This window comes from Molothrus aeneus, chromosome 12, assembly GCF_037042795.1.
Source record: "Molothrus aeneus isolate 106 chromosome 12, BPBGC_Maene_1.0, whole genome shotgun sequence".
In the NCBI taxonomy this organism is placed as follows: Eukaryota; Metazoa; Chordata; class Aves; order Passeriformes; family Icteridae; genus Molothrus; species Molothrus aeneus.
Window position 1 is genome coordinate 42,369 of NC_089657.1, and position 243,793 is coordinate 286,161.

At 41.5% G+C, this 243,793-nt stretch overlaps 5 protein-coding genes and 5 long non-coding RNA genes across 19 annotated transcripts; 3 read left to right on the forward strand and 7 right to left on the reverse strand.

The window, feature by feature from the left end:
* Positions 1–34,368: 34,368 nt before the first annotated feature.
* LOC136561877 (uncharacterized) lies at positions 34,369–37,156 on the reverse strand. The gene is made up of 4 exons (XR_010784421.1): positions 37,120–37,156; positions 36,998–37,038; positions 35,409–36,916; positions 34,369–34,800 (listed from the first exon to the last, which is right to left on the reverse strand). It is a non-coding gene; the product is annotated as an uncharacterized lncRNA (long non-coding RNA).
* A 1,379-nt stretch (positions 37,157–38,535) lies between these two features.
* LOC136561510 (uncharacterized) lies at positions 38,536–39,126 on the reverse strand. Its single transcript, XR_010784357.1, has 4 exons — positions 39,087–39,126; positions 38,839–39,006; positions 38,675–38,755; positions 38,536–38,597 (listed from the first exon to the last, which is right to left on the reverse strand). It is a non-coding gene; the product is annotated as an uncharacterized lncRNA (long non-coding RNA).
* A 15,251-nt stretch (positions 39,127–54,377) lies between these two features.
* Positions 54,378–56,421, reverse strand: LOC136561619 (uncharacterized). The gene is made up of 2 exons (XR_010784375.1): positions 55,739–56,421; positions 54,378–55,161 (listed from the first exon to the last, which is right to left on the reverse strand). It is a non-coding gene; the product is annotated as an uncharacterized lncRNA (long non-coding RNA).
* Positions 56,422–58,528: 2,107 nt separating this feature from the next.
* LOC136561841 (uncharacterized) lies at positions 58,529–66,688 on the reverse strand. Of its 2 annotated transcripts, XR_010784419.1 has the most exons (5): positions 66,595–66,688; positions 64,150–64,218; positions 63,451–63,634; positions 60,900–62,215; positions 58,529–59,433 (listed from the first exon to the last, which is right to left on the reverse strand). It is a non-coding gene; the product is annotated as an uncharacterized lncRNA (long non-coding RNA). The 2 variants fall into 2 exon arrangements; XR_010784418.1 differs by lacking the exon at positions 58,529–59,433 and having other exon boundaries at positions 60,708–62,215.
* Positions 66,689–88,656: 21,968 nt separating this feature from the next.
* On the forward strand, positions 88,657–165,258 carry FGD5 (FYVE, RhoGEF and PH domain containing 5). Its single transcript, XM_066558270.1, has 21 exons — positions 88,657–88,788; positions 96,188–99,128; positions 115,929–116,058; positions 119,097–119,155; positions 119,266–119,296; positions 130,436–130,587; positions 132,380–132,536; positions 132,965–133,052; positions 135,654–135,704; positions 137,230–137,288; positions 141,453–141,524; positions 143,029–143,097; positions 148,593–148,676; positions 150,252–150,331; positions 153,808–153,907; positions 155,999–156,136; positions 157,221–157,323; positions 159,916–160,046; positions 161,720–161,848; positions 163,507–163,655; positions 164,388–165,258. The coding sequence occupies exons 1-21, from the start codon at positions 88,776–88,778 to the stop codon at positions 164,422–164,424; spliced, it is 4,773 nt and encodes a 1,590-aa protein (XP_066414367.1). The 5' UTR covers positions 88,657–88,775; the 3' UTR covers positions 164,425–165,258.
* Positions 165,259–170,177: 4,919 nt separating this feature from the next.
* LOC136561884 (uncharacterized) lies at positions 170,178–172,052 on the reverse strand. Its single transcript, XR_010784422.1, has 2 exons — positions 171,911–172,052; positions 170,178–171,718 (listed from the first exon to the last, which is right to left on the reverse strand). It is a non-coding gene; the product is annotated as an uncharacterized lncRNA (long non-coding RNA).
* Positions 170,423–209,077, forward strand: NR2C2 (nuclear receptor subfamily 2 group C member 2). Of its 3 annotated transcripts, XM_066558399.1 has the most exons (15): positions 174,461–174,544; positions 175,804–175,903; positions 182,311–182,421; positions 183,247–183,447; positions 184,652–184,754; positions 185,819–185,998; positions 187,740–187,887; positions 189,528–189,621; positions 190,078–190,211; positions 192,815–192,992; positions 193,264–193,385; positions 193,901–194,040; positions 196,830–196,967; positions 198,473–198,578; positions 200,713–209,077. In XM_066558399.1, exons 3-15 carry the CDS (start codon positions 182,350–182,352, stop codon positions 200,885–200,887), a joined length of 1,791 nt encoding a protein of 596 aa, XP_066414496.1. In that variant the 5' UTR covers positions 174,461–174,544; positions 175,804–175,903; positions 182,311–182,349; the 3' UTR covers positions 200,888–209,077. The 3 variants fall into 3 exon arrangements, with proteins under 3 accessions (XP_066414497.1, XP_066414496.1, XP_066414498.1); XM_066558400.1 differs by lacking the exons at positions 174,461–174,544; positions 175,804–175,903 and adding an exon at positions 170,423–171,372; XM_066558401.1 differs by lacking the exon at positions 198,473–198,578 and having other exon boundaries at positions 200,713–200,810.
* A 524-nt stretch (positions 209,078–209,601) lies between these two features.
* MRPS25 (mitochondrial ribosomal protein S25) lies at positions 209,602–211,731 on the forward strand. The gene is made up of 4 exons (XM_066558418.1): positions 209,602–209,766; positions 209,887–209,993; positions 210,328–210,415; positions 210,640–211,731. The coding sequence occupies exons 1-4, from the start codon at positions 209,633–209,635 to the stop codon at positions 210,824–210,826; spliced, it is 516 nt and encodes a 171-aa protein (XP_066414515.1). The 5' UTR covers positions 209,602–209,632; the 3' UTR covers positions 210,827–211,731.
* Positions 211,706–225,752, reverse strand: RBSN (rabenosyn, RAB effector). The gene is given in 13 exon segments (XM_066558417.1): positions 211,706–215,151; positions 216,039–216,113; positions 216,547–216,649; positions 217,074–217,160; positions 218,838–218,908; positions 219,731–219,972; positions 220,882–221,043; positions 221,138–221,183; positions 221,797–221,897; positions 223,718–223,861; positions 225,087–225,315; positions 225,644–225,715; positions 225,717–225,752. Coding segments are annotated over 13 exon segments (2,454 nt in total). The 3' UTR covers positions 211,706–214,065.
* Positions 225,753–233,031: 7,279 nt separating this feature from the next.
* On the reverse strand, positions 233,032–236,718 carry TRH (thyrotropin releasing hormone). Of its 7 annotated transcripts, none has more exons than XM_066558339.1 (4): positions 236,599–236,718; positions 236,457–236,509; positions 235,381–235,589; positions 233,032–234,517 (listed from the first exon to the last, which is right to left on the reverse strand). In XM_066558339.1, exons 3-4 carry the CDS (start codon positions 235,571–235,573, stop codon positions 233,940–233,942), a joined length of 771 nt encoding a protein of 256 aa, XP_066414436.1. In that variant the 5' UTR covers positions 235,574–235,589; positions 236,457–236,509; positions 236,599–236,718; the 3' UTR covers positions 233,032–233,939. The 7 variants fall into 7 exon arrangements, with proteins under 7 accessions (XP_066414436.1, XP_066414433.1, XP_066414434.1 ...); XM_066558336.1 differs by having other exon boundaries at positions 235,381–235,595; XM_066558337.1 differs by having other exon boundaries at positions 235,381–235,643.
* Between the last annotated feature and the right edge of the window lie 7,075 nt (positions 236,719–243,793).

Here is a 243,793-nt window from a genome sequence, read left to right on the forward strand (position 1 = left end):
ACTCAGGAGCGGCTGAGGGTTCCTGAGGGGCTCGCACAAACCCGCTCGGCCGCTGATTGTGGTGGTGTTTGAGGGTCCTCCAGGACAAGGGAGGAGATGAGAATCTTGACTCCCCCTTTCAGAAGGCTGAAATATTATTTTATGATCTCTATTATATTAAAAGAAAATGAGATATTAGAACTACACTAAAAGAGCAAGGAGACATCAGAAAGCTGGAAAGGAATGAATAATAAAAACCTGGGACTGATCACAGCCCCAACACCGCTGGAGCATGATTGGTCATCAAGTAGAAACAATGCACAGGAGACCAATCCAAGATGCCCCTGTTGCTAAACCATCTCCAGCCCACACTCCACAGCCAGCAGATTGTTATTGGTTCCATTTCTGTTCTGAGGCTTCTCAGGAGAAAAATCCCAGCGAAAGGATTTTCATCAAACACGTCAGTGCCAGGTGATGGCACAGGCAGCATGGGCTGGCCGAGGTCACTGTGTCATCCCTGCCAGCCCAGGTGTCACAGCAAGGAGGAGAGAGTTCACCCTGTGCTCACACTGCAATACAGAGCAATACAACACAACACACACATTAACACAAGATGATAACCTTTTTCTGTTTTCATTACTTGTGGATTTATTGTTACAGGACACCCAAAACAACAAAAGCACACAAAAAACAGCACTCATCTACCATTAACACCCCCTTCAAATGACACACAAACTCACCATCCCTCTCACCACAACTGCTAAATTACACCCCAGCAATCATTGCTCCTTGGGAACGTGGTTCCCAGGAGCCTCCAAAAATTCCTCCTGCCTGAAGAAATACCCGGTCCCTGGAGGGTCTGTGCCCAAACTTTGGCGATGAACGTCGCCTCGCTGACCAACCGGGACCGGGGAAAAAAAACTCAGCTGGGGGGAAAAAATAAAAAGAAAAAAAAAACAGCCGGGGGGGGTGGGGGGGGTAAACCCGGCTGGGGATTTTTTACTCTAAATTTACAAATGAGTTGAAAAACCTGAAAAGCAAAAGTCACACACACAAGGTTAAATCCAGTCAGCATGCGCTCACGCACGCAGAGACGAGCAGACGCAGACAGACACAGGCACGTGCTCTCACACACGCTCACGCAGTCCTCCCATTTAAACGTTCCCTGCGGCTCTTCCTCGAGACGCTGAAGAACGCGCTTCCACGCTTCTTCTGGCTGCCGCTCCTCGCCGTCAAATGGTAGATTCTGGGGAAATCGGCAGCCTCGGGGACCTGTGAGACGACAGGAAGCGGTCGATGAGTGGCTGACAGCTAGGACTTGTCCCCGCTCTGGACTAATAAATTTTCTACCCAAAACCCCATTAAAGACAGATGAACAGTAAAGTTTTTATAACTGTTCTACCTAACTGTGACTATGTGCCAGGGCAGGGCAGCTCTGAGCGTAAGTGGTACAACATGAGTACACACAATAAAAGCAGACGCATACAGTGCAAGTGTACATGGAGTGTAAGTCCATACAATATAAGCCAGCATAGGTACACACAATGTAAGTACATACAGTGTAAGCCAACATAGGTAAACGCAATGTAAGTACATACAGTATAAGTACATACAGTATAAGCCAGCATAGGCGCAAACAATGTAAGTACATACAGTATAAGCCAGGACTTGAGATAGCTCTCTGGAAGATTAATTCTTGAGCCCTATACCCCTCGGGAGGATGGAACCTATCGAACTCCTGCGGTCACGTGAGGAGGGTGTAAGACGCTCCCTCGGGAAGTCCAAGAGAATGGCGTGGAAAAAAAGGCACTACCAAAGCCGGTAGTGGGAAGGAAGACGGATGAGAACATCTTGTTCCTTTGAGACATTCCTGTCTCAAAGAGTAAAAATGTAAAGATGCCGGAATAAGGGATATCCGGAAAGGAACGTGAGTAGAATATGGCCTACGTGGCACGGAATAGTGCCGATAAAGCATCGAGACATAACAAAGGCCTGTGACACGTAAGACAATGGACACAGACTACATAACACAGACATGGACAACATAACATAGACACAGATGACATAACACAGAGACGAGTGACAACTGCCTGGCACTGTCCCCTTAGGGACCCGAGATGGGTAGCCCAAGATGAGCCAGAGGCTGATGCTGCCAAAGGAAAGGAAGCCCTATGACGATGGCAAGTGATGATGAAATGTAACTCGTCAAAAGAAGTTAGTGCCAAAGTACTTAAGAGGATGCTCGAGAGGCTCGGCGAGCCTAGAGAAGGAAGCCGACTGCGGGGTGACCGTGGCCGTAGCTCCGGACGTGAAGGCAAGCTCCTCGGGGGAAAGATCCGTGACGACGTCGGGCCGAGGGAGGCGGACGACGCAAAGTACGCGAAAATGTGCAGATGGGTAGGAACTGCCCTGCCCGGCAAAGGCTCTGGCGAGGCTGAGGGGAAACCCTCTCCCTTTGCTTCCAGAGAGCCCGCCCCGCTACAGACCTCTCCGCTAAGCTGACATCTGATTGCCTCCTGTGAGAGTAAAGGCTTTTCCCCTTCTCCCAACCGCTGTCCCCGACACTTAGCTTTTGGAAGAGGAGCGGACAAAATCCATCCTCGGTCGCACATGGACGTGGAGATGCTCTGCGTGTGTGCTTCGGTGCTGCCATTTCCAAGCTTTGGCTACGAGCCTCCTCAGGGTACCTAAGACAAAACAGAAAACCTGACTATTGCCCTCAACAACAGTAATCCCCGGGACTCCTCCGCACCGCTGCCCCGGCTCACCTCAAATCTTGATTTGACTCCAGAGGGTGCCCGGAAGATACCTGCAAAGAGAAAAGGGACACGCTTAGCATGCTGCTCTGTAACGCTCACCTAGGAGTCAGCCTGCCTAAACTCCGACTCACCTGCCCTCCTCCGTTCCTTGGCGTGCCTAGGGCAGCGACAGCACCTGCAATGAAACAAATTGGAAAAGCATGCTGAGATACTGTGAAAACACAACTGCCCAAATCTGACAAGGATGCCACACTGATACCTTAAGCTCTCACCCACCTGGCATAGGCGTGCTCGGCCAGGAGAGATGGCAAGTGGACCACCTAAAATAAAAAAAAAGGAGGAGATGCTTAGAGCTGCACCAAAACTGAGACCTCAGCAATAACTGCTTCTGTATGCTATTCAATGCTCACCTCGCCCACTCGGCCTTGACTGCTGCTCTTGGCCTTGACATCCTAAAAAAAGAGACAAAGAACAATGCTGTAACGGCCACCATTTATGCTTCCTCTGCAGAGACAAACAGTGACTGACCTGCTCAGGGCAATCCCCGAACCTGGGATGGGGGGCTCTGCCCTGGATTTTATCCTTCTGCATCTGAAAGAAAGTTAGGACAAGAGTCAAACACCTGCAGGATAACTTAAGAGCTCCAGATATCCTGTGTCCATCTACAAATCCCACCTACAGTCCAACTACACCCCACATTACAAACTCCAAGTCCCCAGGACTTTTCCTATTGCACCAGGCTATGCGGCAGGGAAGAGCAGCCCCAGCACAAATGTGTGCAGACACCCGTGACACAGGACAGGACGTGACAGCCAACAGGGACACAACACGGACAGAAATCTCCTGGCAAGGAAAAGGGCTGCGAGGACTGAGAGAACGCAAAAGGAGATGACCGAGGTGAGACTGAGGGTGAGCTGATGAGGCTCAGAGAAACCTGGAGGAAGAAGATGCTAACTGAATGATTTATTCCAAGAACTGCAAAGATGGATGCCTGAGAATCCTATGGCCAGAAGCCTCTACCTGCCCTCACGTTCTTTCAAGTCCTCGTCCGCCATAATGGATCCTGGCGGGGCAGAGCTGTCCACACAGCTCAGAACAAGACCTGAAAAGACATCTGACCAGATGCTTCTAAAGAGACAAGAGAGTCTGATGCCTGTCTGAGCTCCTGAGTCCAAAGTTCTATGGCATTGGTGCCATTCTCTAGGAATGCAGAGATCACAGATGCTAACAACGATGCCAGGGTTTCTGACAGCCCCCTCCAAGGCCTAAGGTAAAAGACATGACATATCCAAACAACACATAACACAAAAAAGACAAGTGACACGATACACACGGGGACTGCTCTGCCCTGCGCACCTCAGCACTGTGACCAAAAGTCAGGCTTGGCTTTTATGGGGACTAAGGGGTCGCCCCATGGACACCCCCCCACCTCCAAAGGAGACTCAAGAACCCCTCCCAGTAATTCCCAAACCAGCACCCTGCTTTCATCCCCTCTGTGGGTCGTGGCCCTCTACTTATCTCTCGCACAGCTGGGGATGCCGGTCTCAGGGGCCAAGAAAGGCCACCTCGTCAGCCGGGAAGGTCCTGCTGGCACCGGGCTGGTGTCTCTTAGACAGCTGTATTAAAGAAAACCAAACATCAGTGCCCGATCTTGGCAGCCCATCAGCCAAAACCCAACAAGTCTGCTACTCACCGTACTCCTAAGAACGCTCAGCTGCTCGGGCCGCACGCTTCGGGCACGCTCGGAGACCGAGGCCGTCGTCACAGGGGGTGCCTGGGTTAAGAGGAGATGAGGTGATTTGGCATGGCTGAAACCTGAGGGGACCCTCGCTCCTCCTCCCTACTTCCCCGACTCACCACAACTCCTTGGCAGGTGCCCAAGGTCACCTGGATGGCACCTTTAAATGGAAGAGTTCAGGGTTTCATCACCAGATCTTGTAACGCATCCACAGGGCTCACACGTGCAGGGAACCCGGTGCATCGGCCGGCTGGTGACAGGGGCTTGGCAGGCTCCGAGTGGATTGCCTAAACCACACAAAAGAGAATGGAGACTTAGACTTGCCCCAGGAATTGAGACCTCAGCAACAAGAAATGCTGCTTGCTCTCCCGAACTTGACTGCTGAGATCCAGCTTTACTTCCTAAAAATAAAGAAAAAGAACAGAGCTGTAACAGGGTCACCCTCGACACTTCCCCTGCAGAGACAAACGGTGACTGACCTGCTTGTGGGAACCCACTCACCCAGGATGGGCGCTCTGCCATGGGTGCAATGCATCTGCACCTGAAAGAAAGTCAGAACATATGTCAAACACCTGCAGGATAACTCAAAAGCTGCAAACCCCTTAGGTCAATCTAGGAATAGCATCTAGATTCCAAGTACACCCCACATTACAAATTTCAACTCCCCGGGACTTCTCCTACTACACCAGCCTATGCGGCAGGGCAGAGCAGCTCCGGCACAGATGTGTGCAGACACCCGTGACACGGGACAGAGAAGACATGACAGACAACGGGGACACGACACGGACAGAAATCTCCTGGCAAGGAAAATGGCTGCGAGGACTGACAGAACGCAAAAGGAGATGACCAAGGTGAGACCGAGGGTGAGCTGATGAGGCTCAGAGAAACCTGGAGGAAGAAGATGCTAACCGAATGATTTATTCCAAGAACTGCAAAGATGGATGCCCGAGAATCCTACAGCCAGAAGCCTCTACCTGCCCTCACGTTCTTTCGAGTCCTAGTCCGCCATAATAGATCCTGGCGGGGCAGAGCTGTCCACACAGCTCAGAACAAGACCCGAAAAGGCATCTGACCGGATGCTTCTAAAGAGACAAGAGAGTCTGATGCCTGTCTGAGCTCCTGAGGCAAAAGTTCTATGGCATTGGTGCCAGGCCGAGGAATGCAGAGAGCACAGATACTAACAATGATGCCAGGGCTCCTGACAGGCCGCTCCAAGGCCTAAGATAAACGACATGACATATCCAAACACACATAATACACAAAAGACAAGTGACACGATACACACCGGGACTGCTCTGCCCTGCGCACCTCAGCACTGTGATCCAAAGTCAGGCTTTCCTTTTATGGGGCCTAAGGGTGTCCGCTTCATGGACACCCCCATCTCCAAAGGAGACTCAAAAACCCCTCCCGGTGGGTCCCTACCCTGCACCCCACTTTCATCCCCTCTGTGGGTTGTAGCCCTCTACTTATCTCTCAGACATCTGGGGATTCAGGTCCGTGTCAGCTGCAAAAGAAGGCAGCCTCAACATCTGGGAAGTTCCTGCTGGCACTGTTGTTCAACAACTCCCTGTTGTTTCTTAGTCAGCTACATGAAAGAAATCCAAATATCAATGCATGATCTCTGCAGCACCCTGGCCAAAACCCAACAATTCTGCCACTCACCGTTCTCCTAAGAATGCCCGGCTCCTGGGGCCGCACCCTTCGGCCGCGCTCCGAGGCTGATGCCATGGTCACGGGGTAAGCCTGGGGTAAGAGGAGATGAGGTCATGTGGCATGGCTGAAACCTGACGGGACCCTCGCTCCTCCTTCCTGCTTCCCCTACTCACCGCAACTCCTTGGCAGCTGCCCAAGACCACCTGGATGGCACCTTTAAATAGAAAAGATCAGGGCTTCCTCACCAGATCCTGTAACGCATCCACAGGGCTTACACGTGCAGGGAACCCGGTGCATCGGCCGGCTGGTGACGGGGGCTCGGCAGGCTCCGAGTGGATGGCCTAAAAGACACAAACAAGAATGGAAGCTTAGAGCAGCACCAGAAATTGAGACCGGAGCAATAACAGCTACTTCTCTCCACTGCTCACCTTGACTGCTGGTATCCAGATTTACTTCCTAAAAAGAAAGACAAAGAACAGAGCTGTAACAGAGTCACCACATACACTTCTGCTGCAGAGATAAACGGTGCCTCACCTGCTCGGGGGAAACCTCTCACCCGGGATGGGGCCCTCTGGCACACATTTAATCCATCTGAACCTGAAAAAAAAGTCAGGACAAGAGTCAAACTGTTGCAGGATAACTTAAGAGCTCCAGATATCCTGTGTCCATCTACAAATCCCACCTACAGTCCAACTACACCCCACATTACAAACTTCAAGTCCCCGGGACTTCTCCTATTGCACCAGGCTACGTGGCAGGGCAGAGCAGCTCCGGCACAAATGTGTGCAGACACCCGTGACACCGCACAGACAAGACGTGACAGACAGCAGGGACACGACACGGACAGAAATCGCCTGCCAAGGAAAATGGCTGCAAGGACTGAGAGAATGCAAAAGGGGATGACCGAGGTGAGACCGATGGTGAGCTGATGAGGCTCAGAGAAACCTGGAGGAAGAAGATGCTAACTGAACGATTTATTCCAAGAACTGCAAAGATGGATGCCCGAGAATCCTATGGCCAGAAGCCTCTACCTGCCCTCACGTTCTTTCAAGTCCTAGTCCGCCATAATGGATCCTGGCGGGGCAGAGCTGTCCAGACAGCTCAGAACAAGACCTGAAAAGACATCTGACCGGATGCTTCTAAAGAGACAAGAGAGTCTGATGCCTGTCTGAGATCCCGAGTGGAAAGTTCTATGGCCTGGGTGCCAGGCCGAGGAATGCAGAGAGCACAGGTGCTAACAATGATGCCAGGGTTTCTGACAGGCCCCACAAAGGGCTAAGATAAAAGACATGACATATCCAAACAACACATAATACACAAAAGACAAGTGACACGATACACACCGGGACTGCTCTGCCCTGCGCACCTCAGCACTGTGATCAAAAGTGAGACGTTGCTTTTATGGGGCCTAAGGGGCCGCTTCATGGACACCCCCCACCTCCAAAGGGGACTCAAGAACCCCTCCAAGTAATTCCCAAACCAGCACCCTGCTTTCATCCCCTCTGTGGGTCGTGGCCCTCTACTTATCTCTCACACAGCTGGGGATGCCGGTCTCGGGTGTGAAGAAAGGCCACCTCGTCAGCTGGGAAGCTCCTGTTGGCACCAGGCTGATGTCTCTCAGACAGCTATATTAACGAGAACCAAACATCAGTGCCGGATCTTGGCAGCCCATCGGCCAAAACCCCACAAGTCTGCTACTCACCGTACTCCTAAGAACGCTCAGCTGCTCGGGCCGCACGCTTCGGGCACGCTCGGAGACCGAGGCCGTCGTCACAGGGGGTGCCTGGGTTAAGAGGAGATGAGGTGATTTGGCATGGCTGAAACCTGAGGGGACCCTCGCTCCTCCTCCCTACTTCCCCGACTCACCGCAACGCCTGGGCAGCTGCCCAAGGCCACCTGGATGGCACCTTTAAATGGAAAAGTTCAGGGCTTCCTCACCAGGTCCTGTAACGCATCCACATGGCTCACACGTGCAGGGAACCCAGTGCATCCGCTGGCTGGTGACGGGTCTCGGCGTACCCTGAGTGGATTGCCTAAAGCACACAAATGGGAATGGAAGCTTAGAGAGCACCAGAAATTGAGACCGGAACAATAACAACTACTTCTCTCCACTGCTCACCTTGACTGCTGGTATCCAGATTTACTTCCTAAAAAGAAAGATAAAGAACAGAGCTGTAATAGAGTCACCACATACACTTCTGCTGCAGAGACAAATGGTGCCTCACCTGCTCGGGGGAAACCACTCACCCGGGATGGGGCCCTCTGGCACACATTTAATCCATCTGAATCTGAAAAAAAGTTAGGACAAGAGTCAAACTGTTGCAGGATAACTTAAGAGCTCCAGATATCCTGTGTCCATCTACAAATCCCACCTACAGTCCAACTACACCCCACATTACAAACTTCAACTCCCCGGGACTTCTCCTACTACACCAGCCTATGTGGCAGGGCAGAGCAGCTCCGGCACAAATGTGTGCAGACACCCGTGACACAGGACAGGACGTGACAGACAACGGGGACACAATACGGACAGAAATCTCCTGGCAAGGAAAATGGCTGCGAGGACTGAAAGAATGCAAAAGGGGATGACCGAGGTGAGACCGATGGTGAGCTGATGAGGTCAGAGAAACCTGGAGGAAGAAGATGCTAACCAAATGATTTATTCCAAGAACTGCAAAGATGGATGCCTGAGAATCCGACAGCCAGAAGCCTCTACCTGTCCTCACATTCTAACAAGTCCTAGTCCGCCATAATGGACCCTGGCGGGGCAGAGCTGCCCATACAGCTCAGAACAAGACCCGAAAAGACATCTGACCGGATGCTTCTAAAGAGACAAGAGAGTCTGATGCCTGTCTGAGATCCCAAGTGGAAAGTTCTATGGCCTGAGTGCCAGGCCGAGGAATGCAGAGAGCACAGGTGCTAACAATGATGCCAGGGTTTCTGACAGGCCCCACAAAGGGCTAAGATAAAAGACATGACATATCCAAACACACATAATACACAAAAGACAAGTGACACAATACACACCGGGACTGCTCTGCCCTGCGCACCTCAGCACTGTGATCCAAAGTGAGACGTTGCTTTTATGGGGCCTAAGGGGCCGCTTCATGGACACCCCCCACCTCCAAAGGGGACTGAAAAACCCCTCCCAGTAATTCCCAAACCGGCCCCCTGCTTTCATCCCCTCTGTGGGTCGTGGCCGTCTACTTATCTCTCGCACAGCTGGGGATGCCGGTCTCGGGTGCGAAGAAAGGCCGCCTCGTCAGCCAGGAAGGTCCTGCTGGCACCAGGCTGATGTCTCTCAGACAGCTATATTAACGAGAACCAAACATCAGTGCCGGATCTTGGCAGCCCATCGGCCAAAACCCCACAAGTCTGCTACTCACCGTACTCCTAAGAACGCTCAGCTGCTCGGGCCGCACGCTTTGGGCACGCTCGGAGACCGAGGCCGTCGTCACAGGGGGTGCCTGGGTTAAGAGGAGATGAGGTGATTTGGCATGGCTGAAACCTGAGGGGACCCTCGCTCCTCCTCCCTACTTCCCTGACTCACCACAACTCCTGGGCAGCTGCCCACGGCCACCTGGATGGCACCTTAAAATGGAAAAGTTCAGGGCTTCCTCACCAGGTCCTGTAACGCATCCACAGGGCTCACACGTGCAGGGAACCCGGTGCATCGGCCGGCTGGTGACGGGGGCGCGGCGTACCCTGAGTGGATGGCCTAAAGCACACAAAGGAGAATGGAAGCTTAGAGCAGCACCAGAAATTGAGACCGGAGCAATAACAACTACTTCTCTCCACTGCTCACCTTGACTGCTGGTATCCAGATTTACTTCCTAAAAAGAAAGACAAAGAACAGAGCTGTAACAGAGTCACCACATACACTTCTGCTGCAGAGACAAATAGTGCCTCACCTGCTCGGGGGAAACCTCTCACCCGGGATGGGGCCCTCTGGCACACATTTAATCCATCTGAATCTGAAAAAAAAGTTAGGACAAGAGTCAAACTGTTGCAGGATAACTTAAGAGCTCCAGATATCTTGTGTCCATCTACAAATCCCACCTACAGTCCAACTACACCACACATTACAAACTTCAAGTCCCCGGGACTTCTCCTATTCCACCGGGCTATGCGGCAGGGCAGAGCAGCTCCGGCACAAATGTGTGCAGACACCCGTGACACAGGACAGGACGTGACAGACAATGGGGACACAACACGGACAGAAAGCTCCTGGCAAGGAAAATGGCTGCGAGGACTGAGAGAATGCAAAAGGGGATGACCGAGGTGACACTGATGGTGAGCTGATGAGGCTCAGAGAAACCTGGAGGAAGAAGATGCTAACTGAACGATTTATTCCAAGAACTGCAAAGATGGATGCCTGAGAATCCTACAGTCAGAAGCCTCTACCTGCCCTCACGTTCTTTCGAGTCCTAGTCCGCCATAATGGATCCTGGCAGGGCAGAGCTGTCCATACAGCTCAGAACAAGACCTGAAAAGACATCTGACTGGATGCTTCTAAAGAGACAAGAGAGTCTGATGCCTGTCTGAGCTCCTGAGGCAAAAGTTCTATGGCCTGGGTGCCAGGCCGAGGAATGCAGAGAGCACAGGTGCTAACAATGATGCCCGGGTTTCTGACAGGCCCCTCCAAGGCCTAAGGTAAAGGACATGACATATCCAAACAACACATAATACACAAAAGACAAGTGACACGATACACACCGGGACTGCTCTGCCCTGCGCACCTCAGCACTGTGATCAAAAGTCAGGCTTTCCTTTTATGGAGCCTAAGGGGCCGCTTCATGAACGCCCCCATCTCCAAAGGAGACTCAAGAACCCCTCCCGGTGGGCCCCTACCCTGCGCCCCGCTTTCATCCCCTCTGTGGGTTGTACGCCTCTACTTATCTCTTGGACATCTGGGGATGCCTATCTGTCTCAGGTGCAAAAGAAGGCAGCCGCGACATCTGGGAAGTTCCTGCTGGCACTGCTGTTCAACAGCTACCTGTTGTTTCTTAGTCAGCTACATGAAAGAAATCCAAATATCAATGCATGATCACTGCAGCACACTGGCCAAAACCCAACAATTCTGCCACTCACCCTTCTCCTAAGAATGCCCGGCTCCTGGGGCCGCACCCTTCGGCCACGCTCCGAGGTTGATGCCATTGTTACGGGGTAAGCCAGGGGTAAGAGGAGACAAGGTGATGTGGCGCTGCTGAAACCTGAGCGGACCCTCACTCTTCCTCCCTACTTCCCCGACTCACCGTGACTCCTCGGCCCATGCCCAAGGCTACCCTGGTGACACTTTTAAACAGAAAAGGCAGAGGCTTCATCGACGAGTCCCGTGATTCTTCTGCAGAGCTCCGGAGAGCGGCACACCCGGTGCGTCGGCCGGCGGGTGACGGGGGCTCGGCGTACTCCGAGTGCATTGCCTAAAGCACAGAAACAGGAACAGATGATTAGAGTTGCACCGGGAAGTGAGACTTGGGCAATAACAACTGCTTCTGGACGCTACTCAATGCTCACCTTGCCCACCTCACCTTGACTGCTGATATCCAGCTTTACCGCCTAAAAAGAAAAAGAGCAGTGCTGTAACAGAGTCACACTTTACACTCCCCCTGCAGAGACAAACGGTGACTGACCTGCTCGGGGGAACCTCCTCACCCGGGATGGGTGGATGGATTTTGCCCTGGATTTTATCCTTCTGCGTCTGAAAGAAAGCGAGGACAAAAGTCAAAGGGCTGCAGGATAACTTCACAGCTCCAAACATCTTCTGTCTATCTAGGAATATCATCTATTGTCTGGCAACACCCCACAAACTGCAAGTCGCTGGGACTTGTCCTGTTGCAGCAGGCTATGCGGCAGGGCAGGGCAGAGCAGCTCCGGCACAAATATGTGCGGACACCCGTGACACAGAACGTGACAAACAGGGGGACAACAAACACAACACAGCATGCTTGTGGTGAGGGTCTCGAGGGGAAAAGGCAAAAGGGACCCCAAAGACACACTAGGTAACACGGTACACCGGACAACACGACGTGGACCGGAACTGTTCTGTGCTGCCCGCCTGAAAGCTGCCATCAAAAGTAGAACCTCTCCCTTTAGCTGTCCTAAGAGGCCCCTTGGAGGAGATTGCTTTTCCCTCTGCTAATTTTTAAATCTGCCCCAGGAACTCCCAACCCGCTACTCTCCCATTGTCCCAACTGCAGGCCGTGGCCCTGACTTATCTTTTGGATGATCGGTGATGAGGATCCACGTTGCACCTGAAATGAGTCTGCCTCGGAGGGCCCCGTGATTGCCTGTTAGCCTCTCAGTCAGCTACAATAAAGAAAAACAAAACCAAAGTATGAGTTGAGAGGTATGTGGGCCAAATCCCAGCGAGTCAGCTACTTGCCCTCTCCTGAGTGTGCCTGGCTCCTTCAGGCTCCAGCTTCATCCTGATTCCAAGGCTGCGGCCATTATCATGAGTGGCACCTGGGTTAGAGAAAAGCAAAGTTAAATGGCATTCCTGTGAGTGCAGTGGATGACCTTGTGTGCTGTAAGATGTGTGAATGCCTCTGCTCGGCTTCTAAAAGGCCTGGGGTGGGGGGCTCAAATAAACACCCTTTCTCACCCTGCTGCCTTCAAAACCACCCCCCCAACAATAACACCTAACTGGATACCTGCTCACCCTCCCTCTCCTAGTCACAATCCTCAACTCACCTGAAGCCTCAATCTCAAACATCATCTTGGACACTGGGCAGATCCCTCTTGTGACATGATGAATCTGCTGAAAAAAGTGTTGTAGTTGACACAACCTGGAGCCTCTGGAAGCTGCACTCCTCCTAAAAAAAATACAAAGCAAAATAAGAACAAAACCAGAAATTACAAATGCACTTTACCACCCCTAAACACAAAACCCAGAATCACGTGCTTAAATACTCCCTGTATTCTATGCTGTTTTCTTCCCAGTATCTTCAAAGCCTCTGTTGCTTTAGATGCCCAGAAACACCTGCTGAAAACAAGCTGAGACAAGCTGAAAAAGCTTCTTCACTCAAATGAGAGGAGAGCTCTTATCCCAGCACATCCCAGAGAGGGAATGAAGGCCCTGAGCAAAGGCTGGGGTTAATATACCCCTGATGGTGCCCGCCTCTCGTTCCCATGGCACCCGGGAAAAGGGAGGGGGCGAATCCCACCGGGTATAAAAGCTTTCAGAACAGCTGAGGCTGTTTGGCTCCTCTGTCTCAAATTCAAGGGGAGCAAAGGGCTTGTTATAGAGGAAAATTCTTCAGAAAAATAACAGCCCTTTCTTTTTTGCAGCAACTACTTGGAGTAAGCGAGCAGAAAACTGGTAAGAAATAAAATTTTCTGTTTAGGCAGTATAACTAGATAAACTGGCTAATTTGCTGTTAACTTACTTAATTATTCCTTAGTGGCTACTAAGTAGTACTTCACGTGTGACTAAGTCCAGTGGTGAAGAATGCTTATGATGTGTATAGTCTAAGTCTCATTGGGACCTCTAATTAGGCCTATCTACATTATAAGTAAAAATAAGAAAAATAAAAGCTTCCCAGGCAGTGTAAGGGTTAAGTGTGTGCCTGGCTTACCCTGCTCTGAGATACTTGGTCCTATGGCACAGAAAGAAGGGCCTTGAAATGTATTTTTAAACTCTTAAAATGCTGAAAAAAGCAGAGCTTCCTTCTAGTGCACCCCTTAAACAGAGGCAATGGGGCAGTTACCTCTACTGAAATGAATACACTAGCAAATAAATAGCTTCTTCCCTTTAATTTATTCTCCTTAAGTACTGGGAAAAGAGCGGTTTTCCTCACTTTAAATCTCTCTGGTGATGGAAAAAGAGGGATTCAAACTCTTAAGATGGAGGGTACAGCTGGGCTTCTCCCTCAATTTAGGCCTCAGGACAACAAAAAAGGGGTGGCTGCCCTTAATTCAAACGCATAAGAAACATTGTCAAGATTTTCCCCTTCTACTTAAACTGGAAAATAATTGAAAATGAGGACTCCCTGTCAATTAACACCCCTAACAGCATAGAAAAGGCAGGGATTCTTTCAACTGAGACCATTAAAATTGCAGGGGTAGCAGAGTCCCTCCCAGTTTGAACACAAAAAATAAAGGAAAAGGAAGCTTTTTCCCTTTTTTCTAAACCCTTTTTCTCCTAATAACCCCTCTCCTTTCTGGGAGTGCTGTGGAGGGTCTGGGGGCTCTGGGGAGGGACTGGCACAGTAAAAGGGGAAAGTTGAAAGCCCTCTGCTGGAACCCCACACGCTGCCTGGCCTGCTCAGATGCTGCCCCTTGGCAAAAGGGCTCTTCCCTTGGCATTTTCTCAAAGTGTTGCTCCGTGCCCGGGTGGGTCCGGCTGCTCCCTAGTCCGTGCTGGATGCTCCGACCGTAGTTCCTGGAGGGACCCTTGGGATGCCCCTGTTAGCCCCTTTGGACTAGCAGCTCCCTGTGCAGGTGTGCCCGGGTAACCCTCTGAAAGCAGCTGGGCACACGGGGGGCTGCTAGACCTTGGAGTGGGGTTTGAGATGAAGAAAGGTCCTGTGAGGAGTTCCTTCCCCTGCACAGCCCTTCGTCTGCCCCTTAAACCATGGGCTGCCAGACTTTCCTTTCTAAGGAAATTAACCTTTCCTCTCTGTGTGCCCGTGGCCGAAACCTCCTCCAAAACCCCAGAGAACGATTTCTCACGGACCACGGCTGCCAACGCCGAGAACTCTTGCTGCCCTTGGAGTGCCGCGTGCCTCCTGCGAACGGACGTCGACGCGCAGCAGGGGTGAGTTTGGCTTTACGGGGAAGAGGGCCAGTGCAGGATTTCTCCGGGAGCAAAGCTGCCCCCGCCGAGAACTCGGGCTGCCCTGGCACTGCCGAGCGCCTCCTGCAAACTGGTGTCGGGAAACGCGGGGGGTGAGTTTTTCTGTGCAGAAGTTCTCCCAGACCACAGCTGAGAGCATCTAACCCTAACCACAACAGCTTAGCTGGGTCTAAAACTTACAACCTTTGGACTGGCAGCGTGGGACCCAACCCGCTGTGCCACCGCTGGCCCCTTGCTCAAGCATTCCACTGCAGTCCTAAAACTCTGCCTTTTCTGAGGGTGTTTCCTCTGACCCTGACCGTAATCTTCCAAATATGCTAAAGACTCATAAAATGGCTTTGAAAAAGCCCCAACAATACCCTAAGAAGTCCCAGAAAAGTCCCTTCCAAAATCCCCTAAATACCTGTAAAAGTCCTGGAAAGAAACCTCACAAAGACATGCTCAGTCTCCGAACTCTACCTCTTGCTGTCTAGCCCACAGATGTCATCCCTACCTTACTGCAGTGGGTCCGTTGTCCTCTGAGGGTTCTGTCATTGTGCTGCTGTGTGAGGGTTGCTGTCTGGTCTCGCCGTTAGGGTTGCTGTGTTGTGCTGCTGTTGGGGGAAAAGGCTGTTTTTAGGGGGGCTGCTTAGGCTGAGGTTAGGGCTGGGGTGAGGGGTGGTACAGCTGTACCCTGTACCCCTGATCTCCACTGGACTGTCCAGCCCTCAAGCCCTCTCCCTTTACCCCTCAACCGGTCCCTCTGCCCCCCAGCCCTCAGCTCCTGTGCGTCACCCTTGACCCCTCTCCTTTGCCCCTCAGCCCCCAGCTTCTCTGTGTCACCCTACAGCTGCCCCTGCCACCCTCAGCATCTCTGTGTGTCACCCGCTGTCCCCTCTCCCTCTTCCTCTCTCAGCTCCCAGCCTCTGTCACCCTCAAGCCCCCACAGTGCCCCTCAAGCTGCCCCTCAGCCTCCATGTGTTGTGCCATGAAAAGACCCTAAAAAAACATAAAAATTCCCTGAAAACCCCCTAATCTTCAAAATGTCCTATAAACCCCATGAAAACCTAAAAATAGCCTCAGAATGCTGTTAGAATACACTGGAAATACAATACTTTTAAAAAACCCCTAAAAAATCCCCAAAGAACCTTTAGAAATGCCTAAATATACCCTAAATAGTCCAAAAAGAGCTCTAAAAATACCCCAAAAATCCTTAAAATGCCCTGATAAGACCCTAAAAAAGCCTAAAAATTCCCTCAAAAACCCTAAAAATACCCTAGCCCTAAAAAGTCCTCCACATACACTCAATAGTCCTAAAAAAGCCCCAAGAACACACAAATCCCCCCCCCCCCCAAACAATTCTTAAAAGTACTAAGAAAGCCCTTAAAATACCCTAACAAAATCTTTTAAAAGCCCTAAAAGTATCCTAAATGTTCCCAGAAATTTCCTGGAAAACTCCTCCAAAAAAGCCCTAAAATATCCTTTTAAAGCCGTGAGAAAAACCCTAAAAATCCCCTAAAAAACTGCTCAGCCCCCAACTCCTACCTGTCACTCTCTAGACCACAAACATCATTGCTACCTTTTTATTAGGGTTGCTGCCTGCAGCTGCTGGGAGACTTCTGGGGCTGTCCCAGCATTGGGGTTATTGCCTTGTGCTGCTGTTGGAGAAAACTGGGGTCCTAGGGGTGCTCTTTAGGGTTACCTTGAGGTTGGGTTGAGGGCTGCTGCACCTGTACCCTAACCCTACCTGGTACCCTGTGTCCTTTGTACCCCTAACCCTCGGTGTGAGCACTTTATCTGTCAAGCCTCCCGCTCCTTGCCCCTCAGCCCGCAATGTCTGTGTGCCACCCCGAGACCTCTGACATTGTCCCTTGGCCCCCTGGCCTCCACCGTGCACTCTCCACCTGGTTAGGGGTGGTTTTTAGGGTAAGGTTAGGGGTGGTGTGAGCGCTGGTTCACCTGTCACCCTCAAGCAGCCCCCACTTTGCCCCTCAAGGCATCTGCTCCCCCTCACCCTTTTCTTGTCACCCTCAAGCTCCCCGCTCTCAGCCTCTCAGCATCTCTGTGCCACCCTGGAGCCCCCCAGTTGCTCCTAAAGCCCCCTTCTGCCTCTCAGCTCCCCCCATCCTCTGTGTCACCCTCCAGCCCCCTCCCCTCAGCCCGCAGCCCCTTGTGACACCCTGCAGCCCACAGACGTTGTCCTTGCCTGTCTCGCTTGGGTGTTGTCCTGCTGCGAGAGCTGCGCCGTCCTCCGAGGGTTCGGGCTCCTGCGTGCTGCTGGAGGGGACTCACGGGTGGGCGGTGGGTGAAGTAACGGATGGAGCGGGAAGTGTGCTGGGACAGGTTAAGGGCGGGCTGGAAAATAGAGTAGGGTTAGGGGTGGAGAAGGGGACGCAGCAGCAGGGGGCTGAGGTGAGGAGGTGAGTGTTAGGAGGAAGCGTAACTCCGTAACTCCAAGACCGAGTCTGCAGCAACGAGAACTCTGAGTGACCTGGGAGTGCCGAACATCTTCGGCAAACTGATGTAAGGAAACTGGGGTGATGAGTTTTGTTTCCCTTGGAAAAGGGATGGCATCTGTGTCTGTGGGCCTGCACCCTGCCCAGGACCTTTGATCTCGAGTGGGCTGCCACCTCCTAAAATTCTAAACATCGCAGGTGAGACAGGGGGTTGGAAATTTTACTTGGGGTAGAAACCAATTTTGGATTTAGCTGAAGTCTGCTGGTGAAACTTGTGTAGTCTGTTAATCGGTGTGCTTACAAAAAGGCCTGCAGAGAGAACAAAAGGAAGTTTGAGGATTCTGTGGGAAAAAGAGAATCTGGGTTACAACCGAGTGCACGGCCTCGTCCCTGTGTGAGTAAAAGTTTGAGGTTTTGCCGGCAGCATCGCCGAGTGCTGAGGGGTCCCCTGGTCGATAGGGCAACTTGGGAGGGTTTGCTTCAGGCTTTGCTTGTGAAAGGTGTGAGAAAAGCAAGCAGCTCTGAAGCAGATGAGCCCCCTCTTGCCTGTTGAAGTGTTGCATAAATCAAAGATAAACCTTCAAGATCCCTTCCCACCCAAACCATTCCGTGATTCTTTGCCCTGGAGGCAAGGGTGCACCTGTCACCGCATTTCTCTTCACAGAGAAAAGCAAGGCACAATTCTCCCCAAGAATATTTCTGGGATTCACATTCTCTGAACCTCAGAGGAAGTAAAATCAATTCTTATCTCATTTGCTGTGCCTGTGTTTGTGCTGAAGTAGAATGCAGCGTGGAGATTGTTCACCCAAAGTGATGGTGTTTTGTTTCCTTGGCCTGTCAGGGCCAAGTGTGTGTGCGTGTCGGGACTGTTGGGTGACAGTCATGAGTTGGGTGCGGGGTTGAGTACTTGGCAGATTGGGTTTAGATGTAATGTAATATAGTATAATAAAGCAATTAATTAGCCTTCTGATAAGGCAGAATGCAGATGGGAAATATTTGCACATATGATATTAAAGGACACATGAACCACCTTTCTGTGAGACAAAGACACAAGACTCGGCCCATCCTTAACTTAGGACACAGCTAAAAAATAATAGATAAAATAATTTTTAACCTATTTTTGAAGAACTCTCTAAAACTAATGGCAGATGATATAGCTATTTTATCTGGTAAGCTTCTGTGCAAAGTTTCCTGCTGATGCTGGCTCAGACGGATGGAGATTTGGGAGGAGGGGGAAGAACAAAGTGCCACGGGGCTTTATTGGATGAGCCTTGAAAGGTTTCTGCAAGCTTCTATTGCAAGGCTGATGAACCTTGTGTTTGTTAACTTCAGTTTTGCTCAGTGTTTTAACCCTGCTTTATCTCCTGTGGTCCAGATGACACATTCACACATCTTTAGAAAATTCAGTGGGATGCTCTTCAAACAACATGTGACTTTGCACCAGTGAGGGCAGAAACTTGATGGTTTTACCTCAATCTATAGTTTTTCAATATTGCTATAGAAAGTGCTTTTCTGTGAAATGTCTACTTTGGTTAGATCATGCAAATTTAGTGCTGGCTGGTACTTCCATAAGATGAAGAGTAAGAATAACTCAGGAATGTTTCATCATTTGTCTCTGCACTGGTCAGAAATGGTAATTTGAGCTCAAATATGTAGAAATTTAGCAAAAGAAGTTGGACACTCAGAGGATAAAAATAGAAAAAATGCATTGGAAGGATTTTTCCTGCTAGTGAGTGAGTTTCTACCTGTAGGGGCATCGGGGGGTAGCACGGTCGGGACGGACGGAGATGAGAAGTCATATTGCTATAAGCTGGGTGATATGGGGTAACCTTTAAATGAGGGCCATCTTCTCCTAAGAAATGAAAGAAGTAACAGGTATCCATAGTTAATGAGCCTAGGATTTCTAGCTCTTGAAGGTCAGATTTATCAGCTTTAGAATTATCAATATAAGTTTGGTGTTTCTGGCTGGGAGTTGGAGATCCGTGATGATCATCATATGGCCAATATTTATCAGGAGTAACATTATCAAAACCCTTTGGGAAAGGTACTCCAACTAGACAGGTTGAAAAAGGTTTGTCAGGGCTTGTGTCAGATAGACGGATGGTATCGGAGCCTGCAGACCTGGCTAAAGCAACCCAGACATTCGTCTTTGGTTGATTTACAGGTAAAGCTTCTGTTTGTGCTGCCTGTGCGACTGCTTGCGCTGCTTGAGCTGTAAGAGCCCTTTCAATTTTTTCTCCTAGAGTTTTTCCAAGTTCATTTGCCTGGATAATTGCCACTTGCTGTGGACTCCCAATTTTGTTACAGGCATCTATCATTTCAGGCACTGTGGGTTTTTCTTTTCCTAGGGCTTTGATAACTCTTTTACATTCTGCATTGGCATTATTTTCAATAATGTCGCGTATCATTATTGGGCAAGCTATATCATCGCCGCATTGTCTTTCTGCTCTTTGCGTTACCCGGCCCACAAATGTGGTAAATGGTTCAGACGAGTCTTGCCTAATCAGATTATAGGCTTTTTCAAAACTTCTTGCAGGCTGAATTTGCAAAAAGGCTCTGCGAACCATCTTTTTAATGTCATCTAATGCTGTTTTGGGTAAATTCTCTCGATTATCATTCTGATCATCAGGAGGGTCACCAGTCAGCTTAGACATGACAAGGGTACGAAGGTCTGCATCGGTACTTTGTCTATAAGTGGCTTGTACCCCTGTGAGCAGTCTTTTCCATTTGAGTTCCCATAGCGTATATTGTGAGTCTGTGAGAATTATACTAGCAAGATTTTTACAGTCATTTGGTGTGAGTGTATGTCCTTCCAGGACTATCCTTTTCAGCAGTTGCTTAAAATATGGGGAGCAGATACCACGGTCCCTTATTGCTTTTCGCAATTCTTTTATCTCATGAGGTGGGATACACACCCGTGTTCTAGGACCAGCAGCTTGTTGGCTGAATGGCACAGGCATAGCTAGAGGATTTAGACTTTCTTCTTTGCAAATCTGGCCTCAGACTTCATCCTAGTCTGTTAGTTGAAAATTATCAAAAGATTTTTGTGAGTTTTCTAATTTGGGATTAATGCTGATGAATTTTCAGCGTTTAGTGTCTCTTTTTGGGTCAGAAATCTGTTCCAAACACTGGGGGGACTCTGGAGCTGTTTGGGAACAGTTCTTTTTCGAAATTCTTTTGTGTTGGATCAAAGGGTTGGCATTTGCAGGGTAAAGACCCTGGAAATAATTTGGCAGATCAGGAAGCTAAGGATGCAGCAGAAAATGGAGCTGAAAGAGTTAATATTAAGTCCAAATGAGGAAAAATTGGAAATTCCAAAGTTTAGGGAAGCAAAAAAAAAAAGGCGAATTAAAACAAGATAGGTGGCGAAAAAGATAAATGGGGGAAATAGAAACATCTTGATGGAAGACAGATAATAAATGCTTACTAGGGAATAGCAGAGGACATGTATCAAAACGCCCAGTGGGATACTCAGGCTTTGTGCGATCATTTTTTTAAGGAACTATGGATGCATTGCGATTTTTGGAGTAGAAAAACAAGTAACTGAAAGATGTATAATTTGCCAAAGGATAAATAAAAGGGTGGTGCGAAAAACAACATGAGAAGGTCGTGGGTTAACTCGTCGACCATTTCAAAGTATCCAAGCAGAAGTTTGCTTTGGTAAGCTCTGGATTTATTTGTAAATACCGTTTAATCCAGGAAAAAAAGATATACCACATGCTGGGCAGGAGGGAGATTGTAAGAAAATAACATTTTTAAAGGCAATAAAAGAAAAACGGTGAAAGTATAAGGCTGGGAACGAAATATTACCTCATCCATTCCCGTTTGTTCCCCCACTCGTTCGCGGCTGCCCCAGCCCCTGTGCCTGCTCCGGCACAGTCCGTCTGTCCCGGTCCGTCTGTCCCGGTCCGTCTGTCCCGGTCCGTCTGTCCCGGTCCGTCTGTCCCGGTCCGTCTGTCCCGGTCCGTCTGTCCCGGTCCCGGCCGCCTGGCCCGCGGCCGCTCCGCTGGCCGTGCCGGCGGAAGGGGCGGGGGGTCCGTCCTGCCGTGTGCACCGTGGGTACCGCGCTGACCGCACCGAGGGGGGGTCCCGTCTGTCCCATCCCCGGCTGCCCTGACTCTGCTCGGCTCCCGCCGCTGCAGCCGGGGTCAGTCCCGGCTTGGTCTCTGCCGGATCAGCCGCCGTGAGCCACGTGGGGCCGATCCACGCTGCAGCTCGGTCTGCACCGGAACAGCCCCTGGGACGCTCCCGGCTGCAGACCCCGCCTTTGGAGCACCCAGACTCTGAGCTGTGCCGAGCCCCTCGGGCGATCCCGGCTGCAGACCCCGCCTTTGGAGCACCCAGACCCTGAGCTGTGCCGAGTTTCCCCGTCCTGCCCTGAGCTCCGTTCCCTTGGTAACCACAGCTCCGGCTGCTCAGCGGAACTCTCTAAAGGAATCAAATTATCAAAACACTAAAAGTTCAGGTAAAAGAAAACCCTCTCCTGATTCATCCTAAAAATACGGGAGAAAAGCTATAGAGGATAAAAATCCAAAAGGAATGGGATAAAGGGATTGGTCTATTTCCATTAAAAGAGGCTCCCATAGGAGGGGGCAGACCAGGGTTTGTAAATGCTCCTTTGACTTCGTCTGAGGTCTGAAATTTTAAGAAATAAATAAAAGGGATACTTGGAGGATCCCATAGGCATAGCTGAAGAATTAGACCAATTTTTAGGTCCAAACATTTATACTTCAGAAGAGATGTGGTCTGTAATGAAAATAATATTTTTCTCAGGAAGAAAGGCAATTAATCACAGCAGCTGAAATAAAAGCTTAGGAAAAAGGATAATCTACGGGGACCCCCAGAGAAGACAAAATGCCAACTGTACCTCCTGAGTGGGGTAAAAATAACGAGGAGGGGAGTAAACACATGAATAATTATCGTAATTACGTAATCAAAGGAATAAATGCAACAGCATATCAAAGGCGAAATGCAGGGAAAAAAAGGTTTTTAAGGGACAGCTTTTCGAGGGGAAAGAAGAAACTGCAACTAAATAGATAAACAAACTTAAGAGAAATAGGAAAATGGTCCTAAGTAAGCAGAAGATCTGAAAATCTTTAAAGAGATGGGCACAGAGGAGGAATAGGGAGGTCATAAGCTCTAATTTTCTGGGGGGGACAAATACCATCTGGAGCCTGTGATAACTTTAAAAGTGGGTCCCCAAGAAGAAGAATTGGAATTTGTAATAGACACAGGGGCAGAGAGAACCTGCCTGTTAAATATTCCAAAAAGTTATAGTGTGAGCAAACATATAGTGAAAGTAACAGGGGCAAAGAGGGAAAGTTTTACATTTCTGCTCATTAAAGATGTAGTAATTGAGGGAAGAAACTAAAGTTTGGATGGGAGATGTCTTATTGGTCCCAGGGGCAGGTAGCAATTTATTGGGAAGAGTCTTACAAGTGCAATTAAGAATAGGAGTTATATCAGAAAATGGGAAAATGACAGCTAGAGTTTTAAAATTATTTAAGAGAGGATGAAGAAAAAAAAAAAACAACAAAAAAGTTTGAAGTGGGGAAGGAAATAGGGGAAGATTAAATATCGACCCCATAAGGGTTACAACTGAGAGAGAAGATTGTCCCGTACGTGTACGTCAGTATCCTGGATCTTTAGAAGGACGGGAAGGTTTGAAGCCAGTAATAGAAGGACTAATAAAGAATGGGGCATAAGAACCTTGTATGTCTCCTCATAATATCCCTATTCGCCCAGTAAAGTCTGATGGGAGTTATAGACTAGTACAAGATTTAAGGGAGGTTAATAAAAGAACTCAGACTCACTACCCAGTGGTAAAATATCTTAGACACTTAATAAATAAAAGTAGCTAGAAAACCAACCATGAGAAAATTGCAAGAATTTTATTCATTCTCCCTCCCTCTTCAAAGAGAGAGATCAGAAAATTACCTAGATTATTGAAATATTATAGATTATAGATTGAGGGGTACGCACAAGTAGCAAAATTTGTGTATGAAAAAACTGACAGAAGGAGATGATATAAAACAGACCAAAGAAGATATTGTTAAATTAAAAGAGTTAAGTTAAAACTAGCCTAAGTACCAGCTTTAAGCTTACCTTTGTTCGAAAAGTCATTTATCATTTATACATAAATACAGAAAATGGAGTAGCTCATAAAATTTTAATTCAAGAGTAAGGAAGAGTAAAAAACTATCTAGTAGCTTATATATCAAAGATGTTAGACTCAGTAAGCCACAGCTAGCCAGTAGGTATTTAACAGCTACTGCAATCCTAGTAAAAGAAAGTTGTAAGCCTACTTTTGGAAGTAATTTAGTTAGGTTCACCTCGTACCATCTGAGGTGTGTTGAATTAAAAAAAAAAAAAAAAAAAAAAAACAGGTAAGAAGAGAAGAAAGAGAGAAGTTGAAGTAGGGAGGTGGTTAGCAAACTCTGAGATGTTAGAATGTGAAGTGATGACATCTTGGTGCTAGAAGAGAGCAGAAGTGTGAATGCGGGGTTTTTGCATGAAAGGCAGGGAAGTGTCTTAACACACGCTTGTTAGGAGGTTATTCAATGCCGAACTGAGCTCCAGAAAGGGTTTAGCAGAACGGGCCCTCCTTGAAGGGAAAAGAGGAGAAGTTGACTTGAGAAAGGAAAAGAATGTCAGGAGCACCTGGGGACGCCAGGTTTGGGGTTGTCAAGGCTGGGAGGTGTCTGACCGCTCCCTACGAGCGGCGGGGTCTCGGGGGCTGCGGCAGGCACCGATCCATGGAGGTGACCCGGCAGCGGTGCTGGCAGCAGGGGACACGGGTTTGCCGGGCAGGAGCGGGCTGGCTCCGTGGCGGAACTGCCGGGGGGGCTCCCAGGCTGCCGGGGTCCCGAGTCGAGGATGGCAGTGTCAGCCCCGGTAAGTAGGCCGAGAGAGAGAAGGAAAGAGAAAGAGAGAGAAGAAGAGAGAGAGAGGGCAAAAGGGACCCAAGGCTGCCCCCAGGGTCCCCATGCCCCTGGCTGCTCTCCCCTGCTCCGGCCCTGCAGCGAAGTGGCAGCACGGCATTGACAGCAAGGCCGTGAAAAGAGCGGGAGGGGGCTAGCACTAAAAGATAAAATCAAAGCAGAGATTGCTGACTCTCCAAACCTCACAAAGTGGTTTGTTTTTCTTAAGTAAGAAGGTTTTTGGTTTTTTCTTTTGTGTGTTTTGTTTGCTGTTAAAAAGAAGTTTTTTGGTTTTTGTTTTTTTTTTCCTGAAGAATGGGTTTGTAAGGCTAAAACAATTAAATGCTGCCCAAAAAGTAAAAAGCAATAGATGTGATACATCTCATGTTAAAATTGGTCTAGCTTTTCTTATTTAACTAACTGTAACTCACAGAAAGAAGAATTTGCGTCTGCAGCTATTAGCACAGCTGAATAGAAGAAGAAGAGGCTGCTGTGGAAAAAGCTTTTAGCTAAACCCAGAAAGTTTGGAAGAAAAGTGAATGGTAAAAGTTAATGCAGTATTATCTTTCTTTTATTACTATGCTATTAAGAAGTCCTATCCAGGTACTACTGAAGCAACAATCAGAATCACAGAAAGAGGGTGAATTCATGCCAGCAGAATCAAAGGACTTGTGAAGGAACCTGAGGAATGGACTGTTGCATTTAAACCGGGTGATACCGAACTGACTTTCCAATGGGGACTGAGTGGTAATAGTTTGGCAAAAGCCAAATGATCCAAAAAATGTACAAAGAACAACACTGAATTAAGAGTTAAGATGACGCTTATACCACTGGTTTCAAGCCCTGCCTGGTTTTATTCTGGTCATGCCTGAATAGAACATCTCCTTAGGGGAGGAATACTCCAGATAGAAGGATCAAGACTGTTTTTGTGTTCTGACCTTAGCCTGAGAATTGTACAGGGGAGAAGGGGAATTACCATTTCCATCAGTAAACTTTATTTGATTCATTCCAATACTGGACATGCTAGCTGGGTTATAAGTAAATGCTTGAATTGTGAGAATAATTAGTATTGAAGTGCACAACATTTATGCTCTTATTGCAAAAAGTGTTAAAGTAATAACTTAGCTTTGTGGATGGGAATTATTACTGCCTGGTGAATGAGAGATACCTGAAGAACCGTAAGAGACCACAGTTAAAGGGTGTTCAAACCAATTTGCCTGGAAATTATTTAAGAGAAAGTGAGAAGGAAATAGAGGGCAAGACCAGATTGGCCTCTGTATTTTGCCACCGAGAAGATCAAATACACCTGCTGTGGGTTGCAACCTCACAGGCCTGGGAGGTGGGAGTATAAGGCATACTGGACCTCTGTTATTCCTGTTTCTGGCACTCATTTGTTCTCTTTTCCCTTTCAGGATACCAGCAAGATCGTGTCACAAATGCTGCAGAAAGCATCACGTGGAAAGAAACCAAAGTTCCTCTTTTATTACACATACCTATGTCAACAGCCACTGTTATAACCCATCCAAATTAAGAACCTGTAGGCAAAACGGAATAAATTATTGGATTACAAGAAACTTAGGAAAATGTGGTAATAGATTTGGAATTGAATGTTTAAAAGGAGAGAGATGGATTTGTTTTAAATTTAATCTTGAAGATATGGTTCAAGAAGATTTGGTAAAAAAAACAAATAATAAACGAAAAGGTAAAACCAGCACAGCAATTGAATCTGTATTGACCCCAAATAATCTATTGAGTCGTATTACAAGACTCCAAGCAGTTATAGAAATGATAGCAAATGGAGCTGCCCAGGCATTGGAGTTAATATCAAGTCAGCTAAGCCAAACAAAAACTGTAGGGTATCAGAATAGGTTGGCTTTACACTATTTATTGGCCAAAGAAGGGGGTGTTTGTGGAAAGTTTAATATATCAAATTGTTGAAAATTGATGACCACAGAAAAGTGATTCTAGAAAAAGCAAAAGAAATCAAAGAAGAAAAAAATATATATGCATATAATAACCCAGGTACCAGTCCAAAAATTAGAAAACAATGTTAAAACCTAGCTGGTAGGGTAATGTATTAGAAGAAATTAAGATCTTTCATTTTATGTGTTGCAACTATTTTTATATTTCTTCCTTGTGTAATCCCCTGTTTTATTTTGCCCACATAGTCCAGAAGATGCAAGTAGATAAGAAATATTGCTCAAGCCAAATGATTTACAAAGAATAAGAGTGGGGATTGTGAAAAATGCAGGTATTTTATGATTGGCTTTTTTGAAATATTAAAATGAATATTATATGTGTTGTGTTAGAAAGTAATGCTGTATTAATTCTCTTAAGTAGTGTGTTAAATATAGTTATAGGTTACAAAAACTGTTAAAATAGAAACGATGCTATGTAAGATACTTTTTTTAAAGAAAGGACTTGCAGTGAGATAGCGGCCACAGGGCACCTGGATCTTTCAGAGAAAAAGAATTTATTGCCCTCTTATCAGAAGAAACATACTTCTTCCTGCCTCCAAAGCGCTGTTAGGATTAGAAGGAAGAAGTGGATGATGAGCAGACAGAATCCTGTGTTTGAATGGAATTTATGCACCATGTACGAAGTGTATGACTATGCAACAGGCTATTGCTTTTAAGGGTTAATCCTTTGTTAACAGGGGTCCTTTTTCAGGCTCGTGCTGCCCAGAAAAAGGTACCCGGACGTCCGTAACTCTTTGTTTTTGTTGTCTCATATTGTCCTAATTCAAATTGTCCAAATTATTATTACTCTAATTGTATTACTATTTTTATAACCATTTTATTACTATTAAACTTTCAAAAATTTTAAAAGCAAGTGATTGGCATTTTTCACACCAGTCTGTTAGGTGAAAATTATCAAAAGATTTTTGTGAGTTTTCTAATTTTGGCATTAATGCTGGCGAATTTTCAGGGTTCACTGTCTAATTTTGGGTCGAGAAATCTGTCCCAAACACTGAGGGGACTCTGGAGCTATTTGGGAAGAGTTCTTTTTTGAAATTCTTTTGTGTTGGGATCAAAGGGCTGGCATTTGCAGGGGCAAAATAATTCTCTGTCTGTCCTGTATTTATTAAAGCAGCTGTCATATTCCAACCTCCTCCTCCTCCTCCTTGTTGCACGGTTTGTGTGCATGGATGTGGCTGTGCAGACGAATCGTGACACAAAGTAGTCCCACTGGGTGCTAGGAGTGTGGAAGGCGAAAACGCAGAGGCACACCAGGTATCAGTTGCTCAGGGTTACGCGCTGCAGAGGGATCTCTCGGTGCCGGCAGAAGGAGAGACGCGGAAGGATACATGCAAGGCGCTGCAGTTTTCGCCTGCTGTGGTGCTGTGTACAGATGCAGTGGCGGCAGAAGTGGCGTGACAGGGCACATGGATGCCGGCTGTGGCCGGACAGCGGCACGCAGCGACTCGGAACCGGGACCGGGCTGTACCAAAGCTGCGGCAAACGCAGCGGGGGGTGGCGGCGGGGCCGTGGAGATAGAACTGCGCATGCGTGCGGCTGATCCCGGAAGCAGCGCTGTGGTTTGATGAGTCGGCGTGGAGTGATATCGCTGGTGCTGGGGTTGTAGCAACTGCGCATGCGTGGGTTCCGTCACTACCGCAGTGCGGGCAGTCATCATGGCAGCGGGCGGGCCGGGGCGTGCGGGAGGCAGTGGAGCTGCGGGAACAGGAACGGGGCTGCGGCTGCGGCCGTGGAAGGGAACGCCGGGACACCTGTGGTTGCAGGAGGCGGCGGAGCCGCGCCATCCAGCAGCTCTGAAGCGGGAGGGTGCGGTGGGGAAGGCACGGCTCGGCCCGCCATGCAGCGGCGACGGCAGGAGAGGGGAAGCGACCACGGGCGGCGCTGACGGGAGCCTGGGCTGGAGCGCCGCGGCGCCGGCACGGGGTGCCTTGGGCGGCTGGGGCGCCCCGGTAAGACAGTCATTAAAACACCCTAAAAATTATTGAAAAAGCCCTAAAGGTATCCTAAACATTTCCAGAGAATTCCTAAAAAACTCCTGCAAAAAAAAACCCTGAAATATCCCTAAAAATCCCTGAAAAATCACCTGAAAGACCCTAAAAAACTGTTTAACCCCTACCTGTAACACTGTGGCCTCCAAACATCATCTCTACCTATTAATCGGGGTAACTGCAAGACCCTCAAACACCACCACAATCACCAGCTTGAGTTGGTCTGGACAGCACCAAATAAAATAAAATTAAAAGCTTTAAAAATAGAAAAATTAAAAATAAAAATTAAATAAAAAATAAAATAAAATAAAAAAAATAAATGCTTTAAAAATGGGAAAATAAAAAAAAGAAAATTAAAAAAATAAAAAGCTTTAAAAACAGAAAAATTAAAACTAAAAATTAAAAAAAAATTAAAAAAATAAAAGAAATGCTTTAAAAATACAAAAATTAAAACTAAAAATGAAATAAAAATGAAATTAAAAAAATAAAAGAAATGCTTTAAAAATAAAAAAATCAAAACTAAAAAATTAAATAAAAAATAAAATTAAAAAAATAAAAGAAATGCTTTAAAAATAAATCAAAACTAAAAATAAATAAAAAATAAAATTAAAAAATAAAATTAAATAAAATAAATGTTTAAAAATAAAAAAATTAAAACTGAAAATTAAATAAAAAATAAAAAATGAAAAAATGTTTTAAAAATAAAAAAATCAAAACTAAAAATTAAATAAAAAGGAAAATTAAAAAAATAAAATAAATGCTTTAAAAACAGAAAAAGCAAAAAATGAAAATGAAATAAAAAATAAAATTAAAAAATAAAAAAAAGCTTTAAAAATAGAAAAATTTTAAAAAATTAAATAAAAAATAAAAAAAGCTTTAAAAATAGAAAGATCAAAAATAAAAATTAAATAAAAGTAATAAAAAAAGTTTTAAAAATAAAAAAATCAAAACTAAAAATTAAATAAAAAAGAAAATTAAAAAAATAAAAGAAATGCTTTAAAAATAGAAAAAGCAAAAAATAAAAATGAAATAAAAAAAATAAAATAAATAGTTCAAAAATATAAATTAAAACTAAAAAAGAAATAAAAAATAAAATTAAAAAATAAAATAAATGTTTAAAAATAAAAAAAATTAAAACTGAAAATTAAAAAAAATTTTAAAAGCTTTAAAAATAGAAAGATCAAAAATAAAAATTAAATTAAAAAAACATTAAAAAATGCTTTAAAAATAAAAAAATCAAAACTAAAAATTAAATAAAAATTAAAAGTAAAAAAATAAAATAAATGCTTTAAAAATAGAAAAAGCAAAAAAAAAGAAATAAAATATAATATTTGAAAAATAAAATAAATAGTTAAAAAATAAAAAATTAAAACTAAAAATGAAATAAAAAATTAAATAAAAAAATTTTAAAAAGCTTTAAAAATAGAAAGATTAAAAATAAAAATTAAATAAAAAATTTAAAAATGCTTTAAAAATAAAAAAAAACCCTAAAATTTAAATAAATAATAATTTTTTTTTAAAAGCATTAAAAATAGAAAAAGAAAAAATAAAAATGAAATAAAAAATAAAATTAAAAAAATAAAATAAATGATTTAAAAATAAAAAAATTAAAACAAAAAATTAAATAAAAATAAAATTTAAAAAAAAAGCTTTAAAAATAGAAAAAGCAAAAAATAAAATGAAATAAAAATAAAATTTAAAAAATAAAACAAATGCTTTAAAAATAAAAAAATTAAAACAAAAAATGAAATAAAAAATAAAATTAAAAAATAAAATAAAAAGCTTTAAAAATAGAAATATCAAAAATAAAAATTAAATAAAAAGTAAAAAATAAAATAAATGCTTTAAAAATAAAAAAATCAAAACTAAATATTAAATAAAAACTAAAAAAATAAAATAAATGCTTTAAAAATAGATAAAGCAAAAATAAATATGAAATAAAAAATGGAATTTAAAATATAAAATAAATAGTTTATAAATAAAAAATGAAAACTAAAAAATAAAAAATAAATTTAAAAGAATAAATGCTTTAAAAAAAATAAAACAAAAAAATTAAATTAAAAAAAATTTAAAATAAAATAAAAAGCTTTAAAAATAGATAAATCAAAAATAAAATTAAATAAAAAATAATAAAAAAAAGCTTTAAAAATCAAAAAATCAAAAGTAAAAATTAAGAAAAAAATAAAAATAAAAAAATTTAAAATATGCTTTAGAAATATAAAAATTAAAACTAAAAATTAAATAAAAAGGAAAATTTAAAAATAAAATAAATGCTTTAAAATAGATAAATTAAAACTAAAAAAAATATTTAAAAAAGCTTTAAAAATCGGAAAATTAAAAATATATTAAATAAAAATTAAAAAAATATAAAATAAAAATTAAATTTAAAAAATAGAATTAATTAAAAAAATTAAAAAACAAAATAAAATCCGTAAAGTGCTGTAAAGTACTGTAAAAGTTCCATAAAAGGTAGTGTCGTAAAGCGCGACTGTCGGAAAAAACGCACCTTTTACGACAGTCGCGCTTTACGGCACCTTTTACGACAGTCGCGCTTTACTGCACCTTTTACGACAGTAGCGCTTTACGGCACCTTTTACGACAGTCGCGCTTTACGACACCTTTTACGACAGTCGCGCTTTACGGCACCTTTTACGACAGTTTTACGACAGTCGCGCGTTACAGCACCTTTTACGACAGTAGCGCTTTACGGCACCTTTTACGACAGTCGTGCTTTACGACACCTTTTACGACAGTCGCGCTTTACGGCACCTTTTACGACAGTTTTACGACAGTCGCGCTTTACTGCACCTTTTACGACAGTCGCGCTTTCCGGCACCTTTTACGACAGTTTTACGACAGTCGCGCTTTACGGCGCCTTTTACGACAGTCGCGCTTTACGACGCCTTTTACGACACTTTTGCGACAGTCGCGCTTTACGACGCCTTTTACGACAGTCGCGCTTTACGGCACCTTTTACGACAGTCGCGCTTTACGGCACCTTTTACGACAGTTTTACGACGGTCGCGCTTTACGGCGCCTTTTACGACAGTCGCGCTTTACGACACCTTTTACGACAGTTTTACGACAGTCGCGCTTTACGGCACCTTTTACGGCAGTCACTCTTTACGGCAGTTTTACGACGTTTTATGGAAATTTTACGGCACTTTACAGCACTTTAGAGTTTTTATTTTGTTTTTCATGTATTTTTAATTAATTTAATTTTATTAATTTTGGGTTTTTTTAAATTTTTCTATTTTTAAAGCTTTTTATTTTATTTTTTTAATGTTTTTATTTGTTTTTATTTTTAATTTTCCTGTTTTTAAAGCTTTTTATTTTATTTTTAAATTCTTTTTAAATTTAATTTTTAAATTCAATTTTTCTTTTTTTAAAGCATTTATTTTTTTAATTTTATTTTTTTTAATTTTTATTTTTCTATTTTTAAGGCTTTGTATTTTTTTAATTTTATTTTTTATTTATTTTTATTTTTAAACCTTTTTATTTTTTAAATTTTTTTTTATTAATTTTTTATTTTTAAAGCATTTATTTTATTTTTTAAATATTTATATTTATTTTTAATTTTTCTATTATTAAAGGTTTTTATTTTTTAAATTTTATTTTTAATTTTTTAAATTTTTCTCTTTTTAAACTATTTTTTAAATTTTTTTATTTTTATTTTTAATTTTTCTATTTCTAAAGCTTTTTATTTTTTTAATTTTTATTTAATTTTTATATTTCATTTTTTTATTTTTAAAGTATTTATTATATTTTTTAATTTTGTTTTTTATTGATTGTTTATTTTTCTATTTTAAAAGCATTTTTTTGATTTGTAAATTTTTTAAATTTAATTTTTAATTTTTCTATTTTTAAAATATTTTTTAAATTTTTTAAATTCGTTTTTATTTTTAATTTTTCTATTTTAAAAGCTTTTTATTTTATTAATTTTTTATTTAATTTTTATATTTAATTTTATTATTTTTAAAGCATTTATTATATTTTTTAATTTTGTTTTTTATTGAATGTTTATTTTTTATTTTTCTATTTTTAAAGCTTTTTATTTTTTTAAATTTATTTTAAATTTTTTTATTTTTAAGTTTTCTATTTTTAAAGCATTTATTTTTTTAATTTTTTTTTATTTTTCTATTTTTAATTTTTGTATTATTAAAGCATTTATTTTTTAATTTTGGTTTTTTTCTAATTTTTATATTTATTTTTTCTATTTTTAAAGCAATTTTTTTTTTGTTTTTTAATTAATTTTTATTTTTTAAATTTTCTATTTTCAAAGTTTTTGAATTTTTAAATTTTATTTTTTATTTATTTTTATTCTTAATTTTTTTTATTTTTCAGTTTTCTATTTTTAAAGCATTTATTTTTTTAATTTTGTTTTTTATTTATTTTTCTATTTTTAATTTTTGTATTATTAAAGCATTTATTTTTTAATTTTGTTTTTTTTCTAATTTTTATATTTATTTTTTCTATTTTTAAAGCATTTATTTTTTAATTTTGTTTTTTATTTAATTATTTTTTAAATTTTTTATGTTCAAAGTTTTTGAATTTTTAAATTTTATTTTTTATTTATTTTTATTCTTAATTTTTTAATTTTTAAAGCATTTATTTTTTAATTTTATTTTTTATTTAATTTTTATTTTTAATTTTATATTTTGAAACTTTTTTTTATGTTTTAATTTAATTTTTTATTTCTATTTTTATTTATTCTATTTTTAAACCTTTTAATTTTATTAATTTTTAATTTAGTTTTTATATTTAATTTTTCTATTTTGGAAGCATTTATTATATTTTTTTAATTTTGTTTTGTATTAAATTTTTATTTTTAATTTTTCTATTTTTAAAGCATTAATTTAATTTTTTAATTTTATTTTTATTTAATTGTTATTTTTAATTTTTCTATTTTTAAAGCATTTTTTAAATTTTATTTTTATTTCATTTTTATTTTTAATTTTTCTCTTTTTAAAGCATTTTATTTTTTTAATTTTCTTTTTATTTTTTAGTTCTAATTTTTCTATTTTTAAAGCATCTATTTTTTTATTTTTGTTTTTTATTTGATTTTTTTTAAATTTTTCTATTTTTAAAGCTTTTTATTTTATTTTATTTGGTGCTGCCCAGACCAATTTAAGCTGGTGATTGTGGTGGTGTTTGAGGGTCTTGCATTACAGCACTACATTTTATGGAACTTGTACAGCACTTTACAGCACTTTACAGTTTGGGGTTTTTTTTATTATTTATTTTTAATTAATTTTGGTTTTTTATTTATTTTTATTTTTAATTTTTCTATTTTTAAAGCATTTTATTACATTTTATTTGGTGCTGCCCAAACCTGCTGTAGTGCATTTTTATACTTTGTAATACTTTGAAGTAATTTTTCCCAAATGGTTTATCCCAAATTTTACCCCCCTCCCTTTACCTGTGTTATCCCTCTCCCGGGATGAGATCATCCCCAAACCCCCACCCTGGCTTTCTGTCAATCACTCAGCCTCCCATTCCCTCCATCCAGAAGTTTCAGTCCAAGTCGTCCAGTGATCAGCCAGAGGCTGGGAGTCAGCCCCCCAAGCCTTGCCCCATACGCTGTCCTATATGTCTATCCCCCAGTACCCATCCCTTAGGGTCACTTAATGGTTGGTAGGATGTTATCTACTGTCGGTTTCCACCTCCCTTAAAATGTAACCTTGGCACATCTCCCGGGGCTCTCGGCAGGAGCCCCCTGAGGTGCAGGAGCTCCTATGGGACTCCCAATAAAACCTTGCATTAACCCCTGCTAAGAGTCGGCCCTTTATCTTCTACCGCTGTCTCTGGTGTCTCTTGTGCTGCAAAGACGACCAGCCCAGGTGCCCTCAGCACCCTCGGGGCACAGAGAGTGTCTCCCCCCAGCCCAGGTGCCCTCAGCACCCTCGGGGCACAGAGAGTGTCTGCCCCCAGCCCAGGTGCCCTCAGCACCCTCGGGGCACACACAGAGAGTGTCTCCCCGCTCTTGGCCGTGCCGGGGCTGCCGACTCAGGACTGGCCGAGGGTTACTGAGAGGCTGGCACAAACCTGCTCGGCCGCTGATTGTGGTGGTGTTTGAGGGTCCTCCAGGACAAGGGAGTAGATGAGAACCTTGACTCCCCCTTTCAGAAGGCTGAAATATTATTTTATGATCTCTATTATATTAAAAGAAAATGAGATATTAGAACTACACTAAAAGAGCAAGGAGACATCAGAAAGCTGGAAAGGAATGAATAATAAAAACCTGGGACTGATCACAGCCCCGACACTGCTGGACCATGATTGGTCATCAAGTAGAAACAATGCACAGGAGACCAATCCAAGATGCCCCTGTTGCTAAACCATCTCCAGCCCACACTCCACAGCCAGCAGATTGTTACTGGTTCCATTTCTGTTCTGAGGCTTCTCAGGAGAAAAAACCCAGCAAAAGGATTTTCATCAAACACGTCAGTGCCAGGTGATGGCATAAGCAGCATGGGCTGGCCGAGGTCACTGTGTCATCCCTGCCAGCCCAGGTGTCACAGCAAGGAGGAGAGAGTTCACCCTGTGCTCACACTGCAATACAGAGCAATACAACACAACACACACATTAACACAAGATGATAACCTTTTTCTATTTTCATTACTTGTGGATTTATTGTTACAGGACACCCAAAACAACAAAAGCACAGAAAAACAGCACTCATCTACCATTAACACCCCCTTCAAATGACACACAAACTCACCATCCCTCTGATCACAACTGCTAAATTACACCCCAGCAATCATTGCTCCTCGGGAACGTGGTTCCCAGGAGCCTCCAAAAATTCCTCCTGCCTGAAGAAATACCCGGTCCCTGGAGGGTCTGTGCCCAAACTTTGGCGATGAACGTCGCCTCGCTGACCAACCGGGACCGGGGAAAAAAACCCAGCCGGGGGAAAAAAAAAAGAAAAAAAAAAAACAGCCGGGGGGGGGGTTGGGGGGGGTTACCCGGCTGGGGATTTTTTACTCTAAATTTACAAATGAGTTGAAAAACCTGAAAAGCAAGTCACACACACAACGTTAAATCCAGTCACAGCATGCGCTCACACACGCAGAGACGAGCAGACGCAGACAGACACAGGTACGTGCTCTCACACACGCTCACGCACTCCTCCCATTTAAACGTTCCCTGTGGCTCTTACTCGAGACGCTGAAGAACGTGCTGCCACGCTTCTTCTGGCTGCCGCTCCTCAACGTCAAATGGTAGATTCTGAGGAAATCAGCAGCCTCGGGGACCTGTGAGACAACAGGAAGCGGTCAACAAGTGGCTGACAGCTAGGACTTGTCCCCGCTCTGACCGATAAATTTTCTACCCAAAACCCCACTAAAGACAGATGAACAGTAAAGTTTTTATAACTCTGCTACCTAACTGTGACTATGTGCCAGGGCAGGGCAGCTCTGAGCGTAAGTGGTACAACATGAGTACACACAATAAAAGCAGACGCATACAGTGCAAGTGTACATGGAGTGTAAGTCCATACAATATAAGCCAGCATAGGTACACACAATGTAAGTACATACAGTGTAAGCCAACATAGGTAAACGCAATGTAAGTACATACAGTATAAGTACATACAGTATAAGCCAGCATAGGCGCAAACAATGTAAGTACATACAGTATAAGCCAGGACTTGAGATAGCTCTCTGGAAGATTAATTCTTGAGCCCTATACCCCTCGGGAGGATGGAACCTATCGAACTCCTGCGGTCACGTGAGGAGGGTGTAAGACGCTCCCTCGGGAAGTCCAAGAGAATGGCATGGAAAAAAAGGCACTACCAAAGCCGGTAGTGGGAAGGAAGACGGATGAGAACATCTTGTCCCTTTGAGACATTCCTGTCTCAAAGAGTAAAAATGTAAAGATGCCGGAATAAGGGATATCCAGAAAGGAACGTGAGTAGAATATGGCCTACATGGCACGGAATAGTGCCGATAAAGCATCGAGACATAACAAAGGCCTGTGACGCGTAAGACAATGGACACAGACTACATAACACAGACATGGACAACATAACATAGACACAGATGACATAACACAGAGACGAGTGACAACTGCCTGGCACTGTCCCCGTAGGGACCTGAGATTCCTAGTGCAAGATGAGCCAGAGGCGGATGATGCCAAAGGAAAGGAAGCCCTATGACGAGAGCACGTGATGATGAAACGGAACTCGTTAAAACAAGTTAGTGCCAAAGCAGTTAAGAGGATGCTCGAGAGGCTCGGCGAGCCTAGAGAAAGAAGCCGACTGCCGGGTGACCATGGCCGTAGCTCCGGACGTGAAGGCGAGCTCCTCGGGGGAAAGATCCGTGACGACGTCGGGCCGAGGGAGGCGGACGACGCAAAGTACGCGAAGATGTGCAGATGGGTCGGAACTGCCCTGCCCGGCAAAGGCTCTGGCGAGGCTGAGGGGAAACCCTCTCCCTTTACTTCCAGAGAGCCCACCCCGCTACAGACCTGTCCCCTAAGCTGACATCAAATTACCTCCTCTGAGAGTAAAGGCTATTCCCCTTCTCCCAACCGCTGGCCCCGACACTTAGCTTTTGGAAGATGAGAGGACAAAATCCATCCTCGGTCGCACATGGACGTGGAGATGCTCTGCGTGTGTGCTTCGGTGCTGCCATTTCCAAGCTTTGGCTACGAGCCTCCTCAGGGTACCTAAGACAAAACAGAAAACCTGACTATTGCCCTCAACAACAGTAATCCCCGGGACTCCTCCGCACCACTGCCCCGGCTCACCTCAAATCTTGATTTGACTCCAGAGGGTGCCCGGAAGAGACCTGCAAAGAGAAAAGGGACACGCTTAGCATGCTGCTGTGTAACGCTCACCTATGGGTCAGCCTGCCTAAACTCCGACTCACCTGCCCTCCTCTGTTCCTTGGCGTGCCTAGGGCAGCGACAGCACCTGCAAAGAAACAAATTGGAAAAGCATGCTGAGATACTGTGAAAACACAACCTCCCTAATCTGACAAGGATGCCACACTGATACCTTAAGCTCTCACCCACCTGGCATAGGCGTGCTCGGCCAGGAGAGATGGCAAGTGGACCACCTAAAATAAAAACAAGACGAGATGCTTAGAGCTGAACCAAAACTGAGACATCAGCAATAACAACTGCTTCTGTACGCTATTCAATGCTCACCTCGCCCACTCGGCCTTGACTGCTGCTCTCGGCCTTGACCTCCTAAAAAGAGAGACAACAAACAATGCTGTAACGGCCACCATTTATGCTTCCTCTGCAGAGAAAAACAGTGACTGACCTGCACGAGGCAATCCCCTCACCTGGGATGGGGGGCTCTGCCCTGGATTTTATCCTTCTGCATCTGAAAGAAAGTCAGGACAAAAGTCAAAATGTTGCAGGGTAACTTAATAGCTCCAGATATCTTGTGTCCAACTACACCCCACATTACAAACTTCAAGTCCCCGGGACTTCTCCTATTGCACCAGGCTATGCGGCAGGGCAGAGCAGCCCCAGCACAAATGTGTGCTGACACCCGTGACACAGGACAGACAGGACGTGACAGACAATGAGGACACAACACAGACAGAAATCTCCTGGCAAGGAAAATTGCTGCGAGGACTGAGAGAATGCAAAAGGAGATGACCGAGGGGAGACCAATGGTGAGCTGATGAGGCTTAGAGAAACCTAGAGGAAGATGATGCTAACTGAATGATTTATTCCAAGAACTGCAAAGATGGATGCCCGAGAATCCTACGGCCAGAAGCCTCTACCTGCCCTCACCTTCTCACAAGTCCTAGTCCGCCATAATGGATCCTGGCGGGGCAGAGCTGTCCACACAGCTCAGAACAAGACCTGAAAAGACATCTGACCGGATGCTTCTAAAGAGACAAGAGAGTCTGATGCCTGTCTGAGCTCCTGAGGCAAAAGTTCTATGGCCTGGGTGCCAGGCCAAGGAATGCAGAGATCACAGATGCTAACAATGATGCCAGGGTTTCTGACAGGCCCCTCCAAGGCCTAAGGTAAAAGACATGACATATCCAAACACACATAATACACAAAAGACAAGTGACACGATACACACCGGGACTGCTCTGCCCTGCGCACCTCAGCACTGTGATCAAAAGCCAGGCTTTGCTTTTATGGGGCCTAAGGGGCCACTTCATGGACACCCCCATGTCCAAAGGAGACTCAAAATCCCTCCCAGTGGTCCCCTACCCTGCGCCCCGCTTTCATCCCCTCTGTGGATTGTACGCCTCTACTTATCTCTCAGACATCTGGGGATGCAGGTCCGTGTCAGGTGCAACAGAAGGCGGCCTCGACATCTGGGAAGTTCCTGCTGGTGCTGTTGTTCAACAACTCCCTGTTGTTTCTTAGTCAGCTACGTGAAAGAAATCCAAATATCAGTGCATGATCTCTGCAGCACACTGGCCAAAACCCAACAATTCTGCCACTCACCATTCTCCTAAGAATGCCCGGCTCCTGGGGCCACACCCTTCGGCCATGCTCCGAGGCTGATGCCATGGTCACGGGGTAAGCCTGGGGTAAGAGGAGACGAGGTCATGTGGCGCTGCTGAAACCTGAGCGGACCCTCGCTCCTCCTCCCTACTTCCCCGACTCACCGCGACTCCTTGGCAGCTGCCCAAGGCCACCTGGATGGCACCTTTAAATAGAAGAGTTCTGGGTTTCATCACCAGGTCCTGTAACGCATCCACAGGGCTCACACGTGCAGGGAACCCGGTGCATTGGCCGGTTGGTGACAGGGGCTTCGCAGGCTCCGAGTGGATTGCCTAAACCACAAAAAAGAGAATGGAGACTTAGACTTGCCCCAGGAATTGAGACCTCAGCAAAAAGAAATGCTACTGATCACCTTGCTCTCCTGAACTTGATTTCTGGGATCCAGCTATACTTCCTAAAAATAAAGACAGAAAAAAAAAAGCTGTAACAGGGTCACCCTTGACACTCCCCCTGCAGAAACAAATGGTGACTGACCTGCTTGTGGGAACCCCCTCACCCAGGATGGGGGGCTCTGCCATGGGTGCAATGCATCTGCACCTGAAAGAAAGTCAGAACATATGTCAAACACCTGCAGGATAACTCAAAAGCTGCAAACACCTTAGGTCAATCTAGGAATGGCATCTAGATTCCAAGTACACCCCACATTACAAATTTCAACTTCCCGGGACTTCTCCTATTGCACCAGGCTATGCGGCAGGGCAGAGCAGCTCCGGCACAAATGTGTGTGCACACACCCGTGACACAGGACAGGACGTGACAGACAACGGGGACACAACACGGACAGAAATCTCCTGGCAAGGAAAATGGCTGCGAGGACTGAGAGAAGGCAAAAGGAGATGACTGAGGTGAGACCGATGGTGAGCTGATGAGGCTCAGAGAAACCTGGAGGAAGAAGATGCTAACCGAATGATTTATTCCAAGAACTGCAAAGATGGATGCCCGAGAATCCTACGGCCAGAAGCCTCTACCTGCCCTCACGTTCTTTCAAGTCCTTGTCCGCCATAATGGATCCTGGCGGGGCAGAGCTGCCCGTACAGCTCAGAACAAGACCTGAAAAAACAGCTGACCGGATGCTTCTAAAGAGACAAGAGAGTCTGATGCCTGTCTGAGCTCCTGAGGCGAACATTCTATGGCCTGGGTGCCAGGCCGAGGAATGCAGAGATCGCAGATGCTAACAATGATGCCAGGGTTTCTGACAGGCCCCTCCAAGGCCTAAGGTAAAAGACATGACATAGACAAACACACATAATACACAAAAGACAAGTGACATGATACACACCGGGACTGCTCTGCCCTGCGCACCTCAGCACTGTGATCCAAAGTGAGACGTTGCTTTTATGGGGCCTAAGGGGCCGCTTCATGGACACCCCCGCACCTCCAAAGGGGACTCAAAAACCCCTCCCAGTAATTCCCAAACCAGCACCCTGCTTTCATCCCCTCTGTGGGTCGTGGCCCTCTACTTATCTCTCGCACAGCTGGGGATGCCGGTCTCGGGTGCGAAGAAAGGCCACCTCGTCAGCTGGGAAGCTCCTGTTGGCACCAGGCTGGTGTCTCTTAGACAGCTGTATTAAAGAAAACCAAACATCAGTGCCCGATCTTGGCAGCCCCTCGGCCAAAACCCCACAAGTCTGCTACTCACCGTGCTCCTAAGAACGCTCAGCTGCTCGGGCCGCACGCTTCGGGCACGCTCGGAGACCGAGGCCGTCGGCACAGGGGATGCCTGGGCTAAGAGGAGATGAGGTGATTTGGCATGGCTGAAACCTGAGAGGACCCTCGCTCCTCCTCCCTACTTCCCCGACTCACCCCAACTCCTGGGCAGCTGCCCAAGGCCACCTGGATGGCACCTTTAAATGGAAAAGTTCAGGGCTTCCTCACCAGGTCCTGTAACGCATCCACAGGGCTCACACGTGCAGGGAACCCGGTGCATCCGCCGGCTGGTGACGGGGGCTCGGCATACCCTGAGTGGATGGCCTAAAGCGCACAAACGAGAATGGAAGCTTAGAGCAGCACCAGAAATTGAGACCGGAGCAATAACAGCTACTTCTCTCCACTGCTCACCTTGACTGCTGGTACCCAGATTTACTTCCTAAAAAGAAAGACAAAGAACAGAGCTGTAACAGAGTCACCACATACACTTCTGCTGCAGAGACAAACGGTGCCTCACCTGCTCGGGGGAAACCACTCACCCGGGATGGGGCCCTCTGGCACACATTTAATCCATCTGAACCTGAAAAAAAAGTCAGGACAAGAGTCAAACTGTTGCAGGATAACTTAAGAGCTCCAGATATCTTGTGTCCATCTACAAATCCCATCTACAGTCCAACTACACCCCACATTACAAACTTCAAGTCCCCGGGACTTCTCCTACTACACCAGCCTATGCGGCAGGGCAGAGCAGCCCCAGCACAAATGTGTGCAGACACCCGTGACACAGGACAGGACGTGACAGACAACGGGGACACAACACGGACAGAAATCGCCTGGCAAGGAAAATGGCTGCAAGGACTGAGAGAATGCAAAAGGGGATGACCGAGGAGAGACCGATGGTGAGCTGATGAGGCTCAGAGAAACCTGGAGGAAGGAGATGCTAACCGAATGATTTATTCCAAGAACTGCAAAGATGGATGCCTGAGAATCCCACGGCCAGAAGCCTCTACCTGCCCTCACATTCTTTCAAGTCCTAGTCCGCCATAATGGATCCTGGCGGGGCAGAGCTGCCCATACAGCTCAGAACAAGACCCAAAATACATCTGACCAGATGCTTCTAAAGAGACAAGAGAGTCTGATGCCTGTCTGAGCTCCTGAGTCCAAAGTTCTATGGCATTGGTGCCAGGCCAAGGAATGCAGAGATCACAGATGCTAACAACGATGCCAGGGTTTCTGACAGCCCCCTCCAAGGCCTAAGGTAAAGGACATGACATATCCAAACAACACATAATACACAAAAGACAAGTGACACGATACACACCGGGACTGCTCTGCCCTGCGCACCTCAGCACTGTGATCCAAAGCCAGGCTTTGCTTTTATGGGGCCTAAGGGGCTGCTTCATGGACGCCCCATCTCCAAAGGAGACTCAAAAACCCCTCCCAGTAATTCCCAAACCAGCACCCTGCTTTCATCCCCTCTCTGGGTCGTGGCCCTCTACTTATCTCTCGCACAGCTGGGGATGCCGGTCTCAGGGGCGAAGAACGGCCGCCTCGTCAGCCGGGAAGGTCCTGCAGGCACCGGGCTGGTGTCTTAGACAGCTGTATTAAAGAAAACCAAACATCACTGCCGGATCTTGGCAGCCCCTCGGCCAAAACCCCACAAGTCTGCTACTCACCGTGCTCCTAAGAATGCTCAGCTGCTCGGGCCGCACGCTTTGGGCACGCTCAGAGACCGAGGCCGTCGTCACAGGGGGTGCCTGGGTTAAGAGGAGATGAGGTGATTTGGCATGGCTGAAACCTGAGGGGACCCTCGCTCCTCCTCCCTACTTCCCCGACTCACCACAACTCCTTGGCAGCTGCTGAAGGCCACCCAGATGGCACCTTCAAATAGAAGAGTTCAGGGCTTCATCACCAGGTCCTGTAACGCATCCACAGGGCTCACACGTGCAGGGAACCCGGTGCGTCGGCCGGCTGGTGACGGGGGCTTGGCAGGCTCCGAGTGGATTGCCTAAACCACAAAAAAGAGAATGGAGACTTAGACTTGCCCCAGGAATTGAGACCTTAGCAACAAGGCTACTGATCACCTTGCTCTCCTGAACTTGACTGCTGAGATCCAGCTTTACTTCCTAAAAAGAAAGACAAAAAACAGCGCTGTAACAGGGTCACCCTTGACACTCCCCCTGCAGAGACCAATGGTGACTGACCTGCTTGTGGGAACCCACTCACCCAGGATGGGGGCTCTGCCATGGATGCAATGCATCTGCACCTGAAAGAAAGTCAGAACATATGTCAAACACCTGCAGGATAACTCAAAACCTGCAAACACCTTAGGTCAATCTAGGAATGGCATCTAGATTCCAAGTACACCCCACATTACAAATTTCAACTCCCCAGGGCTTGTCCTATTACACCAGGCTATGCGGCAGGGCAGAGAAGCTCCGGCACAAATGTGTGTGCCGACACCCGTGACACAGGACAGACAGGACGTGACAGACAACGGGGACACAACACGGACAGAAATCTCCTGGCAAGGAAAATGGCTGCGAGGACTGAGAGAATGCAAAAGGAGAAGACCGAGGAGAGACCGATGGTGAGCTGATGAGGCTCAGAGAAACCTGGAGGAAGAAGATGCTAACCGAATGATTTATTCCAAGAACTGCAAAGATGGATGCCCGAGAATCCTACGGCCAGAAGCCTCTACCGGCCCTCACCTTCTCACAAGTCCTAGTCCGCCATAATGGATCCTGGCGGGGCAGAGCTGTCCATACAGCTCAGAACACGACCCAAAATACATCTGACCAGATGCTTCTAAAGAGACAAGAGAGTCTGATGCCTGTCTGAGCTCCTGAGGCAAAAGTTCCATGGCCTGGGTGCCAGGCCAAGGAATGCAGAGATCGCAGATGCTAACAACGATGCCAGGGTTTCTGACAGGCCCCTCCAAGGCCTAAGGTAAAGGACATGACATATCCAAACAACACATAACACACAAAAGACAAGTGACACGATACACACCGGGACTGCTCTGCCCTGCGCACCTCAGCACTGTGATCCAAAGTCAGGCTTTGCTTTTATGGGGCCTAAGGGGCTGCTTCATGGACGCCCCATCTCCAAAGGAGACTCAAAAACCCCTCCCAGTAATTCCCAAACCAGCACCCTGCTTTCATCCCCTCTCTGGGTCGTGGCCCTCTACTTATCTCTCGCACAGCTGGGGATGCCGGTCTCAGGTGCGAAGAAAGGCCGCCTCGTCAGCCGGGAAGGTCCTGCTGGCACCGGGCTGGTGTCTCTTAGACAGCTGTATTAAAGAAAACCAAACATCACTGCCGGATCTTGGCAGCCCCTCGGCCAAAACCCCACAAGTCTGCTACTCACCGTGCTCCTAAGAACGCTCAGCTCCTCAGGCCGCACGCTTCGGGCACGCTCGGAGACCGAGGCCGTCGTCACAGGGGGTGCCTGGGTTAAGAGGAGATGAGGTGATTTGGCATGGCTGAAACCTGAGGGGACCCTCGCTCCTCCTCCCTACTTCCCCGACTTACCGCAGCTCCTCGGCGGTTCCTGACCCGGAACTCAGTGCTCGTGAGAGCAGCAAACCCGGTCCATCGGCCGGCTGGTGACGGGGGCTCGGCAGGCTCCGAGTGGATTGCCTAAACCACAAAAAAGAGAATGGAGACTTAGACTTGCCCCAGGAATTGAGACCTTAGCAACAAGAAAGGCTACTGATCACCTTGCTCTCCTGAACTTGACTGCTAGGATCCAGATTTACTTCCTAAAAAGAAAGACAAAAAACAGCGCTGTAACAGGGTCACCCTTGACACTCCCCCTGCAGAGACCAATGGTGACTGACCTGCTTGTGGGAACCCACTCACCCAGGTGGGGGCTCTGCCATGGGTGCAATGCATCTGCAACTGAGAGTTAGAACATAAGTCAAACACCTGCAGAAAATCTCAAAAGCTGCAAACACCTCAGGTCAATATAGGAATAGCATCTGGAGTCCAAGTACAGCCCACATTACAAATTTAAACCCCCCAGGGCTTGTCCTATTGCACCAGGCTATGCAGCAGGGCAGAGCAGCTCCGGCACAAATGTGTGCACACCCGTGACGCAGGACAGACAGGACATGACAGACAACAAGCACACAACACAGACAGAAATCTCCTGGCAAGGAAAAGGGCTGCGAGGACTGAGAGAATGCAAAAGGAGATGACCGAGGGGAGACCGATGGTGAGCTGATGAGGCTCAGAGAAACCTGGAGGAAGAAGATGCTAACCGAATGATTTATTCCAAGAACTGCAAAGATGGATGCCCGAGAATCCTACGGCCAGAAGCCTCTACCGGCCCTCACCTTCTCACAAGTCCTAGTCCGCCATAATGGATCCTGGCGGGGCATAGCTTTCCACACAGCTCAGAACAAGACCTGAAAAGACATCTGACCGGATGCTTCTAAGGAGACAAGAGAGTCTGATGCCTGTCTGAGCTCCTGAGGCGAAAGTTCTATGGCATTGGTGCCATTCTCGAGGAATGCAGAGATCACAGATGCTAACAATGATGCCAGGGCTCCTGACAGGCCCCTCCAAGGCCTAAGGTAAAGGACATGACATATCCAAACAACACATAATACACAAGAGACAAGTGACACGATACACACCGGGACTGCTCTGCCCTGCGCACCTCAGCACTGTGATCCAAAGTCAGGCTTTGCTTTTATGGGGCCTAAGGGGCCGCTTCATGGACACCCTCCTCTCCAAAGGAGACTCAAAAACCCCTCCCGGTGGGTCCCTACCCTGCACCCCACTTTCATCCCCTCTGTGGGTTGTAGCCCTCTACTTATCTCTCAGACATCTGGGGATGCAGGTCCGTGTCAGGTGCAAAAGAAGGCAGCCTCAACATCTGGGAAGTTCCTGCTGGCACTGTTGTTCAACAACTCCCTGTTGTTTCTTAGTCAGCTACATGAAAGAAATGCAAATATCAGTGCATCATCTCTGCAGCACACTGGCCAAAACCCAACAATTCTGCCACTCACCATTCTCCTAAGAATGCCCGGCTCCTGGGGCCGCACCCTTCGGCCGCGCTCCAAGGCTGATGAAAACACAGGAACGGATGCTTAGAGTTGCACTGGAAAGTGAGACTGGAGCAATAACAACTGCTTCTGGACACTACTCAATGCTCACCTTGCCCACCTCATCTTGACTGCTGATATCCAGCTTTACCTCCTAAAAAGAAAAAGAACAGAGCTGTAACAGAGTCACACTTTACACTCTCCCTGCAGAGACAAACGGTGACTGACCTGCTCAGGGGAACCTCCTCACCCGGGATGGGTGGATGGATTTTGCCCTGGATTTTATCCTTCTGCGTCTGAAAGAAAGCGAGGACAAAAGTCAAAGGCCTGCGGGATGACTTCACAGCTCCAAACATCTTCTGTCTATTTAGGAATATCATCTAGAGTCTGGCAACACCCCACAAACTGCAAGTCCCTGGGACTTGTCCTGTTGCAGCAGGCTATGCGGCAGGGCAGGGCAGAGCAGATCCGGCACAAATATGTGCGGACACCCGTGACACAGAACGTGACAAACAGGGGGACGATAAACACAACACATTATGCTTGTGGTGAGGGTCTTGAGGGGAAAAGGCAAAAGGGACCCCAAAGACACACTAGGTAACACAGTACGCCGGACAACACGACGGGGACCGGAACTGTTCTGCGCTGCCCGCCTGAAAGCTGCCGTCACAAGTAGAGCCTCTCCCTTTAGCTGTCCTAAGAGCCCCCTTGGAGGAGATTGCTTTTCCCTCTGCTAATCTTTAAATCTGCCCCAGGAACTCCCAACCCGCTGCTCTCCCATTGTCCCATCTACAGGCCGTGGCCCTGACTTATCTTTTGGATGATCGGTGATGTGGATCCACATGGCACCTGAAATGAGCCTGCCTCAGAGGGCCCCGTGATCGCCTGTTAGCCTCTCGGTCAGCTACAATAAAGGAAAACAAAACCAAAGTATGAGTACAGAGTTACGTGGGCCAAATCCCAGCGAGTCAGCTACTTGCCCTCTCCTGAGTGTGCCTGGCTCCTTCAGGCTCCAGCTTCATCCTGATTCCAAGGCTGTGGCCGTTATTATGAGTGGCACCTGGGTTAGAGAAAAGCAAAGTTAAATGGCATTCCTGTGAGTGCAGTGGATGACCTTGTGTGCTGCAAGACGTGTGAATGCCTCTGCCATGCTTCTGAAAAGCCTTGGGGTGGGGCCTCAAATAAACACCCTTTCTCACCCTGCTGCCTTCAAAACCACCCCCCCAACAATAACTCCTAACCGGATACCTGCTCAGCCTCCCTCTCCTAGTCACAATCCTCAACTCACCTGAAGCCTCAATCTCAAACATCATCTGGGACACTGGGCAGATGCCTCTTGGGACACGATGAACCTGCTGAAAAAAGTGTCGTAGCTGACACAACCTGGACTCTCTGGAAGCTGCACTCCTCCTAAAAAAAAAAAAAAAAAAAAAAAACAGAACAAAACCAGAAATTACAAATGCACTTTACCACCCCTAAACACAAAACCCAAAATTGTGAACTTAAATATGCCCTGTATTCCAGGCTGTTTTCTTCACAGTATCTTCAAAGCCTCTGTTGCTTTAGATGCCCAGAAACACCTGCTGAAAACAAGCTGAGGTAAACTGAAAGAGCCTCTTACCTGAAATGAGAGGAGAGCTCTGATCCCAGCACATCCCAAAGGGGGAATGAAGGCCCTGAGCAAAGGCTGGGGTTAATATACCCCTGATGGTGCCCGCCTCTCGTTCCCATGGCACCCAGGAAAAGGGAGGGGGCAAATCCCACCGGGTATAAAAACCCTCAGAGCGACTGCAGGTGTTTGGCGTTTCTAATTTGATTTCAAGGGGAGTAGAGGGCTTGTTATAGAAGAAAACTCTCCAGAAAAATATCAGTGATTTTTTTTTTGCAACATCTATTTGGAGCAAAAGGGTACAAAACTGGTAAGAAATAAAAGTTTCTGTTTAGACAGCATAACTAGATAAATTGGGTAATTTGCTGTTAACTTTCCTAATCATTCCTTAGTGGCTACTAAATAGTATTTCACATGTGACTAAGCTGGGTGGAGAAAATTGTCTAAGTCTCCTTGGGACCTCTAATTAGGCCTAACTACTTTATAAGTAAAAATAAGAAAAATAAAAGCTTCCCAGGCAGTGTAAGGGTTAAGTGCGTACCCGGCTTACCCTGCTCTGAGATACTTGGTCCTATGGCACAGAAAGAAGGGCCCTGAAATGTAGTTTTAAACCCTTAAAATGCTGAAAAAAGCAGAGCTTCCTTCCAGTGAACCCCTTAAACAGAGGAAATGGGGCAGCTACCTCTACTGAAACTAATACAATGGCAAATAAATTGCTTCTGCCCTTTAATTTATTCTCCTTAAGTACTGGGAAAAGAGGGGTTTTCCTCTCCAGTGGAATCCAGAGGTTTTCCTCTCTCTTTAAATCTCTCCAGTGATGAAAAAAGAGGGATTTTTCCCTCAGTTCAAACTCTTAAGATGGAGGGTATAGCTGGGCTTCTCCCTCAATTTAGGCCTCAGGACAACAAAAAGGGGCTGGCTACCCTTAATTCAAACCCATAAGAAACATTGTCAAGGTTTTCCCCTTCTACTTAAACTGGAAAATAATCAAAAATGAGGACTCCCTGTCAATTAACACCCCGAACAGCACAGAAAAGGCAGGGATTCTTTCAACTGAGACCACTAAAATTGCAGGGGAAGCAGAGTCCCTCCCAGTTGGAACACAAAAAATAAAGGAAAAGGATGCTTTTTCCCTTTTTTCTAAACCCTTTTTCTCCTAATAACCCCTCTCCTTTCTGGGAGTGCTGTGGAGGGTCTGGGGGCCCTGGGGAGGGACTGACACAGTAAAAGGGGAAAGTTGAAAGCCCTCTCCTGGAACCCCACGTGCTGCCTGGCCTGCTCAGATGCTGCCCCTTGGCAAAAGGGCTCTTCCCTTGGCGTTTTCTCAAAGTGTTGCTCCGTGCCCGGGTGGCTCCGGCTGCTCCCTAGTCCGTGCTGGATGCTCCGACCGTAGTTCCTGGAGGGACCCTTGGGATGCCCCTGTTAGCCCCTCTGGACTAGCGGCTCCCTGTGCGGGTGTGCCTGGGTAACCCTCTGAAAGCAGCTGGGCACACGGGGGGCTGCTAGACCTTGGAGTGGGCTTGAGGTGAAGAAAGGTCCTGTGAGGAGTTCCTTCCCCTGCACAGCCCTTCGTCTGCCCCTTAAACCATGGGCTGCCAGACTTTCCTTTCTAAGGAAATTAACCGTCTTTCCTCTCTGTGTGCCCGTGGCCGAAACTGCGATTCGGCCTCCAAAACCCCAGAGAACGATTTCTCACGGACCGCGGCTGCCAATGCCGAGAACTCTTGCCGCCCTTGGAGTGCCGCGTGCCTCCTGCGAACGGACGTCGACGTGCAGCGGGGGTGAGTTTGGCTTTACGGGGAAGAGGGCCGGCGCAGGATTTCTCCGGGAGCAAAGCTGCGCCCGCCGAGAACTCGGGCTGCCCTGGCAGTGCCGAGCACCTCCTGCAAACTGGCGTCGGGAGACGCGGGGGGTGAGTTTTTCTGTGCGGAAGTTCTCCCAGACCAAAGCTGAGAGCATCTAACCCTAACCGCAACAACTTAGCTGGGTCTAAAGCTTACAACCTTCGGACTGGCAGCGTGGGACCCGACCCGCTGTGCCACCACTGGCCCCTTGCTCAAGCATTCCGCTGCGGTCCTAAAACTCTGCCTTTTTGGAGGGTGTTTTCTCTGACCCTGACCGTAATCTTCCAAATATGCTAAAGACTCATAAAATGGCTTTGAAAAAGCCCCAACAATACCCTAAGAAGTCCCAGAAAAGTCCCTTCCAAAATCCCCTAAATAAGTTTAAAAGTCCTGGAAAGAAACCTCACAAAGACATGCTCAGTCTCCGAACTCTACCTCTTGCTGTCTAGCCCACAGATGTCGTCCCTACCTTACTGCAGTGGCTCTGTTGTCCTCTGAGGGTTCTGTCATTGTGCTGCTGTGTGAGGGTTGCTGTCTGGTCTCGCCGTTAGGGTTGCTGTGTTGTGCTGCTGTTGGGGGAAAAGGCTGTTTTTAGGGGGGCTGCTTAGGCTGAGGTTAGGGCTGGGGTGAGGGGTGGTACAGCTGTACCGTGCACCCCTGATCTCCACTGGACTGTCCAGCCCTCAAGCCCTCTCCCTTTACCCCTCAACCGGTCCCTCTGCCCCCCAGCCCTCAGCTCCTGTGTGTCACCCTTGACCCCTCTCCTTTGCCCCTCAGCCCCCAGCTTCTCTGTGTCACCCTACAGCTGCCCCTGCCACCCTCAGCATCTCTGTGTGTCACCTGCTGTCCCCTCTCCCTCTTCCTCCCTCAGCTCCCAGCCTCTGTCACCCTCAAGCCCCCACAGTGCCCCTCAAGCTGGCCCTCAGCCTCCATGTGTTGTGCCATGAAAAGACCCTAAAAAAACCTAAAAATTCCCTGAAAAACCCTAAGAATACCCTAGCCCTAAAAAGTCCTTCTCATACCCTCAATAGTCCTAAAAAACCCCCAAAAACACCCAACGCCCCCCCCCCAAAACAATTCTTCAAAGTACAACCGAGTGCACGGCCTCGTCCCTGTGCGAGTAAAAGTTTGAGGTTTTGCCGGCAGCGTCACCGAGTGCTGAGGGGTCCCCTGGTCGATAGGGCAACTTGGGAGGGTTTGCTTCAGGCTTTGCTTGTGAAAGGTGTGAGAAAAGCAAGCAGCTCTGAAGCAGATGAGCCCCCTCTTGCCTGTTGAAGTGTTGGATAAATCAAAGATAAACCTCAAGGTCCCTTCCCACCCAAGCCATTCCGTGATTCTTTGCCCTGGAGGCAAGGGTGCACCTGGCACCGCATTTCTCTTCACAGAGAAAAGCAAGGCACAAGTCTTCCCAAGAATATTTCTGGGATTCACATTCTCTGAACCTCAGAGGAGGTAAAAACAATTCTTATCTCATTTGCTGTGCCTGTGTTTGTGCCGAAGTAGAATGCAGCGTGGAGATTGTTTACCCAAAGTGATGGTGTTTTGTTTCCTTCGCCTGTCAGGGCCAAGTGTGTGTGCGTGTCGGGACTGTTGGGTGACAGTCATGAGTTGTGTGCGGGGTTGAGTACTTGGCAGATTGGGTTTAGATGTAATGTAATATAGTATAATAAAGCAATTAATTAGCCTTCTGATAAGGCAGAATGCAGACTGGAAATATTTGCACATATGATATTAAAGGACATGTGAACCACCTTTCTGTGAGGCGCGGAGGGATACATGCAAGGCGCTGCAGTTTTTGCCTGCTGTGGTGCCGTGTATAAACACAGTGGTGGCAGAAGTGGCGTGACAGGGCACAGGGATGCCGGCTGTGGCCGGACAGCGGCACGCAGCGGCTCGGAACCGGGACCGGGCTGTACCAAAGCTGTGGTGAACGCAGTGGGGGGTGGCGGCGGGGCCGTGGAGATAGAACTGCGCATGCGTGCGGCTGATCCCGGAAGCAGCGCTGTGGTTCCATGAGTCGGCGCGGAGTGATATCGCTGGTGCTGGGGTTGTAGCAACTGCACATGCGTGGGTTCTGTCACTACCGCAGTGCGGGCAGTCATCATGGCGGCGGGCAGGCCGGGGCGTGCGGGAGGCGGCGGAGCTGCGGGAACGGGGCTGCGGCTGCGGCCGTGGAAGGGAACGCCGGGACGTCCGTGGTTGCAGGAGGCGGCGGAGCCGTGCCATCCAGCAGCTCTGAAGCGGGAGGGTGCGGTGGGGAAGGCGCGGCTCGGCCCGCCATGCAGCAGCGGCGGCAGGAGAGGGGAAGCGACCACGGGCGGCGCTGACGGGAGCCTGGGCTGGAGCGCCGCGGCGCCGGCACGGGGTGCCTTGGGTGGCTGGGGCGCCCCGTAAGACAGTCATTAAAACACCCTAAAAATTATTGAAAAAGCCCTAAAGGTATCCTAAACATTTCCAGAGAATTCCTAAAAAACTCCTGCAAAAAAAACCCTGAAATATCCCTAAAAATCCCTGAAAAATCACCTGAAAGACCCTAAAAAACTGTTTAACCCCTACCTGTAACACTGTGGCCTCCAAACATCATCTCTACCTATTAATTGGGGTAACTGCAAGACCCTCAAACACCACCACAATCACCAGCTTGAGTTGGTCTGGGCAGCACCAAATAAAATAAAATAAAAAGCTTTAAAAATAGAAAAAATAAAAATAAAAATTAAATAAAAAATAAAATAAAAAAATAAAATAAATGCTTTAAAAATGGGAAAATAAAAAAAAATAGAAAATTAAAAAAATAAAAAGCTTTAAAAACAGAAAAATTAAAACTAAAAATGAAATAAAAATGAAATTAAAAAAATAAAAGAAATGCTTTAAAAATAAATCAAAACTAAAAAATTAAATAAAAAATAAAATTAAAAAAATAAATGCTTTAAAAATAGAAAAATCAAAACTAAAAATAAATAAAAAATAAAATTAAAAAATAAAATAAATATTTAAAAATAAAAAAATCAAAACAAAAAATTAAATAAAAAATAAAATTAAAAATAAAAAAAGCTTTAAAAATAGAAAAAGCAAAAAATAAAAATGAAATAAAAAATAAAATTAAAAAAATAAAATAAATGCTTTAAAAATAAAAAAATTAAAACAGAAAATTAAATAAAAAATAAAATTAAAAGATAAAATAAAAAGCTTTAAAAATAGAAAAATCAAAAATAAAAATTAAATAAAAAATAAAAAATAAAATAAATGCTTTAAAAATAAAAAAATCATCTAAAAATAAATAAAAACTAAAAAAATTAAAAAATGCTTTAAAAATTGATAAAGCAAAAATAAATACGAAATAAAAAATAAAATTAAAAAAATAAAATAAATAGTTTATAAATAAAAAATGAAAACTAAAAACTAAAAAATAAAATTAAAAAAAATGCTTTAAAAAAAAAACAAAAATTAAATAAAAAAAATTTAAAAATAAAATAAAAAGCTTTAAAAATTAAAAACTCAAAACTAAAAATTAAGTAAAAAATAAAAATAAAAAAATTTTTAAATGCTTTAAAAATATAAAATTTTAAACTAAAAATTTATGGAACTTCTACGGTTTTTATTTTGTTTTTCATTTATTTTTAATTAATTTTAATTTTTTAATTTTATTTTTTATTTAATCTTTATTTTTAATTTTGCTATTTTTAAAACTTTTTATTTTATTTTTTAATCAAATTTTATTTTTTATTTTTCTATTTTTAAAGCTTTTTATTTTATTTTTCTAATTTTATTTATTTAATTTTTATTTTTAATTTTTCTACTTTTAAAGCTTTTTATTTTATTTTTTTATTTTTTTATATTCATTTTTAATTTTTCTATTTTTAAAGCTTTTAATTTTTTTTAATTTTATTTTTTACTTAATTTTTGTTTTCAATTGTTTTATTTTTACAGCTTTTTTTCTATTTTTATTTTTTAATTTTTATTTTTAATTTTTCTATTTTTAAAGCATTTTATTTTATTTTTCTAATTTGATTTTTTATTTAATTTTTATTTTTAATTTTTCTATTTTTAAAGCATTTTTTTATTTTTCTAATTTTATTTTCTATTTTTTATTTTTCTATTTTTAAAGCTTTTTATTTTTTTAATTTTATTTTTTTTATTTTAAATTTTTAATTGGTTTATTTTTACAGCTTTTTATTTTTCTAATTTGATTTTTTATTTAATTTTTATTTTTAATTTTTCTATTTTTAAAGCTTTATATTTTATTTTTCAATTTTATTTTTTATTTAATTTTTGTTTTTAATTTTTCTCTTTTTAAAGCTTTTTATTTTTTTAATTTTTATTTAGTTTTTATTTATTATTTTTCTATTTTTAAAGCATTTATTTTATTTTTTAAATTTAATTATTTTTTTAGTTTTTATTTTTAATTTTTCTATTTTTAAAGCTTTTTATTTTTTAAATTTTATTTCTTATTTTATTTTTATTTTTTCTGTTTTTAAAGCTCATTTTTTTATTTATTTTTAATTTTTCCATTTTTAAAGCTTTTTATTTTTTTTTTAAATTTTATTTCTTATTTAATTTTTAATTTTTCTATTTTTAAAGCTTTTATTTTTTATTTTGGTTTAGTTTTGATTTTTCTATTTTTAAAGCTATTTTATTTTTTTAATTTAATTTTTTTAAAATTATTTTTAAAGCTTTTCATTTTATTTTTTTAAATTTTTTATTTAATTTTTATTTTTAATTTTTCTATTTTTAAAGCTTTTAATTTTTTAAATTTTATTTCTTATTTTTTAATTTTTCTATTTTTAAAGCTTTTATTTTTTTTTTAATGTTTTATTTTTAATTTTTCTATTTTTAAAGCTTTTATTTTTTTTTAATTTTATTTTTTAAAATTTTATTATTTTTAAAGCTTTTTATTTTATTTGGTGTTGCCCAGACCAACGCAAGCTGGTGATTGTGGTGATGTTTGAGGGTCTTGCATTACAGCAGTACCTTTTATGGAACTTTTACGGCACTTTACAGTTTTTATTTTGTTTTTCATTTATTTTAAATTAATTTTGTTATTTTAATTTTATTTATTTTTTTTTTAATTTTTCTATTTTTACAGCATTTTATTACATTTTATTTGGTGCTGCCCAAACCTGCAGTAGTGCATTTTTATACTTTGTAATACTTTGAAGTAATTTTGTTTTGTATCCTCATATTTTTCCCAAATGGTTTATCCCAAACTGTACCCCCCTCCCTTTACCTGTGTTATCCCTCTCCCAGGATGAGATCATCCCCAAACCCCCACCCTGGCACAAGGTCTCAGCTTTTCTGGGGCACTGATAGCTGGGCAGCTTGTTTTTCCTGGAATTTCTTGAGCAGTGAAAGTGCTCCATAAGTGCTCCTCAAGTAATATCCTCCTGTGAAGGACAGCAAGGAAAGAACTTCTCACAATGGTCCCAGTCACAAGTACAGGCAGTTTTCTTTGAGATACCTAAATATGCACAGAGAAGCACCAAGCCACACACATAGATATGAGAGTCCCTGTATTCTATTGCCAAAATATTTACACACAAAAGTAAAACAGCTCACTGGCTTGCAAAACACTGGAAGGTATGTTCTCAGCTGCTCAGAGAGATGCAGTGGTTGCATGTGCTCCATATTACACAGTGGTGCCCATGGCTGGTTCCTCTCATGCTGAGGAAAGCTGATTCCTCAAATGACTCCTGAGTGCTTACTCCTCCACTCTTGGAACACCAGCTTTATTCTAAACAATTTCCAAACACTGTTTTGGTTTCTTCCCAAGCTTTGGAGGTGGATGAAATAAACATGGCTGTTGAAACAAAGACAGTCTACCAGTATTCATCAACTTGAAAGCAACCACCCTCAATGGCAATAAAGCAACAACCGAGTGTGAGATTTGTACTCTGGAAACATCCCAAAGAATTGCCTTTGGTTTTAAAACAACAACTGGCCTGTCACCTTCTTAGCATTCCCCATAACATCCAACTAGTTCAGGAGATGGTGTGTACAGTCGTGCATAGTCCACCTTTATTACAGGAGTAGAGAACAAATTAAAGCCACAACAGTACAAAAGAAGCTGCAGGGTCTCAAGAGTCTCAACAGGAGGTAACAGTCCTCAGCAACCAGGAGAAACAAAAGACACGCTGTCTGCTTTTCTTTTTAAAGTCAACTGTTTGGGTGGGAGTGTCCAGGTAAGAGGTAGCACAGTCTCTTCAGAGGTATTCAGATGCATTCTATGTCCACAGTAGTATTTTCTGTATTACTGACAGCATCCTCTCTCAGCCTTTAGCTTTGCAATGACATTAACACATAAAATTCATGCAAGACCCATTAGACAAACTTGACAATACATTACAGTTGAAATGCACAACACCAAAGCACTGAAATTTTTTTTTCTGCACATTAGAGCTGAGCTAGTGCAAATGACAGGCCCAGCCAATAGACGGCCTTCCTTTGCTGCATTCAAAACAACATGACAATAGTGCAGTAAACCTTTCTGCTTTTCAAACACGTGCATGATCTCCAGCTTCACATCTCAAGTATCTTCCATGCCAAGATTCCTAACAATGCACTCAAGGATGTTCTGTACCCCAAGCAAGGTACAGACTAGTGCCAAATTGGAGGAATCATGGCATGAATTCTCTCAGGCATACGGCATGCAAGAGGATATAGCAATTCCAGAAAGCCAAGATATAGCAGGAACAGGAGACCTCCCTTTTGATTGCTCACTACAGGGGTTTCTGGTATAGAAACCACTGACCTGGACTTCACTGAGCTGCAACACAAAGCTGCTCACAGCAGGCAAAGGCAAGAGGTGCACACAGCAGCAAGAAGCAGCACCTGAACTTCGCTGAACACAACCTTACCGAGCTCCAGAGGGGATGACGTTTGGGAACAATCCTTGCTGACTGGAAGCAATTCAGGCCACAGAAGCAACAGGAGACTACGAATGCCTGGCGGCAGCACCGCCACAGCTGTGCGATTTGCACTCTGGGCACTGTGGCCCCACAAGGGCAGGACAAGCACGAGGCGGAGGCGCCCAGGGAAGGCGTGAGGTCCCGGCTGCGGTACGGCACGTTTGTTACAGCACGAGGCGGCGGCACCCAGGGAAGGCGCGAGGTCCCGGCTGCGGTACGGCACGTTTGTTACAGCATGAGGCGGCGGCACCCAGGGAAGGCGTGAGGTCCCGGCTGCGGTACGGCACGTTTGTTACAGCATGAGGCGGCGGCACCCAGGGAAGGCGTGAGGTCCCGGCTGCGGTACGGCACGTTTGTTACAGCATGAGGCGGCGGCACCCAGGGAAGGCGCGAGGTCCCGGCTGCGGTACGGCACGTTTGTTACAGCATGAGGCGGCGGCACCCAGGGAAGGCGTGAGGTCCCGGCTGCGGTACGGCACGTTTGTTACAGCATGAGGCGGCGGCACCCAGGGAAGGCGTGAGGTCCCGGCTGCGGTACGGCACGTTTGTTACAGCATGAGGCGGCGGCACCGAGCGTAAGAAGCCGCGCCGTGTGGGCGGCGGTCCCGGGGCACTGCGCGTGCGTGCGCAGCTGCGGCCGCTCCCTGCACACCGCGGCTCTCCCGAGTCAGCATCACCTCCTGTCAGCCAGCAGGTGGAGACAGCGAGCTGTCCCAGACGCAGCTTCCCTCCCCCCCCCTCCCCGGGCCCGCAGCTGCGCATGCGCAGTAACTCACTGTGCTGCGCATGCGCCGCTCTCCGAGTCTTCCCTCGTCCCTTTGCTTTTTTGAGTCCTGCCGCTATGTGCCCGCATTTTTGCTGGGTGTTTTTATCTTTGAGGAGTTTTATTACTCCTTTTTAATTGCGCATGCACGGTGCTGCAGAGTTCGTGTCCACGGGTGGGATCCTCTGTGCTGCACACGTACAGCCTTCTTTATTTGCAGCGTTAACGAGCAGAAGAGCCCAGCCCGTGCTTAGATTTGGGAGGAGCGCAGCAATGCGCAAGATGGATGTTTCAAACAAGGCAGGTGATTGCAGTGCAAACAACCTGGCAGGTGAGGGTGGCACAGAACAAAAGACTACTGCACACACAGTAGCCAAAGTCAAAATTCCAGTAACGTGGAAAAGTATACTCCTTTCTCACCCCCAACTCAGGAGGCCAGGATAGACACTTGGAGCACAATCAGCATAACACCAAGGAGCTCTGCAGGAGCCAAAGCCCTAAATACTCACGGTGGCACTGAACATCTTTGCCTCCTGTCAACCTCACAGCTCTTAACTGGCCCCAGGATGGGATGAGGCACTCAATTCTGCAGCTTGTTCCCATTCACACATGGAACTGTCATCACTGGCCTCATCAGGGAGATTTGGGCCCACCACTGACAATCAGGTATGCCTATGAATTGCTGGAATCAGCAACAAGCCACAGTTATTCCTTATGTCTTAAAACCCTGGGAACTAGCAGGGCGCGTGCATGTGCGGACAAGACAAAATGCATGTTTGCACAGACACCTGCATGGACACTCGTGCGGTGTGCTAACAAAAATCCGCTTGCATGGACCCGCAAGAGCTTGCACAGATAGGTGCGCTCATGGACAGAGATCTCACAGCACAGGTACCTAGATGACAACTAACCTGGCTGCTGCCAGGCTCCACCCATCTGCAAGGCAGCCCTCCTCGGAGAAGGCAGCTGGGTCTGGTGGCACCACTCTTCCCAGCTGATGCATTCAGACCCTCTACTCTTCAGCAACTCCACTGGGCATTCACCCACGTCACTCTTTCATTTGCAATGAAGCTCGACAAGGCTGTAGAACATCGAACACACGTATCACTTCAACTGCATTTGTGCGTGGAGCTCCTTACATTGCTCACCTTCGTGCAATGGTGTTTTGTTACAAAGACTGAGGAAATTTTTTTTTAAATATCCTTCAAGTCACATATTTACTAGGGTATCAGAACACATGCTTGTAACCCTAAATGTATTGAGTGCATATAAAATACTGACTGCTTCACTGTATGACATTTTATTAAGTGGTACCATCTACCTCAGCAAGGATTGAACATTTATTATAAACTTCAATTCACCTTCTTCAGAAATGAGTTAGAAACATCTTCACATATGCCTGGACCTTCACTTTTCAGATTAATGTCCTGGAGCTGTATTTCAACGATTACTGAATAATACTTGTAAGTGTTGGCACTGAATGCCTAAAGTTACCAGAATGGGCATAGAACTATGCCATTTCCTTAGCATTCCATTTTCTTTCAAGTCTTACAGATGACAGGCCAACTCGTGTAATGCTAGCAAAGTTAGGTCTGCAAATCACGAGTTCATTTCAACTGGTAAGGCACATCCTTTCCTCTGCACAAGTTAATTTTACGTACTGCAACAATAAACTAAACTGATGGCATTTCAACATACTGCACTCTTTGCCAACACATTGTTTACTGAGGTAATTACAAAACTAACACATATCTGTAGGACATACAATTCCAATACACGTATAAGAATTCATTGTACCACCATTTATAGAAAGCATTTCTATAATAATCCAAAATGGTCAGAAACAATCTAAAATATCTGGGTAAGAATTTAGAAACATTAGTGAAGATATACCACAGACTCCAGCTTTCTATGTTTTCAAGTGTAAGTTCTGGTAGATATCCACACTTAAATGAAATCGACAATATCAGCAGAGATGCATACCTCTTTCATCTTTATTTATAAAGAAGGACAACACTAGAAAACACATTGATAACCAGTGCTTTGAACAGTGAAGGTGGGATCTAAAAAAAGTCTGATTAAACTGAACAACCTTAGGTCTTTTTCAAGGTGCATATCTGCCAGGAATGCTGAAATGCAAGAGTTTACATCTGCAATATTCCATAATGGAACAGCCACATGATATCAAATATAATCTCAGATTTCCAAAGTGGTACATAAAAAAGCCATCACCAAGTATTAAAAGACCACTGCAAGTTCTTATTGCTTTTTGAGTTAAATAATAGTCTTCAACTAAGCCTAAATCCAAACAATCTCTACGGTATCTTGCTTATCCTCCTGTTCATTCATTAACAATGGAAGCAATCAGTTATATGATGCAGCAAAAGAGGCATTTAAGAACACCTTAACAAAACCTATTTAAGTACATGGGCATCCCCACCCTCCCCCTGAAACCCCCTATAACCACTTAGTGCCAGTACAGGAGCAAAACCCGGTAAGACAAAGCCAGAAGTCTGACTACAGTAAGAAGAAAACACAAAGGGAGATAGAGCTTCCTTAAATATTCAGAATCTGATGTCTTCCAAAACAAAGCACAACATCTTCATAATTTAAAAAGGGAAGTTGCTTTCTATGTATCTAATCCACACACATGCTGAGTAGTTCTCAAGTCTACTGAGCTCCACTGTGCAGCGGTTGATTTTGAATTCAACAATGCTTCAAAAACTACAATAATATTCAATGCGCATTTTACTAAGGAGAGGTATAAAACAAATGCATGTTGATGTTGTTCTTGCCAGTTCAGCATTTCTGCAGTAATTCTGTTTGTTTCTTGCAATATGAAAGTTCTACCAACATTGGTCTTCAGAGTCATCTTCACAAGCTGTTGGAACAACACAGTGTAATCAGAAGCCTTGACAAAAACGTGTGAAAATTAAAGCACTTTAGGATGAGTAAATAAAGGTGATTTTATAATATTAAATAGCAGACTGCAATACCCACCCAAACCTTGAGTAATCACATAACTTAATTCTTAAATGCATCTCATGTCCTAAAAATGCAGCATTTTCAAATAAAAACTCAGCAGAACATACAATATGCTGTGTCCTCCTACTCTACTTCCTCAAAATAAGAGGGAGAAAACTTAATTAAACCAGAAATTCAACTTTTATGTAGTGCTTTGCGTGGCTAATTCCAGCAGTAGTCAGGGGAGGATATACTCAATCCATGACAGCAGCATCCAACATAAGTTAACATTAAGTAAACAATTTGGATACTAAAATACCTAGAATGATCCAGCAGTCTAAACAGACTTACATTATATATATATATCTATATATATGTTGCTTAATGCAACCTGGGCCTACTTGGAAGAAGTTCCTCTCTCCACTCCTGTCCTTTCAGCATATGCAAGATGAACACAACAGCAACATATGCACAGGATTTTGTCATTGCAAGGTGAGTCAAAAGTCAAATGCACACTTGGTCAACTATGGTAGAAAAGTCCGTACACACATCTACATTAGGTTTGTAAAATGTTAGCCTCCCATCACCTACAAATTTTCCTCTGGAAACATTACTACCTTGGCTTTTTGTGGAAATGTTTCAAACATCTATTGAGGATTCAGGGGCTTGGTTGGGTTGTTTATGGCTCATCCTGACAGGCCCAGGCCAACTCTAGCCACCCTCATCACTGCCGCACCCCCAATTTCAGGGATATATAGATACAGTTTATAAATACACACCTTCCCTACAACTCAGTCCTTCACTGCACGTCCCAGGAGTGGGTTTACTCCATCTTTTGTTCCCAACAGTACCTCTTCTGCACAAATCCCACTTCTCACAGACACAAACCAGAAATCTAGTACAGCTATTGGCTCTGAAAGTAATATTCTTAGTACATCTGGCTACATGATTAAAACAGATGCCTGCATTGTTGGTCACAGAGGGAAAGCTTTTCAGAGGAGAAAATAGCCATTTTGGTAGCACACTTTCATATACCTTCAGAAAAAGGAAAATTAGCACCCCTGCTGAAGAATCCAGCCTTCCTTGGGACACTCAATGCAGCAGACATTGAAAAAAGAGGGGAAAAGCCAAGCTTGGAGTACAAAAAGAGAACATAAATTCATCAGCCTTTAAAAAACCTTCACACAGCAATAGTCAGAAACAGTGACATTTATTGTTTCCTTGCTTTTTGTGATGACATAAATATGAAGTAGAATCACATTATACACAAGGCAGAGCTAGGATTTTACAGGTCTTCATTTTGGCAGTCTGGATGACAAATATCTCTTCCTGCACTAACACCCAGCCCAGTTTAAATCCATCCTTAGCTCAACCCTTCCTCACCTCCCATTTCCCACTGCTCCGCTCAGGGCTTTGCACCTCACGCTCTCCTCCCGGAGCGGCATGGCACTGGAACACAGAGAGGTTTTGGCTGGCACTCACGCTCCCACCAAGATGATCTTATTACCAGGAACTCTTCAGCTTTTCACTGCACCAGCCATGACAACATTTGCTCACAAAAAAAATCTTTTCTGCAATGAACCGGAGGTGCAAGGGAACAAGTCCTGCACAACAATATTTTTCAGCCTAAGGACAAATAAATACTTTCTAAGGTTTGGATTCTGTTTCAGTCCACCAAAACCAAATGAATCTGCTCTGGCTCTGAAAACATCAGCAACACCAAACACAGCTGCCAGCATGAAGCACCTCGCTGTTCCTACCTGCCCTGTGCGTCACACCCTGCTTTTTCATGTCCTGCGCTACTAAGCTACAGACTGCTGGGAGCAAGATTCATCCCCAAGAACCATCACACCGATACCCTTGAACATTTCAACTTCAATGTGAATATTGTAGGAACCTCCTGAATGCCATTCCCTAGTACAGCAACAAGACAAAGTCCTCACCGACCCCATGCCTTCATAAAATAGAGTACAAGGTTTAAACAAGCCTCATGGTTTGGGGGCATTATCTGCTCAAAAAGCCCAACTCTGCATCCAGATGAAATGAACATCAGAAACAGATCAATGAACAAAAGATGCAGAGGACACTGTCAGCTTGGACCTGTATTAATTCAGCAATGGAAAAATGTGGGCCTGAAGGTCTCATGAGAGAGTGCAAAATAATTGAACACTGTTTCTAGAAGGCACCCACATCATTACTTTAAGGTGTAGCTCAAATAAGGAACAATACCAGTAAAGCCCACAGAAAAAAAGCTGGCTTTTTTCTTCTTTAATAAAACCTCAACTATCTAAATTATGGTTCAGTAACTTGGGTGAGCTCAGCCTGCCACTTTCTGTTGAAAAAGAATCAACTAAGTCTACACTCTAAGATATAAACAGCAGTTAAATATATTAAAGACGTGGGACACACAGTATCATTATTCCACTGAATATCGACCACAGGAGAAGCTTCTCTCTGCCCCAGGAGCTGCAAGGAATTTGGGTGAATGACATCATAAAATCGCTGTAAAATTCAAAGGCAGAAAGAGAAGATCTACCATTAAAAGGCAGAAAAATGGGAAAGATTTCAGAAAACATCTCTGTGGCCCAAACAATCATTATTTCCAATTCCCCAGTGAGAACAGGAACCTGAAGCAATTAGGGCCACACAGTCCACAGCAGCAAGAACTCAGCACACATCCAGAGAGGCATTTCCAGCATCTAAAATAAAAAAAGGAGAAAGAGTTATTTATTTTGTTTTAAAGTTACTTTAAGTTCTTAAAACCAAACCAACCTTTGATTTTGGCTCTTGATTTTGGCTCACTGACACACACACAGTAAGCCAATGGTCACACAGGCCCTGCTTACAGAATTCCTGATCCTCGCCTTTCCTGGACAGCGCTGAGGGAAATCTGACAGAGGAATAACAAAGAGCCTTTGCCGAGAGCAGTCATCACCCCTGTTCCCTGCCCCCCAGCCGCGAGGGGCAGGGCGCTGGCTCGGGGGGCTGCAGTAGCGCTCTCTGTCCACAAGGCGGCAGCCCTGCTGCCGAGCTCAGCCCGGGGCTGCGGCGCGCTTTAGGGACAGGCAGAGAATGGACGCAAAAGTTGCCGGAGAGCCCTACTCTCTTCAGCGCCAGCAGCTTTTCTTATGGTTTCAGGCACTTGATTGTTTCATTCCTATATAAAAACATTATGGCATTATTTTCAAAAACTACACGTCCTATCCAAGTTTCTTATATTCCTGTACATAATGTAGTAAATAGAGAGGGTTTATTTTAAAATGAGTTTATAAAAAAAATTGTCAATATATGTAAAAAACTTGACAGGTTTTGGTATTCTACACCCACCCCTCCCTGTGAATCTTCTGGCAGCTTTGGGTGCTTCTGGGGGAGGGCACCCAGCATGACCCCTCCCTTAATTCCCCACTCACCTGCTCCTCCACCCAGAGATGTTGGGGTGCCCCAAATGAGATCTGAGCCCCTGAGCCTCCACCCCATCCCCCAGCCTTTTTTCCTCACCCCGAAGAAGGCACAAAACAAGTCCCTGGACAGCAGCATGTTGCTTCATTAAAGCATTTCCACTTGTACACGCCCCCAAAAAGGGGCTCTGCTGCAACAAGAAAGGGCGGCAGCCCCCCGAAAGCCTGAAGCTCCTCCTCAGCTTTGCTGTCATGGGCTGACGGCCACCCCACGGCACGGAGGCAGTGTGGCCAGGGATGCTGCTGCGGCTCGTGCTCGTGCTCCGCTCTGTTCCTGCACTAGGGCCGGCGGCAGCAGTTGGCTCATCCCTTCCCTACGACACTGCTGCTGCTGCCTCCCGGGACGCTGTATGTTCAGGTTCCTGCATGGTCCCAGATTTGATCTTCATTTTCAATGGCTATTACCATTCCTCCAGTATTCCCCCAGTCCCTGTCTTGAGGGGCAGGGACTTGAGAGAAGTAGGAAGAGAGATTACCATGGAAAACTGAGATGAAAAAATTGCAGAGTATCTCAGCCTTCTCCATGACAGTTGCCTCTAGTTTTCTTGTCTTCCTTATCAGGAGAGCATGGGGAGTGTGATGTGTGCATTTTCTTTCCTTTTCTGTTCAACATACTTTGTCTTGGCTTTCCTGACCTCATCTCTGCTCCAGACAGCATCCCTACAATGAAAGAAAAGCATACACTGAACACAAATGTGAGGTTACAAGTAATTTAGAATTCAGCCATCCACGGGTTCTAGATTTACTGCCTATTTAAGTGCACATATTCCAGAATTTTGCATATTTCACATTCACAGAGGCATGTTGCAAGAATAGCATGCATATTCAAGAAAGGTCCAATACAGCTGCTCTGACCTGTAAAAACTGGCATTCAGCAACTGCACAGTCATAGTGCTAACATTCATAGTAAGAAGTAATGCCAAAGCCAGATGACAATGTAGGACATAAATCTGAAATTCTATATTAAAGAGACATCTTCTACTTGTTAACTGTAGTATTCTTGCTAATAAGGGATTAGACAGACCTGCAGCTGCACAGGGTCTTCTACAGTACAGAAAGAAATTAGGTAAGTAGAAAGTACCAGATTTGGAATGTAGAAGTAGAGATTTGCATTTAAAACTTCAAAAACTCCAAACAAATACCCACGATGTACCAGGCATCTAATGTATTCTTACCTTTACTGGCTAATAAGTCTTTTGTGTGGACAGGCTTCTTTACCTTCTTTACTTGGCAGCTGACAGACGCTGTATGAGGAAGCAAAGAAAGCAAGAAGATCAAAATTAAATTAACAAGACCCGTCTTATGGCTTTTGAAATGTGCATTTCCAAATACATGTAGTTCCGTCATCAGTTGTATTCTGGAGAGGCTAATAACAATTGCCACGTATTAAGCAGTCACAAAATTGTAAACCTAAGCCTTGTAACCATATAAAGCCAACATGAAATTAGAAGCCCTGTGTTACAGGTTTCCCACGCTCTTCATTTTGTTCGAAAGCTGGAAGCTTTTGTAATGCCACTTATAACATGAGACGTATCAGTTGACTTTCTGGTATTACCTCCCAAGCACTGCATCAACTTAAGAGGTATGAATGAATGAGCCATGTATGAAGGATTACCCGTATAATGCATCTCAGTCATACACATGCAGATAGACCGCTGAAAGGTTAAAAAGGATGGTGTTCTGAAACTCTCGGGCTCCCGGATCCTCTTTTCTTAACCCCTTCCTCAGAGTCTGGATTAGATCAAGCAGTTGTGTGGTTGTGTTGATCATGATCATTCATCCTCCAGAGGCACATGCTGGGGTGCAGGGACCAAGGCAGTAACCACAGTCTCCTACTGAACCGCATTCAGCCTTTCAGCACTTAAGACACTACAAATTCACTTTTGCCAGCTCAGGACTTGAGTCAGGGGAAGGCACGTAACAATCAGTGTCATTCAAAGGCGTAGTTCTTCAATTTATACTCATTATTAATTCAGCTGCTACTATTAATACTATAGAGGTCTGTAATTTTACAACAGAACAATTACAATCTGCCACAGCTGCTAAAAACATTAATATGTGGCACAGAATATAAGTGAAACAAAATTCCAGCAATGAATGCACAGCTCTGCTCTAACACCTGGTATCAGGGCCAAAGTAATTGACCAGGTCAAACTACAGCTTCCTCCTTTGATTTTTAGAGAGGGAATTTTTGGGGGGCTTGCTGTGAGCTGGAGGGAAAGTCAGCCTATATATCCACCTTCTCAAACTGATTGTGCAGTGATTGTCCTTCTCAGCCAATCCACAACTAAATCCACAAGTTTTCATCCCTGGAAGTGGGAAACTGAAAAATGTGGAGCTGTCATTCACATGTTCCACTGCCCTCATCCCACTCGCATGATATTGAACTCATACCTTCCATTTCTAGGATATGTTCTAACACATGTTTCTTTTTCCCTGGCTTCAAACCTGTCACTTGGCCTCAGTGTCACCATATATATATTTAGTCTCATTTACCCAATTTTTGTTTCTTGCTTCTTTTACTGCTCCTTCCACTAGAGGCTACTTTTTTCTTATCTTATAATGTCTTTCCCATTGCCACCGATTCAGGATCCTTAGGGTCTCACGTCCATGTGGGGCATGGGCAGTCCAAACAAAACACGCCACAGATGTAAACTGGTGCATGAGTTATTGCTACTATTCATATTACTTTTAATGGCAAAGGAGGTTGTAGTTATTGTTACATAATATTACTATTCATAAAGCTGCTAACATCAGTGGTTATTTTTCAGACCATTACTCAGGATACTGCCCTATAATTTTCTTTAACTTAATTTTAATAGTCTGCTTCATTCCTTTTTTTACTTCTCCTGAGTGCTGTGGGGGGCAAAATAGAAGCAGCTCTTGAAGGCTTGAATTACTCCACTTATGAAATCTCCTGCTTTTCAATCTCTTGGTCTATCATTATGCTAGCCAGTGATCCATACCCACAGTGAATTTCCTTTGATAGATTTTTTTTACACTTACAGCTGCTTAATTTCTTTCAGTGGGGAGTATTAACCCTATTCCAAAACTATGCACTCGATGATAAGCAGAGACTTTTTTTTTTTTAATTTAGAGCAGTTTATATCATCTATTTGAACTCTTTACTAAGGTCCCCAGGCTCTCTCATGCGAGAGATGGAAGCTTGGTTGCATTAGTTTGCTGAGAGAATTTAAGGGGGGGGGAATGAGGTGGCAGAAAGCATCTCGTGGCAGCAGAGCCCTGAACCCCGCTCAGACACCGTTCAGTAAACACAGCCCGCGGCACCGCGCGCGTCACCCGCGGCCAAGGCCGGCCCCTCGCTCGGGAGGAGCCGCCGCCGGGGTGGCAGCGGGCGAGCAGCCCCGGCAGCGCCGGCCGGACCACGCGCCCGCGGCCGCGACCCTGCTCCAGCCCCACGGCTCGCCAGCGAGCGCAGGCACGGCCACGAGGCGGGCGAGCGGCCGGGGCAGAGCCTGGCGGGGGACGGGGCGCCGAGCAGCCCTCGCCCGGCGCAGTGCCAGGGCCCTCCTCGCCCCCTCCTCTGCTCCAGGGGGGACGCGGGCACGGCGGCCAGGAAACATCCAGAGGCCCGTGGCCGTCCGCGGGGATGCGCTTACTTGCTCGGGGCCCAAGCGAGCTGTCCGCAGCTCAGAGAAGAAAGGGAGCGCGGGGCGGAAGCGGATACGGCTCGGACGGAAGTACCGCGGCACACGGGAGGGCTCCGCCGCCCGCCCCACGCCCGCCCCGTGCTCACGGCTGAGCCGCGCCCGTGTCCTATCGGCCCTGGCCGCGCTCGGCGTCGGGTGGGTGCTGCCCGGCCCGGAGGAAGGCGCCGCCGCTTTGCTCTCCCGAGAGTCAGCAGCGTGCGCCCGCCGGTTGGAAGAGCGCAGGTTTGGGGTGGCCATAAAGGGTTACCGCTGGACACGGGCGCACAAAAGAGTGCTCGGTTCTCTGTTCCCGGCCTTCCTCGCTGCTGCTCCCGATCTCCAGCTAGGAAGAATGTGTAGCACTGAGAGCGCCAGATACTGAGAAAATATAGATTTGGGAGCCCTGGACAAAACAGGAAAAGGAAGACGTTTAATCCAAGCCAAGATTCCAGCTGTAAAAAATACATCGCTTTTCCGCTTTCAGTTTTGATGGGTTACCTATGTTTGTCTGTGAGTCAAAAAAACCCAAAGAACAAAAAACCACAACCAAAACCCTCCCCTACACCCAAACACGTTTTAAAATGCCAACTAATCGCTGCAAGTGTTGCAGCAGCAGAGGAAAAAGGAAAATAAGCAGCCTGTAATTTTTATAGGCTCCTTTGTCACATATGTGCTTAAAATAAATCACCCAAATAATGGTTTTGATTCCACATTAATGCATACAGCAGTTTACTGATTTTTATGGCTGATGGTTAGGCTTTCTGAACACAGTATTTCAGTGCTACAAGGAAGGAAGAGCTGAGCACAGATGTTTGCAAACAGCGATAATAGGATAATAAGTTACTGCAAAGTAAAGACAAGCTCTTGACGTCACAGACCTACTCTTATTTATGCAGAAAAAATATCTTAATGCATTCAGTAAAAAGTTATCAGGAATTCCTGGCCCTGGCTGGTGCTGCAGTGGGCAGAGATACGATGGGCTATGCCTGAACATTTAAAGATTGTTCTGTCATTGTTTGAGCCAGCCTGGTGGAGGTATTTCTCATATCTAATGCTTTTAATTTTCTTTAGTTGACAGCTGTAGCTGAAGTCCAATGATGAAAAAGTACGTTTTGGAGATGGCAGAGGCTAGAGGGTGCTGAAGTAGTTCTATTCTTTCTTGCAGGGCAAAGCAAAGCCATTCTCCTCATCACCACAACTCACAGGAACTGAAGGCTGGGGAATAAGAAGAGGGTTTTAAAGAAGTGGATGGCTCCAGTAGGAGCACAGGAACTGAGAGCCCCTTAAGATTAGACCACAAAAATAAAATTGCTGTAGGTCTGTGCCTAATTCCTGTTTCTCTCTTTTTACTACCTGTTCCCAGTGTATGCTTGGTCTGGAGTATCAAAACTAGACAATCTGTTTCTGAGACAGATCTGAATTTCAGAGCATATACTCTTCCTAACTAGCATCATGCTGCCTGCAGCCTTTCCACATTCTCCTTGCCAGGAAAATACCACACGTACTTTTAAGACATCAGTACAAGTCAAGAGCACTTGTTGATCCTCTGCTCATCCAGGCATAATTTTGGAGATTCAGTATGGACTTGTTGGGACAAGCAGGGGCTCCAAGCAGCCTCTCTGATATGAAGCATGTCACTTCTCGCAGTCACCCTCCTGCACATTAGCTATTTCCTACCAGGTGAGAGGAGGTGTGCAAATTCTTCTGGCATCAAAAATTTTATGACACATGCCACCTGGGCACATTCCTCAGTAAGCCTCTAGCAGCTGACAGTTCTCAACACTGCTTAAATAGTTCTCTGCCCCAAAAGAATTTACTGATTTTCTTGATTCTTCCCAGAAGATTGTAAGTGAACCTGACGGAGCAGAAAGTGAAGAGAACATATTTTCGTGGGCACTGGTTCGGAGCACAAAATTTAACTTCGGCTCAGAATCAGATCTTTTACAAAAGATCTTAGAATACTGCCAAACTACAACAGAGACTGGCTGCAAGTGAGTGAAAAAGCATACCAAACCTCCTTTGCCATTTAAAAGAGAGAAACTCCCTAGAAGACAATTATATGTAGCAGTTATGAGAAAAAATACTTTAGGAGCAATCAACACAGAAAAGGTCCTCTTCTTTTTATGCTGGGTTGTCTACTTTCCTGTTCCTTCTTTAAAATTGTTTCTCTACATCTGAGAAAAAATACAAAAATTAAAGCAATTTTCCTGTGTCACTCATAGACAGGAAATGGTGATGTGTTTAAACACTGATCTAGTGTACAGAAACCCTCACATAGCCACAGGGACATTATATATATCTCACCTTCCTAGCGTAAGTGACTTTGAAGCCCCTCTGGGTAGAAACACAAAGACAAATGCAATCCCGTGCATTGTGCTGCTCAGACCCTCTCTCCTCACAGAGACTTTCCCCCCACCCAAGAGCAAAAAGATACAAGGGGCCACTATAAGGTCACATGAACCAGAACACAATGAAGGAGGGTGAGGATCTCTAGGCAATATACTCCCAGTATTGTCTGCTCCTTCAATAGCTCTTAAATGCAAGAAAATTAGCTGTGACTCTTTTGACATGAAGCGACCACCAATGCTACTGAGGTGTTGCTGGATTGGAGTTCCAGAACTCACAATATTTCTGTGAAGGAGTAGGAATGTTAGGTGTTTGCTCCTGAAAGTTTCTTTCTCTCCAAACAGGGACTATCCCTTTGAGAGTAACAGGCATCTCACATGGCTGTTTTTATTTAGTGCCTTCCTGGTTTTGGCAGAGGTTTTCCTTCTTTGACTGACCTACTTGTATCAAGGCTCCTACATGTGAAGGGTCCTTTCTTTGATCTTTCTAAAACAGGTGGCAAGGCAGTAGTAGTGAGTGAAATATCTGCTATGGCTTTGGAAAGGCTTTTGTTGCAGTTTTATGATGTAGCTTCTATGGCAATGGAGAGGCTGAAAGTGCTATTTCCAAGTGAAAATATGTCAGTTTCTCATGTCTGCTATGTCACCTCATTTTACCACATTAAATGGTTGAACCCACATTTTATTTCAAGCTTATTGATAATGCTGGTAGAGAAGGAGAACACAAGCTGAAAATAACATTGTGCATAATTTTTGTCACATGCACATGCTGTGCTGAACCTGGAGGCATTGATTGAGCAGAAACTTGTTTATCCAAAACAGGCATAGTTCATTGCATAGTTTATCCATATGATCGCTCTGTGGTCACTAACCTTGGTTTCAGAATTTAGTCAGCACATTAGGCAACCAGTTATTGGAGACATAATTGTCAGTTATTCTGAGAATCTTTGACTGAACTGGCAGAGTTAGATGAGGATCCATCTAACTCTGGGACTGGGAAAAACCTAAGCAAAGCAAAGGGGAATTTTCTAGCTCTACTATCAGCTCCATGCCAAGTAGACAGCAGGAAATAATGAATAGTCACTGTTGCTTGTTTAAACTGATGTGATATTTCTCATGCTCAGGAGAGAGACTGATAGCAGGCATTGCAAAGCCACTCTTGTCACATCTTTCATTTTAAAAGAGATTTGTTTTGTGGAAAAGGCGCAAATTAATAATTTCTGTCATTTGGCCCTCTCCCTCCTCAAAGTATTTCAGGCAAACTGGCCTTTTCCAACAGAAATTCCTTTAACCGAAGTGTCCTAAGTAGCTGTTCTTGTAAATAGAGAACTGAGATATTAGGCCATAGTAACAATAAAGTCTCATCCCAGTCTATTAAAATCTTGAATGGAGATTGATATCTATCTCAGGCAGCAATATGCAGGGGCTGGAACTGTAGTATTTTTCCCCATTTTAAATTATTAAGCTCTAGAATGGAGAGGGTTTTTTTTCAGAATTTCTTATCAGCATCTTGCCTACATGAGCAACTCAGTAAGCATCTTACCACACCTTTTCCAGGGATAAGATAATTCATATATAGGTAACTATTTTCTGTGCATCTTGTAAATACATTGGGAGGAGCCTAAATTTTCTCTTTAGTTGATACCACTATTAAAGAGAATTGGTCCAGAAAGAAAGGTTTGGAAATGTCTCAATTTCTACAATTTAATTTATTTTTCCTCCTTTTACCTGAGAAGTTTTTTAAGCCAAATGCCTTATTATAGTTTTCCAATTGGGAATGTAACGCCACATTGGTGGATTCACTGCCAGTCACAGCTATCAACACAGCTTGAATGTATCATACTGGATGCTCAGAGATAAGTCCTAAGATAAGTCATAGAGTTATTTGGTTTAATATTTTTTTTAAAATGATTGGGCAATTTGCCATCTGCCTAAAGCACTGCTCCAAATTTATCTGTTATTTCTTTTTTAATTGGTATATAATACTCTAAGGCAGATGGCATATTCGTGTAAAGCAGAATGTAACAAAGGAAGAAATCAAATGCAGTCCTCTTGGCACTTTGTTTTCCTACTAAACCCTTATGACAGTTCTCCTTCTGACACGTTACTCATTATTTAGCTTACAAATTCATTATTTCCACTGTAAACTTGCTGGCTTTTGGCACAGGTGCAGAAAAGCCAAGCAGTAAATAACTGAACTAGGAATCTTGGGAACTGATGTCAATAATTCCATGGCCATTTCAAAGTTCTTTGTGTTGAACCTAAATGTGAGATCTCCATTCTTTTGTTAGCTCTCCCGAGAGAGATAGAATTGTTAATATTCATCTTCCTCTGATACGATTTGGTTTCAGAGGCTCCTTGGGAACCAGCCAGATTGAAATAATATAATCATAGTAAATTGCTTGTGGCAAAAATTGTATATAAGGCCGCTCTAATACATACATTCAGTCTCTGGACAGCAACAAAAACATCATAACTGAATTAGACTTCTAACAAGATTTTGACAATTGATGAAGCAAATGCAACCTTTAAAACCAAAAGTTCCCTCCCCCTCTCCTTATCATGTCTGAGCTGTCAAGAGAGAAATCTGGTGCACCTCCTTCATGAATTAGTCTCTATTTATGTATTGCCTTCCTCAGTGTTCCCATTCGCTACAAAGCTAGCCAACCCAGCTAATTTTGTTCCAGCATTATTAAAATTACTATTACCATTGCAAATGTTTCCAAGGGAGATAATATTAATAACAGTCTCTCTCATCAGATCCTGTCAGCTCCTGGAGTGATTAATATTCCTGTCTGCAAGAAGCATCATGTCATTTAGAGAGGGCATATTGCTTGACTCATAGGCTATTATTCTTCATGGTCTGTGATGAGTGCATTGTGATGTGTTATTATTGCTTTACTGTTTACACATCTTGAGATACTTTATGAAGCAGTTAGGAATAAGATGAAATTCAGATAGATTCAGCTCTATCTCACACTCTGCAGTAGTGTATCACTTGTCATGCCAAAGGTATGACAGATATATAAAATGCATCTCTCTGAAGACCACCACAAGCAAAACATGCTTGTTCATGTGGCGGGAACAAGTCCAGTGTGCTATTAAGGTGACTTTTAAGTTTCCATTCAGATTTAAAACCCACTAGTTGTCACCTTGAAGCACTATCACCTCCAGACTGTGCAGAAAGGTGTTCCCTTTCATCCTTGAAGAAAAAGCAATGGCAAAATTGTCCGCTTTACAGTGGAGGCACGTGTCTTTTCTGAGGCAAAGAACATGGTTTCATTACTGTGGTAGCAAACCTTGCAAGACTACGCAGCACTTGCTACAGACAGAACAGTTCTGTCTCTGTCCCTGGCTTATCCTGCAAGGGACAACTTTAGTAGCTAGGCTGTTAAAAGAAAAAGCTGCATAATTCTTTCGAGGAAGTGTCTTTTTGTCATTCTGCCTTCTGGGCACAGAGTCCACTCTAGGATCTACTACACTGTGTCATTTTACAGTTGTTCTGCTCAGAGGGTGCTTAAAACTGAGCCAGTGGCAACAGAAGTAAAACAAACAAACAAAAAACAGAGAACAAACTAGCAGGGTGGGGAGGAGGATGAGGGGAAGCGAGGGGCAGTCACGAAGTGAGACGGGATGCCCAACAGTATTTATCTGCTTTTGCAGTCTGTTTTGCTTTTGTTTAAGATGTCTGCTCTTTGGGCAGGAAAAAAATATATTTTTCCTTGGCATGCATAACAAATAATAACAGCAAATTTCCAAGAAGGTTGTCAGGACACACTGCATCTTTATATTTGTTCATACTTTGTTCTCCCAGAGATCCTAGTTGTGGGTTTAAAAGTGACAGAAGTAAATTATTGTCTTGCTAATTAAATCCACATAGGGACCTGTGCTATACAGATTACATTTTAATTGATTATTTTATCATTTTTTGCACTATATCTGAAAAGCGGGTTTCATGCTGGATTAGTACAGATTGAGCAGATTAGTGTCTATGTATGTGTGGGCAGTGTATGTGATAAAAGGATGTGGATGGAAAAAATTGCACATATTTTTCCCTAGAATTGGATTTTTTGCAGTTCACTTTCCTAAATTCTCCTTGCTGTCCATCAAAGAAAATTATTGATTTATTAATCTATATCTGGCCTACAAGGAAACTAGAGTTTGCTGAAAACAATTTGGGAGTTACCCCTGCTATAAATAAAAGATGGAATATGCAAATTGTCAGGGAAGTCAGCTGAGCGAGGGAGTTTTATAGGTAGATCATGTAAATCAGGTGACTTGCAAGTAGGAGAAAACCATGCACTGAAAAATCATTCCGAGAACAGAGACAGAAAAAGGAGTGTTGAATCAATGATGTGAAGCAGAAGATAATGAATGAATTTGAAGAAAATAGGAGATAAGCAAGATTACCAGCTTGACCATAATGGGAAAACATGACTATTACTAAATCTGAAAATGAAGAGGGTACAGTAACCAACAGAAAAGGTAGTAGGGTCTGGGTAACTTCTCTGTCTGAAAAAAAAGAAAAAAAGGGACAGTTAAATAAAAATTCTAGACATGAAAATTGTTCTGCAAAACCAAGTCAAAATTCCCTTGTAGCATTCAGAAATAGTCTAAATTTTGTTTTAAGTTATAGTTTATATTTGATGAAGTTATTGCCAAAGAGATTAGCAAATCCTTTCAGTTCAGAGACATTTAAATTTAGCAGCAGGAAAAAGAAGTTTGTTGAGTGTGGAATCCACCCCTGCTGCTCCAAAACAATCAGAAACAGGAAAAAGTAATCAAAAGGGAGTTTTAATGAGTTATAGAGCTATTGTTTACTGGGGAGGGCTGAAAGCCTGAAGCCCAAGCCTGGAGGACCTCTGTGACCCTGCACTGCCTCTCGGTGGCAAAATATTTGCTTGAAATTACGTCAAAACAACACAATGTGTGTGTCTGAAGGCCAAGGGGGTGGGGGGAGCACTGAGAAAAATAGTGGAAATTCCCTGAGTCTCTGAATGTACTGAAGGCTTTCCCTGAAAAACAAGGCAATAAACAGCAGCTGTATTCGTACATTCAAGCAATGTACCACAGGCAGTGTCTCTTTTGGCTGTACCAAACCGAAGGCTTGCCCTGTCAGACTGCCTCAGAAACAGCTGCGCCCCTCTTTGCTCCACAGCTGCTGAGCAGGTGTGGGCGGTGGGGCTGATGGTCCCAGGCACAATCCTGAAGGGCCAGGTGCCCACAGGGCGTCAACTGCCAGGGTGTGTGCGAGGCCCAGGACCCTCTGTAGCCAGGGTAAAGCAATACTGCCGCGCTCTCCTGAGCCTGCCAAAGTCAAAGTCAAAGCTCCACAGGGGAATCTGGAAGCTCTTCTGGAGAGGGGCTGAAAATGGGAAGCTAATTTTTCCAAGGAAATAATTATATAGAAGTGCTGGAGTTTTGAGGGAGGAGACTTCTTTCCCAGAACCCTCCCCCAGGTAAAAAAGCACGAAATTAGGTAAGTGTGCAAAGGCAACTGTAGTGCTTGCCAGCAGTTCTTATTCGGTAGCATGTGTCTGAGAGTAGCACCTACCCGGTCGGGGAAAGACGGTGTGCCTCTCTGCCTGTCCCTATTGACTTCTTGGATGGAAAAATCTCTGCCAAAATGTTTGTGTCTTGCATTTAATGCAAGTCGTGCACCACAGAATTGGTGTAGACCCCTCCAGCTCTCCCAAAAGCATCCAAGTAAGAGGAAGACAACCAGAGTGAAAATAAGCAAAAAGATGCAATGTTTCCCATGGAAAATGGACGTATTAAAATGAACAGCAGACCTTCACCTCAAGAAATAGCAATGAGGTCTGTGAGCTCCGCTCAGACAGCCGTCAGTGATAGCAGAGAGTCTTGAGTTAGGTAAAATAACAGATGACCTGTTCAGCCACATACTGCATAATCCAAAGACTTTGTTTACCCGTCCATCACAGTACTACTCCCAACAGAACAAACTTTCAGCCAGATCCTTGGCAAAAGTACAATATGTGTGATGGTCACGAGCTAGCTGTCCCATCTAGGCATTCCTCTCCTGTGTCTTACAAACTGCCTAATTCCATTCAATGGCACCATGCACAGTTATGTAGCACCCCAAGAGATTCCCCTGGCAGCTGGAAGAAACACATTTTGCAATGTGGAGCTAGACAGGAAGCAACTTACAGCAGCTTCCAGGTTAACAGTCCCCATGAAAATTTTGATTCTTCCAACACCCTATTAAAAGAAGGCTTTCCCTCTGTATAGCACACACTGGCCAGCATGATGTCACCAACAACACTTAAATTTTGTCATTTTTGGCACAAGCAATCACCTGAAGAAGACAGATGACAGTTACGTCCCCTACAGGGAACAATATTTAAGACAGTACTCAATGTTTAATACAGATTGAAAGTGCTGTTGACGAACTGTCAAGCCAGACCAAATATTTTTATTTCACGAACACCTACTACACTATCAACAGGTTTGTTAAGCCCCCAGATTTTATTTCACTTTCACCTTTGTTCAAATGCAAAATAGCCATATTTTATCTGCACAAGATCCCATGTGGTCATATGGCTTTCCAGGGAAATGTAAAACAATAGCTTTGTCTAGAGTTATGTCATTTTCTTTTCACTCATATCACTCCACCAAGAAGATGAAGTATTTTAATTAGATATAATGTGTAACTTCAAGTAAGAATTTAAAAGCAGAAAAAACCCATAAAGAGACTTTTTAAGTGGCCTCTAAAATGCAGATTCTTAATTTTTTGCAAGGCAAATTAAAGATTTTTAGTCCTTTAACATCCACAGCACCTACAGCTGCCACTACAGCTGTAAGACAGCATTTCTGCCGCTCAGAATGGAACAAAATTGAAGCATTCAGGCTCACTAACTGCATCTGAAAATTTCATACACACTCAGTAAGATATGCTTGTACATTGACATACTGGTTTTCTAGAATGTGTGGTCATAAGCAGTACTTAAGACCCAATAAGGTCTTACACTGATAGAATCAGCATGTCTAATTATAGTTGCATTTGGTATATCTATGTCATATATATAGTCATATATATTAATAAAAAGCTCACCTTGATGTTGTACATGTATTTAATAAGAACCATGGTGTTTGTTATAAGACATTCTGTTACAATTGTAATCTACAATAACTGCAATGTAAGTGAGCCAATACTACACAGCTTTTCAGCTTTTACCATGCTGAAAACTTCAGGTCAAAATTTTGAATTCAGAATCAGATTGTGGATTTGCACAGACCTACCAGTACGTGTAAGAACATTGTGTTTTCACACATACAAAAGACACCTAGCTACAATCATTCTGGATATTTTTTGTCACTTATTCTTCAAACTCACAAGCTCTCACAAGCACTTGTTCCACTGTCAATCTGAAAAGTGCCAGCAGGTCTCAAAATGTTACTTACAATTTAAATGCAAGAAATCAGTTTGACTTTTGGAGCAGGCAGGGAGGGCAAGAATATATATATATATTCATATATATTCATATATATATTCATATATATATAAATTTTTTTTAAGTCAGCAGCAAAATAAAATTTACTTTCTTGATGAAGAAAAAGATGTTTTGCCATGTCGTATATCTGTTAACAAAACTGGTTGTGGGAAAAAAAGACTTAGAGTAATAGCCACAACTACCCCCACCTTCCTCACTGCTCACTCTCTCTCCTGCAATTGTGTAAAGCAAGGAAGTAAAAAGCTGGTAGAGACAGAAAAACATGTTTTTCTTTGAAAGTCCATCTGCAGAAATATTCATCAGCTGTTGGCAAAATGCATACAAAATAATATTCTCTTTTTAAAAGCCAGGAGCAAATAGGTGCTTTTTTCACTGAAAAAATGGAGGACATTTGAAGTCCCTGTTGTTGGAAAATGAAAAACATGTTTTTCATTTGCTGATTTTGTGGAGATTTTTACTGCTCTCTAAAAGTTGATTAGGTCTTGGGCCACTTAGATGTGCAGTATTATCCAGTGTATTTTTGCCCCTTGGTCAGTCAAAATCTTCCCTTTTCATGAATCAATATCACCAAAGCTAACCATTGAGAAGATAATTTAAAAACCCACTTATTTATCCAGGTGCTGTAAATAAAGGCTAGATAATCAGGCAAGGGTGGGGACATAGGAAGAGACATGCTGTGTGCACAGCATTCACAGTAACTGCAGCAATAGGAGCCCTGGCAGACTGCCCCCAGAAAGGTCCTGGTTTTGGAGGGCAAAGGAACCACAGTGCGGGAGGTCTCTGTAGAATACACCAGATACACAGTTCAATCAAAGCAAACCTTTCCCTCGTTTAATGTAAGAAGTCTGGCAAGTCTCAGGGTCCAGGATGGTCTTGTGAATTAGGAGCAAAACCCTTTCACAGTTCACATTGACCTCTAGAAACAGACCTCTTTCTTCCCAGCCTCTCTGGCTCCCTTCTCTTCTCAGCTTACAGAAGAGAAAGTTCCTCTCAAAGGAAACACACTTGTTTTAAGAGTCCTTCCATACCAGTGCTCAAGAGGACCTGCAAAAATGGGTTTAAACTCTTCTCCCACTACAGGTGCCCAAGGAAGGGAAAAAATGCTAGAACAAATTCTTTTTCCTAATTTCCCCACATCATTTTCTCAGTTCCCACTATGTTGAAACCACAGAACTTCACAAGACTTTGGAGAACCCTTCATTATGACAGGAAGGACACTTAGCAAATATGTAGAACTGCAAAAAAAAGTCCCAGAACTAGCATGACTTGAATTCTAATTTAGTGAAAAGGTATGCAGAGCAAAACAAGAAATTGTTTTTAAACAATTAAAACTCTGTATCTCTGTTTTAAGGATAGGAAATAATCAGCTATAATTACCCCTGTACAAAATGGTTTTATCACTATCGTCTTGACTAAGGAATACAAAAATCATGGAAAGTGTATGCTACCGACACAGCTAAGCAAAAATAGAGATGTCCTGGAGTGATGGAAACTCTGGTAAAATATTTTCTAGCTTCCTGGAAAAAAAAAATCCAATATCCTGATTTTAGGAAAGCAATATACTTTTATCTACATTGGGAGTATATAAACGAATGCCTCTGTAACTTTGAGCGAACAGTCTGAAAAATGGTGTAGGCTAAGAAACTGTGGAAGACTCCTGGTTACAGGAGAAAGGATAGAGACAGTGATGAAAGAGGACAGTGATTCTGTCCTCATGAATCAAAACACTTAAGAAAATTAAATAGCTTTAAATATTGTCACCTGATTAAATTTTTTCCCTTTTTCTCTGCTTGGATCAGAAGTGGACTCTAGGAGCTCCGACCCAGCTTTAAAGGTTCATAAATGCTACCACCCAGCATATACACTTGTTGTGTGTCATGTCACTTCAGTCCTCCACATTAAAATTCCTTCCGCTGAACTTTGTTACTCTCCTTTTGATGCTCATCACTGAAGATCAAAGTCTGGGATTGGCATGTAGACCAGAGAGGAGGAATCAGTACAGGAGAAACTGCAGTATGAGTCCACTCTTTATCAGACACTAGGGAATTCAGAAAGTTTTTTGTTTACAGCCCAGCTACAGGCAAGATCTTAAAATCAGACTTCACACTGTGTTCCACTTGAAAGGCAACCAGGAATGACACAAATTTATAAGAAGGCAAGTTTCATTCGTTCCAGGGCTCAATGCTTTTGAAAGAAAGTACTGCCACAAAATGGGCAGAAGATACTCTTGCTCTGCTTTGACAGAATGGTTGTACAAACACTCTCTTGTGGCTGTGTACACATTCTTCTCCTGGTGATGTCTAAAAATGTTCCAAATATATAAATGGGGACTGATTCATTCAGGAACAATGTTTATTTGGCAGTTCTGCCTAGAGGACATCAAAGAAGTACTCCAAAGTAGGCTGCTCAGATACCTTCCACAGAGTAATTTCAGTGAAATGAAACCTAATGTCAAAATTAGGAATGAAAGGGATCTTTACACCCTTAAATAGCTGTAATTACTTAGAAATGCTTGCTAGAGGCAAAGCCATGCCAGACAGAAAAGAGAGATTTCAGTTTTGATGCTCCACATGAGGAGCATTTCTGAGTGCATTGGTTCCACAAGGCTTTCATGCATCCTGTGTTGCTTATTCACCAAATTACAATCAGTATTAGTGGAGCTTCTCACTATCCATACCAGTACCTGAGAGCATGCTCAAAAAGTTAATTGCCTGGCTCAGTGAGAAGTTAGTCAGAACTGCAGGAGTGCCTCATGTCTTTCCTCATGTGCACTTCCACTTGAAGCACATTGACTTGCACTGCAGCCAGGACATGGAATAACACCCTGGAACCACTTGGCCTACTCTAGAGACAGTAGAATTGAAAAAATGGTCTTGGTTACCTATGAGAGAGACTGAGGAAACAAGGAGGGAGGTGCTCAAAATAGGAAATGTTGGGCATTTCACTTTTTCATCTCAAATAAGGATCCCAGCATAAATGGCCCCAAAGGATAGATAGACAAGCAGTTTATCCCACAGTCCAGGCCACTGTGAAAAATGTTTCCATAGTCTGATCACACCACTTTTGTATTACCTCTCCTCATGCAGTATAACATCACCTTTTAAGAGCTAGGTTTAAGTTTTTTCCTCCAAAGAACAAAGAAACACCCATGAACTGGGAAGACCATAGCAGCAAGCTTGTGTCTCACTACATTCTTGCATTTATGACTAGGCTAAAGCAAGAAAAGTTACATACAGCTTGTAGTTAGCTTAAAACATACTGGTTTCTCCCCTAGTTTGGTGACAGAGCTGAAGGAGAGCTTGTCTGCCTTATGACCCAGATCAGTCAGCTTATCAAGATAAATTGCTTCTCTTGGCAAACTGCTTCTCCCTTTAAAATTCACTTGCGGTGAAAGGACAGGCTTCTGTGTGTATGAAAATCACTAGAAACAATGAGAAACCCTTCTGTAAGGCATCTCTATTCACTACTGGCAATTCAGGTGGCTTGGATTACAGCAGGCATGAGCCACTATTACATAACAGCTTCCCCTGTTAGCTGCTGATTACCAGGGGTAGAGTCATAGGCAAAATAATTAGTCTAGATTTTGAAGGCAGCCACTCTAGGATTAACAGCATAGCTTGCTGGCAGGAAATCAGATAGTTTGAGGGGAATCCTCCATTGTAGCACTCTACTGTCAGGAAGTAGTTGGTGAGAAAGTAGCTGAATGCAAAGAAAAGGGTGACTTCTGAATGTTGCTATATCCTACTGCTCTACTTCCTTAAGCCTAACACCAGGAAAATTACTCAGACATCCAAATTGCTCAGCTTTATGGGTGGAGCTGACAGGGGCTTTGCATTTGCTGTGAGAAGATGATCATGTAGGTAGAATTTATGTCCAAACCCAATAATAAGAACAAAGATTTCTCACTGTTTATGATTTTCATCTACTGCGTTTGTTTTTATGCTCTGAAGTGCACTTTAACCACCTATCAGATACAGCTGACCAGCAGGCTCTTTTAAAAGTATCCACCAAATCAGAGCTTTAGGGTAAAATTTTTGACACTCTCTATGAATGCAGAATTACAGAAGTTTGTACTAATTTCAGCTATGCTTCACTGGCTCTGCTAGCAACAAGCCTTCAGTGATGCAAACTGCAAACTATAAGCATGCACATAGTTTTCTCCAGGACTACAATAGGCTGCATTCAAGCTGCAGTGATTTGCTGAAAGCTCCACTTCCGACTACTAAAGGAGGCTTGATCATAAGTGGGAAACTACTCAAAGAGCAAAGCATGAGATATCAATACTTTTTGTACTACTTGTACTGTCATTAAAAAATTGAAAAAAGAGAGTGGCAATGTTGCCATGTTCAGTAACCTCTCCAATGCAAAGTCAGAGGGGCAATATTACAAATTTATATTCCAGAGATTGGTGGCACAAGATCAATATTTAATCATGAAGATGAAAAGTGTTTACAAAAGCTTCCAGTGGATAGGATTATCATCTGCTACTTAACATCCAGACTGTTTAAAGAGGCAGCAACGTAGGCACAGAGAGGTGGGAGCAGTGGTGCATAGAGAGGCACTTTCCAAGCTTTCAGTGTAGGTTATGGCTTGAATTATGAACTCCCACTATATCTGTTATGGCACCCCAATAGTTAATATGAGTCTTTGTCTACGGGTTGCTTCGGAGACGGTTCCTGTATCTCAGGAAGCAGGGAGAAGAGAAGTTTCCTGTTTTGAAGAAGGTTTAAGAACTACTTTCCTCCAATCAGGCAGCAGATGCCTGGGCAGGAAATGGAGAATGCAGCTGCCAACCCCACTCTGGGTCAGTGGTTGTACTAATCAATGCAGCCAAGGTCTACCACAGCCAAAAAAGGCCCTGGTGATAAGTAGGTTGCACAGTAAAAGTGAGGATTTGTGGTGGAAGGTGCCTGGACTGAGACTTTCACTGGCAAGAGACCAAAACAAATCCAAATACTGAGAGGAAATGGGCGTTTGTCTTCCTCCCTATATGTAGCTCTCGTACAACAGATTGCACCGAGTACATTGCCATGATAAAATGAGGTGTGTAATTATTGTTGTGGTTCAAAACAATGCTCAGAGTAACCATCATTGCTGTAACTTTTTCTCTCATTGATGACCCACTGCTGTTGCATTTATCGGGGGGTATCAAATGCATGGTCCCTTCACACACCAGGAAACCAGTCAAAATTTCTCCAGCTGGGTGAGGTTTTTTTTCTCCCTTTTTGAAATGAAATTTAGCAAGAGTATTTACTGACTTCAAGAACTGAAATTCAGCTCTTGAAGGTCCCCAGTGCTGATGAGTTTCTTTAAGCCAAGTCTCAGCCTTTTTGACTTGGTGACCAATTTTTATTTCACTGACATCAAAGTTACACCTGGGTAACATTTGACCCTCAATGGTATTGCTCCTCACTTACGCTTGGTTATTTTGAGTGATGTCTGAAGCACCTGTCTGGCATCCTTCAGCTCACAGGTCACCATTTGATTCTTTTGATGCTATTTCCTCTCGTGCTTTGTATAACGGACAGCATCTGCAAGGATGTGAAAGTCTGGAGAAAGACAAGTAACTGCAGTAGGCCAGTCCATCAAAATGTACTTTCAGCTACTCCTCTGTTTGTTGCCAGTAGAGCTGTACTGACATTTTCCAAATACAGGCACCAAGTGCTTTGGAGTACAGAACTGTCACATGCCATTGAGTAAAGATAGACTTGTTTCTGGACACATCCTTGCCCAAGCTAAATTACATTAAATGAAGTCATAGCTGGGTAAGACATTGGCAATAACTAATTCAGGACATGAGAATCAGGTATCTGGGCAGTTGAGAGGCAAAGAAAATTTCCATGGCAGTGAGCAATCAGTAGACCCAAATGTGGGGCTTCTCAGATTTTGCACAATAGGCTACAAATCTTCTTTTCTTACAATTATACTAAGAAGTAAAAAGCTCATAAACTTGATGCATCAGAGGAACATCAATGGCACTGTGAGACTGAATGGGAACACGTAAATCTCCATCCTGAGAGGACTGGTGCTCTTACTAGGGGCCCTGTACTGAAAATGATGAGTGAAGCAATCAGATCTTCATTTGATCAAGTGAGAGTCAAAGATATATTTGGAGTATTTCAGAATTGTATTCCTTTGTAAGGAATAAAAACACACTAGTTTTCCAGGAACTGATGCCACTATCCTTGTAGCCTCCCTCTTCTACGGCATGCTGGGGTCTGTACACATCAACCATCTTTCAAAATCTAGTATCCCCTGTAGTCTGAAATGAGCTCTCTTAACTATGTAATGGACAGCACATTTGCAGTGTTAGTCATTAATAACTGGTAGCTGTGATTCCTTCTCTCTTATTGCAAAATAGTGCTGTGAAAAAATGTATGCTGTGAAGTAACAAACTGCTTGTATGGGACAGAATACTCATCATGTAGCTATAACTTTCCCATACTTCTTTTCCTCTGCACTTCCTTTGTGTTTGTCTTCATTCAGCTTCTCTTGCCTTTAATGAGGATGTAAAATCAGGGGCCAAAGCTATTGTGGTTACGGACAGTCTAGTCAGAGGGAGAGAGTCAGATAAACTTTCACAGGCATTGCCCTGGGAAGTTTTGAGAAAATTCAGAGAAAGAATTAAAGTAATCCCTTATCTTTGCAGCTGGTGTTTTGAACATGTTAATTACTTGTTAGATGTTTACAAGAAAAATGTTGTTCCTAATTAACCAATGACGTGAGGGGTGTTGATTGGGATTGGTCCAGCTTTATCAGAAGAGTCTATAAAAAGAAATTGATGTCTAATAAACTCAGCATTTTACCTTCTGAGACCTTAGAGTCTACATGTCACTTTATTCACCCATCTCAATACAACAGCGACAGGCTATGACATATACAACGCATTCTTTGCAATCAGTTTTGATGTAAAGAAGAGCACAAATGTAGAGTGAAGGCAGCAAGCAAACTGTTTGTCATAAAAGGTATATTGGTGCTAAAAAATAGGAAAAATTACCATTATATGCCAGGAAGTATTGTGCTGAATTGTGCTGAGATGAGCAGCTAATGCTGTAAAATTTTGATATGAGCAAGCTTTGCTTTCAGACACTTATGTTTTAGCCAGGCAATATGGGCTCCTGCAGGGTGAAGGATTTCATCTCAGTCTCCAATGGACATGACAACATTTGTTTTCATTTCTGTCTTTCAAAGAAATTTTCACCAATAATCTTTGAGATCTCATCTGAGCGACGGTCCTTCAACTTCCTTCTCTATCAAGAACTCTCAAGAGAATATTAACTTCTCACTGAAGAAACTTGGAGTACTACAGAACTACAAATTTAAGACACATCCTGCCAATGCAACTCCAATTCTAATACAGCATATCTCTTGTGGATCGCCAGGCCACTGAGGAATACTGACTGGTCAGGACTCTCACTACAGCACTCCCTACTGTTCTGTCTCTGAGCCTGACTTGGTGTCAGTCAGCCTTTTGAGCAGAGAGGAAAAAGAAACCAAGAAAGTCTGAGAGATGACATGCCAAGTCACTGAAAGATATAAAGTTCCACAGACACAGGTAGCAATGACATCTGGCTCTAGTGCCACATCACAGAAAAGATAAATAACTGAAAAGTGTTTACCTACCAGTATTTACTGTATTTACCTATTACTATGCTCAGTTCATCACAGCTGCCCATATTTTACATTTGAATTTATCTGACATACCAAGGAATGCTTGTAGTTATTAAAAGAGCTACACTTTTTTTCATCCTGCTTTAGTAAATTATTTCACTTTTTGTAACATGCAGCACCACTTTACTGCAATAATTGAAATGCTTTTGTAGAATAACGTTAAAGTAGGCCTGATCGGCATGAATCCCTGCCAATATAACAATTTTTCCCAACACATTCAGCCTTTCAGATGTCCCAGGCATACTTACAAAGAGAAACACAAGGGATTAGCTACCCTATGTACCCTGTGCTATAGATCTACACTCTTGGGCTTCCCAGGTCACCAAAAGAGATGTGTTGTTGAACCACTTCTCTCTGTCTTGTGGTTTCTTGGGTGGCATACTACCAGCTAGAATGTACCAGGTAATATCAAAATAATGTGAAAATAGGTGATTTTTAAGGCAACTAAGAACAGATGCATATAAAGATTTATAAAGCCATGTTGGTTTCTGAAATTCTGCCTACTAGGAACTAAGTTTAACCCAATGTCATTTTGAGGTGAAATGCACCCTCTTCCCTCACCCCCAGTATTTTTAGTTTAATGCCAGAAAATTTCTTTTAGTAAGGCCACTGACACAGAAATAGTGATAAAGTAACTCCAAACCCCAAAAATCCAAACCTATAAACCATAAAGAAAAAGAGACAGAAGGGTGAAAGGTCATGAAAAATGCCCTGAAACACTACTTATAAAGAAGCAGACGTCATCTTGGCAAACACCTCTGTGGAATAACATAAAGAGGCCTAAAAATAACAATTAGGATGCTTAGCTAGTATGTGTGATAGACAGACTCTATAGATCTCCATTAAAATGGCAAAAAGAGTGCTAGCTTATGTTACAATGATAAAAAAATAAGACTCCAGCATGCTAGATAGCTTTGATCTAACAGGGCACTTAAGCATACAGAGTAACCCTACTTAAAACAGATTATATGCACTTGATTAAATTTAAACATTTACTTAAAACAGCTGCTGGATGGGGACCTATAAACCTAGAACATTCATCTGAGTTTTAAATTCATAAAATTTGTCAAATGGGTAGTTGGGTTATGTTAATCCCTATTATATTATGTAATCCTTTGTTAAAAGACATCTCAGTATTAAAAGTTAGTCAAAATTATTTTTAAAAGATATGCTTCATTTATTGCTATAGATGACTTAAGAAATCAGATGTGTCAATTTCACCTCTCATCAATTAAGTCATGGGTTCTCCCTGGGGAAAATGATTTTTCTGTTCTGAGCTCTGCTTACTTCAAGGAATGTGTTATGTGGTGTGGACTCCACCCTTTAAAACCTTAATTGCAGGATATGCTTGCAAAAGCAGAGATTCGTCTTCTGGCTGCTAAAACTTGATTTGACCCTTAAGCATCTCCTGAACATGTTCACATGCATTCACCTTCCTATTCTTCCATTTGTAATACAGATCATTCCCCATTATTTTTCAAGAGGATTACAGAGTAAACAGACAAATTTCAAGCAGTTATTTTATGGTTCTTACTTGCCTTTAACTACAAAATTCTCACAACATTTCATCATTTCAGTACAGGAAATTGCACCCTGGATTGTCTTTTAGGCTAATAATAAAAAGAATATAAGGCTTTTGCTTACTAGGTATACTTTAGTTGCACAGATTTTTGGGGGTTTTCCCTGTTGAATCCAAATTGTAGTCTAATTGCCCTGCAGCAGTTCTCGGAGCCCAAAATTTGTCTGAACTGCTCAAAAACACATTCCTTGGTGAGGAGTACAATATCTTGTAGCAGTACATTGGTTACATTTTTAACCACCACAAATCAGTTCAAAGTTGAAACCAATCAGATCAGATTACAAAAGAAAGGAGTCAATAACTCTTAGAGGTACCCTGGCACCATGCTCTTTACATTAGGAAGCAGATTTGAGCACAGGCAGTCAGAAACTTGTGAGAAGCACTCAGCCTGTACAGAGCTAGGTCCCAAAATTAACCTCAGGCAATGTCTGCCCCTTAGCCAGGCTTTGAGCTAATGGCATGATGTTAGGAACAGGAGTTCCTAACTCCCGACAAGTTCTTGTTGTCGTTAAGTATAGGGGTCCGCTGGAGTGTTCAGCTACCTCCGCAGAAAAATGAAATTTTTCACAAATCAATTTGTTTGGCTCAAAACCTATGAAGTATTATGGTTCTTTGTCCTATAGCAGACCAAAAAAGATTTTGTGTGAAGGGCACTATATTAATTACAACACCATCTAGTCTAATTGCAACATCTCTTTTACAATGGCTTTGTTTACATGGTAACATATTTAACCATTCTTCCACCATGTATTTAGGTATGAGGAAACTTTGTAGTCTAGACTATGTTTTTTAGTTTATTTGGAAATTCCCCCAAATTCTGCAGCCAACATTCTCAATTCTTCTGTGAAAACTTGTTTCTTGCCTCCCTGCTGCCCCTTTCCCTACTGTTTGTTTTTTTTGCAGCTGTTTAACCAAAAAGTTATTCTCCTGGAAAACATATTCAAGGAATTTTTCCCAAATCACTCTTACTTGCTTGATTTTTCAAAATTGTGCATTCTTTTTCCATTGTGTCCCATAAACTTTTCCCCAGCATTTGCAAGATCTTAAATCTGTATTCTTGAAGCTATTTCACATGGTCCTTTGTATTGACATCTTATTTATTTTGCTTGACACAGACATCAAGGCTGCAGGTGGCAAGAATAAAATCAGGGACCAATACATGAAGATGGGAGAAGCTTGCATGACAGCTGGTCATAGGTGGACCAGGGAAACCCATTTTGTTCCCTGCACCAGGGCACAGACCAGACACATTATGATGTGAGGGACTATATAGGCCTTTATATCAGTCAGAGTAGTAAGAAAAGAGCTGCTACTGTGAGCTTATCCATCTCCAAAACCATACAGCATTGCAAATGCATACTTAGAGTCATAGTGAGACAACCAGGGTCCCCTAGAGAATCAAAACTCAGCATTCCTGGATACCAGCCTCAGTGGGAGACACTCAAGCCCATGCAAAGAATTCCCATTTCTGCTTCCCACTCCCATTTCCCCTTTCTGCTTGCTTTCTCTCTTGAGAGGTCTGTGCGCTACAGTGCAAGGCACCCTGCATCCCATCAGTCACAATGAGATAAAGGTCAAAAAAAAGAAAGGTCAAGAAAAGAACTTTGCCTGTACTATAGAGCACCTGCCAGCAGGATGATCTTAGTTATTAGGCCCTTTGCAAAAACACAACAGCATTTAAAATTAGGTTTCTCTGGATGGTGTTAGCAATTGTCATGGTTCCTGGGGGATTCAAAATGTCAAAGTAAGAACTGACAGCTTCATATCCCTACTTGGACACTGGGCAAGTACAACGTGGTACTTCTCCCCACTTCTCTCTCTGCTGGCTTGCAGAACTCCAGGTTTGCTGCAAACAACCGTCCTGCTCAGGGAAGGAAGGATCCGTCCCAGTCTAGGGAAGCGAATCTCGAGATCAGCTTCAGCCCTCCTGAGATTTCTTACCCGGGGAGGGTGGAATCTGCCAAGTTCTGCTTACTTGCGTGAGCAATACCAGCCCCACTGGGAAACGTAGCAAGGCGATATAATGCCTCCGTTGAGAGGAAGAGGGCGATCCAATTTTGTTTGGGTGTTAGTGCTGCTACCAGCCCGAAAACTAGGTGCCTGCGTTAACTTCGTTGAGCCAGTTGCTGACTTATGGGAGAGGGCTGCAGACAGCATCCTGCAGCTGCCTGAAACTGCTCTGAGCAAGTGTGGTTTGTATGCGAGGGACCGTGCCTGGCTCCTCTGCACTCAGATCCCGCTTCCAGCAGCAGGTGCTGTCGGCCCTGCAGGGATGCTCCCGGTTAGGGAAAAACGCCTGGGGCGGGGCGGGGGCCTCCCCGAACCTCGTTCTCTGGAGGGTCCTAGGCTGGGGCGGTCGTGTTCCTCAGGGGAATGGAGTGGGTGGGTGGGTGTGAATGAATAGATTGAGGGGGATGGATGGAAGGGGGGAAATTATGGAGAGAAAGGACGACTGGGCAGGAAGAAAAGGATGGAGAGGGAAAAAGATGTAAGGAGAGGGGGGGAGAGGCAGGCGATACGGAGGGAGTAGAGAAAGCGGGAGAGGGGATGGAGAAGGGGCTGAAAGGGACCATGTAGAGCGCAAAGGGGGACCAAGGGCGGTGGAAGAGGAGTGGGGACACGAAGCGGGGGGGGGGGGGGGGGGGGGGGGGCACGCGAAAAGGAGGCCGAAGGACCCCGCCGCGCCTTTACATATTCGCGCGCTTGGGCATCCGTGCCGCATCCATGTCCTCCACTCCCCACGGGGACCCCCGGACTCGCCCCGCGGCGGACGCTGCCTGCACGCAGTCGGTCCTGCCCCGCCCGGTCCGGCCCCGCGCGCCGCCGGCCGTGCGGGGCCCCGGCGCCGCCACCGCCCCCCGACGGGCCGCGCGCGGGGCAGGGCGGAGGCGCGCGGCGCTGACCGCCCCCGGCCGGCACCGCCGCCCGCCCAGCCCGCCGTCCGCGTCCGGCCGTCCCGCTGCGCTCCCGTGCCCCCGCAGGGGCTGTAGGGCCGGGCGCGGCCTCGAGGGGCGAGGGCGGCGGGGCCCCCGGAGCCATGCGCTGAGCGCCCGGAGCAGCCGGCGAGCGAAGTTGGGGTGGAAGATGAACAACGCCGGTAAGTGCGCGGGCCCGCCGGCAAGGGTCTCTGCTTCTGGACATCTTTTCCCCGGGGCTGGCAAACGCCGGGCGGGCTTCCTTCCTTCGTCTCCCTCCTTCCCTCGGGCCGGCACATCCTATCACCAGGACAGACCCCCTGCCCCGGCACAGCTCCTCCGGCGCTCGCGTCCCCCTTCGTCCCGGCATCCCTCCTTCGGGGCCGGCAGGTTCTGGCCCGTGCCGCTGGGGCTGGCACCTCTCCCCTGGGCACCCTCCGTCCAGGGCCAGCCCTCCTTTTCCCCGCAATCCAGCAGGTGCTCAGTGGCTCCCCGAGGCTGTGAGTGCCCCGTTGCTTGCCCAGCCATTGAAGGATCAAGGGCGGGCGAGGTTAGGTGCTCCGGGGACAACCAGGCTGGCAGACCGGCGAGGCTAAGGGACACGGCTGTGCGCCCACTACTCCCTCGGATACACTCAACCGTTCACGAAGTTCCTAGAAAATCTGCTGTGAGTTTCTTTTCAAGAGTATATTTTTGGGGGAAGGTAATGTTTTTTGCAGAATTTGCTCTCTAAGGGAAACCCAAACCCTTCCTCCTCCTCTCTGTTAACTTTTCAGATTTTTCCTTGATGGAAACTGGGAAGGTGAAAGAGACAGAATAAGGGAACAGGCATTCAACAGTTAAAACAGAAAAAAGAAGCCACTGGAAAATTGGGGCAAACTTTAAACTGTTCACCAAGACTCCAATTTTCAGGGATGAGGCATGTGTGTGAAAAGCATAACAATATAGGAAACAATTATTGCTAACTGGAATTATTTAGAAAAATTTAAAGCTCTTTCTAGAATTAAAGATGATGAGCAACAGATCTTCTTTGTTAGCCCTAAAAATTTCCGTTGTGTTTGCTTGCTCCAGGTAAATATTGCTGGGCACCTCACTTGCAATGTATGGGTACATCCTGAAGCCCAGAGATTTTACCGCTAGATACCTTGCCCTACAACTGTTCTGTGCTGGGAAACTATGATTCATTGTTTGCCAAAGCATAGTAACATAGGATTGGAAAAGTTATTTTCTGTCAAATCCAGCACTCCACTGTTGTATCAATGTGTTATACCACTCCTCCGAATTTAAAGCAAAAAGGTTCTTCTTCCTCTAGTAGTCCTAAAATCTGGTGATAGTTCCATTCTGTTTTCTGATCCTGGTCTGGATTCTGTCCCTCCCAGGAGACAAACTCATTTGAAAATGAAGCCACCCAAAAATAACTTCGGCAATGATGCTCCTACCTGTCTTTCTTCATCTCTCCATTATTTAAAACAGACCAGCTCTAATCTACTCTTGTTGTCAGTGGAAGTGCAGGGTAAGGAATATTAGATTAATCCACTAAACTTTATTAGTTTTGAGGAATGTAGGACCGAATGGGACTGCCTTCATTATCAAAAGCGACACCCGTTGTTATTGCTGCTTTTAATAATTCCTCCAATTATATCCTAAACAAAAACTTTTCAGGTAGCTCTCCTGCTACTCCTGGTTTCCAGACCAGATTCAACACCATTTATTCTTGTGATTACATTGTCCTTTTGCTTAAAAATAGTTCTTTTCCTCTTCTGGTGTTTACCTCCAGGTTGTATTTATAGAGTGCTCATATCCCTTCTCAGCCTTTGTTTTGTATGTTTGCACAATGCAAGGAATGTCTCCCCCATCAGTGCAAAGCAGAACTTCCTACTGAATCTGAAGGAGAGGGATATTTATTAACTGGTACGACTTGGGCACCAGCGTTAGGCTATCATTGTATTATAGTAAGTAATGCATAGCACCAGTAAGTAGAGTCATATGTGCAGGCATATATGGCAGCCTTGATCCCACAGAACTTAAAATAATGACAGACTGAGAACAGGAAGGGAGATATGGATTATCCTCAGAGATGCAAAACTGATATGAAAAGATGAAGCAATCCACCCAAGGCCACAGGAAATCTGTGGTAAGAGACAAGAGACCACACCAGCTTCATATATAGGACCTTCTAGCCTCTAGTAATTTTTTTGCCAGGTGGTGAAATGATGTAAAATGAAAAGTGTACAGACATTAGACTCCAGATTGTTCAGAGATATAAGCAGACTATATATTCTTTCAGCTGCTACTGAAAGTGATATAGGAAAAAATGCTGTATGGACCTGTCAGAGAATTTTAACCATCTTCTTTGGCTCCCAGGAAGCAATATATTAAACAACCGGTTGTCTGCCTCAGTGTTAAGTTACTGTTGTGAAAACAGAGCCAAACTGGTAACATCGCAAATGCTTGCAATTACATTTTTAAAAAATGTATGGTAGTAGTTTAAAACCAAGATTATTTGTCATGTACATGTGGTTTTTCGTTGCTAAGCCCACCAGGAAGACTAATATGTACAGTCTGCTAGAGACAGTGAAAACATGGGAGAATTTTTAGGATCAAGATGATTTTGGTGTAGAAACATACCCTTTCCTGATTTTATTGCCTTTTGATTTTTTCCCCTTCTCCAACACTGTTTCATTGTGGAATATTGTGCTGTTGTATTATATTTATAGATGACTGCAGTAAAGTTGTATAGTAGCAGAAATTTGTAAGGTATTGATCGGATATCCCAGCATCAGAATGCACTGATCTGATCATAGAAGATGTGTTCCTGTAACTGTACATAGCAGCAGAGTGGGGTGGGCTTTGACAGCCCAGCTGTTAATATTGCAGCTATGACTTTTAAGATGATAAAATTCCTATGGGAATTGTTGGGACAGTTACTAGTGACTATAGGTCTATCTTCACACTATGGAGCCCTCTTGCTATTTGCAGAGTACCTTTGATCACAAGAACACGTACTGATAGGATAGATACTTCTCAAAAGTATCAGGCTTACAAAGAACATGAAATACCATTTTCATAAATATCGGAGGCATTTAGGGGCCTGCTGATTTTGACCTCGTATTTCAAGTTCCTGAAGTCCAAATTCGCAAAAGCCATGTAAATATCTAATACCTGTTCAAGTCAAACTAGTGCCTGAATCTGGACTGGAACCCCACTTAATAGCAAGACTTGCAGTCCTATATCATTTGAAAATCCTAGTCTGAATACATTTTCCATTTCAAGTGACTCCCATGCAATTGTTTCCACTTCTTATGTAATTTTTGTAATCTCAGACTTTTCTCCAGTAGTGTGAAATAAATGATGCACCTATATGCTGTAAAACAAAGAGAACTATTTCTGCGTCAAATATTGCACAATTGATAATGTGGAAGAAACAATAATAAATGGAATGTTTCAATGGAAGAAGCAATATTAAGTGCTGGAAATAGAAGCAAGGCAGCGCTAAATGGAAATAAGGGCTTCATTTTTTAAATCAACAATTAATTACAGGATTAAAATATGGTGATACTAAGATGTGTAGTCTGCCTTTTGCTGACTTTAGACCAAAATCTTCTAGAAAATCAGTTTTAACTTCATTCTGATATAGCTATGTGAAATTATAAAGCTCCTGATCAGAGCTGAACAGGACTTTCTTGTGTCCTTGTCTGGATAGTCTCCCTCTACCTCCTATTTCTCAGATAGAAAGTATCTGTGGATTTCAATCCCTTCTTCCTGGGCAGAAGCAGTGGCAGACAAGACTTGGTTTCTACCAGGATTCCCAGTTTGGCGCAGTCCCATCCCACTGTTGCAATATTGTCCCTTCACCTGCCCTGTCACTTCTACCCAAAAGCTCTGCAAATCACTGAACAATGCATTTCTGCCCTCTGTCCTCAGTGCCTTTGCCATTTTAACAAATGTCTGAGTTGAATTAGTGCCAAAGGCATGGAGGAAGCACAGGTCCACAAAAGTTCGTTGGTCAGAAAAAGCTACTTTCAGCATCTTAAAAGAAGCCTGAACCGGATTGCAGCACCAGTCAAGGCTGGAACCAGTATACGCACTCTAGAGCTATGTACTTTCTTGAGCCACTAGCAGAGACCATGGCCCTGGGACACATCTACAGTATATCCAGGCAAATGTTAAACGTCAGTGTTTAGTTAGTTCTCAGTGGTGGTGTTTTGTATGTATGGTGCCTTATAAACCCTAATTAAATTCTAGGCTAAATTTGAAATCCTAAATTAGAAATTATTTGAAAGTGGGTAGTTGCGGTATTTCTGGTAATACCATACTACAAAATATATATTGTTTCAAAGAAACACTTGAACAGTGAAGGCTGCGTGGGTTGCTTGCTATTCCAGGAGAGCTATATCAGGTGACCTGCTAGACTACTGTTGACTGCGTAGAAACTTGGACAGGAGGAGACTAATGTAATTTAATTTCATATGGATCATGGCAGGAATTGAATTATGCAGGGTTGCCTCAAGGAAGGTGGGCAAGGAGAGGAAGCGGTCCTTGTCAGTACAAGGAAGCACTGAACAATAAGGGGAGGAGCAGGCTAAAGGAATTTGTATTCCCCAAGAGTTTCCTTTTAAGCACAAGGTGGGTGTGTCTCCCTCCAACATAAAATACATCCTAAAATAAACATGCACAATTATTTGGGAGCATACACATTACTTATGGTGCAATGTTGCATTTAGAAGTTACAGCCAGAACCTTTCAAGTGGCTCAGACAGCAAAGGAAGCAGAAATTGAAGCAGAATGAAATTGTGATAAAAGGCAAGAAGCTGTGGTTTCTTTTGTTTGGGTTATTTTTTAAACAAACGCTTGCATTCCTCCTGTTACCTCTTCCTCACACTGCCACCAAAGAAAAAGGAAAATTGTTTAAGGGGTCTCATGAAAGGCAAGATCAATGGACAAAGCAGTTAGGGAAAAAAAACTATGTAAGGGAACAGTAGTGACCAGTAGCTGGCACAAGTGGGTAGGAGAAGGACGTGACAATGCCTATTATCATACTATGAACAGGCTCCATTACCATAAGTTCTCTTCCAACAGCAGTGTTACTGAAGGTACCAGAAGGAAAAACCCAAGATTATTTGATCCTTTTGCTGTAGAAAATTATCACTGGAGGGAAAGTGGGTAATTGTTTAAGTTGCATTTCTTTTAAGTGGATGTCTCCATGGTTATTTTACTTAAAGGAAATGAGTTCCTGTCATTATTTTATTTCAAATTTGTTTATACGACAAAGCTTGGAAGGTCCCAGCACTCTCTAAAGTCCAGTCTTTTCCTCATTATTCACTGTTTTGGTACAGACACTCTCTGAAAAGAACAAGGATGAGAATGGAGAAACTTCAAGTTTTGTCACATTCCAGGAACAGACTATTATTTGTATCCTACTCTTGGATATGCGTTCCTAGGAAAGGCTAGGCACTGCAGAAAGTGGTGTAGTACCTCCAAAATGATGGGATTTTTCTTGGAGTTAGTCCTGAAAATGTTTTATTATGGTGGTAAAGGTGTAAAGACTCAGTTTTAGCTAATAACAAATTCATTCATTTTACTACCAGAAAGTTAGTTTAGGATGTTCCATGATGTCAGTAACTAATTTAAAAATGTAAAAGGTAGCTCTCGCTGCGACACCAGGCTTACAAGATACTAAACCCACTTCTGTTGCCTCCCTGCTTTTAACTGGCAAGAGTCTCCAGTACTCTACAGCCTTCAACTGCTGCCTGCAAAAGAAGCAATGTAACTTCAGCAAAGGTGGAGTATTCAGCATGTAAAGCTTCTGATTTAATGGGCGGGGAAAAACGAGTTACCCATTTTGTGATTAGACAGACACCCAGCAGCCTAAACCAGCAGTGGATACTGTGAAACACCACAGGAACTGCAGACTGGTGAATACACAGTTCTCTCTCCCTCCTTTTTCATGAGTTAAGTCTCCCACATGCAGCTGGATAGGATAAAACTCCATATACAGAATAATCCTTAAGCGGTATATGCAATAAGGCACCTGCTTATAACAGATTTTTCATTCCTTCTGGGCTGAGATCACTGATTCAGTTTTTAAACTTAGAGAAAATCTCTCTGGTGTCTCATAACTCTAGAAAGACTGCTTTCTGATTACATCAGAATGCCAAATTGTCAGCTTCTTTCTGTGTATCAGAAATTTCAGGAAGGTTAAGAAGATCAGAAGAAACAGCCTTTTATATCTCCCAGAGTACAACCAAACAAATGGGCCAGTATTATTTCAGTACAAATTACTCCAATTATACTAGGATAACGATAAGAAAAGTACTATGCCACCAAATATTGGGACAATCAGAGAATCTTTTTCAAGCAGTTTGCATTCAATATTCTTTTATTCTCAGTACAGTGCACAGCTCAGTTCTAACTGTCTGCACTTCTACGTATCTAAAGTCTGCATTTCAAAATGCTCTAAATACAACAGTACAGTAGCTACACTTTCTGAAGCTCATACCATGATTTTGGATAAGATTTCACATAGGAACAGAGTCCCAGTTTTTGTCTTTTGAGATGCTGTTCTGTTATTTCTTGTGTGTTGTGCATGAAGATTATCCATGAAGAAGTGTTTCTATCTTTGTAATGATGAAATAGTTTGTCCTATGCTTTTCTTTACAATGGAGAGCTCTCCTTTTTCCACCAGAATGTGTAAATTAAAATTATAATTAGAGATTTCTGATTGCTTAACTATGTAATTATCTATTGATGGCTAGGAAACAGCAATAGGAGGAAACCACTTCTCCCTACTTCTTACCATCTGGAACCATTTGTTATGCTGGCTTCTTCACACTACATATTTTATCTCATAAAAAATTGCACCAGGGAGGATCCCTATTGCTGCCTACTTATGCAGTCTTTCAGCATTTCATTTAGTTTTTGAAGAATAATAATTTCAGGATCAAGACAGCTGGAAATGACTGTGGCAGGCAAGCTACTGAGTAAAATGGTGATATAGATACAATTTAATTCACATAGCTTCAATCTAGTTTCTTGCCATTCTGCTTGATTTCCCCTACATATGTGTCAGCACTACCAGTAGAAGTACGAGGCTGGCCTTATGTGAAATACATAACAATAAATGTATTTACATAAATACATTTAAAGTACATTTTGATGTTTAGAGAAGTTTGTACCTGCAAGGGATCCTGGCATTTACAGGAGGAATGGAGGATCTTCTGACTAAAGGGCTGAAGAAGCTGTACACTGAAAACATAACTTGAGTTAAACCAGTAACTCTCTTCGTGTTTTGGGTTGAAGTGTAATACATCCTTGGCTCTGCAGCTGTACATCTTTCCCCAAGTGTTAGGGCTGCATCTAGTTCAGTTCAGATGTGACCTTAAACTATGCTCACTGGACTAGCTACAGTGTCGCATGGAGGGACAATCCATATGCTTTGCTCCTTCAGTTCGCTTTTCAGCTTTTTGTTGGCTGGACTGCTTCGGCATTACAAGTCACCGATAAAGTGTATTGCAGGATATATTCTGCTGACTTTAATAAGAAACCAAGATGACTGACATGACTTTTGTCTCTTTTCTCCAGAAATCTCAAAACCACCATTAGCACCAAAACCAAAGATTATTGGTCATCTTTCTCCAGCACCTGTCTCCAAATTTTCTCCTTCACTGCCAAGAGCTGATATTCTTCATCACCCGAACTCTCTGTCTAGGGGTCCCAAACCACCTATTGCTCCCAAGCCAAAATTCTCAGCTGACACTGAGGGCAAATCCAGTGTTTCTAACAACAATAATTTAAATAAATGTGCAAATGGGAAACTGCTGTGTCTTGGTGGAGAACTGTGTGAAGGAAACCAATGCAATGCTGATTGCCTAGGATCTGAGGCAGATAATGAATACATTGTATTTCCTGAAGCTCAGCTGCCCAGCAAAGACTCTAATGATTTGGAGCATGAGCATGATCAAAACTTAGATTCCTCTGTGGAAAATGAAGTCTCAGAAACTCCAGAAAAGGTAGAGAAGGAAGAGGATAACATTGCTAGTGATGTGAATACCAGTAATCAAGAAGTCTTCGGAGATGAGCTCTGTAACTCTTCAGATACTGCTGAACCAAGGGAACCAGACTCTGAGGAGTCATCCAGAGACTGTGACCAGTCCAAAGCACTTTGTGAGGAGCCATTAGATGCCCCAGACAGGGATAACAATGCTACCAGGAATGTAGATGAAGTTGAGGATTTTGTAGGTGATTGTACTGAAACCAAAAACAGGCAAGAAACTTCTTACAACCTGGAACTGGTCAAGAACAGTAGTGATTGTGAGACTGACAGTGATAACATTTTGAATACAGATGAGAAAGTAATGGATGATACTTGTAGAGATACCATTGCAATGCCACTGCCTGCAGATGAATCAATCCCAGCTTGTGAGAATGTAGGGCAAGAGGAGGAACTGCCTGAGATTTTAGAAATGGCAGATGGGTGTCTAGCACAAAATGATGACTGCAGTGTGCATGCAGAGCTTGATTTGAACATGGAATGGGACTTAGAAAATGATGACTGTGCAAACCCTGACATGCTGCCTGAGGATGCCAGTGAAGAAACAGGTCCTGACTTAGAACTGTGTGGAGATGAACGTGGTGCCAAAAACAGTTTAGCAGAGTTCACCCATCAAGCAGCAGCTGAAGAGGAGGAAGTAGACCCAAATGAGCACAATAATACAAACACAGGAAATGCCAGTGATGGCTGCCAGATCGCTGAGAGGAAAAGTGAGAAGACATCAGAGGTAGCCTGTGAAGCAAGCAAAGTCTCTGGGAAAGAGGAAGAAGAAACTGTGAATGCAGAGAATATGGATGACGGGTGTCAGATTGCACCTTGTGAGAATGAATGTCACGAGGAAATACCTGTGGAACATTCAATTGAGAATCTTCAAACAGAAGAAGCCTCTCTGCATGAAGATGGCATGATTTCTGATAGTCTACCTTGTAGGCCAGGGATGGAGCCAGAGGTAGAAGCTGTAACTGTTGAAGAGGATAATGAAAATACTGTGGAAGCCTCTAAGTCAGAGGAGTTGCAACTCAAAGACAATGAGGTGGAAGCAAACAGCCTCAGCAAAAGTGTCCCAAGTTCGCCTGAAGAGGTCCCACTTGAGGACAACTTAGAAATCTGTAAGCATGGCAAAATTAATGTAGAATGTGGGACCAAACGTGTTTTGCATGAAAATCTAGCAGTCCCTGAAGTGGTCATTGTGACTGATGAATTGGAGGAAAGAGAAACTAGCAGTGATTCCCTAGATGATCCTTATGTGCTTCCTGAAGAAAATGAAATTGTCCATGATGTGCAGACTGATTTAGGAGCTGATCACAGTAAAAAGGGTGAATTAGGCATGGATGGTGAAAACAACTTGCTGCCCATTGATTGTAAAAGTATTGTCACTAGAACACGATCTCTCTCTGGGAGAATGCCAGGCTATGTCCCAGAAACTGTTCCAGAAGAAACTGGACCTGAAACTGATTTGCCCTCTTCCCGAAATGGCTGTGGGACAGAAGACTTGAGCAATAATTCCGTTTCATTGGAAGGAAAACCAGTGGAAGCCAACAGGGCTTTACCAACCAAGTCAAGACGCTTTCTTTTATATCCTCGATCTTATTCTGTTGAAGGGAGAGAGATACCTATCTCTGTTTACAGAGAAAGTGATGTCTGTGTACTGGATGGTGTTAGAATAAAAAGGACAGAAGATAACTTGTCCTTGCCTTGTGTCAATGGTTCCTCAGGTAGTTTTTCCCAGCAAAATCATCTCTCATCATGTGGCATATCTACTCCATCCTCAGTTGTTGATATACCACCTCCGTTTGAACTTGCCTACATCACCAAAAAGCCAATCACTAAAAGTTCACCTTCCCTTTTGATAGAGAATGACTCACCTACTAAGTATTCCAAGAAAAAGAAGTCTTCTTTTAAGAGGTTTCTTACTCTAAAGTTCAAGAAGAAAAGTGAGAATAAAGTTCACGTAGATGTTAATGTTTCTTCTTCAAGGTCCTCATCAGAGTCCAGCTATCATGGGCCTCCTAGGCTGATGGAGCTGGAAGGAAGGAGCCTAAGTAGCTCACCTCAACTAAAATCGCATGTGGGTAAGCTCCGTGCATCTGAGTCTCCCTCAGCTGTTCTTTTCTATAAGGATGGTAAAAGAAAAGGAACGCTCAAGTCCTTCAGCAGGAGTGTGTCAAGGGTGGAGTCCTTTGAGGACCGGTCCAGACCTCCTTTCATGCCACTGCCATTAACGAAACCTAGGTCTATTTCTTTTCCCAATGCTGACACATCTGACTATGAGAACATTCCTGCTATGAGTTCTGACTATGAAAACATACAAATTCCTCCTCGGAGATCCACCAGAACAGGAACCTTTACCGAGTTTTTTGAAGATCCCAGCAGGGCATTATCTGCTGCTAATGAGAATGATGGCTATGTGGATATGAGCAGCTTCACTGGCTTTGAAAACAAGCAGCAAACCACAGACCAGGAAACAGAAAGGTACTGTAATAAATTATTATGTAAGACCTGCTAGCCTTGGCCAAACAAGCAAGGCCTTCCCTCCTAGGTATTCTAGGCAGATTGTCCATGTTGGCTGACTTACACCCCTCTCGGGAAATGCTTACAAGAAAGATTGGAAGAATACAAGATAAGCCTTTATCAGTGAAAAAAATAAAAGACATCAAATTAATTCCTTACTTTGTAAATGAATAGTGGGTCTGGATCCTATGATTTGCAGGTAGAAACCAAAGAATATTCAAAAATATTTGGTTTATCCAGTGGATCTAATTTTTGTGGCTGGCAGGGGAAATGGGGAGAGTTTGCTTTGTTCTTCAGTAAGAAAGGTTTCTCACTTCTTGACTGAATGAAAAGAGAGCCTATATGCTGGAAGGGGCCCTGCTTCTTTTTTTAATTCCTGTAAATTTCTCAAAACAATAATATATACAGAATTTATGTTTCAAAGTCCATCAGTTAAATATAGACCAGAAAATCCCAAATCATGAACTAATCAGACTGGACATTGAATTTTAGAAGTTGCTTTAAGGACTGTCATGGCCCTTGGACAGAGCTGCTAAATTATAAATGAATTAAATACTTCTGAAATCATATGCACTGCTAACATTAATAACAACCTTTCACCCCATTCCATCAGGTTATTTGCAAACATGAAAATGTCTTTTTCAAAGGAATGTAGGAGCAATGCATTCAACACCTTTGAATTTGAACTTGCTGTCAAATTATAGCACACAATCAGTGGAATGCAGAGATGTAAATAAGAAGAGTGTTTTCTATTAAGTTTGTGTTTAACAGGTAATGAGATAACAAGGTGCAAAGCAAATGAACGAAAAGGAATCTCTTTAATGCAGTTGCATTTTGTTAGAGCTGCATGAAAAAGATAAAAATCTTAGAAATAAGGTTTTCATGCCCATTTGCATCCATCATTCTCTCAAAGATTTAATATTCGTGTTTCTTTGCAACATTTATTTTTTCTGCTCGTCTCTCTTGTCATTGTGGATAGAACAAACCATGGGCATTTCACAAACCCCTCTTAGGGTACTTTGGATTTAGGGAGTAAAATAACTTTTCTGTAACACCTCTGAATGAGTCTTGCAAACCATTTCTAAGACACAAATGATGTGGGGTAGTGAGTGAGACATGGGAAAAGAGATTGCATTAAGGCTTAAGCAGTGGATCCAAATGCACCTGAAGCTGAGGGGTGTGGAACACAGGTCTGTGGTTTAGCTCTTTGGAGACAGTGGCTGCCAGCAGTATTGGGAGCTCCCGTGATGCTGACACAGGGACATGGTGGAGTGCAATGCAGCTTCACAGCACACACCACCACATCTGCAGAACAGCAAAAGCTACATTACTCACTTGCTTTCAGTGGTTTGCATTTTGCCCAGCACACTGACACTCGCTTTTGAAAAAGCCGGACAGCTCTTTGGATCCATGAAACAGCACTCGTTGTAGGTAGCTCTTGAAGAACCAAGTTAAAAATATTAGGACTACGTCAATTGCTGTGACTTGGGCCCATTTATGAACTTCCTGTGAAAGCCTTTAGTTTCAAAGGGAGAGCCAATCCAAACTGGTTCAGGAAGTCTCGAGGTCAAGGCATGAACATAATCTTCAGCCTGCTGCTTGTTGTGCATGTAGTTTTTGCCACTGGGGGTGAAATGAAGGCTAGGCTCCTGTACAGCTTCTTTATCAAGATAACCAGGGTGGAGGGGAAGAGCACCAGGCATACATAATTACTGCTGAGATAGCTATTATTTGCTATATTTTGTCAGCATGTTTTGGACAAAGACATGCCTGAAAAGCTTTGATGAAATGTAAATACACATCCCATGTACATACACATGCAGTGGCATAACAGACTTGAAGAAACAGTGTATGGCCTAATTGTAAAGCAAAGCAAATTGTACAAGCAGGGGCACCTATTTATACATGCATACATGATGTATGGACATGGATGTTTTATTTGCTGCTAAAGTAGTTTGGCCTAAAATGCCTTGCCATGGATTTAAGATTTCTAGTAAGAATATCTATCAAACATACCTCTACCAAAATGGCATAAAAAATTTCTTTGAACTGCAGCTTGCTCATATCCAGAGGCTTATTTCAACTGTTTGAGAGTACAAGTGTGTTGGATTAAACCCTTGCAATACATGTTTTTTGAGACAATGAACTTCTTTTTTGTGCATTCACCTGTAGAGCACTTGTGTTAAACATCTGGTTTAACATCTGGTTTACCTTATGGAATTGCTACATTTTTGATGAATAACAAAGTTCAATTCTTCTATCACACTTCAGAGAACAGAACATGAGTGTTATAAAAAATTATTAGAAGCCAGGAACCTTCCCTACTGTGTATGACTGGGGAACAGCAGGCCAAGAGGGGACTTCACAGAAACTCTCTGATGAGAAGATTCACTGTTTAAGTTTCTTGCTTAAAAGGACAGACATTTGAAGTGTGCTGCTATGCAGTCATCAGGAGAATCCTAACAGCAATACCAAGATTTTAATCAGCTCTGAGAAACACAGTTGTAGTATTACAGAATCACAGAATCACTGGGTTGGAAGAGACCTTCATGATCATTGAGTCCAACCCATTCCCTGACACCTCAGCTAAACCATGGCACCCAGTGCCACATGCAGTCTTTTTTTAAACACATCCAGGGATGGTGACTTCACAACCTCCCCGGGCAGACCATTCCAGTACTTTATCACCCTTTCTGTAAAAACCTTTTCCTAATATCCAGCCTAAATTTCCCTTGATGCAGCTTGAGACTGTCACCTCTCGTTCTGTCAGTTGCTGCCTGGAGAAAGACTCTGACCCCCACCTGACTACAACTACCCTTCAGGAAGTTGTAGAGAGTGATAAGGTCGCCTCTGAGTCTCCTTTTCTCCAGGCTAAACAACCCCAGCTCCCTCAGCCATTCCTCACAGTGTTTGTGTTCCAAGCCCCTCACCAGCCTTGTTGCCCTCCTCTGGATGCACTCAAGCATCTCAACATCCTTCCTAAACTGAGGGGCCAGAACTGGGCACAGCACTCAAGGTTTGGCCTCACCAGTGCTGAGTACAGGGGAAGGATGACATCCCTGCTCCTGCTGGCCACACTATTCCTGATACAAGCCAGGAGCCGTTGGCCTTCTTCACCACCAGGGCACACTGCTGGCTCGTGTTCTGTTGGCTGTCGACCAGTACCCCCAGCTCCCTTTCTGCCTGAGCACTGTCCAGCCACACCGTCCCCAGCCTATAACGCTGCAGGGGGTTATTGTGGCCAAAATGCAGGACTTGGCACATGGACTTACTAAACTTCATGTTGTTAGTCTCTGCCCATCTATCCAACCGTCCAGGTCTCTCTGCAGAGCCATCCTATCTTCCAACAGATCGACACATGCTCCCAGTTTTGTGTCATCTGCAAATTTACTAAAGAAAGACTCAATCCCCTCATCCATGTCATCAATAAAAATATTGAACAGAACTGGCCCCAGCACAGACCTCTGAAGGACACCGCTGGTGCCTGGCTGCCAGCTGGATGCAGCACCACTCACCACCACTCTCTGGCCTGGCCATCCAGCCAGTTCTGAAGCCAGCACAGAGTGCTCCCATCCCAGCTGTGGGCTGCAGCTTTTCCAGGAGTGTGCTGTGGGAGACAGTGCCAAAGGCCTTGCTGGAGTCCAAATAGACAACATCCACAGCCTTTCCCTCATCCACCAGGGCGGTCACCTGGTCATAAAAGGAGACCAGGTTGGTCAAACACGACCTAGCCCTCCTAAACCCCTCCTGGCTGGGTCTGATACCCTGGCCATCCTGTAGATGCTGCATGATGATAGTCAGTATAAATTGCTCCATTATTTTGCCAGATACTGAAGTCAGGCTGACCAGTCTATAATTACTAGGATCCTCCTTCCCACCCTTGTTGTAAATGGGCGTCACATTGGGCAGCTTCCAGTCATCTGGAACCTTGCCAGTGAGCCAATACTGTTGGTAAATGATGGAGAGTGGCTTTGCAAGCTCACCTGCCAGCTCTCTCATCACCCTGGGATGAATCCCATCTGGTCCCATAGATTTATGAACATCCAAGTGGCTCAGCAGTTCTCTGACTGCATCCTCTTGGATAATGGGGGGACCGTTCTGTTCCCTGGCACCCTGAACCAACCCAAGAGGACAGTTGTTCTGGGGACAAGCCATCTTCCCACTAAAGAATGAGACAAAGAAGGCGAAAAGTACTTCTGCCTTCTCCTCATCTGCAGTTACTAAGTTCCCTCCCTCATCCAGTAAAGAACAAAGGTTGGTCTTACCCTTCCTTTTACCATTAATATATTTGTAGAAACATTTTTTATTATCCTTTATAGAAGTCGCCATTTTAAATTCAAACCAAGCTTTGGCCTCCCTAATTTTTTTCCTACATGCTCCAGCAGCCCCCTTATATACTTCCTGAGAGACCTGACCCTCCTTCCAAAGATGATACATCCTCCTTTTATTCTTAAGTTCCTTCAAAACCTCCTTGCTCATCCAAGCTGGGCATTTAACTCATTGAATCATCTTTCAGCACAGAGGGACAGTCTGTTCCTGTGCCCTCAAGATCTCTGTTTTGAAACTCACCCACCTTTCCTGAACTCCTGTTGCATCAGATGGGCACGGAGGATGGCCACTAGAAACTCCTGGAGCCTTTCACTCCTTGGATAAAAGGTGCAACTGAAGCAATAGGTACAGCTAAAGCACCTGATTGTTTTTTATACAGATGCAACCTACCCTTTTCCTATGACAGTTAATTCAGGTGAACTCTGGCCCAAAGAAAACCGTTAGGCTACACTTGTTTCTGTCCCAACAAAGAGCAAATGAGTGGGAAGCATTCTAGTTGCTTCTAGATAATCAAAATAACCTCATATACAAGGAATAGCTGTGAAAGGAGAAGCAACACCAAATTTCCAGATGTTTCTGACATTTTATAGAAAACATGGGCAGAAAAAAGACACACAGTTTGTTAGCTGGTTTTGACCTGTACAACATCTGCCCATATGCCAACCATATCAAGACTTCTCATCCCAATGAGCAGTTCAGTTACCATACTTTCCTGTTTATGGTAAAACTCAAGGAGAATTTTGTCAAGAAGATAAAATCAACTCATGCTTTGTTTTTTCTGCTTGTCCTAGCTAGAGCTGCTCAGTACAGAGGATATCCAAACAAGATAACACATGTTCAACGCAGTTCAAGCTGTCTATTGGCTCACTGCTATGTATGATAATAACAATGTTGCTGACATTACCCTGCATTTGTAATAGAAGCAAGCTATATCTATACTGGAGGCAAATCTCCACAAAGCAGGCTTTGAGCTACAGAATCAGCGTAGATTTTGGATAGTTGATTTGGGAAAGATTTTCTCATCCTTTCTTTTTCTTGCTTGCACAAGAAAACAAATTCTAGCTGCTGATTCCACTCAGTTCCTAGTTCTCTACTTCTTAAACCCCTGCTCTGTGACTACACTAAGCTAATATGCAAGCATAGCATTGATGAGAAGTTTTACAAGAGACAGAATTTTGGTTTTGTAGGTCTAGCATTTCTCAGGGCTGGTGATATATTAATGTTTATTAAGGCGGTAGAGGTCTACTAATGGGGCTTAGCTCCTTTAAAGACCTGTACAGGTCAATTGTAAGGAATTTTGCTGACAATCATTTAGCTGAAGAGAACCAAAGTGATCATGAGCATTGTGAGAGGTTTTTAAAAGAAACATAATTTTTTAAAAAATTGCTCATAAAAATCTCTACATAGTTTTTTGGTTTGTTTTTTTTAAATGTCAGTATGAAATATGCTGCGCTCTAGATCTTGTAGATGGGGAAAGTCCCATAAAAATGCTGTCACAGAGGGAAGAAGGATCAGGGTCTGAGCCTAGAGACAAGGAAAAGAGACATTGCCACTTGTCATCTGGTGAATGGGATAAAAAATAAAATCTCATGAGCTTTCACCACTTCTTGAATTTTGCAGCATAAACCTGAAAGAGAGCTTTGTACGTTCATTGCAGAATAAGGGATCCCAGTACTATACTTGACTTCAGGCCATGCACAACCTATTGAAAATCTTGACAACAGCCGCAGCCAGCTCTGACATGAGTCACGTTTTTATTTCTGTTTACCTGAGCATTGTCTGAATTGCAGCAGGGAATTTGAAAGTGACAGTGGTTAATGCAGAACTTCAAGCTGCTCATAGACAGGGAACAGTCTGCTGGAGATAACCCATTGCTGCTGGGCAATGGGGCATGCTTCACCTTGCGCTGTCAGGCATTAGAGACAGAAAATATTAAGTGCTCTTGGATGGCAGAGTTTTTCTAAGAAGCACCTCTGAGAAGTGTCTCTAGACAGTATCAGTAATGTCATATTAATACCAAAGAATGAAAGATTTTAATACATTGCCTACAAGCAGGTATCAATTTTCCAGCAATTCCATGATTGCTCTCCTGTTTCCTCATATCTGTGGAGCTGTTTGTCTTGGTTCATGTTGGGGATGCAGATGTGTAGGGACAGCATAGGTCATGAGAAAGCCAGTGTGCTCCCCAGCACAGCTTCGCATTGCATATCACCATCCTGCATACATAGCACAGCCTCGGAGAACTGCCACTACTCAGACACGATGCGCTAGATCTCACCCTGGCTTTGTTGATGAGAAATCACAGTCTCATATACCTCCCAGGAAATAGTCCAAAAACCTCAGCAGATGTTGGCTTTATTAGTAGATGGACTCCATTGTGATGGCTATTTTAATTATCAAATCACAGTGCAGAAAAGAAGGAATGTGTACACATCGCCCTCTTCATGTCCTGAGGGCTTTTATGCCTGGGTTGACTTCTCTGTCTTCACTGTTTTCATTAAATGAACCAGAAATACATTTCAGTGGGATTAGACAAGAGGAGAGAGTCTGCTGTGCAGAATTGTCCTGGATGATGATTATGGAGCCAGAAGTGATATTGGTGTGATTTAAGCAATGCTAGCACCATGCAGAAAGAAAGCATGTGCTGCAGACAGGGTGATGAAATGTTTGTAATGGTCAGACCTTTTACTGTCAATAACATGGCATGTTATTGCATGCCTTGTTCTGTGCCTAGCTTTCTCCTCTCCCACCCCTACTAGGAGCCTCACTGAGAAGACTGATTGAAGGAGAGATTGCACATTAGAATGCTGTAGCCTTTCCAGAATCCACTGCTCCATGACATGGGGTATATCTCTAGATTAGATTTGCAGCAAAAGCAACAGAATGCTATTGCATTTTAAATGCAAATCCAGTCTAGTATTTTATGTTTTGTTTTGCCACCCAGCAAAGTTATTTATAGTGCACAACACGTTTCTAATTATTCTTCAAGAATTCTTCTTTTACAGGACCCAAAGAGGGGTTAATTTTAAAACTCCCTCTAAAAATTTGGTGTTCCGTGGCACACAACAATTAATTTTATTTTAATCGACCAATTAGAGTTAATGGATGGAAGAACATGTTTAAGAGATGCTGTTTGTTTTGCCAAGAACCCTCTTAAAGAGCTTATAAAAGGATCCTTTCACTTGAGTAATTGGCTGGATTAATTACATGCTATCCATTAAAAGCCTAGAGCAAACAGATTTAGACCTATTGTTAGTGAGCACCTTTTGGTGCTCTGACTCATGCTGCCCCAGCTTTATCAGTATCACAGGGATACTCAAACTTCTTTTTCTCAAAAGAAATACAGCTAGGTGCTGATGAACTGAGACAAGAGATAGTTGCATATGTCTGCTGCACAGTCTCCATCCAGCTATTCTCAGCTGTCCCAAATTAAGTACCTCTTCAGTCTCTTGGTAGTTTGTCCTTATGCCTTGAATATGTTCACTAAACTTGGATATTAACCCACTGCATCCCCCTGATAGGCCCTCAGGGCAGGTGGACCTCATCAAGGATAGCTAGTTTGGTGTTTCTGATGAGAATTTCTTATCCTCTTACATTTCAGGTCTCAGTCTGCATTCTTAGTTCTGAGAGTTGGCTAGAAGAACTCAGAAAAGATTCTTCCTTAACACACATGTCTACAGAAGTAATGGACTGCATACAGTACAACACAACTTTGAAGTCAAATCTTCTGGTCCTTAAGTAGAAAAGGGCAGTATATGTGAGGTAAAACTGGGCACCTCAAAATCTTTCCTTCACTCTTTCTACTTTCACATTGCTAGCCATAAAAAATCCAGACACTGGCAGTGAGATAAAACTACATCACAGTGAATACATCCAGGGCAAAGGGACTCAGTGAGAGTGACATATATTAAGTTGTCTGGACAAGTAATTTGTCTTGCCATTTGATTGCAGTTTTAAGAAAAAACATTGCTTCAGTGGCTAACAGAGAGATAAAATATGCATGCCTAATTGAAAAGTCTGAGAAAAAAGCCCAACAAAATAAAGGAATTCTGTAGTTCATGACATTTTTCTGATTGCTTCATTTGCAAGTAAAAAACAAATAGATACTGAAGTAAATTCTGAACTAAGCCATATTTTTGAATTGCAGAATTAAGATGGTTTCAATTTTCCATAATTATTTGGGAGAGGGGCCAGAAGTATTTAATGGATTCATCTCAGCCAAATATTACAAATCTATGTCATTTTTAATCATTCCAAAGCTGATTTTCCAATTTAAAAAAAACCTCAGCCAAAAAGTACAGCAAACTCTAATTTTAATCTGGGAAATGAACCCAACCTCTTAGAAGACAGAGGAGAGCACTTTGCTTCAGCCCTACAGATTAGCAGTTAAGCTCTGTTTCTCTCCTTCTGGAAGTACTGTTTTAACAACTGGCTGAATCTCTGAAATGCAAGAAAACTGAGTTCACTTGATCCTAGCTTCACTGCATTTTTCCCTGGTTTGTCCCCAGGCTGCATGGTGTTGATAAAGCAATTGATCCTGGTAGTACAGGGAAATAACAACTCGCCTTCCATCTTAAGAGTCCTGCAGGGCAGAATGGTGTTCATTATGTTGAACTTACTGTGAATATTTTCCATGGAAAGTATGGAATAATGAACTGGCAACAAAATGAAAAGAGAACATAAAGACTCTGGTATCAAGTTTTAGTGTCTAAATTACACTGCCAAAAAATAAACAAAGTAATAATAATCAGGAACATATTCCTAATCACCAATCTATGATATGTGCCATGTTAACAGTTTCATTTTGTGAAATGTATCATCTTTTTCCAAGAGGATCCAGGACTCATAGTCAGAAGGACATTAGTAAATGTGTCATAGTTGGAAAAGTGAAATGGAATCTGGATGATAAATGACACTATGCCAGATACTCATGTGGGGTACATTTGTACATCTGAGGATGTGAACAGCAATTTGTGATTTGACTGCCTTGATGATTTGTGCTAGAAGCTGAAATTAGAATGAGCTGAAACATTTTCCAAAAGGGAAACATTCACAAAAGAATTGTATGTGAAGCATACATCTGTTTTGACAGAATTTAAAGGAACTCCTATATGCTGTAGCCTAAGATATAGAAAACCTAGTCTCTGCTTCTCACAGGTCTGCTTTTCCAGATCACTTTGAGTGATGACTTTGAATCAGCCAGCAGTGGTAATTAGATTATGAGTTTCTCACAACCCAATGCCTAAAATGCCAGCCACAGGGAGAAGGGAATACCTACAGGTTTTGGTCACAAGACCCAAAAATGGACACAGTCCTGTTTCATTTCTAGAACATCTGAAATAATGTACCTTTTCAGGTACAGAAAGGTACCTGATGTACCCAATGTACCTTTTCAGGTACAGAAATAAATTCCTACACCTCAGATGTTGCAGCAAAGAAAGACAGTGGTCTCCTGGTCAAGTTCTGTATGAACTGAGCTAACACTTCAGACTTTGCAGTAATCAGAGTTTTGCATTCTACATTCTGCCCTCTTGGGCACTCTTCTACTGCTGGATCTGAGAGGCAGATGTTGTTACTGCATTGAAAGGGATCTCTTAAAGCCATACATTACAAGTGTCATTTCCATTTTGGAAATGGCAATTACAAACCAAGGGTGTCCTCCCATTCCTAATACCAGTTTTGAAATTCTGTGTTCTGCCCTTATTCTGCTATGTGTGTAACCAACTGTTATTCTACTTATGCATGAATGAAATTTAATTCAGCAATACTATAACAACGCTTAGAGATAATTCTTGTATTAGGACTCATTATTGTACAAGGTGTTCATAACTTCACTTCTAAACAAGGTACTATTTGTAAGAAATTAGTATTTTGTCTGTCATAGCAGATTGAGACTTTGTAAAGTACTGGTGCTATGTTACTTCTACTTTTCCTAAATTTAGAAAAAAATATGCTTTTTTGAAAAGAAAGAAAAAACCCTGAAAACTGTCATTACCGGCATTGGTAGTATCATTTTCTCTGTAGTCTAAATGGCTCTAGGAATACTAATCTTAAGTCTTTTCCCAATACAACTCTAAAAAAGGTTTTTAAAAAGGCAGCGTTCTCTACCACAAAAACTAACGCCTCTGTTGTCCGCCAGTTCTTATGTCTTTTGGAATCAGATGCTAAGAATTCAAATTTCTTTTAATAAACAGGTCACTAAAAAGTCTGTCGGCAGCAAATGATGATTGATTCAAGTTGAATTTTGTGTTTGTGTCTCACTGACACAATTCCCAAGCTGGCATCCTCCTTTGAGTTTTCACAACTATTATCACTTACAATTGTGTTAAACTGGATATTCTGAAAGGATTATAATGAGTTGCATCCATTTGCTGCTATGATGATCACATTTGCCTAACTGACACCTAATCACATCTCATCCAGACTAGATTCCAGAAGCAACAATGTAATCCTGGTTGTACTCTTGAGTTTCAGGACTATTTGTGCAAAAGTACAGAGCAACTGCTGTAGTGTACGGACCTAGATTCACTAAGGAAGAGGACTTGTAAAGATATTCTAGTTCTGTGTGGTTCACTATAGTCAATAAGCTCCTTGTGCAGGTATGAAACATATCTGGATCAGATTCTTACCTATAAAATTTTAAACCTGTTTATTATGCTTGTTAGATAGCAGAACTGTCCACCAACACAGAACATCTCCAGGGCCAGGTTTGTGTGTGCCTTGGTTCTGCTTGGCTCCATTTGCGAAACTCCCACACGATGATTGATGCAGATCTTTTTCTGAATTGTCCATCTGCAATGTTTTTATGAATTCTAATTCTTTGGGAAAGTAGTACTGCTTAAATCTTTCATTATTGCCGTTCTTCTCCAGTGTGTGCCTTTGTGCAGAAATCATCAACTTGGCTGCCTGAAAGCCACTGACAGTCTACAACTCAAGAGCCCTCACCACCAGCAGAAAGCAGCAATACTAGCAAGCATGACTGTTAAATAGTTCCAGATAGATTTCTGCATCTCAGTTTGGCCATAAGAATGAAAACACTACTCTGTGCCTTAAGCATGGGCATCATCCTGGGGTACCCGTCCCTCTCTCTTAAGGACAAAGTGAAATCCCTTTTAGTTTGCAGTAAACAGAAAGAAGAGAAGTAAAACTGTGCCTCAAGGGAGATGGACAAAGTAGCTCTGGTTTAGACCCTGACAGGGATCCACAGTGTCCAAAGCCTTTGGTCTAACCTGTGCTCTAAACGTGACATTGCTTTGGGATTACCCACTTTACACAACCGATTGCCAAAGCACAAAGATGAGAAACACGCCAAAAGCAGTGGTTTCAGCTTTGCTTCCCAGACAGTGGTCTCCCCAGAGAGGTGTACTTCTCATATTCTGAGATGACTATCAGGTGGCCAGCTGAAAGTCACTTCTAACTTATATTTTTTCCTTCCCTTTATTAATGAAGTTCTAGGTGGTTGGCTTATTCTGTCACTGATTTATAGAGAGGAATAAATCTTACAGAGGGTTGTGTGAAATCACAAGGTCTTATGCTGCTCAAAGATCACAAATACAAAGTGGGTCCACTGAAGTCAGGATGAACCCTCCCCAGTTTTACATCATTGTATCCAAAGTCAGACTGTCACTGAGAGAAGTCATTTTATAGAGGAGAATACGGCAAAAGCGTTGGGTGGTTTCACAGTCAGAGGCCATTTGTACTGTGACTAGGGATTACTCAGCAAATCATTTGAAACCTATCCTGATAATTGGTGGATGTGTTCCTTGTTAGCTTCTGTCCCTTGACAGAAATGCAGAATGGAATTTCAACATAACGCAGATATATGGTGTGCATGGTCTGGGAAGGAAGAAGTTTCACTGCACAATACTTCTGTCACTGTCAAGCACTCAGGTCTTCATTATGCTCACCTCCTTTGCATTGCAAGGATCCAACATAGCAAAAGGTTACCTCAGATGGGAATGGTAGGGTGATGGAGATCAACAGGGCTATGATTTAGCAAGGGAAAGAAGGAAAATAGAAGCATAAAAAGAATCTTAAGAGAAACCTCTGCTGGGGCTGTTGGATATAAAAGCTCTGGGGTGCCTGTGAAGCTAATGATTAATTGAAAGTAAAAGCCTGTGATGGCTGACATGTGATGTGATTAATATGTTGAAAGGAGTCCCTAAAGGGTAGAGCTGCCTTTAATAATATATTAGGTATTATTGGCTGCCCCATTGTACCTTCTGGCACGGTGGGACGCTGGGTGTGGTGCAGCTGAGCGTCAGCCCTTGCTAGTTCATTGCCAGGTCATCTCTGGGGAGGAACTGTTCCCTGTTTACAGGAAATGCAGGACAAGGGCCGAAGGGCTGGGCTGAGCACAAGCTGAGGCCACCACAGCTCACTGCCTCTCCCTCATGGCTGGGAGAGCAGGAAGGGGGTATGCCACTTGTCTGAGGCCCAAGGACACTGTTTTGTTTCCAGGCATGTCCAGCTTTTACTGCTGCTTTGTTTTACCTAGTGTTTTAAAACCACAGGACTGGGGGGAGTAATGGTGCTCACAGACAGCGATGCACCCCAGGGTACGTCACTGAGCCTGAAGTGTGGATTGGCTACACAGGTGCCTCAAAGCAAAAGCCTCAAATCTATCCATCCTGGCACATCTGGGACATGGCTAGTGAAACCTCACTCTCAGGCTTTCTCTTATCCCTTCTCTACTGATAGCGCCCCAGGCTGGGCCAGAGGACATTCCTTAAGATGAAGCCCAAACACCTTTGTGCTTCCTGCATTCCCTTCCAAAACTAGAGCTGCACCAGCACTGTTGTTCTGTGACCATCTCCAGGAGCAGTGGTTGAAGCTGGGAGAGTTTTGTCCCTAAAGTTGTCTCGAAAACAGCAAAAGCCTTATGCACCTGATCAAAAATCCTCTTTCCCTCGCCTGTATTCTGTAACACAACAATGTAAGAAAGAGCACTATTCAAATTGAAATGCTTGTGGAATTAGAAAGAGCACCTTTCTGGCCTTGCCAGACAAACAGCTTATGCCTCAAAGTGTGAAATGTGATTATCCCTGTGTTACCTTGCCTTGACAGGCTGTGTATGTTATTAGCAGGCATCATGTCTTTCTTGACCTTTTCAGACTTCAGGTACAACGTTTGCCTGATGATCTGCCATAGGGAACTGACTAGCTAAACATGTGCTGCACTAATAGGCATTTCCTTTTATTGTCTTTAAATGCATTTGGACTTCATTTTCCTTTATTAATGAGCCTTCATTTTGCAGAATGAATTAAAACAATCATTTACAAATTGATACAGGGAAATAAATAATCAGTTTTAATAAAACAGGGTACTTCAGCACCCCATTGCATCTCCCAAATTACTCAATCACTGCATTAAGTTCATACTATTTTAATTTTTTGCAATAAGAATGTCACTGTCTGAGAGTTTGAACTGGTAACTACTGGGCTTGGGACTTGAGATAGGGACAGGGATATTGCATGCAGAAAAAAGCGGCATTCAATCCTCTTGGCCAAACAATGGAGGGCTGAGGTCTTTGCAGGTGTTGATCATTTTTCCTTCTGACTGGATGGCATAAATTTTACATATGTGGGTTTTGCATAACCCAGCTGTGTCCAGGTGAGATTCTGGTCTTGCATGCAATACATTATAATTAGTTATGAGCTAAGATTCCTGTGACAGAGGAGTTTAAATGGGCACAGGGATGGAAATGTTATGGCAGCAATTTAGTAGTCATTTGTAAATTTAGCATGTGTTATCTGAATTGATATGTCAAGCTCATCGCCACTCAGCTGGCTTCAGGGAAGATATACTTGTAGAGGATGTACTCTACAGAGAAAGAATAACTGTACCTTTCAAAGTAGTTCATATAAGATTGCTTTGGTGACTCAGGTCAAATAATTGCCAATGCAAACACCAATACACACAGAAAGACATTTAGGGTCACAACTGTCGTTCATTTCAGAGCTTTGGTGGATCTAGGTCTAAATGAACTCAACACTGCAGCCATTCTCTCTTACGCAAATATTTGAAAGGATTGTCTTTTAGCAGTCCAGAAACATGGCTTCGCTAATGAATGGATGAAACATCCTAGACAAAAAGACATTCTGTTACCCCGCAACAGGCAGAGCAGAAGCTGGTGCTTACCTCAGAAACCCAGAGAGTTCACTCTCTTCCTATCGCCACTATGTGTAAACATTGAATATGGTGAGTCCTGTGTTGATAGTTACTGACAAAAGCACCTTTAATATACTGGTAGGAATGGAACCAGGGACGTGATTTCTAGCCTCTTCTACTGCTTCCTTCGTCTTGTGGTGAAATTTTTGGCCAAATACTTGAAACCATAAGAAACTTTCAGAAAATATATTGGGGGCTCTTTGGCCTTCATGTATATTGCTGGTAATTAATTTGCATCATCAAATTTGCAGTTTGCAACAGATGCAAAGAAAATAACTCTTCTCTCTTTCTCTGTCCTGACACTGACTGGGAAGATAGAGTGAAAGACCACAGGGAGGCAGCAAGGAGGTAATCCAGGTAGTCTGGGTGTCTGAATGCTGAACAGATACCTGTTAGCCAAATGATGTCACAATGGTTGAAACATCAGCACACCCTAGACACTGTTTTTGGGACACATTAAGCAAGATATCCTTTGCTGACCGCTTGAGTTTTATTAGCTGGGATCATCCTTTAGGCAGTATGTACCTTATGGAGACAAATTATTAGTTCATTTCAAATACGAACACAGCAGAGGTTCCTTAAGTGCTGCACTTGTTCATACCCTTCTTTAGACTGAAATATGAGCTCCTGGACTCTGCGCATGAGGGAAAATCTGGAGGCAGAACAGAAAAGCTGACAACCACACTTGCATGGGAGACACATAACCCTGTTTGCAGCTTAGAGATAAATGCAGATATCTAGGGAGTTTCCTTTCTGAAAGGAAATAAGAATCTGGTCAGTGACCTTGGGAGTCTCATCATTGTCCTCTCACTTAAATTAGCTCATCTTTGCCCAGCCTTCTGTTACTCTAGTATTGGCTTTGATGCTGTGTTCACATCTGGGATCTCCAAGCAGATTAAAGAAGATTAAAGGGATGAAGCAGAGATGTGAAAGGAAGTTAGTGTTTCAGAGGAAATGAGAAGTATAGAAATAATATAAACTGAGTCATCCAGGCCCACGTTACAAACTGACCCGCCTGGCCAACATGTCTACTAGAAAACATGGCGATGTCAGATTTTGTTTCTCAAGACAAAAGACTCACCCTCTTGGTTGAACACAGGAACCTTGCCCTAGAAATGTAAAAAGCTCGGGGCCACTGTGGTGTATAAGCTGTATATAAACTCCTAGAGTGACACTGTGGTCAAAAAACCAAATCTGATCCTTGAATGTGAAAACTCAGTAAAGTCAGGTAGGAATAGATGGGTGTTACAGCTTATATACACAGCTTGGTACTCATTTTTTGCCAGTGCTGGAATAATGAGTTACGTCTTGCAGTACCAAGAGCAGTATCAAAACTGGATGGCAGCAAAAGTTGATGTTAAAATGATTGGTAAATTGAATAATGCTAATAATAATTGGATGAAGTTCAGAGATTTTAGAATTATTAAATCATAAGTGGCATGACATAGTAAGACATCAAAATCTTCACCTATTTCAAAAGTCAAAATTAAGGGACAACTTGAATACAGCTTGTGAGTACACAGTAACAAAATCTGAAAGACTGGCCACCAGTTCAGCAAAGGTTTAACAAGATCCAGCAACTGGAATTTGGAGCTAGGCATATACAGATCACCTTTAGTCATGCTTTGTGGAGGTTTTGAGATCACTGGCAATTTTAATTGAAAAAAGAATTTTTTTTTTAATAAAATGCTGTGAAGCCACAGGCCTGTATTGCACTGGCCTGTGTTTCACACCAGGTCCAGTACTCTTAACTGCACAGCTTTTTCTGGGTTTATGGAGCTGAATTCATGTTCCCTTGAAACAGTCCAAGGATTCTGGAACCTGAGTATCTTGTAGTTTAAATGATGACATTGGTATTACCATTATACTTTTCTTGTCCTTTTGATGTTTTCCCAGAAAACCCATTGCCCCAGTATCTAACTTCCATTTAAAAGTGTTAGTGTGATTTTACTGAATCTATTTTGAGGGGTTGACTATGGAGGAACAAAGCAGTTCTGCTTCCAACTAAGTATGAAGTTTTTACTCCAAACTGGGCCAGAACAATCATCTCTTGGGGAAGCTTGAACAAGTTCATTTAACTTCCCATTGCTCCTTTCAGAGTCTTGCCTAAAATGGTTGCCTTTGAACATAGCAGCCAAAAAAACCCCCTGCTTGATAAATCCTGCTTTCCAAGCCCTGCAGTTCTGCAGGGATTCTATATGTCTGAGCAACAGTGAGTCTGGAAATAACACCATTGAGCTAGTCTGTTCTGTTTTTCTGCAGTGCCTACACTGAGCCCTACAAGGTGTGCCCAGTCTCTGTGACACCAATGGAAGTAGTCACATCAGATGAGGAACAGAAGAGTTCAGAAGATGATGAAAGTAGCCTTGGTGATCCCAGTCTCACCAACAAGGTAAAAAAACTCTAAAAGTGGTTAATGCATGAAATCTGGAGAGGGAAAAGCAATTTGCAGAAGATCCTGGATTCTTAGCTGTCTGTTTTTTGTCTGACATTCATTTAGAAATAGCAGAGCCATCAGTCCTTTGCTTCCCCACTGCACTAGGAATAATTTACCTCTACAGCACATGGCAAAGGCAAAGAATGTAGTCTGAAGATGGACAGTGGAGACAACATAAACAGCAAGAAAGGCCTGACTTGAATGTCAGGAAAAAAGTCTCACTCCAAGCATTTAGTTTCCATCTTGAGAATTTAAAATTACATTGAATTAAAAAAGACTTATGGAGAAGACCTGCACTGTGCACAAACAGGGACCAGTAAGCAGAGTCTCAAAGGTCTCAAAACAAGCAAGGCAGCTACTGACTCAAAAGCAGCAGTACATAAGAATGTCTTTGCTGCTCCTTACACAGTTCCACTGGTTTCCAGACTCCAGGAATCATTCTGTTTTGCAAACCTTTAACATATTAAAATATGCACTCCTGTGCACATACATAAAACTGAAACGTGCTGGAGTTGGGAACTACAGACTTGTGTGCCTTGAGGAAGCACCTACTTCAGATGCCTTTCAAGGGACAGCTCTTGATTTATATAATTATGCAGATCCTCCAGGACAGCTGCAATCTAGCTCTTCAAGGATGGATCTGGAAGACAGATATGGACTACTTTTCCTTCACTCTCACTGATAAGAGCTAACCTGAAAAAGCAAATTGTTCTTGTAATGCCTCAGTTTACTTACCATTAGCACTACTGTAAACTGCTACATAGTGCATAACAATTACAAATGGGGCATTATGAAGTCACTCAGATAGCGAAGCTTATAAAACTGCTATGAGCCTCTGACTGTGGCAGTAGCACTCTTGTCTGAGTACAATCAAGCTACAATACACCAGAATACAATCAAGCTGCAATACACTCTGAAGTACAACACACACATAGTAAAATACATGAGGAGATGAAATTTATCCATGTTAGCATGGCAAGTTAGTGGCACACACAGCAATGGAGCTTCTGCTTCCATGTTTTCATGAGTTGCCCTGCTTTGAAATGCAGTACAAAAGAGTACTCCAGAGAAGTGACTTGCACAGTGCTTCTGATTTAGAAAATTGTTCTATGATCTACTTGTGCAGCTCTTACGCCAAACAACTCCATCCTAGCCCTATGGAGGCAGTTTTGCCTCCAGCCCCACAATTTTTTTAAGCTGGATCTGTTTAGCTCCATTTTTTAAGGAGACCAGTCTGGTTCTGATCGAGGTTGTGCAAACAGCTGGGTCAGCACAACTGAGAACTGGCACTATGTTTAGAGGGGAGTGACTGGCACTGTCACCAAAGTGCCATCAATCTTTATGATTAATATGTCATAGGCAAAATTCAGGGACTTCAGGGTCACGTGGTCTGTCCAGAACAAGTCTGAGAGTGTCTCTATGCATTGTCTGTCTTGGGTTATTTAATTGCTGTTTGCTTAACCAGGAAATTAACTCTGAGATACACAACAGTGTTTGTAGACAGATTTCTACAAACAGGGGATAGAGTGGGTGCAGGTCCCTCAACTATTCACGCTCTGAAACAAAGTCCAAGTGATTATTATAAGACTGCAAAGCTACCAGCATTTTAGAAATCTTTACTCCCTGCAGCCAGTCATGTGCCTAGTCCTGTGGTATAGCTCTCTCCCAGCTCCCTCTTCAGTAGCTGCCCTCTGGGCCTTGCTCCAAGCCTTTGCTTAGCAGATGGAGGCCATGGCAGCCACGTAGGGACCCTTGACTTCCTGCTTCGCTGAGTCTTCTTACCAGCAGACTTGGTCTGGCAAGCAATGTCACTAAGACTCGATACTGCATTCATTTCCTGAGTCCACTTTAAGTCACTGAGGGCTACATTTCTTTGCAACTACTAGACCACTGTTTTAGCTCCTTACTTCATCACAGCTGAAAAAGTCAAACTTCGTCCAGTACATTCCTTTCAGTACATATTTCTATGCTTTAGCCATCTCTTACCATAAGGATGAATCATGAATTAGTGGTGTTGTTCTATTTCTAGAGCCCCATACTGTTATCAGATTTCAAAAGTCCATACCTCCTTGGTGTGTTCTCATAGCTGCAGATCGTCACAGCACAGACTCCTTCTTCTGCATGTTGTTCTCTCTCAGTTCAGGGCTCCTTCAAGGCGCTCCCTGACTAGCTGAGCCGCCCCCTTTTTATCCCAGTTACCTTCATTGGCCACAGCTGCAGCCCACTTAAGGACATCACAGCTGCAGCCCATCAAGGACAACTGGGACCTCCCGGGGCAAAGCCTCTATACGCAGATATTCAAGTACAGATATTCAAGTACAATACATTTCCTCTACTATAAATTAGGAGCAAAATACTATTAGCCACTTGCACCTCAGAGCCATACAGTTTGCTTCTTTCACAGTTATCTGTTTCTTCCAAGATGCCAACCAGTTAAATAGATGCCTCTGAGATTTCAAACAATGTTGTCTGGTGAAGTACTGAACTAATTCTGGAGATATTTATTGCCATTTAGTTTAGACACTTTTTTTTAGTATGCAATAAAGCCCTTTATCCCGTTTGCTTCCATAGGTCTCACTGACAGCAGTCAGAACAGTTTGGAATATGACCATTTTGATAAAGAACTCCCCTTTCCAGGTGGTATATCCTCAACAGCTGTGAAGCTAGCTTGTTCAAAGTTAAGCACTTTCTGCTTCTTTGACAAATTTTGGACCTGTAAAAATCCACAGAAAATTTCCTCCTTCAATAATGAGACATTTTTCAAACTTGCCATCTGTATTAGCAGCTATTACTTTGTACTGTATTACTAGTATTTGAATTAAGGAAAATGGCCTGTCTTCGAAAGTCCAGGATACCAGACACTGAACAACAAAGAATAAAGTCTGCTCACTATTTTTACTATAGAAATATGTCAGTTTAAAGTGCTCTCTAACACTGCTTTACTTTGTAGAATGAGAAATCTCTTAATTGCTTCTGACTTCTTCTGTTGACAGAAAGAAGGCCAGTCCAGAGCTTACCTCATTGCCCAGGAACTAATGTCTTCAGAAAAAGTGTGAGTTTGTTTTTATAATCTACCTGTTGTGCTTCTAAAATTAAAGCTATGTAGTCCATCCTTCCATATTCATTTGATGGCAGTTAATAAAAGTTTGTCTCTCTCCCCAGATATGTGGAAATGCTCCAGTTGTTACGTATGGTAAGTAAATAATTTTCATCACTGAAACCTAGATACCCTTTTATTTAGCTGCAATTTAAAAGACATAAAAGCACTGAAGGGGTTTAAGTGAATTTGAGGAGGAATGGCTTACTGTGAACCATTCTAATCTATTATTTGTCATCTAGAGGGAAAAGCATTGGCCAACAGTTGGGGCTTCTTGAGGCTGAGACTGGTGTAAGGTGCATAACAAGCCTAGTGCAGAGAAGGAGATAACATGGGATATCACATCACAGAGATGGTGATAAACAGGGGTGGACACTCTCCCTTCACGGTGAGACAGATGGGATTAGAGCTATGAAGCATGGGGATTTGGTTTCAGTGGACTCACTCTGCTTGCATTTAAGCTTCTCGTTTTCTAATAATGCAGTATTGGTAATAGCCAGTGCGCTCTGGGTATCCACACTGTGTCACAGTGTTTTGGTTTAAGACAATTTAAGAGGCAGATACTCTAAAATTAGTTACCTCCCCATTGATTTAACAAATCCCTTTCCACCAATAAGGAGAAAGGAACAGGAGTAGATATAAGTGAAAAAATAGCATTCTATAAAAAAGAAACAGCAACAGGCAAAAAATAACAGTAATCCTCACTAGTTACAAAGTTGTTGAGCTCTCACGGATTACCGGAAACAAACATAAACTCCAAAAGGGCAGAGTAACCCCTCTCCCCAGACGACGCCCTCTGCAGCCCAGAGCGTGTCGGAGACAAAGGGAAAATGTCAGACAAACCCCTAAGACGGCGCCCTCCGCAGACAACTGCATGTGGGAAGACAAAGGACAGAGGTGGCAGCAGCCCTCCCCCCCTCATCTCTCCAGCAGCAACAGCTCCACTGACAAAGGTGGCCGGCACCCTCGGGCATCTGGAGTTTGGGAGCTGAAGAACTCGGTGAATCTGCAGTGCCAGCCTCTCTGCCTGTCCCTAGGCTGGCGGCAGCCAACCAGCATCAGCACTGCGTCCTCCAAGCCGCTGGTGCTGGTGCTGTGCTGCTCTCTCGGGTCCCTGTTCTGATGGGGCCTAGGGAGAAAACGGACTCTCAAGCACAGAAAGAGCAGTGGCTCAACCCCAACCAGTGCCAGCCTTGCGCTGCAGGCAGATGTTGCAAAATTCATTCTGAAAGCTTTTCATTTTGAAATGCAGCCTCTCAGGTTGCTACCCAGTAGCAACTCTCTTCTAAGGCTAGAGGGAAACAAAAACAAGCCAAAGCCTCTACCTGCACTGCCTCAGCTATCTTGCCCTGCAAGAGCAAAAGGGAAAAGAGCAGAGCCAAGAGGCAAAAGAGCTCTGCTTGGGCAATGTGAACATGAAAAAGACAGGCACCTTCTGGTTCTGCTTCTGGCTGTGCCATGGGGTCTTAACGAGACAGTAACAACTTTGGTCTCAGGTATAGAATACCAAAACATTTTGGGTTAGCCAAGACACACAGCTAATTACCATGGCGAAAATACAGATTCTGGTGTCAGAAACATGTGAGAGAACACCAAGAAATAATCACTTTTAGTCCCTGATAGAGAATTCTTGCATGGCATAAACTGACTGGTAACTTAGTCCTGGAATACTCTGTGTCCCTTTAACAGATCTTCCTCTGCTTCCCTAAAGACTGGTACACAGCTTAGATGGCCTTGCTGTCAGTATCTTTCTTGGCTGTTAGTTGAAAGGTAATAAGGAATAATAGTCACTACACAAAGCATACTGCTGCTATTTCCACTGCTGCTTGGAAAGAAATTTCCTGAGAAGGGAAAAAGTAACCCCAGGTTGTCCTTAGAGGACATCTCAAGCACTAGCAGTGGAACAGGAACTCTGATGGAGACAAAAGTAATGAGGTTGGAACTCAAAGGATACTAAGTGTGACAATGTCACTGAATTGGGAGGAGCTGTCGATTCCCTCAAGGGCAGAAAGGCCTTGCAGACAGGCCTTGACAAGTTAGATAGGTGGGTCATCATCAACCACATGAAGTTTGACAAGGACCAGTGCCTGGGATTCTGTGCCTGGGACAGGGCAACCCTGGCTGTATATATAGACTAGGGAACAAGAGGCTGGAGAGCAGCACTGTGGAAAGCACATAGACAGTGGAGTGAGAGTATTTAGTGGAGGTGTCTAGGAGAGGCCTCTCATTTGCATTACATCCTGGCATTTTCCATACACCTCTAGGAGATAAAAGTGACTTACTAATGCCAGAAAACTTTTCAATAAATATATCCGAACTTGAAATGCCTTTCAGTGCCTTTACCCTCAGTATAAATGGTGCACACCCTCATGGCTGCTATAGCACCATGTTACTGTCAGGCTGCCTTGCCTACGCTCTTAGGCAGGAAAAAAATACTTCAGGACTTTTCCCCATCCCTTCCCTTTTCTGCTTCCTCTGGTAAATTCCTGTGTAGTGACATTTGTTTCCCTGCCTGCCCAGTCCACTGGATTAAAGGGATCTTATGAATATTTAGCATGTTCTCATTATTTCCCTACTTGTGAAAGAAATTAAGGAAAAGAGAAAGAGAAAAAAAAAGAGAAGTTAATATGTCAAATGAAAGTAAGAAATGGACCAAAGTAAACCCTCGAATGAATGCACTGGTGGGCAAAGTTAAGCCACTTATTGGTTGTGAAATCTCAGAATAACTATAACCATGCACTGTGACATTCCCTGTCCCAATTCCCTGAGTTAGAAAGTTTAATAAAATCTCATCAATTTGAGAACTTGCAGAACGCATCAGACAGATGAGCAGTCACCAACCGTATGAAGTTTAAGAAGGGCAAAATCACAATTTTGATTAATTATTTCCTTATATAGTGGAAAAGTTCATATATGTCTTGACCTATACACTCCTTTCAGGGTTACAGGAGGCATTTTTTCAGCAGAGCCAACAAGCAAGTTTCTCAGATAAGATTTAATTGTTTTTATGAGTTGGCTTTCTAACTAGTGAGGATGTATGAATGGGAAATCTTTATGGGAAAAGGCTCAGAGGGTATGTTTCTGAGTTTCACTGATTGTCTGTCACCCTGGCGTACCCCGTCTCTACTGGTATAAGCTGACATCTCTATGATACCTACCTACTGCAGTGGCATTCAGAAATAATCTGCAGGTTTCTCCAGACGTTTGCAAACATGTTCAATCTAGAAAACGCTGTCACTTTTTCTGTCTCAACTAGTGTTGAATCTTTGTATTCACCTGCTGCCCAGTGTATTGTTCAGAATATTTAGAGAAACTATTACCAATATTACTATTACAACATGCAAATCCCTTAGAATGTAGGGGTAATATTGGTTATTACCTAACCAAAGCAATATTTTCAATACTGCTGTGACACTAAAAGTTACAATAATTCTAATTGTTCCTTTTTCCGTATTTGAATAGTTTTAAGAATAATCACATCAGTAAAAAATCATGCTTTCCTGTGCACTTGCTATTGACACAAGTTCCACTGGCAGATTTCAGAAGCAACCAAGAGTGCCCACAGTCACCAAATTGATCTCAAGGTACAACACAACATTCATGGCCAGTTAGGACCTTCCTTGACAACATTCCTCAACCCAGGCATGCATTTCTGTTTCCCATCACCAACTTTCTGCAGAAAACAGTTTCTATACACTTAGCATCAAGTCTCAAGTTTCATCTTCTCATGTAAATCCACATATTGGTAAGAAAGGCAAAGAACTAAACCACACCCTAGCTGCTTTCAGAAAGGAAAAAATGGCTTTTCTTAAGCCTGCAGCAAGACCGATTTCCCATCTCATTTCCAGGCTTGGCTAGTGCTTCTGTTCATTCAGCATAACAGATTCTGTTTGGCCTTTCAGTGGAGACTTTAATAAACTGATTGATTGCCAAAATGATGACATTTCCATACACCCACTCTGCTATTGAACTGAAAGACTGGAAACATTGTGTTAGCTCACAAACTTGGTATCCGTTGGTGTGGAAGTAGTGATAATAATCTAAAAGGTTAGCTGTTACTTGCCCTACTCAAAGGTAATACAGTTCTCTGGTGCAATGAGTTCAGGACCCATTCTGGTCTGAGCAGGTGGAACTGTCAGGGCCTTCTAGTCCAAGTTGATGACCTCTTGGTACTCACAGTTTTTCCACAGTTGATTAGTCTTTGAATCTCCTTCAGGATCATTTAATCTTCAAGCTTTATCATTCTGTCTCCTATTATGCTTCCCCAGCAGTGCAGGCTGCACTTGACATCTTTTTTTTTAGTACTTGCTCCTGAACAAAATGCTGCAGGTGGCTTTCTCAGTCTAAAATTTCACACATCACCAAGATGGTTTATTTGCTTCCCCTCAGCTGGTCTGTTTCAAATGGCTTTACAAGATGTACACAAATGAAACCTAGTGTGACTTTGATTGCTTCAGGATCCCAGTCTGTATGGGACCAAGCATTTCCTTGATAGTGTATCATGGTCGCATTTGTTTTGCCTTTCGTTTTTAATACTGTACCATGTTCATGTTTATTTTGCCTTTGGCTTTTGCACATAAAATCTCTGTGTGTGCATAAACCCCTTTGAAGTTATTACTTCCCTCCGAGATATTTACTGAATTAAGGACAGCTCTGCACTGAAAAGACATCAGCCCCAACATCTCCTTTGAAAAAGAAAACTGACCCTGTTTCCTGGTTTGCATTTTCCTCAAACAATTGACCACAATTGTTAGAAACAAAGAGAGCCAGATTTATGCTTCCTAAGCATTTGGAGATATAGCTACGAATATGATAAAGATTGATATGTGCTGGTTCTCCAGCCTTCAGAGCAGTTTGGAATTCAACCCTGCACTGGACATCCCAGTGTTCATGACTGCAAAATAAATCTTAGGACGGAAAAAAGAACAAAATAATCGTAGTGCTCGAGCCTCTAACTTAAGAGTTAAACCTCATTGATTAAACTCTATTTTCAGAATTCTTGTATGTGGCACATTCTCAAAACCAAAAATTAACTGCCAATTTAGGAACCACTGCTACATGTCAGACAAAACAAAATTCCATCTATCTAATTATCCCGTTCCATCTTTCTAATTATTTACATTTCCAGTGAATGATTTGCCGAGCCTTTTTTACGACTGTGAATTTCTTGGATGATGTTCAAACTTCTGCTGAACCAATCAAGTCATTACTTTCCTAATAAAATGTTTTAGTGAATGCAACGCGCTGGCTAAGCAAAGAGCTAGCTTGCTGTTAGGCCCTCTGAAGCTCTTGTAATAGCCTAAGGACACACTGTTACAAAAGAATAGCCTGCCCTCACTTACACTAGGCTGACTTTTTTTCTCATATATTTATTCATTGTTGTGTTCATCAGCAGTGGGAAAATAACTATGTATTAGCCGGGGAGCTTCCACAGTGGGAATGCCGAGCTAAAATAGCTTTCAGATAACCTGTATATCTTTTAAAAGGAGAAGGAAGCCACACCAGCACATCTGGATCAGGACAATTCCCTGGTAAAAAGCTGCACTGATACAGTATTCTCAGTGCATACTGTACAGTCGGCTGGTTCTGAAATTCATTTGCAGTGTTTTGGATGAATGTGTCTATTTGGCTGCATGTGAGTGTGTGCTGAGGTCAGGGTTCCTGACCTAGATTGTACCCTGTATGGCAGGATAAGGGACTAATTGTGGTTGCTGAGATAGCATTTTCTGCTGTTCATCTGGCATTGTTTCTGCTGAGTCCAGTAGTGAGAAATGTGAGATCACTGCTCCATACAGATCAGAGGTCATTCAGTCTGCTATAGATGATGTGCCACTCTTTAATTCAGGAGTGCCACTTTCATCATTCGGAGAGGAGCTGCTGACTGTGATGCAGATACCTCCAAGAATCTCCATCGGTTCATAGGGTACTGTACAGCACCTCATGTCTGCACTTGGCTTTAATATGGAGGCTGTCTTTTCCCCCTTTGAACTCTTCACCCTCCCCTCAGGTATAATGCCTAGATGTCCAAAGGAGCTTTGGATTCTGCAATATGCAGAATCTATTAAATCCACCTTCATTCTAGAAGTGAGAGTGATTGTAAAATCCTGCCCCATTTTATGCAATTAGTGTAGACTTTATTTACATAATTTGGGCTGCAACAAGATTTCCTGTTGCCCTCCCTAGCTGCCTTACAAAGTGTCAAATATGATGACTTTCCATTAGTATCGGTCCTCTAAAACACCAGCTTGACTAGGGAAGCAATTGCAATTCTAGATATACATGTAAAATTACTTTGTATGCATGTATGTTGATGTATGTGTGTATTTTGCTGAAAAGCATAAAAGTCTGGATGCCAGGTGGGTGTTGCGGTGTGAAGAAGGTAAAAACACACTGTGCGTAGACATGATTTCTGTAGCTGAAGTGCTGGTATCCCCATATGAAGACAAAGGCAGAAAAATAGCGGCAGTTTTCCACTAATGCATCTGCTCTGTACACTTGCTCCTTTTTTTTTTTTTTTTCAGTGTTATTCCCTAATGGAAACTCACACATCTATTTTAAAAATTGTAGAAATATCCCAGGGGAATTTATCACCCATCAGACCATTCCCTTTTCTTTAATGCAGACTAGAGATATATGCAGAAAAGCTGATTCAGCCATGACAGCAGTAGAGGTCAGACCTCTGCTTCGTGTAAATTTACATACTTTTTTCTCTGGCAAGGACAGCAGATGATTAACGTCTTCAAAGCATTGCATTGCATCCTTTTGAATTAGGATTTCTTTACCTTGTTAACAACAATGTGTAGCTAATTCAAAATTCGGGAAGCAGTTCAGCTCTATTCTGCTTTGTACGATCTTTGTTCCTCCCAATGAGACTATGTAATAAAGAGCAAATCGACACTGTTTTCAAGACCTGGAATCAAGGTCACCCATAATCCTTAGACTGCAGGCATTCAGAGTTTTTCTAATTCAACCACAGTCTAGCAATCTGTTCCTTCTAGTACAATGTGCACTTTTTGTTCACAGAAATGCTATTTGTTTCAGATCTTTCTCTTGGCCTATTAAAGAGTGGCTTTGCTCTATAGTCATCATTTTCTACTAGAACGTCACAGTTTCTAGCTCAAATGCAGGCCTGATGCTAGAAACACAATGCTGTGAGCCAGTGACAAGGAACCTCAATCCCCACCTGCAGAGGAACTGCTGGTCAAACCATAGGACTAAAAATTACTATTGGCAAAGACAATATTAATGGTTGTGTACTCCCTTCTCCATTCTGTTCTGCTGCCATTGTGGTCAATATGCAAGGACTAGGATTTTCATTATGACTAGATTAGAATTGTCTATGCTAGTGCTTTAGAAGATGAAAAATAAGAAACCCAAGTAAATCTAGCAACTGATCAGCATTTCTTGGACAATTCTAAAAGGTCTTCTTTCAAATAGGACTGTCTGTTTAGCTACACCTGTAAGTCAAAATCCCAACTTTCCCTTCTTTAGTGTACTCAGCTTTCTAATATTCATATTGCTTTCAACCCACTGCAGATGGCAGAACCATTAGCTTTTTACAGTAAAGGTAGAAAATAACTTCAGTCCTATCATTTTCTGACTGCCTCTACTAGACTGGTTGTAGTAGTCCCCAGTTCCCAGGGATTCATTCATCTCTATTGGATGAACTGATCTAATTTGGCCTGTTCTGTTATATACAGAAAAAAAGAAACAGACATTCTGAATCCAGAATGAATTACTGCACTCCCAAGTTTTTTTTGAAGTAGAAGTTGAAGAAAAGGAGTCACCCAGCATAGCATATACTTACATGTATGTATGTATATATGTACAGAGAGGCAATTTTTTTCTCCAGGGTAACCTACCTGCCTGAAAAGTCCTAAGTCTGACAAGAGGTTTTCCTTCCTTTCACCAGGGTCCTGCAAGGTTAAATGTTCTCATTTCACTCATTTAGCTAATAAAGGCTAACATGTATACAGGATTGCTACAGTTGAAATTTGCAGGTGGACTCACACATTCACCCCTATTGTTGGAGAGAAATGATACATAAACTCACTGTTTCTGCATCTGTTCACAGAATCCTGGAAGCTAAACCCAGGATTAACTCTTGTCCAATTAACTACACCTCTTGCCCTTTTATTAGAATATCACATTTCATATAGATGATGAACCTGTACAGAACTTTCTTGATAAGTGCTCTACCAAAAACCTCTGGTTGCTGGCATTGCTGACTTCTTTGAAAGAGTATCTAGAAATAACTACCTGCTACAAAAGTATCAAGGTTGCTGATCCTAGGTAAATTGGGCTACTTTTCTGTAGCCTAGAGCCACTTTTTTTTTTTTTTTTTTTTCCCAAAACTTCACACCCTAACTGTTTCCTGTTAGTGTCAGCCAGCACTCCCAGCATCAGTAAAGCATCTCATATCCCAGCATCCTGTGGGGAGGCTCATCACCTCAAAGAGGGCTTCAGATTCTCTTCCAAGAGCCAATCTTGTGTCAGTTAGGCAGAGCTCCACATAAACTATAAGATATTGTTGAAACCCTGCATTCCTCCTGGTCTCATACTCTCATAACAAACTCCAGACAACAGTCCCCATTTACAGCAGAGAACAGAATTCTTCAGAGGCATTTCTGGAGGGAAAAGACATAACTTGTGTGTATTAGTGATGTTCACAAACAAAAGGAAAAAAACCCAAGCCAACAACCTTTGTGGCTATGGGGTTTGATCCTCTTTGTTTCACTTCATTATTTGTAGGGTTTATATCAGGAATGTTAAGGATATGGCCATTTGATGGCTATAAAGGGCTTACTTATGGATCCCCAAAATGTAATAAAAAGGTTTATGTTTCAGAAATGTATTTTTCATAGCTGGGTTGCTAACCTTCTGTGTCACCTAGGCAGCTTGGGTTATGCTTTCCATGCACATGCAAGTACAGGCATAAGACTGTGTGAGATCTGTAGGCTCATCCAACCCTGGATGAGATTGAGCTTTGTCGCTATCACACCAGAGCCCTGAACCAAACAACTTCTGTTCATGAAGCTGTTTTAAGAAAGTTTTATCCATCAGGGAATTATATAGACTCAGTGTTTAGTACCTCCTGTACTTAGACATTGGGCTTTTGTGAGAGACTTGGAGACCTTCAGGTGCCATGACTGATTACAGTTAGTGAGATTGGAAAAGCACTTTGCATTTGAATAATGGCCTCACAGACACTCAGGATTTTCAACAGTGACATAATTATTTTTAATGGATGTTTATAGTGATTACTGTTATGCTGCAGGGTTTTTGTTAATCACTAGAAGGCTGGCTATCCAGGCAACTGGAATTTAATTATTTGTCTGAGAATTCATTATAATCAAGGGGACAGACAATTAATAACTAATTAAATCTAGTGAGATGCTGTGGGAAAGGAGTGTTAATCCTGTTGCTTGTTGTGGTGGAAAGTGGACAGATACAGAGCTGTTTGATGTTAATTTGGAAAAGATGACATCTTTGTAATGTAATAGATTACTTAAGCACATCACTAGTGAACTGCAAGCTATTCACTTGTCTAGGCACAATAAGCTGAGAGAACCCTTTAGATTCTTTCCCTTTCCCTGATCTGGATTAATTATGATGACTGAGGACTTTGAAAGGCTGCAGATTCCTTTGAGTTAGTAAAAGCATCCAGAAGAGAGATTGATTGGTTTAGTTGCTTGAAAAACTTCTGAATTGTACACTGGCTGAAACGTGAACTTAGATAGGATAACTCACGTCAAAAAAATTGGAAATTTAATAGCACAACATTGGGATTATTTATGGTACGGGGGCAGGACATGTTGCAGAAATTAGACCCAGATAATTAGGAAACATAGTAATACTTTTCCCGAAATCTTTATGATATTTTTTCATCCAGGATATAGTTAATAAAAAAGAAAACTGTCATCATGATCTTTTTTTTTACCCAGTTCTAGTGGCTTTTCAGAAAACAAATGTTGTAGCTGTTACCGTTGCTAAAAAACCCCAACATTGTCCATGTGTGACTCTTGGCTATCATCAATTAGATAATCCAGTCATCCCAGTTCACAGAGAGCCAGTGTGGACATTGCAGTTGACAGTAACAACAGAAAAACCAGGAATTAATCCAAGGAAAATAAACCTGATCTTGCCTGGAGTCAGTTCCTATCCATGAGAGAGGAACTTTGAAGCTCTTTGACCAGACTCTTTCCTATTGTGTAAGAGCAGAACCTTTCAGCAGGATCACAGTCATACCAACCACATCTCACCATGCCGAAATCAGTACAGCAACCTTGATTTAATCAGTCCAAAGTGGACAATTCAACATAAAATATAGATTCACAGTGAAGCATACTCTGATGTGTTGCTCATACTTGGACATTCACAAGTTTTATGGAAGTCTGTTCTTTTTAGACTCCTCCTTAATAACTCTATCTACTTAAAAAAAAATTAACTAGACAGAAGCCAGTGTCATGAGAAATGCCATGATAAATCCCGGTATGGCCAAGGGAAGTTCATAAGATTCTCCCTAAAAGTCCAGGGAATAAAATTTCATTTCTTGGCAACTCAAACCTGGGAAAGTATTTTGCTATGTGCTCTGAAATAGGTGCCCTGTTATGTACTAGAGTGGGCCATATTTTAATATAGAGGAAATTGCCCCTCTGCCTACATAATTTATAAACCACTTCATGATGAAAACCATTTCTTAGATGAGGAAGAAAGGACTCAGGTTTCATAGGGAAAATTATTTGTTCCATAATTTAAAATTTAAGTTCAGAAGTATAGCTAGTGCAAATTCTAGCACAAGGCATGGAGTTGTTAATGTTTTTCATGTCAAGATGTTGGATCCAATGAGGTGAGAATCTCACCCTTCATTTTTAAAAATTATGTTTTGGGTTAAGAAACACTGTAAAAATGAGACAAACCAGACCCAGGAAAGCAGAGGGGAAAGGAAATAAAAAGATACCAAAGCATTGTATACATAAGCGTCTTATGGCTTGATCTGGTGAAACATTCCATTTTAGTTTGATAGCATTGTGGAATTCAGCTGAAACACTGTATGAACAAATGGATGAAAGAAAACATATTCTATGATCTCCTTGTCATAATGAACACTATTGCTGTTGATAGCATAGCTTTTAATTCTTAGAAAGCATAGTTTAGGAGTCAGGAAATTGTAATAATAATTTCAGAAAAGATATTTTAAGTCTGTTTGCCTCATTTCAATGCTGTTGTTCACAGGATTTCTATGAAGGTATCTTGAAAGTGCTCGGAGATGATGATGAAAATGAACAAGAGGAAGTTAAACTCAAGCAAGGTTTAAGTGAACTCCCTGAAATTTATGAATTACACCAAGACATCCTGGAAGAACTGGAAGAGAGAGTCCTTAAATGGCAAGTACAGAATGGCATAGTTTGTTGGCCTTAACATACCCTCCCCGTAGCAGGTGGGTGAACTCATTGGTGTTGCCTTGACCATCCCAGCAGAAATGAAAATAATAGAATCTGAACCACTTTGGCAGATTTTGCATACAGACAGGAAGGAAGTAAATGTAGAAGCCGTCAGGCTAAGAAATCAAATACTGAAATATGTGTGTAGTGAACAGCCAATGACTTTGAAATGGCCCTGTCAGTCAGTGTGAGAACAGCCAGCTTCATATGCATTATCCCCTGCCACTTCTCAGTCATCACCAAGTGGCTTCACACCTATGGCCTGAAGGTCACAGGCTCATGCTGTGGAAAGCAGGAAAAACTTACATCAGAACTGATCCTAAAGATCATCTGCTTACAGAAATCTACATAGCAGTTGTGTAGGTCTCAGTTAGGGACATCCCCTTGCTCCCGGCACCAAGGCAGGGATCTGCTACCCTAGGCTTCCAAGCCAAATGGACTCTGGCAGCCTGTTAATGGGACTACATCAAACATCCTTACAGGGGAAAGTCTTTCCATGAGAGAATAAGACCACAAATAGAACAGACAATGCTGCAAAATTCATTCAGCTGAGGAGGCCCCTGATTTAAGCCAGGCTGCCAGGCTCTATTGAATGATGGACCATGAAACCGCACACCTCCAACTTGCCAAACTCCAGGAGGCATTGGTCACTGAGAATGGATGATCCTATTTCTGTACAGCCACTGAGCAATTAAGGAAGTCAGTTAAACTACTAGAATTTTTCAGTAACAATCCTAAATGTAGGGCGCAGGTCTCCTTTCAGCCCTGCTCTTCCCAATCAAAGCATACAACAAGGAAAGGAGAGGCTAAAGGGAACTGTGTTTTGGTTTGTGCCCACCAAGGGACTGTTGAGAGAAAGACTTAAAAAGTGTCACCGATGATTTATGATTTATACACTTAGAACACAAACAGACACAGTGTTTCTGGGATCTAAAATGTCTTGGGTACTAAAGAAACCACAACCCTACTCTAACAGCATGCTGCCAGTTCCCTAAGACAAAAATAACGCAACCACTTAAATACTCGAAGTGTTCTGTCCAGAACTACTCTGTGGCACTGGGGATAAAAGAGGACTGTATTGCAAATGTTGCCAGCACAACAGATATATATATGTTATACGCCTGCACTCAATAGGTTTCCAGGTGATTACCACACCTGAAGCTTCCAGTAAGCCCTTCCCTGTGCCTGCACTGCTCAAGACACTCTGTTGCTCTGGAACTCAGGTTCCTCTTTTAAGTATGATTCCTTCCTCTTTTGTGAACTCAGATTTTGTTCTGCTCTCTCCTTATACATGCTTTATAAATATTTCAACACTGTGCACCTGAATACTGAGACAGATGACAGTGAGGCAGTGCTGAGAAACAGTGAAGGAGAGCTGAAGATCTAATATTACAACAAATGCTATATTCTCCCCCACAAATAGTGCTCCCACAAAGCACTTCAGCAATTGGAAGGTCTATTTACAGGAGCAGGAGCCATGTCCCGAAATGAGCCTCACAGTGATGCTATGGCAGAGGCACAGCCAAAGGACCAGCCCCCGTGGTGCCCATGCTACAGCAGCCTGTGGTGTTGTCAATCTGTCCTGAAGCACTCCTCCTTTCCTGCTGTTCAGCCTAGGCTTTAAGTGCACAGTGTATAGAGCCACTGTGGGTCTAATGCAATAAGCAAGAAGTATGGCTCTACTTCTTTACTTTTATTTATTTATTTGCTGCTTCTTTTCTTTCTGTGGACTTAGGGATGAGCACCAGAAAGTTGCTGATGTTTTTCTCTCCAGAAAATCAAGGCTGCATCACCACTCAGCATTCATTATGCAGTTTGACAGAAATTTGGCTTTGCTAGATGAAATGTGCCTTAAATATTCCCAACTGGCTACCATGATTCAGGAGTTTGAGGTGAGGCTCATGTGTTTTTTTACATGCACTAATGCATGGCTTTGCCATGGGGATTACTTTTGCCAAGGAATTATTTTTTTCTGTAACTCCACCAGTGTTCACACATAGGGTAGAATGGAAAAATAGTCTTTTTTCGCAGACCTGGTGCTAAAACTGGAATGAGAAGTTCACTTGTGCATGATGTGTTTGTTTCTGTCTCTGTTGCCCACACACTCCTGTGTGTGCATACAGAATTTGTGTTGGTGAATCTACAGATCCATGAGTACATATTTTGCTGAAACATATTGGAGTGGTTTCTCAGTCACTTATTAATTTATCAAGCTCTTTGAGGATGTGTTAGAGTTAATAACTAGGATTAAAACTAAGATGACAATGTGCTGCTGAGCTCGCATTCCCCCTGATGTCTGTGTTTCTTCCACTGAGGACAGCAAAGCTCCAGTGACAGCCCTTACAGTGTGAAACACCAGCTTCTGAAAGTGGTTCACCGTGTCTTCCAGTATCGTGTGATGCTCACAGGTCAGTAAAATCACTCTGAAAAGAACCCGATAGAAACACTGCCCTGACATTCTGTGCCTCCACTGTGCTACATATTGATGCCCTAACAGGTAAAATAGGGCTAAAGCAGTATGGGATTTCCTGGGAACTTCAATATGCTTAGTTAAGGATTCAGGAAGTGTCAGGCAGCCTGGGGAGATGCAGGCACTTCTACAGGACAGCCATATTGAAAGGTCACAAAAAAAGCATAGTCAGATGCTTTTAGCCATTACTTCTTGGCTTTTTCCTTCTGTGAATCAGGAGAGGCAGAGTTCAGCCTCACTACCAACAAACAGGTTTAATTTCTTATTATGTCGAGGGTAGTTATCAGAGACACTAGAAGACAGGTGACTTTGGCAAGGATACTCTGCACTTAATCCTCTATGACAGTGGCAAGCACCATCTTCTTATCAACAAAGTGGTTGTACCCAGTACTACATCATAAGTCCTGTGCACAGTATACCGAAAGCTAGTGATTAGTCAAAAAAACAGTCCAATTTTGCTGCATTATAGGAGGAAGAGATACAAATTTACATTAACAGTACAGATTTAACTTACAGATTTTACATTTACAGTTACACCTTCCCTTTACATTCAGAACCATATGTATAATGACTACCTGAGTCTCTCCAAGGGGGGTTATGTTCCTTCTCTGCAAGCCACCCCAAATCTAGCAAGTCTGAGCCTGTGAGAAGAGTAGGCTTTCTGAAGCAGAATGTGGCCCCTAGAAAGAATTGCGAAGTTTAGAACTGGCTAGGGAAGGAAATGGTGAAATGTAACAATGAAACTCAGTGTTGTCACGTAATTTAGTCAGAACACGAAAGAACAAGGTTCCATAGACATAAGGATAGAAAAATATTTTGGAAGTATGCATATGTGTGGGTGGACAAGGATGCAAGATTAGTTTTAGTTATGCATGAGACAGTAAAAAGGAAGCCATAAACCCTGTCCATACAGCCAATGAAGGGCACAGTGTACTAGAAGGGGCTTCTATAAAAGCAGCAGAACAAAGTGACCATGTGAAAACTTTAAAATAGCCCTTCTATTCTCTGTTTTCCCATTTCTGTGGTCCACAAGATAAATTGCAAACATGCAGCATGATATTTTGTGAGAAAGCTGAAGGGCTTCAGTGAAACTCCAGTGACTGGATTCTATTTATGCTTCAAACAACTTGAGTTCCTCCTTGTCCCATGTACTGACACTAACTGGGAAAATGAAAGCTTTTGTGTGTACTGAGATGAAGTCTACTGGATTAAGATACTACAGAAAATAGGTTTACTGCTTTAGTTCTTCACCTCAAGAAACCAAGCCCCTCTTTGACTGCTAGGACAGAATGAGTCTGGAGCAGTGCAGTCCTTCAGATTCTCAGGTGCACTTGTGTGATAACTGGCTGATTCTACCAGATAAGGAGTGGTATTTATGAGGGTATTGGTTACCACTTATGGCACCACAACCAAAAGGATTTGTCCACTCAGTCCACAGCTGAGGACAGAGCTTGCAGTGGTGAAAAGGAACACTAAATATTGCCTGATGACATCACACAACCCCTTCTGCCTGCCTGAGTACAGGCAGATGCTTTCCAGAATGCAGGTAAAAGCCAGGTGAAGTTCAAGATGCCAGGGAAGACACAGCACTAGAAAGGGAAATGTGTAGGGATAAGACATTCAAGGGAACAGACATCCGTGCCCAGCACCATTCTCAGCACAGAAGTCTAGTTCTTCAGTGCAGAATTTAGGAATCTGGACTAATCAGCAAGATAAGAATGAAGTATTTCCAGGCTAGAGTCTTTAAACTGTAGCACTTACATACTACAGTCTTTAAAAGCATAAAGACCCAGACACAGAATAAGCAGGTGGTCCAAGAAAAGTAGTCCAAAATAACACTGGTTAAAGGTTTGTATATAATGGAAATATAATTGCTGTCACACTAAGCACTATCGTATCTATCTTACAGAACCTATGTTCAGATTGTGATTGAGTTTGGTAGTAATTATTTAAACCCTGCTTGTACAGAACTAGTGTCTCCTTCCTGTGCCCATAAAAAGCATATGATTCATTTAGTCTAACTGCAGGTATAGCCAACAGCATTCATTCAGATGGGAAATCAGAATTACTTAGAAAAAGAGTTATTTGTAAAGTGGTGCTACTCAGCAATTCTCTTGAGAAACATTTTTGACAGTTTATTTGTACCTGCCAAGTTATGTGAGCCCAAATCTGTATCAATGCTCTTTGTATTGATTCTCTAAGTAAAATGCCATCAAAGATGAATTTTGCTTTAGACAGAGGCTATATATACACTTAATGATTTGGGAATAAAGTGCTGTGGGACATTACTGTGGATGCCCGATTCCTGGAAGCATTCAAAGTCCGGGTTGGATGGGGCTTGGGGTAACCTGGTCTGCTGGAAGGTGTTCCTGCCCATGGCAGAGGGATTAGAACAAGATGATACTTAATGTCCCTTCCAACCCCAACCAGTATCTGATTTTGTGATTAGGATTTACTGTTTTAGCTAACACCACTACAAATTATGTTGATCTGAATTCTGATTGTTGTATGTCTGTGTTTATTTGATCATTTACTACAGATTACTTGAATAATCTTTGTCCTGATTCTACAGAGTATGAAGCCACACAAGGTAAAATGAAATTCGTAGAAGAAAACTTCTGCTTTGCTAACATTGCCTCTAAAGGGGTGCAATATTTCTATACTGGTAGTATATATAAGAGGATTCTTTTCAAGATTTTGCATTAATAGGTTAGATGTAAAATCTGTAAGAACGGATTACTAATTTAGACAAATTATTTAGGACAAGAATGGTGTCTTTTTAATTTTAATTGAAACATATGGGCTTCCTATAGTTTTGGCATGATGGAATTTATGGAAGAAGAAAACATCTATACAGGCATAGTGCAGACACTGTAGTTTTGCCCGGGTCACTGAGGAAATCTTAGTCCTCTTTGACGTTGTAAATATTTGGCCTGGTCATTGTAAAATCAATTTGGATGGTTCTCCCTGCCTGATTGTGTACCATTAGCTATGGTATGCCTGCTGTACTCTGTGAACTTGGGAGAAACCAAGGAGATTTGAATTGCATATCTGTATTCTGGATTTCTTAATGTTACATAAAGTTGAAAGACATTGCATAAAAAGCAGTTCTGCAAAATCAGGAACAAATCCACTGCTAACACCATCCTTTTCAACACATGAGATAGATAAAGCAGAAGTCTCTTACTCCCACTGAAATCATAGCAAGGTTTAGTTGTGATGTCTGTAGGAGTATTTTCCAGGCTGGAGTAAGCAGCAGTAACATTGTATTAATGAAATCAATTCAGCTCTCCTACACTGATTATAAATTCAAACCAACTCATAGCAATAAAGTCAGTGGTTGACTGAAAGTCAGTTTATTCTGCCCAAGAGCAGAGACTCATGCAAGATTTAGGACCCTAGTCACTGACGGTAGAACAACAGCTATACCAGTAATTTAAACAGTAGCAGGGCAGATGTTCAAGCCATCTGACCACAATTACCTGCCTCATTTTGGTTAGGAGATGCTTGTGCCATTCTAGCCAGCATGCTCCCAAGTTATGACCAGAAATTTATAGAAAGCCCTGTGCCACAGGGGAAGGGATGTGAAATAGGGACCTGAGCCATGTTATGCCACTGCTTTCAGTGCCAGCAAACATGTCCTAGCCCAGGTTATTTGCCAGTGGAAAATCCAGGAATTAATTTGTGTCACCACTTCACACACATTTCTATCAGAAAGGCATGACATGTCCTCTCTCTCAGCAGTAAGAGGTACAGTTTAGACTGCCATGCTATTTGGTGGCTAAAGTTGGTTTACATTCATCTCTCTATATAACAAGACATTGACAAGAATCTGCAACTAGAAAACATTACAAAAAAAGACTTTGTGTCATCCTTGATGCTTAAAAGGGACCTCATAAGCTCTCTGGATCAGCACAAGCATGATGCTGTCTCACACAAGAAAATGATGAAGGGAGGAAGGGGAGACAGCACCCTGTGCCATGTCAGAGTTGCTAGGCTGTTGCATTGTGAAAATGACAGAGAAGCCAAAGGATGCCCCTGCAATCAGGAGGGATTTGAGTTATTTTTCTACTCTTTTGTGTGATGCATGGTGTTTGTTTTCCTTCATCCCTCAGCTGCCTTATTCATTGTTTCTGAAATCATGGACCAAGCCAATGACAGCATGCTCCAAGCGGTGAGTTCTACTATGACACATGCTCCCCTGATCAATAGTAAGGTTTTTACACATCTATTCAAGTGAATACATATGTCTGCTAGATTCTGAAGCCTCCTCCAAGGTTAGACTCAAGGGCTTATACAGATCTGGTTTACAGTACTGCAGATGTGGAGTTGGTCTGTGCCCTTTAATGCAGCTGTGCAAGATGTAAGACACTATAGCAAATAGCCCAGATGAGGTTTTTTTCCCTCTTGGGTTTCACCTCACTTCTTTATTATTTCATTTTCTGAGCAATGAAAGGGTTGTTAATAATCATTCAGGCAGCAGAACATGAAATTCAAAATACAAAGTGAAAAGTCATCACATTAAGATGATGTAGATGAAAGAAAGGAGTGAAATATCAATCTTCTTAGTAAGAGCTTGTTTTCAGGTAGGTTTTTAAGGCTGAAAAAATGAATGCACTCAAATTGTTAGGGAAGAGCACACTAATTGGTTATGAAGATGAAAGAACTAATGTCTGTTGTGGAAGAAAGATGTAGGTTGCAGGGAGGATGTCTAACAAGCCTAGAGTTTTATCATAATAAGGAATGTAATCTGACCCCTCTGTAAACTAGACTCTGAAACTACAGACTTCTAAGCAAAGTGGTTTGATTCAACTGGTTTGATTCTGATTTTCCTTCTCCTCAGGCAAAGAATTTATAATCATATTTTCCCATTATTAAAGCAGTCTTTGTACCAAAATAAATATTTCATCCAAAACCTGAGATCTCATGCAAACCTTCCAGAAAAATCTCAGAGCTTTAGGGATATCTATATTAGAGGTTCAGAACTCTAAGAGCTCAGTTCAAACAGATCAAGGTCACACATTCCTGGCACCTCTGCTTCCTTAGATTTCACTCAGGTATATCGGATTTTTATAGAAATACTTTTCTGAAGTCAGAAGTACATGTAAGTGGCCAAAATCCAATTTGTGTTGCATTGCCATGAAATCATTTTGTCTCTACTAAGCCATGCTTCAATTTGAAGAACGTCATTGTATCATCTGAGTCGTACACATGTCACAGATTGTATAGTAATTGCTATAAATAATGTCTGTTGTGGAATAATTCCATCAAAAATTCCAGATATATATTTACACTTATTTTTTATTGTATCATCAGAGCACATCTACTATTTTTCAAAACTTTGGTATGGAAGAGATGAAACAAAACTTTCTTCTTTCCCTTTTGTGTGAATGTGGAGGGTTTTGTGAAAGTGCAGGTTCATGAGAAAAAAAGTTCAATTTTCTGCTAAATCAGAGGTTGTCCTCCTGAATTAACATCCCAGACACAAAAGCCACAACCAGCACTTATTTTCTTTCTCTCAGTTTAAAAAAAAGAAAACATAAAAGCAAGTAATTACTCTAATTACAGAAGAAACTGAACAATGCCACTTGTTTTAGAGCATTAATGAATTGTCATGTACCTGGCTGAATTTCTAAGAAATAATTTAGACTTGGCGTATACCTGGAAGGAAGATGATTTCTGTTCCCGTGTACCAGCTCATCAAACAACACTTCTAAAATCATAGGAACACTGAATTAGGATCTACATTTTCTATAGAATATCAGTGACCCATTATTAGCTTTTTTTTGTTGTTTTATGATAATAAGACTCTAGCAGTTTTTCCTGGGAACTATTAACGCAAGATTTTCAAGCAAATTATGACCATAACCTTTTTCACCATATACGAAAATATTACTTTCAAGTTACAGATGTACAAAAAGAAGTACAAGGCACACAACTAGAAGTACAAGGCACAATACAACATCACCACAGAGTCTATGTCTATCTGTAATTCCAGGAGATGAACTAAGCAGGGTTTGTACTGCTTTCTGAATGTCTATAATCCGTTAGAGGCCCTGAGATGCTAAGAGTTATAAATCACTGTTGCTATTAACAGCTGGTGAATTCCTTGGGGAGGTGTTCCTGCTGCATAGACATCATGATAAAATTATGGAAGCTGCAGTTCACTGCTAAAATGGCCACAGCAGTATTTCTGACACCCACTTTTGCTGTACTGTCTGGGTAGAGCTTTGCTTTTATTCCTTAATTGTAGGATTGTGAAGGATCTTAGAAAGAAGAATAGTGATAGTTTTAAGACCAATGAAGAAAGCTATATAAACTCAGAATTTTGGGGAACTGACAGGAAACTATGCCCCCCCTCAGCTGTCCACATTCCCAGATAAACCACTATCCTTCACATGTGATGCGTGTTTGACTTCCTTCAGGAAATGAGTTCAATACTTCTCTGTCCGTTTCCTGGTGAACATGTGTCCATATTGCAAACATCAGCATTTCAAGAGGCTCCTCTGCCAGCAGTCCTGAGAAAAGCTGGGCTGCTGCTACTTCTCTGGTAGAAACCCAGATGAGTAGAACTAGCACTGGCACGAGTGTGCTCACAGGAGAACACTGCTTTTTCTGCAGATGAAAAACAGGTTTTCATTGTGGAAGCTGTCAATTGGACAGGTATTGCCAGGCTAAAATACCCTTCAGTGACAGGAAAGTCCTTTGCAAATACCTTTTGCAAAAGTTAGCAGTCCCCATGATCCCTGATATTTCTTGTGCTATTGCTTTATATGTTGATTCTATTTTATTTGCCTATAGTATTTTAGAAGTGACCTGAAAAAATCCATTTGTTACTTCCTGCATTGCAAAAGAGATACCTGACATCTCAAATTCTTGAAAATGTGTCAACTGTCAATTATGTTGCATGGGCACAGTGAGGCCCTGTGCTGGTCAGGCCTTGTAGGCTTGTAGGTATTTCCATGTATTTGACATCCAGTTACTGATTAAGAACTAAGTATCGTGCTAAACAAGTGCAATATTTCGCTAGGGCAGTAAGATAGGGAGATTTCAGGCTTATTCAAAAAGCAAGCCTAGATAGGTATGTTAATTGTGTTAGCTGAAATCCAGGGTAAATTAGCCTTGACATATCATCATGTTAACTTGGATATGCTCCTTCTGGTAGCTGTGATAACTTTCTCAGTTAGCTGATCCTGTAGACATGACTGATTTGTATCAGGCAGATACAGTGTATGATCTAATCAAGTCTCACTAATCCCAGGGGTATATTAATGCCAGTCAATGGAGCAAAGGAAAACATTGCCTGTTGAAGCACAAAACTGTTCTAAAAGGCTGTCAGGTCACAAATCCTTATCAAGTATGGTCCTTAGTCTGTAGTTTATCTGGGTGTATAACTGAAGATAGAGGATACAATGGCTGTAGAGTCTAGGAGACAGATAGGAGACTCCTAATTTTTAGGCATATTCCAGTGAGGACTCACTTCTCCTGGTTAGCTTATTCTACTGTTCTGATCAGGTAAAAGCTACAGCTGAATCCTATGCACAAGCCTCTATTTTAACAGCCTCATCTGCTAAATGGAAGGAGATTTGAAAAGACTAGCAATATTGCAAAGGTACAGACATCCCTTCTTCCTTCTTACATTCATCTGATTTTCTTTATGGGAGCACAGACTTATCTAGGTTAATCTTATTTACCATCTTCATAGATAAGTTCATGCCTGGTGCCAGTGCCCACTGACTGACTGTGCCTTAAGGCTAGGTAAATAGTTAATAGTATCAGAGTTGAATCATAAACTTCCTGGTTTTTGCAGAGCATCCAAACAGAAATGCAGCTTCATTGCCTGCTTACTAGTGTACCCTCTACATCCCCTATTGCAAAGGCATTAATCTGTTATCATAGAATGTAAGTCTTCAGATAAACCTAGCAACAGTGTGAAAGTATCAAAGCATGCTTTGGATTATTGGTGTCATGGCTCTTATGCACAGGCCTTTGGAGCGGATACTGTACTTTGTCCCTATTTTATTAGTTCACAGAGCCAGAAAGTCAGCAAAGAAGCCAATGTATAAATACCATATGAAGTTAGCAGTTCCTCTGGAAGGTACACTGGGGAATCACAGGTAACAGCAGATGTGAATGCAGGTGATGAGATTCTGTAAAATCCATAAGGCAGGAAGAAGACTTTCTGGGTGTAAATCTTTGGTCTCAGCTCTCTCTGAAATCTAATTCTGTAATACCAGTTCTAAAGAAATAAAATGGTGAGGAGGGGTGAGGGGAAATTTGCCTGCTTGTATAAAAACAGTCTCCATGCAGCCTTCTAAATGCTGTTTTTCTCTCCCAGGAAAACTTGCAGAAGCTAGTACACATTGAGCACAGTGTGAGAGGGCAGAGCGGCCTCCTCCAGCCAGGAAGGGTGAGTGCTGCTGGCAAACCTATGCTGGTAAGGGTATTCTTTCTGGCCAGCAATATCTCTGTGTGGATGGCCATGTTTGAGATGCCTACAGATGTTGTTTACTGAGCTATTGTGATACAAGTTGGAGCACTGGTTTGTGTAAAAAACATCACTCTGGCAGCACACAAAAAGAGGGTCATGCTGTGAAAGATATGTATTGTCTCTACTTTTACACAGAGCAGCCTTTTGGCTTTTCACTTCAGCAGTCCTCAGACATCCTCAGACACAAGTGTAGTGTATTTTGATGGAGCTACTGCTTTCCTCCTTATATACTCCTGTCAAAAGGCTGCAGCTCTAGCAGGAATTGCTTTCAGCCTGAAAAGCTTCTTTATATAGCTGGCTAAGAACCTTAAATTAGGGCAATTAATTTGTTTTCAATTTTATATTTTCACCATTCCCCCATGGTGCTTTTAATATAAGATGCTGTTTTTAAGCAACACATCAACAGAAACATGAGAGACTGTACAGCTGTCTTGCTATCCACATCAAATGCAAATTTCTTCTGACTTTCAAACCTGTCCAGTTCCCTCAGCTCCAACCTGCTTCTATGCTTCAAAAGATTTCTTTCCTGAGTTCTGCAACTCTGAATTTCCCTTCAGTCCACCAATATCTTTAAAAAAATTCATGAAGCAATTTTCAAAGCATGCATACTCATAGCACAAGAATACTCTTCAGCCAAATTTTGCAAATATTTTTCTCTCTAACATCCGTATTCTCATTTACCCTTACCAGGTAATGCTTTAACAAATTCTGCAAAGCCCAGCATGCAGATTTTTCAGGATTTGTCTCTTTGATTATAAACTATTCTAGAGTGGAGAAGTACGCTATATTCTGTTCTCCATCTGAAAAGGGCAGATGACTGTTAATCCACTGATGTAGTTCAGTTAGTTATGGCAGACTTTTTCAAACATTGCTGCAATGAAGTTCTAGTGTGCTGGTTTAGCTGCTTTTACATACACAGTCCTACCTACATACTAAGTAATGAGATGGACTGAAAAAGTATTGTGCTTGCAAATTTATACGAATTATATATGGAGGTATAGTTAAGATGGTGTAGCATACTAAAACCTAAGGTTTCAGGTTTTCTAATTGGTCTGCCTATTTCAGAGGACTTTTAAAGACAAGAATTCGTTTCTAAAGCTCATTACATGTTAATTTTCAACCTGTGACAATCACCTCTGAGCACAGTCCACAGTGCAGAAAGAGTGGGCTGAGGACAAGTGGGATTCCAACCCATTTTGTACTGACACAAATGCAAGCCATGAAGGGTAGCAGAGCTAACCCAGGCAAAGACTAAGCCAGATCATAGAGAGTAAGGCTAGAAACAAGGGTTGAGGCTCTCTATCTCTTCTTGTGCTGATGAATGGCATTGGAGTAGCTCCTTCCCAAGGATAAATACTCTTTTTTTTTCTCAGAAAGATTCAGAATGAAATCTCAGGATTACAATCTGCTGTTTTCTCTTCAGATCTTTGTTAAAGAGGGAACGCTGATGAAAGTCTCTGGCAAAAACAGGCATCCTCGACATTTGTTCTTGGTAAGATTTTTTAAAATTTTTACTGTTTCTCTCATATCTTTCAACGCATTTATGCAACCCTGAAGCCTGGGAGATTTTAGGCTGCAAGTCATTTAACTATCAACAGTGATGTAGTGAGTTAGTTCCTGTTGCTAACAGGGCTGTAGTCCTTTCACACGTCCCATTGGCCCCACATACAGAAATACGTGCTGTGCAACCCTCCGGTTGTGCAACAGTTACATACAGCCTTCACCAGGATGTAATTCTACAAAGAAGTGCGAATTTTCAAGGGGATGAGGAAGATGAGAACTCCTGAAAACCTTCAGGAATTAAGCTGCACACTTGAAAGTCCTAAGACCTTTGAAGACTTTATCAGGAGCAAGAGAGAATACCCTACTGCTGAAGTAGCTGAAAATTTCCTTTGGTCACACTTGGGAGGGATCTTTGAAACTGAAGAACTTGCTTTTAGCTCCTGCTGTCCTGATAATTGTGTGCATTGCCTCAGTGTAGTTCCTCTAAACACACACCTCCAATTTAGTGTGAATTGGAACAACAGTTTTCAGCGACACTTTGCAACATTCTTCTAGGATAATTAGGAAAAATGAACCTTTCATCACTTGGCTGGAATACTCTTTACAAGGATCCACAACCCTCCTGCAAGTACTTGTAACTCCTATTTGTGCATGAGTGTATGCACAAGCTTCTTTCCCTCCTCAATCACATATTGCCATCATAATCAAATCAAATTAAAAACAGATGAAATCCCACTGTTTTGGAGATATGCTATGATCACTTATGCTTTCTATTTTGCATCACACACTCCATTGAGCAGTTAGAGAATATCTGAGACTCCAGGCTCCTGAGCTCTACTTTTCAGGTAGCATATTTTGTAACCACACATATTTCTATGCACTTTTCAATATTAAGGGGATTATGATACTTGCCTGTGTCTTAGGACTTTGTTAGCTGCTTACCTGTTAATGTTTGAAAAATTCTTCAGAGCTCCCTCCCAGAAAAAAGCCACAAAGAAGTGAGAGTTACTGCTGCTATTAACATTACAATATTGCTTGCAGAATTGATTTTAAAATAAATTAATTATTTGCCTGGCATACGTATTTGCTGTCGCCTTTAAATGCTGACAGCTTTTCACCATGGGATCACTGTAAGGCAGAGAGATGGCTTATTACAGAAGCCATATATTTTGCATTAATCCTTTATATTTCTCCTTCTTACTTGTAACTCCTATTTGTGCATGAGTGTATGCACAGGCTTCTTTCCCACCTCAATCACATATTGCCATCATAATCAAAGATCAGATGGGATGGGATGAAGTGCCGGTGCTACGCTTTTTTGATAGTTTCAGTGGTTTCTGTGAAAATTCAGACTTTCATTTACTGAAAATGATGGATTTCACGCAAATCTTCAAATGTGAGATAGCTGCAGTTCTGTTTTACAGAGTCAGCATCAATGGACTGTAACAAGTGCAATAAATATCAAATATATACTTCCCAATACTCAAACTTTCACACCCTATACTAAACTCTTTGCGATCAGGCCTAGCCACAAACCTGGCCCTCCTCCTAGCCTTCATAGTCAAAGCCCAGCCTACACCTATGGTTACCTAAAGCCCACGTAGAATCATGACTTCGTTGCAGTCACAGGAAAAAGGCTATGCTAGAAACTCCAGGAGCTGGCGTTAAGAAACAATGTTCTCAGCAGCAGTAACTCTGAAGTCTACTGATAACCACTTAATAACAGATGATAATTACATTCTTACTGATCTCTCTTATGAAGCACTTGCCTTTGCTAGTCTTCAAAATTACTTTGGAATTGTGGCTAAAGCTGGGACAAAATTCCAAGACGTCACTACCCTTTAGTCTTCCAATGTGTTTGTTGCTGTCATCATAACCCATTACTATAGCAAAAACGGAAGTGCTACAAACTTAGCTGTTGTAACCGTTACAGAGAATTTTAAAGGAAGATCAAAAATCAAGTTGATAATAAGCACTAAGAGGAAAGTAATTTAAACATGGGATAAACTTATAAAAATTTCAAGTTATCCAAAATGGTTGTATCAGCTTGAAGGTCATAAGAGGCCAAAATTACTGGAACAGAACAAGCACAGAAATTACTTTCTGGCACTCTCTAGTTTAGGAACTATTTCCTGGGGAAAGTTCAGATGTTAACTGCAGAGAGAGAAGTGTCTCTTGACATCTGGAGACATTACAGTAGCCAATGTCTTGTTAATAGATGCTCTCACTGTCCAGAAAACAGTGGGTTTTTTTCTTCCTTTCAGTCAGCAAGGCAAATTGTGACCAAATGTGCTGTCATGCAAAGAATGGGGTGGAGCTAGTCATAATGGTCACTTTCAAGAACCAAGAGACATAAACCTGGCTTATTTCCTGATCTAACACACTGAAGTTGCAATTACTTCAGGCTTCCTGTGTTGTATCTCCAGTAGGGGCAGGGAGAGGGTGACTGGATCATTGAAACTACTTGAAACTTATTGGCAAATATCTACCTTCAGGTTCAGTGATTTCTGTGGAAGAAAAACCCATGACAAAACCCCAAGATTAGAATCATTTCCTAAACATTTTCTCCTAAAACTGACATTTATTTAAGGCCTTTATCTTCTAAGGACTATATTGTAATCCTTTGAAGCCACTTGCAAAACTCAGGTTTGTCTGTTAACAAAAATACCTTTCAGAACTTCTTTTTAATGCTTCACATGTCAGCAGTGACTCAAAAAGATCACCAGAAGATAACATGTAATAGATGTAGCTTGGCTTTGATGGAATAAGTGTATTTACCTTCACTATCCCAAGGAGATTGTTACATGAATAGCATATCTGAAGTTCTTAGTAGCGAAGTTGCTCTGACTAAAGCTAAATCAAGACCAGGAACTGGAGAGAATTTCAGAGCAAGAGTACACACCGAAGGATAACCCTGAGAACTTAATCCCTACACATCCCAGGAGATGAGCCCATCAAACTGAAGTTGTAGCTAGAATAGGCTGTAAAACTTGGGTGTGTGCTAGGATTCTACTTGGCCTGTGCTTCAAAGTGTGCTTTAGTGGTGTGCTCTGAATATTTACCTACCCCTGAGGAGCACTGTATGTCTCTGCACAGCACATATATGCATGACAGTGTAAAGACAAATTTCAAATGTTTCTGCAGGTGTATGTTGTGTGTATCAAAATGTTACTTGAGCTGGCTGTTTTGTGCAGGCTGATGGTATTGTTGAATCTGGTGTTTCCTGGCAGGATGTTTTGTGAGTTTTGCTGTGTGTCTGTTTCCTGAGTCCAGTCTCTGTTTACAAGGATGTTGTGGCCTCTGTGCAGCACAGTATGGGCTGCTGAAACTGGCAGGTCCCCTAACTGCCCCTCACCACAAGACTTTGCAACTCAGAGCCTGTCTCTTATCTCACCCTTCTAAGAATTTCTCTACAAAGACCACTTGTTTTGAAAATGGATTGCAGGAAGCTGCTATCAAATGGGAGACTGTTTGATGCTGTATCTGGCAGGGTTGAAGTATAGGAGATTTTTGGAGTCACAGCTTGAAAAGCACAGCTCCAGCACACATTCAGACTGCTCCACTGACACTCAGGGCATGTTTAACTCAGACTTGAATAGAAGAAGGCAGGGTTCATAATTAGCTAGCCTTTAAAACATTCAGAAAAACCAAACACACAGTAGAAGATTTTAGAAAGAGAGTATATTACATATGGATGCCAGCAGTTTAGCAGGGCTTAAATTTGTTTGGATCAATCAACTTGAACACTGTAGGTTAGAAAACTTGCATTGACTCTCATGTTACTAGGTACTGTCACAACAGAGAGAATTATAAAAAGAAGGTGGGGGGAAAGGAAAGCAGCGACTGGAAAAAAGGGAACAAAGGATGAGACATATCCTTCTTTCTCTGTGCAGAAAAAGGGTATGTGGTCCAATATCGAACTCCAAGCAGTCTGGGAATCCCAATTATTAAAAGTATTCTGGCAAACAAGAATTGTGTCTGAAGCCCAAGGACTTGTGGAAACTTCCCACAGGGTTCTAGCAGTCCATCTCCTCTAGCACAGATTTCGGAGAGGCTGCAAGATCAACTTTTATCATCAGCTAGTCCTCACTGCTTGAGGGAACAGTGAACAGTTGAAGCAGGAAGATGCATGAAACCACTGGTATTAATACTAATTCTGTCCATACCATTCAAATGGCCATCACTAAGGTCTTTGCAAAGGAAACAGCAGTGAGTGCAAACCCTTTCTTTCTTCATGAATATGTGTGCCTTTGCTTCACAAGCTTTGAAATATTTGTCATGATTTCACTGTGTCAAATTGTAGCTAGTGAGACCTCCAAATCACAGCTTACTGCTAAATAGGGAAGAAAAAAAGGAGGGGGAAAATGGGCAATTAAAAGCAAAGTAACGTTTAGTAAAATCTTGGGATATTAATCAAGGTAGTCATGCTAATGATGTGCACCATAGTGTCATCCTTTATCAAGAGTAATAAAAAAATAAGCAGGTTTTTAAAGAGATATATAACTTTTTAAATCCATTTAAAAAATTGAGTTTGCTATTTAAGAAGCCTCATAGCAGACTATGTCAGGATCCTGAAAATCTCTCTCAGGAGTTCACTTCCTTGGGTTTAGTGCCCAGGTACTGCAGGGCCCATTTTAGAGCCAGCGCTCTTTAATATCTTCATGAACAACAGGGATGCAGGACTCTAAGGGATAAGAAGTAAGTTTGCCGATCATGCTAAACTGGGAGGAGCTGTCAACTTCCTCGGGGGCAGAGAGGCCTTGCAGAGAAACCTCGACGAATTAGGAAGATGAGCAATCACCAATCATATGAAGTTTAAAAAGGATTAGTGTTGGGGAGGGGAAAACCTTTAGTGTAGACTAGTCAATGAGGTGCTGGAGAGCAGCACTGGGAAGAGGGACCTGTGGGTCCGGGTCAGCAAAAACTGGATATGAGTCAGCAGTGCCCTGGCAGCCAAGAGGGCCAGCCATGTCCAGGGGCGCATCAGGGTAAGCATCGCCAGCTGGGCAAGGGAGGGGATTGTCCTGCTCTGCTCTGCACTGGGGCAGCCTCACCTGGAGCACTGTGAGCAGTTTTGGGCACCACAGCATAAGGAGCTAAAACTGTTAGAGAGCATCCAAAGGAGAAACACAGAGATGGGTAAGGATCTGAAGGAGAAGCCATACAAGGAGTGGCTGAGGCCACTTGAATTGTTCAGCTCGGAGGAGACTGAGGTCAGACATGATCGTGGTCTGCAGCTCCCTCAGGAGGGGCAGTAGAGGAGCAGCACCAGTCTCTGCTCTCTGTGACAGGGTCCAAGGCAACAGCACGAAGCTGTCAGGAGAGGGCTAGGCTGGATATTAGGAAAGGCTTAGGGTCAGGTAACAGTTCCAGCAGTTCATCAAGTTACAGCTTGTTCCAGGTATACCCCCCAGGAGAATGGGCAAGCAGGCAAGCCTGCAAGCCATATTGCAAATTATTGATTTTGTCTTTCTTTTCATATAGATGAATGATGTTCTGCTGTACACATATCCCCAGAAGGATGGCAAATACCGACTGAAAAACACTTGGGCTGTGTCAGGCATGAAGGTAATGCTTCATCTCTATTAAAAGCTTGAATTAAAGTTTTATAGGGAACTGCTGGTGCTTTGCTGGTTTATGTTTCATATTGAGCAAGGGGAAAGAGGGGACAGACCTGTTATCAGGGCATTCCCTTGTCTCTTACAGGAGACAGAAGGAAAAACAGTAGAAAACAAAAATAAAAATATTATCTCTAAGTCTGTGACTTAATATGACAGCCTTATTCAGACTGCATAAATAATACAAGCCAAAATCAGTTACCCTCCAAACATGAAGCAGGAAACAGAAAAGACTTATTATCTCATTTTGTCTGCAGCCAATGCATTTTTGTTCTTTTCAATATATTCACTAGAGCTTAGTCTGCCTGGTTTTAAACTCTTGCTACTCAAAATTGACACATGGCTGGTTTTCATGTGCCTTTTAACTGTTTTCATCAAAAGCATTAATGGTTCAAAAAGCAATTAGCCAATTTTATGGGGAAAAGGTGTATTTGGAACAATTTCATGTAGTGATACGAAACCAGCTTTTTCTTCAATAAATTTATAAATTGCAAACACAATTAAGCTGTCCTCACACTCTTTTCCTAAGTATTCATTGGCACCAGAATTTATGCAACAGGAAATATCGGGCCAAAGAGGTCTATTGGACCTTCATAACTGTTCTATAACTAATATTCCAAGTTGTATTTATGTGAAAGAGGATTTGAAGTGACAAGTCAAAAGTCTGATGATCTAGAAAACACACAAGATGAGAATCACTAATCATTAATTTCAGTGGAATGACATAGGAAGTTTAAGGTGTTGTGAAAACGTGGCAGGGGTTGATCACCCCAGGGACCTGAGAGTTTAAAACTAACTTAAGGATCCCAGAAATTCCTAGGAATTGCCAAAATATTCTACTGTTTAGTGAAAAGGAGTTGTGGAGCAAGTTCTTACTGAGGTACATTTGAAATACTGAGTGACTAGCATAATGGTGCTTGTTAATAAAAATGTATGAAACTATGAACCTATGTTTCTCCTCACTGGCTGTTGCTATTAGCAGGCCACTAATATACTCCATGGTAGGGAAAAAATTTTAGCTGAGCTGTAGCTTTTAAGTTGGTTTTTTTTTTTTGGTTGGGTTGGTTTTTTTTGTGTGGTTTTTTTTTGGTTTTTTTTTTGCTGTTACAGAGCCTTGCTGCAGGCAGGCATTCGCTGAAGTGCTTCACTGTATAATTATATAATGCCCACACATCAGAAAAAAAGTGATTTCTATTCATTAAAGCATAGACCAAAATGCTCTGACACTTGGCAGACTAAAAATTTCCTATGTTTGTCATATTAAAACTGAGCCCTCATAGATACTTCATCCTTATAGGCTGGAATATGTTTTTTTTTTTTTCCTTCAGCACACCATCATGTTGAAATAGAGATCATACCTCATTACAACAGCAATACAAAAAACCCTAATGCCCATCTTTTTGCATTGAAATATGAAACAGATGGTAGGGATATAAGAGGTCATATGCATTGAGACTTGTGTGGTGTATGGATTATAGACAGTTTAACTCATGTCCACATTCACGTTCATGGCGTTTGCTTCTAGGTCAGTCGCCCAGTGATAGAGAAAGCCCAAAACATCCTGAAGATTGAATATGATGAGCATTGCCTGACCCTGTCAGCAAGGTACTGTTCCCAAATGTCCATGGCAGAGGGTATTAAAATTAATTCTTCCAAATAACAAGGCCTTCAGTGCTTTTAAGTACTGACTTTCCCACCATCAGTCTGCAACTACAGCGTGCAACAGAATGCCTAGAAACACAGCCAACTTCCTAATTTACACAGTGCCAGAAAAAGACAGGGATGACACTTTCTTACTCAGAATCAGCATTTGGAGCTCTGATCCTTCCCAGAGCACTTACCATCTGTGGGGAGTGCTCAGCTACCAGTTAAAGCCTTTTGGTCCATTTCCTTTTATAACCATATCTGAGATTTCCATAGACCTCCACACTCTTCACAGTCCTCAGAATATACTAATGAATTACCTGCCAATTATAAAAGCAAGATGTGTACAGTCCTTCTGTATTGTAGAGGGGAAATTCTGTTGCATGTCCCCTTTCCCCAGACCAACTGAAGTTGTCATCCCTAGTGAGCAGCTTGGGATACACCGCTTGCATTATTAGGATGCTTCTTTGCCTTTTGTACTCATATCAAGTCCATGCTTAATTAGGATAAATAAAGTATGTGAGGCAACTGTGAGCTGTGTTTGTTTGTAGATAGAACCAGCACCTGAGACTAAGGTTATCCTTCTGATAACAGACAGATAGAGGCTGGGATAGAGCCCCTTCTGTCTCCTTGTGCTGCTCATTCTGTGACCAGTCTGCCATAAGTCACCCCAGAACAGTTATTCCTCCTCCTTTTGTACTGGCTGGCAGAGCTAATGAGATACCAGTGAGCCAGTAGCCAGCACGCTCTCCTAACTCCATTGCACAACATCCTTGGCCTGTTACACTAACCAAAAGAAGCACCAAAGACGTGAAGAAAAGTACAGAAGGCTTGAGTATCTCTATATTTTACTGCTCACACTGAGGGGCTACAAGCTGCACTATAGGCCAGTGGTTAACAACCAAAGTGAAAACCTCAGAGCCTTTATATTTGTATGAGACAAAGTGAGTGAACTGAGTAAATACAACATGAATCCCAAGGACTAAAGGCTGTAGACCAAGGATGACCAAAACTCAGAAGTCAGCGTGGCTGTATGAGCAGATAGTACTGTAAAGTCTTAGCATTTCCTGCTGAAAATGGCTCATTCACCTGAAGAGCCATGTTATTGGTTTAGCAGGGAGCTACTAACAGATTTGAGCACAACATATTTATGGAGAAGGCTCATATGCTCTTATATCTTTATTTACATTTCAAAAATATTAATCTTGGACACAGGTATAATTCTGTGGGGCTTATATAAAATACCAGAGAAAATATTAGGATAACACAGTCAATATTACCTCCTGCAAGGCTAATTTAAAGTGATAGTGGTAGCGCTTTGACAAAATCCCATCCTGGTCCAATTTCTTTGTTCTGTGGATGTCCCCTGCTGTCTAGTGAAATGCAGTGGCAACTTGACCCCCTCTTTCTGTTTGTTTAATGATGAATATATGAGCTGACATGGATAACTCATAGCTCAGCACAGAAGATGCATCCCAAAAATCCTACAAGGACCAAATATGGCAATGGTGGATTAAGGGCTGAGCTTCTGAGTGTCAGAGGTTCAGCAAAAACTCTGCTGAGCATTCATGCAACCAGTCAAATATCTAATTAAGAACAAGCCTATGCAAATTTACTTATCAGCATATGGGTGTTATTCCCACATTTAGTCACTAAAAACCTGTAATTACTTCCTAGATATTTTTAATTGAGTGGAAAAGAGGCTTAAGGGGCCAATTAGATATCAGACTTTTGCTAGTATGTTGTCCTTCTTACCTGTCTTTCCTAAAGTGGCTTTAATTTCCAACACTATATGGGCCATGATTTCCTTTGTGTTTCTTTTGGGTTTTTTAATCATATCTTAATTCTCAAGTGAAGAGAATTTCCATTAAAGAATTAGCAAGACAAATGTTTAAATCAGGAAAATCAGGACTTCTTTTAGTGTTTTCTAGGCAGTGAACATGATTTGTCTGGAAGATACAGACATCTTCAGATTTCTTAGAAAGTGTAATTTGACAGGTGGTAACTTTGGTAGTAATAAGGAGTGACTAGGCTAAATAGAGCTCTGAGCAACCTGGTCTAGGGAAAGGTGTCCCTGCCCATGGCATGAGATGATCTTTAAGGTCTCTTCCAACCCAAACCATTCTGGAATTCTATGATTAGTAGTGTGACTCTTGACAGAGGTGATCTCCTGTAACTTAGCTCCTTGGCTTCCAGAGGAAGCTACCCCATTTGTAGTACACACACTAGCTCAGAGTTTCTGCTCCAGGCTTGTTGAATTTTGCACAGGCTGATGTTCGTCAGACAAGGGCTTATGCTTATAGTGCAGAGGGATGCCAAATCAAAGATCGTCAAGAAAATCTGGCATTTCCTCTCTTTTTGTGCTCCTTTTTTTTTTTTTTTAAGACCACAAAACACAAATTGTTCTCAGATGTCTTGTTTGGTGGTCTTCATGAGGACAGTGTGAGGAAATCACAGCTGAACAGCAGCTGGCAATGATGCCACTGCTAGTTTTTACAACAAAGTCTAGTGGGTAGCTTTAATGTGAGTGGCTGGTATGATCTGGAAAGGGGAGACCACACTGAGTTGCATTCTCTCCAGTGACAGGCTAGAAACCGCTAGAGCTTCAGAGTTTCAGATGAACAGGAAGTGCACAGTTTGAAATCACAGCAGAAAAAACCAGCTGAAACAGGCAGGATGCCTCACAGCTGTAACACAGCAAATGCATCTGTGAAATAACAGGAACTCACCCTGCTGGTTTTTGGGGATAGCTGGACTAGCAGGCAAATGCGAAGTGCTCGCTGGTTTGCCTTGTCCACAGGGGGCATCTAGGGGCCAGTCTGGAGAATTACTGGCCTCCACGGGTAACTGCAACCCCAGGGAACACCCAGGTTCCTTCAATAATTGCTATCCTGGCTTCTTCTGTTCCAGGAGACTGGAGGCTGTCTGTGAAGAAGCTAAAGGAAAATGAATCATTCACACCTCTACCGTGGGCAGTACACTTCTGCATTTCCCAATATGCAATTCACCTAAGCAGCCCACTGTAGAGATGAGCATAAACACGCTTGTTTTGAGCAACCCCTATATGCCAACACTCTATGCACTAGAGTGCCTAAAAGATAGGGCAGACAAGGACAAAAAGACAGGACAAAAAGAGCCCCTTCATATTGTCCTGTGTGATCCAGGATTGAGCAGCTTATAGCAAAGCCAGAGACTACTTTGAAAAAATTTCTGGGTATTTGGTTCCTTCTCAGTCACAGTCCTAAGCATGGAGCTACACTAATCATCACTCTGAATATGTCCAACAGTCAATTTTGTTCCTGGTCAGAAAATTACAAGTTCGGTGCAGTAGTGGGGAAAAGCAAACATTCATGAAGTGAAACTTTTCTCCTCTGATCAGTTTGTTTCAGTCCCTGCTGTACATGGCATTGACTGCTCTGCTGTATTTCATTCCCCAGCTCTTGCTCAGAAAGGGATGACTGGTACAGCTGCATCACCAAACACATCCCAGATGACTGCAAAGCTCACAAGACTTCGACTTTCCACAGTAGCGTGGAGGTAAAAGGAGGCCAAATCTTTCAATGCTTGAAAAGGGAAGGGAGAGAAAGACAGAGACACGAAAGGAGGAGGGTTGTGCAATATGGAGTTCCTAGTAGCCATACATTCTATTTTCATTTAAATAAGCATTCCGAGCTTGAACAGTGAAACTCATCACAGCTCATGGACCACCTCTGAAATATTAATCACACTCCATACTCTGTGGCCTTTGCTTAATTCTTCTGGAGGAAGATTGTTTTGTCCTAAACAACAAACAAGTAGTTATTTTGGATTTATTAAAAATAGCTACAAACTTCATAGATTAAAAAAAAACAAAACCATTAATTACACTAATATCATATACACAATAAAGTCACTATCAGTGCAAACCCCACCAGCAATATTGAAATTATACCAGTGCAATTATGCATATTATCTCATTATTTTCAGTTATTCTACTCCCAGTTAAGGAGGCAAAACCTGCATCTGATAAAAATTTAAAAAGCTATTTTAGATTACATAGAGCCCCATAAATACAAAAGAGTGCTGGTGAGGCCACATCTGGAGTGCTGTGTCCAATGCTGGGCTCCTCAGTATGACACATGGAAACCTTGGGAAGAGTCAAGAAAGGGCAGCAAAGCTGATAAGGGACTGGAGACCTCAGATAGGAGAAAAGGCTGAGAAAGCTGGGACTGTTCAGCCACGAGAAGAGAAGGCTCAGGGATCATCTACTGTATGAATACCTGGAGGGCACAAAGAATAAGAAACTGGGTTCTTCTCAGTGGTGTCCAGTGACAGGACTAGAGGCAGTGGCCACAAACTGAAACACAGGAAACTTCTTCAAACAGCAGCAAACACTTTTTCACCCTCAGGGTGACTGAGCATTGGCACCCAGGGTTGCCTGAGGAGGTTGTGGAGTCTCCATCCTTGGAGATGTTCAGGAGACACCCATACACAGTTCTTGCCAACTGCCACTATGTGGCTTTGCCTGAGCAGAGTGGTTGAACCAAGTGACCTTCAGAGTTCCTTTCCAAATTCAACCATTCTGTAAATTAATTTTTAAGACCTCAGTAAGTAAAAAATTAATTCAAAAACAAATCGGATTTTTTTTTTCTGGCCTGTATTTGAATCTACTTTCAAATATTTAACAGAAAAAACATTTGAAATTAGTCAGTTTAATCTAAACCAAATCCTTTTTCAACAAATGAAACAATAATTTGTTTTGCATCTCTGCCTCTGGTATAAGCTTGAATGTGTGCATGGAGAAACTTGGAGGAATTTGATTTGGAGGAATTTGATTTGTCTGTGTTTAGATCCTGTGTGTTGGCAGAAGTCTAATTTCCATATCGGAAACAATCCTTCAAAAGCACAGAATTTGTCCTACATGTGCCAAATGCTGAGCAGTTGTGAAATCACAATGGGGCACTCATAATACTTTGGTGCTGAACCTGAAGTAGCACACCTTGTTATCTTGCCTTCAGTTCCACACTGATCGTGGCTCCCTGGGCTTGGAGCAAAGGCACCTGAACATCACTGCCATGTGATGAATTTCAAGAACTAGGAACAGCAAATACATTTTCTAAAACTGCTTACACATATTGAGATCAACCAGAAAGCATGGATCAGATTTGGAGTGGGGTAAATTCATCTTTGGGTCTACTGTTTTCTTTATCCTCCCTTCCCTTATCACACAGCTGTCCCAAGGTGTAATGACAAAGAGCTCAGGGGCTTTTTCGATTTAAGGTTGTAGAGCTTTTTTTGGATATCATTTCAAAAGCTGCTAACAAAAAGATGCTTTTAAGTCGTGTTCCTACCTGCAATTTTCATATGCAATTAGTCAGATAATTTTCTGATGTGGAAGAGTGTCAGGGCCTGACCAAAAATAGATTTATGTGGATTTTTACTTTTTGTGACTCTGGCTTTAACAGCAGTGTGTGCTAATCTTTCAATGCTGAAGCAGCTGTATGTCACTTATAGAAGTGCATTAAGAATGAGAAAATTTGGGGATCTTAGTAGATGAAGGTAGACTGAGAGAATTGTATGTAATGCAACAGGGCTAAGCGGACTTAGGAAGTGTGGATGCTTCTTCATTTATTCTTCTTTGATTTTAAGCTAAGGGAAAGGCTTGGAATACCCTTGGGTGAGAGGCCTCCTACACTGGTGCCCGTGTCCCATGTCATGATGTGCATGAACTGTGGCTGTGACTTTACCCTCACTTTGAGGCGACATCATTGCCATGCCTGCGGGAAGGTAAGAGCTGGGCGAGCTTCTCAAAGGGGTTTTATTCACACCTCTAGGACACTGGCGGCTGCTGCTTTAATCTGAATATTTGTAGCAACATCAAGATGACAATTCGACTTCTAACAGAATCAGTGAGCGCTTTGCTAAATTAGCTAGTTAGGTTTCTACTGTTACTAGAAGGAATAACAGTAACTTTTCCTTGAGGTCAAATTACCTCCTAAAGGCTAGTTGTTAAAGACTGACAGGATAAGTGTTGTTGAGTGCAGCCCTTTTATCTAACACACAGCTAGCTCTAGAGACAGTGAAGAAATAGACTAAAAATACAGGCTCTGTTCTGGACCAGAGCAGTAGCACAGCTACTCCATGTCCTGTCCCTAATAACAGCTGGCAAAATGATCTTCCAAGGAAAGTGAAGAAACTCAGCAGCAGAGCATGGTTTGATCAGTGACTAAAGGGAATGTTTCCTCTGTGCTCCAAAGAGCTGTTGCCTTTTGCCCTAAAGCTCAGGGGACCTATAAGCTTTCCTGGTTTGATCCCTTGACCTCTGACTAAAGAGATTTGCCTGTATACATAAAACTGCAGTCCTGTTTTAAACCACTGCTGTCTTTTAACCTGATTTTAAAATTTATTCTAATAAAACCAACAGCAATTTTTGATAGGATAAAAAAGCGTTTAACTTAATCTTTTTTCCTAATTCCACTGAGAAAATCAATCTGTACATACACAGGGTTTGGAGGAACAGACAAACTTGTTTAAGAAAACAATGTTAGTTACAAAGCTACGAAAACAGAAGTCATATTAAAGTGGTCTTTCTGTGATTCAGTGGTGGGAAGGGGTAAATTCCTGGAGAGAAGGACACAGCAATGGTGTGCAACCAAATACACTGACCAATTCTGCTTGGCTTACAGCAGTGTAAAGCTACAGCAATCACATTTCAATCAGCAGGCGTTTCCTGACTGCCACAGATTCAGGAGAGAGTCATGTCTGGTCCACTATCCAACTTCCTCTCGCAGCCAGCTCAGGGGATTTGTTTTCTATGTGCATATCTATAAACTTATATTGTATTTATGTGCCTCTCCTCTTGCTGAAACAGATTGTATGTCGAAATTGTTCAAGAAACAAGTACCCTATGAAGTACCTCAAAGATCAAGCAGCAAAAGTCTGTGATAGCTGCTATGTGGAACTTAAGAAAAGAGGTAAGATTCCTTCCTTCTTACAAAACTGACAAATCTATTTCCTGCTTGTATAATGGGGATGATTTAGGACTTGCCTTCTATATTGTGTTTTGTTAAATAGTACTCCTCATTTCAAGTTTGAGGCATGTGTACTGAGGTTCTGGGAGACCAGGCTCTATAGCAGCTAAAACTGCTTAGTGAGCCATAAAATCAAGTTTAGCAAACTGTTTTTTCAGACTGGAACAGAGGAAACTTAGGTTAGCTCTACAGAAGAAATTCTTGCTCAGAGGGTGATGAGGCACTGGCACAGGTTTTCTGGAGAAGCTGCAGCTGTCCTGTCCCTTGGAAGTGTTCCAGGCCTGGTTGACCGACCTTGGAGCCACCTGGTCTAGTGAAAGGCATCCCTGTGCATGGCAGGGGATGGAACAAGATGAAGTTTAAGGTCTCTTCCAACTCAAAACATTCCGGGGTTCTATGATTATAAGCCAGTTCTCTGAGACCTCCCCTAGCCTTTGGATAAACCAGAATAATGATAAAAACAATGTCCTACGAGGAGCAGCTGAGGACTGAGTTTGCCTCCTTTGAAGATAAGGAGTCTGGAAGGTGCTCTCGGAAGCTTCCTGAGGAGGAGACAGGAAACAGTGGTGCTGATCTCTTCTCCCTCTGCTCCAGTGACAAGACACAGGAGAAAGGTTCAGCACTTCAGCAGGGAAGGCTGTGACTTGATATGAGGAAACCTTTAGTTTACCAGAGGGTGGCCAAACATTGGAACAGGCTTTCTAGAGAGGTGGTCTATACCCCCTGCCTGTCAGTGTTTAAGAGACATTTAAACAATGCCCTTAATAACATGTTCTAATGTTTGGGCAACCCTTAATTGGTCAAGCAATTGGACTAGATTGTTGTAATTGATGTAATTATAGGTGATAACTATTCCCTGTCATTTCTAATTAATTATCCACTAAAATAAAACATGTCTTTGTGGTCCTTCACTGTCCTCATCCATGTTGTTGCTTTTACAAAAAGAAATACTAAGGCTAAGTGCAGAGTTACTAAGAGCTGCTCTACAAGGCAAGTTTATCTAGTTACAGATGAAAGTGTGAATTCAAAGCACAAGAGCTACTGCCTATCTAGAACTTTGTATTATTATCCTACTATATAAGTCTCTTCTGACTTAAGTACACATCCAAATAAAAGACAAAAGGGGGAGAGGGGTTACAGATATATGAACAGAGAGTGAACAGGAAATAATTTTCTTGCACAACTACTCATGTAGACAGTCTCTAAAAGTAAGCTTACTACATTGCCAGGAAAAAAAGGCATGGACAGATGAAGCTTCGTTTTTCCCTTCTGATTAAAGAAATTCATGCTAGCCAAGAAAACATATAAACAGATGCTGTCACAACAGCCAAAAAAAGCATCCCCAAGCCAATGTGTATCTGTCCGGTTGGCTGTCTGTCTCTGCCCAGACACGCATAGGATGGTTCTGGGGCAGCCCGCGTTTCAAAGGACGAGTCTGGACTCTTCAGTTTTTCGGTCTTCAGATTGTTTATTATTTCTTATCTACAGAATTTTCTTTCTGCCCAGCAGAGGTCTGACCTGCAAGGCAGCCAAGGGCACTCTGACCATCCACGGGGTGGTCGTGTCTTTTTATACTAAAAACTACGTATATCATATTTACCTTTATTTCCCAATACCTTTCACCCATATTAGCAAGTACAACTTCACCATGAACCAATCCCCAAGTGCCAACATTACCACAGAAAATGGATGACAAGAAGAAGAAAGAAGGACAAGACACGCCCTGATCCCTCCATCTTGTCTCCATAACCCCCCTGTACCAAACGCCTAAAATCTATATTTCACCCTGTAAATACATCATTCCTGCACCATTCACTCCCAAGTGACTCTCATGTCCTCAAACAGGTGGCACATCCCTAGAGGGATCGAAGTCAAGCCACCAGATGCTCCTGGCAACATTCCAGGATTTCTGAGCCCCCCCAAGGGTTCTCTCGGTAACTCTGGACATCTGGAGTGATGTGCTGAGTTCCCACATGTGTCCAGAAACAGTAACTCTGATTTGTGCTAAACTAATGCTATGCTTTACTAAGAGCATTCAAATAATGTGTTGCCAGAAGTGAAATCATGAAGATATGAACTCGGACACATGGGCCTAATGGAAATTTTCAGATACAGAATAACTGTCTCCTATGTACAATTCAAAGAGAATGAATGGTTCATACAGAAAGAATGTTGCATTAGTGAATCTATCCTGGAAAGGTGTTACACAACATAAAGGAGAAAGATGTCAAAACCATTTGCTTAATGCTTATTTTAAACAAGAAGAAAACAAGCTGTGTTTTGAGCTTTGTCAGCTTTCTTGCAGGCCTTTTCAAGAAACTTTAGGTTAGTACCATTAACTGAGGGTGCCATGGAACCCACTCATCAGACTTAAAAAGGTGATTTGAAAGAAAGGCTAAAATAAAAACTGTGTATAAAGGATGCATTGCATGTTCCGTAGTTATTTATATTAGTGTAACATGTCTCTACCCTAGCCTGATATATACCAACTTATCCATTTCCCCCTTCCCTTTCTGAATTTTCTTAATCTTGCAGAGCGGCCACTAAGTGTGAGCTTCCCTCCAGCTTCATCTAGGTGTTCAAGCAGTGCTTTCTCCTCTGTTTTCCACAATATTCATTATTCATCTTTTAAGAAACAGAAGAAAATCCCTTCAGCTCTCATGGAGGTAGGAACCAAGCTGCCTGAGAAAGGCAAGGAACTATAGAAAACTGTGTGCTCATATTTCAGGAGCTGTTTTTGAATTATACTGTGTGCAGTGGGCTCAGCACATGCCTTGGTTTACTTTCATCATGCAATTTCTTTTGTTTTGCTTTTCACAGTAGTGTTCACAAAAATACTCTTAGCTCTGGAGATACCACAGAAGTGTCTTGAGCCCACTGAGAGAGTGGGAGAGTATGGTACTTTAATTTGTTCATCAGCCTATGAAGTCTTGAAAATACTAAAATGCTTTCAAGGTACTAGACAGAACAAGAGGGGAGATCAACAGAGCACGATATACTGTTCATCAGTTACCTTTCTTAAGAAGGCCCTTACTTCTGAAATCTTACTTTGATTTCAAGAGCAATAAAATAACACTTACTTAGGAAATAGGCTTAGTGAATAGTCCTTGGCAGTCAATTCAAGAGCATACATGTTTCACCAGGCACTTCCCCTCCAGCTCAAACAAAACTATTTCAAATCAAATGGGTAAAATCTTGACTTCACCAATGTAAACAAAATTCCCACCAATTTCAATGGGGACATGATTTCCCCAATTGTGTTAGTATTCTTTCCAGGAACAAGGTGCCAATCATGTTGATGATTGATTCTAGGTAGCTAAACTGCCGACTGAACTTGAGTACAGTAAGGTACTCCCATTTCTGCAGGCATTTATCATTGTATTAAAGAGACTAGGGTGCAAACATTTTGCTGAACTCATTGTGCAGTCGAGACACTGGAATTTCTTGAGGTTTGTTCATGAAACTGTGCCAAAGATACAAGCATGTAATACAAACACACAAATTGAATACTAAAAGAAGTAGCTGGCAGAATGTCAACCCCATGAGGAAAAAAGCATCACCTTTCTATCCACAGGGAAGCAGCACATCTTTATTAACATGGACTATCTCACAATAGCATTACTCCATGTCCTGGAACATTTCTATTCTGCTGCAAAACACTGCTATTTTAATTCTCAGTCATCTCTTGTATCAGTGTTACAAAAGCTGCTTTTGAATCTATGCCCTTTGTTTCCAAATCCAATATTACTATAGTTTACTGCTGTAACTAATGATGTACACTGCATTCTATGTGTGCATGTGTATAGTTCCATGTACTCAAAACCTGGATTTTTAAGAACATTAAGCCCTTAGACCTCAAAATATTTCTATAAGAGGAGCAAGTCTTCTCAGAAATATTATTTCAAAAATGAAACCAAGTCATTACCAAAGTGATTAACATAAATTAATATAAAAACATAGCAAGGCCCTATATATACCTACGTCTTAAAAGTGTTCAGCTACAAGACTCTAATTCACTTCTGGAAGCATGTACTTTTAAAATATGAAAAGCACCCAAAAACCACCACATGTGGGAAAAGGGACAAGTTTGGCTTTTCAGAAAACAACTGTAATCTTACTGACCTCAATAATAACTGCATATTTTCCATTAGAGTAACTGAGAATTAAGTTTACCTATAAATATTGAACAGTTAAAAAGAACCATAATAGCATGCTTATATTTTTTTCTGTATCAATACTTTTAAGGTTTCCTTAGTGGTTTGTGTGATGCAAACATGCATAATCAAGAGGGGAAAAAACTTTACTGTTACTAATCCTGATTTCTCCTACCGTGCTCCAGGTGGCAGCCTCAGGAGAGGGAGCTACCATCAGTGGTTACCTCAGCAGATGTAAGGGAGGCAAAAGACACTGGAAGAAACGCTGGTTTGTTATCAAAGGCAAAGTCCTCTACACCTACCTAGCAAATGAGGTACTGTGCAATCTGTCTTGAAATAGTTTTCTATCTGAGACTCCTTCTTTGCTTCCTACAGGCAGGAGACCAGTAAATGGGAAAGGTATAAATGGTAGTTCTTCCACCTACCTGCTTCTGAGACCTTGTCCTAACAGACTGACTTGGCCACAGTCCTAGCTGGACCTGTCACATGCTGCCCTTCATTATTTGATTTCTTATTATTCATACTATTATAAATTGTCAACCACTGGGAACCTTAACAAACATATTTACACCTAAAGACCTAAAGACTTCAAGATCCTTCGGTGTTCTCTGGTGCATTTAGTAACTGTCACATATTTTTGTAGAGGGAGAGTACTATGATCCATTTTGGTTGGGGAGGAGGATCTTGTAGTTTGGTGAATATAAATAAGACATGCTTGTCCAACTAGCACCAACAGAGAAAGACAGGAGGCAGAAGTGAGAACAATGCCTTCCTGTGTTGGCCTGCAAGCTCTTCCTTACAGTCAAGGAGGCTGGGTATCAGCTAGATCATTTTTATGTATTTTATCCCTTTTCTTATTATATAATAGCTGTAATACAGATGAACTTGAAGTGTGATATAAAGTTTGGTTATAATTGATAGATTTCATGAGCAAAACCATAAAAATTCATTTTGCTCAAATAAAGGATATAGAATGCAAAAACCTGTCAAAGCAATGCTTGGTACTTTAAGCCTTTAGAATACTTTGCAAACATCAGATATTTAAACTTGAATCACCATCACCCCTGTGCTGCTTACATGAAGCGATGTTATCCCCTTTAAGCAGATGAGGAGATTGAGTCACAAAAGGATTCATGGCCAAAGCCAGCAGTTCAGACCGTTAGCATCAAATTCTGTATCCAACACAATTGCCTTATCTCTTTTAACCTTAAAAGTGATTATTTCTCATTCAGCAATAGGAAAAAAGCAATAATGGGTTACTTTACATTCCTAGGCTGCAATTTACCTTCTAAAAGCAGAGGCAAAGGCAACATACACATATAATCTACCTAAATGTAGTGACCAAAAACTATAGCTATCAGTAACAGCTTAACTGCAATTTCATGAAGGCTTATGGTTTTCTTTGACTCGTACAAAGCTGTGTCTGCCAAGCAAAATTCACGGGAGTAAATTAATGATTAATTTCATTACTAACTAGGAAATTTCCAAGCAGCCTTTTGGAAAGCATGTGTGCAGCTTGAGAAAGAGCAGATTTCTAAAAAAGTCACTCATGCTGTGAAAAGAAATGACAAGGTACCAAAAGAACCACTACTTGCAGCCAGCAAATAAAAACAATTGAAAGAAACATAACTGGAAGTGAGTCTCAGGCTTTCAGAACTGCTGCTGTACTCTCAGTAATCTCAAGTTTGCCTCCTGGACCATAATGTCAAAGGCAGCCACTAAAGGAATGGCTAATTTGACCTTCATGGCCATGTGGATGATCATGAAGAAGTGGACTTTGAGAGCTGGTGTTCAAGACTCAGAGTAGATAAAACATGTGCAGTACACAGGCACTGCTCCTGTTTGGGTTAAAAGCCATGTGTCCAGCAGAACATCCACACTACTGCTTTTGCAGAACTGTCACAGAGGGGTTGTATCATTTGCTTTTCAGAAAGAGCCCTCAAACTGTTACAATTCGCTTCTTCACTTTCAGGACAAAGTTGCTACAGAAAGTTTGCCTTTGTTGGGTTTCACCATTGCCCCAGAAAAGGAGGAAGGAAGCATGGATACAGTTTTTCATCTCTACCACAAGCAGACCCTCTTTTACAGCTTCCGAGCAGAGGATAACAATTCAGCACATAGGTATGGGGATAGACTTCCACATTAGCCAGTGAGCTTATGTGGGGATTTTTCCCTCCTTCACTTCAGAACGCCTTTGTAACAGATGAAACAAACAGCTTTCAGAATTTTGATTAAGCCAGATTGCATGTGACTGGCCTGACTGACATTAAAAACCTACCTAGTGCTTTTCAGTTCCTTCAGGAAGGAGAATTTGCTCCCTTTTGTAGGTAAAGATGAGACTGAGCCTCAAGAGTCATAGATAGATGTCTGTCAAAAGTGATTACTGTAGAAAAACTTCCAATTTATATGTTAAATTTACCCATTTCTTAGTTTTCTCATCCACAAATAATTGTTTGGATTTCCCACTCTAATGTTACTGCTTTCACATAATAAGATAGTCACAAGGTTTGTAATAAAAACTCAGCACCCCAAGACACACAGAAAAAGAAATTAGTATTTATAGGGGGTTTTGTTGCTTTAAATCATACTTTGCCAGATTCATCTTTTCTATTCTAAGACAGCACTGACTTTGAGATTTTACAATAAATGACTGGTCAAGATTGTACTAGAAAGCAAGTGTCCCAGTTCTCAGCTCCCCACTTTAATCACAGAACTATTGTTCCTCATTAGAGCTGGAATGGAAAATACAGTCTTCTTCAATGCTTTATGTTCTTAAAGTACTTATTTTTCTTAAAATGCAAAAAAAAAAAAAAAAAAATTGTATGTACCATTTTTCTTTCCTCTACTTTTTAGGTGGATTGAAGCCATGGAAGAAGCATCCATATTATAGCAGCTTTCACTCAATGAACTTGGAATAAATCCTCAGATTTCTATACATTTCCAGCAACACTCTTCTGACTTACAAAACTGAACAGTGTATTTCAGGCCCACTGGCCCCACACACTGGATCTGAACTGTTTCCAGCTTGCTCTTTTTCTTCCTTCTTCTTACATACACATTGTTGCAAATGAAAATACCAAGATAAGAGATTATTTATGGTGATCTTTATGTCTGTGCAAGTTCAGCCTGTACTATAAGCTTCTCTTCTGATCCCACAGTAAACTAAGTTTAACATCAAGACCTGGAAATACTGACTACAGTAAGTAACAGACTCAGTTTTACTTATTCCAGAGCACTATTGTATCTCATTGGGTTGGTTTTGATGTCTACTGTGACATGAGAAACAATGCAGTAAACAACAAATGATCATTTAAAGCACTTTATCATTTTTTATTGAACTACAGCCTAATTTTCTTCATGTTTCTAAGGAGTTCTGTGACCTGACTTATTAGTTGTCCATTAACAGGCATCAGCATGAAATTATGCCCTGCATATGCTAAATTGCTTCCACAGAAAATGAGGGAAAAACACAATTTACCTGGTCTACCAACACTTCACTGACTATGATCCAACGTAGTTACTTATTATCAATTTATAATTTTACACAAATCACCATAGAATTTATGTTAAAGGTTTAGTTTCATATCACTGCAGTACTTTGAAATGCACTCCAGTAACTCTACAGAGCCAGATGCTGAATTATATCTCTCTAAATACTTCAGACTCAAACCCAAAGGTTATTTTTAATTTATTATTAAACTACAGACAGTTTTTATTTAACACATCTACCTAGTAGTGTTAAGATTTTTATCATCTATTTGAATACTGTATCTTTATTTTCAAAATTCCTGTTTCTGCTGTTCTTGTTATGAAAAATGTCATCAAAAGTTGATCCACATAACCAGCACAGCATTTGAAATATGCTGGGTGGACTGAAATGCACTTGTCTGAACCTGCTCTGCTGGAGTAATTTGGAACTGCTGTGGCCACACCTGTCCTATGTCAGACTGCTGTGGTGTTTTACACCAGCTGAGGATATAGATCTCTGGAGTTTGGGGGTAGGGTTTTTGGTTTGGTTTGGGTTCGGTTTTTTTGTTGTGTGGGATTTTTTTTGTTGTTGTTTTGGTTTGGTGTGGTTTTGGGGTTTTTTTGTTTGTTTTTTTTTTCTGGTCTTTTTTTTTGTTTGTTTTGTTGTTTTGGTTATTGTTGTTGCGGTGGGGTTTTTTATGTTTTGGGTGGGAGTTTTTATAAAGAAGATTGAGAAGTGATGTTCTAATCATTGCAATACAGTGATTTTGTCCTCAGTCATAATATTTAACTGAGGAACAGAATGACATCTATGATTAAAATATATCTTTATATAAAAATAACATGCTCAAGAATTTACTTACATTAAATTATATTGGTGGGAATTTTTATTGCTTTTATTTTTCCCGTTCTTCAAGGAACTTAATGAAGATCTGAATTTTTGACCCTAACAATTTTTTTAGAATTTTCCATATTTTTAAAGGTCTATAATATATATCCAAATGGTAAAGTAGATCAGTTTATCACCAGGATAAACAAGCTTAAAGAAACAAATGCACATCTACCACTAAATAAAAAGCTCATTTTGGGTTTTTTTAATACATCTGACTTTGACCATTCCATTAAGAATATATTGTCATGTGCAAACAGAAACCAAGAATGAGAAAAATAAAACTTTTGTATTCTTTAATTAATGGATGGACAGCTAGGTTAACTTTGTTTCATGTAGAGCTATGGCCTTGCTACCAATACACTGTAAATGTTTATCCCCCCTTGAAAACGTTTTGCACCGACACGAAAAATAAGACAACATTGAATACAGAGCAAGATCTCTAACCATGGTCTGAAACAAAACAAAACTCACTACAGAATGACAATATTCTGAAGATTTAGGTGCTGACATGTAGTGACTGTTGTATGAAGCTTTCAGTTAGAAGCAGGAAATGAACATGAAAATATTTTGTTGTAAAAAATAAGATACAGTGCTATTAAACATTGGTTTAAGTAATGTAGAGAAATAAAGGAGCAAAACATAACTGCAGTTCTACGGGCCCTTCCTTTACACCATTATTACCTTCTTTAATTCCAGCTTTGCAGTTTCAGTTACTGTTAACAGACACTTGCCTATTAAACAGTTCTCTGACAAATTAGAAAAAGCATCAAATCTGAAGAAGGTACTGGAGGCCTTCTGGTAGAAACAGGATTTAGACCTAATTGGTATGATGACATGTTTCAATCACACTGATTTACCTTCTGTAAAGCCCACCTACTTTACTTCATTCTTGACTTCAGTCACAGATACAAATGGTCTCAATGCAGCATAAAGAGGAAAAAAAAGAAAACGTCCTCACAATTTCAGTCCTACTGTTAACTGAATTTGAGCAAAGCTAATAGGCACCAGAGACAGAAATTTTAATTTCAGAGTTACCCAGTAATCACCTTTTAGAAAATGCTAACATATTAAAATAGGGGTGTATACTCAGTTTACTACCTGACATTTACTTACATAGCTTTTTCTTACTAATTTAATGCTAATATTACTCCTTCAAAACAAAATTTTGTTCTGTGTCTTCAGAAACACGATAAAAAATTTAGTACTAAGTCACAATATATGAGCTGCTCAGCCAACACCTGGGATCAAGCTTCTCCCATTTCTTGTTTCAGAATTCTTCTGTTTATTAATTGATTTATTAAAAAACATTAAGGTTATTAGTTAATATCTGCAAATAATATTTAGACCTATTTTATGGTATATGCCTAGTTAAAAATCTTAAATCTTAAAAGTTATTAATTTTTTTTTCAAATCAAAGTACAAGTCATTTGGAGATGGAGAATACCAACATGGCAAGAGGCTATACCACTTACACAAGCACTGCTGGTCAAGACCTTGGACTGCTACCCTTCCTGAGCTGGTTCTCTGCTGCTTTTACCACACAGCTGCGGATACCAAACAGGCTTTCCTATTTGCGTGCTGCTTTGATACAAAAGCAGTAAAAACTATGTTGGCTGTAGCAACATTAAGTGAATATAACTGTTTGGGAAGGTGAAAGAAGGAGACAATATTCAGTGAGGGGAAAAAGTATTCCTTTAAATATTAAGGGAAAAAACACTAGTCTAACTCCACAAGTAACTTAGGAACATAACATACAAGCTTCCGTGTATTAAAAGCAGTGTGATTCTTCAGCCTGGTAACACTGTGACACCACTTTTCATCAAATTTTGACAAGAAAGTTTCTAGACTCCAGGCAATTGTGGTATGAGGTCAAAGGTAAAACTTGATGATCATGGAGGTCTTCCCCAGCCTTAATGATTTTATGTAGTGATATTTTTCTGCAATCAACAAAACCTACAGCAGACAGCAAACTCACTTTTACTCAGAGACAAACATGGAGAAATGAGGGCAAACCTCCCACTTGGTGGAGGTCACCAGCTTCCTTCTACACTGCCCAGCAACGCACAAACCCAAATGAAAGGCATGAGGACTCACACTTTAAAAATCATCTGCTAACACTTAAAAGAGAGATTGAAATTGAATGTGTATTAACAAGACCAAACAGTTCTGTTAAAACTTTGTCAGTCACTTGTAATTGATTGATTGTAATTGTTGATTTCTCCTATACTAAGTATTGGTTCTACTCTGACAATTTACCTTGAAAGTTCCCAGAAAATTTTAAGCAACTGAAATGAGAACTTAATAAAAACCCCAAACAACCGAGCTCTACAGTACCGTCTATCCCAAACATTCAAACCACATGAATAACCTCAAACCCTATTTATATTTTATACTACATGGCACACACGGAGTTTTAATCCCTCTCAGTCCATTATGTACTTCTACTGCCACCACCATGGCCAGAGAGAGAGCTTTGGCCTCTTGCAGCCCACATGTTCACTGTAGAGGTCCTCTCCTTCCACACCTAGAGCCTCTTTCCCTCCCTGCAAGTATGCACATCTTACCTCTGTTCTGTAGGGAATTTAGTCTGTTCTCCTGGGCAGGAAATAATTTCCACAGGGTCTTTTCCCTTCTCTTTTTGCATGGCAGCTTTGTAGCTGCCTCATTTTTTCTTCTGAGGCAACTATCCTGTTTAATGGGAGGAGCTAAAACGTCCTTGTTATCAGCAAGTGCATTTGAAACTGGCCACCACTAAAATCCTGTTATCGGCAGGTGCGTTTGAAACTGAACACCACTACAATCCTTTCTCAGCTAAGGCTGGGAGCAGTTCACTCTTTCCGGGCGGGAACTGCGGCCTGAGGAGAGGCCTCCTCGGGCCAGCCCGTGCTCCGCCAGGAAGGCAGCCCTGAGGAGGGCAGCCCGTTGTCCCGTCAGGGGGGCGGCCCTGAGGAGGGCAGCCCGTTGTCCCGTCAGGGGGGCGGCCCTGAGGAGGGCAGCCCGTTGTCCCGTCAGGGGGGCGGCCCTGAGGAGGGCAGCCCGTTGTCCCGTCAAGGGGAGCGGCCCTGAGGAGGGCAGCCCGTTGTCCCGTCAAGGGGGGCGGCCCTGAGGAGGGCAGCCCGTTGTCCCGTCAGGGGGGCAGCCCGTTGTCCCGTCAGGGGAGCGGCCCTGAGGAGGGCAGCCCGTTGTCCCGTCAGGGGGGCGGCCCTCGGTGCAGCTCTCGCTCGCGGCAGGACCTGCGGGATGAGGACAGGAGCCCTCCGTGAGGAGCAGAAGGGCAAGCAGGAGCTGATGTGTGCCGGCTGGAATCGCCCATACCCTGAGGGCTGGATGGGAGAGGGAGTGAAACTACACTTGGCAGAAAGCGGTGGCTAGAGAAGGTGGTATGTTAATTTTTGGCTTTCTCACCATCCACATCCATTTTAACTGGTAGTTAGATACATTTCCCCCAAGTCTGCTTTGCCCACGACAGTAATTGTTAAGTGATCACTGTCTTTATTTTGACCTATGAGCTTTTTCATGTCATTTTCTCCCCATCCTGCTATAGAAAAGGAGGGGAAAGTGAGTGACTGGGTTATCGTGTGGCTGCAATCCACAGTCAGCTCACCACTGTGTGGTAGATAAATATAATTATTTTCTTTGCTGCCAGTCTAGTTATTAACCTTGACTTGTAGAGTAATCTCAGTGTTCTTTGATGTTTTTTACCTCTGGGATCTTCTATTAATTTCTGTCCAATCATAGCTAAGGCCAAAAAGCAGTTTTTACTGACACTCCTTTATATATCTGTGTATATAAATTTAGCAAATTTCAGCATTATCTAATACAATCTTGCTTATTAAATAAGTTCAGGGCATACACTGTAGTTCTACACTTCGTTGAAATTGTTGCAAAAACCACAGTGAAATTTGTCACAATGTTAATGCAGCTTTCCTCAACCTTAGCATGCGTGGTGGAGCTGTACAGCAAGTATGATTGCTCTCCACCAGAGCTCAGAGTAAAACTGCTGCAAAGTTTTCTCCAGGTTGCAGAAACAAGGAAGATGGAGGAGACAAATCCTCCTGCCTTCTAAACCTTTCCTCAGCTTGCCCATCAGGAAACACATAGGGGGGAAAGCAGCCATTCATATTTGGCTTTAGCATTTTCCATTTTTCCTTTCATTTGGTCACACTTTGATATACATTTTATGAAGTTAAAAGAAATATCTGCTTCTAAATGTATGCATGTCCATATTTTGAGAATTTGAAATTTCTTCATGTATTTAACATTACAGCAGTAAACACCCAAGACATTTTTGAAAAGTTTTCCTTTATTTGTGTATTGCAAATATATCTGCACATCACATGCTTTACTAATTCCTGGTCTGTGAAAGTAAGGCTGTAACTTGTAGGTCTAGTACATTAATCATACCCTTACCCCAAGGAGTCAGTTCTAAGAAAAAACTACAACCTTCCAAAGAAAAATTAAAAAAAAACCAAGACAGCATACATACTGAATAGTTAACAGCACCTCTTGTTTCTGTGATTGTTGCATTTAACTGCTATCTCTTCCATATATTTTCTTTCAGGTGTTATCTTATTCATCTAACTGCTCCTTAAATTAGCTTCTGTAAAAATTATTAGAGTCAAAGGAAACCTACTAGAAGCATTAAGAACATTTTGATACGAGTAGGTTAAGGATAGCTAGTTATGACAGGGAGTGAACATCTGATAGCCTGTAAGAAGACAAGCATTGAAAGGTGGTAAACTCTTAAACCACCTCAGCTACACCCAAACTTGTTTCATGCCTATTTGTGTGTTTGAAGGCACAACATACCTCACTTACAGCCAACTTTGCCATAAGAGCCCTAATCAATGACATTGACTTTACAAAATTAAATAAAAACAGTCTGGCGGCGGCGTTTGTGAGAGCTTGCTCAATTGTGAGCCCACCTTTGACTGCATCCTCAGCGAGAACCAAGATACACCTGGAACATCAATTCCATCAGCGCACTGGACAGCCACCGCCAGCCCGCGACCTCGGGCTTCCGGCTCCTGAGAAGCCTCCCGAGCGAAAGGGACAAAGGCGGTGAACGTACCTTCCCCTCGCTGCCCCGGAGGCCAGGCTCCCAGCGGCACTTCCGCGGCCCGGCCGGAGCAGTGCAGGGCTCGGCAGGCTCGGGAGGCCCAGGTAGCCCGATAGCCCCTCCCCGCCGCCGGCCCCGCCCCGCGGGGGATGGAGGGGCCGCGGCCGGGCTGGCGCTGGAAGAGGAAGCGGGGACGCGCTACCGGGCGGCGGCGGTGGGGTCACGAACTCTGACCTGTCACAGGGCACGGCACACACAACAAAACACGCCCGACCCCAACACAGTCCCGGCCCCCTCCCCTCCGCGGGCCCCACAGCCCCTTGCAGCCCCCGCGGGGGGAGGGAGGGCCGCTGCTGGGCACCGGCCTGCCCGGGCGCGGTCGGGTCACCGCCACTGCACCTTTGGCGCCCATTCCTGAGGTAAAAAAAATATTTTTTAAAATTGAAGCGGCCTGCTGGGTTTGTCTCGTGGGGGCCAGGACGAGGGAGGGGGCGCGGGGAGGCGGCAGAGGGCCCTACTCTGGACACCCCCGCGAGGGGAGGGGTGGGGTGACGGTGGGTTTAGGGGAGGGGGATTGCACGGCTCCGGTATTTGTCTGGTAAGCGAGCACCGGCCGTGGTCTGGCCTGGTCTACAGCTCCTGGAGAGAGAGGAAACGACCATTGTGGCGTGCTGGGTCGATCGGCGGGGCAGTCCCGTGCCGGAGCCGCTGGTTGCAGCGTGGGCCGGCTGAGGTCGGAGCTGGTACGATCGCGGTGAGCAAAGTCTGCTGTCCAAGGGGTGTAGGGCGATGGTCGCGGCGATGACGAGCGCGGGACACACAGAGAGACAGAAGATGGAGTCTGAGCGGGCGGAGGCGGCGGCTTGAACCCGACCCTTTTACCTTTGCCACCGGGAGGGCGGAGGGGAGGGGGCGGCGGGTACTTTGCATACGGGGCTGAAACCGCCGCCATCTTACCGGCCGCTTCCTCACTGCCATGCCTGGGCCTCCTCTAGGCGGACACAAGGCTATACCGGAGGGGAGGGGAAGGGGCCTAATGGCGGCGGCAGCAGCCCCGCCTGGGCTCTGGCGGGTGGCCAGCGCCGCCATCTTGTGCTCAGTGAATCCCCGGGGGGCTTTCCCTCTGCTCGAGGGGCGTTACCGCCACTATTACAAGCGGGTGGCTCGGCCAATGGGTGATCTGCGGGGGGAGTGCTGCGCCTGTCGTGAGGTCATTGGTCGGGCCTGGGGGCGGGCCGGGGGCGTGTCTCGGCGGCGCGCGGCGGGGAGCTGCCGAAGGCCCTTCAGCAGCGGACGGGGCGCGGCGCAGCCAATGGGCGCGGGCGGCGCGCGCGGCGTAGCCAATGGGGACGCGGCAGTCCCGGCGCGCTGCCGGCGCCGCTCGCGGTGTTCCGCTCGGTCGGCGGTGTCCGGGTGTGGGCCGGGTCCTGCCGCCGGGACAATGGACCGGAGACTGCCGGCAGGGCCGGGCTCGCTCCCCGCCGATGGCAGCCGAGTCGAGCTCACAGCTTAAAGAACCTCGTTTCATTAAGGCAAAGGAACAAATTTCAATAAGTTTGAATTCGGACTTTTGCCATGTTTTGTCAGTAGGGCCATACCCTTAGAACCTCTCAAGTGGAATTTATGACTTGCTTCTGAGGTTTCACTGCAGCTTAGGGAAAGATTACTGATTCTACACTGTGTTTTGGACAGCGTATACTGAGCTGGCTGCCACCCTGTTATGCTGAAAATAATTTCCTGGTGCTCCAGGTGCCTCTTCCTAGTTTTTAAATTTCACCTCTTGTGTTGATTTGGGAGGTTTTGTTGTGGTTGCCTAACAAACTGTTGCTCGGGGCATTTGCTAGGAAGCTGATTTTGCCTTTTTGCCTTCTGGGGGTTGACACCATTAAGAAGCTTGGTGTGGCTGTGAATGGTCTCTGTGCTTCAGCTGGATTTGATCAGATAGCCTCAGCTTAAGGTTCTTTTGTGAAGGTCGAAAGTACAAAAAGCCTAGGTGATAGCACCAACAACATCAAATCTGTCAGACTCATTCTATTGCAAACACTTGTGTTTTGTGGCTCGGAAAGCTACTATTATGAACAAAGTATCTCTATCTGAAGGGCTTCTGTCATAATAAAGTGCTGAGAAAATAGCATATTATAAGCATATGATTATGCTTCTCGCTAAACATAAAAAAAATAAGAGGAAACACTGAATAGGAACCATTGAACAACTGAGGAAACCATCCATAAGCTGAGTTTGGTGGAAATGGTTCATAGTCTTAATCAAGTCAATACTTCAATAAAATAATGACAAGCTGTAGGAGAACCTAGCATAAATACAATTTCCATGGGGATGTCTGAAGTTTGATTATCCATTGTTACAAATAATCTATACTTGACATATACAAAATTACTTTCACATTTGTCACAATATAAGTGACTCAATTTAATGAATTTTGACACATTTAACAATGTTAGCTTTGTAGAAGTTACATTTGAATGGGTGCTGGAGACATGCATGCGTTTTTCTGCTCCCCGTGTTGCTATTGTGTGCTGTATTTTTAAATTTTGTATTAAATTACTGCTTTGCAATTTTAAGCACAGGTTTCCAATGAAACATCAAACAAGCCAGCATTCAGAAATGCCTTTTTATTACCGACGCCTGAATCAGAATCTGAAGTCAAGCCCTATAATTAGCAAGTCACAATTAAAAACTGAATGCATTAATTGGAAATCTTAATTAAATTTACCTTGAAAGAAATACATCCATAATAATGATAATTAAAAATATATTGCAAGTGTTTTTTTTATTGTTTCTTTGTCTTTTATTGTTTCTTTGTATTTTTTTCTAAACCCTAAAGTTGAAGGTGGAGTTACTTGGAATAGGATGAAATGATTCTGCAGTATTTTGTTCTCATTGTGAAAATAGTATCACATTATAATAAAGAAATAGCCTAAATAATGGAAGATACATTTTAGATGAAACTGTTTATTTCCCTTATTGTGTAAGATTACTCTTAAGAATATGGATGAACGTGGTGGTTTGATGGAAGGACTCAGTTAAATGCCAAGCAGCATTCTGAGCTTGCTGCTCCCTGGTTCAGCATGTGGGGTAGAAGCAGTTTACCGGCAAGGTTTCTCCTGCCTGAGCTGAGGAAAGTGCCTTTGAGATCTATGAATTCTGCAAGCTGCATTAGAACTTGACTTTGAAATTAGTCCTTTCTCATTTACGAAATTAACATCTCTTCTCTACAGCTTAAATAAGGGACTGGAAAGAGTACATTAGAGGCTTAATAAAGTAAAAGAATAACTGTACCTCAGCAGTTAGAACAGTATGCATGTCCCATATATGTTTATGTGTGCGTATGTATGTGCGCACACACACGTCAATGGCACCTTCTCTTATTTGCCAGATATTTCAAGCAGAGTTGTAAATTTTCAAAAAGTCATAGCAGAGCTTTCTTTAATACTAAGAAAAAAGCCAAAATTTGTGCCTGATGGAAGTTGCTGGCATCTTTCCAAACAGGTTCTCTAATGGTCTTGTTTCACCATGGCAACCAATATGGAGGTGCTGGCTCAGCAGGTAGTGGAGACTCAGCAGGTGGCTGAGGTGAGTGACAGATGATATCACAACAGTTGGTATATGAGATTTTGAACTTAAAAACTTATTAGGGAGTCCCTGCTGTTTACAATTAATATAAACAGAACAGAAGATCTTTAAAGAAAAGTGCTGCTTTACACTTGGGGGCAAGCATGAAAACAGTCCAACTGGAACATGTTTTGTTCACCCTACTTTGTTCTGGTGGCCCCCATATTAAGAGTGTAAGCAGAAACATCAACATGAGCTATAGAGAAACTTGGCTGTATTATGAATTATTTAAAAAATTAATACAACAAAATTTATTGTCATTTGATCATTAGATTGACCTTTTGGAACATGGAAAGCTTCTGCACCTAATTGGAATTGTAATTTAGATCCACCACAGTGTTTGAAGTTACCTGTTTTACTTATGCGCCATTCTGAATTTACAGCAAAGGGGTTAACTTAAATCAGTTTTTATATTTTGTGCCCACACTTTAAAGAAAAAAAGCACAAAACCTACTTAAAGTGATATTAAGTGATTAAGTGATGTCTAGATGCATATTCACTGAAGCTTGGATGCTCAACAGCTAAAAAGTTTAAATCAGCTCATAAACACAAACTGGAAGTGTTCATGGCCATAGAAAATAATTTATCTCCCTCACTATGCAAACTTCAGTCAAAAAATAAGCAAAATCTTTTGTCTGTTTAAAATTATTTGGTTTAGTATCCTTGAACTTTACTGTGATTTTTCGTAGTTACGTAATTAAGGGATTTAATAAATAATAAAGGGCAAAAGGGCTGAGAGACATCTGTAGATAAGGCCACTTTTCAGATATTAGTGTGGAGTTTTCTTTCACCTATTGAGCTAAGATTACACATGTATATTAAAAATACTTTTAGTTCAAGAAGTCCTATAAAAGAAGAAAATATAAGTTTAATTCTGGTTTTAGAAGTTGATTTGAGATTCCATACTTAGAAGTACATTTTTAAAAAAGAAATTTCATTCTTTTTAACTAAATGCCCTAGTGAGTGTCCTGAAATTAACATCTTGGAATAGTTTCAAAAAACTTCCTAAGTTTCACAGTGAAAACCAACAAGAGATTTTTCACTCTAGTTTTCTGTACCAGGTATGAATTTGACATGCTGCATTTTTTTAAAAACACTTCCAAATATACTTGGAAAGAGAAACCTGTAGTGGAAAACTTTATACTATATTGGTAGAGGTTGGGTGCTGTTCTAACATCTAAAGCACATAAAATATGTGACATCTGTAATTCCTCGTGCAGGAAATGCACCGTGGTAACATAGTGTGATGGTTGTATCTTGCCACTGGAGAGATCGCTCCATCTCAAGAGTGTATGAAGCTCTGTGATTTCTTCCTGGCCGGTGGGTAAATAGAGGGCTCCATCTCTTTATAGTATTTAGCTGCTGCTTAAATGATATGCCTGTCCACTGCGTAACACCATGAAAACTTTGTTCACGGAAAACCAGTTGTAAGCAGCATTATCTCATTAGGAATTCATTAATACTATGACCATGTTAATATTGAATATTTTCTTTATGAATGGCTGGCTGCCTGCTATTTGTCTTCTGTCAGTTTTTAATACAGGTAAATACATAACTAGTTTTCTTTAAATATGCTAAAATTCTCTATTTGTACTCACCATATCTTAGAGAAAATGTAGAATCAAACTTGGCACTGGCTTTAAAAAATTAGAGACTTTCGGAATATGATATTTTTTATAAATGAAAATTAAATGGAAGAAGAGGGTCATTGACGATGCACTGAATTTTAGGTTATGAACTATGAGAGACAAGTTGCAACTGGAATAACCTAATGCAAATATTAATAGCTTTACCTATATCACCATCACTTTTTCAACATAACTGCCACATATGTAGTGGCGTGGGTTTATTGAGAGCTGTGATGCCAGGCACCAAACCAGGCTGTCATGCAAGTAGGCTACATTGTTTCTCTTTCTTGAGCAATAGTTCATCAGTTTTTTCATAAAATGGAATGTTTCATAGAAGTTGCTGAGTGTGCTCCAGTGTTGCATGTATTTTTGTACTTATTCTATTTTTAGGACTTTTAAAAATTGTTCTTGTAATGGTTTCAAATCATTTCACTGCTTTTGCTTCCTTGTGCTTTATACAGTGTCGCTTGTTTATTTTTTTTTTCAATTGTGCATTTCTGAACAGATTGGATGAGAGTTCCATATTTAGTGTTTGAAGTTGCCATTACTTGCAGTTCATGAAACTGAAGAACAGAGAGCAGCTAGGGGATTCGGAGGGAATTTCAGCAGTTTCTCCTCATCCTGAGGAACTTTTGAAAAGCAGGAAGAATACTTAAGCCTTAATGCAAAAATAAGTAATGCTGCTTTTCTGAAGTAGTTATTTAGTACTGTCACTGTACAATATGCAGTCCCAGCACCAACTTAGATCTGACTTGAATACTGTTTAAGAAAAATGTGTTTGTTTTTAAAGTGGAGGTGCATTCCCTGTGTCGTACCTATGATTTTAATGCAAAATTTTAAAAAATTTTAAACAGAACTGTTGTGGGCGGGGTGTGGAGGAGGAAGGGGAGGGAATGTGTGGTGGTGGAAATAAAGGCTATTTCATTTTTCCAACAGCAGCTCTGGTGTAACCAGGAATAATTTTTAGTAGTTGCTATAACTGTCCTTGGCCAGCTCTCTGGCAGCCACAAACTATTCCTGGTGCATCCTTTTTCTGGTCAGAGGCTTCAGGGAAAGAGTTACATGAGGTTACTGTTGAGCCTTGTGCTTCCCGGATCTTGTTCATGACAGTTACATTGCTGGAGAATTTTCAGTTGCTTTCAGTTCCCTCAGTGTCCTGAAAGGAAACTATCAAAGTCTGAAGCCTTTTGGAAAGCATGTTTTCCCATGAAGCTCAAAAAAGAACTGGATATCTTTGTCACATAAAATATTTTCTTGACCCTCTTCAGATATCTCTGACATGTTACATCATAAGAAGTAGCTCTGCAGTTCAGATTTTCGTCCAGATGAAGATATGCTGGAAAAGGAGAGTGGAAACACTGTTGTTCTGATGGAACAAGTTTTTACTTTGTTTTAAGAATTAAGGAAGTGCGACATAAGAACCTTTATATTTAATATTTTATTGCTGTCATTGGCCACTCGCTCATTTCTGATGATTTTTCAAAGTGGAGGTTTGATGCAAAGTCTTCTTAAACAATTTTTGGTTCGAATACAGCTTTTCTCAAGTTTCAATACAGCTTTTCTCAAGTTCCTGTTAACGGTACCATGAGCCTGAGAGGTATTCGCAGAAAGTGCAAATGGGAATATGGAGATTGTCTCTGGTTTAGGCAGCTGGGCAGCATTTGAACTGGAGACTCTTGCCAGCTGTGGCATAGCTGCTGGTGCAATAGAAGTGTGGGGTGTTCCATAAGAGCTGCTCTGAGATTTTCTTTAGCATGCAGATGTGCCAATTGCAGTATCTTCCAGGATTGTTGCCTTTTTATGTGCTATACAAGGTCTTGCACTGGCATCCTATTCGGGCAGTTAAACTAGAGTGCTAGTGGTGAATTTGACTTTTATCTGCCATCCTACAAAGGGCCACTTGGGAGTGGTCAGGAGAGCTAATTCCAAGGAGAATAATTGAAATGTTTTTTAGATGTAAAACATCTGTCAAAGAAATGTGTTTGGATATACATTTTTGGTAAAAGCCTATTATCAATTTAATAGCTAAAGCTACTCATTAGGAAAAATATCTATGGAAAAAGAAGTCTTTCTGATTTGATTTGAGCTGCAGGTGTAAAATTTGGTACCATATTTTTCATTGAAATTCTTCAGTTGTTTTATGGGTGCAGTTAAAAATATTTGGTCTGTGATTGCTAAATTATGCTTTAATTAATATAGGAAAGAGAATAGAAATTATTGAGCCTGAAATTGGTTTACACATAATGTATTCAAGCAATTCAATTACTTTGGCCTTTACTGGAGTGCATGTAGAAAATGTTTTTCTGCTTGAGTTAGAAAAGATTAGAGGCTTTAAAAATTTCTCTCTATGTGGCCTATTCCTTCAATTTATTTCTCAAATGCTGCTTTTATAATCAGTGTGGGAGGGGGAAATAAGCTACAGAAAGTACTGAAAATTTGGTTAGTCAGGACAAATATTTAATATATATGTACATATGCTCATACAAACACACATAGATGCATATGTACATGATGGGCAAATCAGTCAATTACTGTATAAACATGACTATATGCCTATGAAGAAACCTTAGTTATTTCTAATGACATAAAATAATGAAATGCTTGGAGAAACTTAACTTCAAACTACTGATTTTATATATACATATATATATTTTATATATATACACCCATCTACTGGAAGTTTAATATGATTTCAACTAAAATTTAGAAACTGAAAAAAGTAGAAAAAATAAGGTAAATATACAATTATATATATTTGTTTAAAAAGAGAAAAATTATTAATAATTTAAACAGAAGAAACCAAATTTGATTTTGCCAGCCTTTGAAATGCACCTAATTGCCAAATACTTGTTTTTAGTTTAATGATGAAAAAGGTAGATGCATATGTGTTTAAGTGTGTCTTTGTATTTCTTGAGTTTTGTGCAGATTTTCTGTGTCACTTAAGGCAAATCGTTATTAATTTCTATAAACTTCAGCATATGAAATTATTGCTAATGGTACTTACTGGTTTGAGAGCACAAGCAATCATATTCTAGATATAAATAATATACACTAGATCACAGTTAGTTGACCTAAAGTTTATGGTGTACCCCTGCTGTAAATACACTCCTCTAGGTAATTATGTATGGATACTATTTTTAGAGAGATGTACAATAGATGATTGTGTTTTCTGTCAAGTAAAGTGCTTAATTTCAATAGTGAGCATATTTCTATGCTATGGAATCCTTGAAATTAGAAGAAAATACTAATGCTACTTAGACAACTAAATTATTCATTTGCTGCAGAAACTTTTCTAGTGGAAGTCCACTGGATTTTGTTGTTTATTGTTGTTAATAAGTTTATTGTTGTAAAACCTGTCAAGTACATGGTCACTTTCTCAAAACTTCATGTACCATAACTTTAACAAATTTAACTTTTGAAAATCTTAAAAATATTTTTTGTTTTCATCCTTTTGTCAGCTTTCACTGCAGTCTCATAAAAATGTTTTGTTGTGGAATTAATTTTTAGAGCTAAAGATGGTCTACAGGAAATCTGATGGATTTTCCTTTCAATTTTGCTAATTTTAAGTTATTTTTCCAAGTGAGATCACATGGCGCTCACAAGACCTGGGGATCAGGCCCAGCTAGCGTGGGTTTAGGAAAGGCAGGTCCTGCCTGACCCAGCTGATCTCATTTTATGATGAGGTGACCCACCTTGTGGATGAAGTGAAGGGTGTGATTGTGCCTACCTGTACTTCAGCAAAGCCTTTGATACTGTCTCCCAACACTGTCCAAGGGAGGCTGCAGCCCAGGACTTAGGTGCATCTTTGTGGGGTTAAGAGCTGGCTGGGTGACTGGGGCCAGAGAGTGGTGGGGAGTGGTGCCACATCCATCCTTCAGTCACTAGTGGGGTTCCTTAGGGCTGTTTTGAACCCAGTTCTCTTTAATATTTTTATGGATGACCTGGATGAGGGGATTGAGGCCAAGGCCAACAATGTGAGGTTCAACAAGGCCATGGGTCCTGCTGTTGGGTCACCACAACCCCACGCAGCACTCCGGGCTTTGGGCAGGGTGGCTGGAAAGCCACTCAACAGGAAAGTGCCTGCAGATGCTGGTTGACAGTGGCTGAATGTGAGCTGGGTGTGCCCAGGTCACACAAGAAGACCAATGGCATCCTGCCTTGGATCAAGAGCAGCATGGCCTGCAGGACCAGGGTAGTGGCTGTTGCTCAGTACTGGCCACTGGTGATGCCACATCTCAAATCCTGGGGCCAGTTCTGGGCCCTGCCATGCAAGAAAGACATTGAGGGGCTGAAGCGTGTCCAGAAAAGAGCAAAGGAGCTGAAAAAGAATCTGGAGAATCAGTCATTGAGGGTGGCTGAGGTAGCTGGGTTTGTTAGGCCTGGAGAAAAGAAGGCTCAGGGGGGACCTTTTCAATCTCAACAACTCCCTGACAGGAGGCTGGAGTCAGGTGGGGGACAAAAAGAAATGGCTTCAAGTTGTGCCACATGGGGTTCAGGTTAAACATACTTTGCAAACCCAGAAAACAAGTGGCTGTTCAATTCCAAAATGTTTAAAGAATTTCCATGCAGGTACCTTATGTCTGTCTTGTCTGTCTTTCTCCTTGAACAATACAGAAGAATAGACAATTCTTTTTTTCTAGGTTGCCTGCAGTACATTGTGGTGTAAGGTCTGAAGTTGCATCAATGAAAGGCTAAGGATTCTACAGCTGAACAACTGTAAAACAGTTTTAAAAGACCTTCTTGCTCTAATTTAGATCTTTTAAAGGGCACATAGCTTTGTTAATAATTTGGCATGGAAGACAAGATCATCAATTAAATGTGTCCTCTAAGAGTCTGGATTTTTGGGAGTCTTTTTTCTCACCTAGGTATCTTGTTTTCTGCAGCTGAAAACTTTCGATCATCCAATAGTTAGAAGACACCTCTTATTTCTACATCTCTCCTGTCTGTTTTCCTCATTTAGTGTGCAATTTTTGTGACCTGTATTAAAGATAACTGGAGATTGTATGTTTATTTTAGATTACACTTTTATAGTATGTGGAACTACTTATGGTACAGGCAACGGGGGAGTAAATGGTATGATTTCATTATGTCTTGTGTATTTTAATACCTCTGCTTCCCCAAAGAGACTGTAGTTCATGTTCCTTGCTATCCAAACTATTTTTTCTTTATGTCATAAATTAACTTTTCTGTATATTAAACAAAGATTTTTCAAAGCAAGCTAAAATTGAAACTGTCCTGTTGTCCAGCTGTAAAAATTTTGATATAATTCCAAGATTGTTTAGAAGAGGATTTGGTAAAAACAACTTGTGACCATCCCAGTTTTGGACGTGTTGCTGCAGATACCAGGTTGATAGAATGGTTTGGGTTGGATGAGACACCTTCCACTCTCCCAGAGTTCTCTAAGCCCTGTCCAGTCCAGCCTTGGACATTTCCAGGGATCCAGGGGCAGCCACAGCTTCTCTGGGCACCCTGGTACCAGGGCCTCACCACCCTCTCAGGAAAGAAATTCTTCCCAATATCCAATCTAAATGTTATCATCCATGTTTAATTCAACATTTAGCATTTTTGTTCTGAAAATGGCTTTGCAAGGGATGTTTTTTGTGCTAAGTATTCAGAACTAAATTTGCATTATAGTTTGGTACTCTAGAAAGGTAAGGAATAGGACAAAAAACAATAGTATTCAGAAGCAGTGTGAAAGTTAATCTCTGTCATTCAAAAATACTTTGAAATTATTAGAAGGGGAACTACTTAACATTTTACTTACAGAAGAAAAAAATGAGACAAGTGTATAATTGAAAGTTAAAAAAAGTATTTCTGCATTTCAGTAAGCTAAAGAATCATACAGTACTTACCTAGGGATTCATTTGAGCAGCGTGGTGGTGGTAGTGGTGGTTTGGTTTTGTCAGGTTCACTCCATTTCCAGAAGAAAAATATTCTGATAATTCATTGAAAGCCAATCCAAGTTGGTTAAATGACTGTAACCTTTCCAGTAAATTTAGATTCTAAACTATAGGGCTATCTGATCTTTAACAAATATAGGTATTTTAAAAAGTGTTCAATACCTTAACACTGAATTAAAATTCTGTATGTTATTTACAGGTGCCAACTGTTCAGACTTCGCTATCTGAATCTCCAGTGATGACCAGCCCTTCCCAGCGTATCCAGATAATTTCCACAGACTCCTCTGTAGCTTCACCACAACGCATTCAGGTAAAAATCCAAGAATTAACCAACTATCATATATTTTCTTTTTTTCTTCTCCTCCTACTTAGCTTTATACAAAAGCATGCTAAAGACTGTGGAATACTTCCTTTAAGTCTTGTGAGATTAGGTAATTTTTAGTCAAAATTAAAATTCTTTTTCCCTCAGTATTGGTGCTGACTAGATGGCTGTATATGTTAGCCAGTGAGGAGTATTAACACAGGTTAAACCTTGCCTGCACAGCAAATCTCCTGAGCCCTGGCCACACCAAAGGGTGAGATATTGTCAACAGGTATCTGAGATTGTCTCCAAGTGGATTCCTCTTCCACTCATTCAGGAGCCAGTAGCAGATTAATCTATTTCGTGTAAAGTTGGCCTTTGGGAATGCTGCACAGTGGAACTTTGTTACTGGTAGGTAATAAAAAGATGTCATTCATGTATCAGAATGTATTCAATGGCAAATTACATAGGACTTACTCAGTTTTAATGAAATTCTAGTGCATATTTATATGATTACTCTACCAGGCAAAATAGATATCATGCTACCAGACAAGTGTATCAGAAATAGAAACCTTCCATCATAAGAGAATCTTGAAAATTGGCATGTGAAACAATAAGGCTGCCTGAGTCCATCTTTTGGTGATAACTTTAGGGAGTAACATCTTGTGTAAAATATATTGGTAAATGTTAACTGGGAACATCTCCCTAGTGATATTTATAAAGAAAACTTTGAGAGAGCTTCTTTATAATTTTCCACTGATATAATTCTGAGATGGAATGAAAGGTTTTAAAACAAAATTTACTGTGGTCACTAATTTCTTCAATGTTTTACAGATTGTGACAGATCAGCAAACAGGTCAGAAAATTCAAATAGTGACAGCAGTGGATTCAGCTGTGTCTCCAAAGCAACAGTTCATTTTAGCTAGTCCAGATGGAACTGGTACAGGAAAGGTGATCTTGGCAGCACCTGAGACATCTAATGCCAAGCAGCTTATCTTTACCACCACAGACAACATCGTGCCAGGCAGAATTCAGGTAAATACAGTAATTTAGATAAACCATGGAATATTTTTTTTGGGGGGGTGGGGGTTTTGTTGTTCTTTTGTTTGTTTGTTTTGTTTCTAAATGAAATCTAAATTGCTTTAAGACCAATTGCAGTAGTTTTCTCATGACATGGATCAGACATACTAATTTTAGGCTTCATTGTTCAATCACAAATCCTTCAGTCTTCACCTACCTCATGTATTCCATTGCACTTATCATCCCTTGTCATGTGTTCTCATTCAGCTTCCAAAGACATAAGGGAATCCTTAAGATAGTGCTTGTGAGAAGTGCCAGGATTTCTTAGTCTAAGATTCACTGATATACAGAGCTACGACTCACCTGAGCAAATTTACATGAGTTCATACTTTACATTCAGGATCAAGACATTGCAATAAAGCTCATGTTTTTTGTGGGTCTTGAGCATAATCTACATGAACAGAAGCTTTGGAAAGACAATGATGTAACAATAATCTATCTCACATGAAATGTCAGATTTCTTCCTAGCAGTCTTAAAAAAAAGAATAAAACAAATGAAAAAGTGCCTGGTCTCTCTTGTTACTGTTACAATAGAGAATATTTTACAGGAAGAAGAGTAACTTTTACATAAATATTTTTTAAATGTTATTTCAAGTCTTCTAAAATTCATTTTCCATGCTAAATAGGATATCTGACATTACAGAGGGGTTGGGTTTTTAATTTTTTCTTGGTTAAATGGGATGTTCAGAACAGAAGTTTTGGAATCCTAGGCCTTTGGAAGCTAAACTGTTTCTATTATAGATCTGAGCTCCAGGCTATCCTCTCTGAACCAGACATCCCTAACAGCTAGAGAAGAGATAGATGGGAACAGCATCTGAAAGCCAACTGTCTTTGGCTAAAGTATAGCAGCCACTTGAGAGTATTTGCAACAAGAGAAAAACACTGCTGATTGCACAAGTGAAGAAACATTTGTAATAAACAAAGCTAGCAGTTTTATTTGTAATTTGCTTTGATATGACTGTTTCAAAAGTCTCTCTATTGTCAGTAAGAACTCTCATTAAATTGCATTTCATACTACTTAATTTCATTCCAAATGCCATACTTATTCATAAATTTAGTCCTCTCTTCTTAGCTGATACACCGATCTTGTTCTATAGGCAAGACTCCTTACCTTTATATCTGGCTAATTGCATGTTTTTGTTCTGGAATTTTGCTTTAGATAGTGACAGACTCTGCTTCAGTGGAACGTCTGCTAGGAAAAACTGATGTTCAGCGGCCCCAGGTAGTAGAATATTGTGTAGTCTGTGGTGATAAAGCATCAGGTAAGGAAGCCTACAAAGTGATATTGAAGAAACTTTCTTGAAAGGATGACTGGGATGAAGAGATGATTTTCATGTGCTTTAACTGATTTTAGTTACGCTCATGGCAAAAGTAACTGAGTTTTTAAATGGAAAAATATACTCTGTATCTATACACAAAAAATAGCTAAACTCTGCCTGGAAGAGTATTAGGTTTTCTCCTTGAACTGAAGCATATAAATGCTTAAAGATAAATTGGCTTAAAGATAAAGTAATGATTAAATTGCTCCTGGTAATTGAAAAAGACTGCTTAAAGCATGGTTCCCCACAGTGATGTGCTACCATAAAATAAACATGTCACCTAAAAATGTGTAACTGCTCCAAGAAAATGCTTCTTAGTGCTCTCTAACAAACTTAACATTTCCTGGTAGATTTTTTGCTTCTACTATCACAAAACAAGGCAAGCAGAGATTATGTGAAACCTCGGTGCTCCAGATCCATGCAGTAACAAGGAAACTTAAGATAAAATTTTTTTATTAGTCAAGGGGGTGTTCTGTGCTTTCATCCTAGAGAGAAGACACCCTTCTGTCTCTTTCTCTCACTTTCTTTTCCTTCTTTAAGTGTTTATGAAATTAAAACAATACCAGAATTAATATGGACAGAAAATTTAAATTAAGATTGCATTTTAAATTTTGGTGTAAAATTACTTGTTTTCTGAAATTACTTGAGCTCTTAGCTGATATAGTCTCTAAATGTATCCTATAGTCTGTAACAGCAGATAGAATTGTATCTGTACTTAGACAGAGTGGGAGCTCTGTCATCAGCCTTCATCACCTTCATCAGCCACACATTCAGAAATAGCCTGAGCCTTCCTCTCTTCTCTCCACTCTCTCACCAAAACCCCTGACATTAGGTAAACCAGAAATATCTTGTGAGACTGTAGTCATGCCTTCATGGTCCAAAATGCTGGCACAAATCCAAAACAAATTTAAAGGGTGACTTACAGTGTTTTACTTGGTTAAAATTAATATTTCTATCCTAAAATATAAGTAATTTTCAACTGATATATATATATATATGTTTCCTAGGTCGTCACTATGGTGCTGTCAGTTGTGAGGGATGCAAAGGTTTCTTTAAAAGGAGTGTGAGGAAGAATTTGACCTACAGTTGTCGTAGCAACCAGGACTGTATCATCAATAAACACCATCGGAATCGATGCCAGTTTTGTAGGCTTAAGAAATGTCTAGAGATGGGCATGAAAATGGAATGTGAGTGTTAAGTACTCAATGTGATATTGTGCCTACCAAGTAACAATTATGTGGACTGCCATTTGTTAGTGTGTTCTCTCTGTTTTGGTATATGTTGCTGGAAGGAAACAGAGCTGCTTTGGCAGCATCTAGTGCACCTTTCTTTCATCACCATTGGATGTCTGAGGTGCAGTAGTGGTTTGTTCTGAACCACGTCTCCAAGTACCGTTGTCTTTGAGGAGCCCAGTTACAGCCTCACTTACAATGCGTGGGCCAAACACAGTGTATGTTTATAATAGAAAATATTTTGACATGGATTGACATGAATCTTTGTCTAATATTCTGTTTTGAGAATCTGCTTTCCTTCCAGTTTTTGTGGCTTTTTCAGCCAGTGATAGAAAACAGTCTTTTTCCCCCTCTTTTTAAATTTTTATGTCAATTTTATAATTTGTGAGCAGTGTTTTATGAGGCATTGTACAAACTGTCATATATTTTAAAATATGCTTTCATGTTTGTATGTAGTATTTCATACATTTCCAGTGCTAGCAGCCAAACACTTTGTTTCAATATATTTTTATTTTCAGTTTATATCAACTGTTCTTCAATTTAGCACTACGTGAAACAATTACAAGGTTGTTTTGTGATCTGATCTAAGCAGGGTTAGTTCCAGCCACTGAGTTCAAGGGAGGCAGAACTTTAAGCTGTAAATAGGAACATAATTGTATTTGCACTCTGAGACTCCAGACCTGTTGTGATGATTCTGCTGCTTTATGCACAATGTGCTGAATGTAAGATGAGATGTTTGTACAAGAAAAACTGCTGCAGTTCCAGATAGTAAACCTTTCTTATTCCAATATGATTAGGGCATATGTTTATTGACTTCACTGGCTTTGAGTCAGGCCTCTGATTAATTTATATGTATTCACCAAGCCAGTAAATTTGATATGCCAACTTGGAAGCCCCTACATTTTGCTAATAGTAACAGCAATAGTAAAAATAAAACCAAGAACTAAGTAACTCTTGCTGGTTGTGAGGATAACTTTCTGTAATATGTTTAATAATAATATTTTAATATTATAAAGATGAACTTTTCACTTTCTTTAAAAGTTACAAAGTAATTGCTTCTTGCTTTTCTTTTTCATTTAAAAATTTCCTACACTTGTTCGGCACTTCAGTGACTGAACTCAGTTTGTTTTAATTCTCAAGTATAAATGTAGATCATGAAAGGGTTAGTTTTGGAACACTCTTCCCTAACTGGGAGGTATTAATGGCTGTAAGTGAAGTGTATGTCATGCAGAAAGTATCCTCTCAAGGAATTTACCTGCATCTCTCAGGTAACTTGCCTCTCTTGACTTTTTCAGGGTTCCTTCTGGGTTTGCATTGTTTTGTGTCATCCAGAATAGAAATCTGCCTAACATTTAGATATAGCTTGTGCCTGTAAAAAAAAATACAAATTGAAAACACAATCTGTAGAATCTTCCATCTTATCAAATGCCAAAAAAAAGAGCAATATTTTATTCCAGATCAGCAGCACTTGAAGCAAAAGATTAATCTGTGACTTTCTTAGTTAAAAGTATATGTAAAAATACACATACTCACAGATATAGTAAAATTGGAGCCTGCATTTCTTCCCTCTTGGTATTAAATTTCCAGTTTTTAACTGAGCTGGTACACTATCATAACTGCAGGAATTTTACTTACTTTTTGTATTTTTCGTTTGAAATATTTCCTTTCAAATCTGTATGTTTCTGTCTTTATGTAGCGGTTCAAAGTGAAAGAAAGCCTTTTGATGTGCAACGTGAAAAACCAACCAACTGTGCAGCTTCTACTGAAAAAATCTATATAAGAAAAGATCTTCGAAGCCCGCTAATAGCAACTCCAACATTTGTGGCAGATAAAGATGGGACACGGTGAGTACCTCAGTTCCATGTATCTTCTTTCACGTCATTTGTGCATATTACTTTTGCAGTCACACTATATTCTTTCTCCCCTCTGCTCTCAGAGGGAACAGAAAGGAACTTTAATGCACACATCATCTGTTTCCATTACCAAGGCCAATGTAGTTTCTGCTTCTCATGGAAGTTTTTATGTCTGCATCCAGGTATGTGGTTTTCAGTTCAGAGCTGGCTCTTGTCCAGCCAGGTCAGAGCAATGCAGAGCAACTGAATGATATTCAAGCAGAAAGCACGTAGGCTAATGCTGTGATACATTTGAGTTAGCACTTCTCTGAAATCAGATCTGCAATGGCAGACTCAGGCTTCGTTCTCCTAAAGGCACTAGCTAGGGAGACGCAGTGACTGCTGGTTGGCATCCCAAGAGACTGCTTTCAACAACAGCAAAACAGCAGCTTCCTTTTACTCTATGGAAGATACTCCAAAGTGGTTCCTGTGCCTTGCTGCTGCAGCAGTTCCTGCACTCTCAGGTGTCTCCTTAGGCAATGGGTGTGAAAATGCACATCATTACAAACAAAGGCAAGATTTCTTTTTTTTCTCTGAATAGAATAAAAAAAAGTCTAGGTTAAATATGACTTTTTTAAAACCGTAGTTTATGAATGGTTGAGAACTACGTAAAAAATTGAGTATTTTTATTCAGTTTTCATGGGGGAAGAAGTGTGTGTGTTTGAGACACTGCAGTTAGGAAGTTTGGGCTGCAGGTTTCTCGGAGAATTGTTTTTCAGTGTTCTTGTTTGAAAGAAGTACTCACAGAGACATTTGCTTCTTAAAAATTTCCTTGAGCTACAGATCCCTTACAGACCTATAAACACTACTATAGTCATTAAGAAGCACTCTGTTATTTATGTAGGATTTAGATTTGCATAATGCATGAGAATTTGCTGCCTGTGCTTGTTCACAATGATAGCTGTTAGTGCAGGACCCCTTGTACTGTAATGTCCTGCAGCCTTGCACCTGTGTTGTGTGCATTGGTATCGTGTTATAGACACTTGGAGCATCACATAAGTAGCAAGTAAACTTCTTGCTGACTGCAAAGACTTTCCACTGTCTCCCTAAATTAGGTACAGGAGAGGGGAAGGATATTTGGTCAAAAAGCACCAGAAGTAAAGGCAGCAGAGATTTTATGCAGGCTTTGATTATGTGACTGTTTCTGACTATATTTTGGAATGTAAAAAACATTTTTATGACTTATATTTAATGCTGGCCAGTGTCTTGCTTGGAATACAGAGTTATGCCTTCCTCCTAAGTCTAATATAAAACTAAAGCTACTAGGTGACTTCTGAGAGCATGAGATGACAACAGCTTTCCTTAAAGCAGACCAAACCAGAACAAAAAGCAAATGAGAAGATATGCATTTAGGAAGTTGTTGTTGTTGTTTTTGCACTGGAAATTATAAGATTTTTCAGTCTTTCTGTCTTTCAAGCTACTTTTTGGGAACTGTTTCAGAAAGACTTAAGTCCTGTTAAATAAACTGTAAGCTTCACTAAATTGTTTATTTAAAAACTGGCTATTCCTTTTATGCTCTCATAAGTTGTTACACATTCTTCTGATTAATGGAAAATACTATTGATCATCAGATGCCTTACGCTTTTGAACAGGTCAGCCGGTCTTCTTGATCCAGGAATGCTCGTGAATATTCAGCAGCCTTTGATCAGGGATGATGGTACAGTCCTCCTAGCTGCTGATTCCAAGGTATTACTGTCTCACTTCAGTTCTGAGATATCTATTAATTTGTTCAGATAGATAAATTACTTTATCTATAAATTGCTACTTTATTCAGATAGATAAATTACTTTATCTATTAGTCTCAAATAGTTGTTGCTCTAGAGAAGCTTGTGATAAATGTGAAGAGCTGTATGAATGGATATAATAAATTGATCAATAGGATTGTGGTTTCTTTTGGCAAGCATATTTCTGCAAAAGGTCAGCTACAGGTAGTTCTCAATATGATGTCTCATCTGTGACTAGGATTGATAATTAGAATAGGATTTAAAGATAATTGAGAACGAACCATTGTTCTTCCTGGCATTCAGGAAGAAGGAGAAGGTGCATAGGGGAAAAGGAACAAAAAGATTGAAAATGAGGGGGAAATTATACATGATATATTAACTATAATTTTGATTTACTAATACAGTGTTTCCTTTTTAGGCTGAAACAAGCCAGGGCGCCTTAGGAACACTAGCAAATGTTGTAACATCTCTTGCTAATCTCAGTGAGTCACTAAATAATGGAGATACTTCTGAAGTTCAACAAGAAGAGCAATCTGCAAGTGAGATTACACGGTATGCCTTTATATTTACATTTTATTTAGTAATTTGTGTTCTATGTGGTGTATCCTTGCACTCATTCGTTAAAGGAATTTGCCATTGTTGCATCAGTTGTCCCTACTTTGAAACAAAATACAGGTCTTTAAAATCAGTTTTGGCTCTTGCCCTCTTGTGAAGAACTGTGTCCTGTGTTGCAAGTGTAGTGTTCTAAAGCTCGACCAGATTTGGTTCTCAGAAAAATTAACAATGACTAGGTTGTGACCTTGAAAGACTCTGAGAATAGCAACATTTCGGTGCCATTTTATTTCACAGATATATTTTATGTAAGCTTCTCCTGTGCAATGCTTGTGCCCTAAGCCCTGCTCTTTAAGAGTCTGTATTACAGCAGATTTATTTTTGAGATTGTGCTGCCATAAAATCTCCCAGTAATGTAGATTTAGAAAGAGTTTGAAGTCTTTCTTTTCTTAATAAAAAATATACAAAAAAGGAGCATGGAATATTATAATTTCCAGCACAGCTTGGGATTTGCAAGGCTGGGATTTTTTTTGTTGGATGTTTTTGGTTGTGTTTTTTGTGTGGGGAAGCAGATTGGTTTAATTTAGTAGTATACGACAAAATAAGTATTAATAAGACAAAATACTTGGACTCAAAACTGTCCACTGTTTCTCAAAAAGAAGATTTTTAGGAGGAGCTTAACTGTCATGGTTCAAGAATGGTATTCTCCAATTTAATGTTCACACTTAAACTGTGCTCCTACTTGCTCCCCCTCCGTCTCCAGTCAGAGGCACAAAAGGCAGAGATCACAGGTTGAAATAGGAACAATTTACTGGAAACAGCAATGAGACTAGCAAACAAACAGTAACAGCAAAATGAAACAGTAATAGCCACAACATTAATAACAAAAGATATAAGAAAAATTATTTACACAGAAAAGCCCCCGAGAGTAAACAAAGACTAGACCAGTCTGCCCACTGCACTGACTGGAAAACACCTCTCTGGGGAGAGAGAGAGAAAGCGCGAGAGCGAAAGGACATTAATTAATGTCCATCTGGGCTGACTGGGTTGAAAGGAAGTATAATGGATAGTTGCACACATGAGAAAAACAAGATACTCTATCCAGAGAAGGAAAATGCTCCTTTATTTCTATTAATTAAGGCTGCTAAGTCTTTCATTTGAACTCTTCAAGTGAAGTGAATTAATATTTTAAAATACTTGACACTGCAATATCAGCTTATGTCAACCTCTTACTCCTTCTTTAAAGCAGAAAAAAAAATTATTGCAATACCTCTCCCAAAAAAACATCTTGACAAAAAATGGCAAAGAAGCACAATACCATAATAATGTCCACTGGTATGAAATTGGAACACAAAATTCTTCTTTACATTTAAGCTCTGTTAATCCAAAGAGAATTTACAGTGATCTGTTTGGGTAATGATCAAGCAACAGCTTGAGTATAAAGAAGACCGGGGGCCAGTCTCTCTTGTGTTACTGTCATAAGGCTTTTAAGGCTCTACGTGTACTGGGAGATCAGGAGTGCCTGCCTATATTTCATCTTAAGGGAAAGGAAATTCAGGCACATTGTCTAGAAGAAAACCACACTGTTCTCCACTGTTCCAAAAGCCGGAGATCAAGGATGGGGACAAGGAGAGGGACTTTGCTCTTCAGAATGCAACTGGTCTGTAATCCTCACCGAATCTGTGAGAAGGGGGAATAGTGAATGCTAAGTACAAGAGCACTGTTGAGATTTATGCTCAGCAGACAACTAAGCCTCACACAGCTGCTCCCTCAATCCAGTGGGACTGGTGATAGAAGCAGAAGGGCAAAAGTGAGAAAACTTGTGGGTTGAGATAAAAACAGTTTAATAGGTGAAGCAAAATCCACACACACAAGCCAAGTAAAGAAATTCATTCACTGTCTCCATGGGCAGTCAGGTGTTCAGCCACCTCCAGGACAGCAGGGCTCCAGCACGTGTAACAGTGACTTCCAAAGACAAATACTACCACTTCAAAAATCCCCCCACTTCCTCTTTCTCCTCCCTTCTTTATATAAGTGTGACATCACAAAGTATGGAATAATCCTTGTATCAGTTGGGGTCAGCTGTCCTGGATGTGTCACATCCAAACTTCTTATGCACACCCAGCTTCCTCACTGAAGGAAGGACAAGAAGCAGAAAAGGCTTTTACACGTGCAAGCACTGCTATGCATAGCAAAAACATCTCTGTATTATCAACATTGTTTTCAATACAAATCCAAAATATAGCCCCATACTAGCTACAGTGAAGAAAATTAACTCTATCCCAGCCACAACCAGCACAGCACAAGGCCACCTCACTAGTACAAAACTAGGATCAAACTATCAGAGCAGGATTTACAGAATGAAATCCTTCCCTTATAGGGGAGATCTTTTACCAGCAGTATGTGGGCACATCTGTTTGTTTTATTAATGCCCAAAGAGTACAGAGGGACCAAATTGTAATGAAACGTCTGACCTTGTGTCATCCTAAAGAGTTCTTGTGTATGTTGCCTCTAAGTGGAAATATTTTATAGCATTTAATTTCAGCACTGTGACATTTTTAAGATCTAAGGAAGCACTCTTTCATTGTTTACTTATATTTTAGAGCATTTGATACTTTGGCTAAAGCACTTAATACCACAGATGGTACAACAGCTCATAACTTGGCAGATGGGATGGATCCTACAGGAGGAGGGAATATTCATGTAATCAGTAGAGATCAGTCAACACCAATTATTGAAGTGGAAGGACCCCTACTTACAGATACACATGTCACATTTAAGGTAGGTGCTTCTTTAAATGTCTTACTAAACAAACTAATGCTTAAGATGTATGAGCTCCTACGTAATTTCTTGTCTTATATTCCCAATTTGCATTCCTTGCCAGCAGTAATGAGTTATCTAGTACAATTTTCCTTTGACAACTTCTTGTCACACTGTTGATTGTGATGGACTATGAGAGTACTTTGAATGTTTTTGCTGGTTATTTCACTGATGATAAAAACTAGTTTATGTCTGAACTATATGTGTTGTACTGTACTTTTATTTTTTGCAGCTGACAATGCCCAGTCCGATGCCAGAGTACCTTAACGTACACTACATCTGTGAGTCAGCATCACGACTCCTTTTCCTCTCTATGCACTGGGCTAGGTCCATACCTGCATTTCAAGCTCTTGGGTAAATGGACATACTCCGTTTGAATGGTTTGCTTTTGAATGAATTTAAGCACTCATCTGAATGCTTCCAGATATTTTGAACATTTTAGTTACACTATTTTTTTAATTTTTAATTAATATTTTAAAATGTGTGAAGACTATGCAATATTTCCTGTTTTGAAGAATAAAATAGAAGATGGCAGAAGGGAGGGTAACTACAATATCTGATGTTACTGTGGTTACATAAAGTAAAGCCCAATCAAAAGCAAGCATTAATTTGTAGAAATTAAATGCTTTCTCTTGATACCTTACTAAAGAATTGATGAGCACCATTTCACAGATAACCCAAAATGGTTTCCCATAGTCTATAATTTCTTTTTGCTTCTTGAAATACTTGTAATATGCTAATATATGCCTGTTACCAAAGTTTTGCAATAGATTAATCCTGATTATGAATTGTTATCCATAACATAATTATACATAGGGCAACACCAAGCTGATATGCAAACTACCTAGTGTTGTTTGCTTTCCTTCTAGGCAGGACTGTAATACGAGCCTTGTGCGGGCCTGCTGGAATGAACTGTTTACCTTAGGGCTGGCACAGTGTGCGCAGGTGATGAGTCTGTCCACCATCCTGGGGGCGATTGTCAACCACCTCCAGAACAGCATACAAGAAGGTATGTTACCAGCGCTGCTAACAGTACAGGGATGTTGGGATAACTTTGTTCACAAGGTGTTTCCCCATCAGTGCCTAAATTGTTCACCAGGAACCACAAGGTGAAGCTTTCTCTTGCAAAATTATCTTTCCCCTGGTGATTTACAATTTTGTTGCACTGTCCTCACAGAGATATCTGTGGGATAGAAGTGTCCATAGAGGCAAGGCGGCCTGACTGATATTACAGAGAAAGTACATCTCAAAATACTCCTTGGATGTGCTCAGAGGGTTTTCTTCCCATCCAGATGTATGTTTTTTCCTCTTAGAATAATGATATCCTCTTCCAAACCACACCAGACTTTTTCCTTCAGGAACTTTCCTTCTCCTCTTTATGGTGTAAAAACACAGTGTTTGCCAATTATCACAACAAGCATATTATTGCATGTATAATGGTTTTGGATACTACTGTAATGCAATAATGATTAATGTATTTTGAAGTGCCCTTGAAGCATTAAGCAACCTCATTTCTTGACATTCTTAACAAGATGTATGTAATTTTATTTTTTAATTCAACTTTGGTCTGTTGATAATGATGATTATATCTTGAATGGAAGAAAATCTGTTATGTTTGCTTTTTTTTCATTCTTTAAAGACACTTCCAATCAAAGGATTCATTAGCATGAAAATAATATTCACTTTTAAAAGGAGGAAGAAAACAATGCTAGCAGTTTTAAACTCCGCAAAGACAGCATAATACATGAGAACTACTTCAAATTTACATGTCTGTTAAAAGCAGTTATAGAATACTATTTGGTACCACTTAAAAATACTTTTTTATAGTGTCATTATTTTGCACACAGAAAAAATTAGAAAATAGTTTTTTACTGAGGAGAGTAAAACAGATGTATTTTTCCAGACTGAAGGATATTAAATATTTTTCCAGCTATCTTCTTTGTATATTTTATAGTTCTACAACCAAGCTTTAATCTACTTTATTACCTTCATCATGATAAAGTAAATTAGACTGAAATTTGATTCTTTATTGGATAGTATGCTTTAATTGCTTTCATAATGAATAGAGAGTTATTTCTTGGTTTGGTTTTGGGGGTTTTTTTGTTGGTTGTTTTTGGTTTGTTTTCTCATTAAAGAGAGCCTGGACAGTCCCAAAATACAACAGAGTGCTGCTCCTTTCCTGGAGTTCAAAAGATCAGTAGGGAAACCTGCATATTGGATGTTCTGTGCAAAGTCAGGCTTTCTATCTGTTTCACAATACACAGAGCTGCCTAGGTCACCTTTGTTCCAAGCAGGGGAGAGGAGGAGGCGGCAGGGCTGTTACGGCTGGTTCCAGTTCTGTTCTTATGCATCAATGTTTTAAAAAAATATTTTTTTTCTAGAACCTGTACTCACATTCATACTGCGTTAGCTGAGACCAGCCAATAAAAGAGGATCATTAGTGTTATTTATCTATTCTGCAAAGTTATAATGTTACATTGTGTATTATACCGTCAAAATTCAAAACAAAGTAAAGAAATTTCAGAACTTTATTTATTAGTGATGAAGCTACTTAGAAACTCTGGAATTCTAGTTTGCTTTTCCTGAGTTTTTCTGGGCCATATTTTCCCACTTAGACATAATGTAATGTTTTTATTCCTGTATTATCTTCATCTTAAGTAACTAAAAATTTGTATCACAATTAATGATTTAAGAAATGTAGATTATGCTTTCATTCTTATTTCAAGACTGTGCAAAACATGGTTCTTCCATTCATTTAATCTTCTTATTGCAGTTTCAGAAAATACATCAAATCATAATAAGCTATGTCAAAGATTCTGTTTAAGCCACATGGAGTCTAAGCAATCCTATGCACTATTAGCTGTATAGAGAAAAATAAAATATTCAAATTAAAATTATATGAAATACTAGCATTGGAGATTATGACTAGAATAAAATTCTTCTAATGTGTTTTCCAAGGAAGGGTTTTTATCCCTTGTAAACGGACTTCTGAAGTTTGATAATAGTAATTATGTATTTAAAAAAATGTATTAATGTATTCTCTAATGTTTTTGTTCCTTGACTAGTTTTAGATATGCAGTTCAATATAAGGATTTCTATTTACCAAAATAGAAATCTCTCCCTGCCTAGGTTAGCAGCTAATACCACTCACTCGTAACAGATCTATAAATAAAATACATCTTTTAAATTGAAATTTTAAGATAGATTATGAACCCAATGTAAGGAATGTGATCTTTCAAATGATGGAAGAATCTGTGTATGTGTATTTCAGTGAATTTACCCTATCAGATGGGAAAAAGACTATTTACCATAGCTAATGAAAAGTTCATTCCTAAAAGTAGCACTATCATTACTGTTCTTGCATTCACTTTTGGAAAGGCTAATTCAATCATGTTTGAATTTAAAATTAGGCTGGCACGTTAGTATTTGCTTTGTGCTTCTGTTCATTCCCAGAATCACTCCAGCCATTTGTAGAATAAGGCAGCATCATTTCAGAATCTCTGCTCAGAACAATACATCACTGGAAAAAGTTTGGTGTGGCAGATGATACTATCCTGGCGACAGGATAACATTCTGTTGCTAGAATGTTCTTAACATTGTTTGCTAGCTCCGGCTCTGTCTCAGACTTTATAAATTCACTTTGCTTTCCTAACAATTCAGGCCGTCCTTACCAAGTTAAGTGGTTCTAAGACAGCAAAAGACTTGCAAATATCATTGACTTGGTTTATAAAACTTTATTTGTTAATATATTAGAAATGCTTGAGCTCAGATGAAATAGTAAGCAATATCTTTTTGTAGATAAACTTTCTGGCGACAGAATAAAGCAAGTCATGGAACACATCTGGAAACTTCAGGAGTTCTGTAACAGCATGGCCAAGCTTGATATTGATGGATATGAATATGCATACCTTAAAGCTATAGTCCTTTTTAGCCCTGGTAAGGAATTTAGTAATCATATCTTTCTAAATAATAAGTCTTAATATGTAAATTCTTTAGCATTTTTTAAATGAGACTAATGTCTTGAGATGAGACTCATCTGTTAAGTTGCAGATAAAATTATTGTTTCATAATGATTATCATAATATGTGTCTTAAAATAACTTCAGAGCAACATATCCATGTTATTTACATTCAAATCTATCAGGTGTTTCCTGTATATCCATCCTAGAAGATTAGATTCTCAAGTTACCTTCAGCTGAGAATCTATGAGTAGTAAATTATCTGGAATGTGTGCTAGCAATATTAGTGAGGTAAATGGTGAGGGGGATTAGAAGAAATGCATTTTCCAAGTGACAAAAAGAAATTTGCTTCAATTTCAGTATTTTTAATATACTTATAAGAGGAATAGCTGAAATATGAGCAGAAATACCTATTGTATATGAAATTTCCACAAAATCTCAAAAACTGAATGGAAGTAGGCTGTCTTCCATTTGTTACTAAAAAATGACAGCAGATAGCTAAAGCAGTTTCTGAAATATGGAAATTTACTCAAAGAAGACACTTGAGATTTTCTGGAATGATAAAGAAACTGGAAGCGGCAGTCTCTTCAGCAAAGATGGAAATGTTTCAAGGACACACAAAGGTTAATCTAAAACTGCTGACAGGCTGAGTAAAAGGGAAGGTTTTGCTCAGAAATGCATATTATTTACTTTAATTCAAAGGTATTTACCACTTTGTATTTAATAGAATACAAAGTAAAAGGATATATTGCTATTGTTGTGTTTGCTTGGGGTTTTTTTTTGCATTGATAACTATTTTTCTCTTTGTAATAAAACTTAATTAGAAGATACTGGTGTCCTGAAATGTTCTTTTGAATTTTTGGGCGAGATTGTCCCATTAGAGTTAGGTTTGTTAGGGGTTTTGAGTTGGAAAAGCAAGAAACTATCCAAACTCAAGGTAGCTCTTTCCTATTTCAAGGGACAAGCAGTTTGGACACATGAGTGAAGGTATTTCGGCATATTAAGAGAGGTGATATTTTGGGGGTTTGCTTTTTTTTTGCTCTGAGAACATGGCTGTCGGAGGAGCTGAGCTGAGCCAGCTGGAATTAAAACATGAGACAGACTTGAGGAGATTAAGACATTGATCTAGCAAGAAAACAACCCTAGATACCGCTTAGCCAGCCTAGTTAGAACAAAGCACAGGCAGCCATGTTTACATTTAATCAGGCGAAGCTAGAAAGAAATTCTGTGTCATTGCCTGCTCCACAGACACAGGCTTCATCTTTGTCCACTTTCTTCCGGATACACACAGCTCTAGAGAGAAGAGCGAACAAGCTAATTCTGAAGCCAGGAAGAAAATGTTTACCTCTATACAGCTAGCATGTTAAACATCACAATTCTAGAGAAATATTTCATTGAAATTAAATGTGAGAGTCTTATAAGTACATTTATTTCACAATGTATAGGGAAACAATCGACATACAGAAATGTTTTGTTTCTTTAGATCACCCTGGTCTGACCAGTTCAACCCAAATAGAAAAATTCCAGGAGAAGGCACAGATGGAATTGCAGGACTATGTACAAAAAACCTATCCAGAAGATACTTATAGGTATTTATTTCTAAAGTACCCAAAGTAATGTTGTGGGCTGTAGCTAACAGAAGTACAAAATAATGTCATTGATGGTTTTGACATCTGGTCACAAAAATCTGGGGTTTGGGTTTTTTTCTGACTGTTGCTGAGAAAGAACTAAAACCCAATTCATAAAAGCAGGTTTGTTTAAAGATATGTAGAAACAAGAATAGCTGTCTAGCTTCCTCCATGTAAATTAAATTTATTAGTACTTTCTTGGTTTTTGAGGGGTTTGAGACTGTCATAGTTGTGTTTAGAAAAGTAAACAGACTTATTTTTTTAGAAGTTTGGGGGATAGCTGCTTCAACTGACTAATTCACACTGCTTCTTTTTTCAAGTAATTATTTTAAAGTCTCTTTGACAACTAAAAGGTGATTATCATCCTTGAAATGTTTTTTAAGTTGCATATGCAGGAAAATGTTAAAACTGTCAGTTATAGCCCTTGGAAAAACGATGATACATATAACAAGGAACAATAACCATTTCTCAAACTTCTGTTTATAAGAAATTCCCATATCCTAGTTATTTTCTCCTCTGGGTTTGGTGTTGGTTTTTTTTTTTTTAATTTCCAAGGACTTCTCTGAAATTATTTAGCTTGCTTTTTTTCACTTTTCAACTCTTCTGTTTGTTATGTGCTAGAAACAATTACTGTATTTTCTAACAATCTCCATCAAAATTCAAAATTCATCAACACAATAACTCTCTGCATTTTCAGGGAAGTTCTCACCTCTGTCTGTAAGATATACTAGAACATGTTCTTTTTTACGGTGAAAGGCATCCTCATGTAAAGAAGAAATCCCATACACTTAAGCACTGTCTGAGGGTGGAGTAACTAAAAAGAAGAAAAAAACCTGTCTGAAAAAGAGAGCTTCTCCCATCTCTGTTTTCTGCACTGATCTTGCAGAATTAACACTGTGGTGCAATGAAAATAGGATTCTCTGCCTCAGAAATATCCTCAAATCCCACATTCTTCCATGTACAATTGAGGCCTTCTGGTTTGATTAGTGAGAGCTGAATATCTACCATAAAACTAAATATAAAATTTGTTCCATATACTTAGTTCTCATAATAGTGTCTCAGGGAAGAAAATCAGAGTTGCATTCCCCAAGCAGTGTCTTTTATTTTAAGTAATAGTGTCTCTCTCTCCATGCTCCCCTATAGACACGTTTAGAGAACAAATCTGTTCATTTCTGAGCAACTGAGTGCTCGTAGAAATTAAGATCGGGGACAAGTGTTACAATTTTCATAAAAACAACAGCTTAGTTTAATCTTTTTGCCCTAAAGTTTACAAGATATGGTATATTAGCAGGATGGACCTTAGATATTTTCTCCATAAATACTCAAGCATTTTCCAGAGCACCTGTGGTCAGTGCTGCCTGAGGTTTACTATTACGTGGTTCTGGTTCAGAAAATTTATTTGGTTTAGCATTTGTGATGCACATCTGCCATATGAATGGCAGCAAAATGCTTTCATCACTGTCCTAAATTTCATATTAATGGAAAGTCTAGCATTTCAATACAGTCACTTCATTGTATTGGATATCTGTTAACATCTTGGTAAATAAAACACCAGGGCACTTTGGGAATATTTATGCTTAACAGTACATTCCCCCAAATTCCTTCTCTCATTAGAAGCTGATTCTCTTTTTTCTGTTTATATACATCCAGCCCCCTTCCTGCTATCTCATTTGGCATGAGGTTGCTAGGCAACCGAGGACTATGCTGTTTATGGCTGAAATTTTAATTAAGCATTGTGCTCTTCAAATGGTGCAAATGTTCACACTAATCAACATGAATATTATTAGTCTCAGCATTGTTTGTCCAGAGCTGGGCATTTCAAAAGCAGGCCAAGAAACTTGTGTGTTTGTACGCACATGTTCTATCTGCAAGGGCATTACCACGTCCCTTTCATTGGAGAACCACAAAGCGACGTAGCTTTCATTTTGCTTGCAGGATAGAACAGCAACCTGTGGTGTAGCCAAGTTAGCTTTAATTGCCTCTTTACACCTATTCATGAATTCTGGGAATAATAAAGGCAGATCCAGCTCTTTAGCCATAGAGTATCTTAAACTGGTCTTACATGTATTTATAATCCACTAAACTTCTTTTTCAGGCTAGCCCGGATCCTAGTTCGCCTGCCAGCACTTAGGCTGATGAGCTCTAGCATCACTGAGGAACTGTTTTTCACAGGTCTCATTGGAAATGTTCCCATTGACAGCATAATCCCCTACATTCTCAAAATGGAAACAGCAGAATATAATGGTCAAATAACTGGCACGTCTGCATAGAAGGAACAACGTAATTTGAGGGATTGAAGTAATTTTCACAAAACCCGTATAATTATGAAGTTAAAAGAGTCGTGTTTCGGTATGTGCAGATAATACCAATTTGTTATTAGTTTCCTGACAGATTTCTCCTTGTCTTTTTTTGATGTTGACAAAATTTAAAGCAGCTATTAAAAGACCTATTATAGGACCTTTCCTGCCACAAGGAATATTTTGGATGCCTTTCATTTAAAAGGCCATAGATTACTGAACATACTTTTCACATGCTTTGTATTTAGAAACTATCAGTGGTTAAAAAGAGTTTTATAATATCAGAGTAGTAATAAAATTACTTTAAAAGTAAAAAGAACAGTATGTATATATTTAAAAATATCCTTGGAATGAATGTCTAGCAAATGCCAGGGTATATACTAGCACTTTGTAATCACTTCTTGTCAGAGCAACAGCATCATCAACATCCTGTTTATGAGTATGGAAAATTGTTTTCATTTTTCAAAAATGAAAAAAATGCCTATGTCCTTAGTCAAAATGCTAGCGATTTTTGTAAAAATGTAGAATGCTAAAGGAGACAATCATTTAATCTACAAAAAGTCACTTGCTGTTATATTATGCATGAAATATTAATGTGGATTCTTAAATCAGATATCCACATTATAGAAAACTTTATCTGTTAAATTAGTGCAGTTGTCATACACGGTACAGTGCAGTCATAGTGACTATTATGTGCTACAGGAATTCCCCACACTAAAGAAAAAAAGTGTTTGTCACAATAATGATTAAATATGCAGGTTCCTAAAGTGTTTATTCAGACAAACACAGTCATGACAAACATTATTCTAAGAAGCAGCCTTTTGACTTAGGGGAAAATCAGTCATTAACTGGAAGAGCAGTAAATTTCAACTAGAGCTGTGTGATGCTCTGAGTATGCTCTTTGTCTGCTGCCAATTTACTCCTCCTCTCTGTACTTTGAACACCCTCATAGTGTAGCCACAGGGTGCAATTTAAGACCTGAAATGTATAGAACCTCTGGCTGTCAGCAAGAGTTTCTTACAAACCTCTCTCACTTTATTTCTCCTTCCCTCCCTCATGAAGCACTCCCGATTTTGCAGTGTTCTCAACTTTCCTGTCACTCACTTTGAAACCAAAATATAGTTAGGATTTACTTTCACTCATGTACAATTGCAGTTGATGACTGATGCACCATGGAGCTATAAAATGAACTACCTTTTAATTGTCTCGAGGGATGAGCCATCAACATGTCTGCTAGTAGTACTGGCCATTAGCTACTAGCATAGGTTTCATTTTAGTATAATTTACTATTGTGGCTGTTCAGTGTTTTAAAATCAAAGATTTTTTTAAAGTCATAGCAATTAATACCTTCATCTGATTCTGGCACATTAGATGCATTCATTATTTTAATTATTTGTGTGTTAGAGGCATTCTTACTTTAGTAGGTTTATGTGACAAAACTTATCTAATGGTAAGTCCAGCACTTTGGTTTTTCTTCTGTTATTGATATTTATTTAGAAACATCAACTAGGCTGGAGTTTGTGACTTTTCAGAGTCTGAATTGTAGCCAAAAGACCTTAAGCAGCTTTAGATGAGGCTTCTAAAGTAACAAAAAGAACTTGTATACTTCATGTTTGTTAGGAGGCTGATATTTGTAGCACTTACTGTGACACAAAAGACTATTTAATTTTCGCTTCTGGATGCATTAGTCTTCTATAGTTACTATTTTTAGCACATTCAGAATCTTCTTTTCTCAGAAGGGTATTACAGAGTTCCAGTATCCATGCAGAGATTTGTAATACAGCACTTGTATCTGTCTCAACTTTTGCTATAGCAAATGAAATCGTCATATTGTTCATTGATGGAAAGCCTGCTCTCTACACGTAAAGTCAGCTGGACTTCAGCTTTTAGCACCAACCATTTGACTGTAGTGTGACTGCTGAGGGACTGTGTCAGAACTTCTGCTGCACAGTCCTTATGTTAAGGTTATAGAACTTAAAAGTGATTCATCAGAAACAGTAGCTACCTTGGAAGAAGTAGTGGCTGCTTTTGTTAAAATTTAAAATTTTACTGGATTATGTCATTGTTCTACAAGAAGAATGAATTGAAATATTTTGATTTTTTTTTAATTGCCAAAAGGATTACAGAACTTAATTTCCTTTCAGAATTTGAAAAAAATTATTTAAGCAGATAAGAAAGCATTTTAATGGTAAATTAAATAGTCCTTAACACAAAAACTAGCCATTGGAATATTTGGTTTTAAATCTCAATACACACCAGCTAGCTTTTTCTTGACAAACATCATTTCAACGTCCAATTTTTCAAGTAAAAATGCCCCATTTTCTGTGCAAAAATTTGTTTGTAATTTTTATTACTTGTGATAATAACAATTCAGAAAAGAAAGGCATTTTAGTTTTTTGGGAACAAAGTGATCACACGAAATAAAATGTAAAATGTGTGCCTTGCATTACATATGTAAATTGAAACAATGAATATCATGCAATTCTGTTTACAAATAAACTACAGTCCCCACAAATGCAAGGACACATAATTATATCCTTGCTCAAACCCTGCTAGTTACTTACTCTGCAAATAGTTATTCAATAGCTTATTAGGGATAAAATCTTAGTTTTTGTAAACTAAGTAATAACCATGCAATCCATAGCTGTGCATGCATTTAATAGATTAAATGAAGCAGTTCCATCCTTAAGATTTGGATATTACCACCTAAAAGCTACAAAGTCCCTCTCTGTGCAGCATCATTAGCGTGATTTGCTGGCTTGCCGAGGTCAGAACCAAGCTACTTAGTTCTGATGCCATTAACAAAAAGTGCTCTTTCTAACTGTGCACTATTTTGATTCCAAGACTAACATTTTGGATTGTAGAAATTTGAACTTATGTGCGTGCCTGGGCTGTTTCCTACCCAGGAAAAGGACTTTGTGCTTCCCCTCTTTGAACTTCACATGGTTCCCCTTGGCCCATTTCTCCCCAAAACAATCCATCTCAGTGGCAGTAGGATCCTGTGATGCGCACAGTGCAGCTGCACAATCAAGCAAGCCTTGCACGGTCTCTGCAGAAAATAATATTGCAACACTGACACAGTTCTTGGAATTTCTGAGGTTTGTTCCATCCCTCCTGCAGTGACTGGAAGATGGTAACAGGCTAATCTTAGTAGCTTTACTATTAAAATAGTTTTGGTTATTTTTCTCCTTGGAAAGTGCAAACTTTTCCCTATGAATATGGGACAGGAGAGTTTTTTAATATTGTAACAACTATTGAAGAACTATTTCTTGAGTATTGAATATAGAAATAGCTTGTTTTCATAAAGGTGAAATTTAAATGCCAAACCTGTTTTCACAAGAACTTGGAGTCAAACTACCACAGTCACAAAGTGATTCTAGGAAAAGTTCATCTCACTGAAGCTCTACTTAGTGCCAAAATTTATTCTCTTCAGAAGTTTTGAGGTTCTATTTCTGCTGCTCTTCAAATGAAAATATTTGAACTTGGCAGAAATACAGTAATAAATTATCTGATTAGATTTATCTGAACCTGAGCAAATGTATATACTAGTCATAATTCAGTCAGACAAATGTTCGAATTCTGTGCTGAGACTGGGGCATGATAATGAGGCACTGTTGGGAATGATAATGAGGCAGTAATGCCCACTGTGCTTCATTCGTTTTTCAACTCTTTTGCAAAGGAACTGGATTGCAGTCTTGTAGATAAAAAGCATTTGGGACTAGCTTTGTCATAATGATTTTAATTACATTTTTGACAAATGTAGGAAGGTATACTCTTTTCTTACTTTTATTTACTTACATCGGACTGTAGAGTCAGAACTAATACCATGTGCAAAAGTAATCTTTCTCAGCCTATTTACATGGCTTATAAATTGTCTGCAATGCTTTTGGTGTCTGTGGAGTTACTCTGGCATGAAACTGGTAGAGGAGAAAAAAGTTATCTCCAAGGAGAGATCCTTCTAAGAAGTCATGCAAGGCTTTCTTTTTTCTTAAAATGTTAGATCATTAAGAAGGCTTAGTTTTCAGAGCACACTGCGGCAAGGAACTATTGTTGCTCTCCACTGATTAGTTGGCGTCATTTGCCAAGTCTGCTTTCACCGCCTTCTGAAGCCCGTGGCCCCCAGACAGCCATGATGCCTCTGGTGAGGAGCTCTGGTGCCGCTGTGTGCAGAATCCAGCACTCTGCATCACCCTTACCGTTCCCTTGGGCAAGGGGCAAATTCTGAGCCTGCCATAGAGAAACCAAGTCAGGGCTGAAGCTCCCAGGTGAAATCAGTTTCGTGACTCTTGTTTCTCCTTTGGCAGAGACTGTAAAACACTTGTGTGGTTTTTTTATTGTTCTGTACAGTACACAGAACTCACAAAGTCCTGAATGACTTCCTTCAGGATACTGCAGGTGTCAATAAGTTTTACTGCCCATTAAAGTTCAGACAGTAGTTAGGATTCTTTCTTGATTACCTGCTGTTTAATTAGTAAAAGACAATAAAAAAAAATAGCACCAAATAGCATGACTAGCAAAGTGTTTCAGGAATACAGTTTAACCAGGAAGACAGCACTGGAAATGAATGGGCTGAGGGTACTTACTGCCCAAGCGTTGACAAAGCAGCTTCCTGCGCTAACAGCACCAGTCAGGGCCCTGTTTGAATCAGGAGAAGTGAGCAGTAAAACTGGCAGGTCAGGCAGACACACAGGGGTACCAGCGCACATCTACTAGGTGATACCATCTTGGAAAGACCAAAAATGTTGATTTTTCCATTTGAGATCCCTCTCTTCCTCCCCTGTTACTCTTAATAGTGCAAAACCAGGTGTTTTTTTCACCTACTCTTGTCCATAAGAAGAAAAGCATAAATGCCAGAAAACACAGGCAGATGCCCACCTGTTCCCAGGGTTTGCCACACTGGCTATACAGCAGAGCTTTTGCAGTAGATGGCTTTGGTGATAAGCATGGGCCAGCTGACAACAGCACACAGCAGTGTGCAGTCCTAACAATTCCCAACATCCAGGAGGGATCAGCGAAAGGAGGGCATGGTCACCCTAGAGAGGAAAGCGAGGAGCAGAGGAAGGACAAATTGCCAGCTTCTACTGGATCTTAAATGACAGGAAATTAGTGCAGAAACAGCTTTATATGAAAAATTACCAAGAGGGGATGGCAAAGGAGGGCAAATGAAAGCATTTACTTTTTGTACCTTTTAATTCTAAAGTTGTTGAGTCATTTTAACAGTAAATACTCCTGAATTAAGTTCAGGCTTATTGTTTGATGTCATTAGCCTGTCTTGTTAGATAATGCTACAACCCTACTTCAGCTGCAATCAGTGTTATCAACATATGGGAAATTATTTGTGAAAAAAAAAATTACAACATTATTTATACTGGGGTTACAAGTTAAAGTAAAATTCTTTGTAAAGTTTAGATGCTCTAAGTTTAAGCATCTGAAGTTTAGATGTTTTTTATTGTGAAGTCATGCTAAGTTCATCACAGGTAGTACTGTTGTAATGTTCCATTAATGCCAACAATCTGTTCAGTCCTCTGAGTTAAATGAATGCTTTGAAAATAGCTTATTATTGTTAAATTCCTGCCTTTCTTTTTAAGGGGTTTGATAGAGTTGTACATGTCTCTTTTGTGCCTCCCACCATTGTGCATTTCTGCATGTTCAGTTCTAGAACTCACTCGAGCAGATGATGCATATGTAAATAGCTGTATGTATGTATGTGTGTATGAATGTATATGTTTATACCTCTCTGTCTAAATATATTCTGTACAGTGTATAGGAAATGTGTAGTGTATGTATATATGTACAGATAGGGAGCCATTATTCATCTATTATGTGCTAAAATTTTTTATTCATTTGCTAATCCAGAGCTTCCTAATTTGGTGAATCCTCATAAATTTCAGAGCTTTGCACCTTTTTTCTAAACCAGTCTGAATTCACTATTTGCTGTTCAGAACTGACAAATATATTCCATTATTTTTCTGGCTTTTACATTATTCTCTTTACCTTTTCTCATTTGACCTATAGAGGTCTGCAAGTCAATAGTTAATTGAGCATATAATGCCTTTTTAAAATAATGAATAAATAACTATAGTCATAGAAAATGCTTCCCTGCTCATTATATACTCATTCTCTTCCAGCCCTCCTGAGATACTTTTGTAAAGTTGTATTTTTTGTGAAGCTTGGTAAGAGACTGATTTTTTGGTTTTAAGTCTTCATCTGTGGCTAACTGAAAGTAAACCAAGTTGCCATTTATCACTGAACTGCAGCACACAGAACAGGAGGTAATGGATGCTGTTTAAGAAACCAATAGTCATATTGTCATAGTGATCTCATGAAGCAAGCTGTGAGATGATAGAGACTGTGTGCTCTGGTCGGTGAAAAAGCAGCTCTGGTACAATGGTAATTAAATAGTAGGGACATTGCAGGTAATTTATTTCTTAGCAAGCATCAAGACATCTTCAGGATTTCCACAATGTATTTCAATTGTATATTCACTTTCCAAAGTTTTTATTTCTATTTTCCAGCCTAAACTGAACACAGCTAGTTTCTTAATTTAGTTGTCAGACTATGTCCCTTTCCACATTCTGTCCTCTCCTGGGTCTGCAATCTGTGCAGCTCCTGCACTGCCTGTGACAGACCCACTCCCTGTGGGACCTGGACACACAGCTGGGAAATGAGATGTGAAGTAAGACAATTTCTTATTCATAATGAGGACTCAAACATTTACGTTATCAAAGCTTGTTCTTCTTCTCTTTTGATGAAGCTAAAAAGGAAGCCTTCCATAAAGTAAATCTGTTAACTGTGGGTTTTTTAAAAAAAGCATTTCACAGACCATGCAGGACAGTAGTTCAGCAAGTCTTGTTTCTGTTATTAAAAAGGTGAAATAGAATTTTATGGGCATTTATTTCCATCTTTTGTGCTCACTGTGGCAAAGACTTGTGTATGTTTAATCCAATAATAAGACACTAATCAAAATAACATGAACTTTGTGCATGATTAAAGTAAACCACAAGTCTGAGGAAATTTTGGAAAGTTTGCTTTGGAAAATGCTGAGAATGTTCTATTTCTTGGTGTATTGGTTAGTGAGCATTTGTAAGCTTTTATTTCAAATATAGGAATAAACCTGTAGCATTTCAAAACATTATTTCTACAATTTTCAGCAGGAAAAATATGTAAATTAATGTCAGGAATTTCTGTGACAGATGTACCTTCCTTGGTGTCTGGACAATTGGTGGTGTTTGAATGCTTGCTTTTCTCTTTAAAGGTGAATAGAAACCTGAAAGTCTGTTAAAGTCACTGTACTGCAGGAACAGTTTTAAATAGGAAGCCAATTGGGGCATTAATGCAAGATTGAATCTGTTTAAAAACTCAACTGTCAATTCAGGAAAAAAAAAGAAAAGTCAAAGTTCAGTGAAACCAAATGTGTTATATCCACATTTGAATTGTGTGTATTCTGAAGAACAAAATGTGCTTAAATTTAATGGCAATAAAGGCTCTGCAATAATACAACACAGGTCCATTTTACGGTATTTTCATGATTGTGGGTTAAAGCAGGACTGAATAAATTTAAAATAAAAAAGCACAGTCTTTGAGAAGAAAACATATTACTTACAGACTGTATATGTTAAATTTTCCATATATGGAATCAAGATCAAATGTTCAAGTATTTTTAATAATTAATCCGTACTCTGAAATACACTGGAAGCCAGTGTTCATAGTTTCCTAACTGAAAACTGCACAGTTGTATCTGTATTGGCATACTAGGGAGTGCTGAGCTCCTAAAAAACAGCAAATTTTTATAGAAGGAAGCATTTACTTTCAGTTCCTTGGGATTTTTTCTGGAAGTCTGTATTCCTTATAATTTAGAAAACGATTGTTTATTTTAAAACTGCAAAAGTTTTTAATTTCTTACAGCTTCTTTTGTGAAATCAGTATTATTGTGTGTGATAGCATTTAAAAATAATAGCATGGGGTTTTTTTAAACTAAATTTTATATCCAAGCAATGTCTTCAGTCACAAAGAGGAATTTGCATTGTTGTGTTTGTATATAGAGTATTGCAGTGCATGATTTAGCTTATGCATTTTATTAAATGCTGTTGTGATATTATATTGTTGCGGTTAATACTAGTAGCTAAATGAGGTCTCTACCATTAAAGTGAATTACAAATATAACTGCATTCTTGAGTTTTATTTTGAAGTTGATTTAAGTTTCTCTTGAACAGGAGCAGTCTAAGCCAAATACATAATTTACTATCTTTTAGGGAGAAACAGCAATTTGCCTTCACCACAGTGATTATCTTAGGAGAGATTTAACAGGGTCTGGTATAGAAAAGAAATCCCATTAACTTACTGACTCCAAGGAACTTCTCTAGGAGGAGAGAGGGCTTTTCCTACGGTTTTAATTCATCGTGAACAGAAAAGCTTTGCGTAGCCCCGCCGCTGTCGCTGCGGTGCGCGGAACCCGGCGCGCCCCTCACGGCCCGCGCGCCCCTCACGGCCCGCGCGCCCCTCACGGCCCGCGCGCCCCTCACGGCCCGCGCGCCCCTCACGGCCCGCGCGCCCCTCACGGCCCGCGCGCCCCTCACGGCCCGCGCGCCCCTCACGGCCCGCGCGCCCCTCACGGCCCAGGCCCCGCGCGCGCCCTGCCAGGGACGGGATAGGCGGGGCGGCGGAGCCTCCGCCAGGGGGCGCTCGGGAGCGCCGCCTCCCCTTCCGGCCGCCGCCGCGATGCCGATGAAGGGCCGTTTCCCGGTGCGCCGGACGCTGCAGTACCTCAGCCAGGGCGACGTCGTGTTCAAGAGCTCGGTGAAGGTGATGACCGTGAACTACAACACGGCTGGAGAACTGAGCGAAGGCGCGAGGTGAGTGCGGGGCGCGGCGGGAGCGCGGGCTGCCCCTGCAAAGACACCAGGGCTTGCACGGGCCGCGCCCTCCACAGCGACAAGAGGCCAGCCGTTGTGTGCTTTTCTCTTTCCTTCCAGAAAGTTCGTGTTTTTCAACATCCCCCAGATCCAGTACAAGAACCCCTGGGTGCAGATCATGCTGTTCAGGAACATGACTCCCTCGCCCTTTCTCCGGTTCTACCTGGGTAGGTGGCGCCAGCCGCGGGGACCGCAGGAGCCGCAGAGTAGTGGCTGGGTGGCGGCGGCAGCGTGGTGACCGCCGCGCCTGTGCCCTGCTCGCTCGGCCCTGCCTCGGCTGCTGCGGGGAAAGAAGCTGCTTGAGCAGGAAAGAGCTTGAGCTGTTAGCAGCTCCCCATGACTCACCCTCATGGAGATTTTGCTTTTCCGCTTAAAATATTACATTACACATTAACCAGGAGGGAAGTAGATCCTTCATTCCTGTGCGTGTAAAGCCTCTCTAAATGGCATGCAGGAGGAACTGGTATCATTCGATACACTATTATGAATTTTTCTTGACAGACAGTGGAGAACAAGTTTTGGTAGACGTGGAAGATAAAACCAACAAAGAGATAACAGAGCACATTAAAAAAATCCTGGGGAAAAGCAAGTAAGTAGCACGCAGTAAGCTAATACATCATCTAGCTACATATTACAAACTTTTGTGGAATACAGAAGGAAACGCTACTTTTCCTGGATAAAACTGACACGAGCAAGGTAAAGTCCACAAGGTAGGATCTGTAACTCCATCTTTCTAATAACCTGGGTCCAGGGAAGGGAGAGGAAATATTGCAAGTCAGATTTCTGATAGTAACAAACAGATCTCTTTTCTAGAGAAATGCTTGAAAAAGAAGAAAGAGAAAGGAAAAAACTATCACATCCAGCAACCTTCGGGCCCAAGAAGTATCATCTGCGAGAATGCATGTGTGAGATTGAAGGCCAAGTTCCCTGTCCTGCTTTTGTCCCATTGCCCAAAGAGATGAGGGGAAAATACAAAGCTGCCATGAAAAATGAGGCATGAGCCTGACATTTCAAGATCTCAAGTCATGGAGCTATTTTGCCTCAGGACTGGACAATGAGGGTGCTTCAGTGAGAGACAAGAGGCAGCAGTTCCTGGGAACAGGAACAAGCAAGTTCATTCAATACAGAGAACTCTGCCTCATAAGCCTTCTTACAACTACAACTAGAATTATTAAGTGAAAAATAAATAAAAGTTAAAACTGGCACAAAAAAAAAAAAGCTGTGGTTCTATGAAGTACTGCAGGTCACCACTGGAAAACAAAATTAATATAGTCTTATTTCTTATTCATGCCTGCAGGTAGTCAATTATGGCATGGCAAAACTAAGATCATGTTTTCTTTGGGATAGAGTAGCTAGACTAAAAAGTTAAATCTTAAAAGTAGCACAGAATTCCATAATTTATAGAAAGTGGTGCAAAAGCCCATATTGTACCAACTAAAGACAGGCAAATGATAATATAACTCCAGTCTCAATTGAATTTTCCTAATTTATGTAGTTATGAATCAGAAACAGTTCAGAGTCTCATTTCCAGGAAGATACAACTTTTGTAGTTGATACTGCAGCTCTGAGAAGCACTGATCAAATCGGGAATATCAGCAGGAAAGGAGAATGGGAAACTTGGTGTATAAAAGGCAAGTTTTACAATTACCAAAAAAACCTTTTCTGAATCGTTACAGTTTCTGCCTCTCCAAACAATTACACCATCCCTGTAATATGTATAAACATGATAGATTGTACTCTACTGTACAGACCTTTGCGTCAGGCTTATATGTACAAGTCACTGTAGAACTGTATTGCAGCATTTCTGAATTCACAGTTGAATACAAAATTTCACACTGTTGCAAGCATCCTGTACAAACTGTCAAGGACAAACACAACACAAAATAAACATGTTGTTTTATTTCATCTCTTTTTACAAAGTTTTCATATGGAGTAGTGCATGCAGTTGTAACAGAAGTCGATGGTAATTGGTTATTGAGCTTTATGCTTAAGACATCTTCATTCCCTTGTGCCTTGCAAGCCTCACAGCAGTCCCTATACCAGCAAAGGTCTTCACATTAGAGACGATTTTCTTCCTAGGTGTGTAGTCTATCACAGTTAACACTGACAAAGATCATGAGGTATCCTAGTCTATTACCTGCTTGTAAAAATAATGTATTACATATACAATAAGAATACTTCAGTTATTAGTGTATTAGCCAGAAAATATAAACAAGGCAGGCTAGCTGCAACCAGGATAAAACCACTTTTTAATGAGAAAGCTGAAGCCACTGATTTTTCATGTTGATACCTAAAAAAGCATTAGGTTATAGTGCAGGATGCAATCCTTCTGACTAGCAACCAAGTCTGTCCTAAATAAGTGCCTTATACTAGCTCTTAGATACTTCCAGGGATTCTGTTTAGCTATCAACAATTTTTGCTGCCTTCAGGAATCTGGTGCTAAGCACCTATCTTCTGTCAAGACCTTTAAGAATCCTGTGTTGTTCTACTTGGTGCAAAATAAAACTTGGGGACTAAATCAGCTCTAAGAAAACATCAGTATAAGAACTTCATGGTCTTAAGCCAACCTCTGCTACACACCTTTCAAACCCAGAATTAGGCTACACCAGACAGACCATCAGGTATCCTTGACTGGCTGGTCTGAGTTACTTTAACCCCTTGCTAGTTGTATTAAGTGAGGATATAGGCGGTTTGGTCTTTTTAAACAACAGTTCCACAAGTCCCTACCTCCACTTACTCACAGCTAGGAACCAGAGGTCCTGCTCTTTAAGTAACAGTTATAAAATCTTAAGCAGTGTTGGGGTTACAGCTATGCCAGGATCAGAGACATAATTAAAAGATATGTCCCATTCCACAGAACTTCACGCTTCTGAGTAAGCCCACTATTGTTAGTGCTATACAGTGTGATCTGCCTGATTTTCCTCTATTTCAATTCTAAATAAACCCTTTAAGATTAACTCACCACCACCACTCCTGCAAACAGTGATTCCTGCTGATGGGTCTGTGCCTCTCAAAGATAAAAATCAAGGCAGTTGGATTCCATCTTTCTCAAAAAACCCTGCATTTGCCCAGCTGTTGGCCCTCCTGCATCACAGGTACTGGCTGTCACCAGGTCATCCCTCAGGCCACAAGATCACAAGAGGTCTTCAATCTGAAGTTCCTTATTTAAAATAGGTATGCCTGATTCTCATAAAAACTGAGTGGAATCTAACATGAGAGAGAATTGCCATTTGGCACTATTGCAGCCAGACTTTGTCTCCCAGCTTTCACAAAATTCCAGTGGCATCTCAGCTTTCCATTATAAAGAAAATTTTTTGTTGCTTGGGTGCTACAAAATATTCCACTCTCACAAATATAACAAACATGATCATTCTGTCACCCAGAGGATTTAAAGGAATGTGTAGATTCCATAATGTAATTAGCAATTAGAGGTTCACCCTTTATATTACAGATAGAAGTGTTGCTGGCCTGATGCTCCTTTCCCTGGAAGTAAACAAATGCTTGCTCCCTCATGAGCAGGTCTGAAGCCAGCATGATGCTACGACACCATCGTTTTCACTCAGAGCAAATGGGAAACCAGAAGTGATGAAAAGAAGCATCCAAATTTTACTTGGGAATCTTTATACAGATACTAAAAAGTTACTCGTACTAAGATCAGTTAGAAAGTTTTTCTCAGTCTTAAGATCCCTTTTATGTATTTAATTAGCACTGCATAAACTTGATCTGTGAGTCTGTACATTCAGCACCCAGAGCATCACAGTAGCTCTATAACAACACATTGCCAGAACACCATTAGCAGTTCAACTATGCTGGGTCAGAAGATGAAGAAGTTTTAGAAAAGTTTTAATCTCTTTTTAGTCAAAGCCACACGTGAAAGGCCAACACTACAGCAGAAAGCAGGAAAGAGGGCAAACCAATATTCCAACCACTTCCACATCACAGTTCCCTATTGCCACTTAATCCCTGGACCAAAATAAGCATTAAGTAAGACCAGTTAGCATTAAAAAGTGCTGTAAAAAGTTATCTTAAAATTTCTTACTCTAAGCTTTTGAGACCAGCAGCATTCCTCAGTAATTCTTTCTTCAAGACTGTGTAGTAGTGGCTATGTCTAAATAAAAGTGCTTTAAAGTCAGGATTCTCCCAATTCCCTCTTGTGATCTGTACTCCTGTCTGTAAGTATCTGCTTTACTTTCCCATATTTAACAGCAGACTGAATTATTACACAACCCTATTGCTGCTTCAACAGTTAGATTTCTCCTTCTGCTTTGCTAAGGTGTGTTTCAGTTCCTTTAAGTTCTCTGTCAGTACCTCCACCTCATCCAGTCGTCCACTATGTTTGGCATCAAATATGTAAGCTTTAATATTATCTATCTGTTGGAGAAGCAGCTCTTCCTCTATAGCCTCCTCTCCAGAGATCTCACTGCCATCCTCCACTTCAAAGGGATTGATGGAAGATCCCTCTTCAAATGGATTCCCTGAATTCCAACTGCCCCCAGGCTTTTCAAATGGATTTTCATCCTCTTCAAAAGGGTTTAAAGTACTGCCAGGTGCTCCATTACTTTGTTCATCCTCCTCCTCACTTTCAAATGGATTATATTCTTTTTTATCACTTGGCTGAGCTGTGTTAGAGAAAGAAACCACTGGAGAGCTGTCTTTGGCAAATGGATTAGCAGGATCTTCTTCTACTCGAGGGGTATCTGCTTCATCCTCAAAGGGGTTTAGACAGGCTGGCTGATCACGGTCCTTGTCACACTGTGGGACATTCTGGGGTTTGAGTGTGAAGGTGGAGTGCTCTTTTGCTGGCAGCTGCTCAACAACAGGAGTTTCAAAACTCGTGTCCCCTTTGATCCAAGTAACATCCAAATGCTGTTTGACTTCTCTAAAGTCTAAGGAGCGTGTCCTTGAATGCTGAGACATGAATTTATGGTGCTCTCTTTCCCACTCTTTTTCACGAAGGACCTGAAGTTCCTCCCTCTGTATCTCCTCCTCTTCTGCCTGTTTTTTAGAAAGCTCAATAGCTTTAAGAGTTTGTTGTTGATCATATTCATCCTGAAGCTGCATCAGGTTCTCTTGCAACGTATGGACCTCATCTATCCTATTAGCTGCCTTTGCTTGCTTAATAAAGGATGTGATATTGTCAATCTGCTGAAGAAGTGGGTCTGCTCTCTCGCTCTCTCTTGAAATGCTAGATGTGGGTAACCAGCCTTCAGATTTTTTGACTGTTTCTTTTTTTATGTGAGTTTCATCACCATTAACTGCAGATGCAGATATGGAGATAAACTCCTTCTGCTTTTCCTCTTGTCTTCCCTGTGCTTCAAGAGCAACCTAAACCGAAAAACATGTAGTAATAAAACACTGCAAGCTTGAAAAATTTCATTCTAAGTATCCATAGGTACAAGTTAGCTGATCTTAAGACGTTGTTGGCTGACGCTTAAAGGGATCAGCTGCCATTTTGGTTACTTTGCAGAAGATTCTTACTTTCATACCACTCCTTACATGTTTCCCTTGAGTTTGTGATGATACTGATGAAAAACCCATGACATCTGCCTCTACAAACCTGAGGGAAACTAGGAGCAACAATTCTCTTTATAGAAGAAAAAAAAATGCCTAATGCAGCTGTGCAAAGAGTGGTCTAGATTGATCTGGACATTAATCATATCACATAGAACATCAGTGTTTAAGGTCACTGATATCACTGGCTTTTGGAGTGGGATTATTCTAATTTCTCAACTTATACTTCAAGATGAAGTTGGCTTTAGTTTATAATTAAAGATATCCTCCCTCCTAAAGGAAAAAAAAACCTCTCTCCCTGCAGAGGCATCCTTATTCTAGTATGTTCTTTCCCACCAACAAAAGAATTTTCCAAATTCTACTTATGTGAGTGAATTCCTGAACACAATTTCGAAGTCAGTATAAACTAACACACTAACTTCAGGGTTTGCTCTGCACGCACTGCAGCAGAAACAGCCCATGCACCCAACCCCCTGCTGCTTCCTAGAAGTGTCCACCTTTGTGCCCACCTACTTCTGTTCTGGGCAGAACAAAGCAGCAGCTAGGCAAATCCCTGATAAAGGGGATGGGACAGTATGGATGAAAAAGTAACAAACTGAAATCCAGTGTTGAAGGCAGCTACTCATATCCCCACACAGCTTCCAGGCTTGTATCTAAGAGAAAGCCTGATACAAGACGTAACAGATCCCAACCTGTCTTACCATATTCAGTCTTCTCTTCTTCAGTTCTTCATACTGATCCTTAGTGGGCAGGGACATTAGGCCAAGCAGTTTTTCCTGTCAAAAATCGAAATATTCACAGTATTGCTTGCAGGTATTCAGCCCATTTTTCAAGTCCTTGAGAGATACTACTAGCAAAAACCCCACAAACACATCAAAGATGCTTCTACACTGCAGTCCCTGCTGCAGGTCTCCGCACATCTCTGCTGCCACACCTGCACTGCTGTGTGGCTCATACCTCAGCAAGAGGAAGAGCCAAGGCTCTCACACCTCTTGGGTTCCCCAGGCGCAATGCTGCTCTGAGTGAAAGATCTGTGTTCAAGACAGCTTATTTAAGGCTATCAGAAGTCATTAGGGGAACTACAGAAAATGCAGAAAACCTATAGAACTAAGGCCCCTATCAAAATAGTTTCAAACCACAGGGATGCCTGGCAAAGAAGAGAACACAATCCAAAATGTACATTCATCTCACAGCATGTGCTCTATTCACCTGAACAAAAAGTGTAGCTGAATATCTTATCATTCGCTGAAGTTGTAGTATTTTAGGATGAGGCTGAGGATCTTCATGCAAGCCTAGACTCAAAATCTTCTTACTGAATCAAAGAAAACATACAGCCTCATCAGTTCAAAAACAAAATCAGGAAAAATGCCACAAAAGCGGAGAGACAATATTGGATCAAAAACTTCTGATTTTTTTTAGATAAACAGTTTTGGATATTACAATTTGCAACACTTTCCACTCTCAGCCTTAGAAAAACAAAGAAACCCCAAACAAACAATTCCTTTCCCCTCAATGGTGCTGCTACTTGTTTCCTCTATGCTTATTCTTCCTGCAGAGAAATGCATGAATTTTTAGGCTGGAGAAGAAAGTAGAAATTGGTAGTATACAGGATCAGCATCTACCTTTTCAAATGCTCTTTACAACTGAGCAGGCATATTGATCATCCATATAATCAGTTAAGTCATAACAGAGATACATACATGCTGGGGGGAAAAGGGAGAGAGACAATCTTTTACCTTAATGCATCTATAAATTCATACATTTTTTGAATCTCCACCCTCAAGTCATTAGCATGATCAAGGTTGTAGGCTGACTCCCCAGCACTAAAGAATAAACAGAACTTTACTGTAAGTCATGCATCCAGTTAACAACATGTACAACACTACTAGTTATCCAAGATGACCAAGATTCAACAATGGTAAGAACTACTAACACTAAAAGGCTGAAGGATTTTATTTCAAGCTCATGTTTAAAAAACCTTTTTTTTTGTGACAAAAGTGGAAAATTATAATAATTTTGTGAACGTGAACACTTCATAGAAGATAACCGTATTTATTATTAAACACAATTATTTAATCATATCTATAAAATTATTATTACTTATATATTATTACTTACTACTCTAGGAGAAACTGTATTCTAACACAAAAATGCCACTCTACAAGTAATATCTAAAATATACATCTGCTTGGCAAAATATATCTAGTTTGTGGGGCTTTCTTTTGAGACAACTTGGTGGGGAAAATCTCTAAGTAACTAACTACACCATTAAAGCACAATAGTGACCTCCCTTAGCATTTGTCGGAAAGCAAAAGACTATGCTGGACAGGGTGTAGTATTTAAAATGCCTGACAATGACTGACCATATGGGGATACAATTATTACAGGCACTTTACTAGAGCCTCCACTTTATTGAAAAAACAAACTAGGACTTAGTGGGGAAAACTCTTCATGAGTTTTTCGCTTCCCTGTCCTTTTGTATCACAAAAATAAATTATAAGCATCACTTTCTCAAAAGCAACTTTGCTATCCACAGGATTCTGATTTCCAGGACAAACTACTAGTCAGAAATCTTTAATTTCACCCATAACAAGCCTGCTGTTTTCTGACATTTACTTCTATTATCCAAGACATCTGTATTTTTACTTTTCTCCAGCTGCCAAGCCCCATAACCCAATCTTTCATGAACTCATGACAAAAAGCAGTAACATCTTAGCAGGTTTTTCACCTTCTGTACTTCTTCCTATTGTCAGGAGTGTTTTTACAACCATTCTCGTTACTAATTTTTCTACAACCATTAGATCTAAAGGACAGGTATAGCAGTATTTATTAACTTTAACTTTTCAAAAGGAAATGCTTCCTAGCAAAGCCCAATGCATGTATTTCTCTCACCATACGAGCCAAAAGTATAACCTGGCGACCTCTTGCAGACAGAGCTGGAGAGACTTAAGTTACCCCTGTCAGAGAATACTACTGCAAGAAATTACGCACAAGACTGAAACACCAGATTGTTGCTTATCCGCTGCAGCACCGGGTACCCAGCTACACTCAGAACAACTGCCAGGTGAAGGTGCTTTACACAGAACAGAAGCGTTCTCATGATCTGCTACTGCTGGCACTCCTTGGAAGCCAGAGCATCCCAGCTGAGGACAGCAACAGCTCACTGCAGCTGTTTTGAAGAGGCTCATTTACACAATAATTGTAGCCCTGTACTTCCGTTTTTTTCAAAGATGATGTGCCAAAGTATGACAGCAGTGCCTCACTGGGAAGCGGCTTTAAAAAATTAACAAATCAAACAACATACTCCTCTGTATGTTACCATTAATAATTAATTCAGTACTACTTTGTTTGAAGAGCATCCAGAAGACAACGGATAATGAAGCACTGATTTTTCTTTAAATTTACACACTCCTGCAGCCTTAGTACACCACTTCTTTACTACTTCTCACACTTGGAGGAAAAATACATGTATTCATAATATAGCCAGCAATGGGACTTACTTTAGTGATTCTGCCATCCTTATGTATTCTGGTGCCTTCTGGTCCACCTTCTCCATGCAGAGTCGGAGTTTCTTGTTATAATATTAAAACAAAACATATAAAAAAGAACTGACATTGAAACACTAATGCAAGAACATGTTGATGTCAATCTTTTCATGCTGCTTGTGCAGATTTGAAGTTAACCAGGTTGAAAGGCACTTTAACTGTTCAGGATGACAAGACTCTCCAGTTAGCTCCAGAACACATATGGCATTGTCAGGAACAGCGAAAGACTCACTGTACCCCTGCAAGGTGGACTTTGAATCTTGAAGCTGTTTGAATGGCTGACCTGGACAACTTCTAGCCTTACCTCTCTTCACCAACAAGAGCACCAACAAAAACTCTCATTAATACCATTAATACTAACCGGGGGAGCTTGTGGACTCTACTGAAAAGGTATCTGGTGATCATCAGTACCTGCTGCGAAGCATTTGAATGTAATGTTGATAGAGGTGGTTCAAAAAATGCATTTCCCATCAGTGTAAGGACTGATGGCAACAGTGGTGACGTCAAGTTCCAGCGCAGCCCAGCTATCAAATGCACAGCATATCATTCATGGGTTTAAACAAGTTCACAATTTTAAGAGAGAGGCATGTCTGAACTACTAGTTCCAGATGATGAGAATGAAGATGTATTTTAAAAATATGTAGGAAGCTAATGTGGGCTATAAATACTACATTGAAACTGATTCCAACATTTCAGATATGTCTTTGCTACATGGCATGAACACCCAACGGTCTCTTCTAACACAAGTCAGTATTATGTCATAGAATTTAGACATAAGGTAACAAGCCAAAAGTCAAGTAGTGACCATATATGCAGACATATATGCTGTAGCACAGAGCTTGACTTACCTCATACAGTTTCACAATCTCTGGTGTGTATTCTTTCTCATCAATCTGTTGCTCTCTTTTCAACAGGGTGTCTTTGCAGTGCTGACAACAACGTATTCGTTCATCATCCTTCTCATCCAGAACAGAGCTCACGCTGCTTATGCTGCTAATGCTGCCACGGCGGGAGCCGTGGACACTGCTGGGTGAGGAGTTTGGGCTTGTATGAGAACCCAAGGCCTCTCTGCTGGCACTAGTGAGTTTGCCTGAAAGTTATAAACATGTAATTTCACAGTAACTGGAGAAGCCAACAGATTTTACCAACACAAACAAACTGCCCTTTAACAGAAACTTTACATTCAGGTGGTACTAAAAAACTAGATTGAAACAGTCTGCTGAAAGACATGCAAGGATTGCATGACAACCACGACTGCAAGTCAGAATTTGGGTCTTCACTGCAAATCTTGCTGTATGTAAAACTAGCTAGAGAGAAGACTGCTGAGCATCACCTACATTGCTTATGTCTGCAAGCATTCTCATGTTTGAGCCTTCATAGACACAAAACAATGTGTAGAACAGGTATGATAATGGCATCCAGGCATTGTGCTTGCACACTCTGAAAATCACAGTTAATGTCATTTATCTCCACAGAACATACAGTCTCCTCTCCAGTGCAAGATGAGAAAGATAAAAGTTTCCAGTGGTTCTTAAAGACCTACACATAAATTTCCCTAAGTTGTTGTCCCAAGGTCTAACATTTGGACAACACAGACAAAACTGGAAAAATCCACAATATTTTAAAATTTCAGGAACCTTGGCAGTTCCTAAAGCTAATAGCTCCATAGTTATAGTACTCAGTAGAATAAATAATACCTATATTTACCAGGAGTTTCTACTTTTTAACTTCTTAGTATTTATTTATTTACTATTATGACTATTACTTCTAGTAATTTTTTCAGTGTCATGCAACACTTCAAAATCTGAAGAAGAACAGAGAAAAAGAATGGAGAAATAATTCCTTGTATTCTGCTTCACAGGCAAGAGTCTGCATGAAACTGAATGGAAGTTTTCTGCAGAGCCGGACTATTAGCAGCATATTTTTATTCTAATGGCAAAAAACCAGGATGCACCCAAAGTGAGCTAAAAAAACAAAGAATTAACTCTTAAGTACTTACTTGCCAAAGGAAGACTGACAAATTCCATGCACTTCTTGCACATAATAGACCCACAAAGGCGGCAGTGGTGACGTCGGTTTCGGATACTGAACTTACTGCCACAGTCTGGGCAAAATGGAACATCCTGATCACTGACCCAAGGCACAACAGACTTCTCTATAGCTGTGAGCAGGAATAAACACCACGTAAGTGTTCAATTGATTCCTCAGCTGGTTAAACTACAGGGGCAAACAGTCTCAGGTAAGCTCACACTAACCTCTTATTTTAGCTGACTCAGTGTTTGCTCTGTCAAATGATGTAAGCTGGTTGAAGATAAATATATTCAAGAAGATTATACTTTTGCAAGGAAAAAACCCAACACAACTCAGCCCAACAAGAAAAAGAAACCTGTTTTTTTTAAGAGAGAGGGGTTTCAGCTGGTTTTACACCAGACTTATGCAACTTTCAAATTCCATATTCATACCAGTGCTAAACAATGACTTATCAAACCTGTACAAATCAGGACATTTTGGACATAATCCTTATTGCAGCCAACATAACTGCATCTGATCCAAAATGCAGGTGTACCATTGGCAGATTTTGAAGAATGAAAAGCTGGAAGAATCATGATAAAAATATTGAGGAGCAATTTAGTGAAGTAAAACATGGAGAAAATAAAACAGGAGAACAAATGGCTCTTGAAGCATGTGGAAGTAGCATCTTCAGCTTGAAAATGGTGCATAGAACCAGAAATAATACCCATGGCACAGGGTCAAATCATGCGCAGTTCTCAAGGTAATGCAAAAAGAGAATCATAGTTTAGGATCTTTTGTAAAATGTATTCCTAGATAAGTGGACACACTTCATACTGAAATATCTTTTTTTTTAATCTAGGAAACATTTAGAAGTTGGAATATTAAGAAGCACCAAATTTACCTTTTCTAACCTGATTATTAACTTATTGACTTCAACTACATAGTGATCAATCCTGGCTGCTCGGTGTTTCTTGAATTCAGAAAGATGGCTTCTCATAGCACCTGCAGGGATAACAGAAAGTTGTCCTGGTCACCCAAGTACTCTGTATGGATTTAAATGCCACTTGAAAGACAGATGTCTCTTCTTTTCACCCTTGTCATGTTCAAATTCAATTTTAAAGACACATTGGAACCCTACATTTTCAGTGTTGTTGTAGATAAAACATGCTAGTTAAAGCCTAATATTCAGGCTAGCAATAAACAGTGGTTTACTTCTACTACAGAAAACAAGCAGCACTATGTTAAAAAGAAAATCTGCAATAATGTTTTTTCTCCATCTTCATTACATTTACAGTTACAGTAGGTAAGCTGTTACCTACTAGTAGCGTTCTCAAAACCAGCTCCCTTTAGTTTCCTGGCTACATGTTGAGCAAAGGGAAGAGGCAAACCCAAGGATTACTGGAGGCCTATGCAGCAGCAATTTTGTTTCAGATTTCTGACCATCTCTACACCTTTAGGGGCCTAAATCAAATCCTTGATGACAGTTTAGATTTGCAGAAAACCGGTCACCAAGTACTGAAAAGAACTATACAGCATCTCTAAGACATCTACAATTCATAGTCGATAATATTGGTTCAAGATTACTCCTTTTCCAAGTAAGGTGGATGAGGTATTAAAAATCAAACTTACAGACAAAAAACTAAAGACCCCAAACTAACCAACCAACCAACCAACCAACCAACCAACCAACAAACAAAAAGAAAAATCTATCTTCCAGCTGGCAGAACTCAAAATCAGATGTTGCTTTTTGCTGCAACCTATGTAAATGTAAGAATCTCACTTCCTCATGCTAATGAGGTAACCAAAAATCTCCAAAGATGCATTCGTAATAGTGAAAGAGCCCCTCTGGGTAACTAATTTAAGCCACTGCTTTGGAGACACATCCATCAAATGACATGCCAAAATCTCTATGGTTCATCTTCTCAACGCTCATGAGAAAGCAGTTCTCACTTCTCTAATGTTCATAAACCTTCTCCCTAAACTTATTCTTAGCTAATATTTACACATTGATTGCCGCTCAGATAGTTACAAAGTCAAAAGTAAAGAAACATACAGAACTCAGACCCTGCAGACCCAAAGGACTCAATCCTAGTCTGGCAGCACCATAGTGGAAACCTTCCCATGATCCACAAAAGATAGTGCTGCTTCCTTCTCCAAAAACAACCATAGTATTTCAGTTATAGTACAGGCAACTGCCAGTAGCAGTATTTATAATTACAGGCTCACTCAATATCCTTGAAATTCTACAAATATAGATTTATATTCAGAGGAGTGGAGTTTGTTTGTTGTTTGGTTTTATAACTTGGTCTCTTTAAAGTAAGCCCCCTTTTAATAAGAGGTGATTGCCACTGCAAATCCAAGGAAAAAAAGTTTAAATAGATGGATAATCTTCTTGTCAAACATGCAAACTAACAGCTACTTTAAGTGTAGCCCAAAAGCTAGAGATTTTATATACTTATAATTTAGCTTTTATTTAGTGGATTTTCTGCTTTGTAAAGTCACAAGATGAAGCTAGTTGCACAGAGGTAAACACAGACTAAGCAGATCTCAGCAGGACAGCAACAATGACATGACTAACAGCTCCCTGAAGGGGAGTTTGGGTACTGATTCTATACATGTCTTTTCTTCTCCCCATTAACCATGTTTTCCCCACACTCCACCCAAAGCCAATAGGCTGCCCAGTCAGTGTGCAAAGCATAACCCCTGCTAGCAAATCCAGTGCAGCACAGACACAATTCCAAGCCACTTCAGCAATACTGTAGCACTTTCCCGACTGAGTCCAAAACTTATGCCCCCTGTGTATTGCTTTCTAGCTCTCCTACCTACTTCCTGGGGCTCCCACATGTATGGATCTACTCCACCATAGCTGAATGACTCATATCGTTCCTGAGATCCAGAATCAGTTCTGTCATCATCTTCTTGTTTCAGCAATTTCTTCTTTGCTCTTTTGGCTTTCTGGACTAAATCTGAAAAAAAATAAACCCAAGTTATCTAACATATCAGGCAGTCACCAAATATTTGTATGTGAAGCCAGTATAGAGAATATTCCTCGTCTTTTAGCAGAAATATTTTTCCTGGATAAATTTATCCTCAAAATATTCTTAGAACAAAAATGCAGTTCAGAGCACCACAGATGACACAAAATGCTCTCTGTTGTCTGTCATAAAGCAGCATGAGGTCCTAAGGACAAGAGAGAAGACCACTGTCAGACTTCACTGTAAAACAGTAACATATCTTAAACTATGGTACCTGTCTCTCACTGCACAGGGCATCATACAGCTTTATCTTAATTCTCATCATTCCCTATTATTTTCTTCAGATTCAACGTTCAACACATTCCTTGTGTTATTGCACAAGCTACCAATTTCAGTGTGCTTGTACACATAAAGACTTTTTCAAATACTAAACAGGCCAGTGTTAGGGTTAGGGTTTCACCAAGAAAATTAGTTAATACTTCAAAAGTCTACCTCAAGAGGAAAAAAAAAATCAACACTGCCAAACCACTACTTCGAGCATACTAAAACCAGAGTTTGCAGGAACCACAGAGAATTATCACTAGATTTTAAACATTCTTCTCTCAATATAAAAAGACACTGTCAATATAAAATGGCATTGGGTATACACAAGGGAGTAAAAAATTTTCTAAACACTACTGAAAGGTGGAAATCCATAACAGATATGGAGCACTCCCAGCATCTCCTGCTAGCTCCACCACCCACATGCTTTTCCATGTAACAACAGCTTTTCACACTTTAACAGCAACCACAGTTTTATCTACAGTCAAAACAAGAAATTATTGAACTGGAACCTGGCAAGTACCAGAGATTCTCCATATTCTCCACAGTCTTCAAGTAATTCTTGGGTATTCACTGGGTTAGTGTAATTTTGAGTTTTCAGATAAAAACAAACAAAAAAACCCAAAAAGGTCATTAGTAAAAATTGTGCATAAAATCAAGCATTTGAAGAGCAATGTCCTTTAGCCCCTGCTTTAGAATCAATTTATGGAAAGTATCGGGAGAAGGTGAATACTATGCTTGGCCCAAGGAGATTTACGGAAGAATGGAACTGCATACCTCGCCTGTAAGTCCCTTCAATTAATATTTTATTATTGTCAGACATTTGGGAGCACTCGAGATACGAGCAGGGATTTCCCACGGCCAAGCCGAACACGTTTACCGCGGCCACCCTTACTTCGGAGCTGCGCCCTGACGTCCCGGTCTTCGCCCGAGTGCTGCTCCTCGTAATGCGCCTGGAGCTGCCGGAACGCCTGGAGATCCTTCAGGCACAGCGGGCACAGGAAGCCCTCGCGCACTTCGGTCGGGTCCCCGAAGGCCGCCGGGCAGCCCGACGCCATCGCGGCCGCGCGTGCTGCCCTCAGCGGCTGCCGGGATGCGGGGGCCGCATCGTCATCAGGCACCGCCTGAAACGAACCAGGCCAAGGCCGTGCGACCGGCGGCGCGAGACGGGGGCGGAAGGGCCCGGGCTGGGCGCGAGCCCCTCCAGGGCTCCCCCTCCCGGTCCCTCCCGGTCCCTCCCGGTCCCTCCCGGTCCCTCCCGGTCCCTTCCGCGGCCCCGTGCAGGCCCCGCCCAGGGCAGGAGAGAGGCCGCGCAGGGAGATGGGCGGGGCCTAAGGCGCACCGCCCGCCGGGGGAGAGGCCGCTGACGGCTGCTCCGCCCGCCTGAGGGTCCTTGGCCCAGCGACAGCCCAGAGACGGCCCGGGAAAAGCCCGGGGCAGGGGCTGCCTCACCTCAGCGCCCGGGCGGCCAGTGACTGTCTGCAAAGCAGGGCGGCCGCGGCCCGTCCCGGCTGCCGGGAGCGGCAGAGCGCGTCTGAGGGCGGGGCGAGCGCTGAGCCATCGATGAGAGGAAAGGGCAGGGACAAGGAGGGCTCGTCCGACACGGCGGGGAGGCTGCCGAGCGCCGAGCTATTGATGTTGGTCGGGAGCGGACGCGGAGGGCCGGCAAGCGGGATCGCTGTCTCTTCTGAGGCCAGGACCGCTCACTGTATCCAGCCGCCTTGCAGTAGGCCCCGGTAACGGGCCCGCAGAGCTGCGGTGACAGAGTCCTCACCAGGACGGGACGGCGCTGTCACGTAGGGGACACGCGTCCCGCCGCCGCCCCTTCCCGCCCCGGTGCCCTGGGACCGTTCCCACAGCGCTGCGGGGTCTGTGCTGAGTGTCCTAAGCGCTGGGCACGCTCGAGAGGACCACCGCTGCTAATACCAACACGCTCCACATTCCCTTTCCCAGCCTACCGAATCTTCCTAAAGGAAGTGTCCCAAAACTCCAAACCAGAACAGCCGGTGGCGTATTCAGCCACAGACGAAGCCCAGGAATCCCACTGCTTGCGTCCTGACAAAGATCTGTGGGAATCAACGGCAGGGCATTTCCAGTGTCCCCCTTTCTGATGCCGGCTTTTGTTTAGTCTCAGCTGGCAGCAGTCCCTTCTCTCACACACTCCCAGTCCAGTCGACTAGAAACAATAGGAGTGTGTGACCACACTTTGGCTTCATGTGTTGGGATTACAAGCACTTGGAGGCAGAGATTTTTTTACGTGGCAATGTTATTTACACTTGAGTCCTATCCATTAAAGGTGAACTTTGACTCATCATGCTCTGCTCTTCTACCCTCTATATTAAGCCCTTTAAAAGCTTTTCAGCCCGGATCGTGATGGAAAGGGGAGGAAGAGAACCAGCCTGAGGCTGTGTCTTCGAGGATTCACCGGCTGTGGTGTCTGGATTTGCTGGAGCCGGGCAGTTTCCTGGTGATGAGCCCTATCTGCGCCACCAAGTGGCACCAGCTGCCTTTGTTGTTGCTCCTTTTGTCCTCAAGAACACTACAGCGATACACGTGTCTCTAGAAGAACGGCAAGATCCATATCGCAGAACTTTTAGGGAGGTTTCTGTGAGTGTTTCAGTTTTCTGGTTCCTGTTTCATGTGCTGGATTTGTCACGAATGTGTAGGGAACGGGCAGAAAAAGGGGTGGGTGAAGGATGGGAGCCGTGGCGGTCACTAGATGGCACCCCAAGCCCGTCCGGGAGCAGCCGAGGGCGGGCCCGTGGCGGCCTCGGCCGTGCCTTGCACACGCGTTCGCTGTAAAGGTTTTCTCCTGCCCGTGGGCTGTGAGCCCTGTGGACCCGGGCAGTCCATCCTGCCTTGCCGTTCCCAGGTAGTAAGAATCAGGTGTGTAAGGAAAAGCGAGGCTGTACAGAACAGCAAGCTGTTTCTTCAACCCTATCTCTCCTCAGCTTCACTAACTGCTCTATTAAAAAAAAAAAAAAGTGTTCAAGGCTAATTAAAGTGGTAAATAGAACAATTGAAGTCTGGTAGCCTCCTGTTGGGATACAAACCATGCAGTGAGGACTGCCTGTAGTGAGTTGTGAGGAGGATGATGCCATGCTGGGGTCTACACAAGAAATCAAACATTTCACTGTATCTTCAGTTAATTGTGCTCCTTTGCATGTTCTACATTTCACCACAGATATGAGAACACATCTCACCAAATGAATCTTCTTCAAGTACTGATAAAACACTGTGTAGTGTCAATCACTCTTGAAAAGAGACATTTCATTCAACGTTTTTAAAGAAAAATGCCACTTGTTTGCCTGTTTCTGAATATAAGTGGACTTTATCCCTTCCTGAGAAACTGGTTCCCCATAAAGTGACTGCACCTCTCAATATGATTTGGGTCTTTATGAGGGTATTAGACTTACTGGGAATATCTCAGAGACAATTAGAGAACTGATACTACAAAGTTAGGCGAGATACAGTGATGTGTGGAATGGTATCAGTTTCCCCAAAGGGAAATTTGAGTTTCCATATCCCTTAACAGATGTTGAGCATGATCTAGTTTTGTGCTGGTATAAACAAAAAGACTTTGGCTGATGTTATTTGGTCAATCTCATCACACTTCCCCATACAGAGAGTGTTCACAAAGTAAAAACATCCAGATCAGTCTATAGCAATTCAGTTTACAGTGCTTCAAAAATTAGTTTTCATCCAGCTAGTTGCAATAGGAAGAGGTATTTGGTGACAATTTTAACCTTACTGCAATTCTACAGGTTCTCTTGGGGGCTTCATTTGTATCAGTAATGGCTCACAGGGAACGAATGCAAACAAACAGTAGCACAGAAGGACTCGCTCCAGCAGCTAAGTCGGACTTGTACTGCCTCATCCTGCCGCTGGGATATAAAAGCTCAGAGTAAGAAAGTAAGTGGTAAAATACGTTTGTAAGTTGTGATAACTCTTAACTGTGAATTTTAGGACCTGGTCTGTTGCTAAATTGGTAATTGCTACTGATGTCCAAGAGGAGAAATTTCAGTGGGCTGAATTTCGGAATACAGTGGAGAAGGGGGACGCAGTTGGCCCCATAGCCGTGGCACAGCTCAATCAGAAATATGTTCCAGTTGGGGCCATCTGTGTTCTTCGACTTCTTGTAATACCTTCAGTACTATTTGGAATATTTAATAATGGAATCTGACCTCTGCACAGGCGAGGTAAATGCTAATGATGCCTGTCTACTCAGGGTATTCAAGTGGAATGTTTTTCACAAACATAGCGAAAAAAAGGTTTAAAATACCTGAAGTTTAACAGCATTGAGTTCAATATAGACTCTCTAAACAGAGTGTAAGCAGAGTGAAAAATCAGACTGTTCTTCAGAATGTTCTTTGTATTCCCTAAATATTCCCTAAACAAAACGGTCACTTAATTTAATTTAATGCTGTTTTCTAAATTTACCTAAATTCAATTTTATAATTTAATGATAGATTTTTTTAAAATTAATTTTAAATTTCCTAACATTGAAATGGGTAGCACAAAACTCATCTTACAACGTTAATGATCTTTTATTTTAATTTATCAGAGATGTTTTGTTTGTTTGTTTAGGTGGATCTGACCTAAAATTTCCTGTATTTTTTCATTTCGTTCAGAGAACTAAAATATTTTCATGTTGCTGTTCATTTTACCAAAGCTCATATATTCAGTATACTCAAGTTGCTTATACTAAACATTTTGATACATAACAAATCTGTTTAATTGGTCTGTGTAGACAGGATAGAAGCAACATTTCCATGCCAAATCCATGATTTTTACTGTGTTTGCAGTCTCATCAATCCAAACTGACAGCCTCATGGTTTGTTAGAGTGGCAGCTGACTACTTGTTGAGCCCCTTTTATCTGATTTGTTGATTAACTGCTTCGATACCTGCAAGCCAGTCATCATCTCAAGTTTGTTTGGTCCCTTAACACTGCTGAATAATCTGTCTTATTGGTCCTGAGTGCCATGGAGTGGCATCACTTACATAAAGTAGGTGAATTATAAAGAAGAGAGATGGGAAGATTCAGGATTTCTTTGCATTTACATTTAATTAAAAGGTTTAACTGTAAGAGATGGATGCATCCATCCACAATGCATGGATTCCATTCAGGGCTCATTTCAAATGTCAAGTACACCACATTTGGGTGCTGTCTCTTCTAGCCTCTCATCTTCTCTTTTGTCTACAGGCTTGTGCAGCAACTGATGCCCTTCTTGAAGACAGCATGTCTAAAAGCAATAAGTAGAATACCCCCACCAGTTGGTATTTCATAGGGAAAGATTTATGATTTTTTGTAAGGTTGTTGTTGCTCTCTTTTTCAACACCACTTGCTTGTTCAAAGTGGTGTTTCAACATCACTTGCTCTTTGTCTTGACTGTTTTGACTCAGAGAACCTTTCATAAATTCTTACTATATTTTTCATTTGTCTAGACTTTACTCCTCTTCTTCTTCTTTTTTCACAAAGCTTCTTCAGACACTCCACACAGTACCGGCTTCAAAATCAAGAGGGAATTCATGGTGAAAACATATGCTTCTCTGTGAAAATTACTTTAAATCAGCAATAATATTTCAGGCAGACTCTTCAGATCAGTTCCCCTAGTTTTCTGAGTCATAATCTAACATTTTTCCCTATACTAATCAGTCTATGCTGCATCATATTAATTACATCCATTATAGAGAGAAGATGGCAATGAAGTAACTATGGCATGTTGGATTCTCATTTACCCGCATTCCATTTTGTAGGAGTATTTGTGCAATCTATGAAGTCCAGATTCCCCCTCTTTCCAATGCGTATGAACAGGAAGAAAGTGAGGAAATGTTAGCTGTAAGTGAGGAAGGTGTTCCTTCAGTCAACCCTTCTGTGGCCTACTGCTGTCTTGTCTGGATCACTGGCTGTTAGTTCAAACCACAGTGGCTGAGATAAGTTCAAGAGCTGGTTTCACCCTTTGGCTAGGATCATTCCATTGTATTGGTATCTGAATGCCCCATGTATATCAGAAACAGGTATCCTGCTCTAGCGTACCAATACAATTTATGATCTAGTAACACTCCTTCAGCCAGTGCTCCTTCCATCTTGGGGAAGCAGACAAGGTGAATTGGCTGGTACCTGACAAATGTTTTTTCTTTTGTTTCCTTCTTAGTACATATAAGCTGTATTGGTTTCATCAAGGAAACAAAGCACACATGTCTTCACATAGGTCTAAAAGTAGTCTTAAGGCAGGTACATTAGCTCATTTTTCTCAAGGAGTTTCCCATCTGGTTTTATTGAAGGTCTCTGTGTCCAGCCTTTCCTTATTACCCTGCAGGGGTGTTCACGCTGTTCTTATCAGAAGGGGAAGAGAGGCTTCTGCACTCCAATGTTGATAGTCCACATACCCATTTCCTAGAATCAGAAGAACTTCCCTGTCTTCATTTTTTGTGTCATGCCTCTGTACAATCTAGACCTCACACAGTGTCATCCCTCTTGCATTCTCCACTTGACTTTTTTCAATCATATTTTTTATTTATAACGATGTCCTGACCTGACTGGTGCTTTAAAGTTGCAGCTGACCCTTTAATGTTAACTGAGTGAGTTACCAGGGAAGCAGTGACTCTACTTCAGCTGTGGTGGTGATGATGATGCTGTTTTCAAACTTTCTTCAACTAATGAGCCATTATAAGTAGTAATAATGTTGTTTGTTGGGGCCACATGTCCCTCGGAAACACTCAGCCCATGCTAATTACAGTGGGTCAGCAAAGTGGTCAAGGCTCATAAGTGTGTGGGAGGGGGCATTGAACAGTAATGCTGAGAGGTGTTGAAAATAGTTGCAGGGAATGTTCATTATACAGCTGGTTCTCATGAACTTTCTCCACCCATTAAAACAAAACTCATTTTGAAGACACTTGTAAAATCTGTGCTTTACAAATCAAGCTCCCTTATGTCTCAGTAACTGGTAATAATACCCAGATATATGAAACTGCAGTGGAATCAACAAAGAACTCATCTGTGCAAGGTGGGTTTAGTCTCAATTAGAGCTAGAAATGAGATTTTGCGTGACTGTGCTGCCACATTAGAGCCATTGCACAGCTTTGCTCTGTGGAATTAATTCAGATTCTGCAGATTTTGCTACTGACTTCCATGACCTTTGGACCAAGTCTGCTGCTGGTTTGTTCTCATTCCTGAAGAGCCCCAGCCTGTCTGACAGACAGAGCACTTCCTCAGGGAACAGTGCAACTGTAAGGCCTGTTCTGCAGTTGTCAGTGCGAGTGACAGAGCAAAGCTAGTTACTTGTGGATGTTTGCATGGCTATTAAATTCTCCTAAGTTCTAATAAGAAGTGGCAGTGAGGGGAAGGTGTACAATAAAAATAAGATGATGAGAGAGAGATGTGCAATTAACTAATTCTTATGTTATGACTAAACAGTATATTTGTATCTAAGTTGTTCATATTGCTAAGAAATTGCACTATATTTACTATTCAAATAAGCATGGCATAATAGGATAAAAGCTGTCTATTTTCTGCTTAGTTTCTTAGCCAAACTCCAGAATCAAAAAGCTTTTAAGGTGCAGATAAATCTGACAAATACTTAACTTTGAACACGTGCTTGTGTGTGCTTCATATTCACAAAAGCGTGAAATCCCCTGTGGTAGTCAATGCTCTGAGAATGATGTCTGTAGGAGAAGGAGTGTACTTGCCTGTATGCCTGCAACACTGCAGAAAACAGGAAAAATTAATAAATAGAGATGAAATTTTCACGCAGATACTGGAAGAAAATGTCCTTTTGATTAAAATAAGAATCTGGACATTTTGAAATACTGGAGTGAGTTAAAAAAAAGAACTTTTGAAATATGTAATCCTTGCTGTAACCCATGTTTACCAAATTGGTATTTTTTATTTTCTGTTTTTCACTTATTTTGAAAATTTCATAGCAAGTAGTGTTCCCCAAGGTTTAAGAAGCATTCATTCACTGCCAAAACAGTATATGAAATGGTATTCTACAGAGAAATCGGTTTTTCCCTGATAAAATGCAAATGAAGCATTTTAAAAGGCATCATATACAGAAAGTGTGCTGAAGGAAGTTGAAGTATATGGAATGTCCCCACCTATCTTCTCTAAGGATTTCAGCACTTGTTTATTAGAAACCCCCTGTCAATAGAAGATGTCTGTCCATTGTCACATACGGAACATCATATTACCTCCAAAGTTAGAAATTGTTTGAAAGACCACATGAAGTGTTGATCAACCTGTGAGCATCTAACTTCAGTGAAACTTGTGAGATGATGAATTATTTTTCTTCAGGGTAGCTAAACTGATTTCTGCAAAGCTGACTTCTGTAACTGAGGAGGAGTTCCAAGTCAGCTAATGTGTCTCTATGATCTTGAGGATGAACGTTGATGGAAAATATACTCATTTGTTTGTAGAAATAACATTTTAGCAAAATATTGATGTGCTATAACCTCTTTGAATGTACAAGAAGTGATATGAGTAACACAGTGTGCTCAGTAACTGCATATCAATTGCAAAAAGCAGTAAATATTGTTTAGACCCACAAACAGGAAATCAGCTTCTTGTCAAGTTCCCTGTGAAGTGTGTGACACAATTGATGTGAGTTTAGCCTAGATGCATAATTATGTGTGTCATACAGGTGAAAGATCTTAAAAGGGAGCCTATCATCCTTCCACTTCAGTAATGAAATAGTTTAAGTACAAGCATGTGCTGACCACCAGCATGCAAGGAGATTGTACATAGAAAAATACCCTTTGTTGTTATTTTATTTAGCTTGAGTTGGTTGTATGTTTTTCACATTATTGCAGTGTGTTTGCACAACCAATAAGGACACCAGAGTTGACTATTCTTGTTTATTGAATAACTCATATCAAATAAACACTTTTGGAAGTCTGACCACAGAAAGTAAAAGCATTCCTTTGAGAGAAGAAAAATCAGAAATCCTCACTGAAAGAGACAGATCTCTTCTTGCTTTATTATTAAATGCCTGAGGAGAAGGCATGATTTCAAGTGGCATGACTGAAGTGTGGACACACCAGGGTGGGAGTTCTTGTGTGGGCTGTACACAGTCAGGGGGGGTCACAATGTGTGCTTGAGATGTTCAGGGATGCATTAACCATTTGCACTCTGTAGCCTCTTAGGTGAAGAGGGTTTTCCTGTGCCAGTTCCAAGACAAACTATGAAATCACTAATTTATTTTGTTCCACTTGAAACTGTTCCTGTCTCTCTATAGTGTTTACTGTCTGGACAGATTGTAGTGTACAAGGACTCAGGTGTCCAGAACGTTATTATTTAGAACTGAAAACCTGCTCTATTTAATTTTGAAACAATTGCCATATGTTCTTTTTTCTTCCTCACTATTTACTGATTGCACTGATGTGAGAGGAAACCATATAATTATTCTACTTCAGTAGCGTCAGAACAGAAATTTAAGAGCCTGTTTTATTCATTTAGGAACACACAGCTGGATTATTTTGGGGTCTGGGCTCCTAAGAAAATAAGCACTCTTCCTAAAGTTGGGAAATTGAAGATTCTCAGTACTTGCCTGTTCCATTCAGATGGGTCCTTTAGTTCCTTTGCTTTAAGTGTGTGACAAAGCCATTAACTTGGATGGGAGCATTAACACACTGAAAGGTAGGTGCAGAGGTCAGCAGCAGGAAGCCAAAAAAAAGTGAACGGGATGTTTTGGTGATTTGGTGATTTTGGCAGTTTACTTCACCAAATGCAAGTGCTACACAATTATTTTCTCATTCCTCTGTTTCACTTTCCCATGCTGATCTCTTTCCTGGGTGCTGACGCTTTTCTTCTACCCTGTCTCTGCTAACATCTTCTACTAAATCAAGCAACAAGCTGCCTTTGTGACAAGTGAGTGACTCCTGAAAGTTGCAGGGACCTGTGTCATCTGAGCTGTCAGAATTCCAGTACCTTTTTCCAGGATGCTGGCGTTTCTCACCATATTCGTCTACCTCATAATTCCAGCCTCTTTTGCTAGGACGGTGGTGCCTGTACATCGGATATCTTCTGCCTGGATGTTCTCTTTTGGATAACTCATTCATGTAGGTTAGCTGTGCCCTAGGGCTGTAAGCAAACTGATCCAACAGTGACTTTCTGCTGGGAGGCTGTTGCCTTTTCAGCTCCAGATAGACATCAAGGTCATCTTCCATCTCCCTTTTTCCTGGGTGCTGCCTCTTCTGAATGTCTCCATAAGATGTCTCTTCCTCAACATCTCTTTTTCCAGGATGCTGTCTCTTCTCCAGGTTACCTAGGTACTTTTCCCCAGGGTGTTGTCTTTTGGAAAGCCCTTGTAGCAGAGGGGCAATTGATTCTGTCCAAGGAAAAGAATATGGTTAATGAAACCCCATAATCCTCCCTAAGGAAGTTGTAATAGGAATTTGTGGAGCAGGATCATAATCTGTTGCTTTTTGAAAGCCAACTCAGTATTTCCAGCTACCAGTCATAACACTATTAGTATATCTTACTCATTCTTAGGCTCTTTTTATTATTTCAGTGCTTGGATCAACACAACCAATTCTCAGCATTGATGTGAAGAGGGAGAATGGCTTTTCCTGTGGGCACTTGGGGCCAGCTCGTCTTCCACTCTGGAAAGACCCAGTGCTCCTATTTGCTGGAAGGCACCTCTGTGCTGTTTCTTGCAATCCCTGAGTCTGATCTTCCACTGCTGTGACAACTGGTAGCAGAGCATCTACAAGGTGGGAGATGTAGACACTGGAGCAGCCTCTAGCATTCCCAGCCGTGGAAAAAGCCTGCCTCTGTTAAGGGATAGGAACCAGTGAATCAGGGCAGTAGGTGAATGGCAGCACCCCCACCTCGAATTTACATTAGGTACAGGGTCCACAGCTGCAGAATGCCCTTCATGGGACCTCTTAGAGCTTCCCTAGGGAAGTACCTGCTGGACAAGCAGGTTTTCTGTGACAAGCTTCTAACCTTTTCATTGTGCAGCAGCTGCTTAGTGATAGTACAGCCTTTCCTGAGCAAAGAGATCTTAGAAAAGAAAGCATCTGTGAAGAACTGTCTGTCAGTGTATTGTGGCAGCCCTCTTATCCTTCCCTTCCCCTTAGTTCCAGTGCTAAGCAAGAAGATTAAGACCTGGAAATCATACCTTGGATCTAATAATCTCAGTCAAGTGCTATGCTATTACCAAATGGGTGTCCCCAGTGATATATGTACCTTTATTAATCTCCTCCTTTTCAGCTTTCTTGAGGACAGACTGAAGAATGAGGCTTTCAGATCTCTGAAGGATGTCTTCCAGGGGACTTTTTCCCATGTTCTCACTCTTGTCTGGAAGGAGATGTTCCCCATTGAAGCAAACACCACACGAGGTCAAGAAGAGGAGTAGCAGGGGCAGCTGGATGGATGGCATTGTGGGACAGGGGTTCCTGCAACTTCCATTGGACAGAGAACAACAGGGGAGGAGGATGGAGCAAGCAAACCTAGCAATAACAGCAATATTTCCAGACACTGAAAAACAAACATGGCACTGCTGCAGGGATTGAAGTCTCTTAGGGTCTTTCCTCGTTTCTGTTACTAACCTCTCAGTTTGTTTTTTATCCTTCAAAGCATCTAAATTCTTCATAATTAAAACCAGGTGGTTGTTCATTTTTCTGGCAGAATAAATATGATATGAACTTCCTGAGGCATGGGTGATTCTGACAAACAGTGATTTTACTCTGCCTTCTGTCAAGAGGCAAACATAATTTCCTCCTTGAACTCTGTATGCACAAGGTGTAGACATCTATACCTGCTATCTCCATCAGGCAATTCCCTTTGCTAAGAGTTATTTTTAAAATGATACTGAGATTAGCAGCACTTCCATTCCACCCTTAGTTAAAGGCAAACCTAAATAATCCACTAGTTTTTTGCTATCTTTTTCCATACATTTAAAGTAGCCATGTGCTGGGTATTTGTCAGGCTAAGAAGACAGCTATGCTCTGTGTGGCAGGGAGATTTCTTGCATGGAAACAAATGAGGGAAGTACCTTAAATTTTTTTCAGAAACATAATAATAATTGTATCCTCTATTACCTCTTGCCCAGATACCAAGTGTTTTCCTATTTCTTCTAGCTAGCACTGAATTCCTAACATGCTTAGGGATTTATTTTACAGTAAGCAGAGTTCCTTCAGTAGAATGGAATACCTCTTCAATACTACTGTAGCAGTCATTTATCTTATATCTTCAGAACGTAAAAGAAATGCACAATTTTATGAAGTCCTACAAATTTCCCAAATAGAAAATCAGTTCATTACCTTTTTTATTGGCAGGTTTTTATCAGTTCTGATCAAATCCTTGAGTAACAGCCCTAAGAACATCACATAGGCAATTTGACTCAGAGCAATCTTTAGACAGAACAGTAAAATCTGCTAAAAAGGAAATTATTTGATAAATTACCTGATTTGTAGTTTCAGATTTTTGCTTGATGCATCTGCCAAGTCCTTTAAAGCTCAGGTTTGTGCACCTGAGCTTCAGTTGCCCTTTTGCTGCTGCAGGCACACGGAGTGTCCAACAGAAGCGTTGCTGTGTGCTCTCTGCAGGGCTCACGTCTCTGTACTTATAGTCTACTGCCTCTGGACCCTGTATGCAAACAGCTCTGAGGTAATTGAGGGGATATGATGTGGGGTTTTTTTTGCTTTGTTTTTGTTTTTTTTTTTTTACTGCTCTCAGAGAGCTGCATTTTGAATGCATTTAAGATTCACACAGTTATCTGCTGGCCTCCATAAATCCATGCTCGGCTCCCCGAAACCATTATTTTCCCATTCTCTAAAGAGATTATGTTGAACTTTATGTAACTCAGCATAAAGAAAAGGAGGTTTTCTTTGCTTAACAAAACTAAGCTTGTTTGTCCTTTATTAAGCAAGTGTTTTGGAATAAAAGCAGAGAGGTAGGTAATTAATTAGGCTAGGGAAGAAAGACAATGGCAAAAATGTAATGGATTAGATTTAAATAAGTGTATACCCTGGGTTCTTATTCTGAATGACACTATACAGTTTCTGGCTCACAGTTTCTGGCTCACAGCTCCATATTTTTTTGGCATAGGCTTCCACAAAAAGTATTTTAGAATATGAGGTGCATAGCATTAAATATTAAAACATGTTTATGTTGCTGCTATGTGCCTCAAAAAGCATTATACTATTGTGACTTGAAATAAGACTCCCTGTCTTTAACCTGTTGTCTACTTAACATACTGCTCCACACAGCACTGCTCGTGCAGGGGGGGACAACTCCTTGGCATTTCCTAGGTGTAGTAACTCCATAAGGTCTCTCATGTACGACACCTGAGTTTAAACAGTTACTGTATTGCCCTATGAAAGTGGGCATTGATGAAGTGGGAAACTGCCTGGTTTCATTCTCCTTAAAATCTGCTTCTTGACACACTTTTGAGCTTACTTTTAGAGAACATGTGTAAAGCACTGTGTTACTATTACAGCCCCATGCAAAGCTCTTCAGCAGGTGCAAAATTATATTCACAGTGCAATGCCCAGGACTTCCGGTCTGGCCAGCTTTGCCTCTTTGCTCAGAGTTATTTTATTGTATTTTGGACTCACTTAGTAGTTTTAATGCTTTGTTTAAAGGAAGAAACTTAAAATTGAGCACCTCAGAGAGTTGGGGTTTTTAATGAAAAATGTCCTTTTTCTATTTCACAGCTGGAAAACTGTCTGATTTTAGTATGATATCCTTTCTTTTAGAGTTCTGTTTTGCTTTTTTCCAGCTACATTTTTTCAGTTTCATTTCCCCTACAGATGATTTTTCTATTTAAAAGATTTCTGGAGGTTTGTTTAATGAGTGTAAAAGTTCTTTCCTCCCCCTGACTGCACAATTACTCATGGCACTGAGATGAATTCATGGGTAGGAAGGAGAGTTTGTTTCCTCAAACTCCAGAGTGTTCCAAGCTATACTTTTTTGTCTTGTCACAAATACATTGACACCCCAGACTTGCCCAGAGCTTCTGTCAGCACAGGGTTTGGCTCCCAGTCCACATCTAAGTCTGTGGTAGGTTCTAGAATTGCACAGAGATGTTGAACTACCACATTTCACACCTAAATACAGCATTTCAGCATCACTGTGATCCTCAATCCTTTGTCCAACTGCTGTATTTTATCACAAGTGCATCAAGTCCCTTGAGCTTTTGTGTCAGCTCAGTTGAGGAAGTTCCCAAATTTTCTTTTAAACGTTCTCAAGGGCACCCCAGCTTCTCAAGGTGCTTCTAAATGAAAAAACTGGGAGGCAGATAACTCCTCCAAAACCAGAGTCAGAGCCATACATGTGATCTGTGAGGACTGAGGTCTCCCATACTCCCCTCTCCAGCTTGCGTGTTGCATGTGTTGCTGCAGTCACTCACCATGTGGCACCAGGATCCTGGTGCCTCCACTTGTGCTGAGCACTTGTCCAGCTCAGTGTTGGTGTTGATAGCAATGGGGCCTTCACATTGGGGCTGTCACTGGGCACAGAGCTGGTCCCTAAAAAGATCTCAAAGGGGAATAATGAGGAAATCTGCTGCTAACCCTAGTTGCATCTCTGTTTTAAAGAATATAGATGTGTTTTGTACAGTTAGTCAGCCATGAGTTGGGCAGAAAGTTCTCCTTGGCAGATTTTTGAATTTCTACATCTTATTTTGACTGCCTTGCTCGTGTCACTGTCAGAGATAAGTAACTGAAGTACATTGCTCATTTTTAGTATAGTCATCCCTCCAGGAATCCTGAAATATGGAAGTTGTTATGGGAACTGCTTTTCTTTTCCTATAGGACTAAAAAATACTCTTGTTTGGAATCTATGGCTCATTGAATTTGTTACCAGTTTCACTAGGAGACGCTGAATTTTAAGTGGTTTGCCCTTTGTCACAGATCCGTAGTTTTAGAATTAGGAAGTGAGACCAGAATCTGTTCTGGTCTAAAGTTAGCCTTCCTTTATAGAAAATAGGTTTGGTTTCTGGTAGAACCTCACAAGACACACATCTTTCTCATTTAAAAGGTTACCTACATGGCTTTACTTCTGTGTGCAAGAATGAGAGAAATACCTTCACTGACTACTTAAGGCATCCCATTAATTTTTATTAACTGTACACTGTCAGTAGGACTGTAATTTTGATCTTCTCATCTCTTTAAATAACTTTAACCTCTTGGATATTTCCTGAATTGTATTTCTTGCAATGACTGCAAATCTAAGCTGTTCTGTCTGAACTTCCTCTTGTTAACAGTGCTGTGAATTAGGAATGACTTGTTTGCTAACAGAAATGAGAGTCAAATCAGATATTTTGTTTTCTCTGGAAAATGTAAAAGCACAGTTTCTTCATATCACTCCGCCCGGTTTGTTCCTTGATTGAACTACTCAGGCAGAAAATTAGGGAGATGGATATCAGTAATAGGTGGACAATTCTCTCTTTCCATGTGATATCTTAACATGATCCTTCCTGCATAAGAACAGGTAAATAGTTTGCCCTGGAGGAGGATGTATTGTAGTATTGTATTTTTGTGAGAGGTATAATTCCAGCTTTTCTTCATTTTGATTTTAATGACATCGGAGTGCCAGAGTATGTACAGCCACAATGATCTTTAGATGGTATATTAGACCCATAATATAGTTTTACGTGGGAGGCAAGCCTTCAGGAGTACAAACCTTTCTTAGGCCCAAGGAAATGCATTCATGTCTGAAAGTTTGTCTCTCCTCTTAGAATCAAAAAAGGACTTGTGATCTCCCAGAACTGTCAGCTTTTCATGGCAATAGATGTCACTACAATAGAAGATATTATACCTAATCTACAAACCTTGTATTAAATATTAATAATTAATGGAGGCAGAGTTTTAACCAACTTCTATCTGCTAGAATAGAATAGAATAGAATAGAATAGAATAGAATAGAATAGAATAGATAGTCCCCAAAATTCATTTGCTAAGTAAATGGACCTAGACAGTTCTGAGTGGATGTAATGACACATGAAGGAGGTTTTTGAAATGCAGCCTACTGTGGTCACCACCAGTATTAGCAAAAAAAAAAGATCCCTTTGTGTAAACGTACCCAGCCAGGGGGCTTCAGATGGACAGCAGATCAGTTTATCATAGCCCAGCTGGTTTTGCTGCAAGTCATCACAAAACCAAAACCCTTGAGGAATAATAAGGACAGCTTTCCTATTTGTTTTCATTAGCTGTGAATATAAAATCTAGGAAGGAAATGAAGGTAACTCGTCTATCATGTTCTCTTTCTTCCAGCACTGAGCCCCCACCACAGTACTTCTCTTGTTGCCTAGTGCAAGAGTCTGTAGTGGTAAACACTTGTTTGTGATGTAAGCTCTGCAGCCTTTTGGGGCTGAGCTTTAGTTGCACCCAGGTGAAGGAATTGGGCTGGAGAATCTGGTGAAATTATTAGAAGCTCTACTGGCTGATGTTGAATGGCACTTGAAGCATGACCTGAACATGGTAAGGATGTGTAAAGGATTCCTTTTGAAGGCTGTGTAACCTTCAATTGACACCTCCTTGTCAAAAATTCCAGAAATGGCAAAACCTTTTGCTCTGACTGTAAGGCCCAGACTTTCATAGTTTTGCAAACATAAAAGTGTTGAAGCCTAATTTTTTGAATTCATTGAAACTAATAGAAAACCCTTTGAGGAAACTTAATATATGGAGAGATTAGGCCTTCTGTTTTAAATAATGAGTAGGATGAGTATTGAAGGAGATTGAGAACATTTATTTCTTTGTGAGGAAGCCCTTAATAGAATTACTGAGTAAATTCCTCATGGAACACATACACAGCTCTCCTCATCAATTTCAATCCAAAAAGGGAACTATTATATTAGAAGGAAAGGGCAGTATCCCACATATCATTAAAACTGTTGCCAAAAGGTGTATAAATAACATGTTGCTTGTCTCGGCTAAATAGTTGTATTGTTCATGAGGAAGCAAACCCAAAGCATTATGACATTAATGCCACATATTGGTTAAATGACAGATTTTTCAATATTAAACAGCATATTAGGCAGCCAAAACTTGACAGGCTTAATTGTATATTTAAGAGTCAGACTAACTCACAGTTTATTCTTTCTGGGAGGGTGGCAGTTTGGAATTAAAGATCTCAATAGATTCATTGTAGTGATTCTTTATTTTGTAATTATCTCAACAATGTTTATGCAGAATTATTTCTATAGTTTTCTAGTCAAGTGAACCCTGTGATTTGGGAAGAAAATTGCCATCATCAGAAAGAATATTTCTGTGCCCTGATTCTTGTTTCAGTCACAGTCCAGGATCTTTCAAAACAAATGTCACTTACTGAAACAGACATGGCTCTATGCCTCCAAGCACCAAAAAAACCTTCCAGCTGCCCACCCTGTTGTTTTTTCGCAGCTACTGATGACAAGACTCAAGATCTTGTTTACTTCCAACAGTCATCAGATGAAGCAAATTTACAGCTCAGTTCACCTTGCCAAAATACTATGTTTGAACTGGGGCAAGTTTCATCATATAGCAAGAATAGATTTGGGGAAATTTGATTTAGAATGGTAGAAAACATTCAGCTTACTTTTCAGAAGCAACTCTGATTCACACTGTGAGGTAAATGGCAAAGTCAGTTGGATGGTTGTAGATAGAAGATCACTACTTCCATAGAAATTAAAGAAGTGACATGGTGATGTGCTTGCTCTGTGCCTGTCCCTTACACTCACTGCTAAGACATACTAATTATGACAGAGAAGCCATAATTTGGTGTGAAGAGATGAGGTAGAGTTGCTAAGAGATTTAGTGTTTGGCACCAAGTGTTTGAAAGTGCTGATTTGGATTTTGAAGTCCACAATCCTGAGCTTGCAGCCAGTACTCCTGTCCAGTTCACCAGAAGCAATCAGCAGAGAGCATATTTGGATAGTCTGCCTGCCAGTCCTGGCTGGTACAGTTGTCAGGTACAAGGCTCCAAAGCTCCTGAAGGCTTGCCACAAATGGTGCATCCCCAGTGATTGGGAATCGGAGAGCACAAGTAAGAATAGGATGTAAAAGCAGAATGAAAAGTTCCAGACATGTTCCTTGTGCCTCACTGTAGAACATCATCCTCTCAAAATTTAGATATTTCTATAGCAGCTTTTAAAATTAAAGACGTGTATATCTTATTGTTGCATTTGGCTGTTGTAAAAGACAATGTTCAAAGTTCATTTAAAATTATTCTGTAAAGTGACCTCAAGCCTGGCTTTAAGGATGCAGCACAAATGTGATTTACCCTTAACTTGTATATGTTGATGTGCTAAGAAAGGGAAATGGGCCCGTGGCAGGACCACCTCAGCAAGGCAGATGTGTTTGTGCCTATCTATACACAACACCTAAGAACTGCTCTTCTACTGGAGAAGAATCAGACGTAGAGAGGAATTTTGAACAGGAATCTGGTTTAACTAACAAAGTTAACTTCTGGTACCAGTCATGCCAGCTGATCTGGTTGAATTAGGTAACAGTTCAGGTGTTGCTCCTTCTCCTCAGGCGTTCCTGTCTGCCTGTGATGATGAATGTGTGTAATGCTGGATTTTACTTATGAACTGTTCCTGTCTATTTTGTCTAGTACCTTTGTCTTTCTTAATAGTTACTAAGTTATTTGGTCTACTCATTTTTTGAGGGCTTAAATTTGCTGACCATGTTCCTGCAGTAAGAGTAGACATTTTATCTTTTCAGCTACTCATTTTAGGAGTCCTGTAGCACAGCAACAGTGAAGATCAGAATCCTGTTGTCAGAAGTACTATGGTGAAGTAAAATCTGAAACTGTCTTCCCAAGAGAGTTAGAATTAAATCTAGGTGTATATGCATACATCTCCATGTGCACGTAGACCTATCAAACATCTACACGTGCACCTGGAGGTGTATGAAATGATGAAGCAAGAAGGTGGGGTAATCATGTCAGTTGCGTTGGCCATAAATCTGATCTTTCAAGAGTTTGGGTAGCTGTAAATCAGCATCAAGCTAATCAGGACCAGGTTAGAGTTGATTTGTGAGCTTTGCTACAGTGTTGAAAAAGGATGTGAAAGAAAGAAGACAGTCATTTTATCCTGGCATGAATTTCCTCCCTTTTGTAAGAAAAGGCTTATAAGAAAGCTGGTCACTTGCCATTACCAGAAGGTTAAAGACGTGCAGGTTTTGCTGTCTGATTCCAGCACAGGCCATTTATAGGAGGGTCTTAGCAAATATTAATGATATAGTTTACTGTTTCTAGTATTGTCCATCAGTCTCACTGTGTCTGCAGGGCACATGGCTACAGGAATTTTTATTCCTGTCACTTGCAACCATTACTAATGATACCAATGAAACTGGAAGCTCTTACTTAGAATCCAAGCCTTCACTGTAGCAAATATATGGATTTATGGCACTAGAGGTGTGGCTGGAAGTCAACCGGGAAGTGCTACTGCCTGTACTTGACTAACCACAGAAGCCACCAGAGATCTGATATGCTACCATATCAGATGTGTGCCTTCTGTAGAGCACGGTAGGTTGGGAGTTCTTTCCTTGGTGGATTGTGTGAACTAACTGGTTAATATGAGGGAAGTTTACGGAGTACTCAGTACAGAACTGCTCCCTTGCTCATTGTGCGCAGTCATTTAGATGGAGCTTGATGTGCGGCTAAGAGACTTGGA

What these genes read in the sequence shown, in the direction of transcription:
- NR2C2 (XM_066558400.1), top strand. Translation starts at nt 182,350, where the DNA reads ATGACCAGCCCTTCCCAGCGTATCCAGATAATTTCCACAGACTCCTCT. An exon ending in GATGGGCATGAAAATGGAAT is followed by an intron (nt 185,999 to 187,739) that starts GTGAGTGTTAAG and finishes GTCTTTATGTAG; the next exon opens with CGGTTCAAAGTGAAAGAAAG. An exon ending in TCTGCAAGTGAGATTACACG is followed by an intron (nt 190,212 to 192,814) that starts GTATGCCTTTAT and finishes CTTATATTTTAG; the next exon opens with AGCATTTGATACTTTGGCTA.
- TRH (XM_066558341.1), bottom strand. Translation starts at nt 235,573, where the DNA reads ATGCCATCCATCCAGCTGCCCCTGCTACTCCTCTTCTTGACCTCGTGT. An exon ending in AAAGGAGGAGATTAATAAAG is followed by an intron (nt 234,518 to 235,380) that starts GTACATATATCA and finishes TTCCTTGGACAG; the next exon opens with AATCAATTGCCCCTCTGCTA.
- MRPS25 (XM_066558418.1), top strand. Translation starts at nt 209,633, where the DNA reads ATGCCGATGAAGGGCCGTTTCCCGGTGCGCCGGACGCTGCAGTACCTC. An exon ending in GAACTGAGCGAAGGCGCGAG is followed by an intron (nt 209,767 to 209,886) that starts GTGAGTGCGGGG and finishes CTTTCCTTCCAG; the next exon opens with AAAGTTCGTGTTTTTCAACA. An exon ending in AAAATCCTGGGGAAAAGCAA is followed by an intron (nt 210,416 to 210,639) that starts GTAAGTAGCACG and finishes TCTCTTTTCTAG; the next exon opens with AGAAATGCTTGAAAAAGAAG.
- FGD5 (XM_066558270.1), top strand. An exon ending in TGTGGAACTTAAGAAAAGAG is followed by an intron (nt 157,324 to 159,915) that starts GTAAGATTCCTT and finishes TTAATCTTGCAG; the next exon opens with AGCGGCCACTAAGTGTGAGC. An exon ending in TCCCTTCAGCTCTCATGGAG is followed by an intron (nt 160,047 to 161,719) that starts GTAGGAACCAAG and finishes ACCGTGCTCCAG; the next exon opens with GTGGCAGCCTCAGGAGAGGG.